This window comes from Primulina eburnea, chromosome 11 (assembly GCF_022965805.1).
Source record: "Primulina eburnea isolate SZY01 chromosome 11, ASM2296580v1, whole genome shotgun sequence".
Taxonomy (NCBI): Eukaryota; Viridiplantae; Streptophyta; class Magnoliopsida; order Lamiales; family Gesneriaceae; genus Primulina; species Primulina eburnea.
The window spans coordinates 4,919,854-5,208,211 of NC_133111.1; the positions used below are offsets into that span (position 1 = coordinate 4,919,854).

At 34.9% G+C, this 288,358-nt stretch overlaps 25 protein-coding genes across 39 annotated transcripts in view; 15 read left to right on the forward strand and 10 right to left on the reverse strand.

The window, feature by feature from the left end:
* The first annotated feature begins 8,959 nt into the window (after positions 1-8,959).
* On the forward strand, positions 8,960-10,551 carry LOC140804857 (membrane protein PM19L-like). The gene is made up of 4 exons (XM_073161008.1): positions 8,960-9,212; positions 9,805-10,024; positions 10,123-10,168; positions 10,261-10,551. The coding sequence occupies exons 1-4, from the start codon at positions 9,083-9,085 to the stop codon at positions 10,354-10,356; spliced, it is 492 nt and encodes a 163-aa protein (XP_073017109.1). The 5' UTR covers positions 8,960-9,082; the 3' UTR covers positions 10,357-10,551.
* Positions 10,552-13,601: 3,050 nt separating this feature from the next.
* LOC140804977 (uncharacterized) lies at positions 13,602-17,380 on the forward strand. Of its 2 annotated transcripts, XM_073161156.1 has the most exons (4): positions 13,602-13,905; positions 13,978-14,039; positions 16,264-16,659; positions 16,743-17,380. In XM_073161156.1, exon 4 carries the CDS (start codon positions 16,764-16,766, stop codon positions 17,325-17,327), a length of 564 nt encoding a protein of 187 aa, XP_073017257.1. In that variant the 5' UTR covers positions 13,602-13,905; positions 13,978-14,039; positions 16,264-16,659; positions 16,743-16,763; the 3' UTR covers positions 17,328-17,380. The 2 variants fall into 2 exon arrangements, 1 of the variants encoding a protein (XP_073017257.1); XR_012112244.1 differs by lacking the exons at positions 16,264-16,659; positions 16,743-17,380 and adding an exon at positions 14,649-14,867 and having other exon boundaries at positions 13,602-14,039.
* A 4,490-nt stretch (positions 17,381-21,870) lies between these two features.
* On the forward strand, positions 21,871-24,004 carry LOC140804888 (GDSL esterase/lipase At1g29670-like). Its single transcript, XM_073161045.1, has 5 exons — positions 21,871-22,386; positions 22,470-22,594; positions 22,722-22,964; positions 23,379-23,628; positions 23,750-24,004. The coding sequence occupies exons 1-5, from the start codon at positions 22,131-22,133 to the stop codon at positions 23,962-23,964; spliced, it is 1,089 nt and encodes a 362-aa protein (XP_073017146.1). The 5' UTR covers positions 21,871-22,130; the 3' UTR covers positions 23,965-24,004.
* Positions 24,005-41,347: 17,343 nt separating this feature from the next.
* LOC140804715 (GDSL esterase/lipase At1g29670-like) lies at positions 41,348-43,013 on the forward strand. The gene is made up of 5 exons (XM_073160809.1): positions 41,348-41,665; positions 41,765-41,889; positions 42,041-42,286; positions 42,369-42,615; positions 42,696-43,013. The coding sequence occupies exons 1-5, from the start codon at positions 41,416-41,418 to the stop codon at positions 42,908-42,910; spliced, it is 1,083 nt and encodes a 360-aa protein (XP_073016910.1). The 5' UTR covers positions 41,348-41,415; the 3' UTR covers positions 42,911-43,013.
* Positions 43,014-60,606: 17,593 nt separating this feature from the next.
* On the forward strand, positions 60,607-64,689 carry LOC140805905 (GDSL esterase/lipase At1g29670-like). The gene is made up of 5 exons (XM_073162264.1): positions 60,607-60,967; positions 61,071-61,195; positions 61,651-61,896; positions 61,976-62,222; positions 64,350-64,689. Exons 1-5 carry the CDS (start codon positions 60,724-60,726, stop codon positions 64,559-64,561), a joined length of 1,074 nt encoding a protein of 357 aa, XP_073018365.1. The 5' UTR covers positions 60,607-60,723; the 3' UTR covers positions 64,562-64,689.
* A 1,412-nt stretch (positions 64,690-66,101) lies between these two features.
* LOC140805312 (GDSL esterase/lipase At1g29670-like) lies at positions 66,102-67,609 on the forward strand. The gene is made up of 5 exons (XM_073161579.1): positions 66,102-66,324; positions 66,472-66,596; positions 66,683-66,925; positions 67,009-67,255; positions 67,363-67,609. The coding sequence occupies exons 1-5, from the start codon at positions 66,102-66,104 to the stop codon at positions 67,572-67,574; spliced, it is 1,050 nt and encodes a 349-aa protein (XP_073017680.1). The 3' UTR covers positions 67,575-67,609.
* Positions 67,610-68,365: 756 nt separating this feature from the next.
* On the forward strand, positions 68,366-71,367 carry LOC140805022 (seipin-2-like). Its single transcript, XM_073161202.1, has 2 exons — positions 68,366-69,566; positions 70,688-71,367. Exons 1-2 carry the CDS (start codon positions 68,478-68,480, stop codon positions 71,171-71,173), a joined length of 1,575 nt encoding a protein of 524 aa, XP_073017303.1. The 5' UTR covers positions 68,366-68,477; the 3' UTR covers positions 71,174-71,367.
* A 6,743-nt stretch (positions 71,368-78,110) lies between these two features.
* Positions 78,111-79,068, forward strand: LOC140805019 (uncharacterized). Its single transcript, XM_073161199.1, has one exon. It carries the CDS (start codon positions 78,169-78,171, stop codon positions 78,964-78,966), a length of 798 nt encoding a protein of 265 aa, XP_073017300.1. The 5' UTR covers positions 78,111-78,168; the 3' UTR covers positions 78,967-79,068.
* A 781-nt stretch (positions 79,069-79,849) lies between these two features.
* On the reverse strand, positions 79,850-84,338 carry LOC140805244 (uncharacterized). 2 transcript variants are annotated; one of them, XM_073161489.1, is made up of 4 exons: positions 84,056-84,338; positions 82,927-83,049; positions 80,613-80,732; positions 79,850-80,148 (listed from the first exon to the last, which is right to left on the reverse strand). In XM_073161489.1, exons 1-4 carry the CDS (start codon positions 84,087-84,089, stop codon positions 80,084-80,086), a joined length of 342 nt encoding a protein of 113 aa, XP_073017590.1. In that variant the 5' UTR covers positions 84,090-84,338; the 3' UTR covers positions 79,850-80,083. The 2 variants fall into 2 exon arrangements, with proteins under 2 accessions (XP_073017590.1, XP_073017591.1); XM_073161490.1 differs by lacking the exon at positions 79,850-80,148 and adding an exon at positions 80,883-80,965 and having other exon boundaries at positions 80,611-80,732.
* Positions 84,339-106,150: 21,812 nt separating this feature from the next.
* LOC140804834 (probable serine/threonine-protein kinase SIS8) lies at positions 106,151-148,862 on the forward strand. Of its 3 annotated transcripts, XM_073160984.1 has the most exons (17): positions 106,151-106,294; positions 107,562-107,915; positions 124,918-125,121; positions 132,838-133,029; positions 133,167-133,184; positions 133,352-133,581; positions 133,881-133,970; positions 142,414-142,503; positions 143,123-143,209; positions 144,871-144,988; positions 145,361-145,661; positions 146,841-146,964; positions 147,066-147,085; positions 147,173-147,329; positions 147,877-148,165; positions 148,255-148,327; positions 148,406-148,862. In XM_073160984.1, the coding sequence occupies exons 2-17, from the start codon at positions 107,670-107,672 to the stop codon at positions 148,486-148,488; spliced, it is 2,322 nt and encodes a 773-aa protein (XP_073017085.1). In that variant the 5' UTR covers positions 106,151-106,294; positions 107,562-107,669; the 3' UTR covers positions 148,489-148,862. The 3 variants fall into 3 exon arrangements, with proteins under 3 accessions (XP_073017085.1, XP_073017084.1, XP_073017086.1); XM_073160983.1 differs by lacking the exon at positions 133,167-133,184 and having other exon boundaries at positions 133,325-133,581; XM_073160985.1 differs by lacking the exons at positions 106,151-106,294; positions 107,562-107,915; positions 124,918-125,121; positions 133,167-133,184 and adding an exon at positions 128,466-128,584 and having other exon boundaries at positions 133,325-133,581.
* A 130-nt stretch (positions 148,863-148,992) lies between these two features.
* LOC140804836 (peroxisome biogenesis protein 7-like) lies at positions 148,993-150,745 on the reverse strand. The gene is made up of 2 exons (XM_073160986.1): positions 150,100-150,745; positions 148,993-149,670 (listed from the first exon to the last, which is right to left on the reverse strand). The coding sequence occupies exons 1-2, from the start codon at positions 150,635-150,637 to the stop codon at positions 149,264-149,266; spliced, it is 945 nt and encodes a 314-aa protein (XP_073017087.1). The 5' UTR covers positions 150,638-150,745; the 3' UTR covers positions 148,993-149,263.
* Positions 150,746-165,373: 14,628 nt separating this feature from the next.
* LOC140804551 (uncharacterized) lies at positions 165,374-165,988 on the forward strand. Its single transcript, XM_073160597.1, has one exon. The coding sequence runs from the start codon at positions 165,374-165,376 to the stop codon at positions 165,986-165,988; it is 615 nt and encodes a 204-aa protein (XP_073016698.1).
* Positions 165,989-171,529: 5,541 nt separating this feature from the next.
* LOC140804632 (trihelix transcription factor ENAP1-like) lies at positions 171,530-174,876 on the forward strand. The gene is made up of 2 exons (XM_073160706.1): positions 171,530-172,717; positions 174,572-174,876. Exons 1-2 carry the CDS (start codon positions 171,817-171,819, stop codon positions 174,583-174,585), a joined length of 915 nt encoding a protein of 304 aa, XP_073016807.1. The 5' UTR covers positions 171,530-171,816; the 3' UTR covers positions 174,586-174,876.
* Positions 174,877-175,783: 907 nt separating this feature from the next.
* LOC140805207 (transcription factor bHLH30-like) lies at positions 175,784-177,985 on the forward strand. Its single transcript, XM_073161435.1, has 2 exons — positions 175,784-176,266; positions 177,330-177,985. The coding sequence occupies exons 1-2, from the start codon at positions 176,063-176,065 to the stop codon at positions 177,801-177,803; spliced, it is 678 nt and encodes a 225-aa protein (XP_073017536.1). The 5' UTR covers positions 175,784-176,062; the 3' UTR covers positions 177,804-177,985.
* Positions 177,986-178,847: 862 nt separating this feature from the next.
* LOC140804735 (ubiquitin-like modifier-activating enzyme atg7) lies at positions 178,848-184,038 on the forward strand. 2 transcript variants are annotated; one of them, XM_073160838.1, is made up of 15 exons: positions 178,848-179,064; positions 179,206-179,371; positions 180,178-180,395; positions 180,587-180,778; positions 180,867-180,921; positions 181,000-181,094; positions 181,213-181,402; positions 181,505-181,613; positions 181,708-181,852; positions 181,929-182,087; positions 182,175-182,363; positions 182,490-182,690; positions 182,773-182,888; positions 183,023-183,182; positions 183,684-184,038. In XM_073160838.1, the coding sequence occupies exons 2-15, from the start codon at positions 179,236-179,238 to the stop codon at positions 183,858-183,860; spliced, it is 2,142 nt and encodes a 713-aa protein (XP_073016939.1). In that variant the 5' UTR covers positions 178,848-179,064; positions 179,206-179,235; the 3' UTR covers positions 183,861-184,038. The 2 variants fall into 2 exon arrangements, with proteins under 2 accessions (XP_073016939.1, XP_073016938.1); XM_073160837.1 differs by having other exon boundaries at positions 178,950-179,078.
* A 477-nt stretch (positions 184,039-184,515) lies between these two features.
* LOC140804618 (uncharacterized protein YNL011C-like) lies at positions 184,516-198,030 on the forward strand. Of its 3 annotated transcripts, XR_012112184.1 has the most exons (14): positions 184,516-184,832; positions 185,716-185,832; positions 186,153-186,285; positions 186,514-186,610; positions 192,342-192,385; positions 193,678-193,834; positions 194,381-194,452; positions 195,426-195,509; positions 195,912-196,013; positions 196,586-196,633; positions 196,842-196,967; positions 197,242-197,334; positions 197,492-197,702; positions 197,752-198,030. XR_012112184.1 is itself a non-coding variant. In XM_073160686.1 (13 exons), the coding sequence occupies exons 1-13, from the start codon at positions 184,577-184,579 to the stop codon at positions 197,609-197,611; spliced, it is 1,449 nt and encodes a 482-aa protein (XP_073016787.1). In that variant the 5' UTR covers positions 184,516-184,576; the 3' UTR covers positions 197,612-198,030. The 3 variants fall into 3 exon arrangements, 2 of the variants coding, with proteins under 2 accessions (XP_073016787.1, XP_073016788.1); XM_073160686.1 differs by having other exon boundaries at positions 197,492-198,030; XM_073160687.1 differs by lacking the exons at positions 197,242-197,334; positions 197,492-197,702; positions 197,752-198,030 and adding an exon at positions 197,034-197,161.
* A 1,523-nt stretch (positions 198,031-199,553) lies between these two features.
* LOC140804768 (senescence-specific cysteine protease SAG39-like) lies at positions 199,554-201,147 on the forward strand. The gene is made up of 2 exons (XM_073160894.1): positions 199,554-200,101; positions 200,239-201,147. Exons 1-2 carry the CDS (start codon positions 199,663-199,665, stop codon positions 200,826-200,828), a joined length of 1,029 nt encoding a protein of 342 aa, XP_073016995.1. The 5' UTR covers positions 199,554-199,662; the 3' UTR covers positions 200,829-201,147.
* A 268-nt stretch (positions 201,148-201,415) lies between these two features.
* Positions 201,416-202,041, reverse strand: LOC140804897 (signaling peptide TAXIMIN 1-like). Its single transcript, XM_073161052.1, has 2 exons — positions 201,798-202,041; positions 201,416-201,669 (listed from the first exon to the last, which is right to left on the reverse strand). The coding sequence occupies exons 1-2, from the start codon at positions 201,914-201,916 to the stop codon at positions 201,546-201,548; spliced, it is 243 nt and encodes an 80-aa protein (XP_073017153.1). The 5' UTR covers positions 201,917-202,041; the 3' UTR covers positions 201,416-201,545.
* Positions 202,042-214,986: 12,945 nt separating this feature from the next.
* Positions 214,987-218,477, reverse strand: LOC140805980 (sodium/calcium exchanger NCL1-like). Its single transcript, XM_073162376.1, has 9 exons — positions 217,794-218,477; positions 217,425-217,637; positions 217,162-217,343; positions 216,938-217,077; positions 216,604-216,862; positions 216,358-216,509; positions 215,993-216,254; positions 215,405-215,665; positions 214,987-215,315 (listed from the first exon to the last, which is right to left on the reverse strand). The coding sequence occupies exons 1-9, from the start codon at positions 218,182-218,184 to the stop codon at positions 215,067-215,069; spliced, it is 2,109 nt and encodes a 702-aa protein (XP_073018477.1). The 5' UTR covers positions 218,185-218,477; the 3' UTR covers positions 214,987-215,066.
* Positions 218,478-220,928: 2,451 nt separating this feature from the next.
* Positions 220,929-240,526, reverse strand: LOC140804407 (probable pre-mRNA-splicing factor ATP-dependent RNA helicase DEAH9). Of its 3 annotated transcripts, XM_073160416.1 has the most exons (24): positions 240,293-240,525; positions 240,071-240,215; positions 239,875-239,949; positions 239,407-239,496; positions 239,133-239,212; positions 236,261-236,330; positions 236,098-236,183; positions 234,427-234,493; positions 234,240-234,335; positions 229,175-229,274; positions 228,754-228,800; positions 228,571-228,654; positions 228,424-228,477; positions 227,817-227,917; positions 226,222-226,312; positions 225,074-225,238; positions 223,100-223,189; positions 222,907-222,978; positions 222,295-222,393; positions 222,120-222,206; positions 221,742-221,795; positions 221,558-221,637; positions 221,325-221,475; positions 220,931-221,280 (listed from the first exon to the last, which is right to left on the reverse strand). In XM_073160416.1, the coding sequence occupies exons 1-23, from the start codon at positions 240,391-240,393 to the stop codon at positions 221,328-221,330; spliced, it is 2,082 nt and encodes a 693-aa protein (XP_073016517.1). In that variant the 5' UTR covers positions 240,394-240,525; the 3' UTR covers positions 220,931-221,280; positions 221,325-221,327. The 3 variants fall into 3 exon arrangements, with proteins under 3 accessions (XP_073016518.1, XP_073016517.1, XP_073016516.1); XM_073160417.1 differs by having other exon boundaries at positions 220,929-221,475; positions 225,092-225,238; positions 240,293-240,526; XM_073160415.1 differs by having other exon boundaries at positions 220,931-221,475.
* A 955-nt stretch (positions 240,527-241,481) lies between these two features.
* Positions 241,482-254,138, reverse strand: LOC140805030 (apoptosis inhibitor 5-like protein API5). Of its 3 annotated transcripts, XM_073161210.1 has the most exons (17): positions 253,968-254,138; positions 253,679-253,843; positions 253,461-253,560; positions 253,263-253,328; positions 252,504-252,601; positions 252,304-252,378; positions 251,239-251,388; positions 250,980-251,045; positions 250,833-250,898; positions 244,282-244,392; positions 243,877-243,966; positions 243,679-243,785; positions 242,295-242,409; positions 242,146-242,211; positions 241,961-242,064; positions 241,603-241,801; positions 241,482-241,513 (listed from the first exon to the last, which is right to left on the reverse strand). In XM_073161210.1, exons 1-16 carry the CDS (start codon positions 254,052-254,054, stop codon positions 241,615-241,617), a joined length of 1,653 nt encoding a protein of 550 aa, XP_073017311.1. In that variant the 5' UTR covers positions 254,055-254,138; the 3' UTR covers positions 241,482-241,513; positions 241,603-241,614. The 3 variants fall into 3 exon arrangements, with proteins under 3 accessions (XP_073017311.1, XP_073017310.1, XP_073017312.1); XM_073161209.1 differs by having other exon boundaries at positions 241,482-241,801; XM_073161211.1 differs by lacking the exon at positions 250,833-250,898 and having other exon boundaries at positions 241,482-241,801.
* Positions 254,139-256,172: 2,034 nt separating this feature from the next.
* Positions 256,173-263,109, reverse strand: LOC140805708 (negative regulator of systemic acquired resistance SNI1-like). Of its 4 annotated transcripts, none has more exons than XM_073161992.1 (16): positions 262,812-263,108; positions 262,658-262,724; positions 262,381-262,474; positions 262,209-262,295; positions 262,046-262,126; positions 261,812-261,883; positions 261,213-261,294; positions 261,086-261,135; positions 260,763-260,972; positions 260,614-260,684; positions 260,459-260,528; positions 259,576-259,641; positions 259,131-259,283; positions 258,542-258,675; positions 258,215-258,318; positions 256,173-256,328 (listed from the first exon to the last, which is right to left on the reverse strand). In XM_073161992.1, exons 1-15 carry the CDS (start codon positions 262,930-262,932, stop codon positions 258,237-258,239), a joined length of 1,440 nt encoding a protein of 479 aa, XP_073018093.1. In that variant the 5' UTR covers positions 262,933-263,108; the 3' UTR covers positions 256,173-256,328; positions 258,215-258,236. The 4 variants fall into 4 exon arrangements, 3 of the variants coding, with proteins under 3 accessions (XP_073018093.1, XP_073018094.1, XP_073018092.1); XR_012112311.1 differs by having other exon boundaries at positions 256,310-256,328; positions 258,609-258,675; positions 262,812-263,109; XM_073161993.1 differs by lacking the exon at positions 256,173-256,328 and having other exon boundaries at positions 258,075-258,318; positions 258,609-258,675; positions 262,812-263,109.
* A 1,195-nt stretch (positions 263,110-264,304) lies between these two features.
* On the reverse strand, positions 264,305-274,134 carry LOC140804730 (uncharacterized). The gene is made up of 8 exons (XM_073160833.1): positions 273,873-274,134; positions 272,455-272,495; positions 266,114-266,185; positions 265,935-266,018; positions 265,816-265,850; positions 265,276-265,361; positions 264,607-264,672; positions 264,305-264,529 (listed from the first exon to the last, which is right to left on the reverse strand). Exons 1-8 carry the CDS (start codon positions 273,937-273,939, stop codon positions 264,495-264,497), a joined length of 486 nt encoding a protein of 161 aa, XP_073016934.1. The 5' UTR covers positions 273,940-274,134; the 3' UTR covers positions 264,305-264,494.
* Positions 274,135-285,068: 10,934 nt separating this feature from the next.
* On the reverse strand, positions 285,069-286,752 carry LOC140804837 (cyanidin 3-O-galactoside 2''-O-xylosyltransferase FGGT1-like). Its single transcript, XM_073160987.1, has one exon. The coding sequence runs from the start codon at positions 286,571-286,573 to the stop codon at positions 285,215-285,217; it is 1,359 nt and encodes a 452-aa protein (XP_073017088.1). The 5' UTR covers positions 286,574-286,752; the 3' UTR covers positions 285,069-285,214.
* A 536-nt stretch (positions 286,753-287,288) lies between these two features.
* The window catches only part of LOC140804665 (transcription factor VOZ1-like), a 2,670-nt gene continuing 1,600 nt past the window's right edge, over positions 287,289-288,358 (reverse strand). Inside the window, exons 3-4 of the mRNA XM_073160754.1 lie at positions 288,277-288,358; positions 287,289-288,180 (exon numbers count right to left, since the gene is read on the reverse strand). The exon at positions 288,277-288,358 is cut by the window's right edge and continues 444 nt beyond it. Of these exons, the coding sequence (XP_073016855.1) occupies positions 287,627-288,180; positions 288,277-288,358 (636 nt within the window). The 3' untranslated portion in view covers positions 287,289-287,626. The remainder of the gene's footprint in view (positions 288,181-288,276) is intronic.

Here is a 288,358-nt window from a genome sequence, read left to right on the forward strand (position 1 = left end):
CACTAACGCTTAAATTTTCACGCCTAAGATTGATTCATCCTACGATGTCCTTGGTTACCATTCATTATAACATTATAACCCAAATATCTAAATATTCTACATTTCCTTCGAGCATAAATAACCGAAAATTCCTATCATTTAAACTGTTCAATTCTCATTTACTACTAAATAAATTCTCAAATTTCTTAAAATTGTAGAATTAATTCTTACTTTCCTCGAATATCATCCAATTTTTCCCTAAATCTCGAAATTCCACAATTACCCATTAGTTCTCAGTATTCTCAATTTCATTTTATAGATTTCCGGCATCATAAGGTTCAATAGCCTTAAGTTTATTAAACCCAAAATTAATTCCCATAACACATCTTCCATTTCTATAAATACTTAAAATCCCAAGTGTTCTTCAAAAATTCGCATTTAATCCTTAAAATTTTGCAATATGACCCTTACAGTTCTCCAAATTTACATTTTGGCCCTACAACTCTTCGAAATTTGCATTATTGTTCCCATAGAATTTTCCATGTTTACCTCATTAAACATTTAAATTCTCGAACTCAAAATTAAATCCCAAAATTTGGTAAATTCGAAAATAGTCCCTTAGAATTTTGTTTTAGCACTTAGGTTCTCCAATTATTGGTTATTAAAATTAGATCATTAAGATTCTCAGTTCATGCAATTCAATCCTTAAATCTAACTAGATAGAGCATGCATCCTAAATAAATTCTACGTCTTTATACTTCCAAAGATCGTCGTAGTCTTCGAATCATTAAATCCTCAAAATTTAACTAAACTAGCAACCCCGAACCATCTATATTTTCTTAAAAATCTACATGCCACAAAAGCATTCATAATTGCCAAGTTTAACTTATGGCCCACAAGTAGAACATCGGTACTACTAACCAAAAATCAATATGCTTAAATCGTTATCAACATCTCGTAACGCCCAAGAATACGTCTAGGAGGCATACTGTTCCATACATAACCCATACGTAACTAACATGCATAATTCCATAATTTATTTTAAATAATCACTGAAATACTGAAAATCTGGAAGCATGCTGACAAAATAAATTCATGCTTTAAATAAACTGCTGAACAAAATGCTGAACTGTAAAACTTACAGACCGAAGACGTGACTTCGTGAGCTTCTCGCGGTCAGTAGTAGTGTAACCCTTTACAAGAACATAGGCTCTGATACCAACTGTAAAGGCCCTAAAATTCGTGCTTGAAAATTTGCGGAAAAATTAAAAATTTTCTTTTAAACTAAACGGAGAATCAAATTCACAAAATAAACTGTTAAATAATGTTGACTGTTTTTTTTTAAAAAATAGCAGCGGAAGAATTCTAATGTTTGCAAAGTAACAATTTAAAATAATTGAACAAGAGATAAAAATGTTTGAGCATAAAAATCGTAAGTGCTGAAAATGAGGTCCTCGGGTTCCACTACTGCCGACTCGAGCTGGCTCACTGGTCCCCGCCCTCGATCCTGACATCATCAGTACCTACAACAATCAAGTCTAGTGAGTCTAAAGACTCAGCATGCATATATCGTAAATAACAAGTAAATAATATAGTAAAATTTGAATGGGATAAGATGTCGTATCAGGAGTCATAAAGTGAAAATACTTCGCCATAAACAATTATAATACGTGCATAACTAAACTGAACATCGTAGTAAAAATGGTTGCTCCATCGAGCTCTGTCATAAATATCAAGTAATAATTTTCTGGTGAGATTATGGTATCTGCAAGTGGCCACTGCACTAATATAAACTGCAAAATGACCGGTGACTGGCGACCGGACCGATAACTGGCGATCGGATTTAAATATGCTCGTCTGATCAGACAAAATGCCACAGTATACTGGGTGGTACAAACTGAAACTGACCGGTAACTGGCGACCGGATTTACAAAGTCTCCCATGATAGTGCTACGGCCACAAGCAATATCGCATAAATCTCAAAAATGAACATTTTAAATTTCTATGCACGTAATATAATTAAATGACATCATCAAATCTGAAAAATTTCAATCTCCTGTATTAAAATCATTTACTTGCGATAATTTAAAAATATCTATATGACTTGATTGAAGAGTCAAAGGAGATATAAACATGCCTTGGTTTGTTTTGACAGAAAACAAACAAAATAACGACGCGGCGCGGCGGAGACGGAGTGTTCTTCACTTCCTCACTTAATTCCTTTAAATTAAGCATGCACCATAATTATTATAATAGCATAAAAAAAATCGTAAACGTGATGCATGAACATTTAAAAATATTATGATTCGTGCTCAGGGCGCTGCTAGGACCAAAATCTCTCCCCGGGTGCAAAATGACCATTTTGCCCATGGAAACCCAAATATTATCGTTTCCACCCTCGACCTCTAAAATTGACCCGAAGCTTACCAAACTCCTTACAACGTCCCAAAACATATCTAAAGGCATTCCTAAACATAAATTCGAGCCTAAAACCAAACTTAACCGACTCGTTTAAGAATTTGGACCGGAGTCCCAGTTTTAATTCGAAACTTACCCGAAAATTTCCCAACTTACTATTATATCTTAAAAACATTACGAAGCTTGTAATACCACAATATTAGGCCTAAAACCTTCGGCTGTTAATTCAGAACATGAACAAATCCCTCGGCCCTTCTTGTTACGCCACCTCATGCACTACCCTTTCCCAAAACAACCCCACCTCTTCCATAATTCGGTCCACTCCTATCATCCTCACGTGTCCAGACCTTAAGGGCCACCAATCATCCTTATAAATCTCCTAAACCATGCCTAACCGAAGCATGAATTTGCTGAGCAACCTGAACACCTACAAAGATCGAGCCTCTTCCAAGAACAACTACTCGAGCCCTTCGATCTACCTAAGGAACAAGGCCAGCTATGCTCAGCCCTTTCCTAGCCCTTCCACAGACCCAATAGGATCGGCTTCAAGGCTGGTGACGAGCCATGCACAGCTAACACCCCAAAAGCTCCCGATCTAGTACCCAAATACCCTCAAACGCTACAACTCGACCGGATCTGCTCCTCCCTAGGCTAGATCTCGACTCCTACTCGACTCCAGCACTTAGATCTCTGCTCTCTCATCCTCACCAGCCCCTAAACGTCAAACGTTGGCAGCCCCTTGCACGTAACTCAGAAAATCATGAACAACAAATAAAGAATGCAAACAAAACCCATGTAAAATCAGTCACCCTTCATGCTCATGATTGGATTGAGAGTTTTCATGCAAGCACACCATCAATGGTATATATATTAACGTGTATGATGTAGAAAAATGATACAAGACGTGCCTTAAGATGTTTGGAGAGCACAACGTGCCTTAATATTAACCCGGGAGAATTCTTCTATGAAAGAATTGGAGCGGCCGATGATTTTCCTTGGGCTGCTGATGGGGAAACCGAGAGGAAAAGTGCAGCTGAGGGAGGTGTCGGCTAGTGTGCTCTTAGGTTTAGGTTAATTAGTGATTTAGGAGCTTAATAAATAGTAAACAAATGGTTAATGGGCTCTCAATTATTTAATTAAAATTTTAAAAGAGTATTAAGCTCAATAAGCTTAAAAGTGGGCCCATTAAATTCAAACACGCTCCCGAAAAATATATCGAGTTGAAAAGATTTTTAAAATATTAGCCGAACCATTAAGAAGTCTCCCGATTCGATAAAATTTGCGTACCGTTAAAAAATAAAGTCACGCGGGTAAAAATACCCCAAAAATTCTCCTTTTTGTAAAATACAGTTAAAAATGCTTTAACTTAATTTATAAAAAACAAATCATGTAATAAAATAATTTTCTGAAAATTCTCCGGCCTCTGATCCTCGCTCGAACGTGAAATGCAACTTAAAATTCTAATGCACGAACTTTTAAAATTTCGTGAAGCAAATCCTATCATGCATGAATTATGCATAAAATAATTAAACATGACTTTATTAATTTATCTCAATACTCCATCTCCAGTCCGGCCTCACTTATTTAACTGAAAAGGTAGCAACTAAACTACTGCATGAAATAAATAAATTTAAAGAAAAGGATTTAAATACTCATGAAATAAAATCATTTTAATTTTTAAATACTAGAATTATGCATGACTTATATGTAGTCTGATTTACGGGTTCTACAAAACTGATTAAGGGACTTCTACTTAATTCAAACCGACAAGTTATCACTTTAAACAAGATCGTTACAAGGACTTTATCGATCAGTGATTAAGTATCATAACCTAAAATTATATAATTTTTTGTTTATATCCATTAGAGTTAAGGATCAAAGTCACAGTCTCTGTCAGGAGTCAACTGATACGAGAAAAGACAATAAATCGGAAACAAGTACATTTGCAGTCAAGAACGGATATTTTTTGTACAAGTTATCGTTGGAAATTGAGACTATATATGGGCTTAGTTGAACCTGCCAAACACAAGAATTCTCGACTGAAAACAAAACCAAAGCTCTTAGCAAAGATATTACAAGTCAGATTAAAGAAGAAGCACACACTGATTCGTTATTTATCTGATCATATCAAAGATCATATTGGTGTACAAAATTCTTCTGTTTAATTCGTATATGATGCAAGTAAGGAACTCTACTGCTCTAAGTCTTCCGTTTCAGTTTCACTGAGAGTTTTAATTATACAGTGTTAAATACTAACTGAAGCGAGTAATTTCAAATCAGTTGTAATTATTTAAGTCTTTTAGTACAAACCTTCCTTGATGAAGAACGGGTGACGCAGGAGTATTGAAGTCTCCGAACATCCATAAACATTCATCCGTTCATTTAGCATTCAATCTATCTTCTCTTAACCATCAACATGAGTAGTCATTTGTTCAAATCAGTTTCAGTAAGTCTACTTCTGCACAATTCACACTGATTGTCTTGTTGAAAACTCTATCGACAAGAAGAAAGTTTCAATATTATTAACACAATCAAAACAATTCAAAGAAAATTTATTCACCCCCTCTAAATTTCTAGTCTCGATCTTGACAGAAATTAACTATAAATTGTGTCTCAAGAATGATAAATGATTAAAACAATATATATGATTTTTAATAAAAAAAATAGATAAATCGAATGTTTTGTCTGTAATTTATTGTATTTTCTTTAGTATAGTATTTAATGCATTTAGTTTTTAATAATTTTTTACAAACAATGTTTGTTTGAGTAAAGTGTAGCACAATTTGGAATATCAAATATAGCAGATGATTTCGTCCCATTGATTACAAGATTTTTATCGTGCATCAATTTTTTATTGAGGATATCTTACTACCAATTTTAATGACAAATATTTATGTTATCATGTGTTCCAATTCAACGTGAGAAAAATGTAATAACAAAATTCTAGAATTATAATATTAAATAATTTTTTGAATTTATATTGTGTTGAAATATTTTAAGGCTTAATTAAATCGAAATTTGTCACGCCCCGAGCCCGGGCCCGCGCCTGCGTGACTGCACAATGGGCCCTATAGCAACTACTTCGTATTCGTCCTCGCTTTACGAAAATGATTAACCCAAGTTGCTATAGAAGTCCATTGTAGCCCTTTATAAACTCATTTTAAATCTTGATTTTTTTCGATGTGGGACAAGGGTATCACAATCACCCCTCCTTCAGAACGCGACGTCCCCGTCGCGGCCTGACCACTCGATCCACCAGCACCGAGAATCTAGAGATGGCTCCTACAGGTTCAAGAGGTGGCTCCCGTCATGTAGCACTTTGCCCCGCAGGTTCAAGAGGTGGCTCCCATGCACGTAGCACTTTGCCCCGCATAGCACTTATTTCTCGGTGTTCCATGCCGGTGACCGGCTCTGATACCATTCTATCACGCCCCGAGCCCGGGCCCGCGCCTGCGTGACTGCACAATGGGCCCTATAGCAACTACTTCGTATTCGTCCTCGCTTTACGAAAATGATTAACCCAAGTTGCTATAGAAGTCCATTGTAGCCCTTTATAAACTCATTTTAAATCTTGATTTTTTTCGATGTGGGACAAGGGTATCACAAAATTAATCAAAGAAAAACTCAAAAGATTGTTCCAGATGCAAAGGGATGCGCTTAAGAGGGGCACCTTAAAGCTCCAAAGTGCGGCCTGGAGGTGCCTAGGTTCTTGTTGTTGTGCAATGGAGGCGCTTCTCAATGCCCCGGATTATTCTAGGACCGTGGGTGAGGCAGTGCCTTAGCACCTGCCTCAGTGCCTTGGAATTTCCAAGGCTGTGAAGTAGGCTCCTAGGTGTTCGGTGGTACTAATTGATTGTAAGTTGCAAGTTTTCATGATATCATGCATCCAAATGATGTTCCTTTGTCACGACTCGAAACTCGGGATTGACACCGGCGTTGTTTAACAATCACACAATCGAAACAACAAGCATTTTGTAGCATAGTATAAACCGAACCAGTTTATATATCATAATTTAAACATAATTGTCTTTCCAAAACGAAATCCAAATGAAATAGTGATCAATGCGGAAGCGTCTTACAATTCATTAAATCAGAAAATTCAAAATAAAATCTATTACTAATCTTGTGAATCACCAGCCCCAAAACTGTTCAGACTCCTCATCCTCATCCTGTTCTTCGGACTTATCTGGGAGGGGAGAGTAAGGAGGATGAATATTTTGGGAAATACTCAGCAAATGGAAGATATTGAACACAACATATCAATTTTAGAACATTTTCGAAACATACATATAAATACAACATGCATTTCATAAACGTAACATCATATCTGTAACATAACAACACTGCGATTTTTCATCTTTAACGGTTTACTGACGTCAGTTCCTAAGTTTTAATCATCTAAGGGGACAGGGCCATAAAACGGTTCTAGCCCACTGTTGAGGGCCATATGTTGGAATTCCACCCATTTTCAGGGAGTCCTCACAGTACCAAACATAACGTACCAAAATTTCGTAAAAACGTATATACAGGAGACGGTGCTCGACCGAATTTTTAAAATCAAAAACCGAAAGCTTCATATGCATAAAACCGAAATTTAAAACAACCCACTTACAGTATTTGAATGCTAAGAAAACGTGGATGCTTGGCTTCGGAATTTGGAAAAATCATGCTCAAGATTGGCATAAATCTCACATTATTTGACTCCAATTTCTTGCCATTGTTGCTGATTTATCTTCCAATTTCGTGGGATTTAAATCCTTGATTCCTCACCTTAATATTTTCGAAAGTATGGTGGCTAATTGAGGGGATTTTCGAAAATAGGCAATATATATGCCTTAGTCTCCTAGGTCTTGTATATTACCTTTCCATCTTTGCAATATATTCCCCAAATTTCGAAATTAAGCATGATATGTATGACCAAATATTGTATTTACAAGGTAATCCAATATATCTCCTCAAAATATAGGTACCCAAAAATATAGTAATAAAATCCTAACAATTCCTTACAAATACTAATCACACTATTGCAAGATTTCGGTTCTCACATCCTTGACATTTTTCAGTAGGCTTTTTGATGAAGGGACAACACTTAAATGAAATAACACGTCCCTAATGATTGAGATCTATAAATACACGATCAAAGATAATAAGAAAGCACTTTTAATCATTAGATTTTCTGCATATATTACATTCATTTTTTTCTTCCTCTGCTTCATTCTTTTGAAAAATAGTACATTTCATTTTTCTTGTTATTGTTATTCCAATTTACATATTGTTATTGTAAAAAAGAGTTGTTGGTTCTTGATGAAGGATTGCCATAAACCTAAGCACTAAGGCGAGACAAAATTCTTTTTAAGAAAATAGTGTTCAACACTTACCTTAATTCATCAATTTTGCTGTAAGATTCATTTGCATTTATCGAAGATTTCAAGGTATCACCGAAAAATAAATTGTATGTTCATTAATTAATTTATTGTTTTGGTATAAAATCCCATATACTATTGATATTTTGATTCCCGCCAAATGGTTAAATTTTTATAAAAACTAATAATTGTGCCGTTGAATATTATATTTTTAATAAGTTATTTTGATAAATTTTAAAAAATAAAAATTCATAAGTTTGTGTGTGAATTCAACTTATAAATAGGGTTAAAAAAAATGAACAATTTTATTAATCCATTGTTAACTAGACAACCCCATAATGAAGAAATCGAGGTATTAATTTCTAATTTTTTTAAAAAATAACCTTAATTGTTTCGTGTAAATTAGTCTAGCTAAAAATATTCTTTAACTCAATGCACAACCAAGCAGAGAATGCTTCGCTGCACCTTTGGAGTAATCATTTTATATCATTCTTTGTATAAGAAAAGATTAAACAACAAGTCTTAATGAAAGTTAGTCGAGCCATCGAAACATATTTTCGTACACGTACATGTTCCGTGTTACGCGAAAAATGATCAAAATTACCAAAAAAAATAAAAATCAAGACCAAAGTCTATCCAATATAATCAAAATTCTAAAATAGGCCAACTCATTTGATTATCTTGATATTTATGCAACCAAAATAATTTGAATTGTACCCTTGAAAAAAGAAACCACACAACTGCAAACTTATTATTGTCAAGGAAAACTTGCAATTTTAATTATGTAATTAGGCTGCTTTTTGTTCTAGTCATGTAAATTGTCGAAGTTTGGTTTTCATACGGTAATTTGGACTTTTTTGTTTTGATCATTTTTTGTTGTTTCTCTTTATTGTTGTTTATATAAGCTTTATTTTATCACATATGTCATATACATTAGAGTTAACGTCAAATATATATACATCGATGGATTTAATGGTTTCAGACAAAAAATAATCAAAAAAAAAAAAAAATCCAAGTTACTGTATGAAAACAAACTTTGACAAGTTGCATGACTAAAATAAAAAAACAGTCCGACTTATAATATTAAAATTACAATTTAATTTCCTTGTTGTCAGCATCCAAGAACAGAGTAATAGGATTCCATTTCCTGCATTCGACACAAGGCATCTACTTTACAACCCAACTAAAGCCCTTTAGAAGACGCAGCCTTGCAAGAAAAGAACCAAGCCCGGCATCCCTGTAACTTGTATATAACGGCTAGCCTTTTCAATTCATTCTGCAGCACCTCGATCTCTGAAAAGTTTCCATACGCAGATTCAAGAATGGCAGGATCAGAGCAGCTTAAGCCTGTTGCGGGACTGCTTTTGTTCCTCAACTTCTGCATGTACACAATCGTGTTGGGTATTGGCGGATGGGCTATGAACAGAGCAATCGATCACAGTTTCGTCATCGGTATGTGAATTCAACATTCTTCGAGTAAAGAATTTCGTTTTCTCTGTACATGCAACAAGCATAGCTCAATATACTGAAATAGAAGTAGTCTTTGTTGGATAATTAATAAAAATAAATTTTTAAACCACTTGATTGAATACATATATCACTGATAAATCCATGTCGAATTATTTAAAAATATAAATAACAGTAAATGCATGTCATAATGTATTGATTAATCTAGCGTTGCACTAACCGATCTTCCAACATAACAGAAAATCAACCACTTTATTATTGCATTAGATGACAGAAATAGAGAGATCTAGAATATGTGTACTATGTGTTATATATTTTGTGCTTCGGAGATCATAACCTTATGATCTTAGAAGTCTTCGACCCGTCACAAGGCTTAATTGAGCTCGATTTTTACACGTAAGGTAGATCATGCTAATTTATTTAATATTTTGGAAACTCATAATTAACTAGATTATTTTATTGAGTTATTTATTAAATAGTTTGCCGATATACAATTAGTTAAATTACGTGAGAGAGCACACGATAGTTCCAATAGTTTTATAAATACTGATCCACTCACGGTCTTGGGGTGTAACAGGTCCGGGATTCGATTTACCCGCACACTTCTCGCCGATATATTTTCCAATGGGGAACGCAGCCACCGGTTTCTTCGTGGTGTTTGCTTTGATAGCAGGCGTGGTGGGAGTTGCATCGGCTATATCCGGGTTAATCCATCTACGATACTGGGATGCCGATAGCATGCCTGCTGCTGCGTCGGCTGCCTGCATTGCCTGGACTCTTACACTCCTAGCCATGGGGTAATATAATTAAAATCCATTTTGTATTATATTTCTAGTGCATGTTTTAGTTTCAGCTGACGACTAACAGTACTGTTTGTACTTTTTTTTTGGGTCAGTTTTGCATGCAAGGAGATTGAACTACATAATCGAAATGCCCGTCTGGTGAGTAATTTCAGAAGATATATTTGATTTTCCGACAGAAAACTAAACTGATCAAACTGTGAGATATATAATGAAATCATTTTGTTTTACAGAGAACAATGGAAGCTTTCATGATAATCCTGTCAGCTACTCAACTCTTTTACATAGCTGCCATTCATGGCAGTTCTTCAATTAGGAGACGAGTTTAAGCATCAAATGGAGTGCTGTTAATGTGTGATTAATTTGTGTGTTTGATTGTTTAATTTCTTTCTTTCTTTCTCGGATCGGTTCGATGATTTTTCTTCTCTTCATTTGTGTTGATGCATACATTATGTTTATTCAAATTATTGTAAGTTTTGTGAATCAAAACATAACAAATGATCATGCATGTTATGAATCAAAGTTATGAGTTGGCTTATATATACAAAAATTAACAGGGAATCAGCTGTCTTTCTATAAAGTAAGGTAATTACAAAGTAAAATACTCAAATTTCTAGATCATCTAGGAATTATTTGCTAGAAAAATTCAGTATGCTTGTACCAATCTGAATAAAAAACCACCCCTTCGAAACAAATTATTAAAAAAAGTGTCGTAAAAAATTATGATAAAAGGTATACAATAATTAAATTGTAAATATTAATGTTTTTTTCCAACTCAAAGCTCCATTCAATATTCTAAATGATAGCATCACTAATTCCAAGTCATGAATACATAAATATTCTAAATTTGTTCCAAAAAGTCAAAACGTGTTAGGCCGTTCATCTCTTTTTTTTTTTGACGAGACCGTTCATCTCTTTTCTAACCTGTAATTAATGAAAAATAAGTTTTTCCGTCGCTCATTAGCGACATTGCAAGGGACTGGTCTCGATGGTTCTCTTGCAATGTCGATATAATTAACGACCTTTTTCAAAAACAGTCGCTATTAGCGACGGATTCTCAAAAAAACTATCGCAAATTGTCTATAAATTTGGGCATTTCGTTCCATTTTATCACACCTCTTCATCTATGTAATATATTTTTCTCAGATTTTTCTCAGAAACCGTTGCTAGCGACGAGTTTTGAGAAACAGTCACAATATTTAGCGACGATGACTTTAGCGGCGTTGCGGAAAATCGTCGCTAAGCTAACGTCATTAGCGACGATTTATCCGTCGCAAAAACTGTCGCGAAAAAAAAATCTGTATTGTTGCATTACATAAATAAATTAAATATTATCAGATAAGTAACTAACTTTCATAATGCATATTTAAATTAGCATTCTCACAGAACAAAAAAAAGTTCAAATTTTGAAATACTTTTCAAGAAACATAGAAGTTTTAGTATAAAATTAAATTTCTATACAACAAAATTGTATAAAACTTAATTTTTCAATTTTGACTACTTGTGTTTGACGGGATTAAACGCTCCTACTAGTTTTATCTCGTAACGATAATATTAAAATAAATATCGCAATAATTCAAATTGAAATTGGAAAACCAACTTAGAAAATTATAAGTGTTAAATTTATATATAAAATAAGGCTTCTATACATATTAAAACAAAATATATAAGCATATATATAGTTTTTTCAAAAAAGATAATACCATTAATGAATATTTACCAGTACTAAAGAATTTAATGAATTAAAACATAAAGTGATATGTCAAAAAAACGAAGGATATAGAGTGATGTCAAAAATTGAATTTATGTCCGTTGGATTGTTACTTACCATACGTATAGTTTGATTTGATTTGTTGGGATTTACGAGACAGATTGATTATTCAAGGAGATTTTTTAAGATATTATGTTACGATTTAACACATTTTGATATTGTTTTATTTGACATATGAGCCATTACACATAAATGTCACAAGAGATATATTGAACATTTAAATGAACATGTAACAACTCTTATACACGTATTTTAAAGTCGTTAGGCATGTAAATTAAATCAGATAATATCATTAGTGAGATGAATAGTAACTATCAACCATTCAACAAAAATTCTGATGTTAATTTTGGATGCATCTATAATAATTCTCTTTTTGTAGTCAACCTTCTTTACATAAATCTATCTAGTGATGCTATTTACACTTCAAATTATATTTTTATATAATTAATTATGAAGATTAACCACCTTAAATGTTAGTTAATTTTCAAAACTTACTATACATTGATGTTCTCATTAACTATTATAAAAATTATATTTTAAGATTTATATAATTTTTATTTTATAAAATTATATAATTAACAAAAGGAAATTTTTTATTAATATAATTTAAATTACACCTTAAATTTTTATTGGACATATGTACATTTGATTTAAATTCAGTAGTACCTGTCTGAATTTTATTTCGTTTAATTTGATATATTGATCACCAAGCATTTAAAACCTAATTTATTTTTGGTTCTTTATTTATTGAAAAATTTAAATATTCCAAATATATCTAAGTTTAAAATAAATATTTATGTTGTGCAGATTTTAGTTCATTAATTTTTTATTTTGATAATTGGAATTAAAATTTTGTGCAAGGAGCAAAAAATTCTAATATAAATTCGATTATATTTTATTTATTTGGAAAAATGATGACATGTATGTTGTGTATTTAAACATGTTTAAATGATAATACAATTTAATTAAATATTATAAAATTCATAATACATTTAATTTTTTTAGAAAAACATAATATAATTGAAATAAATATACTTATTGTGTTGTAAGATTAATAAACTTTTGCGCACCTCAATTTTTTATGTATTTTTTGGGAAGAGAAAATATTAAACCAAAATTTATGTCCCCCTACTAAATTTGGGATCGAGTTTTAATTATTTTATATTTTATTCTTACAATAAAAGGGTTATGACAAAAATTTAAAATGTTACATTTTTAGTTTTTTTTTTTAAATAAAATTCTTAGTGGTTAATGTACAAAAGTTTTATATTTAGATTTTTTAAATATAAATCAAAATTTTACAATAGAAAGAAGGCAAAAACTTGTGTGAGACGGTCTCACGGGTCGCATTTTGTGAGACAGATATCTTATTTGGGTTATCCATGAAAAAATATTACTTTTTATACTAGAGTATTACTTTTTATTGTTAATATAGGTAGAGTTGACTCGTCGACCGTCTCACAGATAAAGATTCGTGAGACTATTTTACAAGAGATGTACTCTAGAAAGAAAGTAAATATAAGAGGAAATTTGTCTTGCAATTGACTAATTATAGGCAAAAACTTGTGTGAGACGGTCTCACGGGTCGTATTTGTGAGACGGATCTCTTATTTGGATCATCCATGAAAAAGTATAACTTTTTATGCTAAGAGTATTACTTTTTATTGTGAATATGGGTAGGGTTGACCCGTCTCACGGATTATGACCCGTGAGACGGTCTCACGTGAGACTCACTCCTAATTATATAAGAAGAAGTTGCTATCAATGCTTTGGAACGTGAATAATACTCCCCTCTACTTACGCTTAGTTTGGTACGGTGGATTCACTAGGATTAAGGTGATTTTTTTACTTTAGTCAATTGTTTGGTGTATTTTTTACTAAACCCACCTAATGTCTTCTCCAATGGATAAGGCTATACAAAGTGGGTTAAAATAAACCCTCACATCAGGCCCAGATTATTAATCCTTGTCCCTATCAAAGCGGCATTTCCCCAAATTACCCTCGAAAGCCCCAACAATAATTCATCCTTCATCTTGAGGACAGCGTACTATTAACAGAAACGATGTGCTAGGTTTTCGTTGTGTGCTGTGGACACCTCAGAAATCAGGTAAACATTTCTTCCACGACCTCTCTCATCGCTTACGTTTTGTAAGCTGTGTTCGAAATTAAGTTTTTGTAGGTTCAAATTTGCTGGTGTCTCCTGCGAAGTTCGACAGTTGTGAGGAGGCTGTGACGGTCTTGGTAAACGACATCTCTTTAATTATCCTGCTTTCGGAAAAACGATGTTGGTTGTCTCCTTTGTGGTTTCCAATCGTTGATTGCAATTTTGCGTTGTTCAGTGTTTGTACTGTATTTGTTTGCCTGTACTACTTGTATTTATGTTTTGTAACGTTTATATTCTGTAAAGCATCTTCTCCATCTCATTTACATAACAACATCGCACATTAAGACCAAAGCGGAGTAAACATCTCTTGTTTTTTCACTTACTACAATGTCGAATTTCTGAGTACTGGAATTCTAAGTAATATTTTCAAGCTTTTGTTTTGGGCATTAAATTAAAGCTGATCGTAATGCAAGTTTCACACTGTTGGAAGAATGTGTTAACGTCTTTCTACCCAAGCACTTGTAAACAATAAATTATTTCTTAAACCTCACTTAGTATCTTCAGTACTTCTGATTCTTTTTTTTTTTGGTTCTAAAGTTCATTGTTAACCACTTGTAACCATTCATCCGTACACAATAAATTAGATGTTAGACAACAGTTAGTATCTTCAGTACTTGTGATTCCTTTTTTTTTCCGTTTCTATATTTCATTGTTAACCCGAAGTTGAATTTTATTTCTTGCTGAAGTATCTTCCTTAGCTGCCCATTATGCGTACACACATTACTGTGTTTGTGTTGCTGCACCAAATAATGTGTCGAGCATTGTTGGTTATGTTACTCGTGAGACGACATGTAATGAAGTTACGTGCACAACGACGTTGCAACAAGCGTACCAGAACAATGGCCTATAGCATGACAGAAAGAATACGCGTGCAAATGAACCATTTGCACAAGATTATCGAGCTAGGAGACGTTCATTGTGTGCCGAACTTGCGAATGAACAGGAATGCATTTCTACGCTTGTGTTATTTGCTAACTAATGTTGGAGGACTAGTCGAGTCTAGATATGTCCGTGTTGAAGAGAAGGTGAGCATGTTTCTCTCTGTCCTGGCTCATCACAAGAAAAATAGAGTTGTTGGACATGACTACGTACGTAGTGGCCATACAATCAGCACCCATTTCCATCAAGTGCTACAATGCATTCTCATGCTTCATCCTTTACTACTTGTTAAACCATCTCCAATCGACGAGACTTGCACAAACGAAACTTGGAAATGGTTCAAGGTAATGTCCCAAAATAAACAGAGTAGATACACACATTACTCCTTTTTCATGGATACATTTTATTGAAGTTATTAATGTTAAATTGTACAGGGATGTCTTGGTGCATTAGACGGAACGTATGTAAGTGTACATGTACCTACCGTGGACAAGGCACGATATAGAACAAGAAAAGGTACTATCGCAGTCAACGTCCTTGGGGTTTGCGACCGTGACATGAAGTTCATATATGCACTTACGGGGTGGGAGGGATCTGCCGCTGATGCCAGGGTTCTTAAAGATGCAGTGACTCGTGACGATACACTGAAAATTCCAAGAGGTTCTGATCTTCTTTTCGTGCTATTATTAACTGTGAATTCAGTACACTTGTTTTTAAAATAGTGTTCGCAAACGTTGTTAACTAATTTCTTATTTGTAGGCTGTTATTACCTATGTGACAATGGATATCCCAATGTAGAGGGGTTCTTGACTCCTTACAGACGAGTACGATATCATAGGGATGCTTGGGGAAACCATGCAAATGGGCCACAGAATTTTAAGGAGTTATTTAACTGGAGACACTCGCAAGCCCGAAACATAATCGAGAGAGCATTCGGTCTGTTGAAAAAAAGATGGGCCATACTTCGAAGTCCTTCGTTCTATCCACTAAGAACACAGAACAGAATCATAATGGCGTGTATGTTGTTGCATAACTTCATCTGGTCTGAGATGCCCGACGATCCAATCGAAGAAGTGAAAGATGACGTACTCAGTCCAGTGATTGAGATGCAAGATGATTTCATCACTAGCTTGGAAGCGTCGGATGATTGGGATAGTTGGCGGGAGAACCTTGCTATGTCTATGTGGATGAATCTAACCTAAATAATTACATTGTTTGTAAATGTTTCGTTATAACTTTGGCATTCAAGTACTTGTCACATTTGATGTTACTGATTTTTATTTGTACGTAACTTGAATGCTTGATGTCATTTGCTTACAATTTAGTCAAACCAATTATATAGTTCTTGTTTACTACGAACCGTGATGGTATGTAATATGAACTAGTATGACATGGCTAACCATTGTGGTGTATTACTACCAGGTACAGGACTACGGCAGTGGCAACATCCTAGTTATGGATAGTTTTGCAACATCCGAGAGCTTTGTTGGCAAAGGAAAAAAAGCTGATAAGACAAGACGTAGTTGGAGTGAACGTGAAGAAGAGTGTCTAATACAATCACTGAAAGAGGCGTCGGCAGAAGGTTGGAAAAGCGGAAACGGATTTCGGCCTGGCTATTTAGCTTTCCTTGAGAATCGAATGAAAGTTGCATTTCCTGACACAAATATACGTGGGAACCCACATATTAACTCTAAAGTTCATGTGTGGAAGAAATTGTACGGATCTTTAGTGACACTACTGAGTAAAAGTGGAGTCGGATGGAACGACACATAGAAGACCATTGAAGCTTCAAACGAAATATGGGATGCGCTGATAAAGGTATGTTTTTTTCCAACATTACCTGTCTTTTGTTATTGCATAAGAATAAGTTATGTCGTTACGAGGTGATATTATATTCGTAGGCAGACCACAACGCACGGTCAATGAGACACAAAAGGTGGACATATTACCATGATTGGTGCGAAATCTTCGGTAATGATCGGACAACCGGGGAGAAAGCTGAACATTTTGTTGCTGCAGTTCAAGAGGTTCTTACCATGACACCTGAAGTGGCTAACGATACAGGTATGAATATGGACGCATTGTTCTCTGTTCGTGAGGGAGGTGATGAGTCCATCTCTGTATCTGTCACACCGTCCTCTCGACCCACATCTGCTGCGCAATCAAAGAGTAAGAAACGAAAAATTGTAGATGCTGCTGACGATGCGATAGTGGAAGCCATAAATAATTTTGCAACCATCACCAAAGACACGATGACTGACCTCATCAAACAATTAGCAACACAAAAGGAAGCCGTCCATGAGAAGATGCGCAATGACCAAGACAATGTGTTAAAGGTTATGGAAACAATTCCTGAGTTGACCGAAGACGAGAAAGTTATGGTTATTGAAGAATTGGTGGAGAACCCTGCAAAATTATCACTGTTCTTGCGCTTGGGTGAGGGCGGCAGATTGAGCTTAGCCAGACGGTTGCTACGAGGAGGTTGAGGTTATGAATTATCATGTGTCACTTTTGGGGTAATATTTCATTTTGTTGCTTGTATTTTTAGGAGTTGCTGAATTTGTATGCATCGCAAACTTTGTTACCAACCTTGCTGCTTCAGAGTCATGTGTTTGATTTGAATTGATTTGTGCGACTCTTGTGTTTGCCGAAGGGATTAATAAAGATACTGAAATTTGGAGCTATGCATTGGCCCTCTCCCCTCGTTAGCCATTCGTGAAATCTTTAAGGCAGGGAATTACGAAAGTCCCAACATATTTGCACCAAATTTTTTTACCAAACTTCTGAAATGAACACACATATCTGATACCAGTACTTTTTTTCTATTTGTCCGTGTACGAAAATTATATTGTTCCGAGAATAATTGTGGATGATACATAAAATGAATATTGTTAAACAGCACAAAATATTTGTAGTACATGTACGAAACATATGGGCTACTCATTTTCATAAACAACAAAATATTTTAAAATGTACATGTTTCATAGCATCATTTCATTACAGTGGCACATGACACTAGCGAAATAGTCTTCACCACCAAACCGTCGACTACATATACAACTATAAAACACTGCAAAACAACAAAAAGGTGGCTGCAAGACCAATTCACATGATGCCCAAAGCTTACATGATTACCCACTTGACTCGCTTGAAGAGTCAATGACGACAACCGGTACACATTTCTCTTCCGCAGCACGCTTCTTCGTCGAACACGTGTCTGCATTCCAGCCACGCTTCTTGCTTGTTAGATGTTTCATTAGTTCTTTCAAATACATGTCTGCCACAGGGTCTGTAGGCTTCTTGGTTGATGCTGTTTCCTTAGTCGAAAGAGGAGGAACCAAACCACCCGTTTCCTTCCCCGTCGCAGGTGCTGGAGGATGATCAAGACCATCGCCTTCGTCATCTGATAACAGTGATATGAGGGGTAGTACATAGTTGTTGTTCACAGAAGCTTGAGACCCACTGTGGCAAGTGACGGACGTCTTCGTAGCTGAGAAAAAATATTGTTTCTGTTTAGTGAGACAAATAGGACAATCAACTTGAATCTCAAATATTGCCTTAAGTAGAAGATGAAGCGAATTAAAGGCTCACAACTCTCCCAAATTAAATGTCGTATCCTGAAACAAACAGAAAATAAAATGATTTGGTGTAGTGGCAGTGTAGGTCAACCACTATACATAGGCAGCTGTTTGCATTCAATATCCTTCATTCCAAAACTGTAGAACTGGACCCGAAAATTAGCCTAAATACTCACAAATGCATTTAAAGCCAATCACATCAATCCCACCACTTGGTCTGAAATACCAAGGGCGAAGGTGCACACAAACGAGATGAAAGTGTGTGCTAAATGTTCTTATCCCCACAACCATACATAACAATAGAATTCACCTTCGCATGCAGCAAAATGGCATATGCACTTCACTTTGCAGCCGAAAAAAAGAAGCTCATCCGCAAAAGCTTTATGCACCTTAATCTTTTCGAATAATTTTTCCGAGTCCCCGTGGATAGTGAAGTACAAACAGTTATATAAAAGATACACTGCATATTAAAACGAAATCTATACATCTTAAAATGTGAGAATGAGGTTGTTACTGTCATCTCAGCATCGCTTCACTGCACGGTGTGTATTTGGGGTTACAAATGAAATAACACTGACTTAAGCAGCTACGAAGATAGATTTAACGCACAAAATACATTCGGAACGATGTTGAACGTCAAAACATGTACAATAACAAAGTAGTAGAGTATTACAACTACTAGAAGCAGCAAATAATTACAATACCAAGTGTTTTTGTAGCTCGTAAGCAAAAAAAAAATAAAAGTCGACAAAACAAACAATATGAATCATCAACGTGGACAACATTTCACACAACAATTTCACAACATAACAAACATACACACAAATTTTTTCTTACTTACTGATTACAATCACAAGGATGAAGAACATCATTAAACACAATATTGAACAAATGCAACCAAAGCAACAACAAACTTGTTCGACAGATAGAGGGTTGTGATCCACTGGATCATTTGATGGAGCTGATGTGGTGGAGGCAGTAACTGAGTTGGTTCGAACGTGTTGTTCCGTGTCAAGTGTATCAGCATTCTGCAAATTATAAAACTGTGAACTACCAGATGCAGTGTATCCTTCTGTGTGCCGACGCTTGAGAAAAGGGGAAGGAGGATTTTGCGACGATTTTGAACCCATCTCGATGTTAGATGATGGTTCATTGCTTGAAGATACTTTTTCATACTCATCGTACCAAAAGAATCGGTTACGATGTTTCAACCCGGCTGGACATAAAAAGTAATAGTGGCCGGGTCGTGTCGAATGCGGACCAGCTTCACGTAAAACCATAAACCCATTGCCGCACTCGCATTGCGGTGGTGTCTTCAAATCCATGAAAGATACGCTAAAGAATCATTCAGTGATTTCCTAAATGAGTTACATATGTAGACATATCGGACTAAATTACATGCGAAACGGATTTACTTTTTTCGCAATACCATAAACTTCAGCGGACCAAGAAAATTGTAAACAAGTTTCGATCTTCAATGGAGAAACATGTTAAAAATACTTTACTGCTAGGTTGTTGAAACTAACACATTCCCACATTTACAGAAACATGAACAAAGTCAAAAGCCACGTTTAAAGGCATTGATTCAGATTTAATATGCCATGATTGGCAAACAAATTAACATGGAAAGGGTTCAAGTTAAAGAGATAAGAAACCTGGTACGAAGTGCAAATTGTCTACAAACATTAGGCAACCTTCAGATGGACTGTAGCCACTTTTGAAAAAATTAACGTCAATTGCAATGGAAGTTAGCGTAGGGAAACAAGAAAATCAGTAGCAATGTAAAATTTTTTAAATGTCCATCAATCCAACCCAATGAACATACAAACATAATCCTCGCATACCATAAGGATCTCAAAATTCAGCATAAATCCTTCCAGGAACGAGTTAAAAATCATATGAAATCTTAAAACCAACAACACCGTTACTCTAAAATATTGTAAACAATTATCAGAATTTATCATATACCATGCTACGAAGAATTTCTAAAAAAATTCCATAAAACGAAATTACGGATATCCACACAGGGTCGTAAATCTAAAAAATTGTCTAATTTTCGAACAATTACTCACACTTCCTCGAGATGGTTGTTATCGAAATTCCTTGTACGCAATGTGTGCTAACTTACATACTCTCGCAATGTCGCCCCATTTAACACCTGCAGAATCGACTTTAAATCCTCCACATGTTTGGTTAAAGGTTACCACAACAATGCGCAGTGTGGACGGCTAGGGTTTTGTTGTGGGAACGACAAGAAGAGGAGTGGGGTAGATGAAATAGGTCTTAGTTTAAAAATGAAAATAGCGAGGGGTATTTCTGGTAGTACACAAATAAATAGTTAGCAAGTCCCAGTCTTAAAAAACTATCCAAACGAAACAAAGGATAGAAACAAACCTAACAAATCTTGGTATATCAAATACTTAATCATTTTGGTACTAATCATTTCATTTGTCCTATCAGCTCAACCAAACTAAGCCTTAATGTCAAACTTCCTCTTACTATCTGAGTGTACTTTTTATTATTTATTTAAGAGTTTAATATATTCAAACCGTCATTAATCTCTGGCAAAAATTTAGATCTTTGATATTAATTTACAGTGGTTTCAACCTTACTTTTCTCCAATATTTATTTCTTAATCAATAACATTCTTTAATTCTTTTATATTATAACCCTCCTTGATTAATACAACATTCATATATTTCAGTTATAGCCCCCTCACTTCAAGTCTCTCCCACATAATATGGCATAATATTTGTTCTGTCTCTTTTTGTAATTTTAATCTATATGTTATCAAATTTCAGTTTTATTATATTATCTTTCTTGCGATGTTGGCACATCAACATACACTTATACGGAATAATTACAAAAATAATTACCAAAAATAAAATATAAATGACTAAAACTGAAATATCTCTAATATATATATTATCAAAATCACAAATAGACAAATATAATAGACCAAAATTACAGTTTTCTCGATTACATAATGACCAAAAAAACCATTACTTTCTCATTTTTTAAGAAATGGAGAGAAAAAATGCCACAAAAATCAAAGTAAGAGAAAAAAAGGTCAGAAATAAGCTTCACCTCTCTATGGTATTGGTAGGTAGGCCTCCCTTTCCCTATGAGGAAGGTTACCCTTGCCGATTCATGTCAGGCCTTTCCTTTTCATAGTATACCGGGAAACCTATTATATTACATAGATCGGATGCTAAAACCACCTCGCCTTGAAAAAGAAAAGCTTCGTCTTACTCGGTCAGTATCATATTTGTCGTATTTTGTGAGATAGATATTTTATTTGAGTTATTCATGAAAAAATATTATTTTTTATACTAAGAATATTATTTTTTATTGTGAATATCGGTATGGTTCACTCGACTCACAGATAAAGATTCGTGAGACCGTCTCACAAGAGACCTACCCTTCGTTCATAGATGTATCCAACTTCTCGTTGTTATACCAAAGCACAACCTTTGACTTTAAATTCATTATATATATGTATATCTTCAGTGTATAATTAGATCGAAGTTTAGTTTATTTTTCATTAAAATGCAAAAGCTTATACACTAGTACTGATCTCCCTTGAATCCACCCTTGCACAGCTTAAGATTTTGTAATTACAGGTTCTATAAATAGCTATCCAATGCAAACTTTCTAATCCATTATCTCCCAGCTCTCCAATTAATTTTTCATCCAACAATAATTCTTTTCATGGATCGAATTATCATTTTTCATGCAAAATGGGTTTTGTTCTTTACGCTGTGCTGCATTTCTATGAAATTCCGAGTAATGATCCGTGGCCAGCAAGTCCCTTGTCTATTCTTCATGGGAGATTCCTTATCAGATAATGGAAATAATAACATGCGTATCACAGTCGCCAAGGCAAATTATCAACCTTACGGGATTGATTATCCTGCCGGCCCGACCGGAAGATTCAGCAACAAGAAAAACATTCCAGATTATTTGGGTTCATTTCATTCCATCTTTCCTCCCTCTTCATCATGTTATTTGTATAATGTGTACGTATACATGTTCAGTTTGTGTATGCAGCTCAGTCGCTAGGATTTGCTAATCCCGTCCCGCCTTTCGCAACGGCAACAGGAACAACTGTCCAGAAAGGAGTTAATTATGCATCAGGAGCAGCAGGAATCCTCGACGATACAGGAGGAGCTCTCGTAATTATTACATATATATATTGCTTCGTTAGATTCATTAGTTTTTGCTTTTATTTTTAAATTTTTAGGATCATAAAATCCAAAGGATCGATGCACATGCTAATTATTTTTGTATGTATTTTGCTAGGGTGATGTAATCAGTTTGAACAGACAGTTATTAAATCATCAAATTACGATCGCTCGTTTGTTGCTTATACGTGGCCCGTTTGGAGTCACTTCATACCTCAACAAGTGCTTGTATGCAGTGAATATGGGCAGCAATGACTATGTTAACAATTACTTGTTGCCACAATATTATCCCTCAAGTAAATTGTTTACACCAGATAAGTTTGCTCAACGCTTGATTCTACAATACTCTCGACAGCTCAAGGTGATTACTATTGTTTTTATTATGGGAAAATTAAATTTTTTAGTCACGTGTGCTTCTTGATTTCCGTTTTTGGCCCTCCGTGTTATCAAAGTTCAGTATTAATCTTACAGTATCTTTCAAGCTTTTGCATTTTAGACATTTTTCATTGAGAGTGTTGGCGTAACATTACACACAAACATAACGGGCTGAAACCCAATTTTCACGTCATAGATTACGAAAATCGCAAAAATTCCAATATACATAACAAAAAATACAATTTTTCTTAGTTTTATTTATTTAACGGCACACTCATTTTGTTTGGGAGCAACTTATTGTACAATTCCAAGAAACTAAATTAAGCATATTATATTTTTGATATTTCACGTGTGATTGGTTGGTTAATTAACAGTTTCTTTCTACATTATTTGTCACCAGAGCTTGTACAAGAGTGGGGCAAGAAAGGTGGCAGTTTTTGGTCTTGGGCTGCTAGGCTGCATTCCTCAAGTGTTGGCCACAACTCCGGCTAATGCATCGGGCTGTGTCGATTACATAAACAACTACGTGCAACTGTTCAACAATAGGTTGAAGCCTCTGGTGGACGACCTCAACACCAATCTACCTGGTGCAAAATTTACCTACATAAACATCACCAGCATTTCACTCAGTTTCAATCTTTCTGCTCTGGGTAATTGCCAAACTGAAACGGCTAGAGGATCGATCACCTTATTTCTATTTCTGCTCACTACTTGTTGTTTATGGAGAAAAAAAAAAGATCATTCATTATTTATATAAATTGAATTATGCAGGTATTACGGTTTTCAATGCACCATGCTGTATAGTATCATCAGGAGGCCAGTGTGTTCCCAACCAGATTCCATGTAGCGACAGGGATCAGTATATTTTCTATGACAATTATCATCCCACGGATATTATAAATCAGGCGACAGCTGCCAGATCATATAATGCTATTTCACCACTCGATGCATCTCCATTCGACATCAGTCAGCTTGCTCAACAATAAATTACACATATAAGCCAACATCTCAGAATTACATGTAATATATATATATATATATATATAGAATGGGTTTTACGTGTTAATGCAGGACTTATAATCTCAGAGAATGTGACGAATATTCACTTTTTTTTTTGGTTCTTGGAAATAATTATAATTTTATTATAAATATATTATTGACGTGTAACATGTTGGATTCTTGAAGTCACAAATTCTATACAAATTTAGTTTATTTAATGGCGTGTGTATTTTGAAGTTTAAAAGTGTAGTTTAATAATAATAATTTTAATAATGATTATCAAATTTAAACTACAAAGGATAAGATAAGTCCTAAAGATATATAGTATAAGGATAAATTAGACATAAATAGGTAGGGTTAACATATTGAATCAATCCGAAACCAATCTAAATTCTGTCAGATCTTGAGATCGGGGTTAGTCGATATAGGCGTTGTTTTACAACCACACAATTGAAAACAACAAACCTTGTTATCTTTACAACGTAAATTCTTAAAACGATAAAAATATGCAGAAGCGTTTATATCTTACTAAGCGAAAACTAAAATAACTTCTTGATTCATCTTAGTATCAGCCCCAAAACTGGTCTTTTTCATGTTCCTCGATTTCCTCTTCTGAATAATCTGGGATGGTAGAGAGGTGAGTGATATGATCGTCACTCAGTAACTGAGGGCCGTTCGAACACATACATAACAAATACAAATGAATTTCGAAAACCACATATCATATCATGCCTAACATGATTTTCATAACATGTCATCATCATAACCATAATCATAATTTTGGTCGAGGCACTGAGATTCCTCTACTTTTCATGGTTTACTGATATCAGTCCCTAGTTTTTACCCCTCTAAGTGGACGAGGTCATATAACAGTTGCAATCCCACTGTAAGGGCCATAAACGTATCATACATATTGAGATCCCCACCCACATCCAGTTGATCCTCACATTGCCCAAAACATAAAACATACGATAATCATATCAAGAAGTGGTAGAAACAGAATAACGGTACTTGACCGAAACTTTCAAAAACAAAATAATTCATACGCAACATATTTTAAAACAACCCCATTTACCTTAGATCTGTAAGAAAATGTGAAGAACTCAGAAATTATAAAAAAATCATGCAACCGACACTTCGAAAATGCAACAACACATCTACCGAAAAATCACTTTATAAAATTCATTGTGGCTTGTTGAACCGTTGGATTAGGCTAGTACGTCAAATAATTTATGAACGGTGAAGATTTGATTTGGAAGCCTCTAACCTGCTTATGGACGAAAAATCGTAAGAATATAGTTTCCGACTAAAATCTGAGTAGTCCTCTTGCGAAAGCTATAAACAAAAAATAACTATTGGATTTAGCTGAAATTTGGATATGTTATTCAAACATATGAAAGTATATTCTGAACGGTGGAGATCAAATTATGAGCATTTGAGCGAGATAAATAATTTTCTGAACGCGGATAGAACTTTGATGATTGCAGCATAATTTTGGAGAGGAAATTTTGGAAATATGGAGAGAAAACTCGAAATGAGGTGTAAATTTTGTAACGAACCGTATTCTTTACTACTTAAAATTTGCGGAAAAATTAAAAATTTTCTTTTAAACTAAATGAAATGCGGAAATGAAATCAAATACGGTCGTCACTACATCCTTCATCAATAAAAATATTTGAAATCAACATCACCAATAAAATTTGCTAAAAGGAAACACTGTTCCAAAAGTTTTGAAATGAAACATAACATCAGAGTATTTTAAACTTGCATAAAAAGAATCGTAAAATAACATGGGCGGTCCTCGGGTTTAGCCTGCCGCTCAGTCCAAGCCTGTCCCTTGGTCACCACCTCCTGCCTCCTCATCAACATACTCACCTGCATCGATCAAGTCTAGTGAGTAAAAAGACTCAACACGTATAAACTCGAATAACGAGTACTACGTAATAAGATCACATGCAACTTTAAAATAGGACATACATAACTCGAACTTGAACGTACGTACATACAAAACTAGACGTGCCATCAACATAAACTTTCTTAAACATACTGCATACGTAAACATACATAACTTCATCATTTTGCGTAGAGGCATGTTTCAAAGCAAGTGACCCATAACGTAATAAATGCCTGATCAGACAAACCACAGTACTGGGCTGACAAGGACGTATCCACTGCCACATACATAAGATCCCCGTTCATAATTTAACGGGCTGGTTGGTCCCCGTTCATAATTTAACGCTTTCCAACCATGATCTAACCCGTTCATAATTTAACGGGCGGATTGGTCCCCGTTCATAATTTAACGCTTTCCAATCCTAACATAATTTGGTCACAAGACATTTAGCATACCTCAAAAATTTAAAATATTTTCTTTGCACGTCAACATACTTACTTGGCATTGAGGGATTCGTTGGACTTCGATCGGGGCCGTTGCTGCACATACTAACATGAAATCACATACTTAACTTGCACCCCTTAGACGTAGAAATCATACTACTCTCAAGTTCAATCATTACTTAGGACGTTCTAAAATTTCCCATGACACGACCTTGGCAAAACCATGACATCAAAACCGTGCTAAAATATTTTTCCCAAAATATACAAGACACGGACCCCGTGCCTACCTCCGTGTAGGGGTCCGTGTAGACTCGGGTAAAAAGGTTCGGAAAGAAGGGTGGACACGGACCCCGTGCCAGGGTCCGGATAAAGGTCCGTGTAGACTCTGGGAAAAGGTTCCGAAAAGAATTAAAGGCACGGACCCCGTGCTTGGGTCCGTGTATGGGTCCGTGTACACTCGGGTCCTAGACACTGCTGAAGGATCAAAGGCACGGACCCCGTGTGGGGGTCCGGGTGAGGGTCCGTGCACCCTCGGGACAAGAAAACTTACGAAACTTCTGTACATGTTTTGTTTAACGCTCTCGACTCGATTGTACGGACTATGAGTGGACACCTCGAGACCCATCTTAGCTTGCCATAACATTAAAACACATTCGTATGGACTCCCAAAACAATAATGTTCACCTTACGACGCATATCGTACAAAAAGAAGACAATTGACACCGAAATGACTTCCTACGTCTACCCACTATTTCAAGTGCTTAACGACATGAAACGAAACTCCAATAACACTCCTAACAACATGATAACCGTACCTAAACGCAGCAACGATCGCCCGTCGATTCCCAACGGAGCCTGCAACAATTAAACTTCAAGAACACAAATTTTCATAAAAGTTGCAGTTTGAGCAGTCCCACGAAAAACGTCATAACTCACTCAATTTGCATCCAAAAATCTCGAATTTTATATCAAAACGAAGGTATCGAAAAGTTCTACAATTTTGTAGTTGAAAGTTTTCTCAAATTTTCGACGGAAAAATCGCAGTTTCGAGAAGAACAGCAAGTTACGAGATTTCAGATCTAAAAAGTATTTCAAACGCATTCAAATCAGTTTCCGCTCAAACGACGAACGTCATACATAAATTTTCACGCATAAAAATACACAACGCATACTATGACAAGATCGATGCAGAAAGAACATAATATACGTGCCTTTTGATATTTAAAAAATACCGTACGACGACACCGAAGCGGAGATGGAAGCGAGGTTGATCCGGGACGAACGTGGCGCTAAAATCTTCGAAGGAAACACACGAAAAATTGCTGGAAATCGAAGAGGGAAGGGGGCGGCTGCTTGAAGGAGTAAGAACCCTAGGTTTTCTCTCCTCAAAATAATAAAAACTGAACTTAAGGTGAGTGTGTATGTTTAGTGTGTGTAAAAACGTGTAAGTGTGTGTGAGTGTGTGTAAAGTGTGTGTGTTTTAATTAGGAGAAACTCTTAACTAAATAAACTATTTAAAATAATAATAAAAAGTTAACACACACTAGTTGAATCAAACTCTACAATTAAAATATCTACACACTAATTTTAAAGGTCTTAAACTCTTAATTCACTCAATACATTATTAAAGCTTTAAAAATACCAACAGCTTAATAAATTATTTAAAACGCCCCATTCTCAATTTAAAATAAAATACCACATTTTAAATTGCCACAAATCGTCACCGGGTCTTTTCCTCAATCCCGCCTCGAATGATCGCCTGAAACATGGAACTCGAAAGACATTTTAACGTGCATCACATAAACATAGATAATTTGAAAATAACGCATTTAAGTAAATCATGCATCGCTAAAACTCATTTAAAATTAATTTAAATGATTTAATAATTAAATGAATGCATGGGTTATACGTGTATTAAATTTGGGCACTACAAATTTTGAATGAAAGCTTATCCTATTTGTAGACGGGTGGCAAAAATCTTACCATTATTTGATTGATATCCTTCCATAATTTAGAGATGATTCTTACATAAATTTTGAGATACTCCTTCCATAAATATTGAGATGCTTTTTTGTTGAAAAACCTATCTTGTACGCAATATTTCCTTCTAATTAAGTTGATATCCAGCCTTATTTTCAAATTTACTGTGTATCTTGCACTGTATTTCAAATTTTATGTATTTATTAGCTTGAAATTTTTTTTGAATACATGTATTATTTAATATTTTCGAATTTATTATTTTTACAATAATACTATAATTCGAAAATAAATTCTTATACATGTCCATATTTAAAAATTACACTCCCAAATTTTTTCGGGTTGGTGTCGGGTAGACCTAGCCACGGGCCGGGTCCAGGTCGAGAAAAGCCCGACCCTTAATCGGCCCCTCATGACTGGTTATAGAACCGGTGGTCCGGGTCCTGGCCCTGTTAATTGAAGGGTTCGGTCCGATTTGGCCTGATTCAATTTATTTATTTATTTTTACAAAATTTTTAAAAAACAAAATTAGTTTTTAAAAAATACTTGCACATGTGTGTGTATATACTATATATATGCATTTGATATTGGAGTTGGTGGTTTTTTCATGGTGATTTATTATTTAATTTATTAATTAATTTTTTATTTTTTGCTCGTGAAAATGGTACAAAGAGCATTGAGTGTCCAAATATTGACTATTTCTGCCGCAATTGATTACATATTTAATTTTTCAACCTACCCATTCAATGTGTTTATTCTTGGACTTGAGAGAGATCATTTTATTATTGTTGACTATATATTAGGCTTGTAATTTCGTGATATTCTTGTTTCTACTGTCATTAAAAAGTAAATAAAATAATATTGTGAAAATATAAGACTTTAAGATACAGTGAGTATTTTATTAATGTTGAAAAATTATTAAGTCGTTTTATTTATTTGCATTAAAAAATTAATATAAATAATTTAATATGAAATATTAAAAAATCTGCATAATAAAAAATAAAAATCAAACAATGAAAGTAAAATTTATAATCATGTTTCTTTTTTAAAAAAATATAAAATAAGAAAATATCAACTCGACTGGTACCCCTCGACCCATCGGGACAACGAGTTTCGTAACCATAAAATATAACCAGTCTATGGTTGGGTAGTTACGATCACGGTTCTTGTCAAACATGTTGACCTGGTTAATCGGCACGTTGACCATTGGCTAGATCCGGTTCGGGTCCGGGGTCAGAGCCGAACCATGGCCATGTCTAGTGTCGGGTACTAAAATTAGTACCCATCATATATTTAAAATTGTTTTTTAGGTTTTAGATTTTTATATAATTCATTAAAGAAATATTAGTAATGCAATAAAAAAACTGACGTTTTCTCATTGTAATTTTTATATATTTATTATTACGACATTTTTTTTTCAAAATATCTGGCATATACTATTATCATAATTAATTTTCATGTATAGCGATTTTCATCAAATTTAATTAATTTTATATATCATAAATAATATTGAGGACAAAGATGTCAATTAATGATTTTTTTTTTCTTTTCATATTATGGAATTATCACTTCACTTTAGAGTGATGTATTCTTCACATTGACCAACATTTATCAATGGCCTATTTGATATTGATGGGCTTTTAAAAATATACCAACCATGGAATGAAATATGATTAATAATTTAATTTATCAAAGTTTATCAAACTATGCCTAAAAGTAATAATTATGTTATGTTGGTTGAAATCATGAAAATGAGAGAAAAACGTGTTTAATGGGCAATTCAAAACTTTTAATAATTATATATGTAGCAAGAATTTAAAATCATACATTAATTTCATACAATATGGAGGTTCAAGTGAATGCACAAAAAAACCTGATGATTTGTAGCTCATTTGACACCAATGTCTCAAATCTGGCAGTTGCAGAGCCAGAAATATGACTCTATTCGGGCTAGAATTTTAAAATCTAGAATCTTTTAATATTTTAAATTGATCTACCCGAGTTAATATCAAATTAATCCAAAATTTACACATAATTTTTTTAAAAAAATTGGGTCACCCGAACTAAAGCCCAAGTGTAAACTAATGTGGCTCCGCCACGGAAATCTGGGACGATATCTATGATTCGAAATCCAATTATAACAAATGTATGCGTGCTCAAAAATTAAAGGACCATTAGAAACTGGCTCCTTACAAAATGTATGCGTAAGAATGTATCTACAAATTACAAGCATTTATCGAGTTTAAATCAAAGGAAAAGTTGTAAATTCTTCACCGAAAATTTTGTACCCGCAATTTAAATAATCCAGATACAATTCATATATTATATAAGGCAAAAACTTGTGTGAAACGGTCTCACGGGTCGTATTTGTGAAACGGATATCTTATTTGGGTCATTCATAAAAAAATATTACTTTTTATGCTAAAAGTACTACATTTTATTGTGAATATGGGTAGGGTTAACCTGTCTTACAGATTAAGATCCGTAAGACGGTCTCACATGAGACCCACTCATTATATAAACTACAAAATATCACAACCTAAAAAGTATAACGAACCCATCTTGCCAAATATTTCAAAGAAGAAAGATGAATTGCAAATTTTCGATACTTATGAATTTGAGGTTACAGAACGATGAGCAATATCGCAATAAGAAGGCGCCAAGTAATTTTTTACATGGTCTAGCATGGAGTAATGCTGAGAAAATATGTCATAAATTATAGAAAGGATCTCATGTTACATCTCTTAGTTCTGATGATAACAAACAATAACTTATTGTACTAGATCAAACTGTCTTTGCACATATTACTGATACGTACTGAAAATTCAGAAGAAGTCATTCAACCAGTCTCAAAATAAAAAGCTATCCAACCATTTCAGTCTTACCAACTGATATACTCAACCTCTCAAGCATACAAGTCTGTGACTTAAGTATTACCCAGTCGTTCACCCTATTGAATAACTTTTGAAAACGGTATAAGTCACTCGTCTTTCAAGGATCTCTCCTACTTTATCATAAAAGTTGACTATCTGATTTTGCTCTACATACAAGAAATCAGAATGTCATGGCTCGAGACTAACGCGTATATGACATCCGACATTGTCTAGCATTTTCATTGAAAAGAATAAGCATCATAGCAAATAGCCAAAATCATACTAATTCATAAAAGAACGTTGTCTTTACATATGAGAAATACGAATAATGCGGACGCTGTTCTTACAAAGACAAGTACGAAATGCAGAAGCTAATAGGAAAAACTATAACCTTGAAATCAAAGATTTGGTATTCATGACTCTGGATTTATTCACCAGCCACAAAACTGATCGTGTTTTGTCTCATTCACCCGTTCTTCATTATTATCCGGGGAGGGAAGTAAAGAGTGGTGAGTATTTTGGGAAATATTCAGCAAGTGAGGATTGATCTAATTCTAGAATAACATATTATACATATCTTCTAAAAAAATTATAATGCATAACGAAATTCAACAGAACAATATTAACAAAATTTAATACTTATCGTATCCGACATAGAATATATCAGAACAAAATCCTTATCAAATCAGAACGTATCGGAACAAAACCTTATCAGATTTTATCGAAACAAATCACATTATAATGATCATGAGATATTCTTGATTTGGACTCCCTGTGTGGATTTTTCCTGTAAATGGGCTTCTTATGGGGATTTTTCCCGCATCCGGGATCTCTCTAGGGCCTTTTGCCATAAGCAGGATCCCTTTGAACTTTTTCTCTCACAGGATTTCTCGATGCACCATTATTTGAATAATTTCAAACGGATGTATCACGTAGGAATGAAAGAACATTACAAAATGGAATGGACAGACCAAATTGGAACTAAATAGATAGATTGACTCATCAAATCGAAACTTATGAAAGTAAGGCATATCATAAAGCAATACAAACTGAGGAAAACATATAGTAATCGATCGAATCTAAAATCTTATATCATACTTTATAACAATACATAAACCCACTTACAGCTGTTTTGAACGAGCAGTATAAACTTGATCAAAACTTGGATGGATCCTATGCAAATTCTGGACAGAACTCGACAATGGTTCAGACGACACTTTGTAGGACCAAACGTTTGCCGCTTTACTAAAAGTTGGAAAAAATTGCATCTTACAGATCGCATTCGGGAGGATAAGTTCATCCCCCAGCACAATCTCTGCACAAATTCATTTTTTCCGTGTCACTCAAGAGCGCTAGGGAGGCTGAAATTGCCTGCCCAGTGCACTATGATAAATTGATTTATTTTTTGTTTCTTCTTATTAGTACTGGGGAGGGTAATTTTGACCGCCCTACCCATCCCAGCGCGTACTCTTCGAATTTCAGCTCTTAAATCCACCTTTCTAGATCAAATTACCAACTCAAACCAAAGACATGAAAAACAATTAATACGAAGAATATTCAATGAAACAAATAAACATAGACACAACATAGACAAAACATGCATGAATTAGACTCAAAATGATAAAATAAAATGCTTAAAAACAACATACATCAACAAATAATCTTTATATTACTACCATAGAAATAATTTTTAAGTTAGAAAAGTTTCAAATTGAATATCAGAAATTAACTTATAAATTAAATAAAGGATTAATTTGATGTATTTATACATATTTAAACAAAGTAGCATCGTTGCCCTGTGTAAAGGTTAAGGCATTGTTTGGTACATGGGATAAGGGTGGGATTGATAAATAATCTCATTTATCCCATGTTTGGTATCTTTTTAAAAAACCCATGATAATATCATAGGCTCTTGATAAATAAATTTTAAGAAGGATAAAACATCCTTTGTAAGAGGTGTGATAATTTTAATGTAATGATAAAATACATTACAAATTACATAATTACCCCCAATTTAAATGCATTTAATTTAATGTTAAATGTTTATTAAATACATACATATATACAAATATATACACACACAAATATATATATATACACACACACACATGTATATATATATATATATATGTGTGTGTGTGTCTCTATATATATATATATATATATATATATATATATATATATATATATATATATATATATATATATATATAATTTAAAAATTGAGATATGCAGATACAAGATCTTGATAACAGTGAAATATAAGTTTTTGTGATAGGGTTAATTTTGTCATTACAATTCAATATATAAATTTAACCACTCTTGTTAAAATCATACCAAACATTCAACATATTATCTTATCATTATACTTATCCTTGATTTATCCTTATACTATATATACCAAACTGTACCTAAAAGGATAAAAATTGTCAAAACAAATCATGTAAATTTGTTATTTTATATTATGATATTTTAAATAGTAAAAAATTAGATATTTTTGGTTTATTTCGCTTTTGAAGATTTGTAGGGCACGTAAAATCTTCAATAATATTTAATATCACATTAATATGTTATGAATTTTCGGCAATTCTGCAATATTCCACGAAATAGGACTAAAAATCAATAAAGATAAATTTAATTACCAAATTTGACTCTATGATCGGAAAACCGACATAATAAAAGGAAAGATTTAACTATAACTTTCAATTAAAACCTAAAATAGGTAGGGGAATGACTTTAATGATACTACTAGAAAGCTGGGTCGTAATTGTCCAAAAGCATATAAATGTGTTCACGATCGTTTTAAAATAAATTCTATCGAGTCAATTACTTCAGTGTTGCATCCCAATTAATTTAGCTTTATTTAAGTCAAATTATAAGCTTTCTCAAAATCATGGTCCCATCATTGAGTACATGATACCGTTTCACAGATCTTAATCAATGAGACCGGTCAACCCTATCGATATTCACAATAAAAATAATATTTTTAGCATAAAAAATAATTTTTTCATAGATGACCCAAATAAGAGATCTGTCTCACAAATACGACTCGTTAAACCATCTCACACAAATTTTTTGTCCCCGTCATTTAGGTATATGTCATCGTATAACATTCAACCATTCGTGGCTTAAGCTTAAAAGTTGAGAAAAAAAGTTTAAAGTAATTTTTTTAGATAAACTTTTAATTTATTTTTTAAAATGAATTTTAAATTTTATTTTAATTAATAAGTTAAAATTTTAACTAAAAAATTACTCTAAACTTTTTTTCTCAACTTTTAAGCTTAACTGCTTAAGCCAAGAATGGATTTTAAATTTTATTTTAATTAATAAATATTAATTATATAAAATCTTTCACAAAAAGTCTAAACGCGTTAAAATAAAATTGCTCATGTACCCTTCATTTATTTGCGATTAGGAGATAACATTTGACCTAACAATGATAGGCAAAAATTTGCTCCACATAATTTGTGATTTTCAAACTTATGTTTTTTATAACTTGAAAATTTATAAATTTATTCTTTAATATATGTATGTTTATGTGTTATTTAATCTATTAATCGACTTGATATAATAAAAATTACAAGGAAAACTAAAAATATTTCTTTTCATACTTAATATCATATAAACATTCTTAAAATTTTAATTAAAACTTAATCGTTACGTCATCACGTATATGACTTCGTTGTAATATATATTTATATCTTATGCTCAAAGAATTATTGATACCTTAAAATCTCAAATCACCATATACATACATATACATATACATATATGTGTATACGCACAATATACATACATACATACATACATACATACATACATACATACATACATACATACATACATACATACATACATATGTACATGTATGTGTACACACACACACATATATAATCACTCATCATCCCATATAATATATAAGGGATTTATATCTTATGATGAAAGAATTATCGATTCCTTGAAATCTCCAGTTCATAATATTAGAGTAGATGTCCTGTAAACTAATGGTTCGCTAAAGAATTTATCGACTCAGTTGTAATAAATAGTCTTTATTTTAATATAATTTAAATTTCATGAGTTCATTTTGCTTTATAGTATAAACATGCAATCGACACAGATAAAGATATTGATTATACTTTAATACAAATGAATCATAATTCGATTTTGAAACTCATTTTTAAACATTGTCTACATTCATTCCTACTCGATTACGCCGCCAAAAAACAGATAAAGACCGCTTGAGCTTGAGACTAGCATCCGCAATGTTGTGTACCTTGTTTCACGCTAAGAGCATAGAGATGTCCAATCATGCAGATGTGTAATTATATGATGATTGTACCGAAAAATCATTCCATAGACTTTCAAGTGGTTATCATTTATCGAGAGGAAAAGTCTGTAGTTGTGATTGTACATAATTAGTCCTTACGACATAAGACAACAATGAGACTCTACACAGTAGTATTGTACTTTGACTCGTTTACCGACTCCCCGAAAATCACAAGGTGGCGAGGTTGGGTGAAATTGCGACATGTGTAGGAGCCAGTGCATTGTAATCGGGGATTCATCGTTCACCTACGAGTGTGGCTATCCTATGTGATCTAACGAAATACTAGTACATGAAATCTCTGGAAAAAAGTATAAAATGTACATTAGGGACAAGGGTTATCTAGTTGTGCATGCGATGACACTATGAATATTTCATGATTGTATCACATAGCTATTGAATCTAATATGCAACCCTCGATAAACCAATGGTTGCAGATTCGATCGCAATATATGAGATGAAGAGACCGTACTGTACGTTAATCATAATCGATTGGTTCTTGCAAGCACTATCAGTGATACCTAGAAAATCATCGTGCCGATACTACTAGATGCTCTTATCATGATTCGATGAGTTTAATCAGAAAATGATTTCTGATATTCTCATGATTAAATGTTGATACATGGAATGCGACAAATTAGTGTAAGTCCGAATAAAGAAAAATGTCCTGAATCACAAAGAGTTGTTAATCCACAACTAGCTGTATCCCTGAATCATTGAAGGTCACACAAACACTTGATCATTTTTCATGTTGAGAGAATAAATTCAAGGAGTTGAATATATGATAATTAAAAATTGGACAGAATAAATTCAAGGAGTTGAATTTATAAAAATTGAGAGTTTAAAATTATTAAACTCAAAGGTTGAGTTTATTAAAGATTAACTAAATGTAATGGGAGAATGTATAATGTGTTTGTAGGAGTAAAAGTTCAACATGCTACTTAATTAAAATTCTTAATTGACTTTGATATATTAATTAATTAAACTAGTTGGATTTGTCAAAATTAATAAATATGTCCATTAATGTTAATTAAAAAACTTAACCCATAATTAATATAATTAGGTTAAGGATTCATATTTTAGTAAGGAGGCATAATCCTATCCTCCATGGCATTATAATTTTAGAAAAGCTCTCCACTCAAGCTCTCCAATTTTAGCCCACTTCAAAGTTTAAGGGTTTGAGCCATTTTGGTTTTTTTCCTCTCAAACATTAAAAACTATCTAAATTTCTAGTGAAAATTTAGAAGAGCAAAAAATATACTCAAGTCGTGGACCTTTAGGAGGATTGAAGAAAAGAGAACAAGAAGATTGTTCGTATAGAATACTACGAGAGCTATATCTGCAAAACTCAGAATAGCTGGTGTCGAGTGATTTATTCACTAAATGTATAATTACTAACACGCTATGAATATTTATGTTGTTTAAATCATAAGAGTTTCGAAAACCATTATTTTAATGTCAAAAAAAATTTTTAAAACTTTCGCTGTGTTTTGGATACAAGAAAACCGATTATCCAACGTATAACTTTTGCAGATAACAACATAATGAAATTGTAAAAATAGGAAAAATATTTTTTGTCTACTAGCTTGTTAAATTTTAGATTTTAGTCCATCAAGTTTTTAAAATTTGGTTTTGGTACACTAGCTATTAATTTTCGGTTATTTTGGACATTTACCGGTGTGACGTCGAAAAATACTGATGTAGCGCAGAAAAATAACGTCGAAAATTACACACTTGTCATATGTCACATCATCAATTAGACAAAATAACCCAAATTAAAATTTGGTGTACTGAAACTATAATTTGAAAACTTGATGGACCAAAAATTAGACAAGATAATGGACCAAAAAAAATCAAATTTCCTTATATAACATGCAAGAAAAGAAAGTGTTGGATATCATTCAATAAAATGATCAAATATCGTACATCAATAACAATGAAGGTTCCACATAAACTCTGTCCAGTTCAATCTCGAATTGAATCTTGAAGAAAAACAACAAAATATATTCCAGTGCATCAGACTCGATAATCATTCAAGCACGAAAAGATCGAGCACACAAAAGATTATGTGGTTCGATCAATCGACCTACGCCCACGGCAGCCAAAGGGAAAATTTTCTTTATTGATATGAATGAAGAATTTATTTTCATCATGCTCCAGCAAAAACTGAAGCAGGGAGAGAAAAAAGTGCTCATCCTACCACTTGTTATCTATATACACCAAACAACTAACTCAACCACTGTTTAACAAATTGATTTCATTGCCAAGTGATTCAAGTCCATTCCACCTCATTCCCCTTCAACTTTTATTGCATGCTTCCCACTTCATTCGGTGCTCATTCCAGGAATATGACCAAAAAAGATAGAAACCATATGTAAGAAAGTTTGTTTTGAATTTAAGTGACGTCCGTTTTTCGATATTAATTGTAGCGAATTTAAATGTGTCGATATTATTTGATATTCGTGACTTGTTTTTGGATTGATTATTTAAAACGATGAATTTTATATCTATGATTTCAAATCATTCGATTGGTTTGAATGAGCTAAATTCAAGTTAATTTCAATCTACTCTATATCAAACTAAGCAATTTACTAACTGTGATGGATTTCAAATATTCTCAAGATGCATGTAATTTGAAATTCGTTCTTCAAATCCATGTCAAATCAAATCTTTTTCACCAAATAAACCACTTACATCCAAATGCAACCTCGATCTCCAAAATAGAAATAATTAATTAAATAATATTAGCTTGTGAGAGAAGTATTCATATCAGCAACAAAATATTCAGACAATTATATAAAAAAAATATCAACCAAACTGATCGAGTTAGAATATAATAACGAAATTAACTTCCAAATTGAAATTTTTTGTTAGGATCAGAGATTAATTTACAGATAGATGAATAAATAATTTCAACAATTTGAAACTATTTCGGTTGGATTAGCAACACTTAAATAAAATTCCTGTGAATTTGTTTCTCATTAAGTCAACAGCGAAAATTGTCCGAAAATAGACTGACTAAAACTATTTGAACAATATACTCCAATCTTATTCAAAATGAGCATTCAGATTTTATACTCTCAATTATAAGGATTTCACAATGAAATTTATAAGCACAAATCGATCCTCAATTGATCATATAATAACTTATAAGCGTATGTTTGTTTTGATCAGTTGGGATTGCAGAATCTTTTTCAAGAGATTAAGAGAGATTTAAAAGTTTTTCATATAGAATTCATTTGTTTCGGTCTTATTTTTAAATCATATATCAGTTTCCAAATACAGATTTTATTTTTGTCATGTCATCATTTTTTATGATAGATTCCAGTAGTGTGTAGGTATTCTCACATTCCGTGGAGAGATCAGTTACTATTGTTACGAAAAATTTTATCTGATATTTCAATTGGACTCTAATTCTTAATCACTAAATATATTGATAATATTCATAGTATGTTTGGATTTGAGTTGACTGATATACTAAAATAACCTGATATCAGTTGGGCTTCTTCATTTGTCATTTGATCAGTTTGTCTATCAGTATATTTTTTGCTTTTGAATAGCACATTATCAGTTTGAATCATTATTCAGTTGAACTCTGGTTGATTTAAAAAACTTTTTCTCGTGAATATTCAAATTTATTCTTGAATTCAATTTATAATCTCTATTAATATCCATTAAATCAGCAACCTCGTTAAATCAATTATGTAATATCCTAAACACTTATGTAACCCTAGGATATGTCGTATGGACACTTTTTTAATGAATTGATCTGCATAAAGTTTCTGAAGCAGATCGCCTATTACGGAGAGTATGCATCAGCACCGACAAGACCATGTGCATAATTAAATTCTAACACTGTTAGAATAAGTGTTATTATATTTAAAAAAATCATTAAAAAAATAAAGCATTAAAAAATACATTGGGATAAATTCTAACACTAGAAGTGTTTTTATATTTGAAAAAATCATTTAAAAAATAAAACATTAAAAAATAAATTGGGCGAATATTATCCATATCTTCTGTGTATGTTCTTGTCACGTAGACCTCCGTTTCAAATATATATATCAGTTTATTTTTTCACACATATTAAAAAATATTAAAAATAAGTTTCTATTTTGTTCTTATTTAATTCATTCAAAAATGATTGAATGCTTTACAAAACTTAGTTAATAACTATATTAGAAAAAAAAATATTAAATATAAAACTTGACTTCATATTAAATTACGAAAGCAACTCTAAGTAATTGAGATGATCATAAATTTTTTTTTCTTCTCAAAACTAACATGGAATCCATGTATAAGAAATCAACACAAAAGTTACTGTTTCTAAATTACTTGAAATATAATGAGCTACCTATATAACAAACAAAATCAACACAAACTGTCAAAAATCTTTCCAATATAGGTGATATGGTAAAGTTAGAATCAAATATTTATTATTAGGTTAAAAATTAGAACTGTTATTCAAGACGAAAACTTTATTTTCTTATATTCGTGAGAGCGTAGAGTGTACTTTCTTGGTTTTTAATGGATCGTGCTGTTAGGCTCATGAGTCTGAAGATGTACGTTTCTATCTGGCGGTGTTATCTCATATCCTTTAGAGACCAGTCTTACTATTTTCCTACCATCAGTTTTCTCCTTATCAGAGACAATATTACTCGTTAAGATCTGACGCTACTCTTTTACGACTCGTCTAGTCAACTAGATCAAGCGGCACAACGTCAAAGCATGAGAACTTCTGAATTGTGTAATATATATTTTTATATAATATATATATTAAAAATTGAAATGTAATAGAATTTTTATTGAATAAATGTACTACATTTTTTATTGAGATATAATGAAATATTTGAAAGAGTTTTTTCAATTTTGTAAACTTTTTTAATATATTTTTCGCTTTAAATTTTTCAACCAAAAAAATTAAAGAAATATTTTTTTAAAAAAATAAAATAATCGAACTGGATCCGAAACGGCGGCTAACAGGACCTGGAAACAAACCCTGGTTCCATGACCTGGACCGTAATCAGCTACGGGCGGACTGGTTAAAGGTCGGGATTTTCTCCACCCGGACCGAATTGAATCCGGCACGTGGCCGTGTCTAGAGAAAGATAGAGCTACATTATTGATAGACCATAGCACATGAGGCAGCGACTTCAAAACTATTGACAATGGCGCCATTTCCCTTATAACCAGCTATGCTACATCTGTGATAAAATTTACATTTCAATGAACGAAAATTAAGTTTCACTTTCTGCCCTTGAGTAGCATTGATTCCACTTTAGTCCCTTTCGTGGAAATACCCAAATTGGTTGCGTGAGTTGTCTGCTTTTGTATCGTTCAATTAAATAATGAAAGTTTGGTCTTATATTAATTTTAATTGTTTTTTTCCTTTTAGCTAGCTCGAACAGATTGTCTAAATTCATATATATATATATATATATTATATATATATATATCAACTTGGATAGAGTTCATAAGAATTGTATATATAGACTTGAACAATCATCTCTTTATCTAATTTTTAGGATGAGTTAGGTCAAAATCTCAATATTAACATGATATCTGAGCATAGACTCGTCGTAATATGTTGGACTGTCCATAATTGAGTCATTCATTAACATCTCCACGCTCTAGTTGTTCATTTCTGGACTTAAATGTGTGTGTTAATTAAGATGTCCAACATCGGTTGGATATAGTTACTGATATTTATACATATGGATTTGAACAATTCTCTTCCATTGATCTAGTTTTTGGAGTTGAGTTAGAATTAAATCTCATTGTTGACGAGCTTTTAGTTTCTTGATGTGTTAGTTCACATTAGCATTCAGGTGAAACTTCTATATATAGCCATCTAACTAATGCAAGTTTTCTGAACCATATCTCCATCGATCTCCAACTAATTTTCTACCCAATAAATTAATTCTTCGATGGCTCGTATTAATACTAATCCGAAATTGGTTGCAATTTTTATAATATACTTTTTCATGACATCCCAAGTATTTACTCATGGACAGCAAGTCCCATGCCTGTTTTTCTTCGGAGCTTCATTAACTGATAATGGAAACAATAATATGCTCAACACTGTACTGAAGTCAAATTATCCACCCTACGGGATTGATTTCTCCGCTGGCCCGACGGGAAGATTTAGCAACGGGAAAAATACCCCGGATTTTATCGGTTCTATTTCTTCTCATAATATTCTACAAATATTTTATTATTGTTTATCGATCGAATGGATGTGGCTAATGATATTGCATGATCTGTCCATGGTTGCAGCTCAGTTGCTAGGATTTAATAATCCCATCCCGCCTTTCGCAACAGCTACAGGTCCTGCTATTGTGAAAGGAGTCAATTATGCGTCCGCCGGAGCAGGAATCCTCGACAATACATCAAGAGCACTGGTAATTATTATTATATTTTGTCAGATGAGATCCAATACTTTTCATCAATAATTATATGTAGGGAAACCGATTATTGATATATATATATATATATATATATATATATATATATATATATATATATATATATATATATATATGTTTTGGATAGGGCGAAAGGATCAGCATGAACAGACAGTTATCGAATCATCAGATAACAATCTCTGGTTTGTCGTCTTTACTTGGCCCAAGTACTCAAGTCCAAGACTACCTCAACAAGTGCTTGTATATAGTGGAAATCGGGAGCAATGACTATGTTAACAATTATATACAGCCGCAAAATTACCCAGAAACTGCATCGCTTACACCGGATCAGTTTGCAGCACTCTTGATTCAACAATACACTACCCAACTCAATGTACGTACATGATTTCTCCAAAAATTAATGTGCGGTTAACATTTTGTCCAAAATATATAAACGTCTAACTTGTGGTTACCAGGCCTTGTACAATAGCGGGGCAAGAAAGGTTGCAATCTATGGTGTTCCTCCAGTAGGCTGCATCCCTCAAGTGCGGGCAATGTTTCCGCCTAATGCGTCGGGATGCGTCGACTACGTGAACAACTACGCCCAACTATTCAACAACAGGTTGAAGCCTCTGGTGGACAACCTCAATGCCAATCTAACTGGCGCAAAATTTACATACATAAACATGCACGGCATTTTAATCTCCATCCTTGCTTCTTTAAGTACGTGCACGAATAATTATCTTTAATCTCCATCCTTGCTTCTTATATTTGTATATTAATGTCGAAGTTAATATATGCAGGTACTTTCGTTTCCGGTACTCCGTGTTGTGCAGTATCATCGGCAGGAGTGTGTGTTCCTAACCAAGCTCCGTGTATAAACAGGGCTCTGTATGTTTTCTTCGACAACTATCATACCACAGAGATAATAAATAGCTTCGTAGCTGCCAGAGTATACATTTCCGTTTCAGCAACGGATGCATATCCATTCGACCTTAAGAACCTTGCTCAGCAATAAATTCATGGCACACTCACACGCACACACAAATACATGTAATATTAAATAAATTGTCCAAGTATTTGGATCAGTAAGTGAATAAACTTTAAAGTTGTGTGGTAAACTTGAATAATGTATTTTAATTTAGAGATGAATGATTAATGGATCTCTTGTTGATATTAAATATCTGGTGCACACAAATAACCATTATGTTTGATCCAGTTTGCTCTGTTTTTTTTTTATTAGCCCACTTCATAAAAAAAACTGAATGGACAATTTTAATGTGGTTCGGTCCAACCGACCTACATAAACGGGGTCACGTCCAACTATCAAACAAATCCACTAAATATAAATAGTTACAATCATACAATGACTTATTTAAATAAAATAATCTATTTTTTCTATGACGCTTCTATGGCAAAAGCATTTAATAGAGTTCAATTGGCTATCACCACTCCTCCACAACTCCGCCTGGATTGAAATTTCTTCGAAATTGCGGATTATTTTCTCCCAATAACGTCATTTTCCTCTCTCGATGAATGAATCATGAGGTTCGAAATATGTGTGCACCACCAGCAAGTTGGAATCTCGAAATCAGAATGAATAATGTGGAATGTCAGTATCTTGTCTCAACAGATGTCGCGACATATATCATATAGTTTTGTTTTTCTTTACAAAAATTCGCTCACAAAGGATATTCTCTAAGAATAACATAACGCTTAAAGCTCGTTCCCTCCCTCAACCACATATGGTCACACTAAACAATTTTTAAAATGAATGAGCAATTTTTTTATATAGAAGATCTCATCATATTTAAAATCTTTCATCCTATCTTCAAGATAATGTCATAAAATATCTTTATCATATCTCCAACAAATCTCAAAATATATGCAAACAATTATCTTCTCCGTATCTTTAATGAGTGGGTCTCCTCTGAGACTGGTCAACCTCACTGATATTCACAATAAAAAGTATTACTCTTAGCATAAAAAGTAATATTTTTTCACGGATGACCCAAATAAAAGACTCGTCTCACAAATGCGACCCGTGAGACCGTCTCACACAAGTTTTTGTCATCTTTAATATCTCAAACCAATTTTTTTTTAATTTTTTTAATAAACTAATGACAAAAATTAACCCAACAAAAATATCACCTCACACATTATTATTTGAATAGATATGTAGTTTCATTTTATTTTTTATTTGTTTCGATTACGTGAGAACCCGCAACAACTATTTTTCTATACGTACGGAATAAAATTATTAATACAATAACCTGCAAATCACGTTAGTTAGGTAAATCACACTGACGAAATGGCTCACATACTCTATCAATTCGAACACCTAGTACTCTGAAGGTATGTATATATAGACAGACATTTTCACGTAACTTTAATCAATTAACTCATATATACCAACACCATCACCTGCTCAACAAACTTATTAATTAATATTATACGTGTTTCCAAGTTAATGTTATACGTGTTTCCAAGTTAATGGGCAATCCAGATAATAATAATGTATACGTATTCATCATCACAATTGAATATTCTTTTAATAATCACATGTGCTTAATTTCTCAAAATCATAAATGCCGTGGACGAGGGTGGAGACCCAGCTCGTTTCAAATTTTCAGTTAATTAATTGAGTAGGTCTTTTGTGAGACGGTCACACGAATCATTATATGTGAGACGGGTCAACTCTATCGATATTCACAATAAAAGTAATACTCTTAGAATAAAAAGTAATATTTTTTCATGAATGACTCAAATAAGATATTCGTCTCACAAAATACGACTCGTGAGATCGTCTCACACAAATTTTTAACTAATTAAGTTATTTATCGAGTACTAAATATAAAAAGATTTTAGTAGAACTAATATATAGATTCCTCGCATGCATAAGCCTCGGCTTTAACTTGCTCAAAAACGCCTTGCAAAAGTCAAGTTAGGGTGATTAATATGCTAGGCTAGCTGTATCTAATTTGGTATAATACCTCCAATTGCAATTTAAGGGGTGTATTCATTCTATAATTTCAAAAACTTTTAATGACTTTTTTAAATGATGGACTTTTGTGGAGTTGATGGATTTTTATTGACTTTTATGGAATCTCATAGAACTGTAAAATAATTATTGGACATAGATAACCTCTTAATTTTAAATTATTATTTTTATTTATGAATGCAAATGAATTTTACTTACTTAAAAGTTAAATCAATTTAATTTGTGAAAAACGACAAATGAACTATCCAATTTATTGAAATCAAATTTCATTCTTTATGTCGATTCAACATATTAATGAATTATATTTTTATTAGTTCATAATAAAATTTTATTAAAAGAACACTCAAAATAATGAGTAGTCTTTTATAAAAAAATCTAATCATTACTGACAATTTGATTAACATTGTTCTACATTCCATTGGCTATGATATCCCTCCATGCATTACCATTTGCTCGTTGTTGTTTTTGAGTATTAAATAACTAATCAAAGTCGTCACTTTCATAAACTTGTGCTGATGAAGATTATTGAGCTTCATTATCTAGTTCAATTTGAAATTCAACAAATTGACACTTCTTTCAAAGAAAATTGTGTAATATAGCACATGTCAATACAAACCCTGTTAGGGGTGGGAAAAAATACCGAATTTTCGGTATACCGAGATTACCGTAACAAAAAAAATATTGAATTTACCAAATTTTAAGTATACCGAAGATTTCAGTACGGTACGGTAATAATACCGAATTTTTCGGTACGATAACGATATCCAATTTGAAAATTTTGGTATATACCGAAATACCGGAAAAATATACAAAAAGTTTAAAATATATAATATTTTAAAACAATAAATTATAATTTTTTTTAAAATGTAAGGTTTTTGGTTTGGTATACCGAAAATTTTGGTATAGTATCGATATGAATTTGCTTATACAATAATTTAAGATATATTAACTAAAATTAAAGAAAATAATTAAAAATAAAATGTTATGTAATAATTAATAAAAAAATTAAATTTTAGTTTTTAAAAAGTACAAATAAAAGGAAAAATAAATAGATGAGAAAAAGATGAAAGTTTGTATTAAATGTACATCCAAATCTTTAGGTTGAATCAAAGACTTTTGTTGACATTTTATTGTTGTACTTTAGGCTATAATTCTTGTACTTAATAGAATTCCATAGAATCATTAAAAGTCTATTGACATTTTGAATACCTATAGACTTTTCTAGAGTTTTTAAAAGTCAAGTTTGAATAGCACATGAATTTTTAAAATTCTACAAAAGTTTACATTGAATATCATTAAACTTTTATTGAGTATATAAAAGTCTAGTTTGAGTACCTCTAGACTTTTAAACTCCATAAAAATCATTAAAAGTCTGTAGCCAATACACCCTCCTAAGTTTCTGATCAAAATTGTTCTTTAAATGGCACATGGCACACACGTACAACGAATATAATGTTCACCATTTCATTTTTTTTAATCATGTAATCAGTTAATTTACAGTTTTAACAAATTAATTTGTATTTTTTCAATTTAATCTTTAAGTGACATGCTGATGTGATATTGAAGACGTATGTTGAATACATCTGTGATACCACATGTTATGTCGCACAATTTTGATATCACATCATCATTTTATCAATTTAGTTCAATATATCTTTAGGGTATTACCCTCATGCATGTTAAATCAAATGAGCATCATTGCATAAAAAATGTTTTTACGTGAGGTCAGAACCATCAGATGTAGGGTTCATTCCATCCTACATGTAAGGGCACTACCCCCATGATAGAATCAAGTGTCCAAATTTAACCACACATACATGGAGTCCACTAATTTTTTTAAAATCACATATGTGTGTGAATCTTGTCCATCCAAACTATATGGGGGCAGTGCCCCCACATGTAACATCGACTTAACCCATATGTAGAATGAGGGCAGTATCCTCTTTGTAAGATTTCATTAACCCATATTATGGTATAACATATTAGCGTTCTGATCAAATAGATCTAATATTGAAATAAAAGTCAAATAAGTTAACTAAGATTGTAATTCGACCGAAAACATTGCTGAAACTGGAAAACATTACTGAAAATGGAAAACATACCAGTTGTGAATCAAAAAATATAATCTTACCTAATTTTAGTTTATTTCTTATATTTAAGTTTTATGAAATAAAAGTATTATGTAATTTTTTTTTAAAAAAATGAGGCATCAATATATATCTTCTAATAAAATTTTATATAAATAGACATAGGCGCAAGCAATGTATAACACAAATATTTACAGTGTGTTTGGTTCTTTCAAAATATGAATTTGGAATTGGATTTGGAAATTCAAGTATTTGAAATTCCATTTGGTGTTTGATTTAAAATTTAAAAATGATAAGTACAAATCCATTTCTTGTTTGGAGAAAAAGGATTAGAATTTGGAATTTTAAAATTTTACTAAGCTACCCTTAAAAATCATCTAAACATAAATAACCCAAAGAAGTTTAGAAATTAATAATTTTTCTCCATTATTTGTATATGTAGAAAATTTTGGTGACAAAAGTTGACTGATGAGAATGATGTGTTGGTGAAGAATGATAAAGAGAGGAAACGAGATTTCTATATAAGTTCTGAAAAATAAAAACGAAAACATAATATATATATATATATATATATATATATATATATATATATATATATATATATATATATATATATATATATATATATATAAACAATTTAATCATTCAGTGTGTAATATAAATAAGAGATAAATATAATATTTTTTTAAGGGTAATTAACAATTTTAAAAATATTAAAATTTTGAATCAGAAGATTTCTTGAATTTTCCAAAAAGAAACGAGAGAGAGGTCTGGTGGTAGAGCAAAGAGGCATATTAACAAAACCACCGAAAGTGAGTGAAGTTTGTGTGAATCATGCTGACTTCCCCAAATCAATTTCATTTGGATAAAAAAGTAATTGTATATTTTTAAATCCAAATCCCACCAAATCTTATAAAATTTGATGGGATTTGGATATACTCATGGAAATCCCATGAAATCCCATAAAATTCTAAACAAATTCGAATTTTTTTTAAAATCACTTTGCCAAACAGTAAAAATAGGATTTTGAAATCCAAATACTATGAAATTCTCTCAAATCCTAGTTGCTAAACACATTGTTAGTACACATTAAGAGTATTATCATTCAAGAAGAAAAAAAATCCACTTGCTCAAACTAATCCTTGCGATGAAATACTTTTCTCTAAACGTAAAAACTTGCTCGTCTTCACTAAACGAAACAACTCACTTGCAAAAAAGTTAACATCCTTGTTTTTACTAGGTGTCAATGAGATCTTGATATTTAAACCTCTCATATTCATAAATTTTCTTGCTCTATTATTTCATTTGTTTTAGTTTCAAACTAACTTTTTACTCGTCTCTCATGCACCGGAGGAACATTGGTTGCTAACACAAGATAAATGTTCTTATTTCATATTTAGTCAAGAAAATTCCTTATTTTATTTCTTCCTTCATGTTTTTTTCATTCGCTTTCTCAAGGGTTATGTTAGGATCTCGAAGATTAATTTAGATAGTGATGAATAAATAATCTCAACAAATTCAGAAAATATTTCATTTGGATTAGCAATACTGAAATGAAATTTTTGTCAGTTGGATATCAGTAAGCCAACGGTTTTCGAAATAGACTAACTGAAAATGTTTGAACACAAAATGACTTAAAGTAAAAATCAGTTGTGCTATCAAATGAAAGTAAAAATAGATAGGCTGGCTGAAATATAAATGATACAAGTTTGTTTATGGATGTTCAGAGAGTTCAACTGTCATAAGTCACCTCTTCTTCCTTGCACAAGGATTGCACTAAAAGATTTTAGTAATTACAAAATTTTGAAATCACTCACTTCTGTAAGTTTCAGTTAGACAGTGGTAAATCTTACAGAAGTGAGTGATTTCAAAATTTTGTAATTACTAAAATCTTTTAGTGCAATCCTTGTGCACTTTAATCAAATTATCAATAAGATTTCTTAATTTTAATTACAAGTATTTCACAAAAAGATCTACTCACAAATTGATCTTTAAATTATCATATTCCAAACTATCAGCGTATGCTTGCTTCGATCAGTTGGGCTCTCAAAGAATATTTTGAACTCAAAAAGATTTGATTGTGAGGAAGGATTTTTCAGAAAGACTTTAAAGCTTGTCTTACTAACCTATTTATAGGCTTTGATTTCAGTAGATGGCACGCATCGAGACCGAGTTAGTCGACATCAGAATTGTTTTTCAACCACATAATTGAAAACAACAAGTCTCATAATACATTAAAACCAAAAACCAGTTTATTACTTATAATCAATCATAAAATTGTCGTTACAATGTAGATTCTTAAAATGATAAAAATATGCGAAAACGTTTATAACTTACTAATCAAAAACTAAAATAAACTTATTGATTAATCGTAATATCAGCATCAAAACTGGTCTTGTTCATCTTCATCGATTTCCTCTTCTGACTTATCTGGGGAGGGTAGAGTAAAAATATGAGTGATATGATTGTCACTCAGTAGCGGGACACGTTCGAGCACATACATAACAAATACACATGAATTTTGAAAACCACATATCATATCATGTATAACATTATTATCATAACATGTCATCATCATAACCGTAAACATAATTTTGGCCAAAGCACTGAGATTCCTCTACTTTATATAGTTTACTGATATCAGTTTTTAGTCCTCCAAGGGGACGAGACCATATCACGGTTATAATCTCACCGTGTAAGGGCCATAACTATATCTTGTATATCGGGATTCTCACATATATCCAATTGAATCCTCACAGTGCCAAAATATAAAACATACAATAATCGTATCAAGAAGAGGTAGAAACAGAATAACGGTGCTCGACCAAAATTTTCAAAAACGAAATAATTCATATGCATAATATTTTAAAACAAGCCCAATTATCTTAGATCTGGAAGAAAACGTGAAGAACACAGAAACCATAGACTAATCATGCAACCGACACATAAAAAACGTAGTAGCACATCTACTGAAAAATCAGCCGCCTTGTAAAATTTCTTGCTCCTTGTTCGTTGGATCGAGCTTAAACTTTAATAGTACATTCACAAGTACAGAAAATAAATTATGAACGGTGAATATCGAGTTTGGAAGTCGTTTTAACCTGCTTATGGACAAAAATCGTAGGTATGTTGTTCGAGCCTAAAATCTTAGCAATTTTCTTGTGAAGGCTATAAACGAAAAAATAACGGTTGGATTTGGCTGAAATTTGAATATATTATTCAAAACATATGAAAACATATTCTGAACGATGGAGATCGGATTTTGAGCAATTGAGCGAGAGAAATAATTTTTTGAAATTGGGTAGAACTTTGATGATTCAGTAGAATTTTGGAGAGAAAATTTCGAAAATAGAGAGAAAACTCGAAATTGAGGTGTAAATTTTGAATGAAAGCTTATCTTATTTATAGAGAGATGGTAAAAATCTTACCATAATTCGATTGATATCCTCCCTAATTTGAAGATGTTCTTTCCACAATTTCGAGATAATCCTTATATAAATATTGAGATGATTCGTTGTTAAGAAAAATTATCTTGTATGTAATATTTCCTTCCAATTAGGTGGATATCAAGCCTTAATTTATCGTGTATCTTGCATTGGATTTTGAATTTCATATATTTATTGGCTCGAAACTTCAAATAACATGTATTAATTAATATTTTCGAATTTATTATTTTTACAATAATATCATAAGTCGAAAATAAAGTCTTATATGTGTCTATATTTAAACAAATAATTACATGCCCAAAAATTTGGGTTCTTACAATAGACGTCTTTTTTAATCTTGCATCCATTTTCAAATACATACGTAATTGCCATGTCATCGTCTTTTCTGATAGATCATACATTTTGGATAGTGCACATGTCCTATGACATTCAAAGGAATAAAAGGCTGTTGGAACATTTCATGTTCGCAATCTTTATTTTGATGTTAACAAAACTTGTTACTGTACTTCTAACATATTTACTCACGTGTGAAGTTGCAAAAATAAGAAGTAAACTGAAACTGAATTTATCCAAACTGAATATCTGACGAGTGTCAGTATTTTGATGATATCTCTCAGCTGTATGATTCGAATGACAATCCACCAATTTGACCGATTAGAAAACTCAATTTGAAACAAGATATACCTCACATCAGTTGGGAAAATTCAGATGTTATCTAGGTCTAACTGATCGTTGATTTACCAAAGTGATTGCACGAAAACAACAATCAGTTGGGTATGAGCAGTTGTGGTATTTTGGCCATATCTCTTAGCTCGGTTATTGGAATGAAGCGATTCAGTATGCGTTGGAAATATAAGACGATGATCTAAAAATCATTTTCAGAAGTCAAAATCTGAATCGAAGCTTATGATGCTCATAAGTGATGATGAAATCACTGATTTTACACAAGCTGAAATCAGCCTTCTGATTTCAGCACACTAGCTGAAACTGAACTGGACCGGACCAGTTAAGCAGACCATGATTTTTAAATCTTTAATTTTTAAGATGTGGGACAAGGGTATCACACTTTGCACCGCAGCTCACACATATCTCTCGATATAGTCCCAACCGAACCAACTCCAAGAAATCCGACCGGTCCTCTACCATGATGCGTTCCAGACCTGATCTTGACTTCCAAACACCTTCAAATCTATCGTGACATGACCCCTAACCAACGAACGTGGCAACCATTCAACCAAGTCAAAGAAACGTTAGATGCAAGTGAACAAATCCCATATGTTTCATGTAGAAGCCATATAAACTCGATGCATAATGATAGATCGATAAAATATCATGCAAAAACATTCATCCTGCACACCGTAGGGTGATCGATGAGAAAAAGAGGGTATAGGGCGTGCCTTAATGCAAAATCGTATCGAAATGATGACCAACAGAGCGAGGGATGAACGGGACGAAGTATCTATCAAGTTTTCTTGTAAAAAGTGGACCATATTGCTCCGACAGTCAGACTTGTCTGAATTCCAAAAATTGGGGATTAAATGTATATTATTAAGGGAAAATATATTTGTAGTCCTCGTACTTTCATACTGAAATATATTTGGTTTTAAACATTTCAACTTAACATGTTTACTCCTTAAACTTTGAAATAGTAACACAATTAGTATTTGTCTTTAATTTATGGTTAAATATAATTGTGGGGACTAATTTATTATATTTATTCAATTCTAGGGAAAAAAGAATAAACATTAATAACAAAAATACTATGAAAAGATAAAGAACATAAATAATCACATATCTACAACTAAATGTACTTATTCTTTTTTATAATATTTATATATGTAAATAAAATTTATTATAATTTTTATTTAAACAAAAAATATATACTTTAGTATCTTGGCTTTATACATAAAAAAAAATAGTCGAATATGTTTTCAAGATCAGAATATCATAGAAATATTTTAATATACACAGTTCTTAATGGGTCTTGTAATAATTTCCTAAAATAAAATTTAAAAATTTATTCAATATCTTTGATATTAAGTAATTAATATTTTATTTTATATATGACCTTGATTACTTGATTTAAAAATAATCAAATTCGAACATCATAATTTTAACAAGTTTTGAAATTTTAGTACTCTTTATCTTCAAAAAAAAAAAAATTACATTAATTTTTATTTATAAAAAATCTTAAATTTTGTATGTGAACTAAATATGAATTTTTTTTGATAAAAAATAAACCATCGTTTATAATTTTTATTAATAAATTATTAATTGTAATTTTTTAACTACAAAATTTAATTAATTTTGATTTGTTTATCTAAGTTTTTTACTAATAATTTATATACCAAAATAATATAAATTTTTGTTCACATATATAATTAATATATATTTATATAATATATATGCTATTATTACCTTCTTTATTTTTACCAAAAAAATTATTTCTAATTTTTTTTTTCATTATTGGTCCTTAAAATTAGACATGTCAAAAAGGGCTGACGGGACAGGTCAACCCGCATGCTGCAACCCGCCATTAGACGAGTCGGGCCGAGCCGGCCGCGCATTTTGGCAGGCCTCACCCAGCCCAACCCATCTTGGGCCACGGGTTAAGTGGGCCAACCCGCTTATTTTTTTAAGAAAAAAATGCTACACAATATTACATATGTTAAACATAGAAGAAAAATATATTTCAGTCAAATAGTTTCATAAAATATTTAAAAACATTGAAATAAAAAATTAAGAAAGTATGCAACATAATCCAAAAAAGGTAAAATGCTTAAACCAAACACGAAGAAATTAAAAAAATACTATAAAGTCAATTCTCATTAAATTTCATTCAATCTTGATCTTCTGCATCAGCACAAATATTCAAATTTTACCAAAGTGAGTGATGGAGGTGAGAAGCATGATAAAAATAAGGAAAAAATAAGATAAGAGAGTGATTTAGACGCATGAGACTTATTCCAATTTTTATATAAAATTTAAAAATATAAAATTTTATCCTAATTTGACGGGCTCATCTTGGCCTGCAACCCAAAGAGGCTCAACCTATTTGTCCCGCCTCCAAACGATCTGCTATTTTAACAATCAAACCCGCTCAATTTTTATAGTGGGGCGGGCTAGCCCGACGAGCCCGACCCAATTTGACATGTCTACTTAAAATACAGTAAATGATGCAGTTTAGTCCTTATCATTATATTTAAACATAAAATGAAGTGAGGACTAATTTTGTTATATTTTTAAAACTTTAGGAACAAAAAGTGTTGAGTAAAAATGTTTGAGGACCAAATTTTTTTAGTATGGAAGTATGAGGACTAAAAATGTATTTTTCTCCATATTATTATGTCGTATAAATTCGTACGCACTCATAAATAAAGAAAAAAAGTTATTCAACCCATTTAATCTATAGAAAATATTTGGTATATTTTTTATAATGGGATTTTGGTCCAAATTTGTATTTAGCTCAGCTAGCTTCAAAAGACGAAAAATTTAAAATTTTGTATTTGGTGCAAATAGAAAAATAAAGAGAGGAAGTAAAATTAAGATTTTAGTCCAAAAATCTAATTGTTATAATGTTAATTGGTATGTATAATTTTTTATTTTGTAAAAAAAAAAAAAATTAATCATGGTAGTATGGAATATTTGGCTACGCCAATGTTCTTAAAATACCCTATGTAAATAGTTATCTTCAATGTTTTTATTTTTTATTTCAGTTTCTAAAGAACTTATTTCTCTAATTAACAGTTTGCACTGGATTTGCACTAAAATTTTCAACATTAATTAGTTAATAATAAATGCATCGTGTAAAAAAATAATTTCATAAACGACTGGAATAGTGATGGATATTATGCAATAGGATTTTAAAAAATGCTATATATATATATATATATATATATCTATATATATATATATATATATATATATATATACCCATGGATGGATCCAGAATTTTAGATTTTGGAACCAGTGACGACAAAAATTTGTGTGAGACGGTCTCACATGTCGTATTTTGTGAGAGAGATCTTTTATTTGGGTCATCCATGAAAAAATATTACTTTTTATGCTAAGAATATTACTTTTTATTGTGAATGTCGATGTGGTTGACTCGCTTCACAGATAAAGATTCGTGAGACCGTCTCATAAGAGACCAAATCTTAAGTGAGGTGATATACGGTTGTGTCAGAGCTACTAATTTCTTGTTAGGTTGTCATTTTCGCTCTTTTGATTTGTGATCTATGCGTTATTTTTTTAAAATGTGTGAATGTGAGAAATATAGAAACAAAAAATCTCGAAAATTTGAAGTTTTGTGATCGGTAATAATTATGACAGGGGAGATCATTCTGGAATCCTGATGGACACATGTCATTGTACATAGTGTAAATGAAATTATTTTGTCATATATTTATTAATAATAAATTTTTTTAGTTTTGAGGGGTCGTGAAATTTATTTATTTGGGCCCGTAATTTTGTTGTCATTTAAACTACTTTATGGTGTTCATTTTTACGCAATTGATTGAGTTTTATATTTCCTTTTTATTAATTAAATTCGGAGAGGCAAACAATTAATTAGCAAAAAAAATAGAGTTATAATTAACTAATATAATTGTAATTTGTTGATTGATGAAAAAAAAAATGCACCCTAAATATTTTGTGGTTCACATATTTCCGGATTTACAGTAAGATCTCAAAATAGTTGTCGATCTATATATTTGGGAGATAAATTGGAAAAAAGCAAAAAAAGAAACAAAAAAACAAAAAATAGAGTACAATATAAGGAGCGATGTTATCTGAAAATAAAGAATTTAGTTCTTAGCTCGATTAAAGAAATAAAATTGTATGATATAGGACTAGCATTCAACGATTTACTAAAAACTATGTTATTATAATAGTATAACTCAAATATTTTAAACCGTACAACAATTCGATCGACATAATTCGATCGCTTTTGTTAGTAGTCACATCAGTTGAATAAAATATTTGAGAGTTGCATATATGAAATTAGACAACTCAACTTTGCGCTAACTTTTGGGATTGAGTTAAATTTAAGTCTCAATTTTACATGGTATTAGAGCTCAGATTTCACCGTTATGTATTGGACTGCATATAGTTACACAAATCGTTCTGCCTATGGTTGGCTCATTTATAAACTTCACGCTCCAGATGTTCATTCCTAGACATGAAAGAATGTGTTAATTATCTCACATCGATTGTATAAAATCTCTGAGAGTTATGTATATGGTTGTTAAGCTAATGCGCATCGTTCTCTGTGGTCCATGAGTGCGAAATAAAATCACGTTGATAAATCTGGAATATTTGATGAACCATTCACATTTTGCCATGTATCAATAGTATTTGTTGTTGTTTGAATCCAAACTATGAGTTGAAATTGGGATTATCACATGTCATCTATCTGTTGATTCAGGGCAGTGTAGCATCGAATGAACCACAAATTCATTTCCAAAGTCAAACCATGTAGGTCCCTCTCTAGTCTATGTCAATTAATATAAAACAAATTTTCTCCTAATATCGTGGATGCTTTTGAATCGATTAATTTCAGATTCATAAATTATATTTAAATGTAAGTTTTTTTTTTTTGAAAGAAGTAAAATCATATAATTCATATTAACATTTGGCAAGTTAAAGCAAAAACAATCTAGAAAGAAACAAAACTACAGTTAGCATCGGACATACTCGAGACATTTGCTCTGTATAAAGATTAAAATGGAAAAAATTGTCGAACCAGCCATGTAAATTTGCTCATTTTGAATTTTGATATTTTAAATAGTCAATAAATTTGGTATTCATTGGTTTACTTTTTTTTTTTATCTTTTAATCTTATTTCACTGTATTAGATCACGTTATTATTTCATAAATTTTTGGCACCAGTACAATATTCCACCATATACGACTAAAAATCAAAAGTTAAATTTAATAACCAAATTTGATTATATGATCTGTTAGGTTAAGCATGCATGAATGATATTAATACTGTGATCAGTGACATATTGAGAAGTTCTCGTGTATCATGTTGTTGATGTTGTGCCGCTTGATATGTTGGCTATGTATGTCATAAAATAATGACATCATATCCTAACATATAATATTGTCGTTGTTGGGGAAAGTCCGACGGTAGGGAAATTACATGACTGGTTTTATAGGATATGAGACAATACCAGCATATAGACACGCACTCCATTGACTCGTGGGCCTAACATTCTCACCAATATCACTTAAGTAGTTGCATTATGAGTTACTACAAATATAAGAAAATAAAGTTGCATTTTGACTAAAAACTATAAATAAGTGTTTGATCTTAACAATTGACATCAGAGCGACATCACGAGTTCAAGTCTCTCAAAAAGCATATTTTTATACTTCTTGAGGAGTTTGGTTAAGCGTGTATGAAAAAATGTAATATATGGATGGGTGACCAACTGGAAGATTCTTGTGCGTCAAGCTATTGACGTTGTGTCGCTTAATCTGGTTGGCTATGTAGACAGTAAAAAATGATATAAGATCTTAACGGATAATATTGTCTCTGTTGGGAACAACGTTAACAGTAAGAAATTAGTAAGACTGATGTCTAAGAGATATGATACATCATCAGCAGATAGATGCGAACTTCCCTTGATTCATGTCTTACAATCCGACCCATTAACACTCAAATATGTATACTTTGTACTGCCACAAATATAACGAAATAAAGTTACCTTTTATCTAACACATATAACTTTTAATATAATTAAAAACTACAAACTAAAAAGAAAGAGTTGACTATAAGTTTAATTTAGAACCTAAAATAGATAGAGGACTTCAATGATGCTACCAGAAAGTTGGGTCACAATTGTCCAAAGAGTGAGTCTCATGTGAGACCGTTTCACGGATCTTAATTTGTGAGATGGGTCAATCATATCCATATTCATAATAAAAAGTAACTCTTAGCATAAAAAATAATACGTTTTCATGGATAACCCAAATAAAAGATCTGTCTCACAAATACGATCCGTGAGACCGTCTCACACAAATTTTTATCTTGTCCAAATCATATAAATCTATTACGCTCGTTTTAAAAAATTTCATCAAATCAATTACTTCAATGTTGCATCCCTACTACTTTAAAGTCAAATTATGAGCTTTCTCAATCATGTCCCCATCATTTAGGTATATGTCATCATATCACATTTAAAGCACTCACGCACGTAGAGTTATATAAAGTGTGACTTAAGGTTAAAAGGTTTAAAAAAAAGTTTCTTTTTGGGAAAAAGCGTAATTTTTTAAGATAAATTTTAACTTATTTTTTACCATCATTTAGGTATATGTCATCATATCACATTTAAAGCACTCACGCACGTAGAGTTATATAAAGTGTGACTTAAGGTTAAAAGGTTTAAAAAAAAGTTTCTTTTTGGGAAAAAGCGTAATTTTTTAAGATAAATTTTAACTTATTTTTTACAAAATTTTAACTTATAAATTTTATTTAAATAATAAATATTTAATTATATTAAAAACATTAACAAAAAATCTAAAGGCATTAAAATAAAATTTGTCATAAACCCTTCATTTCTCTACGGTTAGGATAACATTTGACCTAATAATTATCGGCAAAAGTTTTACTTCACAGAATTCGTAATTTTGAAACTCACGTTTTTTACAACTTGAAATTTTATATATTTTTTGATGTGAGACCGTCTCATAAGAAACATATTCAACTTTTAATAAAGTTTTAAACTTGATCGCAACATATCTATCAATTTTCATGCTTTTTAGAACATTACTCTCACCTATATGACATTGTTGGTTGAAATGAGTTTTTACATGGGGAATATAGATTTTTGTCCGTTAAATTGTTCAATTTTGAATTTTGATTCATTAATATTTTAAATTTTGATTTTGATATACTAAATTTTAATTTTCGGTTATTTTTTCCAATCACTGATGTGGCGTCGAAAAATACTGATGTGACGCAGAAAAATACAACGTCAAAAATCGATAACTTGTCATATGTCACGTCATCAATTTGACTAAAATAGTAAAAATAAATTTTGATGTACCAAAACCATAATTTTAAGACTTAATAGACCAAAAACCAAAATTAAATAAGCTAGTTGACCGATAAAATCATTTTCCCTTGTATAATATGCAGAAAAAGAAATACATAAACCAAATGTAAGCAAGTTTCATTGAAACATCTTTTTAATTTATTATCAAGATTAATAGCATATTTTCTACCTAGTGAAAAATTTATTATTTTAAATGCAGATTTTATTAGCCTTAGACTGACGAGGTCTTCAAAAAAAAAAAACTCAAAACAATAATTTTACGAGTTTTAAAATGAAATAGGATCCTAATTCGTGAAAATTAATATGGAAAACTGGTTTACTCAAATTCGAAACAAACTTAAGTTGTGTTTAGATGGATATATTTTAAATGATTATTTAATTTAAAATCTAATATTTATATACACAATTTCAATATTAATCGTAATAAATTCAAATATATCAGCGTTATTTGATATTCGTGACTTGTGTTTGGATTGATGAATTTAAAAAGATGAATTTTATATATGTGATTTAAGGCAAAAACTTGTGTGAGACGGTCTCACGGGTCGTATTTGTGAGACGGAACTTTTATTTGGGTCACCCATGAAAAAGTATTACTTTTTATACTAAGAGTATTACTTCTTATTGTGAATATGGTTAGGGTTGACCAGTCTCACAAATTATGATCCGTGATACGGTCTCACGTGAGACTCACTCGTGATTTAAAGTCATATACTTTGTTTGAATGAACTAAATTCCAAGTGAATTTCACATCTACTCTATATCAAGCTAAGTAATTTACTAATTTTAAATACTCCCAATATATGTATTAATTTGAAATTCATTATTCAAATGGTTGCTCCAATCAAATCTAATTCGCCAAATAAAACCCTTACATCCAAATATAACATTAATATCCTAAATTACTTTTGTCTCCAATTGATTGATATTCATAAATTTGACACACACATTTTATATATAAAATAAAATAGACTATATAGTTAACACAAAATTGTGGACAAATATCAATTCCTCTTGGACAATAGCCATCTGTCTGCTGCCTATTATGAAGAGTATGCATCAGCACCGACAAGACCATGTGCATAATTAAATTCTACCACTACAGTTGTTATTATATTAAAAAATCAATTTACAAACAAATTTTTATTTTATTTTTATTAATTCATTACATTTTTTTATAAGATTCAGTTAATATGTCTATTAGAACAAAAAACAAAGAAATGACTATTAAATATAAAAACTTGACTGTATATCAAATTACAAAATCAAGTCTAAGTAATTGAGACGAATAGAATATTTGTATTTTCTCAAAACTAACATTGGATCGATAAATAAGAAATTAACATCAAAGTTATTGTTTCGAAATTAATTAAAAATATAATGAAAAAAAAAAGCAACACAACCTATCTATTGGTGTTATAGGGTTTGACTATGAGGCTCGTGAAACCGGAGAAGTGTGTTTCTGTTTATTGGTGTTGTTTCTCATCTCTTAGTGATCAGTACCTACTTTAAATTTGTAGGTTTTACCTGTCCTAATTGTACTTTCTTGACAACATTTAAATATACTTGTCACAACAAACAACGGAGTGATATTTATCAAATTAACGTGTCGAAATCAAATTCGTCAAAGAGAAAGATATAGGTACATTATTGATTGACCATAGCACATGACTTCAAAATTATTGGCAATGACACCATTTCCCTTCAAACTAGCAATACTACAGCGGTTATAAAACTTACATCTCAATGAAAACGAAAATTAAGCTTCCACTTTACACTCCCCGGAACTCGCCCTTGAGCAGGCATTAGTTCCACTTTAATTTAGTCTCTTTTTTGGAAGGCAAAAACTTGTGTGAGACGATCTCACAGGTCGTATTTTGTGAGATAGATCTCTTATTTGAGTCATGCATAAAAAAATATTACTTTTTTTGTGAATATCGGTAAGGTTAAACGATCTCATAGATAAAAATTCATGAGACCGTCTTACAAAAGACATACTCTTCTTGGAAATACCCTAATTCATAGCGTTGAGTTTTGTTTTGTATGTTTTAAACAATCAAAGTTTGATTTTGATACTAAGTTTAATTTTTTTTTTCTTTTTAGCTTTGAGTTCAATTTCATGTGTCAGATGTCACAAACGTCTGTATATTATAGCCATCTAGCTAATGCAAGTTTTCTGAACCATATATATCTCCATCTCCAACTAATTTTCTACCCAATAAATTAATTCTTCGATGGCTCGTATCAATACTAATCCGAAATGGGTTGCGATTTTTATAATATGCCTTGTCGTGAAATCTCATGGCGCCCAACAGCAAGTCCCGTGCCTGTTTTTCTTCGGAGCTTCATTGACTGATAATGGAAACAATAATATGCTCAACACTGTGCTTAAGTCAAATTATCCACCCTACGGGATTGATTTCTACGCTGGTCCGACTGGAAGATTTAGCAACGGGAGAAATACCCCGGATTTTATCGGTTCTAGCTATTTCTTCTCATAATATTCTATAAATATTGTATTATTGTTTGTCGATCGAATGGACGTGGCTAATGATATTGAATGATCTGGCCATGGTTGCAGCTCAGTTGCTAGGATTTAATAACTCCATCCCGCCTTTCGCAACAGCTACAGGTTCTGCTATTGCGAAAGGAGTCAATTATGCGTCCGCCGGAGCAGGAATCCTCGACAATACATCAAGAGCACTGGTAATTATTATTATATTTTGTCCTATGAGATTCAATAATTTTCACAATAATTATACGTAGGTGTTAAAAGATTAGAACTTTGTCCTAACTCAACCCAAAACTAGCTGAATTTTCTAAGATTATATATGCAACTCACTTGAATTTTATCCACGATGTGGGACAACTAACACACCCCCTCACGTTCAAAAATGAACATATGGAGTTTGAAGTTTACAAATGACCCGATTATCATGAGTAGAATGAGTGGTCCAACTATGGACAGTCCAAAACAAGACGGTTTAACCTATCTATCTCATGTTAAGATTGGAACTTGGACTTACCTCAACTCAAAAACTAGCTCAGGGGAGCACTATTCAAGACCATATATACAACTCACAAGAATTTTACCTGACAACAAACAGTAGGGAAACCGATTATTGATTATTTTTCGGTGTATATATATATGTTTTGGATAGGGTGACCGGATCAGCATGAACAGACAGTTATCAAATCATCAGATAACAATCTCTGGTTTGTCGTCTTTACTTGGCCCAAGCACTCAAGTCCAAGACTACCTCAACAAGTGCTTGTATATAGTGGAAATGGGGAGCAATGACTATGTTAACAATTATATACAGCCGCAAAATTACCCAGAAACTGCATCGCTTACACCAGATCAGTTTGCAGCAATCTTGATTCAACAATACACTACCCAACTCAAGGTACATGATTTCTCCAAAAATAAATGTGTGGTTAACATTTGTTCAAAATATATAAACGTTACTAACTCGTGGTTACCAGGCCTTGTACACTAGCGGGGCAAGAAAGGTTGCAATCTATGGTGTTCCGCCAGTAGGCTGCATCCCTCAAGTGCGGGCAATGTTTCCAGCTAATGCGTCCGGATGCGTCGATTACGTGAACAAATACACGCGACTATTCAACAGGAGGTTGAAGCCTCTGGTGAACAATCTCAATGCCAATCTAACTGGCGCGAAATTTATATACGTAAACATGAGCGGGATTTTAATCTCTATCATTGCTTCTATAGGTACGTGCACGAATAATCATATATATATATATATATTGGAGTACCGTTTTTTCACACATAAGATGCATCAAAAGTTTTAAAATTTTTGTTTTTAGGTTCAAACGTTTTTGGATAGTATGATTTAAAATCATTAATAGTGCATTTAGAATATTTACATTTGTATTATAAACCCTAAACACCACATTATTCTGGATTTTAAGTAGGTATTTCTCTACGAAATTTTCAATCTCCTAATTAAGTCCACGATCAGAAGCTTTGTTCCTCGTATATACTGTATTGGAAATCTACACAAGTTTTTATTGAGATTAGATCGTCGAAATTTTCAAAATTCCGATGTCGGTGTTGCGGCAGAGAGGCGCGGGAAGGTTGCCCGAAAATTTTCTTCTAAAATTATTGAGATGGCCAAAATTGTGAGGGAGAGAGAAAATTTTGATTGCAAAAGTTATTTTATTTCATATAAACATTCATGAAATATTTATAAGTTCTAATTTCTGATCTAATAAAAAATCCTACTTGAACCAAGATATAGTATTTTTATTATTCAAAATATCTCTTGTATATAATTTCTACTATTGAAAATAACATGCATTATTTGAATCATTATCAACTTTAGATAATACTATATATTTACATATATATGTACTTATTTATGCTTTAAATTAAATAACTTTTTTTAATTAATTTATTCTATACTCTTTTATAATGTTTCATGAGAATTTTGCACTTAGTAGTCACCACTAATGATTTTATTATTTAATTATTAGATTTTAAATTTACTAAATAAATAATTGTAAACTCATTATAATTCGGATCAACGATTATACAACACTGATGTATCCAGAGTACAAATATTGTTCATGATATAATGATAAATGAAAATTTCGAATGATAAAATTTTCCACTGAACCATTTTTTTGTCGCCGTCAGTTTTGTGAATTCATTCACTAAAACAGACGGTTTCATTCACCTCACTTAATTAGCTATAAGCAATATGTTTGATCTCCATCAAACTACAGCCGCCAAATTCATCTATTTGAACTTGACTATATCAACGAGAAAACATAATCCGATACTTGTATGACCCTCAATGATTTAAAGATACAGCTAGTTGTGAGTTCACAACTTCATGTGATTCAGAAAAATATTTGTTTCTATTCAGACTTACCCTAATTAGACTCATTCTTTTTATCAATTCTTTAATCAAGAATGTTAGTACTCAAGTCTGATTGCACACATCAGATCATTGGTATATTGAGAGTTGCAAATAAATTCAATAAAGATATCATATATCTTTGAGTAATAATAGTGACATGGTATGCGCAACTGAGGAAATATCTTTCCAAAATGCACAAGTCTTATTCTGGCCAGAGATCTCTTCCACTATTAACTTATCAGATCTCATAGGAGATTTTCACCTGTGGATGAGCGGTGAATTCTCAATTAAAATACATTGAATCCTTCGTATTACACCCAACTTCGTCACCTGATGACCCTCAATTGAGTCGATAAATGGATCAAAGTGCATGCTAGTATGTAGAGCATCTACATTATTCTGGGTCAAAGAACTAATGGTATACAACCATAACCGTATAATATTTCACTTGATGAGTGATAACCTCTTGGAAAACTTGTGGGAGGGATGTTCAGTGCTATCAAATGATCATTCGTGTGTATGAATGGACATCTCCCTTTTTTCACATAAAATGGGAATCTTATGTTAGAACAGAGCATAATCCCTTACCAATGAAAAGGACGTTTACATCACATATATTAGTCTCAATCTCAGGCGACCTTTATCTTTATTTTAGGCGGCTGAATCAACTAAGAACATGTTTAGAATATATGATATGTTTCCTAATGAGATTCATGATCTTACGTCGAGAGAAATGCCTCATGCTACCTATAGTATCAAGAACTTTAGTTATGCAGCTTGCATGAGTATATAAATAAAGTAACTGTCATAATTGGATAAAATCGTAAAATATTATTAAAATAATATTGTTTTTACGTCAATAAAGTTCAAGCTATAAGTTCGTTTGCTGAGCACTCATTATAAAAATATATATTTATATATAAATATATATATTTCTTATATTTGTATATTAATGTTGAAGTTAATATATGTAGGTGCTTCGATTTTCGGTACTCCATGTTGTGCAGTATCATCGGCAGGAGTGTGTGTTCCTAACCAAGCTCCGTGTAAAAACAGGGATCTGTACGTTTTCTTCGACAACTATCATACCACAGAGATAATAGATCGCTTAGTAGCTGCCAGAGTATACATTTCCATTTTAACAACGTATTATCCATCCGAAATTAAGAACCTTGCTCAGCAATAAATTCATGGCACACTCAGACGCATAAAAAACTACATGTAATATTAAATAAATTGTCCAAGTATTTGGATCAGTAAGTGAATAAATTTTAAAGTTGTGTGGTAAACTTGAATAATACATTTTAATTTAGAGATGGATGATTAATGGATCTCTCTTCTTGATATTAAGTATTGGTGTGCACAGCATGTAATTTTATTTTATTTTTTCTTCATTTTTTTATGACGTAAGAACCCGAGTTTAATTATATATAGATTTCACATGCATAAGCCTCGGATTTAATTAACATGCCGAAAAACGGCCTTGGGTCCTTACAAAGTCTAGTAGGGTAATTAATTTGCATATATTCCAAGAATCAGTATTACAATCAATCTCAATATGATGAAGTAAAAAGTGAATAAAACAAATTCGTCTAATCCTATGTGAGCGCCTAACTAAGTACCTAAAAAATTAAAATATATTTTTTGGGTTGTACTTGTGCATAGTTGTGGATACATTTTTTGTGTCAAGTTGGATTTCGTTTGAATTTTTAGTAGTTTAGACATATTAACCAAGTAGCTAAAAGCTTAAAACATATTCTTGATTTTTGTGATGAATGATTTTATTAATCTATTGCATTTTCAGTTGTAGATATTGTGATACTTTTGTATATTTATTTAATTTTTGTAAAGTAATTTTTTTTATTTCACTACTTTATGAAACGAAATGAAATTAAAAGGTAATTCAAATACTTCATAAATTCTTATTATATACCGCCCTAATTGGCTCCATGCCTTATCTAGCTATGCGAGAAATGGATACTAAGATATTGTTTGAAACGATGATAAATCTATATATGGATAACATTATTTTTTTATAATTATAATAATTTATAAAATTTGAGTCTAACGTTGAATCAAACAAAAATATGTATAATAATACTTGAAAAAAATTTGAGTCTAACGTTGAATCAAACAAAAATATGTATAATAATACTTGAAAAAAATTTGAGTCTAACGTTGAATCAAACAAAAATATGTATAATAATACTTGAAATTAGTTACATTACATATTAAATTACAGCCTTTTTCTGTTTGGTCATAGCATGGCATAAAAGTTTTTTTTTTAAAAAAAATGGTAACGTGATGGTTTAATGATTTAAAAATGGGCAAGTTACACATCTTATATTTTTAAACAGTTGAAATTTATCAAGATATGGTTGACCACTGTATTACATAAGGCATAAACTTATGTGAGACGGTCTCACGGGTCATATTTTGTGAGACGGGTCTCTTATTTGAGTCATCCATGAAAAAATATTACTTTTTATTGTGAATATCGGTAAATTTGACCTATCCCACATATAAAGATTCGTGAGACCGTCTCACACGAGATCTATCCATTACATAATCGATGACATGATTTAGTTATCCCAATAATTTATATTAATATATAGCTATAGGCAGTATCTCATTTGGTATAATACCTCCGAGTGCGATTTAAGTTTTTTTTTATCCAAATTGTTTTCTAAATGGCACACAGTATTATAATTATTCCAAATAGGGTCATGCTTTTTGTGCTGTGCTTTCTAACGAAATCCCTGGTGTTGTTGATTCATGGCCAACAGCAAGTCCCATGTACATTTTTCATGGGAGATTCATTGTCTGATAATGGAAATAATAATTTGCTGGTCACATTGGCTAAGTCAAATTATCCACCCTACGGGACGGATTATCCCGGCGGTCCGACCGGAAGATTCACCAACGGGAAAACAGTTCCAGATTTCATAGGTTCATTTTCATCTACTCCCTCTTCATGATCTTCTTGATGATATATAATATATTTAGTTCGATTTCAAATATAAATCTTTTTTTCTCGCGATTTTTTTCGGTCCTTTCAATTTGGTTATTATTTAAAAAAAAAATCCATGCATGCAGCCGAATTGCTAGGTTTTGATAAACCTATCCCAGCTTTTGCAACTGCTGTAGGATCAGCTATCTTGAAAGGAGTTAATTATGCATCAGCAGCAGCTGGAATTCTCGATGAAACTGGAATAGCTGTGGTAATTTTAATTTATATTCTATATGTAAGTTTTATGGAATAAAATTCTGTCATTTTTTTTTAAAAAAAAGGAATTTTTTTAAATAGGGTGATCGCATCAGCCTGAACAGGCAACTACTAAATCATAAAGCAACGATCGCAAGTTTATCACTTTTACTCGGCCCAGCTCGGCTCAAAGACCATCTCAACAAGTGCTTGTATGCAGTAAATATGGGTAGCAATGACTATCTCAACAATTATTTACTGCCACAGTTTTACCCATCGAGTAAATTATATACACCAGACCAGTTTTCCGCCTTCTTGATTCACCAATACTCTCAACAACTCAAGGTAATTAACAGATTATAGTTCTTGTTTAATTTCATGTCCCCCCAAAATCATATATCATACACCCTTTTTGAATTCGTCGCTAGACCTTGTACGAAGACGGAGCAAGAAAAGTTGCGGTGTTCGGTCTTGGTCCAATAGGCTGTGTTCCACCACTGCTGGCTATGTATCCGGTGAACGAATCGGGTTGTGTCGACTTCATCAACGAGTATGTGAAGCTATTCAACGACAGATTGAAGCCGCTCGTGGAAGACCTCAATACTAATCTGCCTGCTGCAAAGTTTACCTACATAAACATCACTAGCATATCACTCGGGATTTTTTCTCTTCCTGGTAAGTTAGCATATCATGAGTATGTGATGGATCCACAAGCTATAGCATACCGATACGAATCGTCTCGGTAACTGAAAAAAACGTAACGGAACCTACTTCGCATGCAGGTATTACAGTCTCCAATTATTCATGCTGTGAGGTGGGAATAGCACTGTGTGAGCCTTACCAAGTTCCATGCAGCAGAAGAAATCAGTATATTTTCTTTGATGATTATCATCCGACGCAGGTTGTTAATCAGTACACAGCTGCAAGAATATACAACGCGCTTTTACCCTCAGATGCCTATCCATTTGACATTCACCAACTTGCTCGACAATAAACCTATGCCTATGCACGCACACTACTACGACTATCTGTACTGTACTACTACTACTACTCGTGAATGACACGTTATTACAAGTTCTACTCTATCAAATACGTGGTTAAAGCCATTCCCCCTCCCGAAACATACATTTCTTACTGCCATTAAATCGACTTGGATTAATCCCGAATTGGTTTGATTTAATCTGATTCAATCCATGAATACAAGAAAAACGCTATACAACAACACACATACGACAACGGTTTTTGTGCAAAACCGTTTTTCTTGTAGTGCCAGGACTATTTAAATCGACCTTGGATCGTTGGAAATGAATGCGAAACCATTTTAATACATCACATTAAGTAATATATTTAATTTACGAGCATTGATAATTTAAGGCTCAATCCAATTAAGTCCATAATCTCTCGCATTCATGATAAATCGGTCATATCTTTGTAGCAACTGAAATGAATACAATTACGTACACTCCGAAAATTTTATTGGGTGGATCTATAGATAGCGGATAGTCTAGATCTCTGGCCAGAAGTAGGGCCAAGCTCGCCCTCGAGCCCTGGGCAGGTCGGCCGGATCATATTCAATCCTTGTTTGTCTATTAATTTTGACTTCTTCTGTTCAACGCAGGGTAGAGCAGTTTGGTAGCTAACAAGGCTTGTAACCGTAGTGTTTCATAATACAGTAACTTGTAATTTCTAAATTTGATAATTAATTATTTCCATGCCAAAGGACTATGGTACACGCTGTTGTCATGTGACGCCGCTCCACCAGATTTTTTTAATCGTTTCGTTCCAATTTTTTAAAGCCATATGTACAGTTATCCGACCTCCATTGTCCTTGGTTTCCCCCAATTTTCGAATTCTCGGAATGCCCTAAATTCAGCTTCTTGTTGTCACATTATTTTGAATGGAGGATGCGAAATTAGTTACCCAATATGAAGTTGAAGACGAATTTCACGAGGCGCTCGATGATTTCCCATTCTATGATTGCGAAGAAACCTTTTTTCCCGGAGGAATGGAATCCTGTGGTGACGTGTCAACCTCCGATGACAATAAAACCATGCCTCCGGAGACTTTGCGCCGACGGGGATCGCATGCTCATAGTAAGTCCTCGGTAGCCGATTCAATCAAGTCGTCGAAGCTGAGCTCGTCGGTGAGCTCGGAGAATTACTTGAATTCTAGAGAGAGAAATTCGAAGCTTTCCAGCAGAATTAAGGAGCGTGAGCTGAAGTGCGGCACGGAAGGTGTGAAAGATGCCGTGAGAGGAGAGAATACTAGGAATAATGAGGGAAGTTCGAGTTGCACCGACGCAAATGGACGCAGAGGTGACGAGGATTTGGTCAGAAAAGAATCGAATTTGGGGGAAAACAATGGCAACCAGGATGCAAATTCGAGTGTTCTTGATCTTTTAGCTCGTCTGGTAATAAAGGCCATAAGCTTCCAGTTTGATTTGTCTGTTAAATTTTTTATGTTTCCAATATGGTTAACGTATTATTTATTCATGGTCGTGTTCAATCCGTTTGGGGTTTTGAAGCGTGTAAAACGGTTTCTGGTTCGGAAAATGAAAATAATTTGGGATCTTATGCGTGAAAATGTGTCCCCATTGGTGTATGAATGGTTTAAAGAACACCATGCGATCTGGAAACTTGGTCTAAAATGTGGTTGGGGATTGTTGTGGTCTTGTTATGTGTGTTTTGTGTTAGTGGGCTTGTTGGTGTCATCATTTGTGATTAGTGGACTGTTGATAAGGAGGTTGGTGGAGGAGCCAATTGGAATTAAGAGAAATTTGAATTTTGACTATACGGAGAAGAGTCCGCTGGCATTTGTGCCTATAATTGCATACCCAGAGCTTAGCCACGAAACTTATCTTGCAGAGAAACCAGAATCTGTGAAGGGTGGAGGATCAAGGGCAATACCAGCTAATCACAAATTGCAGGTTACTGTTTTATTGACGCTACCCGAATCTGACTACAATCAGAATCTTGGAATATTCCAGGTATGTGGTCGATGATCTGTATAATTTCATATATTTTTGTGTTTTGGAATGCTCATGCTACTATGTAGTAGAATATTATACATAGATTAGTAGAATAAATTACAGAAATTGCTTCGAGGTGTGTTGCCTTGGACACTTTCCTCGAGACTTATTTCTTCCTATCAATCGGCTTGCAATGGGGAATGTGGATAGTATTTATCGCACAATAAATAGCAACCAACCCAGTGTTGATTCTCTATTTAAGTTGAAGGATCATAGGATTAGGTACTCATGAATGTTGTCAAGTTACCTAACTCATAAAAGATCTCAGCAGTAAAATAGTGTACAAGTATTTATGGAGAACAAAGGAAAATATGTTGTGTTGTTTACTTGTTTTGGTTATAGTGTCTTTTGTAGACTCGTTTCCTAATCCGAACTTGATGAATAATTAAATGCAACTGTTCGGAACTGCCAAAACATCCTTATCTGAACAGCCACCTCGCTCGAATTGAGCAATTTGAAATCAAAATAAATTTACTTAGAAAATAAAAATGGCACCAGGTTTAGATCTATTTTTCTTATCACTGCCGGAAGTGTCAAGTAAGTTTATATGTAAACATACTTGACGCCTAATAATTGTCTAGCCATACTAACTTCGTTGGTTATATTATTATTACTCTGCAACCGAGATTGCTGTAGATAAAATTAATAAACTTCAGCGTTAGGGATATGTCGTGTTTGGTGTCACTCTGGTTCTTAACAAGATGCCAAGCCTAATTTGTTTGCTTAAAAAGCCATTTATTAATCTCCAAAGTAATATGTTGAGTCCACAAATGGGACACATCGAACATAAGATCATTTAGTGACAATTTTTTTGCTATATTGTAATGCATCTGCTATTTCTGTCTTTTGTTAGCGTTCTACACTGGAAAACATCTTACGGCAGCACACTGCCGCTCTGATCAGCGAAAGTTTAATATGATCATTGATTGTTGTCCTTGTATTTTCTGCATTTTCTTTTCCCATTAAGATTTCACTGTTTGTAGATTCAACATTGAGTCTATTCAACACAAACGTAAGGACGTGTTCATGTCAGTGACCAGTGATTATACACCTCATTTATTCTTTGTTCTTTCTTGAAGGTCAGAGTGGATTTCCTTGCCAAGAATGGTAGAATCCTTGCAAGCTCAAGGCGTCCATGCATGTTGCAGTATAAAAGCCAACCTATTCGCCTTTTGCTGACTTTTCTCAAGGTTGCTCCGATTTTAACTGGTTATACATCGGAATCCCAGAATCTGAAAATAAACATCCGAGGTTTTACCGAAGACGTCGTGCCAACCGCCTGCTTAAGGGTCATCATTGAACCACGTGCCGAATTCAAGCCTGGTGCCGGTATTCCTGAAATTTACACTTCAACTTTGACCCTGGAGTCTGAACTTCCGTTTTTCAGAAAGGTATTATGGTTTTGGAAGAAATCGTTATTTGTGTGGACTAGCATGACTATCTTTACCATGGAGTTACTTTTTTCTCTCCTGTGCTGTAAATCCGTCGTGATCCCAAGAATAAGATTGAGGGAAGATTCAACTAACGGAGATTCGCCACAGATTGATAATCCAGTGCGAGGTTAAACTCCCAAAAGATGCTGCAGTTGGCTTGTAAAAGGCAGCTGAGGCCTGTGAATCCAATACCTGTATTGGCAATGCTGATTTGTACGTCTAATAGATGAATTAAAATTACCTGCAACTTCACGTCTGTAAGTATGTTTTAACAATTTTAATTACCAAAGTTAAATATTATAATGAAAGCAGAGCAGCATTTCTCATATGCATAAACCTGAAAATGTTTCTCCCAATTCTCTTGCATCATTTGTACCATACATGTATATATTCCTATTCCTTAACCACAATAATTTTCTAGTATAATAAAAATTTGCTGTAATAATTTTGATTTATTTGTCTTGAAAATAATTTTTTTTAATATAATAAATTTAGTTTATTATACTGAAATGAGCGTGGATCTCACATTTTCACCAGTTTTTCTCTAGAAATACCTTTCCTCAAATCCAAGAGACATACCAATCACGAAAACGAACAAAAAATTTATATTAAATTAAAACATTAAAAAATGAAAAAAAGAACTCTTCAAACAAATAAAAATAAAAGGATTTAAATATTCATTATACATTAAAAAAAAAAAGTCGATTCACTCGAACGTTTGTTGCTCGTGCACTGATTTTATTTATTTCAACACGTAAACCCGATATCTCCTATGCTTATTTCCCACGTATATAATTGCATGCCGCTATAAATGTAATTATTCCTATGATAAGACACATTTGACTACAAATATCACTCTAAAGTATTGTAACATTCGTTATATTATTTATCCATATTTTTATCCAGTATAATATATGCATCATATTATTTATCTATCTACCCATCATTTATCTTACATAAATCGTTTATCTCATATCAATCAAAATGGTAATATCGCATTATCTCAAATTAGTTATAATTTCTTGATTTAGTTTCCTAGTTTTTGTAGTTTATCGAAATAATTATAACTAACGATCGAATAGGAATCCACTTCGTTTGATTTTAAAAGTTGTGGCAAGATTTCGTTCCTGGTAAGTCGAAACAAACTTTTTGTGCAAACAGTTTTGGCACATCCAGTGGGACCAAGTATGCCTCCAAAGCTAACAGATACTGATAAACATGAAGGTATTCTCAATCACAACGGAAGTACCATCATTTACGGTGATAAGATATTGATTCTAGCGGAGGATCAGTCGAGGACTCGTACACAAGTTCGAGGATCAAGCTGTGAAAGAAAAAGATGTACATTTTGTCGGTTAGAAATTTCCAATGAGTCTCGTGTTGTCAATGGAGAGAGGTGTATGTAGTAAACTCAAAGAGATGACTAATGTATTGGTTAATATCTTTGCCACCATTATGACGGATGTCATAAAGAGACGAGAATGGAGGAAAGAACAGAGGAGGTCATCAAAAGGTGAAAAAAAAACCTTATGAGTATGAAGGCCTGGCAATGAATGTGTTGCTCCATATTCAATTACTATCTTAAATATATCAACATGGATCATTTAGTGTGCTTATGTCATCACTCACATGCATCTTAAGAAACTTCTCAAGATATACCAAACCCAAAATTATCCCAAGTTAAGCACAATTAACTTTGGAGTTTTAAAGTTATAAGCTCTTGAAAAGAATATTTAACTTATTGATATAAGTAATATCTGTCAGATCTTTTATATCTCTCATTCTAGTGTGAAATCAATTCATTTATGCTCTCTATCGCTCATTCATTGATGATGTTTCCTTATTTCAGGTATTAATCACTCATATTACAAATAATGACCGCCCTATGATCTTTGGCTCTGCATGTCACATGCCTACCAGCTTTCGCTTGGTTTTTCCTCGAACCACAGCATACTAGAAGATACCAGTCTTTGATACCACTTGTAACGTCCTAGATTCAACAATACTCCACACTATATCAAAACAGTTCTTCTCAACGTGCTTATATTCTCGGTCACAGGAACCTTGAGAAAATTCTCATGAGATCACTCATCCAAAAATTTCCCCAATTTAAGTACGTTTAACTTTAGAGTTTTTAAGTTATGAGCTTTCGAAAAAAAGACATCTATCAATTCTTTTATGTCTCTCATTACGTTGTATGATTGGTTCATTCATGATCCATGTCGCCCATTCATTGGTAGAGTTCCCATTTTTCAGGTATTAACCACTCACATTGCAGACCATTACCGCTCTAGGATCTTCGACTCCGAGTTTCATAGGTTATACCACCGGTTCTTTTGTCCAATACCCCCACCACACATGAAGGAAGAGAATATAGCACCAACACCCCAATATGAGTTGGGTAGTGGACAAAAGCAGCATGTGATGCAGAAATATAAGGTTATCAAATTCGTGCAGAAATATATATAAGGTTATCAAATTCATGTTCCCAGTTTTGTGTTGTTGAGAGACGATCAATTATCATTGAAGATTGACCAAACTAGTTGAAGAAATATGGAACAAATGCGATGATGGAGATCAGAAAAGCTTTCACACAATTGATGCGCTCAAAAAATGCGCATCCATAAAAATACCTTGAATCAATGATCACGAACCAATTCTTCAATATACCGAATCAAACCGCTCCAAAAATATAACTGTGTATCAAAGAAAATGGGTGAGATGACTCCGCCCAAAGACGAAGCCACTCCGACGCTCAAGTCAGTATAGTGTTTGAGAGAAAAATACAAGACTAGCGTAAATAATTGTATAAGAAAGCGTGCCTTAATTAGGGTTAGGAGTCCTTTATTTATAGGTGTGGAGTCTTAGATGATATAGAATTTTTTAATATATGGTAACTAGATTTGTGCATATTCATGCAATATCTTGTAATATCTCTAAAATATAAGTAATGATATGATAGGATTTTTACCATATCATCAGATATGATAGGATTTTTACCATATCATCACTAGTACCCCCGCAAAAAAGTGACGACGAGTGAAATGATGGAGGAACGTTAAATGAATGAATTATATTTTAGAGTATGTAAGATAATATTCTCGTTGCATGTAATAGTGTCCTTTGAGCGTTTGTTGTGGAGTGTGCTTTTTGAGGAGAGCCAAATTAAGCGGCCAATATAGTCATCTGTTACTGAATTGGTAGTCAAATAAGTGTTCTTTCCAGCTGAATCGATAGAAAGTCAAAAGAGCCAAGAGTGGTTGTACTGCTCAATAAGAAGTCGGGTCAAGATGTCGAGACCAACATAAGATCAAACATATATAAGAAGTTCGAGATATATCGATTGTCGTGAGAAGATAATATGCGTCCAAGTGGACCATGATTAAGAGTCTGAAAAAATACAGTTTGATATGATGTTCTGAGATGTTTGAAGGTCATACTCAAATAAGAGTTGTTGATGAATATCTGCTGAAAGTCGAGCTCGGATGAAGACCGATAAAGAATATCATGCTAATAACCAAGCTAAAATGATAAGCTATAAATTAGATCCTGCTGAAAACCGAGCTCAAATGAAGAGCTATATAAGATCCTCATGAAAATAAGCTCAAATAAAGAGCTATAGATAATAGTCTGCAGAAAATCGAGCTCAAATAAAGAGCTATAGATAATAGTCCGCTGAAAGTTGAGCTCAAATAAAGAACAATAGATAATAGTTTGCTGTCGAGCTCAAATAAAGAGCAATAGATAATAGTACTGAAAACCGAGCTCAAATAAAGAGCTATAGATAATAGTTTGCTGAAAGTCGAGCTCAAATAAAGACCAATAGATTAAGAATCAAATTATTGCTATCGAGCGCGAGGTCGAGCTTATATGTTTTCCGAGCCGAGTTGGATTTACTGAGTGCCGAGCAAGGTCGGGCTTACTGAGGTGCCGAGCAAAGTTGGGCTTACTGAGATGACGAGCAAGGTCGGCTTACTGAGGTGCCGAGCAAGGTCGGGCTTATGTAATTGCCAAGCAGAGTTGGACTTACTGAGGTGTCGAGCAAGGTCGGGCTTACTGAGGTGCCGAGCAAGGTCGGGCTTATGTAATTGCCAAGCAGAGTTGGACTTACTGAGGTGCCGAGCAAAGTCGGGCTTACTGAGGTGCCGAGCAAGGTCGGGCATATGTAATTGCCAAGCAGAGTTGGGCTTACTGAGGTGCCGAGCAAGGTCGGGCTTACTGAGGTGCCGAGCAAAGTCGGGCTTCTGAGGTGCCGAGCAAGGTCGGGCTTACTGAGGTGCCGAGCAAGGTCGGGCTTCTGAGGTGCCGAACAAGGTCGGGCTTACTGAGGTGCCGAGCAAAGTCGGGCTTACTGAGGTGCCGAGCAAAGTCGGGCTTCTGTAATTGCCAAGCAGAGTTGGACTTACTGAGTTACCGAGCAAGGTCGGGCTTACTGAGGTGCCGAGCAAGGTCGGGCTTCTGTAATTGCCAAGCAGGGTTCGACTTACTAAGGTGCCGAGCAAGGTCGGGCTTACTGAGGTGCCGAGCAAAGTCGGGCTTACTGAGGTTTCGAGCAAGGGTGTCTGCTAGTGAAAATCACTTGAGTTGAGCCCAGACACGGTGCATCGAGCATGCTGTAGGACACTGCTGATGCAATAAAGTCGCTCAGACACTATGGTCAGCGAGTCCTGCTATATGGTTTCGATGCAGTGAGACTGGAAACTGGATCAGACACGTCCATTTTTGGAGTATGCTTAATTTTGGAGGGACAACGTTTATGCAGAGTAGGCCAACTCTCATGGTTTCCATCCTGTTACCTCTTTAGGAAAATTAATATATATACATAGAAAGCATTAGAAGAGACGTGCTGGGAAATCGAAATAATATCCTAATTAAAATATTTTCCCAAATTTTAATATGAAAACGTAAAGAACAATATTTCCCACAAACTCGTAGATTTAGTTAAATTTATATATCTCTGAGATTTCATTAAATCTAAATTGAGATTGCATATGTCTTTGGGGATCTCTTCTTGATGCGTTTTTCTGAAAATCAATTTCCAAAATCAAGGAAATACGACTCATCGAATGAAGGATATTAATGAAATTGATTACAAGAATTGTACGGGATATAGTCTATAGTCAATTCACATATTTGAGATAATAAAAATTAGGAATTACAAAAATGTGTGTGATGCTCTCTTTATTGTTATCTTATGCTAATATTTCATATCAGTTTTAACAATAAGTATACATAAGTGATATAAATAAATCTTTAAAAATTAAACTTAGACTAACTTGTATTAAAAGAAAAGTAACCAAGGAACTTATCTTCAACGAATTGTCAACCAATTTGCAATTTTGATCAAGGATGTACCACACCAACCACGTAGCACGCATATGATAGATTCAATGGACTTCATAAAAATATAACTATATTGGTATGCTAGAAGCCGCCTGGGTCCCGATATGCTTGCATATTGTATCGCATCCTGGAAAATCTTTGTTCTTCAATTGTCAAGGTATATTCAGCGAAGAATCGTTAATCGCCTAGCCACAATCTCTCTGATTTTACGAGAGAAAGTGTTAGGGTCTGGAGGTGGAGAGATGTCGGCCTCGGTTTGGTCAGCTGGGAGTTAGCGTATTCTTCTCGTGAAAGATAACAAACGGTACCATAGGAATATTTTCGGTCCCATTGTGATGTGGTTGATATGGCGAGGTTTGAAGCAAGATTGATGATCGACAGAAGAGCTTTCGATGAAGCGTCGGTCTATGGATCGAACCATGGTTCTCGGCCGGAGTGTAATGCTGAAGGCGGTAAATTTGTGAAGGAGCGGAGATGTGAACTTGGTGAGAGAATTGCGACCAAAGGAAATTGTTTTGGTTCCTTCACGGAGTATGATGTGGATGATGGGTTGGGCAAATTTTATTTTTTTTCTTCTTAATTCAACCGGTAGAAGACAAATCGCGGGGATAAATTTCGTTCCCACAGACGGCGCCATTGATGCGCTCAAAAAATGCGCATCCATAAAAATACCTTGAATCGATGATCACGAACCAATTCTTCAATATACCGAATCAAACCGCTCCAAAAATATAACTGTGTATCAAAGAAAACGGGTGAGATGACTCCGCCCAAAGACGAAGTCACTCCGACGCTCAAGTCAGTATAGTGTTTGAGAGAAAAATACAAGACTAGCGTAAATAATTGTATAAGAAAGCGTACCTTAATTAGGGTTAGGAGCCATTTATTTATAGGTGTGGAGTCTTAGATGATATAGAATTTTGTAATATATGGTAACTAAATTTGTGCATATTCATGCAATATCTTGTAATATCTCTAAAATATAAGTAATGATATGATAGGATTTTTACCATATCATCAGATATGATAGGATTTTTACCATATCATCAACAATAAATCTCATCAACACAAAACTCTACGGCAAAAAGCTTCTACAAATGTCATCAAATTTAATTCATTTTAATTAACTATTTCCAGTTTTCAATATTGTAATTTTCTTAGTTTTAGCACATTCCTTCAATTTTCCAATTCTAGTTCATTATAGAAAAATTGAATTTGTTGTTGTTCATGAATTTTTCTTTAATTTTCTAATTTAGTTTCCTATTTTTTATGACTTACCGAGAAAATTATAACTAACGCTCGAATCGAGATCTATATCGTTTGATTTATAAGTCATATTTCAACTTGACACGGAAAAATTATTTTAAACTTGAATTTCAAATAGCACCAACAGGGATGATGATAATTATTATAAGAATTTAAACTTAGATAAAAATCATGTAGTTTAATATCTCTAAATAAAAACTATTGAATAAGACTTTAAAATCGATTATTCTAAAATTATTATTGTTCAAAAATTATTTATAAATTGACCATTTACATCCCGCCAATAGGATTCGAACTCCGCCAGCTGTAAACGTACTCTCGGTTCTTCTCTTTAATTTAATGTTTCCTTTTAATTTTCTGTTCGAATCTGCTCCAAACCAAAACATTAAAAATCGACCGTTGGACCCGAGCCTAAATTCAAATTCTGCAAAACCAAAACTTAACTGCCCCCCACCCACACCACACCCATATACTCTCTCTAGAATTGACCGTTTTGCTCCCCAATTTTCTCGGCAGAAATGGTGTCCAAGGTTGTAAAGAGAACCCCCACTAAATCCCTCAAGAATCTAAAAAACTTCACTAACAGCCGCCGCAGCCGCAAGAAATCTCCGACCAAAAATGGCACAGGCACCGCCTCTCGGGTGGTTGCTTCCATCAACAAGTCCCTGTCCTCTTGCCACCGCCGCCTCATCAATATTTTTGCTAGACTAGCTTGTATAGCCACCCCCAAGAAAACGCCCCGCAAGAAGGGATACCAAATTCTTCAAAAAAACCCTGCAAATCCCCCGGAGGCCGTCCGTAGAGCCCTCTTCAACGAGAAGACGAGCCTCCCTCCGTCTCTTTACCCTGAGAAAAAGACCATTTTTCTTGATTTAGACGAAAAGGTCGAGTTCTACGTGCTCAAGAGGCCATTTGTGGATGAATTCTTGAATTTCTTGAGTCAGAAGTTCGAGGTTGTCGTTTTCACAGCTGGGATCGAGAAATATGCGTCTCTTGTGCTGGATAGGCTTGACTGGAGATCTTGTATATCTCACCGCCTGTACCGGGATTCCTGCAAAGAATTTGATGGCAAGTTGGTAAAAGATCTGTCAGAAATTGGGAGAGATGTTAGCAGGTTGGTGATTGTGGACGACAATCCAAATTCCTACATTTTTCAGCCTGATAATGCGATCCCAATCAAGCCTTTCATCAACGATCTCAGGGATTTGGAACTGAAGAAGTTGATTAATTTCTTCGAAGGGTGTGACTCTGTCGAGGACATGAGAAAAGCTGTGAAGTTGTACATAGCTGATCAGAATCAAGAAAAGCTGGTGTAGATTTAGCTCTGTTTCTTTTCACATTTGATTCTTAAAAAAGAGTTTCTGTTTTGTCTATTAAGGTTTCTTTGCCTTCGCAGCAAATACAATAGCTTAACTCAACAGATTGATATTCATGCTGACATTTCCTTGTTGGTGTGAAGCGAATTCGCATACATTCCATATGAAATTCACGCGATTCAAAGGCAATATGCTCATGCAATGTAGATTCACATACATTCCATATGAAATTCACTGAAGTTTCTTCAACTGTTCCCCGTGATCAACCAACTAAAAGATGACATCCTGAGCACAATATAAGAAAAGAATTGCAAACAATTTAGCCTATTACTACTCACTTTAGCAAACTAACTTCAAAACAATGCTATTGTTTTAGAAGTTATACATGTGTAGCTTAAACCAAACAATAACAAATTACTCAAAAGTGTGGTCAATCTTGTCCGCCGTCCCTTCGCTGACTATTCGCACATGCGGAATACATCCGGAAAGGGTCGACGTTTCTTGATTCGAGAAATGAAAACGACCCAAAATTGTAATTGCTTGATTGCCCCTTTAATATAATCAGCAAAGATTATTTACGGATTGCATGAAAATTAAACTGGATCACAAATGGAGAATACATATTAATTACATTTGCCATTGAAAATCGAGAAATAATCGCTCTAGCTTTGAACCATCTTTTCTTTCTTAACAATAATAAAACAAAACATTGCATTGCTTTGATCAACAAGCCCTTGTAGCAATGTACAAAACAACAACTGGCATTACATGAATTTCAATATTATTTAATACTTGGATTTTTAAATAGATATATATACTCAAGCTAGTAAGCTGCTGATCGAGTGCATGAGCCAGGTTAAACAGTAAAAGGAACGCGCATATTTTGGATATGTAGTGAAGAGAATGCATATTGTTTTCCAAGGTATAAAGCTAAAATTCACACATCCATAGTCATCCCCAAAGGCCCACATGGGGTTGTTATCAAAGAGAAGTACTTAATACAACGAATTAAGAAGATGGACATCGAGTAAGATTAAAACGGGACGAAGTTAGAAACAAGATGCTAGAAAGACCAATTTACATGACAATTTACAGTCTCGTCGCGAGTAGCTTTTTTTCAATTGTCACGGATCAGATTCGTGGGCTCACTCAAAACGTAATTGGGTAACTCGTATTTGGCGCCTGCAATAAGATTACAGATTAAGAAGATATACAAGAGGGGTGGGCATTACATAAAGATGTTGTAAAAAAATGCATATTTGAAACTGATAAGCTTGAGCCAAGATCTAATATATTCAAATATATTTCTACTCAAATAACCCAAATAATTTTATTGTTGTGTATGAGTACTGATATACAGAATAATGTGTTATAAATAATTTTAGAACTAAACGAGCACATAAGTTCGAGCTATGACTCATGCTAATTTAGTTTGAACATGAATCGAGCTTGACTCAAATTTTAATTCAAGCTGAACTTGAGCAATGTAGTTCTTTCCTCTTCTGGCTTGAACATTCAACTAACGAATGGAATTGAGCCAAAGCTACTAATATTTTCAAATACGAGCTTGAGTTCAAATACCAAAAACACAAAAATATTCAACTTGAATTGATCCATTTGCACCCAAAGTAGAATAAAATGCAAACCTCTCTCATCATAGCAGATTGTTAAGTCAGAACTTTGAACAATAACTCCAGCACTATCCACAATTGCTTGTGCAAGAGTTAAATCAGCCTCAGCTGCAGCCCGAAGTGCAGCCCAAATCTCTGAAAGTCGATAAAAACCATCAGGAAATGAAATATAAATTGGAATTACCGGATTAAAGTTTTCATCATATTGAGCTGAAAATTTGACCAACACTAGAAGTAGCATCTAAAGAATAATTAATATTTGAAACTCAAACATCAAATTTGAACCTGGTTCAAATCTTCAACAAGAACAAACTTAGGTCTCTGAAAGAAAAGTGATGCATCATCATAATCACATATAATACTAGCATCTGCGAACAAACAATTTACAAGGGCACAACGTCATATTGCTCTCATCATATTATAAATGCAGACTGTATCATTCAATACAAAAGGTGAATATTACAAATTTATTATCACTATTCCCTTGCAACTTTTTAAGTTAACACTATTTCTAGCAGCACGCATTTGGTATATCAGGATAGTTTCTCAAAAATTATCTTGCTTAATATAACAATTAGTGGCACAACACACATCGTATATGCATAGTTTGTTATGCCTAAAAAACATTTTATAAATATCAAATTGTATGTATTATATTCATTAGAATAAATGTATTGTAAGAAAAAAGAAACATTAAGAGATTGAAAATTTAATATATTGAAGATTTAATGTTTCATACAATCTATTACCATATATTAAAGGAACTACACGGAGAGAGTATTACAGAAACTACCTTAAACTCTTGGTATTGCATCCCTTTTCGCAATACTACAACATATCTATCACTATATATTAAAGGCAATGGTGTCATACCAATTACCTTGGGACTCTTTCTATGTCAGGCCTCTTTTTCAATGGTAATCCTATAGCATAGAGCTATCTTATTAGATATTAAATAGAGCACATTAAATATCGTTCTTTTGCAGTTTGGTATGTCACCAGTGACTATACTAAAGTAGACTAGATTATAAAAATTATCTGTCATATATTATTAAACAAAAAACATAATAGTTTACTAAATAGAATTAATTTTTCGTATATCTAGATGAAGTTATGTGCTATCTAGCTGGTATTATGTACTAAACAAGATAAGGCATACTAATTTAGTCTCTTGGTATGCACTCTCTCATCTTTCAAAAGGTAGAACTTAAATATGTGGCCATAATGGTAATTAGCATCATGCTCAGAGGTTAGAAACAAGCCAACAATTTTGCAAGTCAAATGAAGGATAAATCTGGATTAGGAAACAATCATTATGTTATCATGCCTACCGAACGTACCACAAAGACACCAAAATTTTGTTGCGTCTAGATATTAAAACGTATATATATATTATTTCAAACCATTAGTAGATGGAGGAATATCATAAGAAACTAGTCAACGAAGCACTCAATATATGTTTGAAATAAAATATATTTTTGAACTTGTAAATATTTTTGTCATAGAAGTATTCAATAACTTATTATAGAATCAATTCTCATTTGCATATCAAATTTTATTTTCATTTTTGTAATACCATTATTTATAAACCATTACACAATGAAAGTAAAATTAGAGAACGGTCCAAACCATACAATCAATCTTTTACTCCAAAGTAGTCAATTCACTGACATAGCAAATAACTTCATCAGTGTAAGGAATGGTCTACGAAACCAAAGAACTATGCCCCAAACTGCACTACGAGCTCAGACTTCTTCCACTTGAAAGGGGGAAGGGAAGGTAAATCTTTCCAGTTCCATCAATTAATAGACAATAAGATAGCTTAAAAGTTGGTAGATAACTATTAACTAACATGGTTTGAGATCAAGTTAGCATGTTGCAAGAAGCGCCATGGTAATGAAGCGCCGTGTAAATGAAGTACGGAAAGAAGTGTTTCAATGAGATAAAAGTAAAATCAAGATGATCCAAATAAATTCAAGAAAGTGAAAAAACTTGAGAAGGAAAATGAACTTCTATGAAATAAAAATTGCATACATGCTGCTGTAAAGAATTCTTTAATATAACAAATTAGATATTGTATGACTTCATTTCTCTGAAACTTTGTATTGTCCTAACTTCCTAAATCATACCGGGAAAAAGCATACGATCTAGTTTTTTAGGGTGGAGTGTGCCGAAATATATGACAATTTTATCTCTTGTGATAACCATATATAATAATAGAGCACCATAGCTTGTTCACATATAATCATCTGAAGAAGCCCCACAGCTAGCTCTTGAGCTTAGTGTGGTGATTATGTAAAGATTTGTAGAAAAATAAATAATCCGATACCTTCCCGACCACCATAATGTGGAGCAGTATCCCAGAACTCCTCGCGCATCTGTACCAGTTGTGCTCTAGTTATAGCTTCTGAATGCTTCCATGCCTTGGGTTTTCTTATTTTCTTTGAAGTTTCTGGATTCAGATTAAAAGCCATAACTATGAGGCAGCTAAAAATAAAACAAAGTCCAAATTTTTATTATTGAATCGGTGAGTCTAATATTTAAGAAGCTTGCACCACAGCAAGCACCATATTGATGCATCATGCATGAGACATGCAGAAGGCACAAATAGATATTGTGTTGCTCATTCATAAAGCATAAAATGTGAATAAGTTGAGGGACCCTTTTTACAAATAAAAATCAAAATTATTGGTGCTTGCATGATATGAAACAATTTGCAACTTATTCTATTAGTCTTTAGAATATAAACAATCATAATTTGTTATCTTGATTGCTTATATTAGATATTATCTCCGAGATCAAAAAACCCAAGCCAAATTTGACTATCTATCAGCAAGATTGTTTATAAACGTATAATTCTCTAGGTTTTGCACTAAAATAGATGTTCCACCAAGCCGCTAAAATTACAATCTAATTATATCAGGATTCCACGTATAACCCATAAGTCTGACAAAATGCAGACTCAGTAAACACAGCCATTTCTTTCTTTTTTTTACTTTCTTACTTTCTTCCCCAAGTCAAATGTTCATAATATTGAAGTCTCGGGACTCTTAACAAATCAGAGAAATATTTCCTGTCAAATGGAACATATTGAACAATCAATCCTCAATCAACTCATTTGTCCAAAAGCGAAACTCAATGAAAAAGTAACGACTTTACCAAGAACCGATTGCAGATTGGAATAGAATCACAAAAGAATAACTCATGATTCATACCAACATTAGAAAAATCACAACAGTCATCACAATCCCAACATTCAAGAAGCTAAATTTAAATTCACCAAATCCCAGACACAGAGACCCAGTAACAATAGACATTTAAACAAATCCATGAAGCAAAAATGTTATTTTGCACTCAAATAACTAATGGTGAACCCCAATAACAGTGTCCCTCATTGAAGGCAAGAAATTCAAGAAAACAAGATTTCAATCCAGTGAAGAACGCAACATAAAGAGTACCCTCTCCCTTCTCGCGTGATCCAGCGCAGCCCATATCGCCAGCCACTGATTCCCTCCAGTAAAAGACTTCACACCGCCCTAGCCTACTGTTTTGGTAGAATTTCAGGGAGGTACTTCTTTTTCTATTCAATATGTGAGATGGAATCTTGGGTTTTTTTCCTTTTTTTCTGGCGAAGTTATGCACTGAAAATCGAAAGAAGGGAGTCCACTATCTTTCAAGTTTCTACGATCTGATCTGTTAATTCTGTGTGACAAAAGGAAGAAAATTACGGAGCTTTGTTAGATTTTGTTTTCGAGCCACGAGAAAAAATGATAAATATTTTATTTATGTTTTTTAGAAAATAAAATGTTTATTTTGAAAAATAAAATAATTATTATTTTAAATGTCAAGTCTTTTAATAACTATTTTTCAAATTTATTTTAGAATTTTAAATAACATATTTTTGATGTAAGCATTTATTCTCGATTAAATTATTAAAGAATACATCTCGATAACTCATTTTGTTCTTTGAAATTCACAAAAAAATTCCTCAAATTCCCCATTTCTTATAATTTTATAAGTTTCAAATATTCAAAATAAATAATAATATAATTTAACGATAACACAAAATTTCTATGAGATTATTTCGTTGATCAATTTTGTGATATAAATCTCTAACCTTACCTGTTTCATGAAAAATTTATTTAAATGTCAAAAAATTATTTTTTATTGTAAATATGAACCAGATCAACCTGAGACCGTCTCACAACAGACGTTCTTAAAATAAATAATAATTTTATTTTAATTTTTAAAAAATCAGACAACAATATAATCGTTTTTGGAATTTTTCCAGGCAAAACTTGTGTGAGACGGTCTCACGGTCGTATTTTGTGAGATAGATATCTTATTTTGGTCATCCATGAAAAAAATTATTTTTTATGCTAAAATAAAAAATAACAAAAAAATTAAAATATATACAAGTCAGGCTTAAATTTTTTTTAAAATTTATTAAAAAGAAGTGTGTTCATAAAAACACAATAAATTTTCTTTAAAAAAAACAATAAATTGAAGGGAAAAATAAAATAAATAATCCAACAAATTAGCTAGGATACTATTTATGGGTTAATTTATGCTAAACCAATAATGTTTATCTCTTTATTTCAATATTATTATATAATGTAGGTTCCTCATATTTTTGTGAAATTTAACATATCATTCAAGATTAACATTTGACTACGTTATATGTGAAAAAATACTCCAAATATATTATAGAATAACCAACGCCCTTAAACCCTTATTTTTAAGGAGTGTAAATGGCCCACATTAAATTGGAAAATGAAGCTTCCATTCATTTGGTAAATATAAAAAAGTGAAAAATATTTTTTTTTGAAATCAAAAATATTTTTTTATTACACTTAAAATGATATTTGGAAATTGAAAACTTTAGTTTTGACCATGTATATTTATTTTTTTGTCATTTTGGTTATTTTTCTTATCAAATTCAAGTCTTAGTCCGCTGTCTTTTTTTTTTTTGAAATTAATCATTTTTTCTGACATGGAGCTGATGTGTCAATATAGTACTGATATGTAGAATAACACATCAATACTTCTGCGAAAAATGATTAAAATTGAAAATACAATATTAAGTTTAAATTTTGACAACATTCACTTTATTGACCGGAGTTTAGCTAGCTACAAGTTCAATTTTAAAATAAAAGAAGTTTCATTTCATTGTTTTTTCGTAAATAGCTACAAGTTCAATAACACAGGGACCTTTACCCATTCATTTTTTACAGCAATATTTTAGCTAGAAATTATCAAATTAACAATGCGTGAGATTTTAAATCATAAATTTGTCAATAGATATTTCAACTACAAATTAAAAAATACAGGAGGTTTTCAAAGAAGAAAAATTAAATTTCTTCTTCTAAAACAAAAATTTGGGAGCAAGTATGTTTTGACAAACTTAAACCTACACTAGTAAATGAGATCGAGACGACGAGTTCGAGAATTTTGGTAGCGGGGTCAAATTAATGCATTTTTATATGCCAAAACATTAATTATACAAAAACTACACATGAAATTTATTTTTCATATACATATATTTAGGGGTGTCAAAATCGGTTCGACCCGAAAAAATCAAGTATTGGCTCGGGGTTTTTCGGGTTGTGGTTGATCCAAATATTTTAATTTTTGAAAATATATATAATTAATAAATATTGCATACATTTTTACATATTGTATATTTGTAAAAAATTTATTTTATATTTATATTTTCATAATTTAATATTTATTTTGTATATTGTTTATTTTTTTTAAAAAAAAAATTTGATTTAGTAAATATATTTTAATTTCTACAATTAGACTTTCAAATTTAAATCATATTTAAGGAAAGTTTTGTTATTATGTGTTTAAATTAAAATAAATTTTTTTTTTTGAAATTTTTAAAAAATTAAAAAAAAAATCAAATCAAGTTGAGTCGGGTTGATCAGTTGAGTCGGGTTCGGATTATGAGTTTTAGCCTTAAAGTTTAAAGTTCGTTTCCACAAAAAAAAATTAATTCTGAATGCTCTGTTAGTTGTTCCCCTCTTTTCACGAAAAGGGGGAAGTGCCTAATAGACAGTTTGGTTAGAAAAAGAATATGCTTCAAATATGCATGAAGCCTTGTTATATATGTTGGTCCCACAGGTCCCACATGCGGCAATTTAAGATAATCAATATGAAAATAAAAAATAAATTAGACACTGAGATTTATGTGGAAAACCCCTAAAATTATTAGGGTAAAAACCACGGGCAAGATGAAAAGAATTTCACTATAATATTTTGTGGTGTACGAGTACTCACTGTGTTTCCAAAGAAAATACACACTCTCTTAATACAGAAGAACAAACACCTTACAAATATTATAGAACTAATAGGAGAAATAAAGAAACTCAAGAGGAGGGTTGAGAATGGAATGATCTCAACTGATGGAGGAAAGCTCTTGAAACGTCCACTATTCATTTTTTTTAAATGTACTAGGAAAAAAAAATTTTACACTCGGCCGATACATATGTATATATACTAGTTACTCTGCACATGCGATGCGTGTGTATAGAGTCTTTTTTATCATTATCGTTGGACTAAAGTGAAATTTGACAAATTATGGAGGGACTAAATTGATATTTGAATTGTTGAAATAAAAAAATAAAAATAAAAGCGTGTGTTGAAATTTTTAAAAAAAACCAAAAGTGTAATATTAGTATCATATAAGAGTAAAGTTGGAAGAAAAAGTTGGCATCTTTTCTAGGTGGTTACTATCAAGTCCTCAACTTTAATAAAATAGAATATATACTTTAAAATACTTTGCACCATTTTAAAAATAAAACAACCAACTATATTTAAAAATTCAAAGGAAAGAGTTCAAAACATAAAATCGTCACATGTTACCAACCTAACCTAACAATATTTCAAAATAAGACTAACTCTAACAACCTCTCAAAAATCACTCAAATAGCATCATAAAAGTCGTAAAAATCTTTATCATAATACTTAAACGTAAATCATAATGCAGAAAATCTAGCGCTAGTCCTCGGGTTGTGTGAACCTTCAGTCCAGCCAGATCAACCATCAAAACCTCCATCATTAACATCATGCTCACTGCATCCATCACACCTAATGAGTCTATTGCCTCAGCAAACCATAATCTTGATAACAAGTAATATATATACATCGCATGTAACAATGAAAATACATTTACTTAAAATAACATTTCATGAACATGTATAAATATAAACATTTTTTTCTTTCATCATTTCATATCATATATCATCTCATCAAAACCATTTTCCTTTTCATTATAAGCATATACGTTTTCCTTTTGTTGAATTAATATCGTTAATTGTGACTCTCTTTTTATCATAAGGTCGATGGATCTATCTACATATAACCACAATACTAGACGGTGAGGGCATCAGCGACACTCTCACCCGTCAACTGAGTCTTGGCCTATCATCATCATATGAAAATACGATCGTCATGCTCCCTCTGGGGCTTTCTCCCATAAATGACATCCCTCTGGGGCCTTCTTCGTAAACAGGCTCCCTCTAGGGCATTTTCCCTCACGATATCACCAATCATATCATCATAACATCATAAAAATCGCAATTACTTCACCTCCTCCAACCTTTCATATTTTCATCACTTATAATTTATAAAAATCGTGCATATAAACATTATTTTTCTTTTTAAACCAAGCATACGACACATCTTTTAGTTTTATCATTTTATCATAAAATTTCTTAAACATTTAAAATAATCATTTTATAATATATATATTACAGCATTCAGGGCACTGTCAGAACATCTAACACATTTTTCAGTGTAAAATGATCATTTTACCCATAAACGTAAAAAAATTCTCGATTTTGAATTTTTCTTACTTTCATTGACACTAGACCATTCCAAATAATCATTTAAACTTAAATTAATTTTCTTATATTTTTATTTGTCATAAATTCATGGTTTTCTATTTATTTCGTAATTATTAATTTGTAAAGCGTTTTAATCCTGAATTAATTTCAAACTTGATTATTAAATTCTCAAATTTTAAGCATAGACTATTTTTTTGCCTAAAATACCCTTGTGAGCCATAAGCCACCCTTTTGGACCCACGGTTCAACCCTTACCATTAAAATTTAATATTCAAAACCATTCAAGAAACCCTCGAACCATCTCTTGTTTTCTTCGAGCCGAGATCGAGCCACCACGAGCCAGCCCTTACCCAGCCCATCTAGGGACCCTCTTGGACACCCTTGACTCGACCTAAACCGCAGCAGCCCCGTGCTCGATGCACACGAGCCGCGCGACCTTAGCTAACAAAACTAGGACTCTTTGAAACTCAGCTAGGACTCCTACCCTCAAGCCACCAACGAGTCCTCACCCTTTGGACCCTATCAGACCTAGACCGGCCCCTTGGTCGATCATTAACCCCTCGTGCGTAGCTGCTGCTCTCGGCTTGCATGGGAGGAGCCCTATCGCGTAAGGACTCCTTCCTAGCCGCTGTGCACAAGTCCTAGCGTGGCTAGGACTCTTCATCACACTCACCCACGCCTGGCCTGAGCCCTGGTCCCGTCCTTGACGAGCCGTGCTAGTTTACTTCCTAACCGAGCCTTAGAAACCATCATGCAATAACTTTGTTCCAGCTTATTCTAATTCGTGTGCTGCCTTAACCATGCATCATGCGGCCCTTAAACTCCTGAAAAACGTACATCTATGAACCCCTAACATGGCAGCTCCTTCATGCAACAATATAACAAGTTTGGGACATAAAATCATGAGTTATTAACATAGCATGACATAAAAACGAAAATAATTCAAAGGAGATCATGTTTTTCATGCAAACGATAATCAAACACGTAATAGATGTGATAGATGAGAAAAAAAAATATTTATGGCGTGCCTTTGCATATATTACGCACAAAAACGTTGTGGCAATTCGAAGAACGGCGACGTAGAACCTAGGCCGAATTTTCCTTGCAAGAACCGAAGATTCTCCTACCAAAATTACGTGCTTTTGTGTTGTGGTTTGGGAGAGGGGAGAATCCTTGTAATATTTGAGAGGGGCGTGGGTTTGAGGGTTTGGGGTAGGGGTTTTAAGCTTTATTTTGATAATTATATAAGTGTGCAAGCTTAGGTCCATTAATATGGTATATTATGCTCATTAAGCCCATTAGTACATATTTAAAATATTTCGTTGAGGAAAGTTCGTGAAAATATTAGCCGAATTGTCAAAAAGTTCAACTAGTTTACTGCCGTTGGAAATTCGTTCCGCAATGCAATCGTATATGTAAAATATATATGGTTAACAGACCTAGCTAATACAGAAGGGGACACGTTGTATATGTTGGTCCCACGTGTGGAATTTGAGATAATAAAACCCGAAAATAAAGAATAAACTGGACACCGAGATTTACGTGAAAAACCCCTAAAAATTATTAGGATAAAAACCACGGACAAGATGAAAAGAATTTCCACTATAATATTTTGTGGTGTACAAGTCACTCACTGTGTTTCTAAAGAGAACACACTCTCTTAATACAGGAGAACAAACACCTCACAAATATTATAGAACTAATAAGAGCGAAGAAAGACAACTCAAGATGTTTTTTGAGAATGTGATACTTTGAAATGCCGAATGATGCCTCTATTTATAGATGCATCATTTAGTGCGAACCTTCGTCCGCCATTTCAGAAAAGCTGTCGTGTTCTAATTCTCTTCAAAGAAGGCTGCCCCAACTGCATTGTGTTTGTCTGCCCACTCCCGACATGCATTTAATGCACTCACAATTGCCGAAATTTCTCCCACTTGTTGCTCCCAGTACAGAATTTGAGATAATAAAACCCGAAAATAAAGAATAAACTGGACACCGAGATTTACGTGAAAAACCCCTAAAAATTATTAGGGTAGAAACCACGGACAAGATGAAAAAAATTTCCAGTATAATATTTTGTGGTGTACAACTCGCTCACTGTGTTTCCAAATAGAACACACTCTCTTAATACATGAGTACAAACACCTTACAAATATTATAGAACTAATAGGAGAGAAAAAAGACAAACTCAAGATGTTGCTTGAGAATGATATACTTTGAAATGCCGAATGATGCCTCTATTTATAGATGCATCATTCAGTGTGAACCTTCGTCCGCTATTTCAGAAAAGCTGTCGTGTTCTAATTCTCTTCAAGGAAGGCTGCCCCAACTGCATTGTGTTTGTCTACCCACTTTCTTTTGCCCACTCCCGACATGCATTTAATGCACTCACAATTGCCGACATTTCTCCCACTTAGAGATTTGATTGAGAATCAAACACATCTCTACATATCCTTTCAATATTGTCATTGCTTACTGCTTATGTTTCTGCTAGGCCACTTGAGGATCTACACCACTCAAACTTTTCAATGTTCACTGGCTTGATTAGAACATCAGCCATGTTGTCTTTCGTATGGATCTTCTGCATATCCACGCTTCCTTCTTGTAAGGACCGTGTATCATATTATCGTAAATCCTGTGGTGATTATCGATAATTAATGAAATTGTCATGTGATTATGTATTTGATGTAAATTGTGACAATGATTTGAGAAATGAATATTGAATATGAATTGACGTTTTAAGAGCTCGAGTGGAGAGGCCGGACGCCAATTTAGTACAAAATTGATATTTTGTACCGAACATGTGGCGCCCGAGCGGTAGGAAATTACCGCCCGAGCGCCAGGGTTGAAATTCTGAGTGTTCGGGCAGAACACCCCGCGCCCGAGCGGTAACTTTCTACCGTCCGAGCGCGGCATAAATGCAACTCGGGGACAAAATGTCTCGCGCTCGGGCGCGAGAATTCTACCGCCCGAGCGCGAGAACGGTGGTGATAAGAACGAGGCTTCTGCTTTATTCTTTCTTCATTTCTTCACCGTGGCTTCGAGAGTAACCGAGAGATTTCGAAATTCTTCCTTCTGAATCGGCTTTGAAACGCTGTCTAAATGCGAAACAAATTATATATTTGTGATCGTCGCGTCGAGGGCTTATGACTGAGGTAATTTTCTTCTGATTTCAGCAGATTTAAATATCAAAGTGCTGGAATAGCATGTATTTGAAGTTGAATTTCTGATATGTAGTAGAATAACCGACAAGAAACTCGTATTCGAAGTCGGAATGGAATTATGATATGATTATGATTTGATATGAATTTTTGAAGTTTCAAATGATATTTGAAACTCATGTTAATGATTTTGAAGTATGTTATTGATTAGAATGAGTATGTTATTGATGTAGATAAAGTGTAATATCAGTGTCTTCAGGCTACATAAATTGGAAAAGAAGAATTGAGGTATGTTGCGACCGAGTAACATACGACAGGTATCTGTATTATATGATATATGTTGGATTGATTGGATTGAAATATATGTCTATATGCCTTATTTGTTGATGTGATGTGGCATACATGACATTGAGATTGAGATATCGATGTATAAAATAAATGTTTTGTTAACACACATCATTTTATGCATACATCGATACATGACATGCACGTTGAGCTATTATCCTTGGATACCCTGATATGATTTGATTGGACTCCGGGGTTTGTGAACACAATCACTATGCCGGTATTATATGACCCGTAAAGCATAGACAATTGTGGCCCCATATGATTGGATATGAGATGTGGGATTGATGGCGCTTCGTCGACGCTATCATACGTGTATTTCCATATCGGCCGGTGTGCCAGCTCGAGCATTGATTTGATTTGATAACGATTCGATTGATTCTGACATGTGCTCAGTGGATGGGAATTTGACCTGATACCTCCACGACATACATGCATTGCATACCATATATCATTGTTTAGATATCTGTGGTATATATGATTGGTTGTTCCATACGGAGCTTTGCTCACCCCCAAGGGGGGCTGTTGTTGTCTTTGTGTGTGGACAATGGCAGGTACTCCAGGATATCAGGAGACCGGAGAGGGTACTTCTAGTGGGAGCCACAGCTTAGGCTGAGGTTTATGTTTATGTCTTGTTCCCAGTATATATATGTATATGTATCTATATACCGGGGCATGTCCCGAGGATATGAGATGTTTGTATATGATTGGTTTTGATTACGTGTGGGCGTGTTTTATGAGTTGAGATTAAATACTATTTTTAGTATTATAAATCTAGAAGAAAAGTTTTGGGCTCGTTGTAAAGAAATTTTAAACTCGTTTTCCGCTGTGATTAATTAACCCTAATCTGAATGCATTGTAATAACGATTAGGAGCTAAGGGCCCACACAGAGTGGTATCAGAGCATAGCTGGGAATGCTCTATTGAGTCTTGTGTACACTTGAATAGGCACAACTGAATTGTGCGTATGTGTGTTGACTTATTTGTATTACTTGCTCTTATGTGATTTGATTTGAGTAAGTATATGATGAGATTGATGATATGAGATGATGAGATTATGAAATTGATATGGAATTGTGATATTCATCTTTTGATTTGTAGATGGATCACACAAATGAAACTGCGAGTAGCAGTACTGAGAGGATTGTTGGGCAATTTGAAGGATTGTCCATGGATGTTGTGATGGCTCGATTTCAGGATCTGAAACCACCGAAGTTCTTTGGCACCGAGAGTGCTGAAAGAGCTGAGGCCTGGCTGAAGGATATCGAGCACTTGTTTAATATTGTTGAATATTCCAAGGCTCGGAGACTGAAACTTGCTCTGTATCAGCTGAAAGACCGAGCTAAATCTTGGTGGGAAGCCGCTGAGATTGGATTGAAAGAGGTTGGGACTGAAGTCACATGGGATGTCTTCAAGGCCCAGTTTTTGGAGCAGTATTCCCCTCCTTCTTATTATACTGCTCAGGAGAATGAATTCAATAATTTGCAGCAGGGAACGATGACTGTTGCAAAGTATGCTTCGAAATTTTCTACTTTGCTGAAGTATGCACCTCACGTAGCTGGAAATGCGAGGGCAAAATATAACATGTTTGTAAATGGTTTACATCCTACTTTGTATACCTATGTTGTTTCTGGATTGCCTACCAGCTACGCAGAGGCAGTTGAACGAGCTAAGGCAGCCGAGGCTGGACTTAGGCGGGGAGGTCCACAGTATACTCCTCCACCTCCGGTGTCAGCTCAGCAGCCTACTTTGCGACCGAGGGGTAAGAAGTTCAAGAAGACTGGCTCTGTTTCTTCGTCTTCTTCGAGCTCTAGTGGATCACAGAGAGGGAGTCCTGTGATTGCTCCCTACTGTAGCCATTGTGGAGGCAAACATACTATCGAGCAGTGTCGAGGTATGTTTGGTACTTGTTATCAGTGTGGTCAGGAAGGTCATTTCTCTCGAGTATGTCCGAACAGGGGTGCAACTTCTTCCCAACCCCAGCCAGGATTTAGAGGTGGCCCTGGTATGACGAGACCTGCTGTTCCTGTTCCATCTTTTCAGCAATCAAATGTCCCACGATATCGAGGACCGGGTGGTCAGAGTGCCCAAGTTCCTCCTCAAGTGAGAGTGTACGCCATGACTGAAGCTCAGGCGAGAGAAGCTCCTGGTGGTGTGATTGCAGGTATTTGCACGCTTTGCGATTATCCTGCACATGTTTTATTTGATACAGGAGCATCTCATTCATTCATATCTCATGCATTTGTTGCATCTCACGATATTGAGTGTACCCCGTTGTATGATACTTTGTCGATAGCAACGCCAGCAGGAAAGATTATTCTGTCTGAGAAAGTTGTGCATAATTGTGTACTGATCTATGAGGATAATGTGGTATTTCTGAATTTGATTGTCCTCCCTATGCACGACTTTGATTGTATTGTTGGCATGGATATCTTGACGACAAATCGAGCCACTGTTGATTGTTGTCATGGAGTGGTTCGATTTCGACCGATTGATGGACCCAAGTGGAATTTTTATGGCAAGGGTTCTCAAGCCAAAATTCCATTGGTATCTTCCTTGGAAATGTCTCGATTGTTGACTAGCGGAGATGAGAGTTATCTTATCTACGCTATTGATATTTCGAAGAAGGAGTCTTCCTTATCTGAGATTCCAGTTGCGAAAGAATTCCCGGATGTATTTCCCGATGAGATTCCTGATTTTCCTCCTCATCGAGAAGTTGAATTTAGTATTGATCTTGTGCCGGGGACTGCGCCTATTTCTAAAGCTCCTTATCGCATGGCACCCCTGGAATTGAAAGAATTGAAAAAACAATTACTGGATCTTCTCGATAAGGGATATATTCGACCGAGTGTATCACCTTGGGGAGCTCCAGTTTTATTTGTTCGGAAGAAAGATGGTACTATGCGAATGTGTATCGATTATAGGCAACTGAATCGGGCTACTGTGAAGAACAAGTACCCACTTCCTCGTATTGATGATTTGTTTGATCAGCTTCAAGGTACTTCTGAATACTCGAAGATTGATCTTCGTTCTGGGTATCATCAAGTTCGAGTTCGAGACGAAGATGTACCCAAGAGTGCTTTTCGTACGAGGTATGGCCACTATGAATTCTTGGTTATGCCTTTTGGTCTTACGAATGCTCCTACTATTTTTATGGACTTAATGAATCGGGTCTTTCGAGATTATCTAGACCGACTCGTTATTGTTTTTATCGATGATATTCTTGTCTATTCGAAATCGAAAAAGGAGCATGCTGAACATCTGAGACTGGTACTTCAAACTCTTCGTACTAGTCATTTGTATGCCAAATTGTCCAAATGTGAATTCTGGATGGACAAAGTGGTATTTCTGGGCCACGTCATTTCGAGACATGGCATATCTGTTGATCCTGCGAAGGTCGAAGCTGTCTTGAATTGGCCAAGACCTACGAATGTTCCTGAGATCCGTAGCTTCATGTGTTTAGCGGGATATTATCGTCGTTTTATTGAAGGATTTTCGAACATAGCTAAACCTATTACTCAACTGACACAGAAGAATCAGAGATTCATTTGGTCAGATGAATGTGAAGCTAGTTTTCTTGAATTGAAGACGAGATTGACCACAGCACCTGTGCTTACTATTCCTTCAGGTACCAGAGGATTTGTGGTGTGTAAAGATGCGTCTGGTAAAGGTTTGGGCTGTGTTCTGATGCAACATGACAAAGTGGTTGCTTATGCATCTCGTCAATTGAAATCTCATGAAACACGTTATCCTGTTCATGATCTCGAATTGGCCGCCATTGTATTTGCTCTGAAGATTTGGCGTCATTACTTGTACGGAGAAAAGTTTGTTATTTATTCAGACCATAAGAGTCTGAAATATCTCTTTTCTCAATCTGATCTGAATATGAGGCAACACAGGTGGATGGATCTCCTGAAGGATTTTGATTGAGATTCAATATCACCCTGGATCGGTGAATGTTACTGCAGATGCCCTGAGCCGTAAAGTTTATGATTCTGTTTTAGCTTCTGTCAATGTTGCCAAAGTACACGAGGATATTTGTACTTCTGGTTGGAATTTTCACCCGAATTGGAATTCTGTCACTGTCTCAGCATTGCAAATTGAGCCGAGTTTGATATCGAAGATACGAAAGGCCCAACGAAGCGATGCTCAGATCCAAAAGTCGAAAGAACTTGTATCTGCAGGACATCAGTCCGGATTCCAGATTTCTTCTGATGGTTCTTTACGACTTAATGGTCGGCTGGTAGTTCCCGATGACTCTGATTTGAGATATGCCCTTCTTCGAGAAGCACATTGTAGCAAATACAGTATTCACCCTGGAGGTCGAAAGATGTATTTGACATTGAGACCTCAATTTTGGTGGAAACGTATGAAGAAGGACATTGCTGAGTTTATTTCTAAATGCTTGGTCTGCCAGCAAGGGAAAGCCGAGAGAATGAAACCGGGGGGATTGCTCCATAGTCTTGAAATCTCGAAATGGAATTGGGAACATATTGCTATGAATTTCGTGACTCATTTACCTCGTTCTCCCAAGGGCTGTGATGCTATTTGGGTTATTATTGATCGGCTTTCGAAATCTGCGCATTTTATTCCGTATGAGCTGACTTATCCTTATAAGAGAATGTCCCGTTTATACATTGAGAATGTTGTGAGACTGCACGGTGTGCCAGTCTCAATTGTATCTGATCGTGATCCCCAGATTTGCTTCTAAATTCTGGGGTAGTTTTCAGGAAGCGATGGGTACGCGTTTGGCTATGAGTACTGCTTATCATCCTCAAACTGATGGCCAAACTGAGCGTACGATTCAAACGTTGGAAGATATGTTGCGTGCAATTGTGATGGACTTTAGAATGGGATGGAAAGATGCCTTACCATTGGTTGAATTTTCGTATAATAATAGCTTTCAGACGAGTATCGGTATGGCACCGTTTGAAGCTCTATATGGGAGACGATGTAGATCACCGTTATTTTGGGATGAGATTGGTGAGAGACAATTGACTGGACCTGAAATGATACATGAAATTAACGATAAGGTTCAGTTAATTCGGCAGCGGATGAAAGCTGCTCAGGATCGTCAAACAAGTTATGCGAATAAACGAATACGACCCTTGGAATTCCAGAAAGGCGACAGAGTGTTTTTGAAGATATCTCCCTTTAGAGGCACTGTTCGATTTGGCATGCGAGGGAAATTATCTCCTCGTTATGTTGGTCCATACGAGATTCTCGATTGAGATGGTGATCTTGCGTATCGATTGGCATTGCCACCAGCTCTATCTGCGATTCACGATGTGTTTCATGTTTCTATGCTGAGGAAATATGAACCAGATCCATCGCATGTGCTTGCACCTGACGAGGTTGAACTTGATCCCTCTCTTTCCTATGTTGAACAACATGTTCGCATTATGGATCGAAAGGAAAAAATATTGAGAAACAAATCGATTCCGCTAATTCGAGTGCAATGGACACGGCATGGTGTTGAGGAGTCGACGTGGGAATCGGAAAGCAAGATGCGAGAATCATATCCGCACTTGTTTGATTCTATGACATCAGTTCCATTGTATTCGATGTATACTGATCCGTTTACTGATTTTAGTTTTGATATGTACTATAACTGGTGACATATGTATGTTTACCCATGTTATGTATATAGAGATGTTTGAGATTTCGAGGACGAAATCTTTTAAGAGGGGAAGAAATGTAAGGACCGTGTATCGTATTATCGTAAATCCTGCGATGATTATCGATAATTAATGAAATTGTCATGTGATTATGTATTTCATGTAAATTGTGACAATGATTTGAGAAATGAATATTGAATATGAATTGACGTTGTAAGAGCTCGAGTGGAGAGGCCGGACGCCAATTTAGTACAAAATTGATATTTTGTACAGAACATGTGGCGCCCGAGCGGTAGGAAATTACCGCCTGAGCGCCAGGGTTGAAATTCTGAGTGTTCGGGCAGAACACCTCGCGCCCGAGCGGTAACTTTCTACCGCCCGAGCGCGGCATAAATGCAACTCGGGGACAGAATGTCTCGCGCTCGGGCGCGAGAATTCTACCGCCCGAGCGCGAGAACGGTGGTGATAAGAACGAGGCTTCTGCTTTATTCTTTCTTCATTTCTTCACCGTGGCTTCGAGAATAACCGAGAGATTTCGAAATTCTTCCTTCTGAATCGGTTTTGAAACGCTGTCTAAACGCGAAACAAATTATATATTTGTGATCGTTGCGTCGAGGGCTTCTGACTGAGGTAATTTTCTTCTGATTTCAGCAGCTTTAAATATCAAAGTGCTGGAATAGCATGTATTTGAAGTTGAATTTCTGATATGTAGTAGAATAACCGACAAGAAACTCGTATTCGAAGTCGGAATGGAATTATGATTTGATATGAATTTTTGAAGTTTCAAATGATATTTGAAACTCATGTTAATGATTTTGAAGTATGTTATTGATTAGAATGAGTATGTTATTGATGTAGATAAAGTGTAATATCAGTGTCTTCAGGCTACATCAATTGGAAACGAAGAATTGAGGTATGTTGCGACCGGGTAACATACGACATGTATCTGTATTATATGATATATGTTGGATTGATTGGATTGAAATATGTGTCTATATGCCTTATTTGTTGATGTGATGTGGCATACATGACATTGAGATTGAGATATCGATGTATAAAATAAATGTTTTGTTAACACGCATCATTTTATGCATACATCGATACATGACATGCACGTTGAGCTATGATCCTTGTATACCCTGATATGATTTGATTGGACTCCTGGGTTTGTGAACACAATCGCTATGCAGGTATTATATGACCCGTAAAACATAGACAATTGTGGCCCCGTATGATTGGATATTAGATGTGGGATTGATGGTGCTTCGTCGACGCTATCATATGTGTATTCCCATATCGGCCGGTGTGCCAGCTCGAGCATTGATTTGATTTGATAGCGATTCGATTGATTCTGACATGTGCTCAGTGGATGGGCATTTGACCTGATACCTCCACGACATACATGCATTGCATACCATATATCATTGTTTAGATATCTGTGGTATATATGATTGGTTGTTCCATACGGAGCATTGCTAACCCCCAAGGGGGGTTGTTTTTGTCTTTGTGTGTGGACAATGGCAGGTACTCCAGGATATCAGGAGACCGGAGAGGGTACTTCTGGTGGGAGCCACAGCTTGGGCTGAGGTTTATGTTTATGTCTTGTTCCCAGTATATATATGTATATGTATCTATATACCGGGGCATGTCCCGAGGATATGAGATGTTTGTATATGATTGGTTTTGATTACGTGTGGGCGTGTTTTATGAGTTGAGATTAAATACTATTTTTAGTATTATAAATCTAGAAGAAATGTTTTGGGCTCGTTGTAAAGAAATTTTAAACGCATTTTCCGCTGTGATTAATTAACCCTAATCCGACTGCATTGTAATAACGATTAGGAGCTAAGGACCCCACACTTCTTCTACTATTTCCCTCACAAAGTGAAATTGTACTCCAATGTATTTCGTTCTGGGATGAAAGGCTGGATTCCTTGCGATGTACAAGGCACTCTGACTGTCACAAAACAAAGGAACATTATCTTGTTTGTGTCTGATCTCCTCCAATAACCTTTTAATCTATATTGCCTCCTTACAAGCTTGAGTAGCTGCCATATATTCTGTCTCTTTTGTAGATAACGCCACAACTGTCTGCAGTTTTGAAACCCAACTTACAGCTCCCTGTAAGTGTAAACACATAACCAGTAGTAGATTTTCTCTTATCAGAATCACCTGCATAATCTGAATCGACATAGCCTCTGAGTGTAAAATCTGATTCTTTATAACATAATGCAGCATTTGAGGTACTCTTAATGTATCGAAGGATCCTCTTAACAATGCTCCAATGCTCTCGTCCAGGATTCCCCATATACCAACTAACTGCTCCCACTGCTTGAGCAATGTCCGGTGTTGTACAGATCATGGCGAACATCAAAATTCATACTGCTGATGCATATGATACTGAGACATCTCTATCCTCTCTGCTTCACTGCTAGGACACATCTCGGAGGATAACTTGAAGTTAACAGGAAGAGGGGTCGAAATTGGCTTACTATCTTGCATGTTGAAGCGTTGCAAGATTTTCTTCAAATAATTTTTCTAGGAAAGCCAAATATTTCTGTTACTTCTGTTTCAATGAACTTGCATCCCTAGAATCTTGTTTGCTAGTCCCAAATCCTTTATATCAAATTCCCTAGCCAACTGTGCCTTCAATCCTTGGATATGATCTTTGTTGGGGCCTGCTACCAACATGTCGTCCACATACAACAGCAAAATGATACCATCATCACCAGACCTCTTGAAATATGTACAAGGGTCTGCACTCAGTCTGTTGTATCCAAGGCTCATGATATAGGAATCAAATTTCTTGTACCAACACCTTGGCACCTGTTTGAGACCGTACAGAGATTTGTTCAACCTGCAAACCAAGTTCTATTTGCCTTTTTCCGCAAAACCTTGGCTGGAGCATATAGATTTCTTCTTCAAGATTTCCATGAAGAAATGTCGTTTTCACATCTAGATGTTCTAGATGTAAGTTAAACACCGCACACAATGACAACACTACTCTGACTGTTGTAAGCCAAATCACAGGAGAAAATATCTCATTGAAGTTAATGCTTTCTTTCTGAGCATATCCTTTTACCACCAACCTAGCACGATATAGCTCCACTTGGTTATTGCCATCACGTTTGATCTTATAGACCCATCTGTTTCCAATGGCTTTCCTCCCTCGTGGTAGTGTAACAAGATCCCAAGTTTTATTCATGTCTAATGCCTCCAACTCTTCTTTCATTGCTATCATCCACAAGGATACATCCGAGCTTTGAGTAGCCTCGTGGAAACTCGATGGCTCACCATCTTCTGATAATAGACAATATGAAATTTTACTTTCAGTGACATAATCTGAAAGCCAACCTGGTGGTCTTCTATCTCGAGTTGACTGCCTCACATTGGAAACCTCATACTCAATATGTTCTTATTCTTTGTGCTCTGGTACTGCTTCACAAGAAACCCGACCTTCGTCCGTCTTATTTTCCACCTGAAAAATAGTAGTTTCTGAATTCAGTGTGCCTTTGTCTCCCTTTACTTTATCTTCCTCGAAGATAACATCCATGCTGATGACAAGCTTGTGAACAGTAGGATCCCACAAGCGAAACCCCTTTACTCCATCAGCATAACCCAAGAAGATACATTTTCTGGATTTCGAATCCAACTTTGATCTTTCTTGCTCATTGTACAGAACGTACACCGGACTTCCAAATGTATGCAAATGAGAATAATCTGTCGGCTTCCCGGTCCACATCTCCATCGGAGTCTTCAGATCAATCGTCACTGAAGGAGAACGATTGATAATATAACAAGCGGTTTTGACTGCTTCTGCCCAAAATGACTTGTCTAGACCCACATTCCTCAACATAGCTCTTGTTCTTTCCAACAAGGTTATGTTCATCCGCTCCACCACTCCATTCTGTTGAGGTGTGTAAGCCGTCGTGAATTGTCTTTTGATGCCATCATGTTGACAATATGCATCAAATTCGTCACTGGTATATTCTTTTCCATTGTCAGTTTTTAAACACTTGATTTTCTTTTCAGAATCAAGTTCAACTTGCACGTTGAAATCTTTGAAGATCTGGAAAACATTTGATTTCTTCTTGATTGGATACACTCAAAATCTCCTAGAGAAATCATCAATGAACGAGACAAAGTATCTAGCTCCTCCTAGGGATACAACCGGTGCTTGCCAAACATCCGAATGAATCAGCTCCAATATACTTTTGCTTCTGCCAGTAGAAGTGCCAAAATTTAATCTGTGTTGTTTACTGGTAACACAATGCTCACAAAAAAGTAGTGACACTTTTGTAAGTCCCGGCAACAACTTCCGTTCTGAGAGAATTTTCAACCCCCGTTCTGACATATGCCTGAGCTTTCTATGCCATAACACTGTTAATTCTTCTCCTGAACCAATTGATGCAACAGATAGTTCTGCCTCTTTGTGTGTTTCTCCCAAAAGTACATACAGATTTGCAGCAACTTTTTCCACCTTCATAACCACAAGCGCACCCTTCACAATTTTCATGATCTCTTTCTCGATACGGGTTTTGCACCCAATGTCATCCAATTTTCCCAAGGACAAAAGATTTTTTGTCAGTCCTTTCACATGTCGTACCTCTTGTATAGTGCGAACGGTGTCATCAAACATTTTAATTTTGATAGCACCGACCCCAGTGATTTCCAAGGCATGATCATTTCCCATGAATACAGATCCTCCTGAGACTGGTTCATAATGATCAAACTATTCTCTCCGAGACTTCATGTGCCAAGTCGCTCTTGAATCAATAATCCATGTGTCACAAAATTTGTGTATGCCTTCTGCAACTGTTGTTGCTTCGTTGAATAATATTTCACCACTGCCTGAAGTATTGGCCACATTTCCTTGAGAACTTTTATCGATACTTGTACACTCTTTCTTGAAGTGCCCTTTACCGCCACATTTAAAGCAGTAAATATTTTTCTTCTTACTTCTTGACTTTGATCTACCTCGTCTTTGGCTCCCACTGGAGTCACAATCCATAAATCTTCCTCTTATCATCGGTAACACCTCTGCCTGCTTCGATGTTACCCACCTATCTTTCTTATTCTTGCGCCGACTTTCTTCTCCGAGAACCACAGTTAAGACATCATCGAATCTTAGAAAGCCCATAAGAATATTGTTGGTAATATTGATGATAAGTGGATCATATGAATCTGGTAGACTTTGAAATAGAAGCTCAGCACGTTCATTTTCCCCAATTTTATGCCCCATGGAAGTAAGTGGGGCAAATAGAGTATTTAAGTTGATATGGTCGGTCATCGATGAGGATTCCGCCAACTAAAGAGTATAAAATATTCTCTTTAGAAAAATCATGTTGTGTAGCGACTTGACCTCGTACATCTTTATCAGAGTATCCCAGACAACTTTTGCTGTTTTTATCTCAGAGATACTTGACAATACTTCGTCTGCTATAGCCAAGTGTAAATTGGCAACAACATTATCATTATTCTCATTCCACTTTCCATCATCCGTAATTTCCACCGATCTATCTCTAATAGCCGCCAAGCAATTCTCATTTCTTAAAACTGCTTGTATCTTTATTTTCCACAGCATAAAATTGCTTCAATTGAACTTTGCTATCTCGTACCTTCCCGCCATTATGTCTACAACAATTTTAGTAGACTGGACAAAATAATCCCGCCTTAAATAAAAAATCTCAAAAAATCTTTTCTGATATAGAAGATCAGTCTAAGCTGCAACCAGAGAGCACACTCAGAATTTTAAGAAATTTTAAACCAATGCTCTGATACCACTTGTTGGTCTCACATGCGGAATTTGAGATAATAAAACCCGAAAATAAAGAATAAACTGGATACCGAGATTTACGTGGAAAACCCCTAAAAATTATTAAGGTAAAAACCACAGACAAGATGAAAAGAATTTTCACTATAATATTTTGTGGTGTACAACTCACTCACTGTGTTTCCAAAGACAACACACTCTCTTAATACAGGAGAACAAACGCCTCACAAATATTACAGAACTAATAGGAGAGAAGAAAGACAACTCAAGATGTTGCTTGAGAATGAAATGCTTTGAAATGCCGAATGATGCCTCTATTTATAGATGCATCATTCAGTGAACCTTCATCCGTCATTTCAGAAAAGCTGTCATGTTCTAATTCTCTTCAAAGAAGGCTGCCCCAACTGCATTGTGTTTGTCTGCCCACTCCCGATATGCATTTAATGCACTCATAATTGCCGACAGTATATGCATGGTTGCACTTTGTTGAGGATTCACCAATCATATCATGGGCAGATCTTGTGAGTTGGAGGAAGCCAGCTAGGATAGTAGGATTACTGGGGAAAAAAATCATAATTAACTAACCATCGGTCTTTTTGGCAAAGATTGTTTCAAAGATAGATAGCATGTTATTAATTACACAAAAACTCCTATTAAATTATCTCACAGATTAATTTTATAATGTGGATTTCCGACCCGGCTTGGTCCATAAAAAAATATTATTTTTTACATCAAAATTCTTATGTATGGATCGAGTCGATTCGTCTCACAAGTTCGAAAAATATATGAAAAACAAAAATAATAAAAATGTTGTAAATCATTTATTCATTTACAGTTGAGCACCGATTTATAAATAGATCTCAAGATACACGAAACACGATGTCGACACCTAGATTAATTTATTATGTTTTTCAGGTATAACAAATTCAACAATATATTCATCTAGATTCGTCCTAATGCTTACTGGAACAAAAACACGGGCTCGTCTTCTACATGTATAGTTTTTCGCGCTCAAATTTCACCATTTTATGGGAAATTGGATAAGCTAGCGATTTATTAAAAATATGCACTTTAAAGATTTTGAACGAGATAATTTTATATTCTCTTCTTCAATTTGTGTGAGAAATGTATGTTCGTTTTTTACACTGTTGGTCTTCTGATATAGTGATTGTTGAGCAATTGAGATTTTTGAGTTCAGTTTTTACAAAAATTGAATTCAACCAAGTTTATACTAAATAATAAACCGAACCGAACCAAACCAAACCAATTCTAACATGGTTTAGATGATTGAACTTAAACTTTGATTTTTCCGAATCAAACATATTTTTAATATGACTTAAATTTTCTAAGCTAGTTATTATAAATAAACTAATCTCAATATATAAATAAATATTTAATTTTTTAACAATGTAGTGAATGGAAATGATATTAAAAAATTAATAGGAAAAATGTAAATCCTCAAATGAATTACGTTTAACTTCAAAAGGAAATCCACAACAATCAGTTATAACCTAAATCAAAACAAACATGTCGTAAAAAAGTGGCAATGATGATAAATGAATCGCTTTTAAAAAGAAGTAAAATCAATTTTAACAAATCCGGTTTTTATAATCCACGATTTTCTAAATTTGTAAAACGGCACATGGTCGTAATATCCCTTTATGTGTAAGACATTGGCTAGAATTGAATAGACCCGTTTTTGGAACCAGATCGGAGGAACTAGTCGAATCGGTTGATCCATGAAAATTGACCTCACTGGTTTTGATATGTTTTAAAACTCATAAAATTCATAGAACTATTTGTTTAAAACAGTAGAGAACCGGTAAAACTGGAATCTATCGGGTTACTACTATTCGATCAGGTCTTTGATTTCGTTTTAAAAAATCAATTTAACCAACATGTTATTTATAATTTGGATTTGAGAATTTTAATTTAGATTTTGGAAATTGAAATATGATATTTTATTTGGATTTTTGTTTTGTTTTTCGGCTTAAGAAATTAGTAAAAACCATAAAGTAATAAATATATTACTATTTTATTTACTATTTATAATAAATTTAATATTAATTTTTATTAATCCGACAATATTCGACTGAACCAGTCGAACCGGTTATGAAAACATTGAAATGTACAAGGTAAACTCATGTGATATGATAATAAGAAATATATAGACATATATATAATTTAAAAACACTACTTATCAAAATATCAATGGAATAAAATTTAAATAAATAAATTCCTTACCTTTTTTTTAACGACAAAAACTTGTGTGAGATGGTCTTACAAGTCGTATTTTGTGAGACAAATAACTTATTTGGATCATGCATGAAAAAATATACTTTTTATGCTAAGAGTATTATTTTTTATTGTGAATATCGGTAGGGTTGACCCATTTTACAGATAAATATTTGTGAGACCATCTCATAAGAGACTTACTTTTTTTGACACATTTATTAGTTTTCGAAGTAATTAAAATAAAAAAGTACATTTTTAGGGTAAAAATTGGCATTATATTTCGAAACTTAATATCACGTGGTAATATAATATAGAGTGAGTCTCATGTGAGACCGTCTCATTGATCATAATATGTGAGACGGGTCAGCTCTACCCACATTCACAATAAAAAGTAATACTCTTAGTATAAAAAATAATATTTTTTCATGGGTGGCCCAAATAAGAGTTCCGTATCACAAATACAACCCGTGAGATCGTCTAACACAAGTTTTTGCTTGTAATAGAACAAACAAAAGGAAAAAATATATACATTCTGTTGAGACAAATTTGCCCTCGTCGATACCCTATCTTAGTCCCGATTTACGTGCTCCCTCTGCACAATTTTGAAGTTCCAATTCAAAATCCGAGAGATCATCAATTGGATAAAATTTTCGCGTTTTTTAAGATTCGTGATCCATTCGCTCAATTTCAGATTTTCATGATCCCCAATTTTCCCGTAACCACCTACCATTTTCAGATTGGATATTGTTATTATTGATTATTCTTGTTTTTAGGTTTCTTGTGATGAAATCAATAAGGACTGTGTGATCGGATTTCGTATTGTTTTATGTCACATTAATCGTCTAGGAAGTGCTTTCTGGGTTCTTTCTTGGCAAGATTGTTTTTATTTACGAAGAATTAGGAATCTTAGTACAACTTCTGTTCCATTCCTCTTTTGCGCTCTGAAAAATGTAGATTGGTAACTGGAGAAGTAGCTTCTACTTATCTTATGAACTAGTTTGTCATGGTCTTTGATCAATTTATCCACCCCTATTGTCCCCAAGTTCAGTCCTTTTTGTGAGATTGCTTTCATGGAGGACTACTTTGTACCTGTTTCAGATTGTTAGCTGTTATCTTGATTAACTACTATTGTTTTCAGGTTTCTTTTAATAAAAGGTTTTTCATGTACTGTAATTGATGAGGAAGCGTTTGATGGGCTCTTGATTCTTGAAAAAAAAATTGATTTCCTCACATTTCCGGTGTTTTTACCTTTTACCTTTGTTATTGGTTTCTCTTAGTCCCTGACTATTCTTTCTTGATTCTTGAAAAAAATTTAATTTCCTCAATTTTCGGTGTTTTTACTTTTTGCATTTGTTATTTGTTTTTCGTAGTCGCTGACCATTCTTTTTCTTTCTTTCTATACTTGATGAACTACCGCATTTCTATGCATCAAAATTGGATAGGATTCTGCCACTTCTCCGTTGCCTCCCTTTAACTTCAGAAGAAAACTTGATATATATCAACTATCGATATCATTGCGCTTAGTCACACTTAGTTCTCATTTCATATTTTATTTGTTTTTGTTTCTTATTGGAAAAAGAATAATTAGGACACATATTATATACTTAATCACTTAATGAATAATTCCCAAAATAGAGTTTTGGGCAAAACCAGAAGGTTTTTTCTGGTGTAGCTGTTGCTTCTTTACGAGAAAAGGCTACTGTGGAACAAATGTACTTTTAAATTTTGAGATAGGAAAATATTTTCTACACATTACACATTTCCAATGGATTCAAATATTTAGTTTTGTTTCCTTAGAAGACTTTTGATGATGTAAATGTTCATCAATTTCTTGTCCATTTTATCAATACACCAAACATGTATTGTTTACCTTTTGTGTCGAGTTCTTAATATTTGTAAAATTATAGTGGAATGAAAATAGTAATTAAGAAGTACTTAAATCAATTTGAAATTGTTAATAAGTTGCAATGTTTGCATTCTAGGTCTAACTTGGAGTTGTTTATGAGACTTTTTTGGGAGGTGGTTCATTTTTGCTATGACTCTGATCAACATTTGTCAAACATGATATTGTATTTGGAATCTAAGAAAACATGGAGAGGAAGGACCTTAAGGGGCTGGTCGGCACACCAGCTCCTAAAACCCAATATTGGCCATCTGGTCTCGTTGAGAAACTTCAATCAATTTCTTTGGTTTCTTCTGACGACACCTCAAGTTCTAAAGAATTGAGAAGCCAGCATGATTTTGGGGTACCAGAATTTCAGAATGCATCACAAACCCTGTGGGACACAGGAAAACTCTCTGAGCCGATTCCTGATGGTTTCTATTTTGTCACTCCAGTAAGTTGTTCTTGCCTAAATTCAGACATGTATATAAATCTTTATAATTTCAATTATCAACTTAGTTTACTTGTTGAAGAAAATCTAGTTCAACTTTACTTTACTTTCAAATTCAACTTTATTGCCACACCTTTGGTTTTGTCTTGTTCTTAATTTATATCCGTGAGAAATGTCTGACACCAAAAAGCGTTAGAACCGTGTGTTCTGTATTGATGTGCTTGCGTTTAAACTTGGGCTACAATTTTATGTGATTATAGCTATTTTAGTTTTTGCATTATAACATGTTGCGATGACAATGACACAGTAACAAATAAATGAATCAGAATACGTAAATATGGAAATCAAAGGAAATATTGATTGAAATATTACAAGGTTCTAAAATTTGCTAGGCGCTAGTCGGGTGCCAAACCAGAGCTTAGGCAGCTAGGCGGATTCCACGGTATCAATATAATAAATCACACACTAGAACTCCAACACAATGACATCAAATTTAAAATGCGTTCAAAGTTAAACAACTAATTGAATATCACAAATTCACTCCACTTCTTCTCAATAATTTTCCAAAACTTGTTCTTCATCGGACACAAACTAAATATTAACATTGTGATCCTCCTCCTCTTCTTCTGATGCAAAATCATCCTTGTGAAGTTCTCTAATTCTAGAGCTTCATGGAGGTTGTAGATTTTCATCTGCTCCAGTTGCTTCATCAACTATTTGTGATCCTCTCTTTTTTGTTTGTTCAACAATCTAGCATTAAATTGGACAAATACCAGATTGTTCAACCTATTGACATCCAACTTATTCATTTTCTTTGTATGAATCTACAAAAAGAAGTCACTATTATAGTTAGTTACATAAACATTCGCTTTTAAAAATTAATAATTTACTTTAAATGAACTATAATTTCTTTGACACTCAGATGAATATGTAGTTAATGAAAGTATCATCAATGCCACTCTTAGCAAGTTGGGTGTGTGAGCACCATAGGTACTCCACCATGTACATTAGATCAAATGTATCGTCATTTTTTCACGAGCTTTTGATGCCAAAGTTTTCTCAAATAACCCGGTTTTATCTTTATACTTTACAAATTCCTTATTAATAATTTTATATTATAGTTCAAACTCGTCGGCATGCAGAACTTCCATGCATTAAAAAATCCCGCTGTGACCTCCCCATATAGAGCAATAGAACTGTCTGTAGTAGAATTAGGGTTAACAAAAAAGGTTGTGGTATGCAATGATGTATAAAGTCTTATCTTTCATTTTTTACTCAATAATAACTACGATAGGCTGATAATTGATTAGACGTTGTTCAGAGCCACCTTGATATGTTCTTTAGCTCGAAGAAGCTCTCCATATAGAAGCCCCGTGGATGGCTTTCTATCTTCATCAACCGAATCGGAGAACTCTAACCAAATGAGCAAATATTTTCTAACAAAATGTTACAACATTCCAAAAACTCATGCTCATCACAATAGAGTAAGCCAATTTCCCTTTGTTTGTCTTTGACCAATTGCAGTTCTCCCACATATCACTTGTAAACATGACCTTTAAACTAGTTTTTTCACAATTAATCTCTGCAATGTGAGGAAGTTTGATGCAAACCTAGTAAATCCAAGCAGGACTATGTCTTTCTTCTTAGTAAAACTTCTCATCAACGACAAAGTCTTATGGTGAATATAAATGAAATTTGTAAAATACTTGAATTGGTCGATATCTTTTTTAAATCTTGGAAGCTTGCCAATACTTTCAAGCATAAGATTAACAATGTGAGTTTCACATGAAATTTAAAAAATCTCTGGCTGCTTTTTTCTCATCATTTTACCTGCAGCTATATTGTTGGTGACATTGTTTGTTACAATCTGAACAACATTCTTGGCTCCTACTTGTTCAACACACTTGTCAACATACTCAAAAATAAGTCTAGCTGTATGTGCCTCGTGTGAAGATTCATTAGACTCTAAAAATGTAGTATCCTTCTTGCAATTAACACACAAATTTAATATGCTTCTTTTTTCTCTGTCACTCCATTCATCTATCATAATCGATAACCCATTATTTGCCCATTCTTCTTCGTGCTTATCCAACTGTAGCTTTGTTGTTTCAACTTCAGCTGTCGAATGTGGTTCCCCAAGTTGAGATTGATTTGGAGGCTTGGACCCTGGTCCAAATTGACTTACTGCCTACATTAGTTGCTTGGAGCTATCACTATCAAGAGCATTGAATGAGATTCCTTTATCATTTGCCCATCTCCTGACATATTGTTGAACTTGTTAAGTTCTCTCTTTGAAATGTGGAAGAGGTTTTTTAATTTCACTTGAACTTGCATTTTTCGGAGATATCATTGGATAACTATTCATGGGGCCAAGTGGAAGAGGTTTTTTAATTACATATATTCTTTTAATTTCAGCACCTCCTTCTTCGTCTAGAGAAATATTCACCTCAACTTTCTTCTTCCGTTATTTTGTTTTTCTTTTGTTCATCCTTTCTAAAATAGCTTGTTTACACTTATTGCGATTTTCTTGAGATGTTTTTCGACAACCAGATACATTTCCAGGTATATTTCCTATGTGCTCCTTGATCTTATACAATTCTCCGGACATCATTTTCCCACACAACTTGCAATTAACTTTGTCGAGGTTCTTAGAATTAATCAACATCCCAAATTCATCCGATTTCATTTGACTTTCTCCTAAAAATCCCAGATTCGGGTCGAGTGACAGATGCAGTCGACGATGAATTTCTTGCCATTGTTACCTATTGTTAATCACTTAATTGTAATAACCTGAAAAGATATTTAAGAACACAGTCAGAAACTTTGGAAGCTATCTGATTTGAATCTCTTTAAGAAATAAGAATAAAATCAGTAGAAAAATGCTCTCTCCCTCGGTTAAACCTAAAGACTTCGGCTTCTTCCTCTGCTCAATCACCAACTTCATTTCCTGAGTTTTGTCGATCGCCCTTAACCAGTTACCGGCGCCGGCCGGCGGCCTCCACTTTCACTTTATTCACATATTTTTCCTCTCGCATTCCGTGATGGGAAGGCATCGTTTCCTTCCTGTTAACCTTGCTGGCAGTCATATCGGCATTTTATCTTCTCCGATTACTTGGGTCCTCCATCGATTTAACCGAACTTCTTGAATACCTACAGCCTTTCCTTTTACCCTAGATCGCGTACCATAATCTACAATCCCATCCGATAATCATTACAGTGTTCACAGTCAAATCATCAGCCATGAACAGAAGGATGAATCGTAATTTCTTCAGGACAGCCTGTGAGGTTAAAATAGAGCAAAAATTGTTTCTCATGCGCAGGGGTATGAAGGAATTTTCTGTGTGTATAATGGAGAGAAATAGAAATGCAAGCTATGAGCTGGAAGTGGATTTAGTAAGTCTAGAGTGGATATTGATGAAATTATGGGAATACATCAACAAACCTCAATCGTGTCCTAAGTTTAATCGATTCAGAGGACGAGAAGCGGTAATATCTATCAGAAAATTGTGAATGATCGAGGAAGCTATCTTGAAGTCTCCAAAATTGTCGGAAAAGGAAGGAGGCAGCGCATCATCATACCAAGTGGGCGTTTTGATTGGGGATGGAAAAAGGTGGCATATAATATGTCCACTTTCTTGAAGACTAGACAGGATTATGCAATGCGCAGTACTGATGATAGGAAATTTATGGAACAGTCAAAAAGAACTGCTAAAGTGTACCAACTTCCTGTTAAACAAGGGGCCAAAGATGCTGAATCATATGATCAACTACCACCATGCTCGGTTAAGGATTGGAGTAAAGCTCTTATCATTTCAAGAGAATGTGTTAACACATCGTGGGAATTGGTGCGCATCACTCTTGGGAAGGCGGTCCAGAGAAATGTTGAAATATTTCCCTTTCAAGCAAACAAAGCAATATGGTGGCCCCACAACGAAGAGGATGCATCATTTTACCTGCGAATGAAGAAATGCTTTCTGGAAAAACAAGTAACATTGTCATTTGAGAGATGGAGGCAACAAATCAATTGTGAAGATGAAGTGTTTGAATGTTGTCATAGTTGGGTGCGAATTCTGGGACTACCGTGGGAATTATGGACCACTGAAATCTTCAAAAGTATAGGGGAACAATGTGGAGGCTTATTGAGAATTAGTCATGATACTATACAACTTAAAGATCTGTCAGCGGCAAAAATCAAAATAGTGGGACTTAAAGGCGGGTTCATTAAGAGCAATATGAAGATCTCAACTGAAAGAGGACCTATGGATATTCGCATTAAAGTGGATTCTGTCAACATTGCAGCATACGAAACTTATGAAAAACGATCTTATGCTCAAGTGGTGGTTAACGGTGCAAGAGTGTTGGCGGGATGGAATACAGCGACATTATTCAATGGGAATGCTAGCTACGTAGCTCCTAAACCTCACCAAACCATCGTTTGACGGAAATGTCTCACCGTCCTTTCATCGAGTCCCAGTCTCCCTGAGCTTCATCGATCGCCTTCATCCCTTTCCTCCGGCGCCGGCCATCGGCCGGCGGCGTCATCCAGAACTCTGAAAATTAGACCTCTAGCATATCGCCTTTTCTTCTTTTTCCGAACCGTTACTCTTCTGATATGTTCCGTTCCTTTCCGATCCTTTAGCTTCTCTCTTTTAATCCGACACTTAACCTAGCCTCTGTCTCCCTTTTATCTACTCCTTTATCATTTTTCCATCGCAGTCATTGTGCCCTCTTTTCAGTTCTTCCGTTAATATGAAATCAGCCGTGAAGTTCTTGGGTCTTGCTAGAAATCAATACAAAAAAAGCTACGAGATCAAAGTCGAACAAAAATTGTTCTTAGTCAGCAGAGGAAGGTGGGGTGACTCCATCTTGGTAACTGAAAGAACTAGAAATGCAAGCTACATACTGGAAATAAATATGGAAAGCTTGGATTGGATCATATCAAAACTACGTGATTTCATTAATAAACCACAAGACTGCCCTAGTTTCAATCGTTTTAGAGGCAGAGAATCAGTGGTTTATATGCAGAAATTTGTCAACGTTCGAGGAAGCTATTTAGAAATATCTAAGTTAATACGGAGGGGAAAGACACAACGCATCATCATTCCAAGCGGACGTTTCAATGGGGGTTGGAAATGGATGGCATCTTACTTGTCTAGGTTCAGGTTAAATAGCAGGGATGCTGCACTGAACTTCAGAGATATTAAACGGCCGATGGACCAACCACAGAGACGGCATAATGTTCGGTTGAATGCTGGTGAAAATGTAAGACCAGAAGCGGTAGAGAAGGAACACTTACCAGATATGACATCCAAGGACTGGGATAAGGCTATTATCATCACAAGAGATTGTGTAAACACATCATGGGAATTGGTGAGCAATACACTCGGTAAGGCAATTCAGAGAAAGATTGAAGTTTTCCCATTCCAAGCCAACAAGGCAGTATGGTGGCCACATAATGAAGAGATTGCTGTATTCTATTTGCGTTTGAAGAAATGCTTTCTGGAACGTAAAGTTACTTTGTCCTTTCAGAAATGGAGTAACAATATCAACAGAGAAGAGGAAGTGTTCGAGTGTTGTCACAGCTGGATTCGCGTATTAGGGATTCCTTGGGATTTATGGTCCAGAGATCTTTTCATTAGCATCGGGGAACAATGTGGCGGTTTGTTAAGCATCAGTCAAGATACGGTCCTATTAAGAGATTTATCAGCAGCAAAACTAAAAGTTGTGGGAATCGAAGGAGGTTTCATCAATAGGAATCTTCAGATCAAAACCAAAAGAGGACCAATGTTCGTTCGCATTATCGTGGATTCAGTTAAAACATCAGCGTATGACATGCTGGAAAAGAGAACTTACGCACAAGTGGTGATGAATGCAGTCAGTAATGTGAAAGGCTGGGGTATCAAGGATGGTATCAACGTCAATGTTCCAAATGCTGAAGTACCGCAGGACATCCAAAGCAATCAGGAGGATAACACCATAAACCACTCAGCATAAATTCAAGAAGGATTCTTCAAGAAGGAACAAAAGTGCGAGTCAATGGAAATGCTCAATTTCAGAGAAAATATTTATCCCAAGATCGTCGAGCAGGACGTTAACGCTGAAAACCGGAGCTGTGTTTCAGAACCGTGGTACCGGGGGAAAAACATCAAGATACTGAAAAAGTTAAAGCCGAAAGACGTTCATGACTTTCAGAAAGGGAAAATTGACTCTACAAACATTTGTGACACTCAAGAGATTGGACAGCATACCTTAGAAGAGGATTCTGGCCCTGCTGAAAGGAAATTTGAGCACGTTTATCGTAGGAAACAAATAAAGACTCAACAAGATTCAGAACAAATGCAAAATTTAGAAAAATCTAAGATATCAATTCTTGATATCGATAGAGATTCAGCACTCGGGGAAGAAGGAATTTGGGAGGATCAACCATATCATTGCGCTAGAGTTGACACTTCAGATGATGGCGGAGCTTTCAGCGATGCCGACAGTCATATCTCCGATCATTCGGATAAGTCATCAAGAAAATCAATGCAATTCGAGGATTTGGGTGACTTCTTTGAACAGTCTCCGATGAAGGTACGCAATTTACCCAAAAAATCCAATCCTCGTCATCATCCTTTTCATTCTTCTTCTGTTTCAGATTCTTTTTTTGAGTCGGGGGGAGGGGTGGAGGGCTGGGGTGAGCGGGGAAATTGTTCAGTGATTAAAAAATTGGGTTTATCCGGAAATAACTTCTTGGGACATCTTGAGGGGTTGGATAAAGGGGTCAATTCAACAGGCTTGGGAATCCAGGAATTCAGTGTTGAAGACAAGAACGAATGCCTCAGAATGATGGGTGTGGAGCGGGTGGAAATTAGAAACTTCGATGTCGGTGGAAAGATGGCGGAATGTGCAGTCGGCAGTAGTAAGAGTAACAGGGATGCAGAAGTGAACCAATGAAAGTCCTATCATGGAACATTAGAGGGGCTGGATCAGCCACTAAGAGGGGACTGATAAGAGCCGTGATAATCAAAGAAAAACCAGATTTAATAATCTTGCAGGAGACAAAAAAGATGGTGGTGGACAGGAAACTTATTTCTTCTCTTTGGAAGTCGAGATACGTGGAATGGTTAGTCCTACCTGCATTGGGAAGGTCGGGGGGGGGGATCATCATTATGTGGGATCCGAGAATTATAAAGGTTGAGGATAATTTAATAGGCGAATTCTCTGTTTCAATTCTCATCAACAATGACGCAAATCATGATTGGTGGTTTTCGGCTGTTTACGGTCCGTGCCATCCGAGTCTTCGAAATAATTTTTGGGATGAGCTCGCGGGCTTGAGCGTGATATGTGGAGAAAGATGGTGCTTGGGGGGAGATTTTAATGTCGTTAGGTCGACTAATGAGAAAATTAACAGTTGTTCAATGACTTCGAGTATGCAATGCTTTGATAGCTTGATACAGGAGCTTCAGTTATGTGACCCGCCTCTTCTGAACGGTAAATTCACTTGGTCGAATCTTAGGTCTTTTCCCATTTGTTGTCGACTAGACAGATTCTTGTTCTCGGTGGGATGGACTGAAATCTACCCTTTCTATAGACAATCGATTTTACCAAGAGTCACTTCGGATCATTTCCCGTTACTACTAGATTTGGAAAAAAACAAAATGGGGCCCAACACCTTTCAGATTCGAGAATGCATGGCTGAGGGACTCTCGCTTTAAAAACTTGACAAAATTCTGGTGGAATAACTCCAATTCTCAAGGATGGGCGGGATATAGGATGATGATGAAATTAAAGTCAATTAAGGGTGATATCAAAAAATGGAACGAAGATGTTTATGGTAAGACGAAGATGCAAATGGCTGAATTATCGAACAGAATCAGAAGCTTAGACAGTCTAGAGAGTGAGGGGAAGGAATCGGTATGCTTAGTGGCCGAGAGGAAAGAAGCGAAGATGAGGTTAGAAGAGTTGATAAGTCGAAAGAATCTCATGAATTTTCAGAAAAGCAAGCTAAAGCGGATCAAAGAAGGGGATCGAAATTCTAAATTTTTTCACTCGCTTCTTAACTACCGTAAGAGTAAGGCGATCATTGACAAACTCGAAAGAAAAGATGGAACATTTACAACTTGTGAAGATGAGATTGTATCAATCATTTCAGAATTTTTCAGGGGATTGTACAGTAAGTCGGAAGATAGATGTTGGGGTATCGAAGGTGTGAACTGGAGTCCAATCGAAGCCGAGATGAGCCGTCAACTTGAACAAAATTTTCTGAAGAAGAGGTGAAAGAAGCAATCTCCAAGTGCGATGGAGGCAAGAGCCCGGGTCCAGATGGATTTACTCTCGGTTTTTTTCAAGTCTGTTGGGAAATAGTAAAGTCGGATATCATGCTGGTCTTTGAAGAGTTTTTCACTAATGGCATCGTCAATGGAATCACCAACGAGACTTATATATGCTTGATTAGAAAGAAGGCCGACTCGTATAAGGTAAATGATTTCAGACCCATTAGTTTAATTACAAGCATATATAAGATTCTATCCAAAGTTCTAACAGAAAGATTAAAGAGAGTGATGGCGTCGACAATTTCAGAATCCCAAAACGCATTTGTTGAAGGGAGACAGATTCTCGACTGTGGACTTATAGCGAATGAATTGCTAGAAGAGAATAGGATTAAGAAAACAAAAGGATGGGTTTTGAAAGTGGATTTTGAGAAGGCCTACGACAATGTGAGTTGGGAGTTTTTGGATTTTGTTTTAATGAAGAAAGGGTTTGGAGATAAATGGAGAGCATGGATCAGAGGTTGTGTATCGAAGGTAACATTTTCAGTTATGATCAATGGCCGACCGAGAGGTAAATTAAGGGCTTTCAAAGGCCTTCGTCAAGGAGATCCATTATCTCCCTTTTATTCAACTTGGTTGTTGATGTGTTGGGAAGATTGGTAGACAAAGCTAAGGAATCACAACTTTTAAAGGGGACAGAGGTTGGCAAAGAAAAGGTTGAAATATCTCATATCCAGTTTGCGGATGACACACTATTTTTCGCAAAGAATGACGAACACATAACTTTCTTGGCTCAAGTGGTGCGTTCATTTTGTGATATGTCGGGTTTAAAAATCAATTGGGAAAAGAGTGCACTGCTGGGAATTAACCGTGAAAGTGATCAAGTTGAAAGGTTGGCCAGACTTGTAGGATGTGGTTCAGGGTCATGGCCTATTACTTATTTGGGTGTACCTTTGGGAGGTAATCCTTTGAAAGCAGCATTCTGGCAGCTGGTGGTTGCTAAAATGTCCAGAAAATTGGCCACTTGGAAGAAAGCATTTTTGTCAAAAGGGGGTAGATTAACTTTGATACTTTCGGTTTTGAATTCCATGCCCATTTATTACATGTCATTATTCAAGGTTCCAAAATCTGTGGAGGTATCACTGGACAAGATTTCAAGAGACTTTTTATGGGATGGGATGGATGGAGAGTCTCATTTTCGTGGCCGCATGGGATCAAGTTTGCAAACCAAAGGAAAGAGGTGGATTGGGGATTTCAAAAATCAGTTTCAAAAATACAACATTGATGGGGAAATGGTGGTGGAGATTTTTCCGAGAAGAGGGCACATTGTGGAAAAAAATTATTGTAAGCAAATATGGGTTACAAGAAAACGGTTGGGATGCGGGATTGGCAAGAAATGTAACATACCGATGCCCATGGAAATTTATTTCTCGGATACACCCAACTTTTAACAACTTGATTTTAAGAAAGGTGAGAGGAGGGAATAAGATTAGATTTTGGGAGGATAATTGGGTAGGAGACTCTTCTTTCAAGGATTGTTTTCCTGCTTTATTTCAGCTTTCATCTTCTCACAATTTGCCTATCTCTTATTATGTTCATTTCGAGGGTTCACATCGCGACCACTCTTGGGATTTTCATTTTAGGAGGGGAGTGAGAGACGCGGAGATTGACCAGCTCACGGACTTATTAGAAGTTTTAGAGCCGGTTAGATTAGTCGAGGGGGTGGATGATTTTATTCAGTGGAGAGAGGACTTGTCGGGTTTGTTCTCTGTTAGTTCTTTCTATGATTCATTTTTCTCGTCCAATCTTTATCCAAAATTTCAACTCTTCGATGCAATCTGGAAAGTCCCTGTTCCTAGTAAGATTCAGTTCTTTTCTTGGTCAACAACTCTGGGTAAGCTACCGACATCGAAGATGATTCAAAAAAGATGCCCCGGCCTTGCGTTGTGTCCAAATTGGTGTGTTCTATGCAGAAATGACTCGGAGTCTCAGGATCACATGTTCATCCATTGTCCCTTTTCGTCTTCTTTATGGATTAAAGCTTTGCAGGAGCTGCGGTTGTTCTGGGTGACGCCAAAATCAACTAAAGACTTATTCATCATGGATTTGGGTCGGTCAACAGGCAAGAGAGGAGGAAAATTTTGGCAAGTTGTGGTTCAATGTATTTGCTGGACAATTTGGTTGGAAAGAAATCAGAGAATCTTCGAAGAAAGAGAAACAGACGTATACAAATGTTGGGAGAAAATCAAGCTTAATGTCGCAACCTGGATTGGAATTAACAAGGAGTTCAGAAATGTATCGGTCTTTGATTTGATTAGACAGTGGGATTTTGTGTATCACTAGATTAATAGTGCGAAAGAATGCATAATTAGGAAGGTCATCTGCTATAATCAATGACTTATGTAATCTGTTTAATCACTTAAATTAATATATTGTTTCCTATCAAAAAAAAAAAGCTACGTAGCTCCTAAGAGTGACAGTGGTATAAAGGATCTGGAGAAACTGAAACATCAGCAGATAACAAATGAAGCAGGAGATGAAATTAAGAATAAAGGTCACAAATTGTGTTCGGGGGCTGCAGGTAACTCAATAGCACAGAAGATTGAGGGCGCAATACATGATTCAGATGAAAGAGGTTGTGTTTCGGAACCATGGCATCGAGAGCGGCAAATCAAGATTCGCAAGAAATTAAGGCCGAAAGGGGAGAATGAGTTTGTGAAAGGGACCATCAATAATACGGAAGAGGAAATTAGCTCAAAAGAAAGACATTTTGAATTTGTTTATCAAAGGAAGTTTCGGAACTCAAAAAACAAGACATTTCACTCCAGCCAGCAAGGACTATCTAACCATACACTCAACGAGGATGGGGTAAAAATAATGGAAGGAGCTGAGGGGATCTGGGAACACAAATTCCTAAATGATGAAATGGATGACAACTCAGATGAAGGCTGCGAAAATAGTGATGGTGATAGTCATATTTCTGAAACTTCAGATGAGTCGATTCCTCGTTCAATGGAATTCGAAGAACTAGGGGACTTTTTTGAATTATCTCCGGGGAAGGTATGCACTGTACCCAATTCTATCCATCTTGAACAAAATTCTTTCTATTCTATTCCTGTGTCAGTCTCAAATGTTGGGTTGGGGAGAGGGATAGAGAATATAGGAGGGGTGGGAAATGCACCATTAGTTGAAGAGTCGGGTAACTCGGGGAAAAATTATTCAAGGCAGCAAGCTGGAAGTGAAGCAGGAGGGAGTGGGAAGGGACTCGATATGCTGAATAATGAGTGGGCGATCGAGAATGAGTGCCTATCGAAGATGGGTGTAGAAATAGTGGATTTGTTAGAAATTCAGAAAGAAGACAAGGATGGTGGCAGACAACAGTGCAGGTTCAGAGAGAGTGCGAGGGCTGATGAGGTGAAGATATGAAAGTTTTTTCATGGAATATTAGGGGAGGGGGCTCAGCTAGACGTAGGGGTCTGATACGTGCCGTCCTTGTTAAAGAAAACCAGATTTAATTGTGATGCAGGAAATTAAGAGAGAGGTGGTGGATAGGAGATTTATTGCTAGTATATGGAAATCAAGGTTTGTGGAGTGGGTTACCTTACCTGCGGTTGGTAGGTCTGGGGGTATTTTGATCATGTGGGATCCAAGGTTCATTTCAGTTAAGGATAATTTGATAGGGGAATTCTCGGTTTCAGTACATATTCAAAAAGATGAGCACATCGATTGGTGGTTTACGGCTGTGTATGGGCCATGTAAACCAAATTTGAGAAATAACTTCTGGGATGAATTGGCCGGGTAGGGTTGAGGGTTTTGTGTGGAGATAGATGGTGTCTGGGAGGAGATTTCAATGTGGTTAGAACGTTAAGTGAGAAAATGAATAGTCCATCACAGACTTCGAGCATGGTCTGCTTCGATTCATTGATACAAGATTTGGAGTTGTGTGACCCACCGTTACTGAATGGGAAGTTCACGTGGTCAAATTTAAGGGATACACCGATTTGTTGCAGATTGGACAGATTCTTGTTCACGGCAGGATGGACTGTGATTTATCCTTTTTATAGACAAACAATTTTGCCAAGAATTACCTCAGATCATTTCCCACTGGTTTTGGACTTGGAAAAATGTAAATGGGGTCCGACACCGTTTAGATTCGAGAACGTGTGGTTGAGGGACAGAAGTTTCAAAACTCTTGCGGCATCGCGCTGGAATAACGCAGAGACTCAAGGATGGGAGGGTTACAAATTTTTAATGAAACTCAAGGCAATGAAGGGTGAGATAAAAAGATGGAATAATGAGGTCTATGGAAAGATGGAAATGAAAGAAGCAGAATTAAGACGAAAAATTAGATTACTGGATGAGTTAGAAAGTCAAGGGTTGGGATCTGAACAAGTATCGGCTGATAGAAAAGAAAACAAATGGTTGTTAGAAGAGCTAAATTGTCATAAGAATCAAATCAACCATCAAAAAAGCAAGCTCAAATGGATTAAAGAAGGGGATCAGAATTCAAAGTTTTTTCACTCGCTATTGAATCATCGGAGGAGTAAAGCTACCATTAACAGATTGGAAAGGGATGATGGATCGATTACGAGTGATGAAAATGAAATTGTCTCCATTATTTTGAAGTTTTTTAAGGATTTGTATGATGTGCCAGATGAGACAAGTTGGGGGATTGCAGGAGTGGACTGGTGCCCCATCGAAGAGACTTTGAGTCGGGAATTGGAGAGAGAGTTTTTTGAGGATGAAGTCAAGAAAGCGGTTTTTCAATGTGATGGTGGTAAGAGTCCGGGGGCAGATGGGTTTACTTTGGCATTTTTTCAAGAATGTTGGGAAATAGTCAAAAGAGATTTAATGAAGGTTTTCGATGAGTTTTTCCGAACAGGAATCATAAACGGTGTTACAAATGAAACATATATTTGTTTGATAAGAAAAAAAAGTGAATCTATCAAAGTGAAGGATTTCAGACCTATAAGCCTCACAACAAGTTTGTATAAGATAATAGCAAAAGTCTTAACTGTTACTTATCAGAGACAATTTCAGAATCTCAGAATGCGTTTGTGGAGGGAAGACGGATCCTCGATTGTGGCCTTATAGCGAATGAAATAGTTGAAGAAGGAAGGAGAAAGAAGAAGAAAGGATGGGTGCTCAAGGTGGATTTTGAAAAGGCTTATGATAATGTGAATTGGAATTTTCTAGACTTTGTTTTGATGAAAAAAGGGTTCGGAGTGAGATGGAGAAAATGGATCAAAGGATGTGTATCGAACGTAACATTCTCGGTTTTGATTAACGGAAGACCGAGAGGTAAAATAAAGGCGAATAAAGGCCTTAGACAGGGAGATCCATTGTCTCTTTTTTGTTCAATTTGGTAGTTGATGTATTGGGGAGATTGATTGACAAAGCAAAGGAAAGAGATTTTATAAAAGGGATTGAGGTGGGTAGAGACAAAGTCGAGATATCTCACATTCAATTTGCAGACGACACACTATTCTTTGCAAGAAACGAGCACCACATCAGGCTTTTGGTTCAAGTGGTGGGATCATTTTGTCATATGTCGGGATTAAAAATCAATTAGGAAAAAAGTGCTCTTTTGGGCATTCATTGTGATCAAGGGGAAGTAGGCATGTTGGCGCAACAAATTGGATGTGGGAACGAGTGTTGGCCAATTAATTACTTGGGAATGCCGTGAGGTGGAAATCCGATCAAAGCTTCATTTTGGGAACCCGTTTTGGCTAAGATGTCAAAGAAATTGACGAGTTGGAAAAAAGCTTTTTTGTCAAGAGGGGGAAGATTAACGTTGATATCATCGGTTTTGAATTCTATTCCGATATATTACATGTCTCTTTTTAGAATCCCCAAAGGCATAGTCGAGTTGATGGAGAAGATTTCAAGAGATTTTTTTGGGATGGAGCGGATGGAGATTTGCATAGTCATTTGGTCGCGTGGAAGCAGGTGAGTCAATCTAAGGAAAAAGGGGGATTGGGTTTGGGGAATATTATCTTGCGAAACAAGGCCATGTTGGGGAAGTGGTGGTGGAGATTTGGTGCGGAAGATGGGACACTTTGGAAGAAAGTTATTGTAAGTTTATATGGGTTCCAAGAGAATGGGTGGGATGCGGGGTTGGCGAGGAACGTTACATTCAAGTGTCCTTGGAAATTCATTTCCCGAATATACCCGACTTTTCAACAAATGGTATCTATTGAGGTGAGAGGAGGCAATAAAGCGAGATTTTGGGAAGATAGGTGGGGGGGGGCGAGTCATCTTTCAAAGAGCTTTTTCCGTCTCTATATCAGATATCAATAGTTCATAATTTGCCTATTTCTTACTTTATGGTATTTGACAGTGCTATGTCTAATCATTCTTGGGACTTTCACTTTAGGAGGGCACTCAGTGATCAAGAACTTCTACAGTTGTCTGAGTTATTAGGTGTGTTAGAGAAAATTAGGTTGACTGAGGGGGTAGATGATTTTAGAGTGTGGAGAGGGGATTCTTCGGGTCTTTTTTCGGTTAAATCATTCTTCAAGTCCTTTTTTCCTCCTACATGTTTTCCGACTTTTCCTCTTTACGATCAAATTTGGAAGGTCCCGGTTCCAACAAAAATTCAAGTTTTCTCTTGGACTGTATCTTTGGGTAAGCTACCAACCTCGAAGACAATACAAAAAAGTGGCCCTCATTTGCTATTTGCCCAAATTGGTGTGTTTTGTGCAAGAATGACAACGAAACTCAGGATCATATTCTTATACATTGCCCATTCACGAGAAGATTGTGGGCTAAAGCATTGAAAGAACTTGGATTAGTTTGGGTGCTCCCGAAGTCAACAAAGGATCTATTCGGTATGGATTTGGGGAGTTTGACTGGAAAGAGAGGAAGAACCTTTTGGAGGGTCGTGGTGCATTGCATATGCTGGACAGTATGGCTGGAGAGAAACAGAAGAATTTTTGATGAAAAAGCAGAGAATTCAGAACAATGCTGGGAAAAAATCAAGATCACTGTAGCTACATGGATCGGAATTCATGAGGACTTCAAGAATGTCTCCGTTTTTTACTTATTGCGAGATTGGGCCTTTGTTTTTAGTTAAATCTGGTTCTTGCGATGTAATTCATGATAATGGACCACTTGTCCATTGTTGTAACTGTTCATAACATATTATTAATAAAATCTTGTCTCTTATAAAAAAAAAAGAATAAAATCAGTAGAGTCCTTCAAGCTTAATCAGTAGTCCCTAAATGTTGGTATCCCACATTTTTAATGGCGCGTCTGAAGCAGAAGGGACACTCACCCTTTTTCTCCTTTGCTACCACCAAATCACCTACAAAAAAAATAAAATCGAACGCTATAAGCAACATGCATGCATACAAGTAAAACAGTTTACTTCAAATATGTTTAATGCAGCAGAATCAAAAAATTTCTAGACACATCAAGTCTCACGATCTTGAAAGAGTACTTGAAGTCTTGAACCTTTTTCTAGTTCATCTAACAGAGTCATTTCCACAAAACCAATCTAGTTTCTCGCTATCTCAAAGCGCCATTCGAACACCCACACCCAAAGTTCCCCTAAATTGCTCACAAAAGAATTCGAAGAAAGAAAAACGAGATGGACAATAGACACTGTGGAGAAATTAAAATAAAAAAAAAAATACCTGTAGGGGCTGTTTCGATTTTCTTGTTTGATTTGATGAAGACGAAGATGAATGTTGTGTGCGTTAGGATAAGCGCAAGCCAACAAATCTTTTCTTGTTGGACATAAGACCTCTGTTCACCATTCAATTTTATTTTACTGAGCTTTCAGTCTTTCAAAAATTAAAAACCCAAACAAAAATCACACAAAAAAATAAAATCAGGGCCGCATATACCCGCCTAGGCTGGCCGTCTAGCACCTTTTCGGTGTGGTCGGCTGCCGCTTAGCGCCTAGGTCACAATTAGAACATTGAAATATTATAATGAAGCTGTAAGGTAGTTTTCCCAAAGGCATTTCTTTGTACAAATGCAATCTCCCTAGCACAGCTAGTCACTCAACTCTCTAGACAAAATAACATAATGATGTGACAACAATATTCCTCCCTCTTTATTCCCTCTCCCCTCCATGTGTACTATTCTTCTTTCTTCTTGAATGAACATTTTGTATAATAGGCCTTTCTCTATTTAATTTTTGGCCCATTTTATTTAATCCCATAACAATTCCCCATCCCCGACGATGGTCTTGTCTCCAAGACCAAACTCTGCGAACTGTGTTTTGATTACAGATATATCTTCCCACATAGCTTCGTCCAAGTCGTGTCCCTTCCACCTCACTAACACTTGCTGAATCTTCCTTCCCTTTTATCTTCATTCGGCTATCATTGACTTCTTCTGGCTCATAGTCTACCGCCAAATCCAATTTCATTGGTAACCTCGGTGAAAAGTGCGGGATGCCCACGACCTTCTTTGAACAAGAAACCTGAAAAATCGGATGGATTCGGGATCCTTCTGGTAATTTTAACTTGTATATACCACTTCTCCCATCTTCTGAATCAGAAGCTTTGATATCATTTCACCCTATATACTTATGATTCCCTTAATTGTGGATTGGAATGTTGCACCAGTGAAATGTTGACTCAGAATTAGGGAAAAACTTATAATTTTTCAGTCACATCTACAGTCCTTGTCATTCTCTCTATTATCTGTTGAATATTAAGGAATATTTGATTCCATCTGGCAATTATGATTAGTATAGCGTATTGTCATTTTTTTGCTACATAATGCTTTGTGCATTGTAGGAACGAAGAATCAAAGAACTTTTTGATATTGTTCCTTCATTGGACGACCTTCACACTCTGGACGCAGAGGGGCTTCAACCAAATGTAATTATTGTTGATGCTCGTAAAGATAAGAAGCTTTTCATGTTAAAGCAGCTGGCAGCCACTTTGGTGAAGGGACTGCATTCAAGTCCTGCTGCCATGGTCAAGAAGATAAGTGGATTGGTGAGCCCCTTTTGTACCCTGTACTTGCATCTTCTCATATCAAATAATGCATGTATTTGTCTGTCCTTTCTATATTTTTTTGAAGAAAAGGGAATGCTTATTTAACCTTGTTTCTATAAAGTAGCTCCTGTGGTATAATGTGAGGCATGTCAGGCTGCTAGTTTCTGGTGTCTTGATGAATGATACATCCTTGGCCATTCTAAATTTGCTAGAGATATTAGTAATAGCAAACATCATGTATGGGGAGCTCACACTAAAATTGTCATGAATTATCAAAGAAAATTGGATATACTGCAGGGAAATTTAATTGATAATATATAGCTAGAATATGTCAATGAATATCATTTGTTGAATCTTGTTATTCAAAGACTTGTGACGTGATTTGTTGGAGAGTAGCAATTGTCTAAGCTCACTTGTTGTCTTGTTCAATTCTTATCAATGGTAGTAGGCCAAGGGGTAAAGTCAAGGGTGAGAAAGGACTCAGGCAAGGTGATCCGCTCTCACATTTCTTGTTTAATTTGATAGTAAACATGCTGGGTAGATTTATTGACGAGGCCAAGGCAAGGAACCTCATTCAATTTGCGGATGATACTTTGTTCTTTGTCAATAATTAGAGCCATTTGTGGTTTTTGTCAAGATTAAAGATCAATGTGGAAAAGAGTGCATACCTTATTATATAGAAGGAGAGTAAGAGTTACCTCGAGAGATCAATTGTACGAGGGAGAGTTGACCCATTACATATCTGGATGTCCCTTTGAGCAGAAATTCGATGAAAATTTCGTTCTGGGAACCTGTTTTGTCTAAGAAGCTAGCAAGTTGGAAGAAAGCGATTGACTTTGATTTCAGAGTGATGAATTGGCCCAAGGGGTACGGAGGATTACGTTGTCATATGGTTGCGTGGGAACAAGTCTGTAAACCAAAAAAAATACGGGGTTTGGGTATTGGACACATTTGTTTGAGGAATAGGGCCTTTTTGGGGAAATGGTGATGGAGGTGTTCTGTTGTGGAGGATCCATTATGGAATAAGGTTATTGTGAGCAAATACGGGTTACAGGGACGCGGGTTTACTAAGAAATGGTACGTTTAGAAGCCCTGGAGGTTTATTTCGAGTACATACATGGTTTTTCACTAGTTAGTGAGGGCAGTGGTTGGAGTGGGGGGGATTAATCTTTTAAGGATCTTTATTCTAGTTCATTTCAGTTATCATTAGTTCATCAAAATCCAAATTCTGATTTTGTTTAGTCGGAGGGCTTTTCCTCTTCTTTTATATCCTGGGTCTTGCATCTATGGAAGGACTCGAGGGATGAGGAAGTGAGGAGTTGAGCTCTTTGATTGGGTCTCTAAAGAGGGTCATATTGGTTGAAGGGGTTGACGATATCAGGGTTTGGGGTGGGGACCCTTCAGGATTATTCGAAGTCAAATCTTCATGTGATTCTTTTTTTCCAACGACTTTCCTTTATTATCTTTTATGTCATTTGGAAAATACCGATCCCACCAAAAGTTCTAGCCTTCTCGTGGATTGCGATGTTGGGTAAGCTGTCAACTTGTGATTATGCAAAAGAAGTTCTTTCGTGTGCCAGTGCTACGCTGGAAAGAGGTAGAGAATCGTGATTATTTGCTTATTCATTGTTCTTTCACGAGCTGTCATTGGTTCAGAGCTTTACAGGAGATGAGTTTGGTATGGGTAGTTCTAAGATCTTCGCACGAGCTATTTGCTGCAGATCTTGGATGTGAACTTGGCAGGATGAGTATAATTTTTTGGATAGTGAGAGTTCATTGTATTGTTGGTCAGTATGTTTGGAGCAGAATAAAATGATTTTTGACAGTTTAGAATAATCGGTTGAAAAGTGTCGAGACAAGATTAAACTTTGGGCATATAACTGGATCGGGAGGAAGTATGTAGAGTTTAAGAACTTCTTGATCTCATATTTATCAAGGGATTGTAGCTATATATGTTGTTAATTTGTGCAGGGCTTTTGTCTTTTCTTTTCTGTTCATGTGCAGATCACTTGTCTAACATTTGTAATTAATTGCTTTTAATTAATGAATATTGATTATATTATTTATATGGTTAGTAATTATGATAAGAATAGTTATCTTTATCTTTTATTAGATAAGATTGGGTTAGTTTATTTAGGGAGGTTTGGTAGGATAATTCTCTGTATATCTACACTGTATATTCTTCATTCGTCAAGAAATAATATTTACGTCTCTTTCTTTTTTTATCCTATTTCTCTATTTACCACATGGTATCGAGAGTCAAACATCACCGCTGACTAAATACAGTATGGACTCTTCTAATTTCTCTTCTTCCACTAGCACCGCACCAGTGCCGGCGACCCGTGGACTGGGCGATTCCTCACTCTGCCAATCACATGCCATAAATTAAATAAGCAAAAGTTTCTCCAATGGTCGCAATCTATGATGATGTGCATATGTGGAGGAGGAAAAGATGAACTCTTATCGGAGGCATCATCACGACCGGAATCCGATGACCCAAATTCAAAGCATGGAAGTCATAGAACAACTTGGTTATGTCATGGCTAATTAACTCCATGAACTACGAGATAGGGGAAAATTTCCTTCTTTAACGTTCTGCGAAGGAAATATGTGAGACGGCGCGAGATACTTACTCGTCCAGAGACCTTCTTCACAATCTATAACGGGGCGATTCTATGGTCACTGTCTATTTCACTACATTTACCCGTCACTGGCAACAACTGGGTTTATTCAAAATTCATGCCTTGAATTCTCCCACTTCTGAGCATTTTTTTTTATAAGAAACATAATAATATTATTAATATATGATTGTTTACATTACAAGAAGTGGACTAGGGGTCCACTGCCACGAAATAGAAATTCATTCATTTAACAATACACATAAGACCACTTCTGAGCAGTTATACCAATCCATTGTTGAACAGAAACATGTGTTGGAATTCAGAATTGGGCGTCAACAGTAATCTCGACGAAGTAAGGGGGATGATTCTTGCAACTATGCAGTTACCCAGCCTTCGGGCAGCCTTTTATGATGTTCGTTCGGAAAAAAGCCGTAGGAAAGTGATGTTGGGTCCTTCCCTCGGTGCCTCAAATCCCGTTGATGGTTCCGCCCTGGCCACTCAGCGTCCTCCTTTTAAACAATCAGAAGAGGCAATGAAGCCCAGTGGTGTGCAAGGTCCACAACATTCCCAAAATTATGGGAAGCGTTGGCGAGGGCGTTTTTGGTTCGAAAAGTTCAAGACACCGAGCCATAATATCGAAACTTTCTGGAAAATTCACGACAAACCTGCTGACTGGAAACCATCTCGGGAGAAGTGTGCACATGCTGCTATGACTGATACCGCTTCATTGGATCCGCCACCATTCACAAAGGAACAACTTGATGTGCTTCATAAGTTGTTTGGTCAAACTTCATCCACCTCGATCCCCTCGATTATTGGTACAGACAGTGTTGTCATTCAAGGTAATTTTCTTTTGCTTTGCTCACTAAGAGATTTATCCACATCTTGCATAATCGAATCTGGTGCGTCGGACCATATGACTGGCAATTTCATATTTTTTGTGTCCTACAGTACGTTTTGGGGCAGTACTAAATCTGTCCGAATAGCTAATGGGTCTTGCTTGAAGGTCTTTGGTCGGGTTCTATTCAACTTTCTCCGGATATGTGTTTAAAAAATGTATTATTTGTGCCGACCTTAAGTGCAATTTATTATATGTCATTAAGCTCAACCTTGATCATCAATGTAGTGCTATATTTACTGTAGACGATTGTATTTTTCAAGAACTGGCATTGGGGAGTAAGATTGGCAATGCTGATTTTTGTGTTGAACTGTACCTCCTTAGGACGAAGGACTTCTCGAGAAATCAGGCCAATAGTATTAATCGTCATTTATCGTTGAATTTTGTTTTTGTTTTTCAGTTAAATAAAGATAGTGATATTCTGTTATGACACTATCGGTTAAGGCATCCAAACTTTTTGTACCTCGAAAAATTATTTCCGTTTTAGTCATTAATAAAAACTTACATATCTCTCATTGTGATATTTGTCAAATCTCAAAGCACACACGAAATACCTTCATCCCACAACCATATAAACCATCCAAACCTTTTTCCCTCGTTCACGGTGACATTTCGGGACCTTCCAATGTCAAAAATATCATTGTTACCCATTGGTATCTCTTGTTTATGAATGGGCATACTCACATTTCTTGGGTATATGTAATGAAGGACTAATATGAAACAACACAACTTTTTAAAAAATTCACACCATGTTCCAAACACAATTTTCTGTAGAAATTCAAGTCCTTAGGACTTATAGAGCTCGTGAGTATTTAATTTTGCGCTAGGAGAGTACCTGGTCACCCATGGGATTGTTCACCATAGTTCATTTGTTGACACTCCTCAACAGAATGGGGTCTCTTAATGTAAGAACCGCCACTTGCTTGAAGTTGCCAGATCCTTACTATTTACCATCAACGTCCCTTGTTATTTCTGGGGTGTTGCAATTCCTACTGCAACATACCTCATTAATAGAATGTCATCTCGAGTGTTGCGGTACACAACCCCTATTCAATCATTTCTTGACTTTTATCCTGACACACATCTACTTCCCAGCATCTCTTAAGAGTTTTTGGGTGCTCCACCTTTGTCCACATTCACTCCCAAAACCATGGCAAACTTGAACCTAGGGAGGTTTAATGCATTTTCCTTGGTTATGCTTTAAATCGGAAGGGATGCAAGTGTTATTCTCCTGTGACAGAGATTTTAAACATCCATGGATGTTTCCTTCTTCGAGAATGAGCCTTTTTACCCCAATTCCTCTCTTCAGAGGGATAGCTGTAGAGTTGAACCTCAAAATTGGGAAACCAACGATCCCACTATTACCTTTTGTGAACCAACTGAAACCCCAGTCATCGTGACATTTCTGGTAAACCTGAGCGCAACAACACATCTGATCCAATCTCAAATAATGATACCACAAATAATGATCTCACCTATACCAATGTGACACTTCAGGTTTATTATCTTAGGAAACCGCTTCAACCAAGGGGTCGATAGGATCTTGTACAAAAACAGCAAGCCAAAAACACTTGTCCACTGCCAGTTCCCGGTAGACCCATAAAGGTACTACTGGACTTGACAATGACTCTCATGTATTTGAACACAATGATCCAGATGATAGACCTATTGAACTAAGAAAATGAGATATAACTTGTATAAAACATCCGATATGTAACTATGTCTCCTTTGAACAATTATCACCTGCATATCAAGTTTTTGTATGCTGGATAGATCAAGTTCATCCATCTTCCATCGAAGAAGCCCACCAAGACCCAAATTGGAAAGTTGCCACTCATGATGAAATACAAGCATTTCAAAAGAATAACACTTTCGAGATAACTGAGCTTTCACAAGGGAAGAGGATGGTTGGATGCAAATGGATATTCACAATTAAGCATAAAGCAGATATTGAACATTTCAAAGCATGACTGATCGCAAAAATATATACACAGTCTAATGGGATTGACTACTGAGAGACTTTTTCCCATGTTGCTAGACTCAACACCATCCGAGTACTTTTGTCAGTAGCAGCAAACTTAGATTGGTCGTTGTATCAACTTGATGTGAATAATGCATTTTTGAATGGAGATCTTGAGGAGGAAGCCTATATAGATATCCCTCAAGGATTTGAATCAGAAAAAAGATCAACAAAGTGTGTAAGCTATGAAAGTCGCTATATGGTCTCAAACAATTTCCTCGAGCTTGGTTTTACAAGTTCACCTCTGTTCTAAAAAGAGACGGATACACCCAATGTCAATCTGACCACACCATGTTCGTTAAACATTCAGAAGGAGGTAAACTTATTGTGATCATTGTTTATGTTGATGATATTGTCCTTACATGAAACAATGAGGAATGGCTCGCATCAAAATTTTGGTGAGATGAAGGACCTGTGACATTTAAAGTATTTTCTGGGAATAGAAGTAGCCAGATCAGCCTTTGGATATCAATCTCTCAAAGAAAGTGTGTATTAGACCCTTGAAGGTAACAGGTATGCTGGGGTGCTGACCGGTAGAGACTCTAGTGGATCCAAACCTCAAATTAGGGATGAGAAAGGATTGTCCTCAAGTTTACAAGGGAAGACATCGATGATTGGTTGGCAAACTAATCTATTTGCACACACGACTAGGGGTGTAAACGAACCGAACACGTTCACGAACTTTTCGAAACGGTTCGAATAATATTTGGTTCGAATTCGAAATTATCGAATTCGAGCCGAACTCGAACATGTTCGAATATTTTTTGAATCGAATTCGAGCTAAAATTATATTGTTCGATTGATCGCGAACCTTAGCATTATATTTAAAAAATAAATAAAATATTATTAAGTACATATATATATATATATAATATTATATATATATATATATATTATTTGAAAAGTTCGAATCGAATTCAAACTCGAGCCTCAGTTCGAATCGAAAATAATAAAAGTTCGAGTTTCGAATCGAGCTTCGAATATGTTTATTCGGATTCGAGCTCGAGCTCGAATACTGAAAATTTCTTAAAATTCGATTCGATTCGTTTACAGCCCTGCACACGACCATATATTGTTGTTATTGTTATGAGTCAATTTATGAATAATCCAACCGAAGAATGCATGGAAGTTGTTTATCGGGTATTAAGGTACCTAAAAGAGACTTTTGGGAAAGGGTTACTTTTCAGGAAAAAATTCAAGCAGAAATGTCAATGTATACAGTGATGTTGGTTGGGGAGGCTCCCAAAGCGGTAGACACTCTACCTCTAGTTATTGTGCCTTTATTTGGGGGAATCTAGTCATCTAGAGGAGTAAGAAACAACCAGTGGTGCCTCGCAGAGGTGCTGAACAGAATACCATGCACTAACTCATGGAATTTGTGAGGGAATGTGGCTTAAACGACTCCTCAGTGAATTAAAATTGGAGGATGATCATACTATGGATCTAACGTGCGACAATCAAGCCGCTATAAATATGGCCAAAAATCTTGTCCACCGTGATCGAACCAAACATGTTGAAGAGGACCGAAATTGTTCAAGTGAGAAACTTGAGAAGAAATTAACTGAGCTTAGCTACATTTCTTCTCGCATGTAACGTGTAGACATAGTGAAAAAAGCTTTTTTATCGGTCAATCTTTGAAGACACGAGCGTGAGGGGGTCAATCATCACATATAGCCCAGCGTGAGGGGGGATATTGAGTATTGATTATCTTATTTATCTTGCTAGTAGTTACGATAGGAATAATTTTCTTTATCTCTAGTTTTTAAGGGAGGTTTGGTAGGATAATTCTCTATACATATGCATTGTATATTCTTCATTTTTCAAGAAATAAGATTTACATCTCTTTCTCCTTTTTGCCCAATTTTTCTATTTACCACAAATATAATATTGTTTCCTATAATAAAAATTATTATTGGTTTTGACATAACGGCATACAGCCGGTCTTACATTATTAGTGGATAAGAAAAGCAGTTGCAAAATGTATCTATTGAAGACCAAAAATATGGCCTATTGTGGGTTTCTGTATAAGTTGGAATGATGGAACATGTTTAAAACTTCCTGGCCAGTTACTTTGCCCTCTGAATGGCAACTATAGATAAACAAGCTGCATAAAACAGTGTTTGAGCTATAGTTAAAACATCCACAGTTTATTTTTGGCTACCATACACAATTTACAGGTCTGCGATTTCTTCAAACGACCAAAATCAGAATCAGATCCAGTAGAAGGTGCCCTCGAAGAAGGCTCTCACTCACTGGAAAACCATGGTATCCATATGCTTGGTCAGATAAAGCACGGTTCTTGCCATTCCCGGGCAATCTTATTCAAAGTTCTGGCCGACACTATCGGGCTTGAATGTAGGCTTATGGTGGTAAATGTTATCTTTATTAAAGCTACATGTTCTGTTCGTTTTTTGACATGCAACATAGACATTTATGAGTCTATAGGAGTAGAGGTCTATTCTGAAAACATTTTCACAAACTTTGGATTTATTTTCCATGTTCTCAGGGTTTACCTCGAGAAGGAGTGATAAGCACATCTCTTTATTAAAGCTACATATTCTGTTCGTTTTTGACATGCGACATAGACATTTATGAGTCTATAGGAGTAGAGGTCTATTCTGAAAACATTTTCACAAACTTTGGATTTATTTTCCATGTTCTCAGGGTTTACCTCGAGAAGGAGTGATGGAGCGAACCGATTCCTATAAGCACATCTCTGTCATTGTTATTTCAGATTCAATAGAACTTTTGGTTGATCTTGTACATACTCCTGGCAAGCTGATTCCATTTTCAGCAAAGGCGGTGTTTCTTTCTCATCTATCTGCTGGAGAGAGTGATTCTGCAGAGAACGACTCATATGATTCACCTATTGAACCAAATAGTCCTCTTTGCGGCTTTTCAGATCAAATAGAAGTTGAAGAGTAAGTATTTTATCAGATTTATATTATTTGAGTTCTGACACTACATTTTTATGTTCTGTTTCTTGCTTTTTACATAATATGCATCTTTAGCTTAATATGGTTTCTTTTGTCCAATACAAGAAAAAAATGTGTTGATATTTGCTATTCCTGATTTCGATTTAATATGGAAAATTTGTTTTTGTTTATGAGATAATCCATGAAATTTGTGTGCTTACTTCTGATGGAGACGAAATGTGTTTTGCATGAAAAGAATCTGTTATTATGTCTTCATTCAACTTATTAAAACTTATTCTTACCAGAAAATCACATAGTGAGCCAAATGTGGCAAATTCATTTTGGCGGTGCTACAGGAAGAAAGTCATGGCTGGGCAAAGAACAGCTAATTCGAGGTTTAATAAAGCTTCTAAATCAACTCTCTTTCTTTATCTTATTGTTCCAAATGCATGTTCATTTGTGTAAAGATGCTAAAAAGTAACTATTTACGTTAGGATTAGATTTAAAATTATTATAATTTTTTATATTATTTTATCATATTAAATTCTGAAAATTTTCTTTCGATATTAACTCCCATGATATTTTATCACATACGGTAAAGAAGGATGATCGTATGATTGATTATTGTTTTAGCTCTCATGGCCGGTGATAATTGTATATGCATATAGCCATCATATGCTAGAACCCCATAAATTTTATGTTGTGTTCTCTACATTCACTAGCTTCCTACCATTTTAAAATTTAATATTCTATGAGAATAGAAAACTGATATAGGGATTTGTTGTTTATCTACTGCCATCATGAACTGTAATTGAAAGCGCATTTCATTTTGGCAGCAGAGAAACAAAAGATTGCTAGAGAAAAGTAACTACGCTTCTGTCCATCTACTCTAGTTGTCTGGTTGTAGGGGTCGGGAATAATGAGAATAATTTGAATTGGCTCCTCACGAGCCTGTTGAGCGAGTTGGCTCAACTTAAAGCTCAATGGATCGTAATATTTTTGAACCAAAGCTCGAGATTAACTCTAGTCTCATGCGCTTAAAATAAATTTTAATGTTGTTTTTTATATATTTTAAATATAAAATCAATATTTTAATGGACCAAATTAAGTGTCTGAGTTCGCGAATTTGTTCACATAAAATTGTGTCCCCAAGCTGAGTTTGCAACCTAAAGTTCAAGCTTACTGTAAAATTGAGTTCAAGCTTGAGCTTGTATTTCACATGCTTTTTGTAAGCAGACTCATTTACGCCCCCACCTGGCTATAACAGACATAGCCTGGAGGTTGCACTGGACGTAATTTTACTTTGTCTACCTGTCCAATCCCTGTTTTCTTTCCCCCTGTAGATACATTATAAAGAATGTTTGTCCATTTTTGACTTAGAGGTGTTAGAAATCCAAGGTGTTATGAAGAAATCATGTTTAATATTATCAAAATTATGATAATTTTTTATAGTTTTGTTGTAATTTGATTAGGAAAGGCTTCTTACCATATTTTCCCTCAAGAGGTTGTTGTAGCTGTGTGAATAGGTAACAGATGTATGTTAAACAAGAAGAGATTAACACAAGACTGTTCGAAAAAGGAAGAAGAGAGAGAATATTTTGAAAATGCTCTCCCCCCCCCAAACCACTGTTCGTCAGAAACTCTTCACCGTTCATTCACCGAGTTCCAATATCTCTGAGCCTCATCGATCGTCTTCATCCTCTGTCTCCGGCGATGACCAACGGCCGGCGACAACAACCATAAACTCCCGGAAAAAAAAAAAACCTCTTGTATGTCGTCTTTTTTCCAATGTACTTCTGAACCTTCTTCATTTCTCTTCCCGATATCCCTTGTTTCGTTTTTACCGTCCCTTTAGCATTTCTCTTTTCTCCCGACCTTTAACCTAGCCACTTGCTACATATACCCTCCTCTTTCGCTCCGATATGTTTCCAACCATGTTCAGAAATTATTTCAAATCTTGTTGCGAGACCAAAATTGAACAAAAACTGTTTTTATTAAGTATGGGCAGGAGGGGTAATTCGGTTTTAATGACTGAGAGAACAAGGAATGCAAGCTATGCATTGGAACTGGATTTCGAAAGTCTGCATTGGATTAAGGCGAAATTGTGGGATTACATTAACAAACCACAATCATGCCCTAAATTTAATAGATTCAGAGGTAGGGAAGTAGTGGTTTCTATGCAGAAATATGCAAATGCTCGAGGAAACTATTTGGAAATATCAAAGATAGGAGGGAAAGGAAAGACTCAGCGCATTATAATTCCAAGTGGAAGATTGAATGGCGGTTGGAGATGGATGGCTACGCTTTTGTCCAAAATCACGACAAACAGAAGGGACAACAGTTCGAGACGTGTAGATTTAAAGTTACCCGTAGATTAATCACAGCAGCGTGGGAATTTAAGGCTGAATGCTAATGACTTGGGTTCTTCAGATGCTGTAAATCTGGAACCATTGCCAGAGTGTAGATCTAAGGACTGGAGCAAAGCCATCATCATTACAAAGGATTGTGTTAACATATCGTGGGAGATGGTAAGTAAGACACTAGGGAAAGCAGTCCATAGAAGTATTGAAGTGTTTCCATTCCAAGCCAATAAAGCAGTGTGGTGGCCGCACAATGAAGAGGATGCATCTTTTTATTTAAAACTGAAGAAGTGCTTTTTCGAAAATAAAGTGACATTGTCCTTTGAAAAGTGGAGTCAAAATAGCAATTGTGAAGAAGATGTATTCGAATGTTGCGAAAGCTGGGTGCGATTAATGGGCATACCTTGAGACCTATGGTCCACAGACCTTTTCAGAAACATCGGTGGTGGTTTGTTGGGTATTAGTCAAGATACTTTGATGCTAAAAGACTTGTCAGCAGCAAAGACTAAGGTTGTAGGCATCGAAGGAGGGTTCATTAAAAGAAACATAAGGATCCAAACAAAAATAGGACCTTTGATCATTCACATTCTGGTGGATTCAGTCAACAAATCGGCGTATAAAAAGCATGAAAAAAGATCTTATGCACAAGTGTTGGTCAACGGTGCTAGAGTTGTGGAAGGATGGGGTAGAGTGCAAGGATGCAAGGGAAACACATTACATGTAGAATCCATTGAGGATAGACACTCAAGACAATTGGAGGGCACCAAAACTCATCGAGCAGCATCTCAAGAAGGAACTACATCAGATTCCCAGAATCGTCACTCGGAGAACAGGTGCATGGGTAAAGAACTTGCTGAAAATAAAGTACTGGATAGGACTGATAACCCAGAAGGTAGGAGCTGCGTATCAGAACCATGTTTTCGAGGAAAGCAAATCAAGATTCTCAAAAGATTAAAGCCGAAGGAAGAGAATGATTTCAAGAAGGGGATTATTGATTCTAACTGCTCTACAGACAAAGGAAAGGCTGTTACTAAAGGGTCAGAGGAGGAGTACTTCCCCAAAGCAAGGAAGTTTGACAAAGTGTACTGTAGGAAACATATCAAGTCAGACAAAAAAACATTCCAATTCCAGAAGGGAGAAGCTTCAAAGATTTTTATTGGCAAGGCAGACAAAGACTTAATATATGGGGAGGATGGAAAGTGGGAGGATGAACTAAATCAAGGAACGCAAGATGATATGTCAGAAGAAGGAGGAGAATTCAGTGATGCGGATAGTCATATTTCAGATCACTCCGACAAGACAACAACTCAATCCCTCATTTTCGAAGACCTGGGCGAATTTTTTGATGAATCTCCTAGTAAGGTATGCAATCTACCCAATATTTCTCATTCTAATCAGTCTTCTTTCAATCAACTTCCCAATTCAGAACCGGTGGTCGGGTTGGGGGAGGGGTAGAGAGTATGGGTGGGGGGAAAATTATATTATCGAGTCAAAAGTTGGGTACTACGGGAAATAACTTCGGGGGGTCTGGAGATGTTTGGATTGAAGTAGAGAAGGGTGTGAGCCAAGGGAGACAGGCAGGTAATGTACAAGTTCACAATGAGTGTTTGAAATTGATGGGAATACAGAAGGTAGATTTATTTGAGTCACAGGAGCAAGGTAGGAGATTGGAAGATATTTGAAGTCAGGAGGAGCGAGAATGATGGGGATGCAGAAGTGAATTAATGAAAATTCTATCATGGAATATTAGGGGAAGTGGTTCAGCAACTCGTCGAGGATTGATTCGAGCCATTCTTGCCAAAGAAAAACCAGACTTAATAGTTATGCAGGAAATTAAAAGAGAGGTGGTGGATAGGAGATTTATTGCAAGTGTTTGGAAATCGAGGTTCGTCGAGTGGATTAATCTGCCGGCTGTGGGAAGGTCAGGGGGTATTCTAATTATGTGGGATCCAAGATTAATTTCTGTCAAGGATAATTTAATTGGGGAATTCTCGGTCTCAGTTCATATTCAAAAGGACGAAAACATTGATTGGTGGTTCACTGCCGTCTATGGGCCGTGTCAACCAAGACTAAGATCGGATTTTTGGGATGAAATTGCAGGATTGAGGTAATATGTGGAGATAGATGGTGTTTGGGAGGAGACTTCAATGTGGTAAGATCATTGCGAGAGAAACTTAAAAGCAGCTCACAAACATCGAGCATGCGCTGTTTTGATACTTTGATTCAGGAACTTGAGCTCTGTGATCCATCTTTGTTGAATGGTAAATTCACGTGGTCAAACCTAAGGAGAATACCCATTTGTTGCAGATTAGATCGATTTTTGTTTACAGTGGGATGGACTCAATTATACCCGATTTACAGACAAACAATCCTGCCAAGAATTACATCCGACCACTTCCCTCTTGTGCTTGATTTGACGATTAATAAGTGGGGACCAACACCTTTTCGGTTTGAGAATGTGTGGCTAAGAGATAAAAATTTCAAAAACATGACGAAAAGGTGGTGGGATGATAACAATTCACAAGGGTGGGAGGGATATAGATTCATGATGAAACTCAAGGCAGTTAAGGGTGAGATTAAAAAATGGAATGAGGAGGAGTTCGGTAGGGTGGATATGAAATCTGCAGAATTGTTGAATACCATCAGCAGAATTGATACTTTGGAGGCAGAGGGGAGGGGTACAGAAGATTTAGCAGATGAGAGAAAAGAGGCAATAAGAGTGCTAGAGGAATTATCAAATCGATCGAACCAAATTCATTACCAAAAAAGCAAGCTAAAATGGCTCAAAGAAGGGGATCAAAACACGAGATTTTTCCACTCACTACTAAACCTACGCAAGAGTAAGTCCACCATTGATAGATTGGAAATGACTGACGGAAGCATTACAACTTGTGGGGACGAAATTGTTTCAGAAATCTTAGAATTCTTTAAGGGTTTGTATGGCGTGCCGAATGCGGGTGGTTGGGGTATTGAAGGAGTGGATTGGTACCCAATTGAAGAGGAGATGAGTAGACAGCTAGAGATTAACTTCACGGAGCAAGAGATAAAGAAGGCAGTATTCATGTGCGATGGAGGGAAGAGTCCGGGGGCTGATGGTTTTACAATGGCTTTTTTCCAAGAATGCTGGGAGATAGTCAAACTAGATCTTGTGGAGGTTTTTAAAGAATTCTTTCAGAGCGGAATTATAAACGGGGCAACTAATGAGACATACATTTGCTTGATTAGAAAGAAAATTGATTCGTACAAAGTAAGGGATTTCAGACCGATCAGTCTTGTAACAAGTTTGTACAAAATAATCGCAAAGGTACTAACAGAGAGATTGAAAAATGTGATAGCGAAAACGGTCTCAAAATCACAAAATGCATTCGTGGCAGGAAGACAGATTCTGGACTGTAGTCTAATTGCAAATGAGCTTATTGAAGAAGGGAGGAGAAGGAAAAAGAAGGGTTGGGTGATGAAGGTAGACTTCGAGAAAGCTTATGACAGTGTGAGTTGGGAGTTCTTGGACTTTGTTTTGAAGAAAAAGGGCTTCAGAAAGAGATGGCGATCATGGATGCGAGGTTGTGTGTCCAATGTTTCATATTCTGTGATGGTTAATGGGAGGTCCAGGGGAAAAATTAAGGCCTTCAAAGGTCTTCGCCAAGGAGACCCATTATCTTCTTTCCTGTTCGTGTTGGTGGTAGATGTATTGGGAAGGTTGATAGACAAGGCAAAGGATATGGAACTCATAAAAGGGATAGAGGTAGGAAGAGACATGATCTCGATATCCCATATTCAATTTGCGGACGACACACTTCTCTTTGGTAAGGAAGAGGAAGACTTAATATTCTTGGTACAAATTGTGACTTCATTTTGTGATATGTCAGGATTAAGAATTAATTGGGAGAAGAGTGCATTGCTGGGAATTAACCGGGACCAAGCAGCGGTAGAAAGATTAGCTACACAATTGGGCTGTGGTACAGAAAGTTGGCCGATTCAATATTTGGGAGTACCGTTGGGTGGCAACCCGCTAAAGGCTTCGTTTTGGGGGAACGTAGTAGCTAAAATGTCGAAGAAACTGGCTAATTGGAAGAAAGCATTCCTGTCTAGAGGTGGAAGACTTACATTGATTTTGTCGGTGTTGAATTCTATCCCGACGTATTATTTGTCTCTATTCCGGGTCCCCAAGAGTATAGCGAATTCGATGGATAAGATCTCAAGAGATTTCTTATGGGATGGGGCGGATGATGACAGACATATTCATTTGGTAGCTTGGTAACAAGTTTGTAAGCCGAAGGAAAAAGGTGGTTTGGGAATTGGGAACATTCAAAACAGAAATAAAGCCTTGTTAGGGAAGTGGTGGTGGAGATTTTTCCAAGAGGAAGGCACTTTATGGAAGAAAATTATCGTTAGTAAGTACGGGGTACAAGAGGATGGGTGGGCTGCGGGGTTGGCAAGAAGCGTAACGTTTAGATGCCCATGGAAGTTCATTTCCCATATGTACCCTATCTTTAAAGATCGTGTCTCTATTCAAGTAAGAGGAGGGAATAGGGTTAGATTTTGGGAGGATAGGTGGAGGGGGGAATTTCCTTTCAAAGTCCAATTCCCAGCTTTGTTTCAGCTTTCAACCCTTCACAATGTGCCTATTTCTTTCTTTGTTCATTTTGATTCGGAGTCACGTTCTCAGTCTTGGGATTTAAACTTTCGTCGGGAAGTGAGAGATGGGGAACTTCAGCAGTTGTCTGAGTTGTTAGGAGTCCTAGATTTGGTTACGTTAGTAGAGGGGGTAGATGATTCTATTCACTGGTGTGGGGATCCCTCGGGTATTTTCTCTGTCAGTTCATTCTATGAGTCTCTTTTACCGAATAATTCTCAACCACCTTCTCTAACCTTCCATGCTATTTGGAAAGTTCCTGTCCCCACCAAGATCCAAGTTTTTTCCTAGATTTGTACTCTGGGTAAGCTACCTACCTCGGAGATGATTCAAAAAAGATGCCTGGGAAATGCCTTGTCTCCAAACTGGTGCGTGTTGTGCAGAAATGCGATCGAGACTCAGGATCATATGCTCATACATTGCCCTTTTTCAATATCATTATGGGAGAGAGCATTGCAAGAACTTCGGCTAGTTTGGGTTATACCTAAATCGGCCCTCGATTTATATGCCTTGGATTTGGGTTGCCTAACAGGTAGCAGAGGAAGAACATTTTGGCAGGTTGTTGTCCATTGCATCTGTTGGACAATTTGGTTGGAAAGAAACAGACGGATTTTTGAAGACAGAGAAAAAAATGCGGACTTCACCTGGGATACGATCAAAACTACCATCGCAATGTGGATCGGAAATCACAAAGATTTTGATAACATCGCAGTTTTAGATTTGATTCGACAGTGGGATTTTGTGTATCACTAGCTCTTTCAAGAATCATGTACTTTCAAATAGGGTGACATAACTTAATTAGTGGACTCCTAGTCCACTTATGTAACCCGCAATGTAAACATTTTATCAATAATAAAATTTGGTCTCTTATAAAAAAAAAAAGATTAACACAAGATTTTTGGGCTTTTGAGTATTTATATCCTGGATGTTGGCATTTCTGACCAACCTCATAGATCCTGTTTCTCTCCCTCCTATCTATCTATTATTTTTAAATTATAACAGGCATTAGTTTCAGGAACATGACTGTGGAATCATATCAGGGACCAGTTAGCTTATCCTTTTTTATTTGCCTAGATATCCTTGTTTGGCTGAGTTGCATGGTTTGAAAGCTATCTGATTTTATCATAACAGATACAACGCTGAAGTTTCTATATTCAGTGAAAATGTTATATAGATCTCTGGGACGTCTATGAACTGTTGACATCTGTGACCTAACTGAACCTTGATGATAAGGGTGCAAAATTTCAAGTGGGAGACCCATGAGCAAAAATTTCATGTTAATTTGATCAGATTAATATTATAAAAAGGACATTAGATGCAGATCTTTGGCATCCTTATTTTGTTTTAAATCACTTGAATCAGATGTTAATAATTTGATGGTGATTAGTAAATTATTATTTATCAAATTAGATGAAGTTACATAAAAACAACTCGGGCATGAAGTTTTGTAAATTCTTATGCAAGAATGAATATTGGAACACCTCCAACACAACCCATCTGAGTATTAACGTTACTTAATAATAGAGTAGATTTAATTACATTCAAGTGATTTGAGGTATCATCCTCTTTTTTCTTAGGTTTAGGACAAAACTTAATAATGTATTTATTCATGCATTTCTGCTACCATATTTGGGGAGCAAGATCCATTTTCTCTTTCTATTTAAATGAAGTAATTATTTTACTGCATTACTTTCTTCTGTTGTATCTCTTGTTTCTTGTTAGGTTTTCTCTTATGAAGGTGTTAGTTCTTGCCAGAAATGTAGAACTGCTTTTTAATTATGTATTTTACATATTTCTAATTTTTCGGTTTCTCTTGTGTGTTTACAAATTTCCATCGTTTTTTAGTCCGGAACATCCTTTCTTCCGTGGACATGGGAGATCTATGCTTGGTGGTCGCAGCCATCATTTTGAAGAGTACGACATTAATGCATCAAGGTGTAAGGATCATATATGATTTCTTTGCAAGTTCATATTATCGTAATGTGAAAGCTACCTTGTGACCTGTGCTTTCCTTCATATTATCGTAATGTGAAAGCCAACTCATGACCTGTGCTCTCCTTTGATTTTTTTCATTTGGTGATGCTTACATTATTCATGTCGTTTGCTCTTATGTACATTTATAAAAAGACATTTGTCTGGATATTTTTAAAATCAAACTTGTTCGATCTTTATGACCCGGAAAATACCTTATTCTTGTAAAGGCAAAGAATAATTTGGCATCAGTATTTCAAAAACATGTCTGGTTCATTATTTAACAATTTCTCTTAGGAATTTATCCATAAAATTTCTGTAACAGTTTTTTCAGGTTCCTAAAATTTAATAAGATACAGTATTTAATATGGACTTGTACAGTTACGAAATAAACATGTCTGTGAATTAAATTTTACATTTCATTATTTCCAGCTTTTGCAGACAACAATAAATGGTGCTTGGTTACCCACTTACTGTTTCTTCATTTTGTCCTCAGTTTTTATGTTTTTCTTTTATCTAATGGGGTAAAAAGGACATTTTGTTTTATTCTTTTATACCTATCAAATTATATACCAAATTTCAGGTCTGCTGGTGCATCCCCGATAGAAGCCCGCAGGAGAAGACGACGCTGTATTAGCATGATTCCTGAGATTGGTGATGATATTGTGAGGTTGTTCACCCTTAAGTATTGCCGCATTGGTATTTTTTATATGAGTTATCAGTCTAGAGGTAGTGGTAGAAATTTTGGTTGTTTGCTCTTTCATTACTTTCGGACATTGGTATCGCATGCTTCCGACAATGTTGGAATAGATAAAGATTTTCTGCTGTGATCATGTCTGCTGTGATCATGATTTTCAACGCAAACATAAAGAGGGTAGTGCAATTTTAAGAACCGGCTTTTATTGAACTGAACTCAACATTTGGACATGAAAATGATATAACTTCCCTGGAATTTTGTGTTCAAAAACATAAATCGAAATCACATATGAAAATCCTTTAGAAGGAGAAGATTGGCTTTAAATGAGAGTATTCTTCCCTTACCCCTAGCACAAGCTAGAACCAATTACCCTACCTAAAAGCTAGAACCTGTCACGTAGCTAGAACCAATACGCCAACCTAAAAGCCAGAACCTGTCACGTCTATCGCTGATGGATTTCTTTAAGCTCCCTAGTGGGCGATCCTGAAATACACTTTGTGTGCCTATCAAGGTCTTTAGCCTTCAGCCTTATTCCCTTTTCTTCTCCAAGCTAACCGTGTCTGTAATGATATCTCTGTTTCTCCACTTGTTTTCAAATGGAGGACTGCTGAACTAGACATGCATTAAATGTTGCATCAAAATAGGTCTATCTGATGCACTATATTAAAAACGTGTGGTCACAATGGCTGGCGCATTATCGAAAGAAGGTGTATTGACAACAAGGTTTTGATTGGCTAATGCATTATCTGAAGACTGTATGACAGCTAGGCTAACATATTGCATCTTGCTGCTCAATTGTAGGAAACAAGACTCTTCGAATTAAACCCATAAAACTATTCAATTACATTATATGTTGTGGCATAATCTTTTTATTCTGTCTTACACGATAGACTAGATGGGATTCCAAATTTTCTGTAATTTTTTAAATCCCATAAAGCTGGTGTGCCTTGATATACTTTTGATTGTAGACATATTGACTACTTCATGAAAATTGCCTTTGAGGTTAAGATTATAATACTGCAACCATTTTATTTAGCAGCAAATATACAAGGTCTCCGATTGTTTGGTTTTAAGTTTCTGTGGACAAATTTTCCACGTGAACAATAACTGTCTGATTTGATTGCGTGGAGCATAATTCTTAACATGGCATGGCAGAATTATCTAAAATGTAAATGTCAATGTCAATTTACAGGAACTAAACCTGATTGCATATTGTATTTGTGAAGAATTGGTTGGAACTTAAAATTTTGGGGGATGTCCGGTTTTTGCTTAATAATGTAATGAAGTTGCAACTTCAGTTTGCAAACTTTTGTGGCCCTTTGTTCTTCAGGTGGGAACCTTTTCTAGGGTTTTAAAATTTTCTTATAAAGGTAAATTTCTAAGTTTTTAATAAACCGGAGTTTTTGCTGTTAAATCTCTGTGGTGAAAATCTCCTCATTTTAAATTAAGCCTTTTAGAAAGGGTCCCACTACTATGTGCATGCATGGTATTGTGATGTAACCTCTTCGGTGAACTTTGTCGTGAATTGAATTGATTGCAGAAAAAGTCTACTGTAATTTAATACATTTGGTAGTTATACCAGCTTTTTTGGTAAAGCTGCGTCATTTCACTTCTGTCCGTGAAATTAATTCTAGGGCTGTTCGAGAATTGAATAAGAATCTGATGCGGAATCGTCTTCCAGTGGAACAAGTAAATTCATCTGGTAGTTGTTCTACAAGCGAGAAAGACGATAGCTCTGATCTTCAAGAAAGTGTATGCTCTCCTCTTTGCTTTTATCTTGAAGGATTGAAGTGGAATTCTGCAAATATTATTTCTCCTTCAGTTCAGTAATTTTAAGCTATGTTTCAAACCATACATTTTATGTGTATTCTTAGATGCAAATTAACGTCTTCCTTGGTTTCTTGCTTTCTTTTCGTCCCTTTTCTTTTAGTGAGTGTGTGATTATGTTTTTATTTAAAATGAGTTCAGTACTCAAAAAAATGTTACTCATTTTCTTTGCAAGTTAAAAATTGTATACATGTTAGTTGCCTGAAGGCCTTGAACAACAGATGTCTACTTCTTGCAGGAATTCCTTATTTTTTGGTATCATTTGGTTTATTTCAAATTATAAATTTTCGTTCTCAGGTGTCAAGGTCGAGTCTAGATGATCATGATGGAATTTATGGCCAAAAACTTTTGACAGATATTTTCCGTCGGAAGCAATATAGTACCCACAAGGCAATCTCATTGCCTTCATCTCCTCATCATTTCTCCAATCAAGCTTCTACTGGGAGTGAGCCCACAGAGGTTTTTGCCAGTTCTAATATGATGTCAACATTCGATAAAGTTCTGGAATCGTCAACAATCTTGAACAAACCGTTATTGCCATTCCAAGAATGGAACATTGATTTTTCTGAAATAACCATTGGAACTCGCGTTGGAATAGGTATGCTGTGTTTGGGGTTGTTCATAATTCGCCAAGCGTAATTTTATTCGGCGTCCCCTTTTGGTTGAATGTAACTGAGCAACCATACATACAAAAGTTTGGTCAGTCTATGTCATTCCACTTGGTTTATTTTTATATCATAAGAACAGCAGATGTTTTCACACTTCTCCGATTCAGAGCGGACAGAATTGATTGAATAAGCCAATATGTCTCTTATTTTTTGTTCGAAGCGGACATAGTTACTGTACATCCATCATTTGTGTAAAACATTTGGTTTCAGGCAGTTTTGTTTATCTATTGGGTCGTTATTACATCTAATTTTATTTTTTAATGATTTTATTTGTTTTCTAATTTCAACTCATGTACAGTTAATTAATCTCACTATTTTCTGAATCATGAAGTTCGTTACTTCATGTCATATGCTCTCTGAAGATACCTAGCCCACAATACAAATTATATACAGGCTAAGTAAGGTTAATTCAGTTTTCATATTTGGATTAACATTTTTTTCTACCTTACTACGTTTCAACTTTCCATTTACTATGGTATCGTGATTTCTGGAAGTGCCCAATTATAGTAATCAGGAGACTTAATGTGTTCTATTGAAGCTGGAAAGGCAGCCAAGCCATACATTTTGGTCTCTGTTTTATCGTCAAATTGCCCAATTCTTGGAATTGCTTTTCATTAGATTCTACCCGAGTTCCATTCAAACTTGGAATTTCTTCACCAGAATAACTATACTTTGCTTCAAATATTTTGTTTATGGCATCCAAATGGCATTATATATACATTGATATTGTTATTCATATTTTGTTGCAACCTACTTTTACTCTGCCCCATCTCTCATACTGAATCAATCTTGTGATTCTGCGTATAGTCCTTAGAAGTTTGTGAAAGATTTAGGTAGGCCAAACAAATTATTACAATGCTTTTGTTGCGTCGGGAGGCCAATTTGTTTTTAATTTTGTGTTTTCTTTTGTTTAGCTTTTGAAGTTTCTGTTTCTTAAACATTCCGTTTATCTTTTTTCCTATATTTATCAATAAACTTTACCTTACCAAAGATTTTGCTTCCAGTCTTCAAATGTACCTGTTACTAGTAGTTAATATTGGTAAACATATTTTCATGTTATTTACCTCTCCATCCAAGTTGAACACCCTTTTTTCTATGTGGTATCATAGGATTTTTCGGGGAAGTTTTCAGAGGCACCTGGAATGGTTTAGAGGTAGCGATTAAAGTGTTTCTTGAACAAGATCTAACTGATGAGATTGTTGAAGATTTTTGTAACGAGGTATCTATCTTGAGGTAATGCATGGTGATTTTTAATGTTTTTGGTTTTTCTTTTTTTCCCGAAAAAGTTAAGTTACATCCTTTTGATTATCTAACCAATCATTTTCCTTGTTCAGCCGAATTCGCCACCCAAATGGTAATCTTGCTACCTAAACCATTTTAAAAAATGTATTCTTGTTTCAGTTTCTCTGTTTAGCCAATGAACACATACTTTCTCATACAGTGATACTATTCCTTGGTGCTTGCACGAAGCCTCCTCGCTTGTCCCTGGTTACTGAATACATGGAAATGGGATCATTGTATTTTCTGATGCATTCTAGTGGACTGAAAAAGAAACTTAGCTGGCAGAGGAGATTTAAAATGCTGTGTGATATATGCAGGTGCATTTGCTCATCTCTTCCTTTATACTTTTCCACTTGTTTGATAAGATATGGCACATAGGAAAACTGTGTTTCTGTCGCCAAAATAAAGGAACAGAGCATAGTTGATGGAGTCTAAGTCGTATTCCAATGTATCTGTTCTGTTTGGGGTGATCGAAAATGTTTAGAGTTTAGATCTTATTTTGATTCAGTGAGGATCGAACCATAGAGTATAGATTGTGAAAATTTCATTATCATCTGTAATAGATGAAGGCTTCTGAATTGAATTAGAATTTGTGAATACATTATGTTGACACACATTAAAGACGGCCGATGTAAAATAGATTTCTTTCCAATACTGAATATTCGGTTTCAAAAATGAGAAGAATGAATTTTCATTTTATTACATGTAAAATGTATTATTCTAGATCTAATGTTAAACATGGTGAAGAATATATTGTACTAGGCATGACAAAGGAGATCTGATGTTATATAGCTTAATAGCTATCTATTGTTTTAACTTAGTTCATCATTTGATACTTGGTTTTGGTTTCACTTGATTATCTAGGGGCTTGATGCACATACATCGGATGAAAATAGCACACCGTGATCTGAAAAGTGCAAATTGTCTTGTGAATAAGCATTGGGCGGTTAAGATATGTGATTTTGGGCTTTCTCGGAGACTTAATACCAGACCAATGAAGGATTCTTCTTCTGCTGGAACTCCGGAATGGATGGCACCAGAACTTATCCGCAATGAACCCTTCACGGAGCAATGTGACATATTTAGTCTTGGGGTCCTAATATGGGAACTCTGCACGCTAAAGAAACCGTGGGAAGGCATACCATCAATCCAAGTAAGTCTTACATGATGTTTCCATCAACATTTGCATCTCGACATATAAAAATAAATCATCCAACTGTGTTTATGATTTGCATGGAGCAGGTAGTATATGCTGTTGCCAATGATGGACAGAGGCTTGAAATTCCAGAAGGTCCACTGAGCACTCTAATTGCAGGTCCGTTTATAGATTAAGTTTTAGGTTGACTTCTCTTTTTCATTCCAGTGAAAGTTCACAGTGGATTTTTTTCATTAGATTGCTGGTCTGAACCAGATAAACGGCCATCTTGTCAGGAGATTCTCTCACGGCTGCATGATTGTGAAAGGTTGTTAGTTTAATGTGATCCTTTTCGTTGCTGCAAATGCATTGCTCGAGTGTACCGTGAATGATGGAGATTTCGCAAGCTAGAATAGAAATGTTTTCATTGAAGAATCACTCTATACAGCTATGGCAATAGATATTAGTCTTCGAAGATTAAATGATGCTGAAGTTTTTCTCCACTTGACTTGCGTGTGCTGTCTGCTTAGGTTGGTACCAAGTTGGTATCAAATCTATTAGACATATTGTACTCTCATTAAAGTTCCCCAATTTTCAGAATTGGAGAACATCGACGTACAAATATTAAAGTTTCAAGAGCCATTCCGGAATCGAACTGTGAAAAAAGGAATGTTTATGCCACAAAGCATGAAGTATTCATGATTACGTCACACGCACGTACGAGCTACTCTAAACCTTTTTTTCCCAAATATCTTTTTTTTTTATCTCACTTTCTTTGCGAGACATTCAAAGAAAGTTGATAATCCATGTTTTGATCGTTCCCCAAACAAGATAACAGAGAAAACGAACACGAAGTGCCAGCTCAACTTTATTAATACGTTCATCTCTCTTTGGGAAAGTATTATAAAGAACCTGAATTACATTCTCTCTGTCGAGGCACAATTTCGAACTTGTAAGCCACAATTTTTATCTCATTTTAAATACCAATGATTTCGCATGACCAACACAAGGGATGACACCCGCTCTCCTACTTTCCAATATGAAATCACCCCTTCTTCTGGATATATCACTATATAAAAACCAAGAATAGCAATAACAAATCAATAGCCATCGTTTTCACGATGCTCTGGGATCTGTTCCATGTTGCCAGACATAAACGAGCTCGTCCCACCCGGTGCTGGCCAGAAGCCCTTCGACAAGCACGCTCATATCGACACCAACGGCAAACTCTGTATGGTGATCATGGCTCCCGATAAGAGCATCCTCAACCATATAATCCCACAAACATATTGTCATATCATACGAGCATGATGCTATCAAACTTCCTCTGTGTGGTGAAAACTTCACCTTCCTCACTGCATAACCGTGCCCATTAAGCACAGCCACGGGTACTCGGTAATTCCTAACATCCCACACTTTTATTGATTTATCCACCGAGGCAGTGGCGATTATGCAGTCGTCATACTTGTTCCAATCACAGGACAGGATTTCAAATTCATGCGCAGGAAGAATCATGGTAGAACCTGGAAAAAAAAAAAAGAAAAAGAACCATACTAGTCAAGTTTTGACAAAACAAAATCTGCCTGTGATCACGAGTAGCAAAATAATCTGTACTAACATGGGACATCAACTTATTTACTAAAGATGAACTCTTTTCAAGTTAAACTTAATTCTTTATCATTATCAGGGATGGAGCAACGAAGAGAATGCCAAGATTTTAAATTTACTGCATAAATTAACATAATTTCGCACAGAACATACTAGTTCAATCGCCTTTTCCCCAAAAACATTTATAAATTAAATTTGATGTCCAGTTTTTTTTCCCCTGAAAAGGTAATATTTACCCCAAAACACAGTTATTTTTCCGTTGCACCAATATGATAAGGGACTGGGTATGGGGTGGGTGATGAGATGTATAATGAAAGATCCATACTTTGAATAGAAGCCATTACCTGGCTCTCGAACATCCCAAATGCGAGCCGTACAATCCCCGGAAGCGGAAGCGAAGACATCGGCATGCCTAGGATTCCAAGCAACGGAGTACACACAATAAGCGTGCTCCTTGAAAGTCCTCACGCTCGCCGGCCTATCCACGGTCCACAGCTTCACCGTGTCATCCCATGAAGCGCTCAAAAACGAGTCTTTACGAACGGTGTTGAAATCCACGCCGTGACACTCGCGCGCGTGCTCGTGGAGCGAGCGAATAGGGTTCGCAGTTGGCGGCAAGGACAAGTCATAAATCTTGAGGCTCCCGTCGGCGATCGCTGCGACGATGACGGAGTCGTGGGATTCAGACCAGCAGATGTCGTAGACGCCATCGGAAGTGTCGAACGCGATACGTTCTGTAATGATAGGTCCGAGTTGGAGGATATGGAGGCGGCCGTTGCCTAAGATGCCGAAATTTTGGGATGTGGCGACGGCGAGCTGGTTCTCGTAGAAAGGGCTGAATTTGACGGAGTATCCGTTGAAAGGGGTCTTGAAGACCGGCATGACGCCGCCGGAGATTTGGTGGGAGTGGCGGCGGCGGCTTGGTTTATCTTGAAGTCAATCAGTTCGCAGTAATGAAAACAATTTCTCTACATTTCCTTTCATACAATTTCCTACTGGGAAAAATAACAAAATCAATTTGAAGTTTTTCATTGCCATGTTATATAAAAGAAAAAAAAAAAAAAAAAAAAAAAGAGTTAAGCATTCATAACATCAATTTGATAAATCTCGAGTTATAATACAAAAAATCATGACGGAATATTTCCATCTAGCCAAAAGTAAATTGGAAGAGCTATTGAATGCTCTAAGAGCAAGAAAGTGTGCCACGATATTGACCGAACGATACATATGTTTGATCGACACAAAATGATTGACTAGGAACATAGAATACACCAACAGGGCCAATGTCCAAATCTGGGTTGAGAACTATACAAACCGCCTCCTTGGAATCAGAATAAATACAAACAGAAGAAACACACACATGTAGACAAAAATCCATACCACAACGAATAGTCAGAATTTCAGCTGCAATGACACTATAGGGATTATAGATGATAAGTGCATGGGCACCTTTAGTTACTCACCGTGAATCTCTAATTATCGCTCCAACATTGAATTTATTAAGCCTGGTATCGAACCCCGCATCAACATCTAGTCGAAATAAGTTAGGGCTGGGCGGATTCCATAAATGATCTGCTGAGATTTGTGAAGTACATATTGAGATACCACACTTTAATATAGAGTAGCAAACCGAATCTAGAAATACATAAACCCAATCTACTCTAACTTTTCATGATCTTACCATCGGCATCGTGCTTTCGAATACAAGTTTCACGCCAAATCGCCCAACAAAGGATCCCAAACAATTCGAATTCCTCCTGATTAAATTCTTTGACACATATAAAGTACACTCAAGAATTGAAGTATCACGATGTTAAATGAAAATCATTCTCTTTTTTATTTTATTTTGATGTTGACTCATTCTAATATCATAGAAAAAGTGCATATTTCTAAATAGGTTGGCACAAAAATAATATATCTGACTAGAGTAATTAGAGATGAAGACAAGGCGGAGCGGTTTTGTCATCCTCATTCCCGTCCTCAAATTTCATCTTCATACTCATACTCACCTCAATCCCACTTTTTCGAGTTCGATGAATCTTTGAACTCGAATCTGCGGGGATTAAATCTTCATATCGATTAACATCCTCGTTTCAAAAATATTAATGAGGTAAGATGAGGGCAGGTTCCAGGATTTTTTCGAACCAAAATTTATAATTATCTATTATTATTAGTGATAATATTAATACTAATATCACTAGTAATATTATTTTTTAATAATATTATTTTTTTATAAAAAATAATATTATTATATTATTATTTTATTATTAATATTATTTTTGGGGTGAGTTCCAGGATGAGGATAATAATTATATATCCAACCCGAGCTGTTTGATAAATTTTAAAAAATCTTTGAACCCGAAAAAATCAGATATCCACGTCTTCGTTTCAGGTTTTCTCCACGAGGCCCGAACCCGTGAGCAAAGTTGTCAACCTTAAGAACAATTTTATTATTTTCCTCTTATATTCTCAAATGTTTTTTTTCATTAGTTTTAAGGACCAAAAATGTTAAAATTCAAATGTAGATTGTTTTGAATTAGGTCCATATAACTTATGATCCGTGAAGCAACTGTGCCCGGGCTTTGGCTAAATCATGAGATTGTGCAGTTTGGTTTTTGTGATAATTATCGGGTTTTTATTAAAAATAATTTAAATTTTAAATTTTTTTTCAAAAATACTTTTAAAAAAAAATATGTTTCAAAACTACCTCAATCCGCTGATGAGAAGAGCAGACGCTACCACAAAGCGCGGACGCTGCTCCACGTAGGAGCGTCCGCGCTTGTCATCAGCGGACGCTCCAACGTGGAGCGCGGAGCGTCCGCGCTCACCAAGCACGGACGCTGTATTATATATATTTTTTTTTACAATTTTATCGATTTTTCTACACCAATCGTTTCGTCTTGACCCATTCTTATGTCTTTATTATGTACGAACGAACATATTGTACGAATGATTCCTGAACAATTCACGTGAAAGTTGAGAAAACAAGACTCTGAAAATTTCACGTGAAGACCAATAATAGAGAAACGAGTCCTATATAATTGAAAAATTTTCGATTGAATCAGTTAACAATTCTCATAAATTTTCCCTCACTTCTCTTTGAATTTTTCTCCAATCTCAGTGAAAAATGTCTAACATCGACGTACTCTTATATTTTGGTGGTCATGTAGTTAGCAATAATGAATCGATTGAATATAGCATTCCATTTGTTAGACCGATACGAGTATCACGATCCATTAATTTGATGGATTTAGTTGAAGTTGTGCATAAAATGTTAGCAATCGATCCAGCGAATTTTGTTTTGAAGATGTCAACCAAGTATTCATTCATGGAGAGAGCATCTTGGCATGAAATTCAAGTCAATCTCGTTGATGACGATGTTTTACAGTTTATAATGCAATGTGACAATATGCATGTTTTTCATCTGTACGTGGAAGCAAATTCAATTGAGAATCATGTTGTATTTGATGATCCTGAATCGTACGTTCCACATGCATCCGATTCAGGTTTTTGTAACCAACCCGGTACGTCTACATATGGTGGTTTCCAGGAGCAAGAATCTTATGTTCCACAGGTTACTGAAGGACTCGGTAATATAAGATTCGATGATGTAAGTGGGTCTTGGGATCAATTTATAAATGTCTCGTCGGAACAAAATAATGTTCCATATTGGCCGAATCCAACATTACATACGAGTGCTCGTTGTCCGGATGAGGCCAATAATGATTATATTTGGAGGACTGATTCTGAACCCGATATATCATGCAGCGAGTCTGAAGAAGACGATGCGAATGTTGATGATTAAGTGAATATTTTTACGAATCCTGATGAGGGGACATCATCTCGACAACCACCACGTGACACATTGCAGAGGCAGACCGTACCATTTCTGTCAAACACTTCTGAAATACCATCATTTTTCAATAATTTTTTTGGGGAAGAGCATCCTGATTCTGTCGATGTTCCTTGTGGAGAGCAATCAAGCTATTACAATCCGGATAGAGGTGAATTACGCGTCAACATGTTATTTAAAGATAAGAATGATCTTATTGCATCTGTGAAGGATTATTCTGTCAGAGTTGTCAGGCGTGAGTACCGTGTCGAGGATAGCACACTCAATTTGTTGAAGTTACGTTGTAAAAATAATTCTTCTACGGTCATTTGTCGATGGGGACTGCGCGCTTCATTGAAGGCCAAGACAGGTTATTGGAAAATAACAAAATATGGCGGGCCTCACACATGTATATCTACGTCTGTTGGTATAGACCATAAGAACTTGAGCAGTGAGATGGTGGCACATACGCTATTGGGAGTTGTTCGTTGTGATCCTTCGTACGAGATTAAGTACATCATTGAAAATGTGAAAGATAAATATGGTTATCAAATCTCGTACCTGAAGGCATGGCGAAGTTTGAAACGTGCTATGGAAATTGCTTATGGTACATGGGAGAGCTCGGTTCAATTACTTCCGAAATATATGTGTACTTTGTCCAAATACAATCCGGGAACAGTTGTGGAGTGGAAGCATCTCAGAGCCAACAATGAAATGAGTAAGACACTGAACTATGTTTTCTGGGCATTTAGGCCGTGTGTTGATGGTTTCGGCATTGTCGGAAAATAATTAGTGTTGATGGTACACACTTGTATACCAAATACAAGCACAAAATGTTGATCGGTGTCACTCTGGATGCAAACAATCAGGTTCTACCGCTAGCATTTGCTGTTGTGGATTAAGAAACAACAGATTCTTGGAAATGGTTCCTGGAGAATCTCGGAAGACATGTTGTTCGTGGTGAAAATGGCGTGTGTCTTATTTCTGATAGACATAAGGGAATCGTGCGCGCAACTGCAGATCTACCATATTTTCAACCTCCACACGGTGTGCATCGGTTTTGTTTGAGACATGTGTGTTCAAACTTCAACGCTAAATTTAAAGACGTGCATCTGAAAGATTTATGCTGGGCGGCAGGCACACAGAATAAAATTTGTAAGTTTGAATCAATCATGGAGGCAATCAAACAAAAAAACATTTTGGCGCACCGATATTTGGCTGGAATTGAGAAAGAAAAATGGAGTTTGGCACATGATGGTGGTTGGCGTCGTGGGGTGATGACAACCAATATGTCGGAGTGTTTAAATAGTGTGTTGAAGGGTGCTCGTAGACTTCCTATATCTGCCATAGTACACTTGACACTTCAGAGGTGCGTACAATATTTTATTGAACGTGTGACTAGAGGTGCTCGAATGGTTCAGGAAAATCAGATGTGGTCAGATTATGCATTCCGGAAGTATGACAAGTGGGCGAGAAAATCTAGTGAACATCGTGTTGCCAAATATGATATACGTGATCAAAATGCTTCTGTTGCAACTGTAGGAAGGCCAAGTCGTGGCCAACATATGCATGTGGTGAAGTTAGCAACGAGTGATTGTTCGTGTGGTAAATGGACGATTTTTGGCATACCATGTTCTCATGCTATTTGTACCGCGAAGTAGCACTCGTTGGATACCACGACACTAGTGAGACCATGGTATAACATATCTGAGTACCTAGCGACTTACGAAGGCAGATTTCAACCTCTTGCAGATGAGCGTTACTGGGATCCTCCACCTTTCGAGTTGCTACACAATCCTGTTAGACGTGAAAGAAGAAGAGTTGGTAGGGATAGAACAACTCGATTGCGAAATGAGATGGACACAAGTGTTTCTTTCCAGCGCACAGCTCGCGCTCGTGCGGTAACTTGTTACCGCACGAGCTCAGGGGGCTCTGGAAATTTTCCAGAGCCCCTCGCGCCCGAGCGGTAAAATTTCCAGAGCCCCCCGAGCTCGTGCGGTAACAAGTTACCGCTCGGGCGCGTTACGTGCGCTTGGAACAGCTCGCGCTCGAGCGGTAACTAGTTACCGCTCGAGCGCGAGCATTTCTGCCTCCACACATCAATGCCCCTTTCTCTTTCCCTTTCCTTTATATTTCCTCCACTCCTTTCTCTATCTCTTTATCTCATATCCAAATCTCTCTCAATTCTCTCTCAATTCTCTTCCCTCCACCCTTTTTCCTTATCTCCTTACCAAAATTCCTACAACTCTCCAAATATCACTCAATTATCCTCATCTAATTATCAAACAATGGCTCCCAAGAAGGTGAAAGGTAATCTCGGGTCTTCTTCTTCGTTTGATAGAACTCGATTTGTTAGTGATGCGGCGCAGGCTCGGTATGAACATGCCAAAATCAATAGAAACCCGATTATCGAGCGGGGATTTCGTAGACAAAGGGAGGATCGATACGTTGGGCCTCTTGTGGATTTGGATAGGTGCAGCTGGGAAAAATTTGGAGCTCAACCGAGAGCGGCGGTGGTCTCGATCGTGCGAGAATTTTACGCAAATGCGGGTGAGAGGACGGATGCAAAGATTTTGTTCGGGGTAAACTTGTGTCATTTGATTCTGATATAATCAATGTTTTTTTAGAAACGCCCGAGGTCGACGATTCCGCCTTCCAGACTTTGGTTGCTAACCCTGATTATACTGTGATAATCGACACCCTGTGTCATCCAGGGGCGATCTGGAAACCAGTAGAGGGATCACCGAGTTGTTTTGATGAAAAATATCCGAAGGCCGATAATGCTCTTTGGTATTTGTTTTTGGCAAGGAGAATGATGCCGGTGTCACACAAAAGTGAAGTTCAAAAAGAGCGAGCCGTGGTGCTATATGCTATATCTCAGGGTTACCCAATCAATGTGGGAAAGCTTATCAATTCTCAAATTTTGATAAGCGTTAATAATAGACATATCGGTCTTTTCTTTCCATGTCTCATATCAGAGTTGTGTGCGATGGCAGGCGTTGTGTTCCGTGATGATGAAGAGTGGCTGCAACCAATGAAGCCCATTTGTATCCAGGACTGGCAGCGTAAGTATGCTAAACGATGTTTAGAATTCAAGACGGATGAGGGCGATACAGGTGGATCGAGCACCGCCGTCCCGCGTCGCCAACAACCCCACAGACGGTCCCTAAACGAGAAAGTAGATGAAACTCTTGCCTTCATGGCACACCAGGAACGAGTTAACTTGAACCACAATGAACATATATCATATTTGGAGTCCATGATGCATACAATGATGGCCCATAGAGGTGTTGACCCAATGACCATTCCTCCACCTCCGCCGTTCATTTCTCCGTTCAATTTTCAGTATGACTATCAGCCACAGGGGAATGCATCGGGAGTGCCACCACCAGATAATGACGAGGATGAATGAGGTATGTGATCTTAACGCATATCAACAGGTTCAAAAGAAGAACAACAAAGTCGAGGATATGGAAGTCAATTATGTTTTTTCATCTTATTTTTCGATTGTGTATCTTCTTCATTTCAGGTGTGTAAGATGTAAAAGAAATTGGAACGTGTTTGTTTATATTTTTTATTTCAGTTTTGTTTACTTGTGTTTTGTTTCCTGCACTTATATTAATCTGATACTGATGAAATTAAAAAATTTACAATCAGGTAAATAACACTATACTTATGAAATCATAAAATTCACACAGTGCAACAACGCAAACTGTACAACAATTGAAATTTTATAGTCACAATTAATTAGCAGAATCATTGTCATAATTAAAATGATACAAATGGCTCCCTGTTCCACAGTCAGGTGGATTGCGTCTTCTCGTCCCTCTACGCAATCCTATATTTTCAGGAATTCCTTCATTTGAATAATCTGGATAAGTGATAGGGGATATAACATTCCTCTGCGGTCGAGTATCATTCACAACATGCTGATGTCCGACGTTAAGCAAATTCGTGAAACTTTGTGTGTTCGACCAATAAGGAGTCTGAAAATCTGTCTGACCAAACGGACGAAAGTCACCATACCCTGAATCACCGAAAAAATCATGCTGAGTATTAGAGGTTCCTGCAATATTCATTTCAGCTGACGTAAAAATCGTAGAGCCTCCTGCAAACCCACTTGGTTGCCCAACCATGTCAACGCTCCCTCCAAATGAAGACTGATGCGAAAACGGAGAAGGCGTACTAAAATTTTGTTGAACATTAAATTCTCCAACAAAAGTATTGTACGGTTGTGGTTGAAAACCAACGGCAGTAACTGCAGGTGAGATCGTGCGCACAGTTATTCGATTGTACCATTCAAAGTAATCTTCATCAGTTTGCGTCGTTCGCCCGTATCGCACCCCTTTACAAACATGTCTCAGCCTATTATTCCACAACTCAATTGAATTCCTATGATAATCTCTCCAGTTGGTGTTGCGATGTCCTATTCTCGTGATATTATGCATATCGTCATTGTCGACGGCAGACCCTGGAATTGATTGTCGCCTTCGAAATTGTCGCATTACCCGATTAGGACGATGCATCTCCACAATGTCAAAGCAAATAAGAGGACAAACACATCGCCATATTTTGTTGTCGTATGAATCAATAATGGTCTTCACATCTATGTCATTTTTCTTGTATACGCTCCAATTAAACTGCAAAAAAATTATTAAAATTGAATATTAATTTCATCAACAAAAACTAAATAGTTTTCGGCTAATCACTATTACGTATTAAAATTTTATAATACCTCATTATTATTCATACGATCTAGCGAATCCCTTATAATTCTTACAGAATGTGTTGGCGAATGTGTGTAACTAAACTCATACATCCACCTACAGTTACAAAAAAAAATTATATATCAAGAAAATATACAAGATAAATATGATATTTACAAAAATAATTTTTACATATTACCGTGCACCATATGGAGAAACTGGAATTAAAGCATCCGGATCAACGGGAGGTACAACTAATGTTAACCCATCTCGATCGGGATTAACACATTTAATCCTGCTCCATGCCCAAATCTGCGTGTAATAATAAAAAAAAAAATTAACAAATTTAAACAAAATATCGTGTTAAATAATCACATCACATTAATGATACCTGCAGGATATATAAAGGTCCAGCCATTGTAGACTTCTCTACACGTGTCGCGTTGCACAACTCACGATATAGAAATGCTAAAACTGCACTACCCCAACTATAAGACTTCACGTTATCAAGATCTCGTAACAGTTGCAAAAAAATTAGTCTAGCTGACCCTCCTTGATAATCAGGGAACATTATTCCTCCAATAATCATTAACGCAACACAACGAGTAAATTTCACAACATCTACCTCTGAAGTTTCATCATTGACAGGGTTAAATATACAATGATCATGTAGTGCTGTCATAGACAGATGACCACCTTTCAAATATTTTGATGCTGGCAAAAATCCCAACATATCCAAACATATGTGTTGTCATTCCTCAACTTTATGCGATACGTCTACTCCGGTTACTGCTTCACCATCAATTGTCAGTCTCCAAATTATTGAAACATCTTGTAATGTAACTGTTGCTTCACCACATGTAAAGTGAAACGTGTGTGTCTCACGTCTCCAACGTTCAACAAGCGCAGTAATCAAATGATTATCAATAACTTGCGAGCCACATTCTAAAACTCCATAAAAACTCATATGATTTAACTATGACAATACACGCCTGTGTAAGTAATTATCGGTATATAACTTCCAAATCAAATTGTCTGACCTTTTCACTTTGACAATATCATCAACGGTTAATGAAGATACGCTTGATGAAATATGGGTCGCCTGTAAATATAGGACACTAAGATCTTCTGGATTTCTATTATCTGCCATTTTTGAAAAATGTTGTAGATCTTCTCAACTTCTTCAAAAAATATTGTGCGTAGGAAATGAAATGATAAACGAGAGCACGACAGAGGAAGATAAATGAAGGAAAAAAGAGGATGAGGAAGAAGATAAGAATCGACACTCATAATGCTTGGACCAATCAATAAGGGCCACTTGGCATGAGAGAAGAGGGGACGCTCCACGTAGGAGCGTCCGCGCTTGGTAAGCGCGGACGCTGCTCCACGTTGGAGCGTCCGCGCATGACAAGCGCGGACGCTCCTACGTGGAGCAGTAAACGCGGACGCTCCTACACGTAGGCAGCGTCCGCTCTTCTCATCAGCGGATTGAGGTAGTTTTGAAACATATTTTTTTTTAAAAGTATTTTTGAAAAAAAATTTAAAATTTAAATTATTTTTAATAAAAACCCGATAATTATCCTTTTGAGTTATCACCAAACACAGTTTTAGAAGCTCTATTGAAAACTAGCTTTGATAGCAAATCTGGATATCTACATTCAATGACTATCATTAGTCCAAACACATAAGACTCATACTTGATCTCACGTAAAAATATTTTATAATGTAATCTCGAACATACGTGTATCTGTAATTGAAAATAAGTTTATGTTTGATTATATAGAAAGAATTAGGTTCGGTTTAGATTGAAAGATTTAGATTCAGTGGAGTACTTGAGGTGAGGATTTTAAGGCTTTGTATGGATGAGCACTTAAAAATATTTTGTTATTTATAAATAATAAAAAAAACTTAGATTGAATTTGGATAGATGAATTTTAGGTTATGAATATATTCATTTGTTGGCAAAATTCACTTGAAAATATGTTTCAAACTCCGACTAGTTATATTTTTAGTTATTGGGAGTGGATTTCAAATTCACTTGTTTATTGAGGCATTTCAAATTTCTCTTTCATATATAATCTCAAATACATGTCCTTTAGCCCAAAAAACAACCTTAAAGCATGTGTTTAGACAAGATTTTGTAAAAATTTTATAAAAATGTTTTAAAAAATATGTTCACGGCCAAGTATATTTTGTGAAGAATAATTGAAAAATGTTTTTTTTTATGTTTTTAGAACTTTTAAAATATTTATAATTGCAAAAATATTTTTATAAAATAGTTGTCCAAACATATTATTAAACTTTTTATAAAAAATTTGTAAACAAAATAATTTACAAGTACTCGTCCACCACAATCACCCAAAAATTAACCATCCGATATTTGAATTAATTGTTAAGTAAATTTTCCAAAACAAACTAATAGATACGTCATTATAGATTTGAAAACATTAGTGTTTGCACAAAAATTGTAGAGACAGAAGTGTCACTTACAGTTGCACCAAAGTGATCGAAAAACATAAACAAACTTCTGAAAACAGACGACAGTAAATCTTAAATTTGACCATTAGTTACTATCTCTTAGGTTGATAAGAATCCTAAAACATAGGAAAATGGTAGTGCAAATGACAAAACAAACTTCTAACATGATTTTGTATTTACAACAACCAGCAAGAATCTATAATACATAAAAATATAATAATATGGACGGAAAATGTTTGAAACTGGAATAAAAAGATGAAATGTTCTAGAATCTGAAATAAAATTAAAAATGAAAATACTTGAATTGAAAGCCTCAAATTTGCAGAGTTGTTGCTATAACATTTTTTAGTTTGATGCGTTGGTTGAGTTGTGTTCTTCAACTTGCCGATTACTTTATTTTCTTCAATATTCCTCGGAGTTTTCTCTCGTTCCCTCCAAATCTCCAACCTCGTTATTTAACCTATTCAAATTATTTTGAATAAATGATGGACCTTTTTTATTTAATTGTAAGTTGGACCATCTTCTTGATTTGGGCCAATTCAAAATAATTCGAGCTCAAACAATTAGCTTCTAATATATCAATTCAAACGCAACGTAATTATTTTGTATATGCTCGAACACTCAACGTATTTTCTGCGTATATGTGCAAATATAATTTCGAGGGGTGGAACTCGTCTCTTTTTCAATTTCTACTCGAGAAGAAACAATATCAAATATTCAACACTAAACAAGTATTTCTTAATCTAACCTTCATGCAAACATCCATTTGAATTTATTTATCAAGATTTATAGCGCAACAACTAAACAACCACTCGAACTAATTTCATATTCTCATTCCCACTACGCCATTTGTATGGATAGGTGGTGACAACCATATATAATAAATTTTCTTTTTGTTATTTCTCATTGCTGGTGATTGCAAATAGAGCAATCCAAGTCCCCTCAATAGCAATAATAACTTCTTAACAAGGAGAAGAGGAAGAAGAACATCAATCTTCTATCCATTCTATAATTGAATATTGAAGTCTCAAAGTATTTACGAGTTGGTGGAATGGGTGAGCGTTTGATCAATTGTCAGGAGTTCGATTTATCCTACTAATACCTTCTTATGTGAGCTTGTCGTTTGTCCAGAGTGGTTTATCTGACTAACGTGGTTTGCATGTTATTGTGTTATTCTGGGTTTATCCAATATGCACTGATGTATAACAACAGCAGGTTCTCACGTCATAATAAAACAATAATAATTGAATATTGAAAAAATAACTATATATTGAAACAATTTATCCTAACATCATAATTTTTAACAGATTTTCTTCATTTCATCTAACTAATATTATTCAATAAAAATATATCACAATTATGGATCGTGTATCAGATTCTCCGTCTGATTCGGAGGAAATTGTAATCCCTATTTACAATACTAAAAAATTTCTTTAAATCGATAATTAGTGTTCATTTATTGGATACTTTAAATATAATTTATACTCACTTAAAACATTGGATTTCCTTTGAATGTGGCTTCCAATTGGCCCCCTCTACATGGACATTCACATGTTGCCAGTAACATTCATGTCCTAACCATATTAATTTATGGGCCTCCCATTACGATTAGACACTTCCATAATTTTAAAAGGGCTTAATCCAAATCTCAATAATCTATCCACTTCTTGATATTATGACAAGTTATTTGTCTAATAGATCTATTGTCTCACGGATCGTATTTTTGAGACGGGTATCTTATTTAGGTCATCCATGAAAAAATATTACTTTTGTTGCTAAGAGTATTACTTTTTTTATTATGAAAATCAGTAGGGTTGACCTGTCTCACAGATAAAGATTCGTGAGACCGTCTCATAAGATACATACTCCATTTTGAAAGATAACTCAATTATTGTGGAGGAAATGAATCTCAAATCAAATACTCAAAAACAAGATCGACAAGAATTTTTTTGTGGATCAGTCGAGAATTGCATCTAATAATTAGTTTTATTTTTGGGCCATGAATTTCAAATCAACTTTTTAAATCTGCATTATTAATAAATACATGGGATGCCAAAAAATATTAATAATAATGATAATGATGATTAGACAATACATTGTCAAAAAGGAGGATGTAAAACGAATTTAGTGGAAGATAATGATGATTTTATCTGTAAATTTTCAATTTTTTAGAATATTAACATGACTTACATGGTCAAACAAAAAAATATTAATAATAAGAGTAGATCTCTTGTGAGACGATCTCACGAGTCTTTATCTGTGAGACGATCAACCCTACCAATATTCACAATAAAAAATAATACTTTTAACATAAAAAATAATATTTTTTCATTGATAACTCAAATAAGAGACTTGTCTCACAAAATACGACACGTGAGACCGTCTCACACAAATTTTTATCTAATAATAATGATGATGATTTTAATTAGGAGAATTTTATAAAATAAACCTAGTCAACGATTTTTTTAAAATGATCTCTTCAAATATATTTGAAATATAGTTATTTTCTTAAAAAAAAAGTTAATCGGATTTAAAAAAATAATATTTTTTAATAAATATCAACTATTACATTCAAAATATGATTAAAAAAAAAACTATTACGTAGAGAAGATAGCAAGCCCACGAGTGGCCCATTTTTGTCTCCCTTCACATGTAAGCCAATCCGAATTAAACGCTTTTTCTGTAGCACTTGTCTTCTCCCCCTCAGTCTTTTATTTAACAATAATTAAATTCAATGTTTTTTATTGGCTAAAAAAAATCATTTTTTATTACTTTTTTACATATAATAGATATTTGGTTGAATTTAGACTTCTATTTTATTAGAAAATTATGGTATTATTTAAATATATAATGTTCTATGTCAAGTAATAATATACTTAAATTTGATGTGATCTTATAAACGTGTAATCGGAGAGTTAAAAAGATGTTTATATAACACTGATTGATTCGTAAAATAAGATGATAAATTAAAAAATAAAGATATTGTATATATTTTTTAATTTTAATAATTATAAAATTTGAATCAAATATAAAACAATGCAAGTTTGTTAAATATTATCCTCTTACCAAGTGGCACCCCATGTATAATATACAAAAAAATTTATGAGATGATCTTACGAGTCAATTTTGTGAAATATATCTTTTATCTGAGTCACTCATAAAAAAATTACCTTGTATTATAAATGTTAACATAACAGTTATGAAAACAGACAATTTCCCATTTTACAACAAAGATTATTGTGAGACCGTCTCATTAGTCTATTTTATTAGACAAATCTTTTATTTTGATCATCCATAAAAAAATATTACTTTGTAATTTAAATATGAGATGTGTTGACTCGTCTCATGAATAAAGATATGTGATATCGTCTCACAACATATCTATTTTATTTTTAATATATAATTCGAGAATATAACTATTTAATTTTCAAAAAAAAAAATGGAGTATGATTATTTATATGTATATAATTTTGAAAATGTCCCTACAAGTGTTGGATGAAATAGCAAGCTAAGAGAAATGTGCCGACAAAATTTGTCATCATGATTATTGAGACTCCTACAGTCCTCTTCTAATATTCCTATGCACTTGCACATACTATAATAAATGAAATTTATATTGATGTAGATATATACGAATATCTTTATATATTATATCAATAAAATTAAATACGAGATAATTCTAAAATAGTCGATCTAAGCAAAATATCTTGACAAATAAGTTATAAATATTGTATAATTATTATCATGTATAACTTATTAATTGACCTCCAATATATGCATTTATTTTTTTTATCAATAACAGAGATCTGTTTCAAATACATTAATTATAGAGAACGTTAATAAAAAATATATATATATTTTCTAAAATATTATTAATTTAGCCTAACATTAATTTGTTTTCCTTTAAAAATGTATTTTTTTTTTTCTAAATCTATTTGTGATTTTGGTTTTTTATATTGTTAAATTTCAGTTTTAATTACATATATTTCAAATTTTGATAATTTTTGTCATTTTTAATCTATAATACTGATGTGACACTGTATATGTCATCACTTCGACACAAAATTAGTTTCTTATCAGAAAAAATACTAAAGATTTATATAAAAAAAAGCATCACAGATAATGAGTAGACTAACAATGATATTTGACAAAATAAAATACTAAAATCATTAAAAATTGAATATATAAGACAAAAAGTACAGTTTTTATTTTATATTATATATATATTATAAAAAAAATAAATTTTGTAAAAAAATATAGAGCTCTCCAATCTTTTTAGACGCGATGAAAAAAATATAATTCAATTACAAAGAAATTGAAACATTATTTTATTTTAAAAAAAAATATTCCAATGTTATATTTATTTTTAATATATGTAAATCATAACAATCATTGTTTGAAAAAATATTGATCATTAAATTCATTATAATAATTTGGCAAGAAACAATATTTTATTGGTAATAATTTTTTTTTTAACAAAACTGACCTATAGATAAGTAATTAATAAAAAAGTAGCATAAAAATTTAAAATTTCTTAAATGATTAAATTGACATTTATAATTCAAAATAATAATAATAATATAATATAATAATTAATAAAAGATGTCATTATTGACGCCATATTATCACTCGACCCCTTCCCTCCTTTCCACTTTCACTGGAAAAAACAAAGAACAGAGAGAGAGAGAGAAGCAATTGGGAGACAAAGCCATGAAAAGCGCCATCAGATGCTGCATATCCTGCATTCTTCCATGCGGAGCACTCGACGTAATTCGGATAGTTCACGCCAACGGCCGCGTCGAAGAGCTCGGCACCGCCGTGAAAGCTGCGGAGATACTGAAACTCCACCCCCGGCACATCCTGAAGAAGCCCACCTCCAAATTGGATAATCAAGGCACGTGCCCCAGGATCGTAGTCGTTCCACCCGACTCGCTACTTAAACGGGGTAAGATTTATTTTCTCATTCCTCTGCCTCCGTCGCCGGAGAAAAATCGACCGAAGAGGAAGAAGAAAGAGTCTCATCACGAAAGCGGCGAGGGTACGATTCCGATGAGAAATTTATCCATCTCTGATCGGCACTTGACTGAGATTTTATCGGAAAAGGTTTCCGATGATAGGGATAGGCGACGAGGGCGGCGCGTCGGCGTTTGGAGACCTCATTTACAGAGCATTTCGGAGCTGCCGGCTGAAGCAAATTCATTCATGCGCAGTAATTAATCTTTTTCTTTTTTCATTTAGGATTATATTATTATTAATTAAACTAATAAATAAATAAATAAATAAATAAAGCTCCGAATATACACTTCTATATTTTAAAATTGTTGTTTTATATAATCAATAATAAATAAATATAATTTATGATATTCGATTTTAGATTACCAATTTATTCATTTATTTGAGGACTTTATTTATTTTATAATAATGCCAAATAAGTTATCGTGTAAATAAATTAAAATAATTTATTAAAAATAATAATAACTAAATTTTCTTTTTCTTAAACAGTAAAGATACACACACAATAAGGGTGTATATGTGCACGTGTATTGAGAAAAATAGCATGATCTCCTTGATTATTAAAATTATCAAACTTTAATATTAACATCATATTAAAACTTTTTCCTATTAATGATAGACTATGAATTTTAAAAATTTACAAATATTCCAACTATATTCTTAAAATAAAAAATAACTTTTATTTGTATATATATGTTTTTAAAAATAAAAATTTGTGTGAAACGGTCTCACGAGTCGTATTTTGTGAGACATATATTTTATTTTGGTCATCCATGAAAAAATATTACTTTTTATGCCAAGAGTATTACTTTTAATTGTGAATATCGGTGAGGGTTGACCCGTCTCACAGGTAAAAATTCGTGAGACCATCTCATAAAAAACTTATTTTTTTAAAATTGAAAAATATGTTTGTTCGATCTTAAATTTGAATTATTGATATCAGATAAACAATAAACGACGACATTATTTTGTATCAATGCGTCCAAGATATTTGTTTGACCTTATCTCCTACTATATATGTCCAAAACCTTTTTATTTTATAATATATTTTCTTAAAGTCATGTTTATATCGTACCAACATAAACTTCTCCAAAAACACATTATGGAAATTTCGAAGAACGGACATCTTTCTATGGATTATGCTACATAAACGACGAGACTTACATATTGTATTTGAAATTACAAATTATTTTAAGTACAATTTTGAAAGAGCTTTTTTTAAATAAAGTAATGAATAATTTTGTAATTTTCCTCGTTTTCTTACTTCTATTATCTTCTCAAACCCAAAATCCAAATTAACCCTGAATATCAACAAAAAAATTTTTTTAAAAAAAACTTGTGTGAGACGGTCCATGAGTCGTATTTTGTGAAACAGATCTCTTATTTAGCTCATCCATTAAAAAATATTACTTTTTATGCTAAGAATATTATTTTTTATTGTAAATATTGATAGAGTTGACCCGTCTCACAGATAAAAATTCATGAGACCGTCTTACAAGAGACCTACTAAAAAACTAAAGTGGCAAGTGAGGTAAATTTCCTACCCCTTTCTGTGCTGTATTCACGCACTCTCTTCAATTGCACCTTCAGTTCTATACCTGCATTCATGAACATTAAATTTTTTCTCTGGATGATATAGTGTGTGTTTTTAGCAATTATTTGGGGTGTCTTTTCGAAATAGAAGAATGTATAAATTTTTTGGGTTCAATCACGTTGAACTGCGAGATCTACTAGAAATCAGAAATTGTTGAATGAAAACAACTAGGAGAAGGACTCACATGAGAAAATGAATGAGACTGTTGGGTGCAATAATTGTCTCTGTTTGGTAGAGAGATCGAACTGTGATGTTGGAGCTGCTGTGCGGTTTAAGAGATTTGAGTTACGCCATTACTACTAGTTATAGCTTTTGGTAAAGCGGCAAGCGTTCGGTCCAACAATTGGTATCAGAGCCAAGGTCACGGGTTCGATTCTCATCGATTGAAAGGAGTGCAATTATTAGGAGTGAGATTGTTGGGTGCAATAATTGTCCCCGCTTGGTAGAGCGATCGAATCATGATGCTTGAGCTGCTATGCGGTTAAAAGATTTGATTTGCACCATTACTACTAGCTATAGCTTTTGATAAAGCAGCAAGCGCTCAGTCCAACAGAGACGATCTAAAAGATGGAAGAAAAAAATGAATTTTTGGTTAGACGCATGGAATTAGCCAACATTTTTCTTCGAATATCACTTTTTATATGGTTACTAAGATGTTTCAGTTCGTCATATTATTTCTTTAACTGCCTATGGATTTAGCAACCGTTTGTGCTTATGCATATATGCACTTGCGTACACGTGCTTTCTGCCCCTTTGTATATAGTTTTTATTGTATTCAATAAAGCTGGAAAAGGCCTTTGACAGGAAAAGGAAACGATGTTACTCTGTGTAACTGCCGTGCCACCAAATCTCTCTTTTTTACACGTGGAAAAAGTATTCCTCAAAATCTCTTGTTTTTTTAAGCTTCTCAATTGCTCACTTTATACATGCATTTCTTTGTATAATTCAGAATACCGATTCTTCTAGTCAGAACAACATAAATAATTTATTCTCCATTTTGGGATTTGTTTATGTTGATATTGATTTGTGTGTGTTAATGAGTTTTTTGTTTGTGTTGATAAAAATTGGGGAATAGAGAGTTTGTCACAGATAAGAAAATAATAACGGTATAGAGATGAGCTTGTATCGTGTTATATTTTATGGAAGTATAAGAATGATTGGTTAAAGGTTCTCACGTGCGCCGGCGCAAGTAGTGCAAATCAAGGGCCTGATTTGAACCAGAGGAAAAATCTTGATTTGTGTGCAAGCGTACGAGCGTAACCTGAGTGTATAAAAAACACTCAAGAAACATCCACTTTTATCCCTCGTTCTTGCTTTCATTCTCCTGTTTACATTCTGCACAAACTGCTTCTGTTATGTGTGATCTACTGATAAAGTTCATATACTATTTCGTTCGTTAGTCTGATGATTTGTAAAACATCTCTATAGATGTGCCCGTTGTATCATGAGAAACAATCATTTTGTTAAATCTTCTAAACACATTTTGGAAGAGACAGATTTGTTTTAAGGAACTGTAATTGTTGCATCTATCGGTTTGATTTATTGTTTTCTTGTTGTTCATATATACATGATATTTATACTTTCAATAGTATACTTATTTCATTTAAAACTTTGTCTTAACGAATTTCTTTCGTTCACTTTTTTTACTCGCGATCTTCGTATTTTTGTTTTTAGCATTTTAGCTATCTGTCTCAACCAGAAATTTCAGCATCATAAATTTAAAGTTCAGCGATGGTCCACTCAGATTTCTTACAACTTTATTAACAATTTGCATATTTTGTATAACATTAAGCAATGTCTTCCATTAGATGGAATTTTGAGAATGCTAGGCGACATCAACTTCAACGAGACGACCTGAACAATAAGAAGATCAACTTGCACATCGTCGTGAATATCACCGGAGATGTCGAACAGAGTCGATGAACGCGACAACTTCAAACCATTCGCCTACAACCCAGCAATTCAGTTTCATTAATTTATGCTGCATCAAAATCAAAATGGAAAAAATAAAGTTTCAAGATAAGTATTCACAGACGACATCTCACATATAATTATTTTTTGGCAAAAATTGGTGTGAGACGGTCTCACGGGTCGTATTTTGTGAGACATATATCTTATTTGGGTCACCCATGAAAAAATATTACTTTTATACTAAGGATGTGTTTGGTTGAGTGGATTAAATAAGGATAGATTAATAGTCAAATATTTATCGTTAAAATTTTAAGATGTTTTAATAATCATTTTGACCCGGTTTAAGATCCAATTTTATGGATAACTAATTGATTAATAAAATTGGATCTTAAACCGGGTCAAAATGATTATTAAAACATCTTAAAATTTTAACGATAAATATTTGACTATTAATCTATCCTTACTTAATCCACCCAACCAAACACACCCTAAGAGTATTATTTTTTATTGTGAATATCGGTAAGATTGACCCGTCTCACGGATACTTAATTTTTTTTTTTTGCTACCAAAGAGCTTTTTTTTTCTTTGGCATATTCTACCAGCAAACGAATTCAAAATTCTCACGTAAATTGTTTTGTTCTATTTTTTCCATGAGACATGTAAAGTTGTGCAGAATTGATTGATTCATTTAAATTTTTCTTCTTTCAAACATTTTGGAGATTTTTCATTAAATTGTATCATGTTAAATTTTTCTCCCGTTATATTATATCATTATTTTATATTTCTAAAATGTCGATAGGGCCCAGGCCCAACAAGTTCGAGTCGGCCCATGAGACCCAAACTCGATGGGATGACGCAAGGATAAAATTTTGAGGTATGTGGAGGTTGGAGTTCACACGTTAATTCTTAATCCAACGTGTCTTATCGTGGATTTTCAATAGATAGGACAATGCATCAACTCAAAGTGAAGGACAGATAAGGCCAAAAAGCTAAAAATCGAAATAGTGAGTCTCATGTGATATCGTCTCACGAATCATAATCTGTGAGACGGGTCAACCCTACCTATATTCACAATAAAAAGTAATACTTTTAGCATAAAAAATAATACTTTTTTATGGGTGACCCAAATAAGAGATTCGTCTCACAAATACGACCCGTGAGACCGTCTCACACAAGTTTTTGCCAAATCGAAATTATAATCCTTTAGGACTTGTAGTATTGTTCCACAGGACAGGTCTTAGGTTGGACGGTTCGGAGACCAGGACAGTGGTTAGAGCAGTTGGGTTTTCGGTGGTGATCCAGTAGAGGTCCGTGGTTTTCGTTTTCTCCTTCAGAATTATGTTTTCATTATGGTTTTATTAATGTTTAAGACTGCTGTTATTGTTCTGTTTTCGTTTGGGTTGTAAGATGATTAATTATTTGATTTTCGCTGTTTAATTGTTGTTATTAAGTTTAATGTTATATGTTTATTAATCTGTTTAGTAGTGGCTCGGGTAAGGGCGCTACATCTCGTATCTATAAATACATAGCATTTTCAAGTAGGAGATAGTCAATTCTTTGCATCTCAGTTTTCTTCAATATATAATTTTCAAATTTCAGCGTGTAAATGATATCAACTCCGTCCCTCTAACATTTTTCTTCGTGATTTCAAGTGTGTTTGATGATTGATCAGCATCACAGCTTCGTCCTTATCAACAATAACCCAACGCTTTATAAAATACTCCCCCTATTTATAGGTGAGCATCACCCATGCATGTATATTATTCCCTATAACACAAGTTTATTACCGTACTAGGGTTGATAACTCTGATAGAATAAAAATATGATATATAAAGTGTGATATCAAAATGGTTAATATTGATCTAACTAAAGATTTTTCAAATGATTGAAACGTGGTTAGATGTCCTTAATCTCCCATTTTTTTCGGGTGAGATTTTTTAAAGTTGTGTTTTGATCGATAAATTTGAAACGATAAATTTCAAATGTTTTGATTCGTTCGAATGAACAAATTTGAAGTGTATTTTAAATCTATAATTTCAATAATAATTATAGTGAATATTTAAAAAATCAAATTTGAAATTTTTGCATTCCTGAAAATTCAAATTCATCTGTCCAAATCCAAGTACAACGTAACACTTTCATATTATTTATTTATTATAGTTAATATTCAAGGGCTATTTACCAAAATCTATTATATTTGTTTTAATATGACGTCATTTAAAAAGAATTTGAAAGTCGCCTGGCCTGAACCGATAGTCGGTTCGGACGGGCCCGTTTTCTCCCCCGATAATAATGACACAAGCAATCGGTAACCCAAACGCCCAAACCACGACGTCACCAATGACTCGGAAATCGCGTGCCCGTCGATTTCACGCGCTCCCCCCGGCGGTACCCTTATCCTTTCCCCCACATACCCTATTACCCCACGCCTTTCCCCATCCGCCGTTCTCTCGCCGATTCCTTTTCCAACTTCTGCTCCATCTGCCTTTATTCAATTTTCTCTTCCATTGATTTCAGATCTAGATATATGGGCGATCTAACGGAATCGTCAACCCTCCAGACGCCGCCGTCGAGGCAACTGCCGTTCCGGGAGGATTGCTGGTCCGAGGAGGCTACTTGGACTCTGGTTGACGCTTGGGGCCGCCGTTACCTGGAACTCAACCGTGGGAATCTCCGTCAGAAGGATTGGCAAGAGGTGGCTGATGCCGTCAATGCTCGTCACGGTCATACGAAGAAGACTCGTCGCACAGATGTTCAGTGCAAGAACCGGATCGATACACTGAAGAAGAAGTATAAGATCGAGAAGACTAAGATCTCTGAATCTAATGGTACGTTGACATCGTCGTGGCCGTTTTTCTCTCGTCTCGAGTATTTGGTTGGATCTAATTCTCATAAGCATCAGAATGTTAAAGCCACGCCTTTGGCGATGGTGCCGTTTGGGGCGTCTCAGTATACGCCGCCTACATCCCTGCCATCACCGCCGATGGCCGTTCCATTGACGTACCGAAAATCGCCTTCCTCAGCGATGGTTACTCCGGTGATTTTGCCTCAGAAACGTCCGATGCCGTCGCCACCTGTGGACGAGTTGTATTTTAAGAGGAATTATTCTGTAATGGCTGCTGCTGCGGCTGCAGCGGGTGAAGATGATGGAGAATCGGAAGGGGCTGAAGCGGATGGGAGCGAGGAAAGGGGTGCGGAGGTGGAAGATGATGGGGAGGATGGGATGGGAAGGTTGGCGAAGGCGATTGAGAGGTTTGGTGAGATTTATGAGAAGGTGGAGGGCATGAAGCAGAGGCAGATGGTTGAGTTGGAGAAGCAGAGGATGCAGTTTGCCAAAGATTTGGAAGTTCAGAGGATGCAATTGTTTATGGATACTCAGGTTCAGCTAGAGAAGATCAAGCGGGACAAGAGATCTGGATCTGCTGATGGTATGCATCACAATATCATGTATTCATGTTAATATATCAACTTAATATGCTATAACTCCATTTGATTTAGTATATAGAGAGGTTCACATTGAAAGGAATTAGTTGATAAATTGTTTGATTTTGTTATTGGGTTGGATGTTATCTTTTGGTTCCTAAATTGGGTTTTTCTTCCTGAATTATTTTGCTACTCGCGGTTCTTAAATTAGGGAATATAAGTCTGGTACATGGGACAAACATGTGGCTTGATGGTGGACAATCATAAAAAGACTGAGACATTTTGAAAAATGACCTTTTTAGAATCTTTAGATCCATGACTTTCATTGTATATTAATTGCGTACTTTGTTTGGTCATATATCTAATCTATATGTTGAAATATAGAAGTCATGTTTCCAACTGCGTGGCTTCAAGACTGTAGAGGTGCAGTGTGAATTTTGAGGCTGATGTGATGTACTGCCGTCTGGAGAAATTTGTTGGTGCATTTTCTTCTTGGGTATTGATGGATGGACATGTTTTACTTTTAGTTTTAACAATTTTACTTCTCCATAGAACTGAACAAGAGATCTCTGTGCTTTTCCTTTTCCCTTTTCGATGCTGGCATAATTTATCTGTGCTGTTTCAAGAACCTCTTGCCACTCTTGCTTTTTAGTTGATAACATTTTACAATATCTCTGGCATTGGTACTTTTGTCGCAATTGTACAGAATTTCTGTGCATCACTATTATCTTTTTCATACTTGTACATTAGTGTTAAGTAGCTCAAGTTTTGTACTTTTATTTAAGAAAAATCCATCCTCTCTGTATGTCACAGAGTAATCGTTTAGTAAATGTTGAACTCAGAGAGGACAAACTCTGTGTAAAGAAAAAGTTTAATTACTCAGCTGTTATCCTATAATAACATAGCAGGCCATCAGAGGTTGTCGAAGTTCCATTAGTTCTCGTGTAAATACCATCTTAAAGTTTTTGCTAAATAATGCTGCCTTGGGCACCTTTGTATTGTTCTTCGGCAAAACCAAAAAAAGTACATAGGACTGATTATTTACTGGATACTTGATGGAAGTTTCTTCATGCATTTGAAGGATAATGAATAACCTCCACACCCTTCCCAGAGACATTAAACAAAACTGTTGAATTGTGTCAGCTTTCAGAAGTTTTATTACGACTTTGTATCTATACATAGAGTTTGAAACCTATATTTCATTGTTTCACTATATTGTTTTCTTCATTGCCTACTATGTTTGTTTAACGAGTAACTACAACTACAAATTAATCTTCATACAAGTCGAATATTCTTCTGGTACCTGAGAGAGAATAGGTGGTTATCAGATCTAATCAGAATTGACTTTCGTTACTTATTATAAAAAAACTGTTTTGGCATTTGGTCCTTTTGTTATCGGAAAACTGAAGTATCTTTTGTTCTGTCCTTGACATATTATTTAATTTTTTTCAGCTCTTGGTATCCTTTAAAGAAAAAGGATCCTGGCAGATCCTTGTACCTTATCCTTGTACCTTAATATTTTCTTGGTAAATGATAGTATATGATGGATACTGAGGTCCCAAACATTTTTCCCCCAGACGCCTTAAAGTTATTTATAATATCCAGTTTTTATTAAAAGCTGATGACGCCTCATGTTGGAGCCGTAAGAATTCGTTACAAGGAATTGCTACATTGCTTTTTGTGGTTTATTCAGCCTTCATCTCTGCACTGTAGATTTAACTGTAGTAAATGTATTAGACATCCGCTTGGGAAGGTAAGTGGTGCTGTGAACTTGCTCTTTTATTTTTGTTGTAGTCTTAATCTTGTCATGCAGCTGGTCTCCATATTCCTTTTCGTAAAGTTTCCTTTACATGCTGCAGATCTTTATAGCTAGCCATGGAGAAGGGACCTGAGAGGCATCCCTTGTAGGAGTAAGGAACATTAATGGGTTTGCCATTCGACATTTACTCGTTCCTTTCAATAGCCGAGGAAAGTGCGAGACTTGGAATTGACTTGGTATCCGACCAAATTTATCTCGGAAGATAACTTCTTTATTTGTCTTTATCTTGTAACTGCTGAGTGAGTGATTTGGTTTTAGTCTAGGTTTCATCTTTGATATTTGTTCTATGCCAAATGTTTTTAACTTGTAACCCTTATTAAAATGGAAACACATTGGTTCAGGCATCAAGTCGCTCTCATTACTTAGTATCGGAGTCCCTGGATGTCTGTTTCTAGTTTGTTTTCTTCATTAATTTTACCATGTGTTTTTGGAGAATAAATAAATAATGAAATATCTATACACAAACTTCTCCATGGAGATGCATGCATCTACACCCCACATATTTGAAATCAAGTTTTTAAATTCGGGAAGAAGAGCGACAAAACTGCAGACTTCATATCATATTCATAATCGCAGATAAAATAAACATCGGTTCATCTTATATTGTATATATGTACCTAATATGAGTACAATGATAAATTAGTTTAAGATGAATGCAAAGAATCAACGAACTCAGTAGCGTTGGCGGTTGGCCTTGTTAATAAATTAATGGACGAGTGAGTCAACTTACTCGCCAGGTTAAAAACCATTGCTTCAAATAGCACTCGAGCGCTTAAGCCCACACTAGAAAGTTTCTTTTCATCGAGAGATCGAACTGGGATCGATTCACGTCGAAATGCAGGAATTCTACAGGAAAAAGATGTGGATGTTTTCTGACTGATTACTGCGTTGTTATCTTCTTCCCCACTCCATATTGTTCTTCTTCTCTGCCTTGGTCTCCGCACCCCTACTTCAAGAAAATTATGTCCATTCCATCGCCTACCGCACCCATTTCTTCTATTGCCACTCTGAAGATCCGCTCTAAATTGCTCTCTTTTTGGTTTGCTCTGGCCACTCGCCCTCCTGGCCTTGACCCCTAGATTCTTTGCATTCTTATTGTTTCAGACCGCTCACATACGCTCAGGATTTTTTTTTTTTTTTTACAAAAACCATTGGTATGCGTCAGTGGTGTGCAGCTGTGATTTAAGGATAATCGAAATTTAGGTTTCTTTGTACTTGAAGTTCTGGGTTTTAGTTTCACAAGCATCAAACGGCTCTTGTGGTAACTGAGATTTCTTGTTTTTTGTTTCCTGAAGCACAGATAGTTCTACTGGTGGTTTTGCACGAAAAAAGCATTTGTTTTTCTTGCTCGTGCGTTGTGGTCTTTTTTCTTGAAACAAGAGCTAGCAAGTTTGTGTTTCTTGAACTATAGATCACATTTTCATCTGCATACTGATCCTTGAGTTACATTTAATTATATTGTAACCATACAAGGATTTGGATTGTGATTATTTATTGCGGGAAGGCATAAACGTTAAATTAGAGTGGATCAATGCCAGTTGCGCAATCATTGGTGTTGGATGGTGAGAAGGGGGAGTTGGCGAATTCTTTAGGGAGAATGGCGAAGAATAACGGAGTTTCTGAGGCAAAATCTATGGCTGCTTTAAAGAACCATAGAGAAGCAGAGAGGAGGAGGAGAGAAAAAATCAACGTGCATCTGGCCACCCTTCGAGGTCTGGTACCTTGCAATGAAAAGGTTGGTTATATTTTTCCCTAGCAAAAATCATGTAGAATTATTTGTCTGCCATTCTTTTTCAACATTAGTTAGTAATTTTGAGATACTTTGTAACATTCCATTTTTTAGCTTGTTTTCTGGTGTTGCATGTCAAATAATTTAACAGGCGTGGATACTGCAGCTCTGACTCTCTTAGTAGATATTGCATTGACTTTGGTGGCAAATTGGTAAAAATAAGATTATTCCAGAAAGCCAAAACTCTTATAATTGTGAGATTTGTCTGTACTATAAGCTAGAATCTGTGTTTTTATATGAGTAATGTGAATTATTTTATGGTTCAATTGCTATCACATCTTGTCATGGTTGTAAAATTTGACTTTATGAAATAGGGTAAGCGATATTATGAGATTCAAATGGAGAAGACAAGCTGGTGGTCATCATGAATTCGAGTTGGTCATTTGTCCATCTTTGATTTATGTCTAATTTGACTTTATTATTGTACTGACATCAGCCCAGGCATTAAGTTGGGATGTTAAAGAAATTGGCATTGTTTAGTGACTAGTGTTTATGTTTTTGCTGAACTTTGGAACTATTTCTTGAATTTGTGGTCGTGCAGAAAATAAAATATTCATTTGTATAGCAATTCAAAAGAAATACTTGAGTTGAAAATGATAAATGTAAAGAAAAATGAACAGTCTAAATGATGTCTTAAAGGTCTACTTCCCCATAATTTGAGATCCAACTTCTTGACTTGAGTGAAATCTTCAGTTTCAGTAGAATCAGAAGATAAAATCCAAATTTTTATCACTGCAACTATCCAAGTTAGATGTTTATTCATGTAATTTTCCTCATCAATGGCTTTCCAACAATTTCTCTCTTTATGTTTATGGGTGAGTTACAATTTCTTCTGCTGTTCATTTTGGCTGCCTATGTAGCTTTGCTATCTAAACATGTCGTTTGGGTTTGTGCACAATTTTAAATTTTAAATTGCACATTTCAAAATTGCTACTGTTTTCGGTACAACGGCAGTCAAAATTTTTCTTTTCCCGAAAACTCTAAGCTTTATATGCAAGTACTTTGACAGATGGATAAAGCCGCTCTACTAGCTCAAGTAATCAACCAAGTGAAACAGTTGAAGAAAACTGCAACAGAAGCCAGCGAAGGCTTACACCTACCAATGGACACGAATGAAGTAAACATTGAGAAACTTGAGGGAAGTGACGGTTCATTCTTGCTGAGAACTTCTCTTTGCTGTGAGTACAGGCCCGATCTCCTGTCTGATTTAAGAAAAACTATCAAGAATCTTCCTTTCCATTTAACAAAATGTGAGATTTCAACCTTGGGAGGTCGTGTAAAGGCCGTATTCTTCCTCGATATTACCAAAGAAAGTGCTGCCAACAGTGCCGAAAATCTAGAACTCATGACGAACTCAGTTCGTTCAACTTTGAGTAGCATTCTTGACAAGGTCTCAGCCTCGGCAGAATACGAGCAACAGTTGGTATTTCCTCAGAAGAGGCAAAGGGTTTCTTACTTGGATTCTTCGTGCTCTTCTTCATGAGAGGTTCTAGTGTTATCGATGGTCGATGCTGTCGAATGCATCATAGTAGCCACACACTGGCTTGATAATGCTGTGAAAGATTGAACAGACTTTTCATATTTCTAGACTTGGACTTGTATAAATAATATAATCCTGGTAAAGAATAAATAAAGTTGGTGTTTCTTGGTAGAAGATTTACGGAATTCTCGGCTTCATATACAAATACAACATACACTCACAGTACCCGAAGAAAAAAATGGTATTGCTATTTAAAGTTTTGCCGTAGATAGCTTTTTCAAATAGAAAAAAAAATATTTTATACCCCACTTTAAATTTTCCAGACCCAAAAAACCCAAGCCAATGTTTAATTTTAATCCCTAGAAATAATTTTCATTTTTTTAAAAAAAGAACAATATATTCATATTTTAATAAATGGTCCAAGTATGTTTGTAATTTTAGAGAATTACTAATTTATGATATTGACGAGATCATCCTTTTGTATAAATGTCTTCAAAATTAATTTATCAATTTATTGAATTTATTATTTTAACACAATGAATCAAGTCGATAACGAAAAATATTATTTTAGAGATATTATTAATTTATCTAATATTAATTATTGAACATGAGATTGTCTCACGGATCCTAATATGTGAGACGGGTCAACCATACCCATATTTACAATAAAAAGTAATATTTTTAGCATAAAAAATAATAATTTTTCATGGATGACCCAAATAAGAGATCTGTCTCACAAATACGACCTGTGAGACCGTCTCACACAAGTTTTTGTCTTGAATTAGTATGGGATCTGGGTGAGACAACAAGATGTTTAATAAAATGTTCTTCAATAAATATCTTTTTTGAGGGAAAAAAAAGATATTGGCTAAAAATTCCAAATTCTTTATATTCTAAAATAGAAAAAGATAGATATACATGTTAGTAGTGTTTGAAAAATAAATGATTATATAATAAAAAATATTTTGTCTTATACATTAAATATTAAATTGAAATTAATAAAAAAAAGTTGTTTTTGTAATAAAAATGTAGTGATACTCTTACTCCACGGTGATTCCAGTAATAATAATGGCTTGAAATAGGATGAGCGATGACTTCGTTACGTTTATGTCGTTGAATTCGATTCCCCTCGTCGATCGATTTCTTCTTAAACTACATAGGAATCGCGTCCATCAGTGGCTGAATGCGTGCTGAAATTATCGTAATCCGTGGTGATTTTCGGAGTAACTCGAAATTGGTGAACATCGGTTGATTTTCTTCAAAGGCAGGCAAAAACTCGTGAATTTATACTTGTACTAAGGGGGTTGATTTCTATGTCTAATTTTTATGTTCCATTCTGATCTATCAGCAACTTGGATTGGAGAGATAAATGTTTTCTTTTAACTTAAAATACATGAATTAAAAGAAGAGGGATCTGTATTGCGGCCTGCCTGGTATGGACGATCACGGGAAAGATTCTATTCTTCAATTTGCACCCTTGCAAAGTGCTGTGGACGAGGGTTTTTGGCACAGATTTTCGTCGCTGAAACTCAACAAGCTTGGGATTGAGGAGTCTCCCATTCCCATAACTGGTCTGCTCTCTCTGCATTTATGCTGAATTAAATCTAGTTCTTATATTTTTATTGCCTTCCTAGATAATATTTGAGTGGTGGACATCGAAATTTCCTGAATTTACTAGCTTACTGCTGATGTTAGCCTGCCTTGCAAATTGGTATAAGTTTCTTGTACAAAAATTCCGGTTCATTTGTGCGTTTGAGCTTCTTGTATTCTTTTGACTTTGAGCTGAAAAGTCAGATAAAGTAAACCATGAGTTTGAAGAGAGCAGAAATGGGTATGACTAAAGCATATAAAGTGCCGTATGTTTTCTGAAACCAGATTTTTTATTTATTTGTGATAATATAATAATACTCAAATCACGAGATTGCTAGTTATTGTAGTTTGAGAATATACTGTAAAGGTAGCAGCAGTATAGTTTAATTACGAGGATGCAAAAGCAGCAAAGCTGATGTTTCAGCGCTTGTGTTCCAATAATTGTCCGTGCTTGGCGATGATGAATCATATACATTCTTGCCGGGATGTTAATGTATAAGAGAAATCCAATTGCTTTTCTTGTGAGTGAGGAATTTTTCCTGCTGTTGCTGCTGTTATAAATGCCACCTAGGTCCTAACTGGCCTATCCCAAGTTTTAAAATAGGCAATGCTGAAAGCAGAATGAAGATGGAGAGCTAGCAATTAAATAGTCACTGCACTGGATTTAGTGTTTTCTTTACGAACTTATTCATTTATGTTTTCATTATTTATTTAGTATTAAGAAATACGACGATAGCTATTGATTATGCTTGATTACTGAGGATCGTTTCTTCTTGCCTCACGGCAGGTTTTGTCTCACCCTGCTCACATCGTCAAGTGTCAAATCATGTAACTCTTCTTTCTGAATCATTACCTCCGGAATCTAGTGAAGAGTTGCTTACTACAGCAATAAGTCGTGGGAACAGAAATAGGTGTCCTGTACCTGGCCTTCTTTACAATACAAACACATTGGAGGGATTCAAGGCACTGGACAAACAAACCCTGCTTAGGGCGGAAGCCAAAAAGGTACGCTTTTAATCCATTAGAGTTTATGCCACTCATCTTATAAGTTCTACTGCATTAATCATTTGCCAGTGTGAAATGCTTTTTAATTCCATATAGAGTTAGCATACTAATGTAACCTGATGAAATCATGAAATCTGATGTCGATTGTCGAGCATGAATATCTTCTGACATTTCTGTTTGCCAACTGTCAGATCTGGGAGGACATCCATTCAGGAAAGGCGAAGGAGGATATGAGATTGCTTTTGAGATTCTTTGTTATTTCATTTGCTGACTTGAAAAAATGGACCTTTCACTACTGGTTTGCTTTCCCAGCTCTTATTCTTGATCCTCCAGCTACTGTGGTAGACTTGAAGCCATCTTCTCAGTGGTTTAGTTCGGAAGAGGTGCCTTGGTTATTATTAATTTTGACTTGTTATTGCTAGCTCTTTGAGCTGTCACTTCTGATTTTAAGGATATTATTTGTTCTTAAAGGCCGAATCCCTGGTATCTGCATGCAATGATTGGCGTAACAATCACTCTACAACAGGTAGAATATTTCCTGGGATTGTGGGGCTTGGTTATACTTCTGTTGCATTTGGATCATAATTTGTTTAGTCTCTTGCAGACGTTCCATTCTTCCTGTTATCTATTGCTCCAAATTCAACTGTGACTATTAAGCATATGGCAGACTTTGAAGCCTGCCAAATGGATGACCACAAGGTTTGCATTGTATAACATGATTTACAGTACTACTATTGCTATAGTTGAATGGAATAATAGAAATTCACCGATCAAGGTTGATGATACTCTAGTTCGCTAACTAGCTTGTTCTCTGCAGATTCTATTTGGATTTTATGACCCTTGTAACCTTCCAAATAACCCTGGCTGGCCTCTTCGAAACTTTTTGCTATTCATTCACGTGAGATGGGGCCTTGAGAAGGTTTGGTTTTTATGCTACCGTGAAAGTCGTGGTTTTGCAGATTTAGAGTTGTCCCTGGTGGGTGAAGCAATAATCTCAAGGTCACAAGGTAGATCAACCAGAGTAGTGTAACAGATCTCTTCATAATTTTGTTCTCTAATTTTAGCAGTCATGGTGTTTACCTGTGCTCGCGTTAAATACATGTACTTAGTATCAAGAAATCATCTAAGTATGCCAAATGTTGTTGGATGGGAGCATAACAACAAAGGAAAAAAGACTTCAAGGTGTATCAGCCTTGCCCAGACGATGGATCCAAACAGGTATGTTGCTTGAACCATCACTCAAAAATAAGGAATTGTAATTCGTACTGCATTTTGATATGCTTCTCACCACCCTTTTCTATAATTTGGACAGATTAGCCATTGCAGCTGCAGATTTGAACTTAAAGCTAATGAGATGGCGTGCATTGCCTTCCTTGAATCTCAATGTTTTGTCTGCAACAAGGTGCCTCCTTCTTGGTGCAGGTACACTGGGATGCCAGACCGCTCGAATGCTAATGGTAGGCTTTTGAGAGTCGTTGGTAAAGTTTTTAACATATGATTAGTAATTTTTTTTTCCTTTTGGCCATTTTGCAGGCATGGGGTGTCAGGAAAATTACGCTGGTTGACAGTGGCAAAGTGGCGATGTCTAACCCACTGCGGCAGTCTCTGTATACCTTGAATGACTGTTTGAATGGTGGTGAATTTAAGGCAGTCGCAGCAGCTAAAAGTCTGAGTTCTATATTTCCAGCAGTGGTTTGTAGTATATTTTTGGAAGCAGTTTAAAATTTGATGTTTTCAACTAGGTAAACATTCCTTTATCCATGGGTTATTGTGTCTTAGGAAGCTGAAGCTGTTGTGATGTCTATCCCAATGCCCGGGCATCCTGTACACAGTCAAGAAGAGATTAGTGCACTTGAAGGCTGCAGACAGTTACATGATTTAATTGATTCTCATGATGCGATCTTTTTGTTAACTGATACCAGGGAAAGTAGATGGCTTCCAAGTCTTTTTTGTGCCAGTGCCAACAAGGTTGATATTCTTGGTCTTTCTCTTTACTTTAGTTGAAATTTTTTTTGTTCGCTCTGTTTCCCTGGTTATATCTTGTAGCAGTTGACTCTTCTATATCAGATTTCAAACTTTTTGTATTGCCTGCAGATCGCAATTACTGCTGCTCTAGGGTTTGATAGCTTTCTAGTTATGCGCCATGGAGGTGGTTTTGTGAGCTCTTCTCATAGCGTAACAGCTGAAGCATCGAGTGATTCATCTGTCGAAGTCGGAAAAGTCTCCCTTACTGACAAAAGTAGGGGTCCGAGATTGGGTTGTTACTTTTGCAATGATGTCGTCGCTCCAGTTGATGTAATATATCAAAAATGCTGGCCGATTATTTATTTTTGCAGTTGCTGAAATTACAGTATTGATTTGTGTGGCTTTTCTGCAGTCAACCTCCAATCGTACCTTAGATCAACAATGCACTGTTACACGTCCAGGCCTCGCTCCTATTGCATCATCACTTGCAGTTGAAATTCTTGTTGGAATTCTGCATCATCCTTATGGGTAAGTTACTTGACGCATTGTCATTTTTCTATTAAATTTAGATGGAAATATTAAAGGTTGAGTAGCTGAATTTGTTCACTTCATTCTTGGGCTGCTTTTCTTTATGTTACAATGTATAACTGTCACTTGTGCAGGATGCTTGCCAAAGCTGAATTTGCAGACTCAACTGATGCTGGAAGCACTAATCAACCTCTTGGTATTTTACCCCATCAAATTCGAGGCTCCCTCTCACAGTTCTCTCAGATGACACTAGTGGGTCATGCCTCAACTAGTTGCACAGCGTGTAGCTTGACGGTAAGATGTGCATGCATGTAGAAATTGGTGGTGGAACTTTTGTTTGGCTAGCTACACATCCTCCCCACACATTGGTTGTGGGAGGAAAGAGTAGATATTTTTTCTAGTCTTTGCTTGGCTCCCACTAACCAACATTGACTAGAGCATTTTAGGTTAGTTGTCTGTTTCCTAGGTCTACTAGGCTAGGAGTGGATTTTACGAGTCTTTCTGTGTCCCACCCACACACCACTCTTGTATAACTCCAAACGGAAATGAATCTTTTTAAGTTATGCTCCTACTCTCCTCTTTCTGATGTTCGTCCACTTTGATTCTTTCACCCTCTTCTTTATTTTTTTTTGGGTTACGATCCTTGTTCTAGTTTTACGTTTGGATATTCGAGTTTTCAATTCCATTGTTACAACATAGCCTTGAAAAGTAAAAGTCATGCAACTGCATGGTAGTTGAGGAGCTGCAGTCCTGTTTGGATTTGAATCAATAATATTTCATATCCATGTATTTCAGGTGGTATCAGAATATCAAAAGAGGGGTTTAGATTTCATTCTTGAAGCCATTAACCATCCTATGTACCTAGAGGATCTAACTGGCTTGACCGAGCTGAAGAAATCTGCTTCCTCATTTGAAGTTGACTGGGACGATGAGATTGACGACGAAGTTGACGACGATTGTATTGAAATCTAACTCGTACATCTTTTGATTTGGCATTTTACCTTCTATTGTTTTTCGTTTCAGTAATTCAATGTATATTAACCGTAAGAAGGTTATCTTATTCTTGGCAATCTTTTTAACTGGCCGAACTGTAGATGTCTTTGTGAATTATTCTTATGCTACAATAAAAGTTAACCACGCATTTCAAGTATTTTGTTAAATCATATGCCACGTTTCAATCAACGTCGCATGCCAGGTAATTGGTTTAGATTCATTGCTTAATTGGATGTTCCATTTGAATCCATATCGATTAGATGCTGCAAATGAGCTATATTGAGCCGAACATGTATGATATGACAACGACATTTGTCATTAGAGCATCCGCAATAGGAAAGTGTTATAATATAAACCAACTTATCAAAAGTCGTAGGATCCACCGATACGTATTCATTATAACACCATATCTTTTTTTTATCCACATTTCTTTTAACATTAAAACTCATTATTTATGGATCTAACAGTGTACTCAATCGTCTTAAAATTATAATGCTCATTTAACACTTTTTGTGGGTGCTGTTAGATGATTAATTTTAGTCATTCTGGCAAAATTAATACTAATTAGGAAATTTTTGTGGAAAATGAAAAGATTGCAAAATGACTGAAATTGATATAATTTGAAGCCAAATTATTTCATATTTTAGTGTTGAACAAAACTGTAGCGAACGCTTTCCTTTTCCATTCGAGCAAACATGGCGGACGGTTACTTGGGACCCCCGCTTTCCTTCCTCTCCTCAATTTCTTATTCTCCTTTTATAAATACCCAAAATTTCCCAATTCCATTTCCATTATTCGTCTCCCACGCACATTCAAGAAATCCTTCATTCCATTTCTCTTGCATGGCGGCCGTTCCTCCTTTCAAAACTGACAGTAACCACTTTCCCTGTTCATCTGCCTCCGCTGCTCCAAATGGCGTTTCCAATCAGCCATCTTTGCTGGTTTTCTCAGGTCTAGATTTTTCCTTGTTTTGAATTATTTTTTCTGGGTTTCTGAGAAAAGTTGAGTAAAGATTTCGTGAGGAGAGCAAGAAAAACGGGGGTCCCGAGTTTTATGATTTAAACTCGTTTCCAAGATTGCCTTAATGGGTCTTCCTTGTGTTTATTTGATTTCAAAACTACATAATCCTGAGAAAATTTCTACAAAAATCATTGTTTTGAATCAGATTGTCTTGCAACTTTCATGCTCAAAGACTGACTTCAATCTACATACTTTTTTTTTATTAATGAAATTACTTCCATTTTTTAATAAATACTGAATAAACCAGACCATTATATGATCTTTTATTGAAACTCTGTTTTTTTACGTAGCCAATCTTATTAATATGTTAGTATTACTAATGCGTACATGGTTGAGATTTTTTTTATGGATGGTTGAGACTTTTAGTTCACTTATATTCCTTACGATTGTGACATTAGATGAGTTTATCCTTCGGTTCACCTGGATGTGAAAAAATGTTTTACTTTTTATGCTTGACTAATAAAATTTTCCACTTTATACAACTTACAAAGTGATAACACTGTCTGCAAAAAGGTCTCTGTCATTATCATTGTTTTCCAAATTAAGCAAATCATATGAAATTGAAATGCTAGGGATCTGAATGCCATATTTTCTGTGTGCTTGTAAAAGTATTTTACAGAATAGTTTACATTATTGCCAAATCAGTCGAAAGCAAATACCATGGTGATGTAAGTGCATTGTTTTCAGAGATATCATTTGAATAATGGGATTATTAACTTACGTGGAGTATCTGAAATCCATTTTTGGGAATTGTCTGGAATAGAAACATGTCATGTTTAATTTAACATCTGCATAACAATTTTCACTGTTGCAGGTGGAACTGCCTTTAATGGTGTAGTCGAAGAGCTTAAGAAGTTAACTACTCGTGTGGCCCATGTGCTCCCTGTTTCTGATGATGGAGGAAGCACAGCGGAGGTTGTTCGTGTTCTTGGTGTGTTTCAATATTTTTTTTTAAAATTATTCAGATGCTTTTCTTGGTGTTGTCTTATATTGATCACCCTTTTTAAAAAGCAAATGATATCATGGTTGGCCTTTGGTGGACAAGATAGAACTAAAGAAATCCTCAGAAAATTGTTGCCGTTGAAAGTTAATGAAATTCGACGAGCTAGTAAAAGATCAGTTTTGTTTTGTAGACATCTTTTGGAATAAAGATAAGTTTTAGAACTACAGTGCTAGGGAGATGTGTTTGGTTCAATTATGTCCGACTTGTTTGTAATTTTTTGTAGACTTATTTGATGGAAATACTTGCAGGTGGTCCTGCTGTTGGAGACATTCGGTCAAGGTGCTTGAGACTGTCTGATCAAAGCACCTCAGAGGCTCTTGCTGTACGGACATTGCTTGGTTATCGGCTACCTATTGATGCACGAAGTTCAAAATATGAATGGTAGTAAACATAAGTTTGCATGATTATTCATTTTTGAAGGCTTATTTTGCCATAGGGTTGTTTTCCATCTCTAACAACTGCATAATCTCATGGGTTTATATTTACATTTTCTTTTACAATGGTCAGTTCATGGCACCATTTATCTTTTTCACTCTGTTGTAAATACTTGCTATAGTTTATTTTGTTTGGAGTGGCAAGTGCTAACTTGATAAGTTTGCAACTCAACAGGTACGATATAGTGGAAGGGACTCATTTACTATGGACAGGTGTCTCAAAACCGTACAGGGAAACTATTCGAGCATTTTTGGTTTATTTCCAGGACCAGGTATCTTGATTTAACCATGTGCATGTTATCTTGAGTAGTGATATAATAAAAAAGATCATGCTCGTAATTGGGTGTTGCATGCTCATGTTTCCAGGCACATATCTTCACCTTTGAAATGAATTTACCAATTGTTGTCATTATTGGTATCTGCTCAACGAGTTATAAGTTAATAGAAGTTATGCATCTTCAAATAATTCGCATTTTTATGGGTTTTGAAATGATTTTTTAACATGCAATGGAGCCTCTAACTTCAAGTATCCCCACAAATATCTTCTGACGTAAATACTAAATAGGATTTCTGCTTTTATTCTTTGAAGAGTAGGTAAAGATATACTGAACTAAATATTTTGATAGTTTACAAGGTTCATGTAACGGGGACATCTTAAAATGGTATGAGGAGGTTACAAAATGAGAGTACTTAACACTGATGTATTGGATATTTCACACTGGATACTTTTGCCAAATGTCGAGGTGTAGCTGAGCTGTAAATAGCTCTGTAGATAGGTTGGGAGAATTAATTTGTAATCCCTGAGATTGAGGGAATTAGTTAGGTAGTTTCCAGATTTAGGATTGAGTTAGTTTCCTTCTCTTTCTCCTTGTAATCTCCTATATAATACCGTGTATTATATCAATTCAAATGAAGGAAATACAGAATATTCTTTTTCTCTCTTATCTGATTTCCCACATGGTATCAGAGCCCTAGTAATTTTTCTGGGGTTTCGTATTCTTCAAGCAGCCTTCATTGCTGTGTGTTTCCTTTTCATATTCCAGTTTTTTCTTTCTGGGCTTCCTTTTCTATGTGTTCCAGCCTTCATTGCTGTGAATCTCTTCTTCACCATGTCAATGTCCGAAGAATCCAATTCTGTTCAGAAAATTGGAGAGTTGCAGAATATTCGGGCATCCAACAGATTCAATGGGAAGAACTATCTCAAATGGTCCCAAATTGTCCGCACATACCTAAAGGGCAAAGGGAGGCTTAATCACCTACTTGGAACCGGACCAGAAGAAAGGGATCCAACCTTTGCCGCATGGGATGAGGAGGATTCCATGATTATGTCCTGGCTATGGGATTCCATGGAGCCAACGATCAGTGACACTTGCATGTTCTTGAATACCGAAAAGGAAATTTGGGACTATATCAACCGCACATACTCGAAGGCCCGTGATGCTGCCCTTGTGTATGAAATTAAGGTAAAAACCTCAGCCACCAAGCAGGGAGACAAATCTGTCACAGAGTATGCAACCCTGTTGCAAAATCTTTGGCAGGAATTGGATCACTATCGGGTAATTGAGATGAAATGCCCTGATGATGCGGCCACATTGAAGAAATTCATTGAGAAGGATAGGATCTATGATTTTTTGGCAGGATTGAATTCTGAATTTGATCAAGTTAGAATCCAAATCCTCGGCAAGGAGGATACACCGTCTCTAGAAGAGACAATCTCATTAATCCGAGCAGAAGAAAGTCGGAGGAGTGTCATGCTAGAACCCCATACTATGGATGGGTCAGCCTTAGCAGCGAAAACAAATCAGGAGCAGTCGAAGAATGATCTGCCTAAACACTCGGGTAGAGATAACCAAGGGAACAAAGACAATCTTTGGTGTACTTTTTGCAAGAAACCGAGGCATACAAGGGAGACATGTTGGAAGCTGAATGGTAAACCTCCGAGCCGAGAATGGGGCAACCGTGGGGGGCAACAAAGGCCTCAGGCACATATGGCAGAGCAGCCCAATATTGAGGAAAATTCAGCAATAGGGGGGTTCAGCAGCGAAGAAATTGAGAAGCTGAGAAGCTTAATGGGATCTCTTGAGAAGCCTTCTGGAGCATGTTCAATGGCTCTTTCAGGTAAACCTGTTTGCATGAATGTCTTAGACAAATTCTATCCCAACTCTTGGATCATAGACTCCGGTGCTACAGACCATATGACCCCCACATCTCAACTCTTCCATTCCTATACCCCATGTCCAAGTAATAGAAAAATTGTTGTGGCCAATGGCTCTTTAGCTACTGTTGCAGGGATTGGAGATATACATATCACACCTAGCCTTATCCTTAAAAACGTTCTCCATGTACCCAAACTGTCAACGAGCCTTGTGAGTTGTGTCTATTCAAAAGTTGACTCATGATCTCAAATGCTATGCTGTTTTTTGCTCTTCTTATTGTGTTTTTCAGGACCAGGACTCGGGGAGGAGGATTGGACTTGCTAAGGAAAGGAACGGTCTTTACCACCTTGAACCATCCCAGAAAATCAGGAGCAATTTGTCTTCATCTTTCCTTAGTTCCTCAAACAAAGATGTCATTTGGCTATATCACCTACGTCTTGGTCATCCCTCTTTTAGGGTTCTAAATATAATGTTTCCTCATTTATTCCAAGGATTAGATATTTCTGAGTTTCAGTGTGACATTTGTGAATTGGCAAAACATACCCGTGTATCTTTTCCTATTAGCCATAAAAGAAGTTCTCATCCTTTTCATTTGATTCATAGTGACATATGGGGTCCTTCCACTATACCTAATGTTTCCGGGGCTCGGTGGTTTGTGTCCTTAATTGATGATTGCACCCGAGTTACATGGTTCTTTCTTCTTAAACAAAAATCTGATGTTAGCACTGTTATACCTAATTTCCATTCAATGGTTCAAAATCAATTTGGGGTCAAAATAAAAAGCTTTAGGACAGACATTGCTAGAGACTACTTCAATCAGATTCTATCCCCTTGCTTCCAATCTCAGGGAATTATCCATGATTCATCATGTGTGGACACACCCCAACAAAATGGGGTAGCTGAAAGAAAGAATGGCCATTTACTCAACAGCACCCGAGCCTTACTGTTTCAAGGGAATGTTTCTAAGTCCTATTGGGGAGAAGCCGTTCTTACTGCCACATATATGATAAATAGACTTCCCTCCCGTGTGTTAGAAAACAAAAGCCCCATAGAGGTCCTTAATAGCTACTACCCTCACTTCAGAACCTCAAATGGCATCACACCTAGGGTATTTGGGTGTACTGCATTTGTTCATGTCCACAAACAACATAGAGGGAAACTAGACCCCAGAGCCATCAAATGTGTTTTCCTCGGTTACTCATCCACTCAAAAGGGATACAAGTGTTACAACCCCTCTAACAGAAAATTTTACATCTCCGCAGATGTCACTTTCACAGAAAATAAACCCTTTTTTTCCAAGTCCTCTCTTCAGGGGGAGATTTCAATGATGGAAGATAGTACTTGTGAGTCCTTTGAACCACTTAAAACCCTTGACCTTCTGCATGTGCCAACCCGTGTTGTTGAACCCGAGTCCTCTGAACCAGTCACATCTGAGTCACCCGATCCTGTCACTGAACCCGTATCATCTCCTACTCACAATTTCCCAAGATTTCCTCAGGTGTATTCAAGGAGAAAGTCCGTTCCTGAACTGAGTAACTGACACAAGTCCAAGAATCCAATCCAAATTCTGGAAATGAAATTACGGTAAGATCAGACCCACCTTTACACACACAACCTGTTGAACAAACCACTAATTCAACAACCGTTCTGGATCTTCCCATTGCTGTTAGAAAAAGAACCAGAGAATGTACTAAACATCCACTCTATCCACTATCTCACTATGTCTCTCTCAAGCGCCTATCACCAACCCAAAAAAGATTCATTGTGAGTTTGAACACCATTGCCATCCCTAAGAATATGGCTGAGGCATTGTCAAAAAGGGAATGGAGGGATGCTATGAGAGAGGAAATGAGTGCATTAGAAAAGAATAAAACATGGGAGATCGTTGATAAACCGAAGGGAAAAAACATTGTTGATTGCAAGTGGATTTTTACATTGAAGTACAAGGCTGATGGATCCCTTGAAAGATATAAAACAAGGTTAGTAGCCAAAGGGTACACTCAGACTTATGGGGTGGATTATCAGGAAACCTTTGCTCCAGTTGCAAAAATGAACACTGTGAGAATCCTGTTAGCATTGGCTGCTCACTTCAATTGGCAACTGCTACAATATGATGTTAAGAATGCATTCCTCCATGGTGACCTAAATGAGGATATCTACATGAACATCCTACCAGGATTTGAAGGGGACACAGGTAACAATGTGTGCAAGCTGAAAAAGGCCCTTTATGGGTTAAAACAATCTCCTAGAGCATGGTTTGGCAGATTTGCAAAAGTCATGAAGGAATCTGGCTATAAACAAAGCCAAGGTGACCACACCTTATTCATTAAGCATTCGGCTGGAGGGGGAGTGACTGCTCTTTTAGTCTATGTGGACGACATCATATTGACTGGAAATGATGAGAAAGAGAAGCATGAATTGAAGCTAAGACTAGTAAAAGAATTTGAAACAAAGGAACTGGGGAAATTGAAGTACTTCCTCAGTATTGAGGTGGCACATTCAACACAGGGAATCTACATATCTCAGCAAAAGTACGTAATTGATTTATTGGCAGAAACAAGGAAGACTGGGTGCAAACCGATCTCTACTCCAATAGATCCAAACTATAAGTTGGGAGAAGCTAAAGAAGAACCAGCTGTGGATAAAAGAATGTACCAAAGGTTGGTTGGCAGACTCATATACCTTACTCACACTCGACCAGACATAACATATTCTGTAAGTATGATCAGTCAATTCATGCATGATCCAAGAGAACCTCATCTTCAGGCTGTTTACAGGGTAATGCATTACTTGAAAGGCAATCCGAGGAAAGGAATCTTGTTCAAAAGGAATGGCACCCTTACTCTGGAAGCCTACACCGACGCTGACTATGCTGGCTCCCTAGTGGATAGAAGATCAACTACAGGATATTGTACTTTTCTTGGAGGTAACCTAGTGACATGGAGGAGCAAGAAGCAGAATGTAGTGGCAAGGTCATCTGCGGAATCAGAATTCAGGGCTATTGCTCAAGGATTATGCGAATTACTTTGGCTGAGAATCATTTTGGATGATTTGAGAGTCCAACGGGAGGGTCCTATGAAGCTCTACTGTGACAACAAGTCAGCTATTAATATGACTCATAATCCTATACAACATGACAGGACAAAGCATATTGAAATTGATAGACATTTCATCAAAGAAAAACTGGAGGAAGGGTTAGTGTGTATGTCCTATGTTCCATCAGAGAGACAATTAGCCGATGTTCTAACAAAGGGGCTGAACAGTTCGAGTTTCCATGATCTTGTATCCAAGCTGGGAATGGAAGACATCTATTCCTCAGCTTGAGGGGGAGTGTCGAGGTGTAGCTGAGCTGTAAATAGCTCTGTAAATAGGTTGGGAGAATTAATTTGTAATCCCTGAGATTGAGGGAATTAGTTAGGTAGTTTCCAGATTTAGGATTGAGTTAGTTTCCTTCTCTTTCTCCTTGTAATCTCCTATATAATACCGTGTATTATATCAATTCAAATGAAGGAAATACAAAATATTCTTTCTCTCTTATCTGATTTCCCACACCAAATGATGTCATTTTGAAGCATTTGAAAGAAAGCTTATGTTTTATGCTCCGGACTCCGTGATTTTTGTTATGTCACTTGTGTGAACTGAGTGCTTTTTCTCTTGTGATAATCAGTTTGTCGTGTTACTTTGTCATAGAACATGTAAAAACATAAATTAATTTTGAAAATACTTCCGTTTGATCAAGAGGGCCCATTGTCATCAAATCTTCTTCTTTCATCACCATGACTCAGTTATACATGCTTCATGATACATACTCCACGTATAGGTGAGTTAAAAATACAAATTTATGCAGATCCTTAGGCGTTCAGAGGAATCTTTCTGCTTCAGCAATGGGAGGTATTTCACTATTTTTGACAAGTACTGGATTTGAATTCATGTGATTGAAGTGTTTTTAGGTGCTAATTTTTTTGAGATCCAAGTGACACGTAGCAGGCAGCATTATTGGATTGACAATACTTTCTCCTATCCCAATGAAATCACTAAAGTGCTAAGTCAACGTGTTAATACTTCTTTTTTGTGTTAGCTTGATGTGCATTAACTTATAAGTCCCACTTCTAGATATCCTCACAAAACCATTATATGGTGATGAGACCCAATTCAGGTAGATTTAGCAGCTTTTTTCTATGGGAACACTTAACTTACTCATTAAGTTTTATGCAGGATTTCCAAATGATGCCACACAGGTATCTAAGTGACAAGTGTGTAGAAAGCATTTTATATCTGAAACCTTTTCTGACACTACGCAAACATGCTCATTAGGTTTTACGCAGTATTTTCGAATTGATGCCACATTGCTATCTAAGTGTGTAGAAAACATTTTGTATCTGAAACCCTTTCTCACGTGAGAAATTAGGATTCTTTTATTATGATCACCCAGCAGATGAAATTTTCTTATTGCTTGATAATTTAAGTCATTATGCATGTGTGAACTGTAGGACTTTTATTGTTCTTTTTTGAGCTACATGTTATTGTAGCAGCCATCATAATTCAACTAACTTGTCCTTGATTTGGTTATGATTTACCTCAAGAACATTCAGTGCCAACTGGCTGTGCATCATCTGTTTCAATGCAGCACTCTCCTCTTCCAGAAATCCATCTCCACTAAAGAATCATAAGATCTACACAATTAATCCTCTTTTCATCAAAAGTTTTTATGCATAGCTGAAAAGCAATCTCCTTTGATTCCAGAAATAATTGGATCCATTGCTTTCTGAGTTTAACCAATTTTTTTCCTTAGGAAATGAAATTTGCAAATAGTTATCTTTTGAAAGTGGAATATGCTTGAAAAGTTACAAAATCTGGCATGCTTGTACAATTCCATTTAGAGATTTAGTTGACAGTAGACCTGGAGCACTGTGCAACGAAAAAGTGTCCTTGACTTGGACTATGTTTTGTAGAAATCTTTTATGATCGTAATTTATCAACATCATATCAGATCATCATACCATGATCTGACAGATTAATCCCATTAAGTTTCTCTGATTTACTTTGTTATATGTAAGATTTTGTTTATTTTTATTTGCTCTCTCAGTTATCATTTCGACACCCAAGGGAAAAAAATCTATTCACACAATCTTGATTTAGTTAGCCTGTCCATCACTATTAAGTAGTTCTTGTCTAATATGCAGTATAGGGAATTTCTTCTTTGCTGGAGCGAGGATATTCTTTCAGTCTTTAGATGCCGCAATTTTTCTATTTTCACGTGTCTCAGATATTCCCCTCGAGAGTCTGGTTCTTCCTGTAATATCCACAAATGACAAGCTTACTTTGGGTTGCGAATTATGGGTATGAAAAATCTTTTCTTGTTTCCTGTAGATATATTTTGCAGTGTAGGATTTTTAATCAAAGCACAATTGTATTCAGTATTCACCACTGATTTACTAAGTGCACCTCTGGTCAGGGGACGCTCCTTCCATTTTCTTATGTACTTGCGATATCTTTATTCTTTCATGTGTTTTATACTGAAGAAAATGAGTGTTTGTGGAAGCAGAGGACTCTTTGGCAGCAGCTGTAGTGACATTGCTATGCTATGTTGGCAGTATATTTCTTTTATAGTGGTGCCAGAAGTTTGTTCTTGCAGTGGTTGTGGGTGGCAAGGGCTAGTGGTTGGACCATTAATGAGGACAATTCTGCAAATTGTTTAGCCGTGGAGATATTGTCTGAATTATGAAACTTTTACATGTCATTTAATGTTTCATGGAAAAAACTTTTTTGATTCCAACATCAACCAAACAACATAAAGTGGGGAATAATCTTCAGGGCATATTATGAAAGTTAAGGATAGTGTTATTATTACCAAGTTATATTTACTCATTATTTATTAATATCTAGGATGGAACAATAATACGAGGTCAAAATGAAATATCTCATCCAACCAATGGATGTATGGAGCCCATAAATAAGGTGTGTGCATATTCTCCATTTTGGTCGTATCTTCTAATTTCTTCTGTTATTCTACTGTTGTTGGTTGTGAGTATTCATCTTCCTTTTCTTGCGCATGAGTTTATTACCCTATCCAAAAGTTGCTATTTGATTTGCTGAAATACCAAGTTATGGCATTTTATCACACCACCAACCAGCGGCCCAAGCACTTCCCATGGACCAAGCCCGAATGATGTCAAGTATCGAAGATTCACTCATGGCCCATTTGGATCGAAGGAATATGCTGCTGAAGTTTGAATAAGATGAAGTCGGTTTTATCTTTATTGTTTGAATAAAACTGGATTATTATCATTAGGTTTCTTATTCAATCCTTAGATGGTCGTTTTCCAAATTTTAGATGAGTCATCTTTATCTTTTATCTTGCTATCAGGATACGGTAAACTCATGCACAAGTATTCCATTGAATGGATTAAATAAACAAGTTCATTTCAATATATTTTTTTTTCCAAAGATCACGAGGTTCTCTTCAACGATCCTCAAGTCAATACAATCAAAATAGGCAAACAAGGGAGAAAACACAAAAGAATCGAGACGCGAGCCTCGAGGATTTCCGAGTGCAACGACCCATAACCCAATCCATTTCTCATAGTCGTGAGACATTCTTTTCACGAGGGATGGGTTGGATTATACTTCTTTTGGGAATGTTAAATTTGCAGGGAAAGCCTTTGTTGAATTTGGCAAAGTTTTGTATGTGAAATTCTTAAGAAGATTGGTGAAATTATAATGAACTAATTTTGATTTTTATAGCCATTGTTGCTTTGTCACTGTCACTTCTATATTTTACTCAGCAACTCTATGTTTATACACACTGTTAGTGTGCCATGAAGTCCATCATTCTTTACTAATTTGACATGCTTAAGGTCTGATGATTTACTTTTAATGCTTCCAATTTACATTTAAAATGTTCTTCAAGTTGATTGAGTATCTTTTCCAGGATAACTCTTCAGTCCCACCTCTATCTTCAAGAATAAAGCGGGTGTTTTACATGTCCAGCGAAGGTAGCAATTTATTGCATGAGGTACATGATGCTTCTTGTGTTTGTTTATGTGCTTTTTCTGTGGGAAGTAATTATAAATTGTCTCTTGTGGAAGACAACGAATTTCACCGGAATTTCTCTTAGTTATCTCTTTAATTAATAATATTTATATATTATGAAAAGTCAGGTTTAGATCATTATGGGAACATTATTTGTAAACAGACAAAATGAAAGTCTTGAAAATGTTTGAACCAACGACTGCATCTTTCTCCCCTTTGCACTACTATATTAAACCTAAAAATTGATATTTAGGGTTATTTGAAAACACCATGTGATGCTTATGTCCATTGGCATCATATCAAAAGTTATTATATTATCTTTCATGAATAAATTTCTGGGTTATTTGCCTCATCTTTTAATTTTCTTTATGTTTCTCTCAAGCAGGTCTTTCCTTCTGTGAATCCAACTGTCTTGGAACAGTTGAGTAGCGTTGACTGCATTGTCTTTGCTATGGGCTCACTCTTTACTTCCATATGTCCCTCTCTGGTAAAATTAAGAATCCAATTATTGTTGATTTTAACACTGCGTCTTTTAGATTGTATTAAGGTTGATGTTTCTTCAGTTATTTGAACTACGGCAGTATTTTAGCTGTTGTCAAAGGGCTATAGCACCAGGATGAACTAGCTATTTGAATGGTTTGAGTTCACTTTTTCAGAATATGAATTTACAAATGAAAAAGATTCTTGAGGATCCAAGCCCATGCTCTGTGCCCCCACCCTACCCACCCGCAGGAGAAAGGACTTTTTGTTTCACTCTGTGATTTGGTTATCACAGTTGTTACAACTGCTGAGAATACCTTTTGCTTGAAGCCGGTGAAGTCAATTTGTGTGGGTGGTAAAAAGTGGTGAAATCTCAGGCCTCCCTGATAATGTCAAATTTTTTCTCTTGGGTGTTTTTTTTAGACCAGCCGGTCTTGGTGGAGGGGTTTGGTGGACCCCTACCTGTGCTTTTGATGTCCTTAAAAAACAAGATCTGGCTTTTCTAACCTCTAACAACTTCCAATTTCTGGTTATATAACTTAATGTTACAGTTGTTTTAAGCACATGATTCATTTTCAGGTTCTTCTGAGAATCGGGGAACTGATTTCTACACGATCATGTCCCAAGGTAATCTGATAATGTGTAACCCATACCTTCATTATGTGTAAGTCATACCTTCATTGCCTTGCTCTTTGATAACTTTAAGCTATACTTAAAGGCTGCATAAGATTTTTAAATTTTATGGTTTTCCCAGTGCATTTTATTTGTACATTTACCTTCTCATCAATTTGCTTCCATCATATATCAGTATGTGTTTATCCATTTTATTTTTTAGGTACTTCTCTTGAATGGTACTCACGACAGAGAAACTTCTGGGTTTACGGCTTCTTGCTTTGTAACTGCAATTACCAATGCTTTAAATCGAACTTATGGAGATCCCCGTAACCGTCTTATAAATCCTGTACGTGTTAATGGAATATAATTTTTTCTGCTTACTTGATGTTTAATGTGTAGAACTTGTTTCCAGCCTCATGAACGAAGAGAAATCCCTTTTCACTCAAATCTTACAATATAAATTTGTCAAGCACCTAATGCTTTCGCGCCTAGGAGATAGAAAGTGGATCATACCACATGTAAATGGGAAGAAACCTAAAGGTTGCAGTATAATTTACTTAAATTCCTCTGTGACTTGATTTTCAATAATTACATGAATCGATCACTTTTTTTTTTTGCAGCCAAACCAATACATTAACACAATTTTTGTGCCGAAAGATGGTCAAATTCCTTCAGATATTGATTGCCTGGCTGCCCAAGGGATTTTTAATGTGGTACGCTGTATTCTATACTGGATGTCCTACTTCCACTGGAAAGTGTAATATAACAATGATGAACATTGATTTAAGATACAAGGGTTGAGGAATTGCTCTCTTTTTAGGTACATATCTCATTTTTTTCCCGTTTATTCTGACTCATCAAAATTTGTAGGTTACCATCAATTCATTTCGTGACTCAAAGGGGAGCATATTATTCGATCCAGCTTCACTGATACAATCTCTATCTGACCTGTTAACTGGATGCACAAGCAAAAATGTTGCTGAAATGTGATCCCAAGTTTTGACATTCCTGATAATTTTCAAGCCTAAAAATGTAGAGCATACATCTTTTGCTTTGTTGCTTCTTTTCCGCTGACGAGCAGGTTTGAAAGCAGAATAGGCATTTCGTCTCTATATCAGTCCCCTTGCTAGGAAGTTTCCTCGAATATTATGATAGATTGCTTGGTGCATTGGCCTGATCTGCTACATTAGGTTGAACATATGTAGGCGGTGTATATACCGCGAGTTTAGTCGTCAAGGTACCGCGAGTTCAATGATACCACACAGACTTTCACAAGTATGTAAATTGGAGTGTTGGTGTAAAGTGAATCAAAACCATAGAATTGTATTTAGGTATCCTGTGATCTGCTCTGAAAGAATTTACGATGGATAATGCAATGCGAAGGACTCACCCTGGTCGTGTGTTCATTTACTACTATTTGTTAAGTATTGAGGAGCAATGATTTTCCACGATATTGAAACGTGACTGTTAAGCTAAGTAGATAGTTTAAAATTTTGAATTACGGTATTATCACCATTTATGTCTTTCAGTGAAATGACAATTTTTTGTTTCTCCTATTGGTATTGGAATTTTAATAAAAAAATGTGTTCAACCTACGTTTTCACGAGTCGATTTTGTGAGATATATTTTTTATTTGAGTCATATACGAAAAATATTATTTTTTTTATGTTAAAATATTTTTTTTTTTAACGTAAATATAAGCCCGATGGTTATATTTTCTATTTTCATATGTGCTCTATCAACTATGTAGGTATTTGAATATGACGTACTATTTCCAACTCCAATATCGTATCTTTTAATATTATTTAGTGAGTGAGAGACAAAGATAACGGTTTTTTCTTGATTATTTTCCTTTCAATTTTTTTAACATTTATTTTTTAAAAGAATAGACAATTGACAGAATATGGTACATAAATTAATAATCTCCATTAAACAATAAATTAATAGTTCCAATGAAAGTAATATTATATACAATAAAAAATTAAGATAGTACATAAATAATTTAAATTTCGATTAAAAAATAAGAAAAAAGTGCTAGTCATATATTCAGAAAATATGCATGTTTACCAAATTTATTGAGATTGAATATATACATGTATATTATAATATATGAATAGCACTTTTTCTTATTTTTTATTATTATTGAAATTTAAATTATTTGTCTTATCTTAATTTTTTTAATGGTTTCCAGAAGTTCTGAACTTAATTAATCTATCAAGTGTTTTTAAGACTTCGAATCCTTCATCAATACATAAGCACCCTTATTATATACTAGCCATTATTAGCATATTGGATAAAGATTAAAGAAAATATTTTTGTAGTTTTAAAAATTTTGGAAAGCGAATATGGTGGTGATAAAGAAAATATATAAATTTACTAAAAAATGTTTTTATGATATTTTGTATAAATAAAAATATAGTACTTTTATAATTTTAAAATATCATTGTTGGTATTTTAAAAAAAGTATCATGACATCAAAACTTGTTACTCTATATGCCTCAAAATTCAAAAGAGCATGGATACTATAGAATATACATGAATTTACTTTCGTATGTGGTAAGGGATTGATATTGAATAATTTTGTGTGTCAAATAATATAATTTCATATTCTATGGATTTTATAAATTTGATCAGTACATAATAATTTCATATTCTATGCATTTGTAATTAATTAATTATAGAATACACACGGAAATGAATTCTTATTAATTTGTAAATTCAATGTATAAAATAGCAAATTATTACTTAAATGATTAATCAAATATTTCTTATATTTATAGAGTAATTTGCATCATCCTAAAAGCCGAAAAATGTAAGAACATTTTGTCGTTACGAATTTGTGGTTTTGGCATCCAAAAAACAAAGAAGTATACAAAGGACACAAATTAATTAATTGGATAAAGCAGCGTTCACGCAACTTTGTGATATGTCTATCAACTTGCCGGTTTTTCTAAGGACTTAAACAAACTCTATAAAATGAGCAAATTAAAGAGTTCAAAATCAAAAAATCAACAAACTTTATATAGTGCTCGATCGCAAGAATGGCCATCACCTACACTTGGAAGCTTGTTCTTGCCTCTCTTTTTATGTTGCAGTTGTGTGGTTATCAAGCCACGGCGCGCACGGTGCCTCATGCGTCGTCAATGGTCGAGAGACATGAGCGATGGATGGCACAATATGGACGTGTATACAGGGATGACTCAGAGAAGGCGGAAAGATTCAAAATATTCGAGAAAAACGTGGAGTACATCGAGTCTTTCAATGAAGCTGGAGTTCGATCTTACAAACTTGGCATCAACAAGTTTGTTGATTTGACTAATGAGGAGTTTCAGGCAGCCCGAAATGGATACAAAAGGGGCTCCCACCCGATATTACCAAAAGTTTCATCTTTCAAATATGCTAACGTGACCGCAGTTCCGCCGAGTGTGGACTGGAGAAAGAGGGGAGCTGTTACAGGCATCAAGGACCAAGGCCAATGTGGTTAGTGAATAGAAAACAGTTGGCCATAGCCAACATCGACTAATCCCGCCTTTCATTTTTCTCGATGAATACCATGTTTTTAGGTAGAAAATTTTCTCTCAAAGAAACAGATTCTCATGAAACAATTAAAAATGCAGGATGCTGCTGGGCATTTTCTGCTGTGGCAGCAACGGAAGGAATCAACCAGCTCACAACAGGGAGACTAGTCTCACTATCCGAACAAGAACTCGTGGATTGTGACACAAGTGAAGACCAGGGATGCAGTGGTGGTCTCATGGACTATGCGTTCGAATACATCATGGGAAACAAGGGACTGACAACCGAATCTAATTATCCCTACCAAGGAGTAGACGGCACCTGCAACACTCAAAAAGAATCATCCCATGTCGCGAAGATAGCAGGACACGAGGACGTTCCAGCCAATAGCGAGTCATCATTGCTAAAAGCGGTGGCACACCAACCTGTATCCGTAGCCATCGATGCTGGTGGATCAGACTTCCAATTCTACTCGAGCGGGGTATTTACAGGAAAGTGTGGAACCGATCTAGACCACGGTGTCACCGCAGTCGGTTACGGGAAAACTAGTGACGGTACAAAGTATTGGTTAGTTAAGAATTCTTGGGGAAGTAGCTGGGGAGAGAGTGGCTATATTAGAATGCAAAGGGGAATTTCTGCTTCAGAGGGTCTCTGTGGTATTGCTATGGAAGCTTCTTATCCAACTGCTTAAAAATGTAACATCCCAAATCTTGATTTTCTTCGTGAAACACTTGGCTCTAATTATGTCAAATCTTATGTAATATATAAGACATTATTATGTGATTCCTCGTCCAACTCTCCAACATGCATTCCACAATTTTACTTCAATTAACGGTACAAAATGCCACGTGAAAAAGAATTACATATTTAAAAGTAAATTTGAATACAGAAAAGTTTTTACAAGAATAAAGTATAGACATAATACCTATATTATTACAAGAAAAAGTGTTATCAAATATTATTTATATAAAAACATGGGAGTCTTAGAGTAATTACTTTGTATCACATTTTTAAACACCAAAAATACTTGTATAATACTCAATTTTATTTATTTATCTTTATCTGTATATTAAAATTTGTAAACAAATATATCATCATTCATAAAAAAAGAAAAAATGAAAGATAGATAGAAATTCAATAATTTGATAACATTTGGTAAACTATTTCAATGGTATGAATATGCGAACACTAATATTGATAATTAAATTCACTTATTTATTATAATTATAAGTGTGTGGAAGAATGATCCTCGCAAAAACAAGATATACACGAGTCATATAATATTAAGAACTTAATTATAAAATAAAATATTAATAATGTGATGATAAATCCAAACTAAATCAAATATGAAACGAACAATAAATTTCAACTGAAATTGAAACCGTGAAATCCGAAATTTACATGAAAACTAGCAAGGAATCTGCTCTGTGAACCACTTCATCACCGAAAACGGAGCCTTGATCAGCGAAAGCGCCAGCTCCACGATCACCGTCACACAGATGCAACAAGGGCACAAGCAACTCAGCAGAATTCTGCATTTCCCCTCAAAATCAAAAATCTCTCGATAAAAGTGAAGTAAATCTGTATCAAATCAATGGAGGGGCGTGCTTGCGTGTGTGCGTGTGTGAGAGAGAGAGAGATAGAGAAGGGGGAACCGTACCCGACGATCCAGATGACGACTCCGATTATGGAGAGAAGAAGGGCGACGAAGGCGAATGGAAGACCCAACAGAAATCCCAAAGGGCGGCATTGGCAGTCTTCACCACAACTGCAGCACATATTTCTGCAATCTCAATCTTTGTTCGAAGAACGCGTGTGGGTCAACATTGAAACTATATGGTTGTGGACGGATAATGCGAAGCTTCCCAGTAAATTAAATTATAGAATCGACGATGATTAAAAACGCGTTTGAACAAGTCACGTCTATTATCCTATTAATTATTTTTGAATAAATATATTGTGAAACGGTCTCACGAATCTTTATCTGAGAAGGGTCAATCCTAACGATATTCATAATAAAAATTAATATTCTTAACATAAAAAAATAATATTTTTTATAAATGGCCTAAATAAGATATCCGACCTACGAAATATGACATGGTGTATATTTAAGCTAGTATTTCAAGTAATATAAGTAATTAATAGTAGTATTCAACTAATAAATAACTAACATTCAAACTAAATGAAAGGTATAATATATAATAATAATAAATGAAAAAACAAAATAAATAATATTATTAGTTACATGACATACCAACAAGAGTGTGTCTCATGTGAGACCGTCTCACGGATCTTAATCTGTGAGACAGGTCAACCCTACCCATATTCACAATAAAAGTAATACTTTTAGTATAAAAAGTAATACTTTTTCATAGAAGACCCAAATAAGAGATCCGTCTCACGAATACGACCCGTGAGACCGTCTCACACAAGTTTTTACCTACCAACAAAACACAATACATAATGTATCATTCCAACAACAATACGAAACATATACTAATACATAATGTTGAAAATTGAAACAACATCAACAAATTATCAAATGAACTATTATGACAACCTCTTCTTCTTCAATCATCGATACTCCAAATACGACAATCTTATGTTGTTTCCAAACTAAAATATATCAAACAATTATTTGTGATTGATATTAATTTAATAAACAATGAAATTGACAAATTTAAACTTTGCCATGTTTAAATATTTGTTCGTTGTTGTCTCTCTTTGGTTACAGGTCTATTCATCTCATTCCTCAAACGAGCTCTTCTATTTCTATCACTTCTTTTTCTTTCACGTGTGACAGGGTTGTGATGCAACTAAAACATGTGTGTATCTCAGTATCATTCATCTGAAACAAGTTGAAATTTTCCTCCGCATGTTGTTAAGTGCTCAGACATGTTATATCATGATTGCACAAGCGCTATCGGGTCTAGCAAATTCCTTTAGCACTTAGCAGTGCAAATAGTATGAGAACATGAGATGCCAAAAATTTTCCATTTACCACACGAACATTCACATTTTACCACTTGCACATATTTCCCAGGACTTGGTCTTCCTGTAGTTGCAACCGAAGTCGTTTGTTCTCCTACACCATATTTCGTAACACAATGCTCGCTCGATCTTCTTGCACATTCATCATACTTCGACATGCATAATCTGGCCATGGTTGATTTTATTGAACCATATGACGACATTTGTGACATGTTCAATGAAGTATTGTACGCACCTCTAAAAGGTCAAGTGTACAGTCGTATAAATAAAAAGTCTACGAGCACCTTTTAACACACTGTTTAAGCACTCTGATATGTTGTTCGTCATCACATCATGACTCCAACTACCGTCATGGGTTAGACTCCATTTCTCCTTGGAACTTCCAACCAAATACCTTTGCACCAAAATTTTATTGTCCTTGATTACCTCTATTGTCACTTCAAATTTACAAATTTAGTGTTCCATACCCGCTTTCCAGTATAAATATTTCAAATGCACATATTTGAACTTAACATTAAAATTTGTGTGAGGCCCAAGCCCTTGAGCCCAATTATAATCTCGGCCCAACTTTATCCTATAAAACTTATAACCCTTCATTCTTCTCATTTTACACTATACGTCAAAAAAAATAATTCACTCTTAAAACTCTCTCTCTCTCCCTCTCTACAAAGAACATGAAGTTCCATCTGAAGGTCTTGTCGATGCTACCTGTGGGAGCAGTGTCCCCACATGATCTGGGCCGTTGATTTTAAAGAATTTGGTGAACCCTGCATATGAATTGGTGGACCCCGCATATGTGTGGTTAAAAGTGGACTTTTGATCTTCTCATGGGGACAGTGCCCCATGAGATAGGGTGAAATATTCCCTGAAAGGATTCAAGTTTTCTTGCAGTCAACCTTGATTTCAATACTAGCAGAATATTGTAAGTCGAACGTGCATTTTCTTGATACGTTTATAATATTATCTTTATGGCATGTTAAGTTTAAATATATGATGTATTGCATGACAACATATTTCAACAAACATTTTGTTATTGTCATGATCTTGTTTGTGAACTTTTCTAGTAAGGTAAAACTAGATACTTATGATCCAACCTAGGAGTTAAGCCAAATATTTATGATCCAGTCCGGGGAGTTAAGCCAGATATTCGATGTGTATTGTTTTCTGTTTTAGATCTACTTGTGAATAAGTTTTAATGATATGATATGATATAGTAATATGTAAAAATATTATATTGTTTTTAAACTTGAAGATATGCTCCCTCTAATTACTGAGTGACGACCATATAACTTACCCCTTATATTTCATTTCAGATGAGAATGAGATAGAAGAGCAAGAATCAACTGTTCGGTTAGGAAATTACTATTTCTTTGTGTATTTGGCATTCATTTGAATAAGTTGAACATTGGGATTGTTTTTTTTGTCATTGGATTGTAAGACAAATTATTTGTTGAATATAAAGTTATTTTAGAATAAAAATATTGTTAAGATTCAATGTTCTCGGTCAATTTAATTATTAAATTTCAAGAACAATGCCGATGTTCATGCTATGCATCTCGGTGCGTGACATTTAAGTGATATCAGAGCCGGTCATCGGCAAGGAACACCGAGAAATAAGTGTTATGCGGGACAAAGTGCTACATGCATGAGCACCACATCTTGAACCTACGGGGCAAAGTGTTACATTACGGGAGTCACCTCTTGAACCTGTAGGAGCCACATCTAGATTCTCTGCGCCTGTGGATCGAGGGGTCAGACCATTACGAGAACGTTGCTGATAGGACTCGTTTTTACGTGTTAGTTTTGAGTCGCATTCATGCATCATATTAGTTTGTTTTAGTTTAATTTAGCATTCATTTAGCATTATTTAGCATTTGGCTGATCTCGTGTATTTTGTGGTTATTTTGTAGGAATAAGACAAAAAAGGGATTTTATATGCAGAGCGACGGTTTTAAATAAACGTCGCCGATCTGAATCGGCAACGGTTCTGTAAACCGTCGCGGATCTGAATCGGCGACGGTTATGTAAACCGTCGCTGATCTGAATCGGCGACAATTTACTGAAAAGCGGTCGCTATTGGCGACGGTTTTATCTTAGACCGTCGCTATGCGCGACGAAATCCGAGAAGATTTATTTCCAAATTTTATGGACTCTATAAAACGACCTAACCGAATACACGAGAAGGCGCCGCGATTTGGAAGGGAGAGCACTGTAGCAGGCGATAGCTCAACGGAACCGGAACAAGAACTCAACAGCGTTTTCTCTTTACTCTTTTATTGTAGTTAGGACTTAGGGGATCCGACCCCGAACCGTTGTTTGATTATTTAATTCTCGACTTTTGATTCATTCTTGATTGTGCTATTATTTTACATTGAATTGTTAAAGCCTAGCTAACTTTAATAATATCTAATATTGTGGGTGAGTTCGAGAGAATAACTTGCGATAGGAACAAGTAGCATAATCCGTGGATCTACAATTTACATAGAGATATGAAGTTGGATACACGTTGGTAGTCATAGTCCAGTAGAGCGAAAACTAAGGGATTTCATAGATCGACATGCAATTCACCGTTAGTAAATAATAAAAGAGATTTTATTATTCTTTCGTGTAGAATTAGTTTAGCATAGCTCGAGAGAGTATGTTAATTGCTTAGGAAATCCTGTCAAAAGCGTAAATCAGTGTCGATATTAAGTAATTAAATTAACGACGGGTAGGTGAACCGAGATCCTAACACTCGCTTATTTATTATTTTAGTTTATATTATTTTTAATGTGTTTGTTTCAATTTAGTGTTTTAGTATTAATTTAGTTAATAAGTAATTCAATTGTCGTTTTAATTAATTAACGAATTTAATTTAAAGTAAATTTGTCTAATCAATCTCTGTGGGATCGATACTCGTACTCTTATACGTTTTACTATAACTTGACATCGTGCACTTGCGATTATTTCGAGCTTGAATTTTTATTTATTTTTATTGGAGATTTTACTGTGCAAGTTTTGCTCGATCAAGTTTTTGGCGCCGTTGCCGGGGATTGAAATTGACAAATTTTTCTTTTTGTTATTTTCTTTAGTTAATTTAATTTTTTTTAGTTATTTATTTTATTTTATTCCTGCGTGATCTACCGTTTTCTATTTTCTTTTTGCAGGAAATTTTCTTGTGCAATACTTTGAGATGTTTCATCGAAAAGTATTCACAAGATTTGCCCAACAACGCGGAGAGCCTTTTTACGCAGCATGGGAGAGATTCGATTATTTAGCAAAAAATTTCCTGTATCATGATTTTTCTAACTATTCTCTTCTTAAATTTTTCCTTGATGGTTTGGATGCACTAACACGAAGATGGGTGATCGACGGAGCACTAACAACAGGCAGGCCACTATTTTGCCGAGATGATGAGAAAATGATACTTTTGTTGGGTGATATGGCGGACTTTGACTACCATAGATATTTGGATCTTTCACCACAGTGTTGGAGTCATCAATACACACAAGATCATTACCCAGAGTTTATAGACCAACCATTTGAGTTTCAAAATGATGAGAGAGATAGCCATGAACTGATCACGACTCAACTAGAAGATACCGTGAATAGGTATGTGGCACTGACTGAGGCAGCTATAGAAAATCAAATTAATTCTCTGCGCAACCTTGAGGAGCAAATAGAGAATATCAAGAAATCCATCTTTCAGAGTCGCCGAGAACATGAAGTGAAGCGAGATACTCAACCGGTGATCGATCCGGTTTGGTTTGATGATGATGACTCAAACAACCAAGATAGTGAGAATGAGTTGGATAAGACTGAAAATCTAGAGTTGTTTGATCCTTCGCTGGTAAATGAGCCTCAGTCGGAAGAGATTTGTGAAGAATTTTCTGATAAAGGAGTGCCGACACTATTTTTCTCATCTCATGCCGATTATTCAGAGTTGTGTGTTGTTGAGGTGACGAGCTTAATGTGCCTATATCTAGCCAGACTTGAGGGCATTTGGAATCCAGACCCAGATGTGGTGTCATATGACACTTACTTTGGGCATCAGCCGCTCTTTGATAAGGACTTCGGAGGGTCAAGCCGACGACTAGAAATCAGGCGCTACTTGGGAGGCAACCCAAGCGTTTTATATTTTAGTTATTTATTTTAATTTTAGTTGTTGCATTGAGTCCCGGTTTCGTGGTTATTTGATTTTGCTCAATTTCTTCTGTGCCAGGTGAGCATACTGGAGGACGTGGGAGATTGATGGCCTTAGGAGCTCGTACAATAGGAGATGATTGATGTCTACAACTACTACAATATAATCAACCAGGGGAGTTTTATTTTATTTTTATTAAATTATTAATTATTAATAATTTTTTTTTATGCATGCATTTAGTTGTTTGGTTTTATCTATCTATTTAATTTTTCTATGTCGTCTAGTGCAATGGGGACATTGCACGACTTTAGTATGAGGGGGTGGGGTAGGTATTTTCTTTTAATTATTTGGTATCATTTAAAAAAAAAAAAAATAATTTAAAAAAAAAAAAAATTGGATGATGAAATTTGGCCAATGATGAATGCGAATTGATGATAAACATGCTCATTGATCTTGTTTCTTCATTAAGTTTTAGACACCCCTGTTGTTGAAGCATGAAATTTTTGCTTGAATGTTGAATATTTTTAAACACATGTTGTAACTAGTGAATTTTGTGAATAGTAGTGCAATTTTGAATTTTTGTGGGGAATTTGAGAAGCATGAGGTGTGAGTTGAACTTGAGTGCATGTCTATGAAATGAGTTACTAACCAGTGGCACAATAATGAATTAGACAATTTTTTTTTTATGGATTTGAATATGGAGTACATAGTGAAAATTGTGCACTTAAAAAAAAAAAAAAAAGTTTCTTGTAAAAAGGAACTATTGAAAAAAAAAAAAGGGGAGATGTAAGGTGAGGGGGAGCCAAATAAAGGAATGAAATCCTATTCCTAGGCTAAAAAGTTGGAGATGTAAGGAGACGAGGAATGTCGGAAAAAAAAAAAAATCTGACAAGTGCATAATGAAAATGAGCTGTGTATTCCCGTCTTTTAATCAATTGACTATACTCTGATAATAAGTGAATCCTAATGTGCAAATATGAAGTCCTAATTAGTTGTACTTACTGGTTAGCAATGAGTGGAGACTGGAGCATGAAAGTGAACTTGCATTTAACATGTAAATCGAGTTATCTTGCAAATTTCAAGAATGAATCTACTTGCAAGACACGATACTGGAAACAACATTGCACTCACACACGTTCACGTTCAACGCATAAAAATTAGTGTGGAAATTTCAAGGGGTGTGCGATGACTTGTGTTGTACATTGATCAATGGAAAATATACTTAAGATTTGTTGATGCATGAGTTGAGCCGTTACATATCATTGAATTAGTTTTCATTTTATTTTATTTAGTTGATTTTTGTTTTTGTTTTTAGTTTTTGTTGTGTCTTGTCACCTATTTTGCTCGAGGGCGAGCAAAAGGTTAGTATGAGGGAGTTGATAGGACTCGTTTTTACGTGTTAGTTTTGAGTCGCATTCATGCATCATATTAGTTTGTTTTAGTTTAATTTAGCATTCATTTAGCATTATTTAGCATTTGGCTGATCTCGTGTATTTTGTGGTTATTTTGTAGGAATAAGACAAAAAAGGGATTTTATATGCAGAGCGACGGTTTTAAATAAACGTCGCCGATCTGAATCGGCGACGGTTCTGTAAACCGTCGCGGATCTGAATCGGCGACGGTTATGTAAACCGTCGCTGATCTGAATCGGCGACAATTTACTGAAAAGCGGTCGCTATTGGCGACGGTTTTATCTTAGACCGTCGCTATGCGCGACGAAATCCGAGAAGATTTATTTCCAAATTTTATGGACTCTATAAAACGACCTAACCGAATACACGAGAAGGCGCCGCGATTTGGAAGGGAGAGCACTGTAGCAGGCGATAGCTCAACGGAACCGGAACAAGAACTCAACAGCGTTTTCTCTTTACTCTTTTATTGTAGTTAGGACTTAGGGGATCCGACACCGAACCGTTGTTTGATTATTTAATTCTCGACTTTTGATTCATTCTTGATTGTGCTATTATTTTACATTGAATTGTTAAAGCCTAGCTAACTTTAATAATATCTAATATTGTGGGTGAGTTCGAGAGAATAACTTGCGATAGGAACAAGTAGCATAATCCGTGGATCTACAATTTACATAGAGATATGAAGTTGGATACACGTTGGTAGTCATAGTCCAGTAGAGCGAAAACTAAGGGATTTCATAGATCGACATGCAATTCACCGTTAGTAAATAATAAAAGAGATTTTATTATTCTTTCGTGTAGAATTAGTTTAGCATAGCTCGAGAGAGTATGTTAATTGCTTAGGAAATCCTGTCAAAAGCGTAAATCAGTGTCGATATTAAGTAATTAAATTAACGACGGGTAGGTGAACCGAGATCCTAACACTCGCTTATTTATTATTTTAGTTTATATTATTTTTAATGTGTTTGTTTCAATTTAGTGTTTTAGTATTAATTTAGTTAATAAGTAATTCAATTGTCGTTTTAATTAATTAACGAATTTAATTTAAAGTAAATTTGTCTAATCAATCTCTGTGGGATCGATACTCGTACTCTTATACGTTTTACTATAACTTGACATCGTGCACTTGCGATTATTTCGAGCTTGAATTTTTATTTATTTTTATTGGAGATTTTACTGTGCAAGTTTTGCTCGATCAGTTGCGTTCTGAAAGAGGGTTAATTGTGATACCTCTTTTACAACATAGTAAAAATTAAATATTTAAAATGAGTTTATAATGGGCTACAATGGATTTCTATAATAACTTGTATTAATAATTTTCATAAAACGAGGACGAATATGAAGTAGTTGCTATAGGGGTCCATTGTGCAGTTACGCAGGCGCGAGCACGGGGCTCGGGGCATGAAAGTTTGAGCATACATGTCTCAAACAACAACGATACATACCATGTGACGGTCGAAAATACAGTACATCATCAACTGCTGACGTAATTCTCTTATGCCTATCAGAAATTAGACACACATCATTTGCATCACAAACAACGTGCTGACCGAGATTCTGCAAGAACCATTTCCTCGAGTCAGATGTTTCTTCATCCACTATGGCGAAAGCTAGTAATAAAACTTGATTGTTTGCATCCAGAGTGATAGTGATCAACATTTTGTACTTATATTTTGTGTAAAAATATGTACTATCAACACTAATTATTTTGCCACAATGTCGAAATCTATCTATGCACAGCTTGAAATCACAAAAAACATATCTCAATGTTTTTATCGCTCGATTTTTTGATATGAGATTGTTCCACTCCACAATTGTATTTGGCCATAGTACCTTTATATTTTGAAAGTAGTTGCACATAGCTCTCTCATTTACTATAAACCATCATACATTGCAAACTTCGTCATATCTTCATATATGAGATTGTGCATTAAAATTTTTCTTTCACTTGCTCAATTATATACTTGATCTCGAATGAAGGATTACATATTGAACGAAGGATCACATCTTATAATGCCCATCGACATCTTTTTACTTCTTCTTAATTGCAAAATGATCTCTTTGCATTTTGATGAGTGTCATGTCACCGTTGGCAATTTTATATAAATTTATTCTACGTCAGTGAGCCAATTTTTACATAAACACTGTAATAATAGATAAGTTTTGAAAAATATATATTCTACAAGCACACAACACATGCATGTGCTAGTTTGAAGAAAGAATACTTCTTTTACAATAGATATTACCATATTTATTGCCCAGAGTAGTGTCCGAGTAATATGTGAGCGTTTGATCAATAATCAGGAGTTCAATTCTCCTATCAAAACTTTCTCGTACGACCTTATCATACATGATATGTCTAATACGATTTACTTGATTAGTCTGATTTGTAGACTGAGGTTTATTCAATGTTTACATAAAACAATAACATATGTGAGTTTTATTATCATATATATATATATTAGATGCTACATATTCGTTATACAACCGGGTGAGGGCTTTTACTCTAATGTAAGATCAAATTCACACCTCTCAATGAATAACTCGTATATCTATGTAAATCTAATACGGTTTATTAGTAATCGTCTATAAAATATTGATATAATATAACTTGCTATGTATTAAGGTATAATGAAATTGGAATATTTTTTGCAAGGTTTTAAGATAAGCGTGAAGCGTGATTAAATGTCACGATCAAATCAAACTTCAAGATTCATAAGTTTAAGCAAGTTTAATATGAAATTAAGCATTAAAAAGTGTTTTAGTTTTAGTATAATTTTAATTATGTCAAGTCAATCAACATATTAAATAGCACATAAACATATAAATTTAAGAATAAATGCATAAATTTCCAAGTTATCAGGTTCATAGATGTAGTTTGCCTGTATTAACTTCGTTTGGTGATACAATTGAATTGAGAGGCTAATTGGGTAGGTGACGGAGAAGATGGATGGTTTTCTTGGATATATTGCTCACCATTGGACTGTGACAAATATACCGGACCAAAAATACAATTGTTTTTTTAATTAATTCAGCTCCATCTTTTAAAATTTACTAGTATAAATAAGGGTTCGTTCGATCCTACCTGTGGAGGCACTGTCCCCACAAGATTTAGATGGTCTAGATTTAGCCACATTTGTGATTTAAAAAAAAAATAGTGGACCTCATGTACTTGTGGCTAAATCTGGACTCTGGATCTATACATGGGGGCACTGCCCCCACATGTAGGGTGAAATCTAACATACATATAAATATATCACTTTCATTTGTGAATTGACTTATATGTCCTTGTTCATTTATTTAATCTAATTTAATTTAGCAAACAAATTCATAGGTTATCTTAAAGTTTTTTTTTGTAATTCATTGTCCATCTTAAATGAATTTGGACATTAATACACATTCCTCTTTTTTTTCCTAACTTTTATGTCAAAAAAATTATTTATTTAAATATTTTTGTTAATTTAAATTTGGACATTAATACCCATTCCTCTTTCTTTCCTAACTTTTATGCCAAAAAAATTATTTATTTAAATTTTCTTGTTCATTTAAGTTAGCAAATTAAATTAATAGGTTTTTTTTAGGAGTTTTTTGTAATTCATTGTCCATCTTAAATGGATTTGGACATTAATACACATTCCTATTTTATTTTAAACTTTTATGCCAGAAAAATTATTTATTTACATTTCTTAGTAAATTTAACATCTAACATACATATAAATAAATGATTTCTAATTGTGAATGTTCTAATATACTCTTATTCATTTAATTTAGTAAATTTAATCAATAATTTTTTAATGGATTCTTTTATAATTTATTGTCTATCTTAAATGCCTTTGAATATTAATGGATGTTGAATTTATCAATTTACCCATGATTTTTCTTTGTTGCTGCTAAAATTAGCGTATTTCTTCATTATTGCTAATGAATATTTAATATTTACATCTTATCTTTTCTTTTATTTTACATATAAATAAGTCACTTTTATAACAAATTGATTTTAAAATAACAATTTTTTAAATGAATTCTTTTATAATTTATTGTCTATCTTCAATGCCTTTGGATATTGATGCATTTTGAATTTATCAATTTACACATGATTTTTCTTTGTTGCTACTAAAATTTGTTAATAAAATTAGTGTATTTCTTCATGGTTGCTAATGAATATTTAATATTTATATCTTATCTTTTCTTTTATTTTACATATAAATAAGTCACTTTTTATAACAAATTGATTTTAAAATATGAACTAAGAAGCATCGTATATTTCTTAGATATTGAAATATGTTAAAATTATTTGCAAGAATATTTTTTCAACGTAAAATTATTCTGTGATTGCAATTTTGCAATACTTTTCTCAAATTATTTTTTAATTGTGGTTTTACTACTTGTACATCTCATTGCGTGGTAGAAAACCTTGTACCATATATGGGTGTAACTCGCTTTAATTTTTAAAATATAACTAATAAAATTTGTTAGTTCTTCAACTATATTTTTCAATTTTTTCATAATATTATAAACACGTTATATTATTTTTTTATAAATTTTATATATTTAATTTAAGTTATTTTTACTAATTAATGTCTATAAATTTGTGAAACTCTTGATATTTTTATATAGCTGATAAGAAATACGAAAAATTTAAAACTTCTAATAAAATGTTTGATATTTCAGATGTAACTATAAAATAATTTTTTTAGGAACTTAAAATTTTTTTTATGTATTTAAATTAATTTTTTTAATTAATATCAATGAATTTATGAAGTTCTTGATATTTTTATGTAGATGATAAGAAATGCTAAATTTTTGACAAATTCCAATAAATTGATTTAAGTAATAATTAAATAAATAGTTACTCAATAATTTAGTGATTTCATTTATTATTCATTATGTATTATGATAATGTTTTAGATAAAAAAATGTTTTTAAAATTAAAATTTCTATTATTATATATTTTGTTATCAATATTCAATTGCGTTCTATACATAATACAAATTATGATTATATTAGCATTATTCTATTATGAAATCATCATATATAATATATTATTTGTTATATTGTTTGTTCTTTTCAACCTATTAATTAATTTCTAATTGCATATGATGAAATTACATACATAAAAAACAAAATTTTCTCTTTTCTACATATTAATTAATTTAGCATTATATATGATGAATTTATATATATAAAAGCTATTTTTCACATTTCAAAATAACAAAATTGTTATTTAATATTACTTACTTATTAAATTAACTAAGTTATGTTTACCAATTCATTGTGCATTATTATTATGATTGCAACTTAATGAATCATAGGTGAGGACATATAGTGGTCACCCTAACGATTAATATTTGTGTTTAAATTATTATAGTAATTAAAACTAATTTGTGTTCGATGAAATTATTTGATTAGTGAGAATAAATTTGATTTAGAAAAATAATTTCTATAATGTAAACTAACAACGTAATGTATAACAATCGAAATGTGACGTTTGAATTGTTTTACTATTTTAAAAGATTTTAGTTAATGTTGCATCATTACTCTGGTTATAAATTTTGGTAAAGCGGCATTTGCATGATCCTACAATTGCTATATATAAGAGTCAAAATCATGAGATCAATTTTCATATATTGCAATTGGTGTAATTATTGATATTGTTGGAGTGCAATAATTGTCTTTGTTAGATACATCAATCGAATCATGACGATTAAGCTACTATACAGTTTAAAACATTTGAGTTGATGTGTAATATCTATTCTAAAAAAAGAAAAATTTAAACAAATTCGCAATGATTAAAAGTTAGCAAAAACACAATTGATATTTAACTTAATAACAAGTTTAGGGGTTTTATTTTAACATCATTATAATAATTTAGTTAATTAAGAGAAATTTATTTGATAGTCACTATATGCACTCCATTTAATACATTGTGATTTTGGTTTTAGAAAATTTTACTATTCTCTTAATGTTATTTTTATTGTTTTCCATTGTGAATGATATTTGGATGAAAAATATCTTTGTTAATTTGAGAGAACTGTCATTATGTTATAATCATGCAAATTGAAAAATGTTATATAAATAAGTGAATATATTTGATTTATCGTCATGATGTATTTTTATTTATTGTGTTTTGATATATTTAGATTAATAAATACTCATAAACAATATGTTATTCAAACAATTTTAAAAATTATCCAAATCTCGTTAGTATATATTTCATTATTAATCACCCACGTGCATCGCACGTGTTCATTCCTAGTATTCCTAAATAAGCAAGTCGAGTTGGCTACACATGCATTTTAAATAAATCATCTAATGTAGGCCTAAGAATGATATTTTTTTACTTGATTCAAGAAGAAACAACAGTATTTACAATAAAAAGGGGAAAAAACAAGCACACAGAAGGTTATTTCCAGCTCCAGACAAGCTGCACAAAACAGTACAATCCCAAGGAGAAAGGATAGAGCAGAAATGCTAATAAGCAAGTCCATAGAGGATAAGTGGTGCATGAGTAAGCCATGATGCCTATAATAGCACACACCACAATAATAGTTAGCACTTCTGCTGAATAATCCCATGTTAAATCTTTTGCATACACAATAGCCAACAAAGTTGTCAATCCTGAAATGTTGTTCATGATAACTCCAGCATAAATCTGCATCATCCAAATTCATAAAAAAAGATTAATGATGCTAGATTTAATCCTAAAAGTCAAACTTAGAGGAGAATTTTTTGGTCATATACCTCCGAAAATGTTAAAGAAGCAGATCTTTCACTTTTACGGCTTGCGGGCAAGATTGCTGCTATTAGAGCTCTTGCATTCATAGCCAATGGAACTATCACAAATGATATGCAGAAAGATGGTAAACTCATGGAAAACGACAATGCTAGAATACTATTCATTAGAGGTCCTCCAAGAAATGTCAGTACAACAATGCCAAACAGAACTTGGAATACTGATACCATAAATGCCCATTTGTCATACACTTCTTGTTTCCACATAATCTGCAAGTATGAGAGGGAGGCATCAAAGTTCAGATTATTGTTACAAAATTGAATGATGTGATTCTTATCTTTTGAACTGTAGAGCAGCCTAAGTATCACATTTGGATTCTTGTGTGTCAATATATGTAGCATGATAATCAAGCAAGTGATCTTAGATATGCATGATGCTATCGTACAATCGAGAGCTAATCCAGAGCTAAAACTAATGGTTATATTGAAAATCAAATCTTTGAAACTATATAATAGTCTAAATCCCACATTTCTATCATCGTGCCTAAGAGACAACCACATCGCAAAACAAAAACATCTGATGCTATGCAGCCTCACCTTGTCGAATTCATCTATGCTTTTCCTCCAGTCTGAGGTATTTGCAACACGAATGGCCTTCTTAAGCCATTTGGTTACTCCAGCAACAAATTCAGGTTCATCAATTATACTATTATTATCTTGATCAAAATCTTTGAACAGCTCCTTCACTATGTCAACATGATTTTGCTGAAATTCCCCAAATTTCACAGTACTTATTAATTGCTCTAGTTCAGATTTCGATATCGACTTGTCTTTGTCTGTGTCAAATTGCTTGAACAGACTGTCACAACAAAAACGTCACAAACAAGCTCATGAATTATTCAAAGGATCCAAAAGAAAAAGCGAACCAATAAAGAATAAGTTATAATTATTGAACCATTTACCTTCGAATACGCTCAATGTTTGGCCTTCCGTCCTCTGTGATCAGATATTCAGATCTAAGCAATTTTGTTTGAGCATGTTTTAAAATCTTGGACATTATCCTGTCTATCTCTTTAGGATCATCTTCTTTCTTCTCTTTAAATACTCGAAAAAGCTGCAGAAAAATAAAAGGCAAAGAATATATTTATAAAAACTGCTACAGTAGTACCAAAATGCTAGTAAATACATTGATTGAGTAGCTTTCCTGCCTCATGAAAAACGTTTCCTGAACCAGATTCACCATGTTCAGATGAATTGGTTTCATCTATCCATTTCTTGCATCCACTGATGAATTCTTTCTCGGTGATAGTCATGTTACTGTCGAAATCAAATGTGTTCATAATCTCTGAAACTGCATATCTGTTATCAACTTTCATTTTCCCACTTTCAATTATCTCAAGAACCAGCTTTTCTATCTCAGTCTTTGTTATACATTTATCCGCGTCTTTATCCGTTTCAGTGAATAATCTGCCCAAAAAAAGAGCATGAATGGCATATTCAAACAGTAAAAATATTTCATGAATAATGTTTGATTTAAGTTACTTTTTTATGACAGGAGTATTGAGTTTCCCATCTTCATTCACAATATCGCCTAGCCGGCCCACGTGTTTCAGAAATCCAGCCCTTAGAAGCTCATACTTCGAGTAGTCTAAACTTCTTTGTTGAATCCAGGGATTCAAAATCTGAGCAAGAACACAAAATTTAATCATACCGGATGTAAAATCATCGCACAGCTAGTAAAATATAAAGCAATAAATTCAGGAAACCTGATAGAGAAAATATGAGAGTAGCGAAAAGATTGCAACTATGAGTGCCATTAAAGTCATCAAACGATTTTCAAATAAATTATTGAAAACGTTAACCAGCTGCACAGTTATGTAAGGAATCAAAGACAAGAGCATAATCCCAGCAGTGGTTCGAGTCTCTCGATCAATTGTAACACCGGTATCTGCAGTAATGATAGAATATTCAGCCCTTGCATATAGAAGTATAACAATTTTCTTGGCAAGTTTTAAGCTAATAGGCCTACCTCTCAAGAGTCGTAGTTTTTCTTTGGCCGGCGAACAAATCGAACCCGATGATTCAATGCGATCAGTTGATTTTTGGGGTAAGTCTCTTCTGCCAAATATCACACATATTCCCCATTGCAAAGTTAGACCAAAGACCGTCATTCCCGCGTAGATACCGACTCCCACTGAGACTTGAGATGCAGCATTCTCTTTGCTCATGAAAACTCCAGACACTGCAAAAGAAAAATCACTGAAACCTTCTTGCAGCCATTCAAAGATTTCCATATAAACCATATATTAAACTTTCAGTTTCTCAAATCTTCCGGAGAGAACTTGGAATTCATATTTGTCTAGCGTACAGAACGAGAAAATCCAAGAAAGTTACTAACCGATCATCAGCATCATCGACGGTAAGGCCATAAGAATTCGAAAAATAATACCCCCGAATTTTCCAGTTCCAAGAATATGGAAAAGCACCTTACTCCCTTTCCCCAGTTGCTTCTCTCCAAATATCAGCAGACTTTGATATACCATTATCTGGAAGATGAATCCTGCAGCATTTTCTGCACATGGAAGGAAACCATACTGATGGATGCACCCGAAGCTGTTCGGAGGCGATGAATCGGCACTTGAAATAATAATATATGGAGACTGATTATACCCAACATCACTAACTCCATCCGAGATTAAATCATTGGAAGATTTGAGCTTTATGATTCTTCCTTGAACTATGCTGCTCAAAAGGATCAAGAGCATTAAATTTACTGCGAGAGCAGCCATTGCGAATAATGATGGAAAATCGACTCAGATTGTTGAACAAAGAAAGTTGATCGGATTCCAAACAAAGAGCAAGGAATCTATATGACAATATCTAGAATCCACCAGGCTGACAATTTGATTAAAAAAACTAGCCTATTGTGAGATGTTAATACTCGAAAACAAGAATTCATTTGTCCCGTTAAAGCTTTATATCCCATGATGTTAGAACTTAAAACCAATAACGTCAAACATATAACATTGCAAGGGTGGACTTTGAATTTTCATGCAAGAAACATTCAAGATACTGTGAAAGCCTGCCTCCAATATGATTTGACTTCAGAATATTTTTAAAACTGTTTGAAAGAAGATTCCACCTCTTGGAATTTTTTACTTACCACGTTCTACTCTAATGTGGACACATGTTAATTAATTATTTACACATACGACCACCCCTGTCCCTAGTGTACTAATCCAAGCATCTTTTAATTATATAATGCATCTTATTCTTTAGATTATTATTTTTAAATTGTGTTCAAGTTGGCCTTGTTTGTTTCCCATTCAACAATAATTTTCCATTCCATTATTTACAAACAAAAAAAATTGGTAAGAACGTGTGTGAGACGGTCTCACGGGTCGTATTTGTGAAACAGATCTCTTATTTGGGTCACCCATGAAAAATTATTACTTTTTATGCTAAGAGTATTACTTTTTATTGTGAATATGAGTAGGGTTGACCCGTCTCACAGATTATGATCCGTGATATGGTCTCACACATGAGACCCACTCAAAAAAATTTAAGGTTTCATTCATTTATTTGCGCCTCACTTATTGCCTCTATCAATTTCGGAATTTTAATGTTGTCTGGTCTCTCCATATAAATTGATTGCATATTTTTTTTTTTAATTTTACTATCTTTAAAATTGAGAAATTCTGCCTAATTTCTATAGTTTTATTACATATATATTTTTTGCGAGTCCACCCTAAGCATGAGGTAGAATACTCGAGGTATAGTGTACTTGTTGGATTCCATGCAGAAGAAATTAGCTCTGAATTGATAGTTCATACCTGGTGTATTTTATCCAAGTTCAAATATAGTGCATGGTTTATATATAATGTCCTTTAATTAGTTTAGATTAAAAGTAAAATTTGTCTGAAAATAGTTTAAGTTAATTTAAGAATATAGTTTAAAAACATTTGACAGCATTAGCAATCTTTAATGATCATCTTGTTACCAATTCATAACATATGCTGCCAAGTTGTGAAGGCATAAATTTATTTTTTTGCATAGCTTCAATCCAAGGACGGAATACGGACAATAGATTCGTGAGTTTCGCATCGTTATATTGTTTAGGTATCGTTTGGTAGGTGTGATGTGAGAAAACATGTAGAGATAATAAATAATAGTTTGTAGATAAATAAGACAAATTGATAACAAATATGGTATTTGGTACAACCAATTAATTACCAGATATAATAAGTATTGAGTTTGATGTACATTATGATACTAAGGATTTGATTTTATTTTGAACCAAAATACCAAAACTAGCCTTGCATTTAGTCTTCCTGTTTTTTTTAGCTTTATTTAATTTTTTGTTTTGTTTTGCGAGCTTTATTTCGTTATAATTTTTGTTAGTAAATCGAACTTTGAATCTAAAAAACCAAATTAGTTTTGCTATTAAATATAATGACAAGTGCTAGATTATAATATTTATTATATTTTTGAGACCAAAATAATGAACAAAAACTTTTAGAAACAAAATTATGGTAAAGATCAAGACGGTATTAAAATTTTGAAAATAATTGATATTAAGAATGGATGTTAGAATTGGACGATTTTTTTAAATAAAAGATTAGTTACTTTTTTGTTTTATTTTTATATCAAATTTAAAAAATAGTGATATAAAATTAATATTTTTTTACAATATGTATTGATTTCCTTTTTGTAATTTATTATCAATATTTTATATTACACACATACACACACACACATATATATATATTAGTTGGCATAATTATATATACTTTATATTTATATTTGATATCTTAAAAAATAAACTTATATCTATTTTGGTATATTAATTTTAAACAAAATTAAATAATTAGATATATTCGATATCGGATCCAGTTAGTTAACATTAAATATTGAATACATTATTTGTATTTTTTTTATTTTAGTTACGAAATCAAGAGAAAACCCATTAAGAAATGAACATATTCGAAAATTTCAAAAATATTTAAATCTTGAGAATATATTAGCGTATTTTTAAAGAAAAAAAACCCAAAATAAATATAAATATTTTTTATGTCAAAACTATATACATTTCTATATATATATATATATATATATATATATATATATATATATATATATATATATATATATATATATATATATATATATATATATATATATATAACCGCCGTCTTTATTTTTCCACATTAAAATTTTTAGTTACTAATTTCTATATTTATTTTGGTCCATGAAATTTAATAGATATCATAAATTAGTCCTTACGATTATATTTAATCATAAAATTAACATTGAGGATTAATTGTGTTGCTTTTTTTAAGTTTAAGGACCAAAAGAATGTAAGACTAAATGTTTATCGTTTTACCATAAGTTATAACTTGTGGTAACAGTGTAACTCAAATCTTTTAATCGTATAGCAGCTCAAACACCACGTTTCAAATGTTCTACCTAGCAGAGATAATTATCGTACCAAACAATCTACCCCCTATAATTGTGCAGACCTTTCAATCAACGAAAATCGATGTAGACACCTATTAGTTTTCATCTTCAAATAGCAATTTTAGTGGATTCGGGATTTGTATCACAAACTTTAAACTTCAGACAAACACTAGACACAAATATTCATTCAACTAATCTATTCATGGCTTATCAGTCCTACGAAACAGTGCCTTCAGGCATACTTAAAGAAATAGTTCATATGCATGCGTACGTGCACGTGTGGGGTGTCTGTGCTGGGACAACACAAGACTTCACAGTTCAAGGTGTGCAAACCTTTCACATGGCATAGTGAGCTACTAACAGGTTAGCCGCATCCAATGAACTTCAGTGGCCAACAGGAACTGATCGACACAAAATCGTTGATTGTGCTTGCACATAATAACAAGAATTCCGAAGGGAACACACCAGTAACTTGTCAGTGAGGTATAGGATTGAGCTGTTTGTGCTGGTAAAAATGTGGAGCAGCCTCTGTTAGCCAGGAGGGATCAATAGAGATGACATTGCGCATGTATTGGCGATCAGTTGAGACAATAGAATGGAATACGATCCACTTTGGATTTACTCTGTAAAATAATTTTCAAACACAACACTCAAAAATCGACGTGCAAGAAGATTAATGAAAATGGCATTACATCTGGGTATAACCTGAATAACACAGATGAAGGATGGATGTAAACTTCTTGTGAACTTCTAATAGTTTTGTACAGACCATTGTGACTGAATGCCTAATAACAAGAACAGACAATACAAGTGATCAGTTAAAATTCATAGGAATTTTTTTCAGTGATATTATTTCAGTTCGAGAAATTTATAATTATTTAACACTTACTTCCAATCGACAAGCATTAGCGAAAAATCCAGCAGTGACTGCCTTTCTTACCACCTGCAGCATCATAAAAGGCAAATCATTTAGGTCCAGCAGAAATAATATTATAATCGCGAAAGGCTAGCTATGATTCATAACAGATTGGGATTAAAAGAGAATGTCCATCCATTCAAGAAATCTGTGCGACCATGAATGTGCATGGGAAAAGGAGGAAAGTTGGAATCTTGATGGTTCTTTAAGAATTGCAGGTAACACGGGAAAAAGGCTTGAAACCCACCACAAACTTGTACAAATAACAAAACGATAACTGATAGATATTCAATACTTGTTGAGTTGAATCTTGGTTTATTTAGCTACCATCCAATGGTGCTACTAACTTACCTTCATGTCACCTTCACAAGACTTTAAGGTTATGCCCAGGCGCTGCACAATTCGCCTCAGTTGTAGCCGAATTTCATGGACTTTTCTCTGAGAAATCAAAATGAAGTTTGAAGAGAATGACATATAACAAGTTCATTGAACGCCCCAAAAATCACAGCAACTGAATTGAGCATACCATAGCTTGGTAGTTTAAAAAGTTCTTGTGACACCAGTTTGAAGATTTTCCGGACTCGATAAATCCTTTATAAACATTTAGAAATGTTACGTGGTCACCCTGAGAACAATAAATATATTAATTCATGAATTCAAGCAAACACTGGGCTTTAATCATACAATTTTACAGTCTCATTTAATTCAATATAATGTGCTATCAGTCGAATAAACAAATATCAAGGATGCTCAAAAAAAGCATAAAAAACGAAGATTAAGTCCACGTACAAAGAATTGGTTCAAAAACCAATAAATAAGTTTCTTAAGAAGAGATTGCTAATTAATTTCATTTCAAGTCTTTAGAACACATTTTCTCACTACTTTTTACTGGCAAGGACAGCAGTATCAAAAGAAAAAGAGTCGAGTTCATGTCCCGGCAGTCAGCACAAAAAATATGTTACTTCACTTAAAAATATCCGAAGAACAACACCAAAACTCATGACTACAGTCTGAGGATAATTTTGTACTTATACATTACTTGTCCAATTACTAAATAATCGTTCCATAAGTTTCAAATTAGCTGACATGGGCAAAGCATATGCACAGGGGAGGAGTGAGCAAAAGAAAAAATACGGACCTCAGAAACAGCAAATCTCAACTTGGCTTCGTCCATTTCTTTTTGTACTCCCTTACTGGAAAACCAGATCGACTGCATAGGTAAAAGAGGGAGGGAAACAAAACCAGACAAAAATAAAACAAAAATTCACGCAATATCACATGTATAGAGAATCTTAATTAAAGTAAGGTAGCAAATAGGAAGATAATTTTACCTGTATGGATAGCACAGCAGCAATAGTAATGGCTTCCTCAGAACATCCAAAGTCGTTTGATGCTAGTATCATTTTTGAGATCATTGGATCCTAAAATGAGTATTATAGTAATAATAAGAGTTTTTTTTATAATGATAAGAAAAAGTCGGACTAACTTGAACAATAATATTTGACCAAAAATATGGGGCTATCTAAACATTTTATTTGGAAAGAGATAGCTCATGGCAAATCAGGACTCATTCTATCTCAAAGGAACAAGTGATGGATTGATTCGGCGTAAAACTAAGAGCACTCATATTGATGATTTATGGGATGAAAACCAAAAATTATTTGAGGAGTGAGGATACATCAAAATATTGTCTACTTGTCACCAAACTGAAATATTGAACTACCACCATACCTGGTATGTCATTTTTCATGGTATATGTATTGTACATTAGAAGGCTGCCCAGAGGATACTAGTTTATTTTAAATCTATAGGAAGAGACTTAATGTATAGTTAATGGACCTTTGCATGTTGAGACCTATACAAATAGGGTAATTGTACTTGTGATGGTGGAAGCATAATGATTTGTGAAGCGAAAAAGAAAAGTGGTTTCAAGGTCCAATGATTTCCAGATGAGTATTGGGTAGCAGTGAATTAATGCGGCTAAAGGCGACTCAAATGAATCTAGAATTTTGATTCCCATATTCATGAATTTATACAATCAAACAGTCATCTGTACTGCTAGTATCCAGTATTTTTAGAGAGGACCCAACATAAACAAGTGGATTCTCACTTTCTTCATGACATTGTTTGGGGCAAGTCAGGCTTCAGAGTAAATTTTCAAGTATGTTCTAAAATTCGTTAGGGGCTAGTCAGGCTTCAGAGTAGAGCCCATCACATAGGTCGTCTCCTAGGCAGATACTAAGCGCCGCTAGGCGGATTCCACAATATAAACATAATAAATCACATACTATAACCCCAAAACAATATCAAATTTAAAACGCGTTCGAAATTACACAATTAAATATCACAAATTGACTCAACTTCTCTTCCTCCATAATTTTTAACAAGTTGTTAGTCATCGGACACAAACTCAATATCATCATTGTGATCATCATCTTCTTCTTCACATGCAAAATCATCCTAGCGAAGTTATCTCAATCTAGATGGAAGACGAATTCCGATGTGTTAGGACAAGCCAACAAATCGCATTTCTTGTTGGACTTTAATTTAGGACCTATAAAAATTACCTTTCGTTTTTTTAGAAATTGGGCTTTAATTTAAATTAAAAGCCCAAACAATTTCAAAAAAGAAGCTAAAAAAATAAAATTAGAAGCCTTATTCGTTTGTGGCGCCTAGGACGCATAGGCCGATTAAGTTAGTGCCTAGGGCCGCCTATGCTTCCTCGCCGCCTAGGCTGGCCGACTAGCACTTTTCGGTGCGATCAGCCGATGCCTAGCACCTAAATGTCACCTAGGAGCATGGTTAGTAAAGGCGCTCGCCTGGCTGCGTGCGATCGGTCGGCGACAGTGTCTAGCGCCTAAGTGTCGCCTAGGCGCATAGTTATTAAAGGCACTGTGTGGCATGGGCCTGGGTAATACAACACTTTAAACAGGCGCGCCTTTGCCTAGGCATGAACATATGGGAGGCGCAAAAACGTGCACCTGGGTGCTATGTATTGAGATCTTGTGCGTACATATAAAATAATTCAAGCCCGACAAATTCTAAAGCCTAATTGGCAAAGCCCATGCATATTTAATGTTTCAAAAAAACCCTATATGCATACGTTTCATCTCCCTCGTGCTCAAATTCTCTCTTCGTCTACGAGTCGCTAACCCTCCCTCCTTCCCTTCTCTTGGGAACATACTCTAAGTCACTAACCCCTCCCTCCCTTCTCGCGGAGTGTGTTTTGTAAAATTCACATAGTCTGCACAAATTGAAACATATGGATTTTAAATAATACACGAACTCAGGCAACAGAGACATACTAGTGGAATCTCAGCAACCTGGAATCCAGCAGGAGATGTAAGTTTGGCATCATCATCAAGGACTCCAAGTGAATATAATACTTCAAGTGCTCTAATCAGTGCTTCGGGGGAGGGTGATGATGGCCAATCAAACCCCAATATATTGTCTACCCCCAGGGCTTTTAGCTATCAAGTGAAAAATGAAACAGTAGCCATTAAAATCTCAATATCAAGAAGTTAAAATGGCCAAGTTAGGACATGAAAACACAAACAAAAAAATATACAATGCAAAAAAATTTCTACAGATAAAGAGCAACTACGTAAATAGTCGAAACACAGAGAAACAAGAAAAGAATAAGCCAAAACAATATAAATAATTAACATTTTCATTTAGGATGCATGATCAACAGTAAACCACTATAAATCACTGGAAAAAAGACATCAAGTGTGCAACTTTGAAATACAGTGACGCAATCCTTTGGAATTGCCTGCTTTGCAATGGGGACTTATAACAAGTTTCTCCCTTTGCTTCATCTTTATCTTTTTTCAAAAGATAGAAGCACTAGCAACAACGAGTCGGATACTTTGAAAAACAGAACAATTATAGGTAGAATTTATCCAAGAAAATGGATAGACCGAATAAGAAAACTCACCAAATGATAGGATTCTTCCAAGGAAAGGAGAAAGGAAAAGCAAATCACGGGAAATTATAATTTTCATATTTTTCTTTTCCACAAATTAAGTATAGTTTCAGCTGACTTTTGGATCTAATTAAATACTAAAAATAAAAGTTAAAAACTACATTTATAAATCAACGATACTGCATCATTAAATTGTTGAAAACATTTCATTTCTCATAGTACCATCTAAACCACATAACTAATTAACCAATAGCTCATCTTGCAATATCTAAACAAAATGAAAGAATGAGAACTATTCACCACCCATTCTCTCACCACCAAAAGACAACGAAACTATCCTGAGGTACATAACTAGAGGTGTGTGGGTCAGATGGATGATCATAAAGCAAAAAGAAAATAAAAAGGCTAAAGTGAACTTATTTTCTTGACCTGGAATCTTGAAGACTTGAAAGAGTAGTACAATATATATGTTTCTACAACAGGCATACCTGAATGAAGGCATAAAATATGTTTCTACTATAGGCATACCTGAATCACACAGGGAACAAGATTTGATCTCTGCATCTCTGGAATACCATAAGCAGACATCTCATTGATAAAATATTCTTCAGTATAGAGCCTGTAATTTTACCCACAACACAAAATGCATGTTGATAGTTGTTCTCTCTATATATATCATTTTAATATTTTCCTATCTTTAAAAGTTTTCCAAATACAAGGGAAACTATGAGGATGGGAGGATGGGAATTGGAAAGGTAGCCATACCACCGTATCATTCCCTCCGGCTTAATGTAGTATAGCGTAAAATTGGCAATGGATAGGATGGGAGTTGGGAAGGTGACCATACCTCCTTGAATCAAAACCAGTTAGCCGGACCCCAAATACCACAAACAAAACTAGTTCCTTAGATCTTGACATCCTTTGCTTAATACTCTATATAAGTGCCAGTCCCCATATGATGAAACTTGATCCCATTGAAAGAACCACATAGCAGATAAAAAAGACAATCAATGGATAAGGAATGTGAGTCAACTCACATATGTAGATGGTTTTGTGTATGTTAGCAAATTTAACAATATCCAAATCTAGGGGTGATCAAATTTTTTTACTAACCGCCCGAACCGTCCGAACCGAATTGTATCGCACCGTGTTTCATAATATTTTATAAAAATCACGATTAAAAATATTAATCATAAACCGCACCGCATACGCGGTTCGGTTATTTTTTTGGTAAAAAACCGTACCAAACCGCACCGCCGAAATCGTTTGTCATAATATTAGGCCTAAAATTATAATAATTTGTAAATAACATATTTTTATAAATAAGTCATCATTCATTATATCACAACTCTATTCAAAATTATTATTTTTACAAATAAAACTTATCTTTTTCTTAATTATTCTTCAAATTAGTCTTTTATTAAATATTTATTTCTTTTGTTACAATATTTTGTTTGAAGTTTGAAAGTAAAAAAAAAAGATAAAATATTATAAATGTCATTTTTGTTGTGAATGTGTTGTGTTGTTAACTTATTACCTTGGTTTTGAATCTTGATTATTGTTTTATCTATTTTGATTTTTATATGTTTTGTACTATATTTTATATTTGAAGACAATATATTGTTGTTGTTTTCAAATAAATTAGAATATATGTTCTAATATTTTAATTTTCATTTAAAAAACCGTAAACCGACCGCAACCGCTTGAAACCGCTCAAAACCGCAAGGCTAATTTTTCATGTAAAACCGCAATTAATTTTTCAAAATACTAACCGACCGCATATGGCAATTCGGTTTGAATTTTTTCAAAATAACCGCAAAACCGCACCATGATCACCCCTATCCAAATCAACTGATGGTTTTGTATGTTAGCAAATTTAACAATATCCAAATCAACTGACTCCCTAATTTATCTCCAAGAAATGTGTTTTTTTGTTACGTGAAGATACTCATGGTTCTAGGAACATCTGCTTTACATTATTTGTGAGTTTCGTTAATTTAAAATTTATTCTCGTACGTATTTGCTATATCAAACCTACCAGAATAACAACCACGTCAAATAGGTCAAATTATTACTATGATACCGATGATTAGAATTTAGCAAGTGTCTTTAAGGTTCATCACCTGTAACACTTTCCGGGCCGAGTTCTTCCAGCCCTGCCAGCCCTTTGCCGAGCAGATGCCTTCGATATTGATGTCACTACCAGATTTTCAATATCAGTCATCTGTTACAAAGTATACATAAACATCAGAAATGATGTCAGGAGTCAACTTTTAATAGTTAAAGGTGCTTACTTACATCATTAAATTACAATACAATCATAGCATCTGATCAACATAGATGTTTTCAGAGATGCATGCGAGCGGGAAAAAAATAAAAGGTATTGGTCAAAGTCAATTGACCGACACTCTTGGATTTGTGTAATTGCAACTCTGACAAGCTATTCTCCATTACAGGGGTTGCCAACTTTCATGCGAAGTTGGGAGAGAAACTGGATTTCCTAACAGTCTCATTACTCTTGCAAACTGTTATTTTTATACAAGAAACTCGTAAATACAAGTTTCATCTCTCTTTAGCATATTTCTGTACGGTAGCCGACATACAAAAGTTGCTAGTTTCCAAAGGATAAACAATAATCCTTTGACAAATTCCAACGGACTTCAGAAAAAGAGAAACGAGAAGAAATGAAAAGCAACAATGCATGAAAGCAAGCAGAATGGAAAAACATACCGGATTATAGATACGTTGCTTTGTGAACCCACAATCCACGACATAGACAACACCCTAGAAGACATAGTAAGGAATGGAATTCAGCTGCCAATTCAATGTGGTGGATGTGATATTACAAATCTTCTCCTGCGAAGTGAAGATTTTTACCTCCAATGTCAAGGATGTCTCTGCAATATTTGTTGATATTACCACCTTTCTCCTCCCACGAGGGGTTGGTGAGAACACAAGATCCTACAGATAAACCGAAAAGAGAAAGGTTCTTTTCAAGATTATGTACTAAACACAAGGTTTTTTTTGTTTTCTTATTGACCAGGTAAAAAAATTAAAAACCTGATCTGCACGTGGAAGTCCAGAATACAGAGGCAAGACTATCAATCCTGAAAGAAAACAGATGGGAAATGCACAAACCAAGGGCATCAAAAGCTGAATATTAAGAACATATAGACTCTTGACTTGAGCAATTAATTTTGCCAACGCCATCACATTACCAGCGTCTAACAAATTACAAGTTCTGGTAAGAAGAGAACCACTGGTGATTATTCTAATCAATCTTTTTAAAAGAAATATATTATCTAATTTAAGCAGCACCATCATCTATACAAGTACTACAGAGTTTCAAAAGCAAAGACATATAAGTCTCAACCCAAAAACATACTAACTTGATTTCAAAGAAATTAAAATGTGATGACAGCCAGAAAGGAACAAGGAAAAAATTTAATAGTTCTCAACTATTTGAGCCTGTCTATAACACCTTTTTTCCTATTACTCTGGGAATCTTCTGTAAGCATCTGGATTGCAGCATCAATATCATCTTGACCAGTAAGAAAAACCAGAACATCTCCCATTGGTTCCTAGATAGAGATACAAGATCATTACAGCTAATATAGTATTATTTGGTACCTTACGAAAGTTAAACAAGTGATGATCAACAAGAAAAGTTGATGAGCCAAAAGTAAACTAAATTAAATTAGCCTCACAAGTCGATATTTTACAGATTATTTAAATGATCAACTACAATAATTAAGCCTTAAACATGTCACATCATCAGATGATTATAGTTATTATTTGCAATGGGCGACATTACATGAAGGAAGCCAAACCATGTCTGATATCTTACACGGACCACTCCATAGAGGACACACAAAGCACAAACCCAAATTACCCCCTTTCTTACTATTTAATTGATAAGAATCACGGATGCAAATGTTTTCAAACATGCAAAATGAGGTGCAGGAACTATAAAACAAATGAATCCACAAGCAAACCAAAGCATTACGTAGTACAAGATAAGTAATCAAAGAATTAACATTAGATGGGGTTAAGTAGTATATTGACACTTCAACTCACATTATAAGGGGTTTTTTGTAAATCCAGGACAGCATGTATTACAGAGAAGTAGTATTATAAATCCATTATTTCCCAACTTGTTGTAAGTTTCCCTTCCTTGACAATCTTTTACAGTGTGAAAAGCAACTAAAATTTGTGTACACGCTCCAAAATCATGCATGACCAACACATGGGGCCAAAGTTGTCAAGGCCCTCTACATACAACTGCTACTTTTCTTGGTAAATATATAAATGCACCATGCTTTCAATTAATAAACACAAATTTTTATTTTGACATAAAACTTTCTTCAGCTGTTATAGAATAAACAAAAAATCTATCTGATGAAGCTATCTTTGGTGATGTGAACCTCAAAACGAACCACAAGCAATTAAATGAACCATATGAAGGCTCTGATGCTCAACAATTGAAAAAGCTCGAGATTAACGACATCAAGTTGGGACTGATTTCAAGCAAGGCGAGAAATGGAAAGATTGTGCTTGGGATTTCAAAGTGGAACAACTTAATTTGAGTTCAAGATTAATCCTTTTAATTATGGGCTAGAGGACCAATTATTTCTGTTGTGTGCCTAACTTATTTAATTTTATTAATTTTCGTATTATTTTATTTGGCAATTTTTATGGGCTGAACTTTTTTTTTTTAATAAGAAACATATTTTATTAATAATACGTTAAGAATGTTTACATAGTGGACTAGTGGTCCACTCTCTTAACGAACAACAACAGAGCTAAAATGTCACTGATACACATAATCCCAACTTCTCAAAAGATCTAAGACTGATACGTTCTTAAAGTCATTATGATTGCCAATCCACGTCGCAATATTAAACTTTATTTTGTCCCAGCAACTCTCCGCATTTTCTTCAATTTCTTCAAAAACCCTCTTGTTTCTTTCTAGCCATGTTGTCCAACATAAGCACTGAACAACTACGAACCAAAAAGTTCTGCCCCTTGATCCCATATGCTGTCCTAAGTCCATATTCAGTACATCAGTTGTAGAGTTAGGCATCACCCACACCAAATGAAGTTCTTGCAAAGCTCTATGCCACAGTGATAATGTGAATGGACAATGAATTAGCAAATGATTCTGCGTTTCTGATGCGTTTCTACAAAGTACACACCAATTAGGTCGCAATGCAATGGAAGGCCATCTTTTTTGAATCATCTCCGAGGTGGGTAACTTTCCCAAAGACACTAACCAAGAAAACATTTGGATTTTTTTTGGAACCGGAGTTTTCCAAATAACATTGGAGACCGAAGAGATTGGGAATTGATTAAGAGGAAAGAACGAATCGTAAAATGATCTAACCGAGAAAATACCCGAAGGATCCCCTTGCCACCGCAGAAAGTCATCTACCCCTTCTATCAATCTCACTGAATCTAGAATCCCTAACAACTCGGACAATTGATCCATCTCCTCATCCCTGATAGCCCTTCTAAATACAAAATCCCAAGACAGAGTAGACGTGTCACTATCAAAAAGTGCCACAAAGGATATCGGCATATTACGGATTGAAGAAAGCTGAAACAAAGCTGGAAAAAGATCTTTAAAAGAAGAATTCCCCCACCATCTGTCCTCCCAAAACCTCACCTTATTACCCCCTGTCACCTTAAATACAACCATCTGTTTAAAAGTTGGGTAAATTCGGGAAATGTACTTCCATGGGCATCTGAACGTGACATTTAACGCCAACCCAGCATCCCACAAGTTCTCTTGTAACCCATATTTGCTCACTATTATCTTTTTCCACAATGTCTCACCCTCCACAAAAAATCTCCACCACCACTTCCCAAGCATCGCCTTGTTTCTCAAACTTATGTTTGCCACACCTGTTCCTCCTTTATCTTTCGGTGAACACACTTTTTCCCACGCAACCAAATGACAATGAGCTTCACCATCCGCCCCGTCCCAAAGAAAGTTTCTGGATATCTTCTCCAATGCCTCCACTATACTTCTCGGCATCTTGAATAATGACAGTAAGTAAATCGGAATAGAATTTAAAACCGAAATTATCAAAGTGAGCCTACCACCTCTGGACAGGAATGATTTTTTCCAATTTGCCAATTTTTTTGATACCTTTGTAACAATGGGTGCCCAAAAAGAGTTTTTCAACGGATTACCACCCAAGGGCATTCCAAGATAATTGATAGGCCACTCCTCCCTTCTACAGCCCACTTGCTGTGCCAAAGATTCTGTTTGTACCAGGTCACGATGAATTCCCAACAATGCGCTTTTATTCCAATTAATTTTTAATCCCGACATGTCGCAGAATGATTGTACCACTTTGACCAAGAATCTTATATGATCATCTGTTTGCACGAAGAAGAGTGTGTCATCGGCAAACTGAAGGTGTGATATCTCTACCCTTTCTCTACCAACTTCTATTCCCCTTATGAAATTTGTCTGCTTCGCCTTATCAATTAATCTTCCCAATACATCCACCACTAAGTTGAACAAAAACGGTGATAATGGATGACCTTGTCTCAACCCTTTGAAAGCTTTGAACTTTCCTCTCGGTCTACCGTTGATCAAAATAGAGAAGGAAACATTTGACAGACAACCTCTCATCCAAGACCTCCATCTTCCACCAAACCCTTTTTTCACAAGAACAAAATCCAAGAATTCCCAATCCACATTATCATAAGCTTTCTCGAAATCCACCTTCAATACCCATCCCTTTTTTTTCTTTGTTCTCCCCTCTTCCACCAATTCATTCGCAATTAGACCGCAATCCATAATTTGTCGTCCCTCAATGAAAGCATTTTGAGATTCAGAAATGGTTGCTGCAATGACTGTCTTTAGCCTCTTCGTCAGTACCTTTGCTATGATTTTATACACACTCGTTACCGCAATCCTAGGAAAGTTGTTAAAAATATTGGCACCGGATCCCTTTATATATTATTGGGGTTCACATCATCTAACATCCAAACCATGATACCTTTTTTGAGATTACGACAGCATATTATTTAATTTTTTTCTCTTATTCAAGTCAATTCTTTCTTTTTCTCTTAGTTTGTCTTGCCTCGATCTCTTGCCGAATCTTTGTTTCATATTATTGTGTTGACTTGAAAATTTAGAATACATGAAAAATGAAGCTGATAAAGAAAAGAATAAAGTAGGATTTTGAAGTGTACTAGAAAGAAAAAGCATCCTACATCAATATTATAATTTCCATAAATATTAGAGTTAATGAAATACATCATTCCTTCTTAAAAATTTTGAACTACTGCATAAAATCCTAAGATTTCTTCCCTTAACTATATATCGATTTTAGTTGGACTTGATTCCACGATGCTAAACCTTGGAATTTACAGGATTTTGCTACAAATTACGAGTTAACTGTTTTCCAATTGCAATCGGGTTCCGGCACATTCGGCATGCTTCAATTTCAGATATTTCCAAGTCCCTCATCTTCTTGGGTTTCTGCAATTTAGTCTCTGAGCTCTAAGCTGCAAAGAATTCATCCTTCAATTTTGGCCACAATCAAAGTCAGCCCAAATGAATTTTCCTCTAGTTTTTTCATTCATTTATTAATGTTTAGATTTAAGACAAGTCCTACAATCATTCTTGTGGCCCCTTCAAGTTTCAACCATATCTTGTTCTTTTAGCTTGGGTTTGACCCGTGCTTGATCTAAGCTTAGTAAAGGGCATCTGTTTTAAGCATCTTCCAGTAAAATTTTATTTCTAGTCATTTTGAGGAGCCCTTCAAGATACTAAGACGAAGTCTGCTATTAGACGAAAGGAAGGCTTCCCAAAAATGTTCCACATGGGAGCAATCAAGTTACCGAGGGATAAGAACATAGTATGATATAATCGGGTTTTCTCAGTGAAGTAAAAGTCAGACAAATCAATTGACAGGTAAAAAGTCAGATTCCTACCCAGACTTATGGAATCGACTACAAAAAGACTTTTACTCCGCTGGCCAAAAATGAATATCATTAGACTCAAGTTATTTATTTAATTTTTTTTTATCATAAACTAAGATTTATTATAATATTAATGAAGGTTACAAATTTATCAAAATCAAAAATCCACAATAGATCAAGTGTATCATCTAATCACGAATTTACTAGCAACAAATAAAACTTCAATCTCTAACTAGGTCCGAGACGGTCATATGCTGAAACTGAGGTATGTTGATCGTCCAGCTCGCTACTCTGAATTTGATCTTGTCCCATAAATCTTCCCACGAGTCATCATCCCACGAGTCATCAAAAGATGTAGAAGGCTCCATAGGAAGTCGCCAATGACATGATTTGACAAATTGAGCTACTCTATCAAGTAGTTACAACATACCATACTCTATATTCGAGGAAAATGGTGATGATATTATTCTAATTATTGTCTATGTTGATGATATGATCGTCACATGAAGTAACTCCAGTGAGATAGGTATTACTTGCTTCATTCAAAAGAAAAAAAACTACCCTGAAGAAAATTCAACACAGAATGTTCAAAGACATTAACATACCAGATCATCGATAGAAAGTACTGTTGAAACCACCGCACGGAGGTAATCTGGAACAGGTTCCTCAACATAATAAATTTGCACATTGAATCCTCGACCCTAAAAATTCGAAACAACATATTTGATACAGAAACCACAAGAAAATGCCATTCACCAGGAAGTCAAAATGCAGATTAAATATAGCACATACCTCAACTGAAATGATAGCAGGCTCTTTATTTGGTTCAATCTGTTCATCATCTTGACCTTGACGCTTTCTGTTAAGTAGGACCGAATTTATTAAGCATAATCTCATTGGAAAAACTTCAATCACAGATAATCACCTCATAAATATAGAATAGAAACAAGGTTAAACACTGATAAAACAACACGAGCAAATGCATGGAAAAATATGATAAGGAAAGCAAAAGGCAATGATAATTGCCAAAATTAAGTATTGTAATATGTCAATAATTCAATAGTCAGATGATTACGTGCAGAAAAGGTGGAAAGATTGTGCTTTAAGACCACAGTGGTGTTGTCTATGTCGAAAACACGAAGAAAGTCAAGATCACATACTGTTACATTGTTCATTCGCTGCAGATATTTGGGCTAAAGTGCTAAGAGAGCTGGAATTTCAATGGGCTGTGCCAAGACAAGCAAAAGATCTGTTTCATGACAACTCGTGGTATCCTTTCAAGAAAAAATTGAGTGAGGTTTGGTTTACTATCATTCATGGCATATTGTGGACAATTTGGTTGGAGAGGAACAAAAGGATGTTTGAAGATGTTTCTGAGTCAGCTGATCAAGTGTGGGAGAGAATAAAATTGAGGGTCGCCACTTGGACTGTCAACCTTCTTAAATATGATCATTTACGTGTATCTGATTTGTGCAGGGATTGGAAACTAATATGGTCTTGAGTTATGTGTCCGGTGCGATTAAACCGGATAGTTGTAGTACTGTAATTTAAGATTGATGCGGATTGCTCATCCGCATCTTTGATGTAACTAATTCCTACATTAATAAAATTTGTTTCTTATCAAAAAAAAAAATTAATTCAATAGTCAGATCACTTTTTCGATTAATTTCCCAAAGCCTAAAGCTTCACACTTGGCACTGATGTTCCTTGATATCATGTTTTTACATCAACTCAAAAGATGGAAAAAACATGTATCTCAGATGCCTAGACAACAGAAGCTACAAGAGATTGCTGCTTCAAAGGAGTCTTTCATGTGCGAATGCAGGCAAAAACAGTTATATCATTTGCTCCACAATATGATTGTATTTGAATGTAGCCGTTTTCACAGAAAATCATATTAGCCAGAAAAAAAAAGAAAAAAAAGAGCTTTTTAAAAAGAAATCCCGTTATGGAGGATGCTTAAAACCAAAATCAAGATGACAGTTGGTTACAAATTCTCTTTAAAGAACTTTTTTAGAAATTAACTATAATATCGAAACATAAAATATGATTTTTGAAAAAAAGCATTTTAAAAGACCTTGGTTAAAATAAAGTACTTTTCTTTGCTAATTGTATTCAAACTTACCCTAAACTAACAAATCATTCTTTGAAGCAACTTTAAAGAGGAAATAGGCAATTTAGGTTATGGTAAGCATTGCTCTAAAGCAATAGGATTTTTAGCTCAAAAGCTTCGGCCATACAAGTCTGCTGAGATTGAATCAGTCGCGAGAAGTCTCCTTATGCTTTTAGGATATGCTCAATAATAGATCCCTTTTCTAGACAGCGCGAATAGTGTATCTTCTATTGGGATAGAGAAGGTTGTGGAGACAAAGACATACAACACCAAAAATTAAAACAATTCCATATAAGTAGACATAAATACTGCTGCAGCAAATAACATCATTCCAATGTCATGAATTATACCTGGCATTAAAAAAGGATGCCATAGACTTCGCTTCAATCGTAGCAGAAGCAATGATGAGACGAAGTTCTGGCCGTCGCCTTTGAATCTAAATCAATAGTTATTGGTTTCAATAAATAGATAAGTAGGCTACAACCTAAGAAAAAATATTTCTAAATAAAGTACCTTTTTTAAGAGACCTAACAAGATGTCTGTTGAAAGAGACCGTTCATGAGCTTCATCTACCATGATGACACTGGCAAAAATGATAAGTTAATACATAAACATAGGAAACCTTAACCAGGTATTAAATAACAAAACAAAATCAGGAGTTTAGGAGGCAGTCCAATAAAAAATAATAGAAGAAAAAATGGTGTGTATTTTTTTTTTTTGATAGAAAACTAAAATTTTATTAAAATTTGAAATCTTTTACATAGTAAGCGGATGAGTGGTCCGCGGAATAGAAGGAAGTACAACAAATAAGTCAATACAATACGAACTTCCAATCCCTAACTACATCCGAAATAGAAAGATGGCCAGTTTGGTTGATATTTCTTGTTGAAGCCGCGACCCTAAATTTGAGCACCTCCCACACTCTGTCAATCGAGCAAGACAAGTCATTGAAAATTCTATTGTTTCTTTCGAGCCATAATGTCCAGAACGTGTGATGAACGACCATAAACCAAAAAGTCTTAGCTGCAGCCCCTTTTTGAATACCTGGATCTAAGATGAACATATCTTTCGCCCTTATCGGAAAAACCCAATAAAATCTCAGCTCTTGCATCACCTTAATCCATATGCTTCTCGAAAAAGAACAATGTATCAGTAAATGATCTTGATCATCTTCGTGGTTTCGACATAAGTAGCACCACTGCGGCCTTAAAGCCCAAGACGGCCATCTTCTTTGCACCAAATCAACGGTCGGTAATTTGCCCAGTGCGATGATCCACGAGAAAATTTGAATCTTTTGCGGGATAGGTACTTCCATATATGATTAAAATGTGGAAAAACAGGGAAATTATGGAATGGAAAGAAATACTCGTATAAAGATCCGACAGAGAACAAACCCGTAGAATCCCCCAACCACACCCTGACATCCCCCGAACCCAACTCTAATCTGACCGACCCTAAGACCTCCACAAGATTAGCAAACTCCCCCAGTTCAAGATCACTAAGATTTCTCCTAAAACGCACATCCAAGCTAATTGTTACTGACTTCCAAATCAACATCTCAATAAAATTTCGAATTGGTTTATTGACGACAGTGCAAATCCTATACAAAGACGGAAAGCGTTCTTTGAAAGAAAGACCCCCTTCCCCCCAAACATCCTCCCAAAACCTGATGTAATTCCCCCCTCTCAAAACCTTCCCACTCAATAGTTGAACTGCCGGGAACGAACGGGAAATAAATTTCCAAGGGCTTCTGAAAGTCGCGGTCCTGGCCAATCCCAAATCCCATCCATTCTCTTGAAGACCATAAATGCTTTTAACAACGTTCTTCCACAACTGCTCATTTCCATCTGTACCTCGCCACCACCATTTCCCAAGTAATGCTTTGTTCCTCAAACCAATATTCCCCAATCCTAACCCTCCCCTCTCCTTTGGTCTGCATACTCTATCCCACCCAACAACGTGACATCTTTTATCCCCGTCCGCTCCATCCCACAAGAAATCTCGCATCAGTTTTTCCATGATTTTTGCAACTTTTGCTGGCACCCTAAACAAGGACATGTAATAAGGAGGCAATGCACTTAAAACCGATTTTATTAGGGTCAACCGACCACCTCTAGATAAGAAAGACTTCTTCCAGTTTGAGAGTTTCTTAGACATTTTTGTAAGTACAGGTTCCCAAAATTCGAGAGTCATAGGTTTCCCTCCCAATGGGTACCCCCAGATACTTGATTGGCCAGTCATCATATTTGCACCCAATTGCTTGTGCCAAACCAACAACCTCCTCCTCATCGCAATTAATCCCCAACACCACACTCTTTTCAAAGTTGATCTTCAACCCCGATTTCTGCCCGAATACATTGAGTATTTCCACTAGTTTCCTCACATATCTTTCCGTTTGTAAGTATGCATTAAATCAAAGCCTTCATCAAGTTGACTATGTAAGCCAAAGGTGATATGGATCACCGAAGGCCTGGTCAGTATTCATCTACCTGTTAACTTTTGTTCAAAATAGTGAAACCGCATAACAGAATTCGCTAGCACAAAGCCCATTAGACATTAGTATCTCAGAATTACACTACTTGATGTAAAAAAAATCTTGATGTAGAGCAAAAGAGATCCACATCAGTAATACCACCAACCCACAATATATTGATTACTTGATTTAATCAATAGTGCTTTTACATCCACCAAGCAATAGTTATCAGAAGATCCTAGGGCATGGGTGCTTCTACATTGAAATGTATACTAGCTTAATGCACCAGATTTTGATGACCTGCTAATAATACCCTCTTTCTGAATACTGTATTTAACAAGAGGAAAACCTCCTGCAACCTCAACAATGACCCCTTTCTTGATGGATTAGTAGTGAACTGAGCAATAGATTTCACCTTGTAAACATTCTTCAGTAAGCCAAATAAGAATGGCCTTCTATCCGTACCGCTATATTACACTTCATTATTCCCAGCAGCTTCAGATCCATGGCGTAGAGGAATCAAGTCAAACACCAAACTAATCCTACCATACAGTATCTCCATAGAAGGCTCTCTTAGTAGAGAGATGACAAATACAAAAATTGGGATTCTATAACAAAGAGGAGAAAAAACGATGAAAAATGAATATGGGCCAGGAACTAGCAACCAGAAAGGATTTTCAAAGACGTTATAAACACGAAGCTATTCTTTGCACCCACCTTTTTTCCATAATTCACTTTCCCAGAGATAAAGGGAAGGAAAAGCAAGATGCATGAAGCTCATAATAATATTTTGGGTTCAATGCAATAGTGACAAATTGAGGAGATGGTCAATAACATCAGAAAAATTGATGAATGGCTCCATTACAAAGGATCAAGGGACTTACAGATCTCTGAAAGGATATGTAAACATACCTATACTTGCTTAAGAGAGGATCATCCATCATTTCCCTCAGCAACACTCCATCTGTATGAAATTTTATCCTTGTTAGATCCTGTTCAGCCGGCAAAAGAACAATTAGTTTACATGCTTAAGTCACGATAGGAAAACGATATCACAATATGAGATACAACAATCATAGAGATAGCGTTATCTCCAACAAGTAAAGTTCGAAGATAGATTCATATGCAGAGAACATGATATACACTAGATAATAGCGCCTAAATAAAAAGAAGAAATAAGACTCACATTATTGGTTAAATCTTCAAACCGAATTGTGTAGCCAACTTCTTCGCCTAGTTTAACACTCATCTCTTCAGCAACTCTGGATGCAACAGTCTGGATGCCAATACAAGATGAACATCATAGTTTTATCAAAATGTAGAATGTTTTTGGCATCAATCAAACTTTACTCTTCCTGAGGCACCACAGCACAACATATAGGTAGTCATCGAGTAAAAATTTCAGGTTTCTCAGGTGCATTAATTCAAACAAATCAATGAAAGCACTAACATGAATACGAATCAGTTGCAAATACTCCCACGACACTGAGAACACTAAGATCCATTCATGATAAAACATTACCACTAAAAAAGTAAATAAAATCCACAAGAATCTCATAATATAACAAAGATGTCACTGAAATTGACAAAAAATGGAAAAAGCCAAATAACAGCAATGCAATTGGAAGTACGCAACAAGGCTCCAAAGTCATACCTGGACAGCCAACCTCCTTGGTTGTGTGCATGCTATCACTCGACCACCCTCAGCCCATCCAGCTTCTTTAAGATACTGCCCCCAGAGTGGCATAAAAACATTAAACTCCGAATTATAATACTAGAGAATAAGAACAATTCACAAAAGTTAAGAACAGTAATTCAAACCATAACAATCCAATCATAAAACAACAGACCTGTGGAATCTGAGTCGTTTTTCCACTTCCAGTTTCGCCTACTATGATGGTAGTGGCGTGTTTCTCTACTAAATATAATATGGCCGTTCTATATTTGTACACTGGGAGCCGCTGCCTCTGCTTATCCATGTTCATATGGCCATATCTGTACTTCAACGTATTAAAAAAAAAGTACCACTCGTAACCGAACAAAACAAATAAATAAAGACCAACTAAACTCACCCAGAAGATGAAGAACTGGAGGTGTTGTAGAATATAACACCACCTTCTTCATCGTCCAAAAGGCGGGGATTTTCGGTCCCTGGCTTCCAGAATCTCGTCATTACCAGGAGAAACAATCAAATTGATTCGCTCAATGAAAGATGAAATCTTTCTTCTGTTCTTCACCCGTTGGCAATGGGAAGCGAGAAGTGATAGCAGACAGAGTGCGCGTGTTTTGTTTGTCGAACCTAATTGGATTCAGATCTTTTTGGCTCCGACCCGGATTATTATTTATTTTTTAAAAAATGTTACATTTTGTTTTTCTCTCATATAATTATATTATTTGTGGATAATATTTGGCAAACAAATAAAATTATTTATTGAAATTTATTTTTACATTAAATTTTGTGAATTTTAATGTTTTGAGGATTTTATGTGTTGGCTTTTCTCTGATAATTCCAAATACGAAACATGTTTTTTCTATGATAATAAAACTGAAATTGTTTAGAATCATATTGACATTCGTAATGTTTTGTGAAAAAATATTGGAAATATGATATTTAATTTTTTTTGTTCCGATTCTCGACGAACCAATGCCAAAGCCTTTTTTTAAAATAAAAAAAAAGAAATATTTTTTCTAAGAAATTGCAGTCGGACACCCATATTTTTCTAACTATTTGCAAATGAAACATCGCTAATACAGTAATACGATCTGTTTCGAAAGTTATAACGAGCTGAAAACCTATGCTAAAATCACTCTAATTATATTTATTATTGAAACAAAACAAAACCAAAACAAACGTACATCATATTCTCCATTGATAAAAACTCGTATGAGACAATCTCACGGACCGTATTTTATAAGACGAATCTCTTATTTAAATCATCCATGAAAAAATATTACTTTTTATTATGAATATCGATAAAATTGACCCATTTCACAAATAAAGATTCGTGAGATCGTCTCACAAGAGACCTACTCTTCTCCAATTTACTTAAAGAATAAATAAAAAGACATTTTCTAAAACAAAAAAAAAATTAAAGTATTATATTCCACACATATATTACGTAAATCATGAAATCATGACATTGGAGCATTTGAAATACATATGCATGCAATTCATACTATTTAAAAGAAGTCTAGGACAATACATTTAATTAAACTCTTTTTCCTAAACTATGTTAAATCTTTTTCCTAAACTATTGACTGTTTTTCCCCCGACAATCTCCATACATGTTACTCTGCAAAAGCATGAACCTCAAATTAAGTAAACAGAAAATTCTACCATAATCGCTCGTATCAAAATTGCTCAAGAACATAAAAAACGCACAGCTGAATCAAGCTATCGGAATCCTCTGCCACTCCCACGGCCACCATGTCCCCTTCCTCTACTCCGAGCACCACTTCTCCCTACAAGATGCTGAAGACCCGCTGATCTTGAAAAGCTGTTCTGTGTACTCCCAGGTCCACGTCCCATTTTTGCAGGACTACTTCCAGCGCCATTCTGAGCACCAAGAGGACGCTTTCCTCTGAAGATAAAAATTGATGCAAATTATATTTAAGGTGAATTTGTTGACATACGTTTCCAATATTAGCAGAGATGAGATGTCAATTTCAGTTGGATTTTTAGCTGCAATTAAGATTAAAATATAATTGCTACAACCTAAATGAGCAGGTAAGAGTCATACCCGACAGTAGCAGAAGCAGTTGGTGGTAAAGGTTTCACTGCTTCTTTCCAAGATAATTTAACTCTCTTGTCTCCAATAAATGAGGGTGTCTTGGAATGAAGAGGCTAATTATGGAGGGAAAAACGAAATAATTACTCGTGAATAGTCACGCTCCAAATGGCAATACTTAATGTTATTTCACCAACCTGTGTCATAGCCAAAATATTGTTGCAAGTTCGTAACCCTGTCGTGGTGTTCTGCTTTTGGGTTTTCTGCATGGTTAACATAGATGTAAATTAATCAAATATCACGGTTAACAAGAAATATACAATGGTGGTCAGTAATGTGGACTCACAATTGTAGCCTTAGCCTCATCGGATACAGCAGCCCCCAATATTTTATTATGATCTGCCATTCCCTGAGTTAACTTCTTCATGGTTGCACGGACTAGATCTTCAACACAAATCAACCTGATGGATTCACCAAGTTTTTCTTCAAATACCGAAGCATGAAGACTTAGATAATGCACGAAAAATGAAACATAGGAAAGCCTCCATCCTAAGTAGCGTAACAGTATATGACACCAGATAAAGATAGGCCAACCTCCCCCTTCCATAACTTTTAGTCCGTGCATATGTTCATTGTCAGGGTAGATAACCAACAAGCCCTAGGGTTACCATAATCTATGGGAATATATCTCGATATAGCTTCCTCGACCATTCACATATATCTGCATACTTATCACTGATTCTCTACCTCTGAACCTATTGAACTTGGAACATGATTGAGGTTTGGCAATGTATTCCCCCAATTTCAGCAAGATCCACTCTAAGCATTCGAAGTCCACTTCCAGCTCATAAGTTGCACTTCTAGTTCTCTCCTTCAAACACACAGTTCGGCCCATCCTTACCCTACTGATTAGGAACAATTTCTCCTCTATTTTTACCTCACAAACTGACATGATTTTTCCCCGATGCGTCCCTCTGTTCATGACTGAAGTGGTGACGGAATTATTGTGAAGACCCCGATTCAAAGAAGAAAAGGTCGATTTCCAAAGAAGCGGTCATGAGGCGAAGCATTACTGAAGCTCGTGAAAAAATTTTGTTTGATCAGACCGCCGTCAGCGCCGGTGAATGGCAGAAGTGTGAACGAAAGTATTCAGATTTTGAAGTCGGTGAATGAACGCCGAACGGTGAAGAAATTTCTCTCACTGATTAAAGAAAAAGGTGAAGAAATAGAAAAACCAAATTTCCTGCAGCACGATTAAATTCTGACCTTTTATTTTAATGAACAAACTCATGAGTTCTCATCAACCCTGCGAAGGCATTTAGAGGGATTTACCAAGGGGATTCTTTCTTGACAAAGATGCGGTTCATGGTTATCGCAGCTGTCATTTTTCACATTTGGAGTACAAGAAATCATTGGCTATTTGAGAATGAGGAACAAAAAGTTGATGACATATTTAGGATTTTTGTTCATCATTGTATGAGGTTTTGAGTTATATATATCTGTTAGATATCATGTCAAGTGGTTAGTTGTTGGTTTCTTAACGCTCTTGTAAAACTCCTGGGCATGTCAAGTGTATTTGTACCCATATTTTTTACCTTAATGATGTGACCATTTCGTGTCCAAAAAAAGTACGATTTAAAAATACACATATTAGTCAATTTTTCACGAACACCACATTTCAATTAGGAGAAAATTATGTATAGAAAAAGTAATAAATCAAATAAACTCACCTCTCTGAGAAATCTTTGTACTGCTCAGAGAAGTCTTCTCCGATCCTATCTGAGGGTTGCCCAGTCACGATTTTGTAACCACATAAACTATTAGTAGCATTAGGTGCCTGTCCCAACCAAAAATGGAGGATGAGCAATGAACATGAAATGTGAAACACGAAATTAGTAAAAGATGTAAGGTCAAGGAATGTTAATGACCTTATGAGCTAAATGATGGAAGGTGTACAACAAGCACTCAACAGAAGTAAAGTTCATTTCTTCTCCTGCTTTTCTTAGAGGCATGGTCTTCTGAAACATCATAAAAATGCTGCATGAGGCATAATGCTATAATCTTCACGTCAGAAAAATACCCAAATAACTAAAGATTCAAGATTGCATTCTTGTGAATGAAAGAGAACATATGTTTCTATTCACGCACAGATTGAGAGAGACAGAAAACTGTTCCCCAGCGGCCAGCACAGTGAAAAAAAAGGATATGAAAGTAATCAATGTTAAGGTGGAGGTGGATGCGACAGATAAGTTTCTCTTTTAACCTTTTCATGTACAAATTGAACAGTCATAGCAACACCATAAAGAATGCGAAGTTCAGATTCTTGAGCTTGCCTTTAAGAGTTGAACAACAGATGGGAGAATATGTCTCGAGTCTTGCGGAGATGTCCAAGGTGAACCCTCAGCAAGGTTTTTAAGCAGGTCTACTTTTCGTTCATCAGGAAACTGGCAACAAGCAAAAAACAGTCATGTTCCTGACTCAGAGATCTAAAATGAAAGCACTATGTCTTGGCATTTTCAAGCAAGTCTAGCCACCAATAAGGAGCAGACAGCCAATATTAATTCACTGACATCTGAAGTCTTAAATCTGTGGCCTATGTAACTGCTCTTAAACACAAATAAACCTCCAACAAAATTAAACAAAAAAGACTGGGAAATTGTGGATTGTGATTGGATATGCAATCCTACAGACCACAGAAGCTCGTCTGGAAGACAAAATCTATTTGATTTCTTATCCTATAACATACAAACACAAATATAAAAAATCTAAACAATATCCACACCTACTCATAGTTCCCAAGGAATAAAAAACTTCGTATAAACTTGAGTATGAGGCAGACCTCGAGAACCACATTATCAAATGAGGTTTGTAAGTAATTTAGTGTTTAAATACCCCTTTTTTGAGGTAAGAAATATATTTTTTCTATATATAAGAAACGATATTTCATTAAGATAAATTTTAAAAGGCGGGAAAAACATCCGCTATTACGTAAAAGATAAAAAATGTCCTGATCCCATCATCAGCAACTACCAATCCCTAACCAAATCTGAAATCGATAAATACTTAAAATCTGAAAGCTTCCTAGTCCAAACTGCAGCCTTAAATCTGATATTTTCCCAACACTCGTGAGGCGACTACCACACTACAACAAGTACCACTTCTCTTGTCGAGATCACAATCAGTATTTAAAACAAATATATCACGCGTTGATCTCGGAGCAACCCACACAAAACCCAATTCATTCAGAGCTTTAGACCAGATTATATCCAAAATGGGCAAAAAGTTGGCAAGTTGGAAAAAGTCTTTTCTATCGAGGGGGGGATGACTCACTTTGATTAAAGCAGTCTTATGTGTCATGCCTTCATACTTTATGTCGTTATTCAGAGTCCCTAATCAGGTGGCACAAAAGATGGAAAAATAATGAGGAATTTTTTTTGGAATGGAACCAAAGGGTAAAACATTGTCATGTAATAGGTTGGGAACAAGTTTGCAAACCAAAGGACAAGGGTGGGCTCGGGTTGGGAAATATTGGCTTGAGAAACAGAGCACTTATTGAAAAATGGTGGTGGAAAGGTTCGGTGGAAAGGGGACTTTGTGGAAGAACGTAATTTTCAGTCTTTATGGTTTTCAAAATAATGGTTGGGACTTGGGGTTGGCGGGGAATTCGACTTTCAGAAGTCCATGGAAATGCATTTCTCGATCTTTCCCGGCTTTTCATCAGATAGTGAGGGGGGGTGTTCAGAGAGGGTAATATCATTCGTTTTTGGGAGGATGAGTGGGTGAGGGGTGTCCCGTTCAGAGACCGTTTTCCGTCATTATTTCATATTTCTTCTTTGACTAACAAACCTATCATTAGTTTCGTAGATGTCAGTAACAGCGGGGGGACCTCTTCAGTGCGTTGGGATTTACGTTTTCAAAGGCATTTAACCGAGATCGAAGAGAGGGAGTTTGCTATCATGTTAGGGGTCTTAGACACCGTTCGGGTTCAATGGGGTGTCGGGGATTTTAGAAGGTGGTTAGGGGACTCCTCGGGTTTGTTTTCTATTAGATCTTTCTATAGTTCTTTCTTCACAATTCAAAATTCCCAATCTTTTCCGTTTTGTCAAAATATTTGGAACGTACCTGTCCCTCGGAAGATTTAAGTTTTCTCGTGGATTGTGGCATTGGGGAAATTACAAACTTCTGATTATGTGCAAAGAAGGTGGCCTACTTGTGATCTGTGTCCACAATGGTGTTGCATGTGCAGAAAACATGAGGAGAATCAAGATCATTTGTTACTGCATAGTTCATTCTCTTATAACATTTGGACAAAGGTGCTACAAGAGTTGGGTTTTCAGTGGACATTACCGAAAATTGCAAAAGAAATGTTTACTATGGAACCGAGTTTGCATCAAGAGAAACAACACAAAAGATTCTGGTATATGATAATACACTGCACATTTTGGTCGATTTGGTTGGAAAGATATGCAAGAATTTTTGAAGATAAGCACGAGTCAATGGATGAGGTATGGGAAAAAATAAAATTCAGGGTTACCAGTTGGTCGGTTGTGCTGAAAGAGTATAAACATTTATGCATTTCGGAATTAGTTAGGGATTGGAAATATGTTTGGTCGTGAAGGCCATGTAATTTGGTTTTTCTTTTCGTGCGTGCGGATTGCTTATCCGCTTGTTGTAGACCTTATTAATAATTTAATAAATTAATGTTTCCTCCCAAAAAAAAAATGCAGAAGCGAATGAACTTTAGTCTCCTCCTCATCCTAGCAAAGGACACACCAATTCAGACAAAGTGCACACTGAAGCCATCTTTTTTTGCAACGTATCACAAGTCAGCAATTTTCCCATAGCCACGGTCCACGAGAATACTTGAACCTAATATGGGATCGATACTTTCCAAATAGATTGAAAGCAAAGGAAAATAGAAAGCTATTGATTGGGAAAAAAAGTCATAGGAGATTTAACAGAGAAAAACCCTGAAGAACCCCCCTTCCCAAACCCTGAGGTACGCGACACCCATATCCGTCCTAACATTGTCTAAGATCCCTAACAATGACCTCAACTCAATCACTTTGTCATCACTCAAATCCCTTCTGAAGTGTAGATCCCATGACAAAGAAGAATTAAAACGATGTCCATCGTCATGAATGAACCGAATAATGGGCTTGTTATGAAGCGAAAAAATCTGAAATAAAGTGGGTAAAGGTTTTTAAACGAAGAATCTCCCACCACTTATCCTCCCAAAATCTATTAATATTCCTCTTTTAACCATTGTCACTAAAAGATGAAAAGCTGGGTAAGGTCGAGGAATAAATTTCCAGGGGCTTCTGAAGGTTACATTCTTTGCTAAGCCCACATCACATCCATTATCTTGCATCTCCAATTTGCTCTTAATAACCTTTTTCTACAACGGCTCCATCTCCACAGAGCATCTCCACCACCATTTCCCAAAAGTGTCTTATTCATCAAAGAGATATTCCCAATACCCAAGCCTCTTCTATCTTTCGGTATGCAGAAATGTTCCAACGCGACCAAATGGCAATGTGAATATCCATCAGCTTCGTCCCATATAAAATATATCATTATCTTTTCCATTACCATCGCTACACCTTTTGGTACTTAACACTTCTGAAATCAGAGTTAATCAACCATCACTTTATAAAAATGTTATTTTCCAGCTCGTTAACTTCTTCGACATCTTACACACGACATCCTCCTAAAATTTTGTTTCTCAATACTTTCCCCCAAATAGAACCCCAAAATATTTAAACTCGACTTATGTACAGTTAATTCCCAACAATGCACTCTTTTCCGAATTGATCTTTATCTCAACATTTGACAAAATGAGTTCAAAATCTCCAAGAAAAACGCAAGTGATTGTCAGTCTTAACAAAGAACAAAGTATCATCCGCAAATTAAATATTTGATACCTCTACTTTCTCTCTACCAACTTCCAATCCTTGGACATCATTCGTCGTTGCCATAGCCTTATCCACCAATCTACCCAACACATTTAAATAACGAGATTGAACAGGAAGAGCGAAAGTGGGTTCCCTTGCGTCAGCCCTCTCTTCCCCTTGAATTTTCCCCCCGGCCTACTTAAATAATGAGATTGAACAGGAAGAGAGAAAGTGGGTCCCCTTGCGTCAGCCCTCACTTCCCCTTGAATTTTCTCCCCGGCCTACCATTTATAAAGACCGAAAAAGAAACAAACGTCATGCATCCCTTCATCCACTTTCTCCATCTCTCCCCAAATCATTTCTGTTGTAAAAAAAATTCCAAAAATCTCCCGTCCTCATTATCATAGGCATTCTCCATATCTAAAAACACCCACTATTTCTTCTTTTTATATATCATCTCCTCCACCACTTCATTGGCTATAAGACAACGATCAAGAATTTGTATGCCTTCAACAAATATACATTGATTCTCTGCTATTGTTGTACTCAAAACTTTCTTCGATTTTCTCGATAAAATTTAAGCAATAACCTTATACAGACTCGTTATCTAATTGATAGGCCTAAAGTTCTTAACCTTAATTGCATCTTGTTTCTTCGAGATTAGACATATGTACGTCTCACTGGTTATTCCATTTACAACACCTCCCTCAAAAAAATCATGGAACACTTTCATCAATTTTCCTTCGACCGTATCCCAATATTCTTGATAAAATGCCATTGTAAAACCATCTGGACCTGGCCTTCGATCAATCACTCTCGAACACTGCCTTTTAGATCTCCTCCTCTGAAAACGGTATGTCCAAATCCTCTCCAGCCTTACCATGAATAGGACTCCAATCCACTTCATCAATGTTCAACCCTCCCCGTCAAATTTTCTGTAAAGATTACTGAAGAAACTTATTATTGAGTCTTTGTTGTACCTCTCATCTAAAACCACCGGCCCATCCTTCAATTCCAACTTATTTATCAACAGCCTACATCTTCGGTAATTCAATAATGAGTGAAAAAATATTGAAATTTGGTCACCGTCCCTCAGCCACTCCACTTTTACTTTTTGACTATCAATCTAATTCTTTCTAAACATCAACTCTTCCAATTCACTCCTCGTTTCCCTTCTTTCCTTTGTTAAACCAACTGTCTAATTACTCTCCATCTCACGCTCGTCCGACTTTCTTATTTAGTTTTCTAACTCCGCATGTCTCACGTTCATATCCCCAAAAACCTCTTTATTCCATTTATTTACGTCACTTTTATTCTTTGAAGTTTCTTCGTGAATTTGTACCCTTCCCACCCCAGGCAATCTGTAATGCTCCACAAAGATGCTAATGAAGATTTAAAGTTTTTGTGTTTCACCCATGCATTCTCAAATCTGGACGGAGACGGTCCTCATTTTACCTTTGAAGTGTCTAACATAATTGGAAAGTGATCTGAAGAAATTCAAAGTAGAACTGTCTGTCCGAAAATAGGGAAAATATTCATCCGACCCCCTAAGAACAAATACTTATCTAATCTACAACAAATAGGTGTAACCCTTAGGTTAGACCAAGTGTATTTATCATCCAATAAAGGTGGATCACGCAACTCCTATTCCTTAAATCAATTTATCAAAACACAACATGTTTGTGATTATGGATGAGCTATTCAACTTTTTACTCAAAGTTCTTACGACATTAAAATCCTTTCCCAAATACCACTTGTCACCGCAAATTGCGCTCAACCCCATCAATTTATCCCAAAATAATTCTCTTTCCCTTGGCTTACATGCACCATAAATTGTTGAAAACCACCATCTGATGTCACCACATTTCAATTTCGATCGAAATCGAGAACTCCCCAATCAAATTCTCCTTGACCTAGACCACTCTCAGGTCCCATAGGCCATATCACCAAAATTTCTCCAGACCTTCCTACAACCAATAAAAAAACTCATTCAATAAATCTCGTTTTCCACAGACTTGCAACAAATTGACAATCCACCGACTCTTTTTGACTTCTAATAACACCACTATGTTCGGTCTTCTCTTGCACAACACTGTACGAATTAACCCCCTTCGTCTGCAAACCCCCCCCCCCTTCCCTTCCATTCTCTTCCCCAAAAAAAAATGTTCCAAGAGCAAATCTTCATAAAATCACTACAGAGACCCCATGAGACGATCCTTTCTCATAATTCACCCCACACTTCAGCTCTTGACTGACTCTCCCCTTCCGCACCCACTTCTACTAATTGCACTCCAGACTCCTTTACCTCATCCTGATGCCTACTCCCCAGCACCTCCCTTCTGAAATTTTCACCCTCCTTACCTGGCTCAACATCCAACAACGGTTGCTCTCCCCCACCTAGTATCCCTCTAGACAGCCCCAGAACAGACCTAGTTAAGATCAAATAAGCAAAATTGATAAAAACATATGAACACTCTCAAAATGGACTCAAGCACAATAAACATCCATTTAAAATTGTACAAATGAATAAGAATAAAAATTCTACCAAGATTTAACAGATTCTTGAATACCTAAGTTTCTCAAAAGCATACAGGAGCAATCCCGCTGCTTAATTTTCCCAATTTTCAAACGCTCTTGATATACTTAAACAGTGGAATGTTTCTCCATTCAAATACATAAAATAATATTACAGGTAAAATGTCACTGTCTAAATTTCTCAAATTCCCAGCAGTATTATTATTGATACTCAAACATTCTATAACATTTCGACTTTAGCCATGCTCATACGACATAAAATCTACCCTAAATGTCTGGAATTTTGCATGCTGAAAAGGCAACAGCTACATATTATATGACTCGTTCTTTTCCTTTCATCCATAAATGTGTGTTCTTGTTGCAAATGCAAGTCATTCTCGATTCCAATGAAATAAAAGTTCACTAAAACAACAAGTCCTTCCATAAAAGCACACAGCGCAGTTGAAAATGTTAACCTTATCAAAAACAGGAAACATGTGTTTGTTCAAGTAGTTGAAAAACTTGCTGTTGGATGCACCCCTCTGTAAAAAAAGTATGAGTTACACAACAAACATCATAAAATAACATCTAAGAAAGAGGGCCCATGAGGAAAAGCTATGAACCTCAAAAAATGGAAGAGCCATAAACAGACAGGAAATCATTCTATCATTGTGATCTCCATCTGCAACCTGCACATCAGAAGATTCCGACAATTGAGCAGAGTATAAACTGGGATTTGGAGGTGGATTTTTTTTCACAAACTGATAGTTCACAACAATTTGGAATCAGCACCAAACTCCAACAAGATGTGCATACATTAACAAAAGAGTGGACGAAAACAGCTATTAATATCTTTAATCATATCTCCAGAGAAATACTCACATTGAATTGTGCATCAAGATCAGCTTGGCCTTCAATTATTTCAATAAGTTCTTGTACCCGCTCCGGGGGAGCTTTCTCGCCAAACATGGTCAACGTTTTCAAAAAATCCATAAACATCTTAAATTCAGCTCCTGTCACATCTTGTAGACTCTGCAATTTAATTCCACCAAAAATGCATATTCTTGAACAATCACATCCGTTAAGAACTGCTTTTTACTTAGGTTTTTTAGCAATGATATGGGATTCGTTGATGTTAAGCTAAAAAAATTGAAAACAGGGTAAAAATTGTAGTGGCGTGTCAATGTGTGTTAAAAAGATGTTAATTTTTTTTTTTTATAAGAGACGAAATGTTAAAAAGATGTTAATTGGGACATGCACTTTTCATAATATCCAATTGAGACAGGAGTATTGCATCTATTGTCAAATAAATGCACGCTTAAAGGACGTGCACACTTCATCAATTTTAAGGTACTTTTGACCTATTGCAGACTTAAAAATAATAGAATAGAAAAGCGTAAAGACTCTTAAGTGACTATCTTGCTTCAAGTCATCACCGGTGTATTTTCTCCACTTTCTTCCCTGTTTTCTCTCCAATGTTTCCCTGAAAGTTTTCCCCCACTCACTGTAGTATCACCATCCAACCATGAACTACCATTGACATTGTTTTCCATCCTTTCCATAAACCATCATGATCACAATCTTTTGTATTTACATTTTGTACTTCTTGAACTAAGTTTCATGTTCATAGACCGAAGGTAATGGCATTAGATTGCCAGTTCAGTTGGCTGACAATTGACACTTTGATCAAGGTAATTTCACCAATACCCATAAAACTGGTGGAATTTGGGGTGGATTGTACCAGTCATGCAACGAATGCAAGAAACCCAACAATTGTATACCAATTAAGATATCATGAAAAGCATGTCTACCAAAAATGACACTTTTTGGAACATATGGGTAAAAAATATTTTTTACCCAAAAATTTTTTTTACCCAAAAAATAGAAAACCTTATCAGATATCAATACCAAGGATGGAAGATATGCAAAAGGAGAAATGTAAACGACCTTTTTAATCAGATCAGTAATGTGCCTCTCCATTTGCTCAGCTGGCCTCAAGAGCTCAGCTTTGAGTGGGAACACCTGAATAATAGATTATGATGGAAGAAAATTCCAAAGCACTACAAATCATTTACTTCAAAAGACCAAAATGGAGAGAGACGTTCAACACAAGATTAGCCATGTCATCCAAGTATGTAGCTTCTCACCTTGTCTTTAATAAAAATTAGGGTCCTCTCACGAAGATTTTCATCTGTTATCTGCTCATCAACACTCTCAATGTGCTTAAATAGGGCTGTCAAAGAAGCTGCAAGAAGAACAAAAGAGTATTATGATCTCTCAATGATTTCAGACAAAAACAAAGTAGTAAGACCACGAAAGAGAACCGGCATAAATCCTCCCCTTTTATAAATCTACAAAGAATAAAAAGAAATGAGATGAAAAGGTTAAACAGCAAAAAATCTAAATTTTAGTTGATTATGTAGTAAAATTGAGTTTGTACAGTTTTCAGCGTGAAAAGGAAAATCAGAGAATGAATAGCCAATTTCAATTAACTATCAAGCTATCATGATGATCATCAGTTCAATTCAAGTGTCAATATATGGTGATGGTCATGGCTAACATATTCCATTATGCCAAGCAGAATGATAGATCACAACCTTAAATGATCACACACTTGTTCTAGAAGCATTTAGGCCCTTGTCTTCCAATGGGAACCCTGGTACCTTATGCTTGCTAGTTGTCAAGCTGGTTAGTTATACAAATCAAAACTATAGTTATAACCACAAAGTATACAATGAATTCAAGAAATAGTCTAGCACTAAGCCAACCTCACGGGTTGGGTGCAACACCTGCAAGATACTATAGTACTGTTCATTCTTACTAAATCCTTGTGCAGTTGTGCCAATAATATATAAAGTGAAAATACGCACCGGACACTCATATATTTCAAATATTAATAGAATTACCTTTAACATCCTGCCTCAGTAAGGATAAAAGAGCTTTATTTACTGCATCACGCTCCACATTTTCCTCTAAAACCATCATGAAGACAAAAGGTTATATAAAAAACAGCGCATTTCTTCACTTCTAGTGGCAGCGTATTTGTAACATTAAGTGCATGACAAATTTCACGTCAGTATTAGATACTCAAGAGAACTTCATACCAGCAGTGAGGAGTTGGGCAAGAATGTCGACGATTTTAGAAAGATGCTCGGGTGTATCTTTGCAGAAAAGTGGAAGCCCTCGAATAGCTTGCACCCGAATCTGAAAATGCGGTAATTAGAAACGACAAAATTTGGCTAATACGGACTAACAATTTCAGGTTTATACACATAGTTGAACTCTTTGGCACAATTAATTAACATTAAAGGAAAAAGCTAACCCCAAGTTCTTCCGCTTCACACAAGTCAAGATGCGCATCGACAGCATTAACAGAGAGGCCAGGGAAATACTTAAAAAATCTCGGAATCAGCTGCGCAGCTAATTGCCTCGCCTTAACGTTACTGCTTTTCGCGGCCTTTATTATGTTCTCGTAATCCTCGGCGTGCTGCTCAGAAACCACAAATTGTACAATTAAAACCTAATCCTCCAAATACCTCAAATTTTGAACTTCAATTAAGAACCAAGAACCGCAGAATCCAAAAACACTAAAAGTGTAGAAACTTTTGAACCTGAAACTTGTCTTTGACCTCATTGAGACGTTCTCCATACTCATAAAGCTTCTCAATGTCTTTCGCATCGTCGGAGGCTTCTGCCATAGCAGTCAGTGTAACGTTTGAGAATAGAGCGACAGCCTGGCTGGCTATAATTACACGATGGTACGTACAATAAAAAATTAAATAAAAAAAAGGGAAAAAAAAAACTCAAAGCAAGACTTTACGACTTGGTTTCATCCACCAAACTATATTGACTTATGTTACATAAAAAGTTAATTTTAAGATCTCAAACTTAATAAGATGGTATAATTAAATATCCATTCACTTATTACAAAATTAAATTTTATTTTAAATAATTTACAATTTATTCTATCCATATTTTAACCTACATAAAATTTAAAAAATTGGGAAAATCATCTCAATCATTAGTTGGTGGACAAGATACTTTTGACTACCCAAATAACCCCGGTTTATCAGTAATCTTCAAAATCAAATAACATATTATAAGAATACAGCAAATTTTTATATTAATAATGAAAAATCATCTACTTAAATAAATATTTTAATTAATTATCAATAATCATAATAGAAAGCATTTTTAAAATTATTAATTCAATTTTATATCTATAATTTTTCTATAAAAAATATTTTACATAAAAACTAATCTATACATACATAACATGGTCACAAATTACTAGTTTAAAAGAAAATTTGAGAATGTAATCATACAAAATCCAACAACTTAGATTCACTGGTATAACAGCTCAACCCATAGACACTCACATCAGTACAACCCTTCATGTTGACTTATCGCTTAGTATGAGGCTATGCATTATCACTCTTGGTTAACAACAGCTAACTTTTATACTAATGATAAATATTTGAAATCCTAACAAAACTGCTCATAATTCAAAATTTTTGCATCCCTTATTGTTATTATTATTATTGTAATAATTATAATTATTATTTTTGTCCTAGTAAATACTTCAAATGGCAACTCTGGAATTTATGCAATCCTATAGGCTGTGCGACGAAGATAATTGGCAAAAACATTCTATCATTATAAATTACAGTAGCTGTAAGCCTGTAAGTTTAATTTTTGAAAAAAACAAAATAATGTTTAGTTATCATCTATTGTGTTTTTAAAAATACTTAGAATTTTGATGCCCCGATCGATATATCATATATACCATTCATGCATAATTCATCTATAATAATACGAGTCAAAGGTTCTTATAATAATTATAACCGAAACCAATAACATGCAAAGAGTGTGTGTGTGTGTGTGTACAGTACTATGATCACGGTAAGAGTGCACTTGACAAGTTAGATCTCAATCTAAGTGGTTCAGGACATCTCCCTTCCAAGGAGGCGACGGAGATTCGAATTCCCTTATGTATCGTTTGGTTCGTATGATAGGATAAATAAATGATATATAATAAAAATGATTATAAAATAAAAAATAAAAATAAATAACACATTATGATAAATTATATAATATTTGACATGATTTTAACTTTTTGATTATTTTTATTAATTATATTATGATTACTAAAATGTCATCATCGTATATTAATTAATAATATAGATTGAATAAATAAATAAAATTTCTAGAATTAATTTGTTTAAAAAATTATAAATAAAATTAAAATATTATATTAATTATTAAATTTTCATTAATTTCAATTTCCAAAACAACTAAAAAATCGATTAACATTATAGAAAATAATTAAAATTTTATAATAACATAAATATGCATTTATTGTGAAAATTAAAATAGTAATACAAATTTGAATATTAAATCATGGTTAATAACAATTATACCATATAGCAGAAAAAACTCTCGTTTGCGGTTTGTCTAATATGATAATAATTAAAATATGATCAATAATAATTAAATTATTTATAATATTAGTCAAATTAAAAATTATATTTAAATATTATTAAATTTGTTGAATTTATAATTATTTTAAACTTTAGGATATTAATGAAAAATTTAAATTAATCAAACATCATCTCTTCTTCCCCAAAAGATTATATAACCATCAATAAGAGGATAATATTGCATACAGTGCGGGTCGGGTGAGGACTGAACAGACTTATCAAAATCTTAATCATGCACACCAAACACATGATAAGTGAAAGATTAAAAATCAATCACTCATTATCATGCACACCAAATAATACTTTAACGTGTGGTATGACAAAAGAAATTATTGTAGACTACCGATAAAGAGTAAAATTATTCTTTCTGGTTGATGCCCCAATGATTAATGGGGTCGGGGTCAATGGATATACATACATAAGCATACAACAATCCTTACCAGCCTCCGAATGTTAGTAGGTCAGGTCGACAGGGAGCAAAACAAAGTTTATCTGCATCAAGCAATTTCGAAAACATTTTGCTATGAAAACTAGTAAATTATTACAAATTAATAAAAACGAATCAAAAACTATTAGTAAACTTTAGTTTTTAAACTAAACTAGTATTTAATCCGTGCGATGCACGGGATGATATTATTAAACATTAGTAGAAAAATGAATAGATATTTAAATTGAAGAAAATAATATAATTATAAAAAAATAAAAATAAAAACTATTTTTTCGCTAATTTTAAAAGACTTTCTTAAATACAATGCATGTCGATTAATTTTTTTGCTAATAATCACTATCATATATCAAAATTTTAGATTGTGTTAACCTAAGACAACCACCAACCTTAATACGTATTTAATTCTTTAATTTTCGAGAAGCTATATATTATTATTTTTTAACATGTGAAAAAATTATTTTTAAATTACATTCAATAAAATTAATGAGAAATATTTTTTTAAAAAATTCACTAATTTCGTCTAAATCCATATTCACAAACAATTTTGGGAAATGGAACGTGTTTGACACATTTGAATGAAAACAATAATTGTTTCATCGATATCTTTATCCAAATGGATTGTTATTTTATATACAAAATCTCTTTATAATATACGCAACAGCCTATTATTACGAAAGAAAAATGAAATATATGATCATAAGTAAATTATGTATAAATCCGAAAAGTTATTTTATTAAAATTTACTATGTGCATTCTAAAACAATGTCAATAAATTTGATAAAGTATCTTCTAATAAGATGCATACTTTTTTTTAGAATTGGTTTAATCATTTTCATTACGGAACATTTTATACTATCATGTATACATGAACTTTATAATATAGAAGAAAATTATCACATTAGTAATACGTAATAATTAATTTTTTTAGAAATAGAAGATAATATTTTTTACTTCTCGATCATGAAATACAGATTTCAGACTTAATGTCTCGTTGTTTTCATATGTAGGTAGTTAGTTCATAACAACGAACAAATCTAAATTTAAACATTACATTTTGGAAGGATTCAACTCATATATGGTGCTGAAAAAATGAGTTATTTCAGAATTCAATTTTAGAGTAGATAAATTTAGTAAGATAAATAGAATAAAATTGGTTTCTAATATAATATGCAATATTGCATTATTTATAATTTATAATTCAAATAAGGCATCACAATGGACAAAAATTATATATTGGATGCTTTTGACAGAATTATACCTTACATTTAACTCTTTCAAATTATGGAAATCTCGAATTGCATGCATTGTGTGTCAAACATTTCTGATTATTGATGGTAATATATATGTTTATTGAGAGTAATTTAATATCCATTTGAAACTCTTTTAATCTATCTCTTTTAATTTTTTTGTGCTCTCTTATTTGAATTTTAAATAAGACAGTTCAAGATATACAATATACATATGGCTTTGGAAGAAAATTACAATGCATTAATTCTTTCAAATTAAGGTAATTTCGAAATAATATGCATTTGGGATAAAAAAAAATTATGATTATTAAATGATAATTGAAAAACCTTGTTATAATGATAACTTAACACTCAATCAATTTTATTTTTAAAAAAATTAAATAAACTAATTAAATATTTTATTTCTTTTTTAGTAAGTATATATACATATATATATATATATATAGATATAAATGTTTTAATCGGATTTTGTTGAGAACTCGATTAAAAACAGATAAACCTAAGTAATTATTTTCATCCTATTAAAAACAGGATAACCTATAACCTATCAACTTTTACTAACTATAGAAAGTCCACTGGCAGTTTCCTCACAAGCAAAAAATTGTATATGCTTAGAATATAGATAGATTTTGTTCACAGCCAATTATAGAGCAAAATTAATGAAAAAACAAAACAGAAATTACCGATAACAAATCTTGCTAATATTTAGAGACCCTGTGATTTTGTTGAGAGGATGGTCGCAGCAGTAAACAGCACTTCTTTACCGATAAAGTTTAACTCCAAACTCCTGTAAGATTATATTTTTTCGCAAATTAATAGAACTTGAAACAATATGAGCTGACTTGATATCTGTACAGGTCCAACAATCCAACAGGAAGATAATATGATGCAATAAATTATTAACTTAACACGACTAGTGATATCATAAAGGTATTCCGAGAAACCCATGAAATATAAACAAAGACAAAAAGTATAGGAGCTGAAGCACATCTGATCAGGTTGAATCTTACCGATCTTCTCTTTTAAGACACATAAAAGCAGATATTAAGCTATTGCAGATTTTCACTGAGGACATACTCTGGATATCTTCTGGGGAAACAGCACTACCATCAGAGGCACACTTAAGTTGTAGCGCTAAATATGCCTGAAAATAGTGCAATACGCAGTCATTTAAAATACACATCGGCGTTGCAACTCTTTTACACCCTTCAATACAACACAGAGGTGACAAACTTTAACATAACTCAGGCAAGAAAATAAGTTTATATAGGATTCTCATTTTATCTCATTTATTTATGGATTATTCGAACAATTACATTGTAGGACCGAGTGTTTGCTGCTTTAACAAAAGTTATAGTTGTTGCTAACGATACAAATCTAATCTTTCAAACTGCACAGTAGCTCAAAGACCCCGTTTCGATTGTTCTACCAAACGGAGATAATTATTATACTCCAACATACATGGAAATGACTAATGGGACATTACAGCTCTAGTTGCACATGCAGCCCATCATCTTAATTAGATAAAATGATCAATCTATTCAGGAGTTGAAAATCAGAAGTGTAGAATATACTGCCATATAAGAGAGGAGTTATTACCTGAAAAGCATGTGCCAAGAGTAACTGAACAACCTCTGTGCAAATTTTTTTAATGATACTCCTTGTGTTATTACTGTTTGCCAGATACTTCAAAATTCCATCAAACGTCTCATCATTGACTGGACCATTTGACCTCCTAGTTTGGACAGAAGACTGCAACAAATCATACAAGGAAGTATGCAGTTAGACCTTGTTTGAGGACTTATCGCCAAGAATGGAGTTGATACTATTACTCGAATCTCTATAAATAATTTACTCTTTAATAGTAGTTATCAACATTCATTTACTTGCTTTAATATTGTTTTCTTAATCGATCAAAAAACTTCTGCACTCCTAACTCAGTTTAGCAAAATCATTTTAAAAATGATAAAAAGAAGCCAAAAAACCTAATTTACCCCACTTTTAAGTTCTTACACAAACCAATAGCACATATTAGTCGGCTTACCTTTGGAATGTACTTCTGGAAATATTGTATGATAATTTTAAGCTTCCATTTCGGTTCATCAAATACCTGCAAACATTTGAAAGTAAAATTCCAATATATTCATTATTCCAAAACCAAGTCACTATTTGATATCCACTAGATTTTTACCACTACAAAGATAAGAAAATAATTAAAAGCGAAAGCCCGGAACCATTTGTTATTATTTTCATTGATAGAGTAAGAAAACAAAATAAAGATTTATGACATGACCAGGAAGATGATAAGAGTTCTTTCTAGCTCCAATTTTTGTAGCACAAAACTAAATATTTAAATCAAATTTGAGGATAAAAGGCACATTTGAGCTTATGCAGCTCAAATACATAATTTTAAACATATAAGCAGACTAAATAGGATGTCGATGTAAGTCAGCTACAAAACTTCTCATAGGATTTTAAATTGCCCCAAGTCTAAAATCGTGCAACAATAAGCTCTGTATCAGGTATTAGCTCAAGCCATAATATCTAACAAGATCTACTTTTGCCAAGTGCACTGTTAGGGACTTGGCTGTATTGGGCCTTAATAAAATGTGCCAAAGTCATAGGCTAGTTAGTAAGAGAATTCTAGAAGTATTAACTTGGGGAAAAGGAAAAGAGAATATAAGAGGAAGTTGGTTTGAGTGGGGAAGAGAGTTATTTTTTTATCTGTTGAGTGGATTCAGCAGCTTTGACTAAGGAAAATACTAGCATTTGGCTAGGGTTGTACAGAGAGTTTATCTCTTGGAATATTTACATTTTGTTTGCAATACAATATCATTTCTTAAATTGTGGTTGCAACATGCACCAGTGGCAAATTGAACTTCTCTAATGGATGTGTGAACTAAAGCGGGTGGTGAGGGAGAGATCACCTGAAGAAAGGAGCACCGGATGTCATTGTCATAAATAAGTTCATCTAAAATGATCTCCACGACAGGAGTCCTGCACTACGCCCAAAATTAAGATGTACCCCGTGTCTATAAAACTTCAGCAAAAATAGGTTTAAAATAATCAACAAAATTTGTACCTAACACCATCAGCCCTGGTGGTAAGCCCTTGCATATCAGCACTGCTGCGTGATGAATCCAACTCCATGACCTGTATATATGAAGTGTGTTCAATAAAAGATTAGTTTCCCATCCAACCACGTCTAGAATGAGAAGTTTAAAAATTCACCATCAAGAAAAATTTATTCAGGGCAGCACATGTGGACTTTTTTGCTTCAGGCAATGCTAATGCCGCGGCTGTCTTGCTTTCTTGTGATGATTCCATTGAAGAACTCTCGTGGTATCTCAAATCTTCAAACGACATGGCCTCTCGAGACAAGACATGCATGAGCGACAAGCAGTCCTTTATTAAACTTTTGTACAGAATTTTCCTTGACCCCTGCAATAAGATTTGTATTAAACAGTCTAAAGAAAAGCAAAAACGTCTCTGACCACTTACTACAACTAAATATCACGTAATTCATATCTACATCAAGACCATGGATTGCATACCAGAAGCATGTTCACAAGTGACTCCCTCAAAAAGGTCCAGTTCAGTTCTTCTGCTAATCGCAAACAATAAATGTGGAATTTATATGAACTTCTATGAAATAAAATAGGAAAACAAAGAATAACTTACCTTTAAATGCACAATTTCGAGGTAGAAAATCTCCTTCAAGGAATATGATGAGATACTGAAGCAGTAGCATATTCTTCAGGTACTAGAATCAGAACAATTCAATTGGTGATCGATACACGCACAATTTTTCTACTGCATTCATTATTAGAAAAAAAAAATGTCCCCTCCCCCCACACAAAAAAATCAAATAAATAAATAAATAGAAGTTTCAAAACAATGGAGGACTATAAGACTTGACAATCATCATTGACATCTGAAAAATAAGTACAAATGGAAAACTTGCATTAGCTGACGTATGAACTAACAGGAACTAACAGGGAAGATGGAATTGAGAAAAGCCATGGGTTGCTCTAGTAACACCATGCAGATAAAATCTCAGTAATTGAAGCAGGGAGAATTCCAAAGTATATGAGACCAATGCCAGAGAGATGATCAGAAGCACTAAAGAGATTGCGCAGACACCAGGCAATAAATGTCAACGGCTTTATATTATCATATTTATAGATTTTCTACTTCACACATTAACAACCTTTGAGAATGAAAGAAGAATACCCCAGTGTCAGCTATCTTTAAAAGTTATTTTCCCAAAAGTCACTAACCATAAGTTCCATTACTTCAGATTTTCTCACTTTATCCACTGTAGCAACTTCTTGTATCAGAGAATGAAAACCCTGAAATTGACAATTGATATTTTACTAGCTTCAAGAATTGCAAAATTAAGCTATTGCGATGGAATGTCACCAAAATAAATATAGACGTGAAGAAGTTTGTTTCCCTCCTTAACAATAAGACGTTTAAAAAACAGCATCAGAGAGACGAACAAATTTACACACCAAGGAGTCCACTGACCCTCTTGAGGGTTTGTTGGCTTCATTATTGTAAGGGTCCAACCCAAAAGTAAATGGCAGCCACGCCTGGTATAAAGTATCTTCCTTTAAAGCAGATTGTAATTTACAACAAAATAATCGGTTCATGAATCATAGTGTAATTAATTACCTCTTGAACTACAGATAATTTGAAAAGATTGTTTGAAGATGAAGATGATTCTGACTGTACTTTCGACAAGAAAACCCGAGGAAAATGCTACATCAAAAAGATCATTAAACCAAATGCAAATAAACAGAATATAGGAAACTAGGAATAAAAAAAAAAGTGAAAAAAACACCACCTTATGCAATTCAATGAGAAGCTGGTAACTTTCCATTATTAGATCTAGTGAATCCACGTCCTTTAGAATATGAAATATTGCCTCGAACATTTTCCTGTTCACCAAAATGAAAAATAAGCCAGTGGATGCATGTAGTAAATTCATAAATTATCAATCTATCTTCTCTCTTTTCTCTGTGCGTATTTCACCATTTCCCCAAAAGAGCTGTATAATACACAAACATGCGAATCAACTTCTCGCTAGAGACTAAACTTCATGAGAATTCCCCATCAAATACCTGGTAGGCGCGCTTCCATTATCAGAGAGAAGAGAAGCAGTCCGAACAGCTTCAAGAAAAGCAAGCCCTAACCAAGAAAAAATAGTCAAAACCCCAACGGAAAAAGACGATCAGAATCTTAACAAGAAAGAAAGAAAGAAAGGAAAAAACGCACTGTCATCCTTGATGTGATGACAGAATTTGGAGCGACTGAAACCGGAGTTGTCGAGCATGGCCATAGTGTTCTCTTCCATTCCTCCGTACGCCCCTTCGCCAGCAATCCTTCGCATCTCCATATCCCAATTTCCAGAGATTCTCAGAATTGAATCCTTAACAGAGGGTGAGAGTGGCCGTACAAGGATTGTTGTGCTTCATTTATCGTTGGTACGAAACCCAGTTTGTTGTGTAATTTTCCCGCCATGGCTACTCGAAACATTTCTGAGGTGGAACTGTTGAAGTAGAGCTGCCGAAATTGGGTATTTTTCTGAATTATTTTTAAAATATAATAATAATCTTCTATATTATATTTCAAATATATTTAAGACAATTTTTTTACCACATCTATTTTTAAGTGTTTTAAATTTTATCTTAAGAATATGTTTTCTTATATTTTATAAATTATATTATATTGTTCTATGCCTTTTTTCGTTTACCTTTTCTGTTGTTCTTAAATGTTAGAGTGGATTTCATGTGAGACTGTCTCACGGATCATAATATGTGAGACGGGTCCACCCTACTCATATTCACAATAAAAAGTAATACTTTTATCATAAAAAGTAATACTTTTTCATGGGTGACCCAAATAAGAGATCTGTCTCACAAGTACTACCCGTGAGACCGTCTCACGCAAGTTTTGCCTAAATGTTATATATTTGAGTTTTGGAGATATAACAAGTAAATTTATCGTGATTTATGAATTCAAATATCTTGAAAATCCAAATTTATAGTTTTTTTTAAAGAAAATAAACTTAAATTTTAGAGTAGGTCTTTTGTGAGACAGTCTCATGAATTTTTAGATGTGAGACGAGTTAACCCTACCAATATTCACAATAAAAAGCAATATTCTTAACATAAAAAGTAATATTTTTTCATGGATAACCCAAATAAAAGATACATCTAACAAAATACGATCCATGAGACCGTCTCTCACAAATTTTTGTCTAAATTTTATCCTTTTTTTACTACAAATGTTTATTATTTTGACCAAATAAGTGAGCCTTATATTGTTAGTGTTGCAGAACTTACAAGACTCGTGGTTTTTAATTAATTTTTAATCATTTAGTAAATCACTTTTTTATATATTTAACAATCATTTAACATAAAAAAAAATGATTTTTGAAACAATTATTTGAAAAATAAAAATAACATTATACATAAGCGATAAATAATATTTAGATGTTAAATTGAATATTAGCCATGGGTGTGCCACATCACTAGTATTAATAATATTCAGATGTTAAATTCCAAAATGTACACTTCATTTGGAGTAAGCCCTGTGCATCGATTGAAATTTAAAAAAAAAAATAAATAAATAAATAAACAAACAAACGCAAAGCCTGCAGAAGAAGAAATCAAGAACAGCGTAGAAAAACATATCTCAACACTAATGATCAATGAGATGATGAAATCAAGAACAGCGTAGAAAAAATTCTGAACAAGTTGCCCACATCAAAGGAAAAGGGTATGCTACAACTTGAAGAATAACTGGGTATGGTTTTTGTCCGAATACAGTACAATGGAAGAGAACTGAAATGGGAAAAAGGTTTTAACATAACTAGCAGCATGAGAATATAATATTGATTACGTCATCTTCTACCAGCATATATATATATATATATATATATATATATATATATGATTATTTGCGAGCTTCCACCTTCTTCTGTTCCTTTGCTGCATGGTATATAAGTAAAATGAGATCAGTTGGAGAGAAAAAGGGGAGAAGAAATCTGCGAGTTTTGGAGACTAACCAGCTTTCTCCTCCTCTCGTTTCTTAGCAGCTTCAGCCCTTTGCTGTCGTATAAGGGCCAGGCGATCTGCAAATTATAGAAGAGAAGAATACACCCCATGACAAAAACTATTATTAGCTTTACCGAAAAAAGGTGAATAGTATTTAAAACTTAAAAATCGAGGACGTCTCGGTGAGTAGATGGCTCCATTTCAGATATTAAGATTAGATCAAAAACAATTAAAGTCAATGTTACTTCAAATTATCAGTCCATTTGAGGTGGAAACAGAGGTAGAGAGATTATTCGAGACAAAAAGGAAGGTTGAGGCTTGAGTATGGTAAAAGATAGGCATTCTATTGATTCAGATATTGAATTGAAACTCGCATGCAAGATCGACCTTTTTTGTCAGTTAATAACGAGAACAAATACCAAGATAGAAAAGATACCAGTTCAAAGGTTGGTAAAAAACGTGCTACTACACACGACACATTTAACAAAAAAGCTTCAATCCACAATGCAACAAAAGAAAAAGATTATTTGATAAAAAAAGAAGCAACGATTATTGCATGAGTTTCCAAGGCCCGTGTGCCAAGTTAGAACAAGCAAAATTGTACAGAGATAAGAAGAAAGAGAGTTCTAACACTCAAACAAGGATAAGGTACAACAGGGTAGCAGGTTGAAAAACATTACCCAAGTCTTTCCTTGCTTGATCAGTTTTCCCTTGTTCTTGCAGCTTCATGTACCTTTCATGAGCTTTCTGCTTTTCGATCTCCTCTCTGAGAACAATGGCAAAATGAAGAATATACAGGTTATTACAGTTGGGAGTATGATTATTCAGAGTGCTTATATACCCTGCAATGAAAATCTAAAGATCGGTATAACATAGTTCGCTCCACCACCTGTTTTTAAACTAGCCATATAGTCAGGGATCCACAAGGAATGACTAAAAAAAAGTGCAACCAGCATCTCACACCCCACCTTTTCCTCCGGAGACAGAAAAAAGTGAGGCTAAGCGAAGCAAATACGGAGTTGCAATTCAGAATAATACAATGTAGTAGGGCAAGTTCACTAGAAAATAAATTCTTTAAGCTACCTTCTACAGATTTTATCGAAAATATAAAGGCCAAAAGCGAAATAGAAATGGAAAAACCAATTAAAGAGAGAATATTTATAATCTTGTCTCAGAAATCTAATAGCAGATTAATAATAGAAACAACAAATATTCACAACCTTTCCCGCCTTGAAAGCTCAGTTGTTTTCTCCATCTGTGAGGCAAAAAAAAAACAACAATTAGAAAATTATAAAAGGACATCTCTTAAGTTAGTGAATGAATAATTGGAGTAACATACATCAACATCGCGTGCTTTCAAGTTCTTTGTCTTCACCAAATTAGGATTTTCAATCTGAATGACACCCTCTGCACCTTTTTGTTTCTGTCAACATTACTAAATGAGTAAGCATGTGTTCCAGTCTAGTCATTTCAACCGAAACCTAAAGTCTCAACAAAATCAAATCACAATGTACTAACTTCAGGTTCATCCTCAGACTCCTCTTCGGATTCAATATCAGATCTCTCATCTTCTTCCACTTCAGCCACTTCCTGTAACAATAGTCGTATATCTAAATTACGAGAACAAGTACAATTTATGCATATCTATTGATTTACAAAAAGGGGAGGAAAACATTTATAAATAAGATGTGTATAAAAATAAGGATGGAGTAAAAAGCAATAAATATTGCTGAATAACGAACTCTTAACTTAGCTCATTTAGTTGGATAGACACCTGTTTATTAGTATTTTAAATTGTAGGATTGGACTCGTTTATTTTCTGATTTGTTGAGATGAGTTGGGATAAATCTTTAAAAATAATTGTACTGTATTCCTTTGAACGATACGAGGGGGTGGAAGACTTTATTCAGTGGAGTGGGGATTCGTCGGGTATATTTTCAGTTAGCTCATTCTACGAGTGTTTCTTCTCTGATAATCTTTATCCTAAATTCAATCTTTTCGATGCTATCTGGAAAGTCCCTGTACTGAGCAAGATTCAGCTTTTCTCTTGGACAGCCTCTCTGGGTAAATTACCTATCTCAGAGACGATTCAAAAAAGATGCCCCGGGATTGCTTTGTGTCCAAGTTGGTGTGTTCTATGCAAAAAAGATTGAGAGACTCAGGACCATTTTCTCATCCACTGTCCATTCACGTCCTCACTGTGGGTTAAAGCGTTGCAAGAGATGCGGTTGTTGTGGGTGATGCCTAAAACAACAAAAGAATTATTCAGCATGGATTTGGGACGGACTACGGGTAAGAGAGGTATTTTGGCAAGTTGTGGTTCAGTGCATATGTTGGACGGTATGGTTGGAGAGAAACCAAAGAATTTTCGAAGAAACAGAGTCAAATATGGACAGATGCTGGGAGAAGATAAGGATTAACGTTGCCGTGTGGATTGGAATTCACAAAGAATTCAAGAATGTTTCAGTTTTTTTATTTATTAAGACAATGGGATTATGTGTATCACTAAATTTTTCCTTTTAAATTGTGGTTAATTAGGACAGTGAACTTCTAGTCCACTGCTGTAACACTTATTATTATATCAATAATAAAGTATTGTTTCCTATCAAAAAAAAGTATTGAAAAGTAAAAATTATAGAGATAGAATGAAAGAGAGAAGAAGGGCGACACGATTGAATTGAAAGCCGCTTGAGCAGAAATAGAATGAAAGAGACGGACAAATGTATTTAGGGATTTAAAAGCCTAGCCCAATTTATTTTAAATTATTTTCTTTTTAGTCCTTAAAAATTTTAATTTTTTTAATTAACCCGTAAAACTTTTAAATATTTGCAATTTTGCCCAAACGTATCCGAAAAACGTATCCATGCCATATCCATGGTGTGTCCTCGCCGTGTCCAAAACGTATCCGGCTGGCCAACCCTAAACAAAGTCAACAACACGGATTTTGAGGTATCCGACACGCGTATCCACGTGTCGTATCCGTATCCGTATCCGATACTTTAAAAAAAATTTAAGGTATCTGTGCTACATAGTTCATGAGTAACAATATATAAGTTCAAAGTATATAAAACCTCAATTCTAAAACTAGAAAAATGAAATCTAAAATTCACCTCGTCTTCTTCATCAAGATCAAGATAATCTTGTTCATTTGAAATTGCATAATGCTCAGCATCATTCTCTACTTCATTTTCTTCATCAAAGTCGAATCCATCCTCTTCATCAACAAGATTATGTGTAATAGATGTTCCTATAGGCTTTTCCCACTAGACTTAGATGTGGACGCCTTCGAGCTTCCAGTAGGTGTACATGTGGCCGTCATTGAGGCCTGCGTATATGTAGGGGACGCCTTCAAGACCCCTTTGGATTTCCTCAATGTATAAGGAGCTCCATCTCCTCCAACAACATCTGCAACATCTTGCCAAGTCAAATCATCACCTTCGTGAACAAAGTCATGTTTTTCATCCTTCAGTCTCCCTACCAACCATTCATTTTCATCATCTACTTAGCACAATATGATAGGATTGATGGTATCACGACTATCATATCTAAGCCTCAGAACTCTGTTGTACTTAATGAACACCAAATCATTCAGGCGTTTTGCTCCAATCTGTTCTTTTTTCTTGGAATGAAGCTGCATTTATTTATATAAGTTCGACGAGCCACGAACAACAGAAGAGGAGAAGCAGTGGAGAATCATAGGGTTTATGTTAGGGTTGATTGGGAGATGCGGAGAAGATTGAAACAGAAAAGGAAAGGCAGCGTTGAATAGAAAATTAGAAATAGAACTGAGCCTAAAAATTGTGCAAAATATGCCTACAAAACATGTGTTACTTTAAAAAAATGTTTTGTAGCTTTGCTACGATAGCGACGCGAGCTATCGTCTCAAACGCTATTTTGATGATAGCGACAATGGCGCTCGCTACTTCGAAGATTGCAATGCGCATAATGTCCCATAGCCACGGATCGCTACTAATAAATATGCTTGTACATACTGCATGGCCATAACTATTTACAATGGTCTTAATATGTGATGATGTTTATATGCGGAAAGAGAAATAAGACTCCATCTCTAACAGTTCGACTAGTCCAGATTCCACAGATCCCAAGTTTCGGGCCAGGTGCGTCCGATCACATGACTGGGGATTGGTAATTTTTTCACTATTTCTGTCTGCCCTTGCTTGTAATATTCTGTTAGTTAGTAGGCTCAATAAGGATCTCAATTGTAGCAATAAATCCGGGGGTTGATTCTCGTGCTTTCCAGGATTTGGCGTCAGAGAATACGATCGGAAGTGTTGAGCTTTGTGCAGGATAATATCTTCTCAAGATGGAGGTTCCCGAGAGTCACCTACCCAAGAGTGTTCCTAATTACTCCTTGTCTCACTTTGTTTCTACTTTGAATTCAATAAGGATAATGATATTTTATTATGGCATTATGCCATTACCATTTAGGACATCCGAATTTTTTGTACCTTTCAAATTTATTTCCATTATTATTCAATAATAAAAGTTCTTCTCTAAAGTGTGATATTTGTCAAGTGTCTAAACATTCCCGTACAACTTTCACGCTTAACCGTTATAAACCATTTACATCTTTCTCCCTCATACACAGTGATATTTGGGGTCCCTCAAACGTAACAAATCTTAGTGGCACATGCTGGTTTATCCTATTTGTTGACGATCATATGTGTATATCATGGGTTTTCCTAATGAAAAATAAATCCCAAACAGCTCAAATTTGCAAAAAATTCATTCCGTGATCCAAACCCAATTCTATACCCAAATTAAACTCCTACAAACTGATAGAGCGCGTGGCTAATTCAAATATATTTTGGGTGGGTACCTACAAACACATGGAATCATACACCAGCTCGTGTTAACACACCGCAACAAAATAAGGTCTCTGAGCACAAAAACTGTCTCATCCTTTAAGTCACCTGTTACTTACTTTTTACCCAAAATCGCCCTACTTTGCCACTAGGAATGTCATTCTGACAGCCACTTATCTTATCAATAGGATGCCTTCAAAGGTTACTCAATTTTCAAACTCACATTCAAACTTTCTTTAAATAAATCTCTTCCTGCCTCACATCTCAATAACTATATCTCTTTTAAGGTTTTTGGATGTTCATCCTTCATTCACATACATTCCCATAATCGCGGCAAACTTGAACCACGTCCTATCAAGTGCATCTTCCCTGGTGACTCTCCGAATCAGAAAGGCTACAAATGTTATTCCTATGTCAACAAAAATTATTACAACTCCATGATTTCACTTTTTTTGAATCCGGACCATTCTACCCCAATTCCTTGGTTCAGGAGGAGACTTCCAATATTGAACCACAAAATTGGGAATCCATACCACAATCCAATCCACACATCGAAACACAAGAACTCGATACTTCACATGTTCCAACACAAGTCCCTCATAAACTAAACATCAATGAGCCACCTCTTACCTATTCACGAAGAGACCATCCTCTTCTAGAGAATATACAAACTCATGCGCAAACTCAACCTATCCCAGAATGTTCCCCACTACAAAATTCAGGTTAAAACACACAAGATGTAGTTGATTCATATACTCCTGTGATTGAGAATATGGAACATGATAACAGACTCATTGCATTGAGGAAAGGAGTCCAAAACTGTACGTTGCATCCCATAGGTAACTTTGTCTCACTTGAATGTTTTTGCTACTGCTTACCATGCATTTCTTTCCGACATAGACCAAGTTCAAGCTCCATCCACCATTGACGGGGCACTAAAAGACCCTAAGTCGAAAATTGGCATCTTTGAAGAGATTAGGGCAGTGGAAAAGAATGATACATGGGAAATCACCGACTTGTCGCCTGGGAAGAAACCAGGTGGATGCAGATGGATCTTCACGGTAAAACATAAGTCTAATGGAAGAATAGAAAGGTTCAAGAATAGACTTGTAGCCAAGGGGTACACGTAATCATACGGCATTGACTACCAAGAAACTTTTGCCCCTGTTGCCAGGTTCAATATAGTCCAAGTTTTGTTGTCACTTGCGGCTAACTTTGATTGGCCTTTTTATCCAGCTCGACGTCAATAATGCGTCCCTCGATGGCAACCTTGAAGAAGAAGTATACATGAGTAATATACACAGTGAATAAGGTATGCTGACTATGGAGTTCTCTATACGGATTCAAAGAGTCACCTAGAGCATGGTTTTATCGATTCACTAGTGTTTTAAAAAGGGACGGTTACACCCAATGTCAATCTGATCACACATTGTTTTTACAGGTGATTATGTGGATGAAATAGCCCAAGTGAAACTCTTGCACGCAAAGGAATATGAGATGAAAGACCTTGGACACATTAAGTATTTTTTGGGAATAGAAGTGTGGCAAGACCCTCCCTAGGCATATCAATCTCACCGAGAAAATATGTCTTTGACCTTTTGAAAAAAACTGGTACATTGGGATGCAAGCCTACGGATACACCAATGGATCCAAACATCAAAATAGACATTAAAAGAGATTGTTCTCCAGTTGACAAGGGAAGATATCCAAGGCCAGTGGGCACACTAATATATCTGGCATATACATGACCAAAAATTGGGTTTGTGGTAAGTATAATCAGTCAATCATGAACAGTCCAATTGAGGAACATATGGACGCTACATATCAGGTATTAAGATATCTAAAAAGAAACCTTGGGAAGGATTGCTTTTCAGAAAATGTTCATTCCGAGAAAGCGAAGTTTACAGTGATGCAGATTGAGCTGGTTCTCCTACAGATAGACGTTCCACATCAGGGTACTGCACATTTGTATGGGGAAACTCGGTGACCTAGCGAAGGAAGAAAGAACCAGTAGTCGCTTCGAGCCTTGGCCCATGTAATTTGTGAAGGAATGTGGATCACGAGACTGCTAAGCGAATTAAAGGTGGAAGACAATTATCCAGTGAAACTCCTCTGTGACAATCAAGCAGCCATTAGCATAACCAAGAACCCAGTTCATCATGATCGTAGCAAATATGTTGAGGTGGATCGTCACTGTATCAGTGAGAAGATTGAAAGTGGGATTATCAACCTCAGCTACATTCCTACTCAGTAGCAAATTGCGGATATTTTAACAAGGGCTCTTCTTTGGCCGAATTTTGAAGAGCTGTGTTCCAAGGTTGACATAATCAATTCATATGGTCCAGCTTGAAGAGTGTATTGAATAAAAACTCTTACTTAGCTCATCTAGTTGGATAGGCATTTATATATATTTGTATTTTAAATTGTAGGATTAGATTGGTTTATTTTCTTATTTGTTCTTGATTTGTTGAGATAAAGTTATGATAGATCTTTATAAATAATCGTAGTGTATTCCTTTGAACGATACGTGAAAATAGATTTTTCTTCATAAACTACATATATATTAAAGAGTGGATATATTAATTATAATTAAAAATCAATAGAAGTCCATCACTTGGCTAAGTGAGCTCTTATAATTTGCAGATTACCAAAATCCTAAAAGCTCGTTCGATATTATCCTCGTGATGACCAGATTAATTACGAGTTATCCATGGAGAGGATCTCTACTACATTCGACACCATTTATACCTTGGCTCTGGTTCTTTAATATCTAGCGTGCTTAGGCAGACATAGCACATTTCACCATTCTATAATATAATCCATGAATAACCACAAGTGAATTGCCAAGCACATGAGAGCTATAAACAGCTAATATCAACTACATTGGTTAGATTTAAAGTAATATTTCCTCAGCATTGGTACAGAAAAAATAACATCCCAAGGTATTCCTAGCAAAGCTGGATAAATCAAACGTAACATATCCAATCTCAGCAAGTACAGACGTAGAGGGAAATCTAAGGCAATACAATTCACCTGTTTAAATGTGCGAGGACGAGATGCAGATGTACCAGCCACTGAATTAATAAAAAAAAAAAAAGAACGAAAAAAGTTACATACGATAAGATTTCATGAGAAAACATTAAACATCATGAGGATAAACTTAAACACACACACACCATCAGACACATCCATTTCTCCACTGCTTCCGTGATAGAGAGGAGATATAGCAGCAAAAGAAGGCCCGATTAATACAATGGGCCAAGAAAGAGGCCCAATTAACAGGGTTTACACTAGAAGGCCGAAAGCCCGAATAGGGATTTTTTTTGTTTGGGGGGGGAGGTGGGGTCAGTTGCATTCACAAGGGGAGAGCAGTTAAAGTGAGTGCGGATTGTGAGAAGGGAGTTGGAAGAAGTTATTTTTGAAATTTATGTGCCTTTAGGTTGGGGCAAGAAAGAGAAAAGATGAGGTTCTCTTAATTTTCGCTGTCAATTTCATTTGAAATTCTTGTATTTAGTACAATCTATTTTCTAAGTTGAATAGAATTCATCTTTGCTCACATTATTCTCTCTCCATGTACACCAGCATCTAACCAACTCCATGCACTATCAATTTGGGGACATGCCCGCGCACACCTTATCGAATTTTCGTGGATACATGGAGAAAACAAACTAAAAAAATTGTGCGTGAATGAGAGATATTGCGTGCATGAGAGAGAAAGAGAGAGTTCTAGAGAGGATCATTTGACAAAGGTATATCTTATGTACTAATAACTACATTAAAATATTATTGTTCCTTGAGTTCTAGAGAGGCTTAGTCAAAGGTATATCTCTGGGAAAGCCCAATCTATACAACTAAGTATTGTAATAATATTGTCGTGCCCCAATCACATCAACAGGTCTCAAACATAAAAGCATCTTAATCGATTAATCCAACATCAACAAACTACAGCACGTTCAAAAACCACTATTGAAGTTATCCATTCAAACCTATCAGAACCAGAAAATTAATAAATGTAATAAGCCTTCAGCTATATTATTTTTGTTGCATTTCAATCGACCAAATTTTGAACATAGATATTAGTATAGCCAGTCCCCGCAGTGGAACGGAAATACGAGGACTCCAAAACAATTAGCAAGATCCCGCATCAAACTACAACCTCCAAAGTATAAATGAAAGAAGTATAAATGAAGGAAGCGCGACAGGACTAAAAAGATATAGAAAGACACAAAACAAACACCTAAAAAACCACAAATACAGAACAAAACAGGATAATCCACGAACAACTAGTCAAGAAACCAGTTCAAGAATCACGACTGACCCGTCTTCCCTCACCAGTCGCGGATACTAAATCAATTATAGATCTTAAAACATCCCCCGATATAACGATAGATAGAACGGAAAACGAATAGATACACCAAAGAAAATGAGAATTGCGGGCCAAAAAAACATACTCATCTGTTCAGGCGTGGAGAACTGGCGGCGGCCGGTGGGCTTTCCCTTGAACTTCCCTCTTCCCATTTCAGCACGTGTGCTCTCCTCGATCCAAAGAGAAGGATTCCTTATCTGCTTAATAATCAAGCAGAAAAAAAATTCACGACCCTTTGGATTCAAGAAGCTAGCAGATTCGAATGGTTTATTCTCTCTCCCTTTGACTGAATCGAATTCACCTTTCTGTGAACCCTTTTCTATATAATTTGTTTACCCCAACTCCCAGCACCTTTAAAAAAAATTAAAAAAAAAAAACTATTATATTAATAATATAATTTTTCAATAAATATTTTTAGCATTTTCAAGACTTTCAAGGGTAAATTAGAGAAAAATACATTTGTGTATGATTTGTTTAAGATTCAGTACCCAACAGAATTTTTTTGTATTTTAGTATCTGACAAAAGACCACATTAGTTTTTACTACATGTTTAATGTATTTTTACATTTTTACCCTTTTAATTAATAAAAAATATATAAATACTTATTTTTGTTGGACATTTTCTCTTTCCACTCATCAATCCCGATGCATTTGGATGACATGTATATTTAATTTAAATATTTTTTTATTAAAAAAACAAATTCACAACTAATTGAATTTTTTGAAATACTTAGTTTTGCTTGTAAAATACTTAATTTCAATTTAAAATACTTGATTCAGTAAATGAATACTCAGAATGTTTATTAAAAACTGGATATTCGAATATGCATTTAAAAAAAAAAACAAATTCGCAACTAATTGAATTTTTTGAAATACTTAGTTTTACTTGTGAAATACTTAATTTCAATTTTAAAATACTTGATTTAGTAAATGAAATACTCAGAATGTGTATTAAAAAACTGGATATTCGAGTATGCATTTAAAAAAAACAAGTTCGCAACTAATTGATTTTTTTGAAATACTTAGTTTTACTTCTGAAATACTTGATTTAAATATTAAAATACTTGATTTAGTAAATGAAATACTCGGAATGTGTATTAAAAAGCTGGATATTCGAACATGCATTAAAAAAAAAACAAATTCGCAACTAATTGAATTTTTTGAAATACTTAGTTTTACTTGTGAAATACTTAATTTCAATTTTAAAATACTTGATTTAGTAAATGAAATACTCAGAATGTGTATTAAAAAACCGAATATTCGAGTATGCATATAAAAAAAACAAGTTCGCAACTAATTTAATTTTTTGAAATACTTAGTTTTACCTCAGAATGTGTATTAAAAAGCTGGATATTCGAATATGCATTTAAAAAAAAAAAAACAAATTCGTAACTAATTGAATTTTTTGAAATACTTAGTTTTACTTGTGAAATACTTACTTTTAATTTTAAAATAATTGATTTAGTAAATGAAATACTCAGAATGTGTATTAAAAACTGGATATTCGAATATTCATTTTAAAAAAAACAAATTCGCAACTAATTGAATTTTTTGAAATACTTAGTTTTACTTATGAAATAATTAAATTTAATTTTAAAATACTTGATTTAGTAAATGAAATACTCAGAATGTGTATTAAAAAAACTGGATATTCGAATATGCGTTTAAAAAAAATCTCAACTAATTGAATTTTTAGAAATACTTAGTTTTATTTATGAAATACTTAATTTTAATTTTAAAATACTTGATTTAGTAAATGAAATAATTAGAATGTGTATTAAAAAACTGGATATTCGAATATGCATTTAAAAAAAAATCGCAACTAATTGATTTTTTTGAAATACTTAGTTTTTCTTATGAAATACTTAATTTTAATTTTAAAATACTTGATTTAGTAAATGAAATACTCAGAATGTGTATTAGAAAACTGGATATTGGAATATCCAACGCAAGTTCACCAAATGCTCGCATTTCCATCCAAGATTCATTTGGATGACATGTTCATTTCATTTAATTATTTTTTTATTGTTAAAAAACAAATTCGCAACTAAGCATTGAACTTTTTCAAGTACTTAGTTTTACTTGCGAAATACCTAATTTCGATTTTAAAATAGTTGATTTGGTAAATGAGATACTCAGAATGAGTATTAAAATACTGGAAATTCGAATATGCAACGTAAGTCCACCAAATGCTCGCATTCTATCCAAGATGCATTTGGATGACATGTTCATTTTATTTAGAAATTTTCTTTATTTTTTTTGAAAAAAATCGCAACTAAGCAATGAACATTTTGAAATACTTACTTTTATTTGCGAAATACCTAATTTCAATTTTAAATACTTGATTTGGTAATTGAGATACTAATAAAAGTTAATAAAATACTGGATATTCTAGTAGGCAATGTAAGTTCACCAAGGGCTCTCATTTCTATCCAAAATGCATTTAGATTACATGTACATTTCATTTAAATAATTTTTTTTTAATTTTTAAAAGAAAAACAAATTCGCAACCAAGCATTGAACTTTTTGAAGCACTTAGTTTTACTTGCCAAATACCTAATTTACATTGTAAAATACTTGATTTGGTAAATGAAATACTTAGAATGTTGTATTAAAATACTGAATATCGAATATGTAACGTAAGTTCACCAAATGCTCGCATTTCCTTCCAAGATGCATTTGGATGACATGTTTATTTCATTTTAAAATACTTGATTTGGTAAATGAGATACTCAGAATGTGTGTTAAAATACTGGATATTCTAGTAGGCAATGTAAGTTCACCAAGTACTCGCATTTCCATCCAAGATCCATTTGGATGACATGTACATTTCATTTAAATATTTTTTTATTTTTAAAAGAAAAACAAATTCGAACTAAGCATTGAACTTTTTCAAGTACTTAGTTTTACTTGCGAAATAATTAATTTCAGTTTTAAAATATTTGATTTGGTAAATGAGATACTCATAATGAGTATTAAAATACTGGATATTCGAATATGTAAAGTAAGTTCACCAAGTACTCACGTTTCCATCCAAGATGCATTTGGATGACATGTTCAAGGACTTTTCAGCAGCCAAAAAGCTTTGAAAAAGAAAAAAAGGCTTAGAGCGAAGATTTAAAGATTTCCGGACAATGTTCTTCGAGAGAATATCTCGTGAGAGGAACGAGTAACTTAATCCGTGGATTTACAATTTACAGAGACATATGAAGTCGGATATACGTCGATAGTCATAGTTCAGTAGGTCGAAAGCTAGTGGATTTAATAAAACGACATGCAATTCACCCTTGATAAATAATTAAAGAGATTTAATTACTTCACTGAGTTGAATTAGTTTGGCATAGCTTGAGAGGGCGTGTTCAATTGGATATGAAATCTCGTCGAAAGCATAGATCATTGTCGAACGAATTAAGTAGATTAGCGAGAGGTATGTGAACCGAGATTCTCAATAAATTCATTTCTCAATTGAACTTTAATCAATCATTCTAGCTTATTTATTTCATCATTTAATCCTTGAACCATTTCATTGAGTTTTTATTTAATAATCGTAGTAGTAAACAATCATCTGAAATATCGCTGCTAAAAATTGAATAACTGAGAATAATACCTAATTTACTTGCGAAATACCTAATTTTAATTTTAAAATACTTGATTTGGTAAATGAGATACTCATAATATGTGATAGAATATTGGATATTCGAATATGCAACATAAATTTAGTCATGATTGGTTTTTTCAACTAAGATTCATTAGAATACTTATTAATGTCATTTAAAGAAATGAAACAGTTCATTACTGATCGTGGAGTAAGAGTAAGTTGTTTGTAGATCAAAATAAGCACTTACTTTTAACAAAAATATAGTAGCATACTTGTCCCGGAGTAAAACTAAGTTCTTTATTTGTATACCGAAATAAATTGTTATTTTTATTTCATGAGAAGTGATGAGCAATGTATTTGTTAAAATTTCATTTGCATTGAAATTGCATCATAATGCATATTCGAATATCCAGTATTTTATTATCTATTTTAAGTATCTCATTTATAAAATCAAGTATTTTGAAACTAAAATTAGGTACTTATCAAGTAAACTAAGTATTTTAAAAGTTTCATGCTTAGTTGGGAATTTGATATTTTTTTTTTTACAAAATAGATATCACACGAGAAGAATATGTCATCCAAATGTATCTTCCGAGGAAAGACTAACACTTGGTGAACTTACGTCGCATATTCGAATATCCAGTATTTTAATACTCATTCTGAGTATCTCATTTACCAAATCAAGTATTTTAAAATTGAAATTAGATATTTCGCAAGTAAAACTAAGTACTTCAAAAAGTTCAATGCTTAGTTACGAATTTATTTTTTTAACAATAAAAAAATAATTAAATGAAATGAACATGTCATCCAAATGCATCTTGGATGGAAATGCGAGCATTTGGTGAACTTACGTTGCATATTCGAATATCCAGTATTTTAATACAACATTCTGAGTATTTCATTTATCAAATCAAGTATTTTAAAATGAAATGAACATGTCATCCAAATGCATTTTGGATGGAGATGCGAGAATTTGGTGAACTTACGTTACATATTCGAATATTCAGTATTTTAATACAGCATTCTAAATATTTCATTTACCAAATCAAGTATTTTAAAATTGAAATTAAGTATTTGGCAAGTAAAATTAAGTACTTCAAAAAATTCAATGCTTAGTTGCGAATTTCTTTTTCTTTTAAAAATTAAAAAAATATATTTAAATGAAAAGTACATGTAATCTAAATGCATCTTGGATAGAAATGCGAGCACTTGGTGAACTTACATTGCCTACTAGAATATCCATTATTTTATTAACTTTTATGAGTATCTCAATTAGCAAATAAAGTATTTAAAATTGAAATTTGGTATTTCGCAAATAAAAGTAAGTACTTCAAAATGTTCAATGCTTGGTTGCGAATTTTTTTTAAAAAAAATAAAGAAAATATCTAAATAAAATGAACATGTCATCCAAATGCATCTTGGATAGAATGCGAGCATTTGGTGAACTTACGTTGCATATTCGAATTTCCAGTATTTTAATACCCATTCTGAGTATCTTATTTACCAAATCAACTATTTTAAAATCGAAATTAGGTATTTCGCAAGTAAAACTAAGTACTTGAAAAAATTCAATGCTTAGTTGCGAATTTGTTTTTTTAACAATAAAAAAAAATAATTAAATGAAATGAACATGTCATACAAATGGATCTTGGATGGAAATGCGAGCATTTGGTGAACTTGCGTTGGATATTCCAATATCCAGTTTTTTAATACACATTCTGAGTAATTCATTTACTAAATCAAGTATTTTAAAATTAAAATTAAGTATTTCATAAAAAAAACTAAGTATTTCAAAAAAGTCAATTAGTTGAGATTTTTTTTAATGCATATTCGAATATCTAGTTTTTTAATACACATTCTGATTATTTCATTTACTAAATCAAGTATTTTAAAATTAAAATTAAGTATTTCATAAGTAAAACTAAGTATTTCAAAAAATTCAATTAGTTGCGATTTTTTTTAAATGCATATTCGAATATCCAGTTTTTTAATACACATTCTGAGTATTTCATTTACTAAATCAAGTATTTTAAAATTAAAAGTAATTATTTCACAAGTAAAACTAAGTATTTCAAAAAATTCAATTAGTTGCGAATTTGTTTTTTTTTTTTTAAATGAATATTCGAATATCCAGTTTTTAATACACATTCTGAGTATTTCATTTACTAAATCAAGTATTTTAAAATTAAAAGTAAGTATTTCACAAGTAAAACTAAGTATTTTAAAAATTTCAATTAGTTGCGAATTTGTTTTTTTAAATGCATATTCGAATATCCAGTTTTTAATACACATTCTGAGGTAAAACTAAGTATTTCAAAAAATTCAATTAGTTGCGAACTTGTTTTTTTTTAAATGCATACTCGAATATCCAGTTTTTTAATACACATTCTGAGTATTTTATTTACTAAATCAAGTATTTTAAAATTGAAATTAAGTATTTCACAAGTAAAACTAAGTATTTCAAAAAATTCAATTAGTTGCGAATTTGTTTTTTTTTAATGCATGTTCGAATATCCAGCTTTTTAATACACATTCCGAGTATTTCATTTACTAAATCAAGTATTTTAATATTTAAATCAAGTATTTCAGAAGTAAAACTAAGTATTTCAAAAAAAATCAATTAGTTGCGAACTTGTTTTTTTTTTAAATGTATACTCGAATATCCAGTTTTTTAATACACATTCTGAGTATTTCATTTACTAAATCAAGTATTTTAAAATTGAAATTAAGTATTTCACAAGTAAAACTAAGTATTTCAAAAAATTCAATTAGTTGCGAATTTGTTTTTTTTTAAATGCATATTCGAATATCCAGTTTTTAATAAACATTCTGAGTATTTCATTTACTGAATCAAGTATTTTAAAATTGAAACTAAGTATTTCACAAGCAAAACTAAGTATTTAAAAAAATTCAATTAGTTGTGAATTTGTTTTTTTAATAAAAAAATATTTAAATTAAATATACATTTCATCCAAATGCATCGGGATTGATGAGTGGAAAGAGAAAATGTCCAACAAAAATAAGTATTTATATATTTTTTATTAATTAAAAGGGTAAAAATGTAAAAATACATTAAACATGTAGTAAAAACTAAGGTGGTCTTTTGTCAGGTACTAAAATACAAAAAAATTCTGTTGGGTACTGAATTTTAAACAAATCATGCACAGATGTATTTTTCTCTAATTTACCGGACTTTCAATGTATAAAAATTATTTTTGTTCATGAATCAGGTTATATCAGAGATCAAACTCATAAAATTATCTTGTAAGACTATAACACGGTCTAATAAAAGTTTTTTTTGTTTAATATTACCGATCTTGGTATAGCTAAATAAAGTTATCGACAGTTGTTTTAGAATAATCGATAAAAGGATACGAATGATCGATTTTCATAACAAAACGAAAAATTTATAGTATGATTAACAAAAATAAAATATTACAAATTTCATCGGAATATATTATAAAACTAGATTGAGTCTCATGTGAGACCGTTTATTGAGAGTGGCAGTGTTAGTGGGAAGAAAGACTTCCTGAAAACTAAGGGGAAGAAATTCAAGAAAGCTGGAAGTAGCTCATCTAGTTCGAGTGGCTCTAGACAGACTGGTCAGGTCCAGAGTTACACAGGACCCTACTGTAGCACTTGTGGAGGGAAGCATTCCACCGAGCAGTGCCGAGGAGTGTTCGGAAACTGCCGCATTTGTAAGCAGCATGGACACTTTGCCCGAGTGTGTCCACAGAGAGGTGACCAGGGATCCCAGGCAGCTGAGTCATCTGGATCAGCGGCTCAGGCAGGTAGACGATCTACTGCCGTTCATTCCTTTCAGCCAGCACCGTCTACTCAGTCACAGCAGAGGCCAGGAGAGAGCCAGACAGCGAGCCAGCCTCCTCGACAGCAGGCCCGACTATTCGCTTTGACTGAGGAGCAGGCACAGGATGCACCTGATGATGTCGTGGCAGGTAACTGTTTTATTTTTTGTTATCCTGCATATGTACTGTTTGACACTGGTGCATCGCATACTTTTATTTCTGAGAGGTTTGCATTGAGTCATGCATTACCTATTGAGTCATTGTCGGCGGTAGTGTCTGTCTCTTCTCCGTTAGGAACAAGTTTGATATCAGTGAAATCTGTGAAACCTTGTATACTGCAGTGCGATGGACATACGATTGAGCTAGACTGTATTGTGCTGGGTTTATCTGATTTTGATTGCATTATCGGTATCGATATGTTGGCCAAGTACCGAGCTACAGTCGATTGCTTCCATAAGATAGTTCGATTCAGACCTGAAATGGCTGAGGAGTGGAAATTTTATGGTAAGGGTTCTCGTGCTAGAATTCCTTTGATATCTGCTATGAATATGACTCGACTATTGCAGAAAGGAGCGGATGAATTCCTGGTGTATTCAGTTGATTTACTGAAATCAAGTCCATCATTGGCGGATTTACCAGTGGTGTGTGAGTTTGCTGATGTCTTTCCAGATGAGATTCCTGGATTGCCTCTGATGCGAGAGATCGATTTCAGTATTGAATTGATGTCAGGTACAGTTCCGATTTCGAGAGCTCCTTACCGAATGGCACCAATCGAGTTGAAAGAGTTGAAAGAACAGTTGGAGGATTTACTCGCCAAGGGGTATATCAGACCGAGTGTATCTCCTTGGGGTGCTCCAGTACTGTTCGTGAGGAAGAAGGATGGGTCGATGAGACTTTGTATCGACTACCGGCAACTGAACAAGGCAACGGTAAAGAATAAATATCCATTGCCTCGTATTGATGATCTGTTTGATCAGTTGCAGGGCTCTTCGGTGTATTCCAAGATCGATTTGAGATCTGGATACCATCAATTGAGAGTCAGGGAGTCTGATATCTCAAAGACAGCATTCAGAACCAGGTATGGACACTATGAGTTTATTGTCATGCCTTTTGGTTTGACGAATGCACCGGCGGTATTTATGGGATTGATGAACCGCGTCTTTCAGAAATATTTGGATGATTTTGTTATCATATTCATTGATGATATATTGATTTATTCAAAGAATATGATTGAGCATGCTAATCATCTGAGGACTGTGTTGAGCATTTTGAGGGCAGAAAAACTGTATGCTAAATTGTCGAAATGCGAGTTTGGCTGAAACAGGTTGTGTTTTTGGGTCACATTATATCGGGAGACGGTATATCAGTTGATCCCAGTAAGGTTGAAGCCGTGATTAGTTGGCCGAGACCTACATCTGTGCCGGAGATTCGCAGTTTCATGGGTTTGGCAGGATATTATCGACGATTTATTAAAGATTTCTCGAGTATTGCCAAACCGATTACACAGTTGACACAGAAGAATGCTCCATTTATGTGGACAGAAGACTGTGAATCCAGTTTTCTTGAGTTGAAAAAGAGACTGACCAGTGCGCCTGTGTTGACGATTCCTTCAGGCACTGGTGGATTTGTCGTTTATTGTGATGCATCTCACCGAGGATTGGGTTGTGTATTGATGCAGCAGGGGCATGTGATTGCTTATGCCTCGAGACAGCTGAAACCCCATGAAACTCGTTACCCAATTCATGATCTTGAATTGGCAGCCATAGTCTTTGCTTTGAAGATATGGCGACATTACCTCTACGGTGAGAAATTCGAAATCTATTCGGATCACAAGAGCTTGAAATATCTGTTTTCGCAATCAGAGCTGAATATGAGACAGCGGAGATGGCTGGATTTACTGAAAGACTTTGATTGTGAAATCAAATATTATCCAGGGAAGTCTAATGCAGCAGCTGATGTACTAAGTCGAAAGGTATGTGCACTATCCTTATCGACTATGGGAGTTTCCAACTTAATAGAAGACTGCTGTTTGTCTGGATTAGCTTTTGAAACAGATCATCAGCCTCTGAGATTATTTGCGATTCGAGCTGAACCGACATTGATATTGAGAATCAAAGAGGCACAGAAAAGTGATCAGAATATACAGAAGTCGATTGCAATAGTCAGAGCTGGTCATCAATCGGAATATCAGGTGAGAAATGGCATTTTGTATGTGAATAATCGTCTGGTTATGCCGAATGTTTCGGATTTGAAACAGCAAATACTGACAGAAGCGCACAACAGTCGCTTTAGCATTCATCCTGGTGGCAGGAAAATGTATAATGATTTAAAGACACAATATTGGTGGAAACAAATGAAATCTAATGTGACTGAATTTGTAGCCAAGTGTCTGAATTGTCAACAGGTGAAAGCTGAAAAAAAGAAACCAGGAGGATTATTACAGAGTTTGTCCATTCCTGAATGGAAATGGGATCACATTTCTATGGACTTTGTGACGCAGTTACCGAGATCCTCCCGTGGTTATGATGCGATTTGGGTCGTGATTGATCGATTGACCAAATCAGCATGTTTTATTCCATACAAGATGACATATAGATATGATCAGATGGCCGATATCTATGTCAAGGAAGTGGTGAGACTGCACGGAGTGCCAAAGTCGATTGTTTCAGACCGTGATCCTCGGTTTACTTCGCACTTCTGGCAGAGTTTGCAGCAAGCTCTCGGTACGAAGCTACATCTGAGTACCGCATATCATCCACAAACTGACGGACAGTCAGAACGGACGATCCAGACATTGGAAGATATGCTGAGAGCTGTAGTACTTGATTTTAGTACTAACTGGCAAGATGCATTGCCACTTTGCGAATTTTCGTACAATAACAGCTATCAAACGAGTATTGAGATGGCTCCATTCGAAGCGTTGTACGGAAAGAAATGCAGATCCCCTCTTTATTGGGATGATATCTCTGAAGTTCCTGAGACTGGACCTGATATGATCAGAGATATGACCGAAAAAGTGAAATTGATTCAGAAGAAAATGAAGGCAGCCCAAGATAGACAAGCCAAATATGCCAACCTCAGACGACGACCGTTGGTATTTGAGGTAGGACACCGAGTATTCCTAAAGATTTCTCCTTTTAGAGGTGTTATACGAATTCTAATCTGTGAGACGGGTTAATCCTACCGATATTCACAATAAAAAGTAATACTCTTAGCATAAAAAGTAATATTTTTTTGGATGATTCAAATAATAGATATATCTCACAAATACGACTCGTGAGATCGTCTCACACAAATTTTTGCCACGTAACTAAGCTCGTACAAGCTTCAAGCTCATAAAGCCAATAAAATTTTTAATAAACAGCTCCAGTAATTTAATTCGACCACATTTGAATCACTCCACTACCACATCTTCCAAAACAAATTCACATAAACAAAATTGTACCATATACGTGCATAAAAAAGTTCAAACCAACGTAAGCCAATAAATTCGAGTTAGCGTGTAAATATGCACCGCCCAAATACCGAAGGACTCGATCATCTTATTCAAAGTCGACCCTCAATCTCTAAGAGGAAAATAAAAACAAATTCATCTACACTCACAGCTATTGAAGTTAAATAAATGATTTAGTGTGAGATTTCTTAAGAAATGTTTATTCTTAATTCTATTGACTTATTTGTTATTAATAAATAAATGATCTCATTGAAAAGTTTATAATGGACGTAGCTCAATTTTGGGGTAAATTTTATAAATTTTGATGTTTATCATATTTAATTTATTGATGTTACTCATGATGTGCTGCTGCAATGTTAACATTCCAGATAACCCAACAGATTTTAGTTATTAAATTGTGATTCTTGAAATATAATCAAAATATAGGCATTATTCTTGAACCCAAACTTAAAAAAAATGTTGCATAAACACTTTGGTTATTGAAAAGTTAAGAAATCTGCAAATACTTGCTGAAGATCTAAACATATCTAATATCGATCAAGTTTGTATTGATGCCAATATTGGATCGATTATTCCAAAAGACCTCTCAACTTCTCAACAAATTGGTCCATGTAAGAATTTTCAAGCCCCTCTTCCCCCAACAAGAAATCCCTCCATTTTGCATGGTTGGCTCGTATTTCATTTCCAATTTCACTGTCATTATCCATCGCCAATCTTATAGCCTTCGCCACACCATCTTTTGTGAACAAACCACTATCATCTCCTTTCTCAACCTCCACACCAACTCTTAAATCTGCAGCCATAAATCTTGCATTCATGATTTGGTCTCCCATCTGCGGGATCAGCACCAGTTGGCACTCGCTGACCATGGCTTCAGATAAAGAACCCGACCCGCAATGCGTAACGAAGCATCCAACAGAAGGGTGTGCTAGAATCATTTGTTGCTGCACCCAACCTCCATGAACGGCCCCTATTTTCTCTGTTCTTTCTTGGAAGCCTTCTGGTAAAGCCTCTTGTATTGTATCTGCTCCAATGGGTGGTTTTAGTGCAGCAAAAAATGGATATCCTGAGAGCTCGATCCCCAATATCAGTTCTTGAAATTGATCCATTTTCAATCTTGCTTCGCTCCCAAGTGCACAGAAGATCGCTGTTTTTGGCTTGAATTGGTCCAACCATTTTGCCCATTTTTCGTCTAGAGCGGAAGATGGTGGCTTCGGCAAAACCGGGCCGGCTAGAAAAACAGGTTTCTTGAATTTTTTTTCAAGAAAATCACAATACGTACCTTCCATTTCGCTGCAGGATTTGAATCCAATGGCGTCGCACTCTTCAACTGACTTGATCATACGTTGAACATACGTCATCCCGCTGGAAAATTCTTTCATGTTGTTGATGGTACTCACAACACGAGCTTCGTGTGTGTAAATCTTGATCCCTGTTGTAGGAAAACCAAGCGGAGGATCCATCAAAGCTTCTACCGTAGATTCATCTCGAAACAGATATGCAACAGCCAGAGGGCTAATGGTGCAATAGTGGACGGATTTCATCCCTAACCTGCGGGTTAAATCCGGCAACCAATGGGTAAAATCGAAGAACACGAAATGGGGCTTGAGTTCCTGGAGAAGATATTCAATGGTTGATTCTGTAAGATCCATGGCATGACGAAGGAGTGAATACAGAGGAAAAGGGACTTCTGAGCTGGTTTCTGTCCCATGGGGCAGGCCTTCAACGTGAGGCACGGTTACAGGTATGAAACTTATGGAATCCGGGTAAAGATTGAATTTTTCTAATCTGGACTGTGTTTTCTCTGGCAGGATCAAGAAAATTTTGTGGCCTCTCTCTGCAAATTTGTTTGAGATGTGAAGGAATGAGGTGAGATGCCCCATTGCGAACCATGGATACATGACAAGTCTTAAGCTGTTTTCACCCATAATAAGGTTTCAAGAAAATCTGCAAAAAAAAAAAAAAAAATCCTTGTGAAATTAATGCTCTCTACTTGAGAGTACCTTCTGGAATTACTGAGAAAATTTCATATTTCACACAAATGATATTCTAAATCCAGCAATGATTTATGTTCGAGTTGTGCTGAAATTATCCTTGAATCGTTCAACTGCCGTTGAAGAGATCAAACTTAGTTAATTCGTTTGTGCATCTGAAAAAAGGGTCAATGACATTTGAAATTAGTGGAGTACCCATAAAATCGGGGTAAGATGGATCGAGTGGAGGATTTGATGTATATATTTTAGGGCGAGATAAATATGGATGGGTAAAAACAACGTACGCAACAATGTGTTAGAACTTGATCTGTATATTCTTTTCAAAGCAACAGGTGAAAATTAGTTTCCAGTATGGGTAGATGGCAAAACATGCATTGCTATTATCGAATTCTTGAGGTTTGGCTGTAGAGTCATGATAATTGAATGCCCGAATTTGAAAAACCTTGTGAAAGTCGATTTACAAATTTTGAGATAACTCTCGAGTCTTTGTTTTGATTACAATAAAATGGAACGGAACATTAATGGGAAGTGAAAAGGATTGAGAATCTTGGCAAGTTATACTGTCTCATGTATGCCAAGACTGATGAATGGTGATCTTGAGCAATAAATTTTAAATAAAAATTTAAAATAAAAGCATATGAAAAGTAGATGGTTTTACATGATAATTACTTGTCATTTAAAAAATTCAAAATATACACAAAAATACATTGCCAAAAGCAGAGGAACTTGGACAAATTATCCATACAATTGGCACCAAAAGTGCAAATGTACAAAGTCGAGAAATGATGCATTAGGATAGCCAGTTTGGTTTATATATATATATATATAGCTGTTTCTCTAGAAGTTAAATTGGTCCAAGTCATCTATAAGCTATAAGTAGATGACAACAAAACCCATGACGACAAGTAAATAAAGACTTCACCACTTGCTCGACAACCGGGTGAAACGGAGAGTGTCCCTTATTCATGTTGCATTCAAATAACTCGATCATGTCAAGTAGTATCCGTTCAAATTGTCAACAAGATAATCGTATGGTGAACCTTTTGAATAATCAAGTACTTCAACTGGGCTTGACAGTTGGTTTGATGCAGAATAAATGCTTCCAGTTCCATCCTTCACACAGGCTTTCCCCCTCCCCTTAACCATGCGCTGCTTTTCATTAGGAAATTCAGCAGTCAGCCTCCCCATTTGCTTTTGCAGATCAGCAACAGAATCATTACTTAGCTTCCCCTTGGGACTTTTCTTCCCGTCTACACGCTTAACTTCCAATCTGTATAATGCACATGAATCATACTTGTTAATTTCGTATTCATAGAGGTGCCACTCGAAATTTTCCATTGGTTGTGGGTCCATATAGTAGGATCTCTTCAAACCTCCAAATTCATTCATCACTTGTTTCCTTGACTCATGCCAGCCCCTTCCATTGTAGTCTGGCAAAGATCGTTGCTTTCTATTACCACTTTCAAAGGCTCTACGTGGCTTATCAAAAAATAGCCACTCTCTGATCGTTTCACCGTCCAAAACGATAAGATCAAATAGTTCTGGTTTACATAGAAGGTGGATCAGTAAATCTCAAATAAACATGGACATGAAAATTTAAGCTTTCTTCAGGAAGATGGAAAGACCAGACAACTAACCAGGGGCATTCCAAGGAGATTTTGCAGTGGCAGCACCCTCGCATTCAGGAATGCCTACATCTTTTCCTTGAGCCTTTGTACC

Coding starts and splice junctions, on each gene's coding strand:
- LOC140804857 (XM_073161008.1), top strand. CDS start 9,083: ATGGCAGGATCAGAGCAGCTTAAGCCTGTTGCGGGACTGCTTTTGTTC. Junction 9,213..9,804: donor CGATCACAGTTTCGTCATCG/GTATGTGAATTC, acceptor GGGGTGTAACAG/GTCCGGGATTCGATTTACCC. Junction 10,025..10,122: donor CTTACACTCCTAGCCATGGG/GTAATATAATTA, acceptor TTTTTGGGTCAG/TTTTGCATGCAAGGAGATTG.
- LOC140804977 (XM_073161156.1), top strand. CDS start 16,764: ATGAGACACAAAAGGTGGACATATTACCATGATTGGTGCGAAATCTTC.
- LOC140804888 (XM_073161045.1), top strand. CDS start 22,131: ATGGATCGAATTATCATTTTTCATGCAAAATGGGTTTTGTTCTTTACG. Junction 22,387..22,469: donor AAACATTCCAGATTATTTGG/GTTCATTTCATT, acceptor TTGTGTATGCAG/CTCAGTCGCTAGGATTTGCT. Junction 23,629..23,749: donor TTTCAATCTTTCTGCTCTGG/GTAATTGCCAAA, acceptor TGAATTATGCAG/GTATTACGGTTTTCAATGCA.
- LOC140804715 (XM_073160809.1), top strand. CDS start 41,416: ATGGCTCGTATTAATACTAATCCGAAATTGGTTGCAATTTTTATAATA. Junction 41,890..42,040: donor ACAATACATCAAGAGCACTG/GTAATTATTATT, acceptor TGTTTTGGATAG/GGCGAAAGGATCAGCATGAA. Junction 42,616..42,695: donor CTCCATCCTTGCTTCTTTAA/GTACGTGCACGA, acceptor TAATATATGCAG/GTACTTTCGTTTCCGGTACT.
- LOC140805905 (XM_073162264.1), top strand. CDS start 60,724: ATGGCTCGTATCAATACTAATCCGAAATGGGTTGCGATTTTTATAATA. Junction 61,897..61,975: donor AATACACTACCCAACTCAAG/GTACATGATTTC, acceptor CGTGGTTACCAG/GCCTTGTACACTAGCGGGGC. Junction 62,223..64,349: donor CTCTATCATTGCTTCTATAG/GTACGTGCACGA, acceptor TAATATATGTAG/GTGCTTCGATTTTCGGTACT.
- LOC140805312 (XM_073161579.1), top strand. CDS start 66,102: ATGCTTTTTGTGCTGTGCTTTCTAACGAAATCCCTGGTGTTGTTGATT. Junction 66,325..66,471: donor AACAGTTCCAGATTTCATAG/GTTCATTTTCAT, acceptor CCATGCATGCAG/CCGAATTGCTAGGTTTTGAT. Junction 67,256..67,362: donor CGGGATTTTTTCTCTTCCTG/GTAAGTTAGCAT, acceptor CTTCGCATGCAG/GTATTACAGTCTCCAATTAT.
- LOC140805022 (XM_073161202.1), top strand. CDS start 68,478: ATGGAGGATGCGAAATTAGTTACCCAATATGAAGTTGAAGACGAATTT. Junction 69,567..70,687: donor AGAATCTTGGAATATTCCAG/GTATGTGGTCGA, acceptor TCTTTCTTGAAG/GTCAGAGTGGATTTCCTTGC.
- LOC140805019 (XM_073161199.1), top strand. CDS start 78,169: ATGGTGTCCAAGGTTGTAAAGAGAACCCCCACTAAATCCCTCAAGAAT.
- LOC140805244 (XM_073161489.1), bottom strand. CDS start 84,089: ATGGGCTGCGCTGGATCACGCGAGAAGGGAGAGG. Junction 83,050..84,055: donor ATCACGCGAGAAGGGAGAGG/GTACTCTTTATG, acceptor ATCTGAATCCAG/AAACTTCAAAGAAAATAAGA. Junction 80,733..82,926: donor ACATTATGGTGGTCGGGAAG/GTATCGGATTAT, acceptor ATCGACTTTCAG/AGATTTGGGCTGCACTTCGG.
- LOC140804834 (XM_073160983.1), top strand. CDS start 107,670: ATGGAGAGGAAGGACCTTAAGGGGCTGGTCGGCACACCAGCTCCTAAA. Junction 125,122..132,837: donor TCAAGAAGATAAGTGGATTG/GTGAGCCCCTTT, acceptor CACAATTTACAG/GTCTGCGATTTCTTCAAACG. Junction 147,086..147,172: donor CCGAATTCGCCACCCAAATG/GTAATCTTGCTA, acceptor TTTCTCATACAG/TGATACTATTCCTTGGTGCT.
- LOC140804836 (XM_073160986.1), bottom strand. CDS start 150,637: ATGCCGGTCTTCAAGACCCCTTTCAACGGATACTCCGTCAAATTCAGC. Junction 149,671..150,099: donor TTGGGATGTTCGAGAGCCAG/GTAATGGCTTCT, acceptor TTTTTTTTCCAG/GTTCTACCATGATTCTTCCT.
- LOC140804551 (XM_073160597.1), top strand. CDS start 165,374: ATGTCATTATTGACGCCATATTATCACTCGACCCCTTCCCTCCTTTCC.
- LOC140804632 (XM_073160706.1), top strand. CDS start 171,817: ATGGGCGATCTAACGGAATCGTCAACCCTCCAGACGCCGCCGTCGAGG.
- LOC140805207 (XM_073161435.1), top strand. CDS start 176,063: ATGCCAGTTGCGCAATCATTGGTGTTGGATGGTGAGAAGGGGGAGTTG. Junction 176,267..177,329: donor TGGTACCTTGCAATGAAAAG/GTTGGTTATATT, acceptor GTACTTTGACAG/ATGGATAAAGCCGCTCTACT.
- LOC140804735 (XM_073160838.1), top strand. CDS start 179,236: ATGGACGATCACGGGAAAGATTCTATTCTTCAATTTGCACCCTTGCAA. Junction 180,396..180,586: donor TTAGGGCGGAAGCCAAAAAG/GTACGCTTTTAA, acceptor GCCAACTGTCAG/ATCTGGGAGGACATCCATTC. Junction 182,088..182,174: donor GTTCTATATTTCCAGCAGTG/GTTTGTAGTATA, acceptor ATTGTGTCTTAG/GAAGCTGAAGCTGTTGTGAT.
- LOC140804618 (XM_073160686.1), top strand. CDS start 184,577: ATGGCGGACGGTTACTTGGGACCCCCGCTTTCCTTCCTCTCCTCAATT. Junction 185,833..186,152: donor GGAGGTTGTTCGTGTTCTTG/GTGTGTTTCAAT, acceptor AAATACTTGCAG/GTGGTCCTGCTGTTGGAGAC. Junction 186,611..192,341: donor TGGTTTATTTCCAGGACCAG/GTATCTTGATTT, acceptor AAATTTATGCAG/ATCCTTAGGCGTTCAGAGGA.
- LOC140804768 (XM_073160894.1), top strand. CDS start 199,663: ATGGCCATCACCTACACTTGGAAGCTTGTTCTTGCCTCTCTTTTTATG. Junction 200,102..200,238: donor CAAGGACCAAGGCCAATGTG/GTTAGTGAATAG, acceptor TTAAAAATGCAG/GATGCTGCTGGGCATTTTCT.
- LOC140804897 (XM_073161052.1), bottom strand. CDS start 201,916: ATGTGCTGCAGTTGTGGTGAAGACTGCCAATGCCGCCCTTTGGGATTT. Junction 201,670..201,797: donor GTCGTCATCTGGATCGTCGG/GTACGGTTCCCC, acceptor GGGGAAATGCAG/AATTCTGCTGAGTTGCTTGT.
- LOC140805980 (XM_073162376.1), bottom strand. CDS start 218,184: ATGGCTGCTCTCGCAGTAAATTTAATGCTCTTGATCCTTTTGAGCAGC. Junction 217,344..217,424: donor AAAACTACGACTCTTGAGAG/GTAGGCCTATTA, acceptor TCATTACTGCAG/ATACCGGTGTTACAATTGAT. Junction 215,666..215,992: donor GCATAGATGAATTCGACAAG/GTGAGGCTGCAT, acceptor TCATACTTGCAG/ATTATGTGGAAACAAGAAGT.
- LOC140804407 (XM_073160416.1), bottom strand. CDS start 240,393: ATGACGAGATTCTGGAAGCCAGGGACCGAAAATCCCCGCCTTTTGGAC. Junction 228,655..228,753: donor GACTTCCACGTGCAGATCAG/GTTTTTAATTTT, acceptor GTTTATCTGTAG/GATCTTGTGTTCTCACCAAC. Junction 223,190..225,073: donor AGGTTGCTGAGATTCCACTA/GTATGTCTCTGT, acceptor TACTCATTTTAG/GATCCAATGATCTCAAAAAT.
- LOC140805030 (XM_073161210.1), bottom strand. CDS start 254,054: ATGGCAGAAGCCTCCGACGATGCGAAAGACATTGAGAAGCTTTATGAG. Junction 252,602..253,262: donor ACTGAGGCAGGATGTTAAAG/GTAATTCTATTA, acceptor TTCTTCTTGCAG/CTTCTTTGACAGCCCTATTT. Junction 242,065..242,145: donor ATATTTTGGCTATGACACAG/GTTGGTGAAATA, acceptor CTCCATAATTAG/CCTCTTCATTCCAAGACACC.
- LOC140805708 (XM_073161992.1), bottom strand. CDS start 262,932: ATGGAGATGCGAAGGATTGCTGGCGAAGGGGCGTACGGAGGAATGGAA. Junction 262,725..262,811: donor TCATCACATCAAGGATGACA/GTGCGTTTTTTC, acceptor TTTCTTGGTTAG/GGCTTGCTTTTCTTGAAGCT. Junction 261,295..261,811: donor CTGAAGTAATGGAACTTATG/GTTAGTGACTTT, acceptor TTCTGATTCTAG/TACCTGAAGAATATGCTACT.
- LOC140804730 (XM_073160833.1), bottom strand. CDS start 273,939: ATGGGAAGAGGGAAGTTCAAGGGAAAGCCCACCGGCCGCCGCCAGTTC. Junction 266,019..266,113: donor AGTCTGAGGATGAACCTGAA/GTTAGTACATTG, acceptor TAATGTTGACAG/AAACAAAAAGGTGCAGAGGG. Junction 265,362..265,815: donor GAGCTTTCAAGGCGGGAAAG/GTTGTGAATATT, acceptor CATTGTTCTCAG/AGAGGAGATCGAAAAGCAGA.
- LOC140804837 (XM_073160987.1), bottom strand. CDS start 286,573: ATGGGTGAAAACAGCTTAAGACTTGTCATGTATCCATGGTTCGCAATG.